At 34.8% G+C, this 288358-nt stretch overlaps 4 protein-coding genes, 1 long non-coding RNA gene and 1 pseudogene across 6 annotated transcripts; 3 read left to right on the forward strand and 3 right to left on the reverse strand.

Annotated features, from left to right (window-relative positions):
- Nucleotides 1-8789: 8789 nt before the first annotated feature.
- On the forward strand, nucleotides 8790-10939 carry LOC128680941 (uncharacterized). The gene is made up of 2 exons (XR_008405913.2): nucleotides 8790-8882; nucleotides 10088-10939. It is a non-coding gene; the product is annotated as an uncharacterized LOC128680941 (long non-coding RNA).
- Nucleotides 10940-16394: 5455 nt separating this feature from the next.
- On the reverse strand, nucleotides 16395-24926 carry LOC128680878 (lysozyme c-1-like). The gene is made up of 5 exons (XM_053764348.1): nucleotides 24761-24926; nucleotides 18704-18792; nucleotides 17529-17589; nucleotides 17085-17217; nucleotides 16395-16656 (listed from the first exon to the last, which is right to left on the reverse strand). The coding sequence occupies exons 1-5, from the start codon at nucleotides 24885-24887 to the stop codon at nucleotides 16524-16526; spliced, it is 543 nt and encodes a 180-aa protein (XP_053620323.1). The 5' UTR covers nucleotides 24888-24926; the 3' UTR covers nucleotides 16395-16523.
- A 20359-nt stretch (nucleotides 24927-45285) lies between these two features.
- LOC128680734 (uncharacterized) lies at nucleotides 45286-163895 on the forward strand. Of its 2 annotated transcripts, none has more exons than XM_053764086.2 (8): nucleotides 45286-45530; nucleotides 85791-86236; nucleotides 149118-149326; nucleotides 152955-153090; nucleotides 159215-159348; nucleotides 160288-160403; nucleotides 161296-161399; nucleotides 162921-163895. In XM_053764086.2, exons 2-8 carry the CDS (start codon nucleotides 86176-86178, stop codon nucleotides 163013-163015), a joined length of 855 nt encoding a protein of 284 aa, XP_053620061.1. In that variant the 5' UTR covers nucleotides 45286-45530; nucleotides 85791-86175; the 3' UTR covers nucleotides 163016-163895. The 2 variants fall into 2 exon arrangements, with proteins under 2 accessions (XP_053620061.1, XP_053620062.1); XM_053764087.2 differs by lacking the exon at nucleotides 45286-45530 and adding an exon at nucleotides 75974-76103.
- On the reverse strand, nucleotides 61757-63672 carry LOC128680732 (uncharacterized). Its single transcript, XM_053764085.2, has 2 exons — nucleotides 62672-63672; nucleotides 61757-62535 (listed from the first exon to the last, which is right to left on the reverse strand). Exons 1-2 carry the CDS (start codon nucleotides 63384-63386, stop codon nucleotides 61844-61846), a joined length of 1407 nt encoding a protein of 468 aa, XP_053620060.1. The 5' UTR covers nucleotides 63387-63672; the 3' UTR covers nucleotides 61757-61843.
- A 33800-nt stretch (nucleotides 163896-197695) lies between the features above and the next one.
- LOC135309967 (uncharacterized) lies at nucleotides 197696-204321 on the forward strand (annotated as a pseudogene).
- A 60978-nt stretch (nucleotides 204322-265299) lies between these two features.
- On the reverse strand, nucleotides 265300-270854 carry LOC128680822 (uncharacterized). Its single transcript, XM_053764257.2, has 3 exons — nucleotides 269884-270854; nucleotides 269167-269292; nucleotides 265300-268528 (listed from the first exon to the last, which is right to left on the reverse strand). The coding sequence occupies exons 1-3, from the start codon at nucleotides 270137-270139 to the stop codon at nucleotides 268512-268514; spliced, it is 399 nt and encodes a 132-aa protein (XP_053620232.1). The 5' UTR covers nucleotides 270140-270854; the 3' UTR covers nucleotides 265300-268511.
- Nucleotides 270855-288358: the final 17504 nt, after the last annotated feature.

Genomic DNA, 288358 nt, shown 5'->3' on the forward strand with positions numbered 1-288358 from the left:
TTGACGTGCCACGGTTGTATTTTTTTATCATTTTCTTACACCAGTCGACACGAGCCTGTTTTTGATCTACGCTCAAGTTGTGCGGAATCCAACGCGAACAAATTTTTTTAACAATTAAATGTTCGTGTAATATCGCGTGTTTACTCGTCATACTAATGCCCAGAGACGCCTCTATCTCGCGGTATGTAACATGACGATCTTGCATTACTAATTGTCGCACAGCATCAATATTTTGTTGTACCACTACCGATTTAGGACGACCCTCCTTAATTTCATCCGTGAGCATAGACCGTCCACGTTGAAATTCCTTAAACCAATAATACACAGTGGTTTTCGATTGTGCTTCATCTCCAAAAGTTAAAATCAGTTGTTCGATGCACTGTTTTTGAGTTAATCCACGCCGAAAATCATAATAAATCATCGCGCGAAAATGTTCACGAGTTAAATCCATGGCAATGAAGACAAGCTATTTTCAAAATTGGCGCCAATTGAAAAAAACAAATGACAGGGACATGAAAAATATTTATTCTCTAGCCGAAGAGTTCTATTTTCAAATGTTGTAATTACTTTTTAAATATTCTAGAATTATTGGCCAGTTCCGGATACATAAATAGCAGCCCTCGTATTATAGCTATTATATCGCTAGCTATGGACAGTTACCACAATCCGGTCTCACAGTTGATAAATTACGGTGACAATGCGTCCGAATGCTTCGAGACAAAAGACTGTAGCCCCGAATGAAGAGAACGGTGTATCTTCGACATTTTGCCTTCAATACGTGTTAAATCTTTCTATCTTTTCAGTCGTTAATTTTCGCTTTTACGCTTCATTAATTTCGGAGTTGTGGACTGTTTGAGCTTTGTTAATACTATAAGTAAATGGTTATTTAATAAAATATTTGGAATTGCCTATAGCAAGACCTCTTTTTAATTGTATAGTTAACTAGCTTTTGTCCACGGCTTCGCCCGCGTGAATTTCCCAAGGAAACAGGTATATCCCTATGTTCTCCATACTTCAATTTACATGTATGCAAAAATACAAGAAGATTGGTTGAGTAGATAAAGCGTGAAGAGGTAACAAACAAACAATTTTACTTTCACATTTAAAATATTAGTAAGGATTACGATGCTATACAAGGTTCTGAAGCGGTGGTGACCAGCCTATGAACCGAAAGGTCCCAGATTCCAATTTACTGCAAACTGTTTATTTTTGGTTGATATTTTGTCATTATTAGATCTACATTTGTTACGTCTTTGGAGAAAAGGTTGCGGTGAAGTTTCTTGCGGCGCTTCTTCACCTGCGCTTTGGATATCGGCAGTACAGACTTAGTTTAAAGTAATTTTACGAAGTTAATAAGTGATGTACGTATATTAAGTTATATTTGTGGAATTACAAGTTTATTTTTATATCTTGAAGCAACTTTTGTTTCAATCCGTGAAAAAAAACGTATGATTTAACTGTTGTTTTTTGATAATCCTATATAATGTGTGTTAATCCAGCAATGAGGGTCGAGAATTACCTCGGCGGACCATTCCACCCTCGAAAATGAGCCGTAACAGCTCATATTTGTGTTTAATATCTATAAAGGAGGTTCCCTCTATTATGGTTGAGCTACGCGATGGCTGACCCATGCGTCAACTCGTGAACGGGTGCTGCCAGAGGGAACTGGTCATCTCGTTTCTTATATATTTTCATGTAAGTTAATTGTGTTTCACATCGATATATATATCGATGTGAAACTCAATATATATATATATTATAATCAGCACTCGGATCACAATCATAACCTGTTTTGATATACCTTTTGATTATGTACATTATGTACTTTTATATATTATTAGAAAAAAATATTGTACGATACAACAATGGTAAGCCGATCTGGCATGATAGGGACCAACACTGTTCAAATGAGTTTCTTTCGGCATTTCTTCTCAGCAGTGGTCGTTCCGAAATGCCAGTAGTTTGTAGCTTGTGAGAAATAACTATAAATATAAAAATTGAAGAGAAAAAGTGCATGTGAAGGTCTAATTTCTGAATAAATGATTTGAATTTGAATTTAACCATAACGACGATGTCGTTTAGACGCAGTGGCGTACTATACGTTATAATTAACGTTGAAGTTGACTGATGCAATCCACATATATTGTACAAATAGTCGAACCGTTACAAAGTTTAAATCATCTGCCATAAAAAAATGTGGCTGTTGGCGAAAATACCGCAACTTTTACGGTTCAAACTTCAACTAAACTATTTTAATAGGGAATGCTCGTGTTGTACTTACCTATCTGTAGAGCTATCTGTCTCTTTCCGTCTCAATGCATTAGAGTAGGATGGGAAAATGAACGGAAATTGAGAAGACCCTTTTCAAGTTAACGCGCTTTTATCAATCTAGATAAGGTTTCAATAGTATAAAATGTTTGGGGTTTTCCCTATATTTATTTTTTAATTCGTTCGTTCTGCACATTTTAGGGTTCCGTAGTATCGAAACTCGAAAAAAAGGAAACCTTACAAAATAATGTGCGTTTGTTTTCCGTCCGACAGATGGTATGGCTGTTTATTGCACGATATATTTTGTGGAATTTATTATTTATTTATTTATTTACTTTTCTAAATAATCCTCATATATAAAAAACAATTTATTTTGGTTTCTTTTCAATCTTTATATCATAAATTTTGTTGGCGTATATTTTACAAGATTTCAGCTCAATTGGTTTAGTAAATTCGAAACTAGTTGTTGGTTGAACAGACAGACAGATGCACCATCAAGAAAAAAAATATATAATGTGGCATATATAATGAAGGTATTGACCCCTCTCTGCGCGATTTGAACTCACACTTGACCGATTTATCTACTTTTTAATTTCCGCTTGGAGAAAATACATCGATTTTGTGAAAAGTACTATTATCATAATGTCTGAAGACCTGGGTCCACCTAAATACATTCGTCTTTAAATTTTCCAGATTCGACTACGATTTTACGACTGGCCGTCTGATATCAACTCTCTGTGGGAATGCTGTGCCTATTAGCTGTCAAGGCATTCTATTCCTTTCCCTTAGTGACTGTGTACGACACCATGTGGTGAGGAGGAGGATGTGGAGTGGTTCTATTTTACGGCGGGAACCACACCGATCTTCTAACGTAACGAGACTAGTGGTGTAGAAATCGATTATACCTAATTCTTCCCCAGACATCACGCAATTGATTGGTGAAAACCGCATGAAAATCCGTGCAAATGTAGTTTTTGGTTTGTCGCGAACAGAACAGACATACAGATAATGCAGGGGATTTTGTTTTATCATAAGTTGTTTGCCACCTTGCGGCATTGTTTCGATTCCATCAATAGCATACACAACGACCTAATCGAAATCAATCAGAGGCCGAATTGCGGCATCTCACTTCGACAGTGAGAAGTGAGAAGAATTGATTCGCAGTGAGACGCAGCGGACCAATCATATTGCGGTGTGGTTGTCGTCGCGTCACAATGGCGCACTGTGATTGGTTATCTGCGTCTCACTGCGAGTCGACTAGATGGTGGTAGTAAATAGCACAGTCTCACTACGCAAACATAATTGTCCACTTAATTATTAACAAATTATCATTCAAAGACTTTATATATGGTTTAAGAGATTTATTTCACATAAAAATAATACAACTCACATTCATATGAGATATATATATTATATTAGGACAAATCGCACAGATTGAGCTAACCCCAAAGGAAGTACGAGACATGTTTTGTGGGATACTAACTCAACGATACTATATTTTATAACAAATACATATATAGATAAACATCTAAGACCCGGGCCAATCAGAAATCATTTTCTGGAAAATGATCATTCATTTTCCATCATGACCTGACCGGGGATCGAAACCGGGACCTCTCGGTTCAGAGGCAAGCACTTTACCACTGCGCCACCGTGGTCGCCAAAGTACAAAGTTCAAATTATGTGTTTATACAAAATATAAAATTTCTTATTCTTACGAGTGAGTTTCGGACATAGGTACATTAAGTTTTCATAGGTAATGGAACAGTTTGACGAGACGGGACAAAATACGTACACCTACTTAACCCTTAAGTGGTGGAATTTAACCCTTAAGTGGTGGAATTAGAAGCGAAATTGCTTTAAAAGTATATGTGTTGACGGTAACTCTTGTGGGTAAGTCTTGTCGGACCCTTTTCGTCTTAAACAATTGTATATCTGCTCCTCTTGTGTCAACATAATAAACCCTAGTTTCAGTTATCCCATGGGGAACGTTTGTTTCCAGTTTATCTAGGGTATTATAAGATTTTGGAATGTAACTTGTCAAGAGTGCTATGTAAATAAAAAACTATAGACGACAATATTGTGGGTTTAGATCCCTTTGCGTTCCCACATCGATAAACTAAACCTAAAAAAAATAAATTCTATGACGGACACACACCTATAACAACACGCTTACCCTTAAACCAACGGGCATTAAAAAACTGCTGACCATGGCATTTCAAAAAAAATATTTTTGACACAAGTGTCATTTAACATTCAACCTACTGTCCAACGCGATACTGTGGTTTTCTCTGAGACTACAATATTAAGATCTTCGAAAAGGACGCGATAATATTAATTCAGGGCCGACAACGCGCTTTCACACCCCGGCCATAATTACTTGCTCAGTAATATAAAAAAAACCCTTATAACTTGTTGTTTGCTACTATGTAATACAACTATGTTATAAAAGGTAAGTATCGTTGAGTTAGATGACCTTCCTCAGGAATCAGTCTATCTATTAGTGAAAACCGCATGAAAATCCGTACAGTAGTTTTTGAGTTTATCGCGAACAGACAGATAGACAGACGCGGTAAAGGACTTTTTTTATAATAATGTAATTGAATTGAATTTTGGGTTAACTCAATCTGTGTAATTTGTCCATATAACTAGCGGCCCGTCACGGCTTAGCTCGGGTAAAATCATAATTTAAAAAGTACTTAGTTATTTCAGAAGGTTTCTCCTATCCCTGTGCCAAATTTCATGAAAATCGGCTTAGTAGTATTTGAGTTTATTCATTACAAACAAAAATACAAATTTTATCTCTTTATAATATTAATAGTTTTATATTGGTATCTATACTATCATTATAGAGAGGTAACGTATAACGTACGTTTGAGTTTGTATATTTGACGCGAGTAATCTCCGAAACTACCGAACCGATATCAAAAATTCTTTCACCATCAGAAAGGTACATTATCCAAGATTGTTATAGGCTATATTTTATCTCAAAATTCCCACGGGAGCGAAGCCCCGGGCAACATCTAGTGGATAATATAGATTTAAAAAAATCTAACATACAATATATTAAAAGGACTTGTTTATTGCCAAATTCTAACCAAAATGGCGAACGAGGCAATGTAGTAAATTGATCGACGAAGGAAAGGGCGATCTCATTGCTCATGCAAATTTGATGAGAGCCTATTTCGAAAACGATTAGTTGCACCTTTTTGACCCTACCATGCAATTGATGGCCGTAGTTAAACAATAAAAGGTGAAAGATTTGTGTGATACATTTTTATGATAGATAGATTTGGGGTGAGCCGTTTTAGGCTGAGTTTAGCTTGTGTTTTACTACCTAGAATCCTGTTCTCCAGCCTCGTGTCCTCCCTTTGATATCATACAAGGCAGCTAAGATATACAAAGTCATAATAGCCGATAGGAAACAACCGCATTTCCGTCTCTGAAGGATTTAATATCACTTAGTTACCTAGTGCTATATCCATGGTAAGATGGAGTTTCTCAATTCTCTTGTAGGGCCTACAAAGAAATCCACAAAGTTTCGCTGTTAACAAAAGCTTTGAATGGTACAGAAATTGTTTTAATGTTTTCCCGTAAGCAAGGCTTTATCCTGGACAAAAGACTCAGCCTCAAATTACCAGACAAAACCGAGACATTCTGGCTGAAACTGGAACGAACCGGTGACATCTGAAATAAACCAGCGGCCGCGTTCGCGCTCGCGTTACGGATCACAAATTGTTTTTGTGCTCTCCTAATTATTTACACTTGATGACGTTTACTGAGATGATATGTTACTGGAAAGGACTGACTTAATTGGCTACTCTCCAACTAGTCAAATCAGATGCCTTTTTCTAATGTCAAAAATAAAGTTTTATATGGAGCTTATATGATATTCATGTATTGTGTTGTGACGTCACGGAATATTGATTTTATCCACAGTTCACAGAATCATTTTCATCGAAAGTACGTTTCGTCGAAAAATTTGTTTCGTTTCTCAAAATCTAGATAATCATGATTTTATATGATATTATATGTTCGGTGAAACGTATATATATATGCTTTCGTGCTTTCGATGAAGAGTGTGTTTCGATGAACTGGGGACACCACCGGATTTTCGGATATATATATATTATATACATCGGCCTCAGTAGATTAGAAATGTTTCTCGACTCTAAAATAGAGATGAGTGGAAAAATTAGAGGGAGGCCTTTGCCCAGCAGTGGGATACAACGCCTACCATGCTAGAGAAAAAAAAATACATGTGACGTCACAATACATCACTGTTATACAAAATTTTTTTTAGAGATTAGAAAAAATATCTAATTTAACTAGTTGGAAAGTAGCCTGTTCAACTATAGGATCCATGTAAATCGATCGTTTGTAGTAGTAGCAGCTAGCTGTATAGTACTAAGTAGTACTAGAAGTACTACTAGTAGTACTAGAAGTACTACTAGCAGTACTTAGTTACTAGATAGATATAAAGAATATGGAACTTGCCAAGAATATGTACTACTACTAAGTGCTACTAGTAGGACTTTTGAGTGCTACTTAGTACTACTAGTATACTAGTAATAGTAATAGTAGTACTAGTAGTACTACTAGTAGTACTACTAGTATATTAGTAATAGTAATGGTAGTACTAGTATACTAGTAGTACTAAGTAGCACTCAAAAGTCCTACTAGTAGCACTTGGCAAGTTCCATATTCTTTATATCCGTGTCGCGCTCTTGCATAGCGTCGACCACATCCGCAACGGGCAATAAAAATGCAAACTCAACATGTATTGTATCATTTTATTTTTTATACATCCCTAATTTATTCCCACGCGTTGTGATTTATTTTAAAATACAGTTTTATTTAAAGTTATTATCATTTAAAATTTATTTATTTATTCATTCGTTCTTCGTTCGTTCGTTCATTTATTCATTTAATTATTTATGTATGACTACCACGGTGGCGCAGTGGTAAAGTGCTTGCGACCGACCGACCGACCGACCGACTGATAGACAACGTACAGCCGAAACTGCTGGGCGGAGGAAGCTGAAATTTGGAATGTGTTATCCCTGGGGAGTGTAGGTGAGCACTAAGAAAGGATTTCCTGAAATTCCCACGGGAAACGGATTTTTACTCACATACGAAGTTGTGGGCAAAAGTTAAGGCACGCTTCAAGTTTATATATAAAATTGTATATTAGATACGTTAAGGTGCAACTCACACCGTTAAATTCGACGTTGATTTTAACCGGCGCGCCGCTGCCTCTGTTGCACTAATTAACACGTTGTTTACAGCAATTCATAAACACCGAAAGGCACTTGTTTTCATAGAAATTAATTATCACCACCAAAAACAATGTTACAGATTAGAATTCATTAATAATATCTGACAAGAGGAGGGAAGGTCATAATGAACAAATATTTAGATTTTTCATTTTAGCTACGATTTAATTTGTTTTGTTGCACAGATATAAGAACTTTATGTAATGTTCTTAATATTATGTATTTGTGTTATCCTTAAATCCTTACATATTAAAACAAACGCGTCTGTCTGTCTGTTTGCGATAAACTCAAAAACTACTGCACGGATTATCATGCGTTTTTCACCTATAAATAGGGTGATTCCAGAGGAAGGTTTTAGGGATGTACTTTATTATGTTTTAAGTCGAGCGAAGCCGGGACGGGCGGCTGGTATCTTATAAATTTGTTTTGTTATTACATGTCGCCTGAACAGGATAGTGCCCGCACGTTGAAGTTCTGTCTATAGGTTTTGACAATGACGTGCGTTGACGTACATATGTCAAAACTTCAAACAATTTCGACATTATTATGATTCGATCGGTTCGATTGTTAAAGTGACGGAGCGCAAAAATGAGTCATGTTTTCTAAATGTCACTGTAATTTTCTGAAGCACCATGTTGACCTTAATAGAAATTAAGCCGGAATTCAACATTTAGACCCGGTCCCGGGTTCGATTCCCGGTCAGATCAGGACGCAAATTATAATACGTGAACATGTTATCCTAACTAATATTATATATGCGAAAGTAAGTTTGTTTGTTACCTCTTTACGCTCTATCTACTCAACCAATCTTCTTGAAATTGAAATTGCATACATGTAGTTTGAAGTATGGAGAAGTACAAAGAGTACCTATCATCCTGAAAAATTAACGTGGGCGAAGCCGCGGGCGTCAGCTAATAACATAATATCGTTGACTTAAGATGACGTGAGTTTTGAAATTTCTTTGGGGTTCTAACTCAACTCTGTATTTTATTTTGTTTGTAATGAAATAAACTTAAAAACTACAGGGCCGATTTTGATGAAATTTTGATGAAAAGGCGAAACCTTCAGAAGTGACATAGGCTAATTTTTATTATAGTTCTAATCCAGCGAAGTCGGGCGAGCGGCTAAATATTTTTATACATTTTTAGAAACTAATATATGTTTTGATAGTGAGCACCTTATCACCGGGTTATCGTTATTAATTAAAATGGTATGAAATTTAATTTATTAGCGGTATTTTTATATGAAATAATTGCATAAATCAGTAGAATTCTTGCATCTAATAATGTTTGACCACTATGTTATAATAACACTGCTAAAAACAAAAATATTTATTAGGTAAGGTAGTTTAAAATCTATTCTTTAATCTAAAGTATTTATATTTGAAACATAACACACTACTAGTTATGTAAATCTTCTTTTCCGGCATAAAAATTTTCGCGCCTCCTTTATATCCCCCTTTTCCGGACCTGTTCCATGGCCAATTCCTTCGCCCTCCAATCTTCACGACTCTGGAATGCTTTGCCCGCTGACATTACCATCTTAATCAGCAGATTTTCTTTCAAGAAAAGAGTTCGTGCTCATCTTTTGGACTCCTTTTCCTCCTGATTTTCTCTTTTCTGTTTAACTCTTATCTGTATTTCTTGGACGTAATTTTTATTATTTTGGTTTGTATGTAATTATATATTTATATATATGTAGTCTTATGTATATATGCTTTGCTAATTATATTTTTATTTTATATATGTAGTTATTATTGTATTTTAGTATGTATATTTGTGTTTAAGATATTTTTTGCGCCGCACAACTTTTCTCTGTTTCTCCTAATGGTTAGCCGGGAGAGAATGCTTATAGCATTAAGTTCGCCATTTGTTTATAAGTATGTTTTTACTTGGAACAATAAAGTTTTATAAATAAATAAATAAATAAAAGTTACTCTATCGTCCTAATTCATACTTCGAATTATATATGCAAAATTTTAAGAAGATTGGTTGATTATACAGGGTTACTGGTATCTAACGCATAACCTTCCAAAGGCGCATTGAAAATAAAGACTAATATATTTTGTTCTTTCGACTTTTGTCTACACGTAATAAATACAAACATTTTTCCTTTTTTAAGTTTTAATGTCGTTTCTATAAAACGTTAACTCTATGTTCGATTCCGCTACATAACGCTACTGTACTGTCTCGTGTTGCTTGGCTATTACATAGAGTTAAGATTTGTTGAATCGCAAAGTATGTTGTATTATTTTATATGAAAAAAAAAATACTACGAATCACGAAGAGTTGTAGAATAAAAGTTGCTTGTTTTAATGTACCCAAGTAGTCTTTGGGAGGATTTGCGTTTGATACCAGTAACCCTTAATAGAACGTGAAGAATAAACAAACTTACTTTCACATTTATAATAATTGTAGGATGTTTGTCTGTGTTTAATAATCTAATTTCCTTTTATTTAACCAATATATTAACTTCAAAATTTTAAATAACTTTAACTTTTCCATTCTCCCACGTTTTTCTAAATAGGAATTTTGTTTTTTCAGCCCGAATCATGTCCTTCCAACGCTTAGCTATCGAAGAAAAAATTCACTTCGTATTCATGCTGGTTCAGTGCCTAGGTTTTATAGTTTTGTTGATGATCTGGTACCTGATTCCAAGATGGCGGACTCTGCAGCACTATATTGCACTATGTCAAATATTTCTTGGAACCGTGCACTCAGCACTAGGCTTTGCTGATTTTTTTGTCGATGTTAAACTTCCTACATATTTTATTGATTACATAATCTTACACGTGTGTTGCTCATTATCATCAGTGGTCATAGCTCATTTGAAACTCGTTTTTGTCAATTTAGGAAGGATTTACTGGGAAAAACTTAAATCGACAGTATTTATAATTGGATTTTATACGTTAATTAAGATCGTACATAACATTTCATTTACGTTCATTAGAAATTATCATGTGTTTCGGTTCACAAAAGAAATTATAAGTGGATTTAACATTGGTATAATGATAGTCCTTAATTTAGTTATGTATGTGAATATATCTATCTCTGTCATGTCGAGTACTATGTCTAAGGTTAGTGCGAGACAGGTAGTATCTTTGATAGGTGTGGCAATCATGTGTGATTTTACCTTAATAATAAATTGGGCTGTGTTCATGTATCAACATTTTTTGTGTTATACCAATGCGTATATGGTAAATGTATCTAAGGCAGACGACGAATGCAACAAAATGTACTCTATTATAGTATACACAAGGTTGAGAATGCTACCGCTGGTCATATTTGTCTTGTTTAAAAAATCAACTAGGGTTGTTGTGAAGGATTATTATAAGAAGAAAATGAATGTTTGGCGAGCGAGACATTCTGATTTAAATTAATTTATATTTATTGTTTTATTTGTATTATTATTTTTCTAACTAAGCAGGGTTTTGTTAGCATTGTAACTATGTTTCTGTTTCAAAGCAGAAAAAAATGCCAGCTTTAACAATTCGGCCAATTTATTAAATGACATCCTAATATTTCGCTGATCATTCCAGCCAGCCCAGCTCCTAGCTGGGCTGATGATCAGCGACTCCGCACGCAGAAAGAGCCCAGACAAGAGGCCTAATTGCGGAAAACAGTCCTCGAAGGGAAACCTAAATTTGCAATCCTAGAGTTAAAAACACTAAATTCGGCACGCGTGTTTCCCGTAGGCATCACCACTTGCCACGATCCTACTACAAATTTCACTCGCTTCCTCTAAACTCCCATGGGAATCAGGCGTGTTAATATTTGTTGTTTGTAATTATTTTATTGCACAAAAATATTTATTTGAATTTACATTTCCTGTTAGCATTATAAATGCGAAAGTTAATGTGAATGAATGTGTATGTTTGTTACTCTTTCACGGACGGATTGTTATGAAATTTATTACACGGGTAGAATATAACCTGGGATAAAACATTAGGTACTTATTATCCCGAAATTCCCACGGGAGCGAAGCCCCGGGGTGCAGCTAGTCATCTAGTAATATCTAATATCTATCTAATTATTAAAAAAATAAACTTATACTAAAAACTTACAAATTAAATATTTTCAAAAATATGTAGGCAAAATTAATATAATAAAGCAAGTACAATGGCGGACTGTATGTATGTATGTATTTATTTCGACACAGTTAAGAATGTTCACCGTGAAACGCTTCCATTTTCGCTAACGAGGCCTCTCCCTTACTCGTCCCAAATTATGTGATAGCCCCGGGACTTGTATGTATAGTTTAAACCTCATAACCCTTAAACTTACCTCTTAGGGGTTGTAACGATGATTCCTGAAATTTACGTCGGCGTTTTGTCATAGTTTGTAACAATTATATACTTAGTTTAATTTTTATTCTGTAATAGATACAGTGACACGTTTTTATACTTTACGGAGTAGACAGTATCAGGGGTTAAAGAACTCGGACGGCCTCAGGTGATACATAACTGCACACTAGCGCCACCATCACCAATTTCTACCAATTTATTTTGTTTTCTAGCTAAAACTAAAAAGTCCTCTTTCCAAATTTCTATAGATAGATAAAGGAACTCATTGCAAAGTATTATAGTCTACTAAACCGAAAACGATTATCACCAAAATCTTCATAGTATAAGCATATAACTTTCCTCTACTTGTCTCAATTGAAAAAACCTAACCTAAAATTTACTAAAAATGCTAACCAAGCATAACTTAAAAACCTAATTCGTTTCAAGATAACTCCTAGATCGATGTACTTAAAACTTTATAAGTACAGAACAAAGAATTGCCGTCCGGTTGTTGTGAAGTTTCCCATTTCATAAAGTTCAGTTAGCATAATGTTTGATATTTCTCCGAGACTGATAGTTTTAGCAACGATTTATACTTTTAAAATGTTCAGAATAAAGAAAATCTTCTTTTCGAGTCGAGTAAATATGACACCGGCATGTGGTCACTATTAATGCTTTGTTAATAAGCCTATAGAAGTATTACACCTAGTAAATAAAAACAGAACTTTATTAAAAGTTATAAAGCTGAGGCGTGGAAAAATGTTTGACCGCCTTGTGCGACATGATAATCTGATTAAAAACCTAATAGAAGGCAAAATTAAGCTGCGAAAAGAGGTAAAGGAAACCCAAGAAAGGCTTAAATGGATCACATAAAGGAGGGAGCAAGATTGATGTCGTATAAGGAGGTCAAAACAATGGCTGAGGATAGAGAGAGATGGAAGAAACTCCAGAGACAAGAACGATGTTCTGAAATGATGAATAGCCTTGTGGAGTTCCTCCGAGAAGTGGGACAGTTAGGACATGACTGTTGTTAAGCCAATGGCTGGAGAACAAAGTTGCACAGATTGTGGTTAGCGAAGCACTACTTCTCCCGGTTTTCCTGACGTCTCCCAACACCAGACCGGAGTCTATTTCTGTCCGTGTCGCCGTGGTGTGCCTGTCTGTCCGAATGGAGCTTCTCAACAGAAGTAGAATCAGGATGAATGTGGAGCCATAGCGCCAGTCTAACGTCTTTTGCGTTCTATGCTTTTACGATGGACTATGTGGAAATATTTAAGCGGTGGTGGTCGTTAAGACGCCCGCATGTGAACCGAAAGGTCACAGGTTTGAATCCTACCACGTGAGTTTGTATACCAATCTGATTCATATATAGTTTCATAGACCACAACTTACTTCCGATGAATGAAAACATCGTGAGGAAACCTGCACTTTAGTCGATCATTTATCATCTAGTGAAAGCAATTCTATTAATATTGCCAAGAAAGTCGTTATTTGCAACCTTCGTAAATATACGAAAATTATGCATGTAAATTAGGATGATTGTTACTAAGATTGTAACCTAAACATGCAATGTTATTACAATGAAATGATTTCTTTGTTCTGTACGACTTAGTAGAGCCTGAAAAAGCACCGTGTAGACAAATTTTATCGCGAAATTAATTGAGAGCTAAATTTTGAGCTAATAAACACTACATTTTGTACGAGGGGGTTTATAAATAAAATAAATCCGAACAAACAGATACACAACTAAATGGAATTACTCAAAGAACTCGTTCCCGACTAGTTCCCAGCGCGGGAGTGGTGTAAACTTTCGATGCGATGGAGTCTTATTATTTATAGATATCTTGAGATTTCTGTTGTGGAGATGTTTCATTTTAAGTATTTTATTGTCAGGGTTCCGTAGGTACTTAAAAAAATAGAGACGAACTTACAGGACATATAGGATAACTACTTTTTCAGGTGTGAAAAAAATAACGCGATTAATTGATATTATGATTGATTCGGCGCAAATGTATTCGTTTTGAAATTTTGATACTTTCTGTTGACCTAGAATAATCATATTGGATAGGTAGGTATATAAAGAAAAAAAATAATAAAAGGTCAATTTATACCTATAAACCTACATCATAGAAAAAAAAAACAATAAATCATCATCAATATCAATCAATCAATAACTAAAGCCTCTTTATTTTCCATAAACATTTACATTGTTCACTGTACATTTTTTTTTCGTAAACCAAGATTTATAGAAACCCCTCTGTAGGGTAAAGACCTCTTCCATATTCTTCCAAACCTTTCTGTCCTCAGCTATAAAGATAGCTGAGGACAGAAAGGTTTGGAAGCGGGAAATAACTGGATAAAGATCCAGTTATTTCCCGCATTTTGTTTATATCATCTTTTTTATTTCAATCAATCAATATCAATACTCAACACATATAATAAAATTAAAGAAAGGTCAAATTTGTACATTGGTTGGAATATACTTAGTTATTGATATAGATGATAACAAAAATATAGTTTTAGAAATTTTTGTCTGTCTGTCTGCCTGAACGTAACGTGCATCGCTAGAAATCTACTGGACCGATTTGCTTGAAATTTGGTACGTCGGTACCTTATATACCGGGCTAACAACTTAGATCCCGGTAAATGGTCCGGTTCCCGTAGGATAATTAAAAAACTAAATTAAAATTGAAGAAGGGCCAAATTTGTAAATTTTTTATAACACAAAAATGTGGCCTGGATTAGAATATAGGCTACTTTGTACTATATTTTATAAGAAATACGTATAGATAAACATCCAAGACCCGGGCCAATCAGAAAAAGATCATTTTCCATCATGACCCGACCGGGGATCGAACCCGGGTCCTCTCGGTTCAGAGGCGAGCACTTTAACTTTACCACTGCGTCACCGAGGTCGTCTGTGTGCATGACATACTCGATCCCTATGACTTAACATTATAGATGTTATTTACAGACACTTGAAGAACTGCCTTGATACTGTGACTAATAGAACAGGTTGGAAACAAAAAGGAGAGGCTTGGCATATATGTAGTTAAAGAAACATAAGCAACTTTTTTTTTTCAAAAATCAACCCCTAATTTCTATAAAGGGGGGAAAGTTTGTATGAAAATTATGTCTGTAAAATTGAAGGCAAAAACAAATAAGATATAAATTAATTACAGTTCGTTTGAGGATACTAAACTATATGAGACTACTTAGGCTTTCACTATTATTAGTGTAGATTATTGAACTAGGAGACATCGCTTTCCGAGAATAGACCCCGGCTATAAAGTAATAGGATTGATAAAACAAAGCTAACCTGCTCAATAAAACTGAGATAAATCTAAACAACTTCCGAGACTACAAAGTTCGAAACGTGCTCTAGGGGAGGAAATAAAAACAGATAAGATCTGTGTCAAACTCTTAACCGTCTATGAATATACCGGACAGATTTTGGAACTTGAAAGAAATAAAACAGATACAGTGTCACATCCTTATCCCTTGCGGGGTGAACAGGGCCAAAAATTGCGAAACTCGCTACTTTTAACTGTATGGTGAGTTGGGTGGAGTTGAGATTAAATAGTGACAGGGTTGCTAGGCCGAAACATCGTTCGGAGCCGTACCTGGGTGCACTATCAGGTCATGGTTATCAAAATAATGCATTGTCATCCAAACTAAATGTTTGTACAATATTTCAGAACTATGTATGCGAACGTATGTGAATAGATGTGAATAAGTTCATGTTAATATCTAATTTCTAAATATATTTGACGTAACCATAACGTAACCGTAAGGTTAAGGTTGGCCGGAAGAAATTGTATTATCGATAAGTCCACCTTTGCACTCATTATGTTTGAATATTTTGTTGTAACTTATAACTCCGTTGTGAATGGCGCAATAAAGTGTTTATCTATCTAACCACTTTTATAACTACCAATTTTTGCCTAAATGAGTTTTTAAATAAATAAAGCAATACACAAGCTGAGACCTGAAAATGTCTATTATCAGACTGACCATTGCCCAAAACTGTATTAGATAAGATTAACGTTACACACACTCTCGACATAACCCTTAGCGCTGTAATATTTCATGCTAATCCCCAAACTTGTTGCCTGACACTCTCACGGTCAAGTTCTAGGTCAATCTAGTTACGGAGATTAAACTAACCCGATTAATATAGTTCTTATTTTTGCAGCTTATGTAAATAAATACAAATTACACGAGTTCATCTAAAAAAAATATATAAAACTCGAGTTATTTATTGTTGGTTAAAGTCGTAACAGCACAGAAAATAAAAGTAAATTGTCGGTGTTTTTGTGAAACCTCCAACATAGTAGTTGAAATTCCGAAATGCTAGTAGTTTGTAGCTTTGGTAAACATCATTTAATTTAGAATATGACGTGAAAAAATGCCTGTGAAGGCCTAGTTTCTGTATAAATGATTTGATTGTGATTTTGAAACAATCAAACAAAGAAATATATTACTCACGACTGCAACTATGTTCGTCGTTATCCTTCATTCATCTCGTTTAAGGATATATGCATTTTAGATGAAATAATTCGAGCCAGTCACATGTCATAGATTTATTATTGAAAATATATATTAGGCATTTTGCGATATTTTAAAATTTGTAACGTGTAACAAATTAATGTTCAAAATCTTATTAAAATTCAACCGTATTCAAACAATTGACATAATCACATTAGATTCCATGGCCCGTAATAATAAGATCGAAAATCGTTGCGATTCGTAAACTTCTGGATCCAATGCGTGTATGTCACTTCTTGGACTCTTTCGGGACTCGATCGGCCTATTTTTAGATCTGGACACCTGAAAAAAGCTATATTTTAGAATCCTTCTTGTATTAATGCCTCACCAAGTCTTTATTAATTTGGATTTAATCAATCGGAGTAATTCAACACTAACTTGATACGAATATTCACTTGTGTTTTTTTTTAACAGAATAACAAACACAGATAACACTATAGGTAGTCGAACTCAAGTTACTCGTATATATTTTATATATTATACACAGGATTGTGTAAAATATGAAAAATTAGATACCTACTAGAATTAATTGTACGACATTAACAAATTACATAGTTAAGTGGTATTACTTTGATTTCAGATAGGCTTTTGATGTACACGTCTTTTTTATTCCCAACTTTTAATTATTTTAATGTATGGCAAAAATATATATTTATTACACAATCGATTTCTCATATTACAAGAAAAAATAAATTATATCAAAATCTTACTTATAAATCTCCTGGGTGATAAAATCATCATTTTTGCATCTGGTGTTCCACTGGGGCCAGTACTTGAACCCCTCTCGTTCAGCGATCAACGAAGCGCATTGGGTGTCGTCTATTATGTCATCATCGAGTAACGCTGGAAGTTTTTTATTACTTGAATTAAATTAAAATTAAAATTTTAATTCATATAATCGTTATTACTTCACTACTGCCTCATTCAGTCCACTGATGGACATAGGCCAACCGCAAAGAAGTTGGTTAGGTTAGGTTAGGTAGATCGTTTTATTAGCTAATTATATCAGCAAATAAAAATCTGACCTTACCAAGACTCATTCACATATTGATACAAATAATGGCATAATTTCAACATGACTGACTAGAAGTGTCTAATTAGACAATCTACTTCGTAGTAATGAAAATAAAGCTTAACGAAATACCTGTACATACATTCGCATGCTACGTTACACTCTCCACCCCGTTTCTTTTCTTTACACCATTTCTGAGGGATCTGAAAAATGACAACTTTATATGTAACTATGTCGAACAATACTATTTTCTCGCAATAAAAAAATACATAAATTACATTAAATTACATAAGTAACAGGCTGTGTTATCAAATTAAGAAAAGGGAAGCATACAAGAGACATTTCTCATTGAAGAATCCTTCTAAATTGTGTATCGTAATGTTTGATTATAATGACTGAGGTGACAAATTTACTGAATTACCTTTACTGTACATTGTAAAAAGCAATAAATGAATTGAATTGAATTATATATGTAACTGAAATATTCTAAAGAATTTCCGAGAATGTTGTTACTTGATAATTTTCCGTGCTTTCTCGAAAATTCCAATACGGCTGGATATGTTAAAAAAATAAAAGTAAAAATCTTCTTTATAGTCGATTTCCTCATGGCTGAGGATCGCGATCGTTACATAGAAAGAAATACACAACGACATTCTTGGCACTATTAATGGAGTGGTTTCCATTGCCTTCTCCGTTTCACACACAAGTTGATGATTATCAACTTGTAGAAACCAGCACTCTAATTGATTAATTAGAGTGCTGGTTTCCTCACTATGTTTTGCTTCACAAGTGATGGACGATAAAACAACTACGCATGAATCAAAATCAAAATCAAATCATTTATTCAGAAATTAGGCCTTGACAGGCACTTTTTCACGTCATATTCTAAATTAAATGATGTTTACCAAAGCTACAAACTACTAGCATTTCGGAACGACCACTGCTGAGAAGAAATGCCGAAAGAAACTCATTCAAACAGTGTTGGTCCCTATTATGCCAGAAGGGCTTACCATTTTTTTAATATAAATTTATGTATTATTTTTTAATCAGTAATATAACAATGTAAGTACACATTAAAGTACATGGTCAAAAGGTATACTGAAACATATTATGATTGTGATCAAGTGCTGATGAAAGGAAAATATATATACCTGTATATATATGTATGCATGAGTCAGACGAAAACTCATGTGGTAAGAGTAGAATAAGAATTTGTGACATTTCGGTTCACAGGCGGGTGTGTTAACCGTTACACCATCACCTGTTCAAGCTTCAAGAGCAATAGTATTGAGTACTAATCATAAAAGAATTATGTACCTGATACAATCCATAAAACTTCCTTTGGCTCGGCGTTTCAATAAACAAGCTTGTGTCCCTTTTACTAACTTTCTCTATCAGGCAGACCCCTAAAATATATTTATCTGTTATGAGACAATAAGGACTTAAAGGTAAAAGTAGTATTTTTAGTAACAAGTATTTTTTCCTAATTTACCGACTTTTATTAATTTTATCGTAATTAATTAATGTTAGTACATTAGGAAAATGAATAAACATTATTTTTTACAACACAATTAATTATTCAACATCCTAATGACAGATATTTTTATTATCTATAATATTATTATAAAGAGATAAGCGTTTGTGAATTTGTATGTTTGAGGTGGGCAATCTCCGAAACTATCCAACCGATTTCAAAAATTATTTCACCATTAGAAAGGTACTTTATCCAAGATTGCTATAGGCTATATGTTATGTCAAAATTCCCACGGGTACGAAGCCCCGGGCAACATCTAGTTACTTATAAAGATTCACTGAAAATCTTTATTTCCTATAGTTTAGCTGAACTGTTATGACTCTTCTTCAGGTGTTCCAGATCTTCGATTTTTATACTTCAACAGGAAATGCTCATCATACTGAACAACTTTTGTTAAGGCGTTATTTCTTTACTTGCCATAGTTTAGTTGGACCATCATGGGTCTGCATCAGGTGTTCTAGATCTTTGATTTTTATACCTCAATAAAACATGCTCAACAGACTGAACAACTTTTATTAGGGTGTCAGTCTATATTTCCTATTGTTTAGCTGCACCACCATGGGTCTCCATTAGGTGTCCAGATCTTTGATTTTTATATCGTAATAAAAAATACTCATCAGGCTGAACAACTTTTGTGAAGGCGTCATTTCCTATAGTTTAGATGTGCCATTAGTGTTCCAGTTTTCAAAATCATTTATACCCTGTATGTTGCCCAGGCTTAATAGCTATAACCAAAAATGTTTCATTCAAAGCCGTCTAGTAGTTCCGAAGATACAAACGGACAAACGGACAAACGGACAAACGGACAAACGGACAAACGGACAAACGGACAAACGGACAAACGGACAAACGGACAAACGGACAAACGGACAAACGGACAAACGGACAAACGGACAAACGGACAAACGGACAAACGGACAAACGGACAAACGGACAAACGGACAAACGGACAAACGGACAAACGGACAAACGGACAAACGGACAAACGGACAAACGGACAAACGGACAAACGGACAAACGGACAAACGGACAAACGGACAAACGGACAAACGGACAAACGGACAAACGGACAAACGGACAAACGGACAAACGGACAAACGGACAAACGGACAAACGGACAAACGGACAAACGGACAAACGGACAAACGGACAAACGGACAAACGGACAAACGGACAAACGGACAAACGGACAAACGGACAAACGGACAAACGGACAAACGGACAAACGGACAAACGGACAAACGGACAAACGGACAAACGGACAAACGGACAAACGGACAAACGGACAAACGGACAAACGGACAAACGGACAAACGGACAAACGGACAAACGGACAAACGGACTTTTCTTAAAATTTTTATTCTACTACTGTTTCTACATCGCCCTAAAGTTTTAGGAAATAATATATTCAATGTACAGACACAACTTTTTTTTACTATTTTATTATATGTATACTACTAGTTGGCATTTGTAAAAATAATCTATTTGTATTCATTTAATTTTTTAAAGATTTTACCTGACCCCAGTGATAAAGAAAGTTCATATATTCCTTGCCCCTTCGGGTTTAAATGATTTAGTAACAAAAATGCAACAAGTTTTAATCATACAATTTCACATTGTCGTGATTATAGCATATTAAAAGTACAAATTTGCATCAAATTACGATATTTCCAAGTTTACAACCACTGATTGTTATCTCAAGGGTTGCAATTTGTTAGAAACTGGTTTTTAATGTCAAGTAATTACTGATTTTAGATAATTTTGAAGTAGTATAATATGCACTTTATTTTAAAAAGAAACATATTTTTTAGTTTATTAGGTGATTTATTTAAATTTATTGTACTAGGTCTTTGTATAACTATAATTCGCTGCTTTAGAACGAAAGTGACTTAATTCAAAATCTCAACTTTTTGGGAAATCGCAAAATAAGATTTCATGTTTATTAATTTTTTCATAAGTAAAAGTATATTTCTGAAACGAAGTATGTTAATTGTCTTTTTATGTTTGACATGGTTTCATTAACTATTAGGCTTGATAATAATTGTCTTTTTTTCAAATTATTTTGATAAATAATATTTTAAAATAACGATTTTCAAAAACTAGTCACTATAAGGTCACCCTTTGACCGAACTTATTCTATAAGAGTTTGACTTAATATGAATTAGGTCAGTTTCATTTTAATAACTTAAAATTTATGTGTGGCATTTTGAGTAATATGTCATTTTTGTATTAAAATAAGATTAAGTTGTTTACTAATAAGTCATTTTGATAAAAACTATTTAATAATAAAACCCAAGTTTGTGTTCAAGTTATTTATTGTATTGAAATAATAACATATTTTATAGTATTGTTCAGAGTTCTGCCTGCCTGCATTTGGCATATACAAGGTATACCACTACCTCCGTCATAGCCGTTAGGTATGCATAGGGTACCCCAATTAAAGTGACTTCAGAATAATCATTTGACAGGGAAAAATAAAAAAAAAACAATATAAAAATAATAATAAATAATCAAAATAAGTGAACATTGCGGCATCGTATCAATCGCTCACGCACGAATCAGCTATGAGCCGTTAGTTTGTGTGTGTGTATCGCTATAGTGAAAGCGCTATGCGGCGATGCGAAGGGCACTGTTCATTGCACGTTTTAAATTTTAGCGTTAGTTTAGATAGGGAATTCTTTAATATTTTTATGAGGTTTCTTTGGATGAAATGACGGTTACATGATAAATTATATAAATTTGCAAAAAAAAAAATCAATCCAACTTCATTATCTCGGAAACTATTGATTCCAGGTATGGATTCTTGGGGGAAAATGTTCATATTAATAGGGAGATGACATGGGTTTCGGCTATATCGAAGGTAATGTTACACCTGTACAGCAGTAACAATTTGTATCAAAATAAACTCATAGTACCTAATATTCCTAAGATTGTGATAATAATATACATAATAATTAGGTATTAATGTTTTTCTTAACTCCATAAGACCTTTTCTTGTATTTTCCGATAACTTCAGTTTTCTCGAAACACTTTCAACACAAGGCATCTTCTTCCTTTTGTTTCTCATGTTGACGCGCTAGTCTTTTGTCTTCAGTATAACTGGTCTTATAATAAAATACAAAAGGTTCATTTTAGACAAACCTTAAAACGCGTATTTTACATCACCCCACAAAATCTGCTCCTTGTCATCATTGTCCTCATTGAAATTGTAGCCCCACTCGTTTTGCAAAGCTTTCAAATCTAACATAGTATCATAGCTCATAGCTAAAGAAAAATGCTGAACCTTGAGAGGTGTCCCAATTTTTAGAGCTCTTAATTAAGCTTATAATATTTATATATCGATAAGGTGGACAAATTGGGCTCGATTTTAAGTTTTTTTTATTTATTTTTCAATGAGGGAGTGAACATTATCGTCCTAATTTTGCGTGTGCCCAGTAATAAGATATTTATTTATTATTGACCCAATGTGAAATTTCGCTATTATATAATGCATAAAATGACGTTATATATTTATTTTTATTCTGTCCTGAGCAGCCGCTGCCTGAGGGTTGTGGTTCTGTATCAGTTGATATTAAAGACTGGGAAATAAAATCACTTCCTGAATTTTTATGTTCTTGTTGATGATTCTGATGAAATGTTCTTGTTGATGATTCTGATCCAAGAACCTAAACATATATACATATGGCTTATATGTATATATGTTTAGGTTCTTGGATAGCTAAGAAGTTAACTGAGGAATGAAGTGGTGGTTCATTTGTAGCTAGAGAATCGATCGAGTTTAAGAAAGAGAAACTTCGAAAAGTGGTACTTTTATTTACCTCACCAGATACCTATCTGGGTCCCTTTTAGGCTCATTGATAAGTGTTACTGCACGATAAGCAGTCACTATTGTCTTTGTCAGTCTATTACAGGGTACTCCTAACTGTTACTTGTGGTACAGATTAATAATTGTATTCAGTCTCAGATAGATTCTTCAGCTAAAATGTTTACAGAGGTGATTAATGATCTTAGATTTTGAAAAAATAGTTTAAATTAGTATTATACATACTTCTAATAATTTCTGGCAACGCATTCTAAAAATAAATACTTAAATAAATAAATAGTTACAGGCTCTATTAGATTCAAACGGTAAGGTTCTTCATGCATGATTTTCAAGAACTGGCGTGTTTTTATCAAACGACGCATTCGGGGAAATGTTTTTTATATTAAATTGTGTTTCCTGAAAAAGCAAAAAATAGAGTGCATGTCATCAAAAGCAGCAAACCAAATCTCAAAAATATGTGTTAATAATAAATTATGTTATGCTCTCAATATTAACCATTCAATTCGTGTTTTTATGCTTACTCTACTTCCAACCTCCACCAACCTTAAACCCGCGCTAACCTTGACAAGTCACATATGAGTAGGTATACCTACTTACCGATGTTTTAATACACCAACATGCTCAATATCAGTAAAAGTGATAGAACACATAAAATACGTTTCACAAAAGACTTTAAGTGAGGAAAAATGACATAATGATAATCTAAACAAAACCGGAACTTAAATATTTTCAGGAAATATAAAACGAAGTATGCTTACCTGCTGCTTTTGTTAATTTACTTCTTCGTCCACATTCTTTCTTTTTCTATCATTTTCCAAAATCATGAGCGTTCTCCGTTTTATCTTTCAGGAATAACAAAAAAAATCTTATGACCTAAAATAAAAAGCTTATGCCACTATTAGTATAAAATCGACTGAAATCCTATAAGGACGGTATTAACAATAGCAGTTTTAATATAAAAGTGATTTAATCCATAATAGGACAAAGAACATTAGAAAAGTTTTGTAGAAAAGTGTCTTATTTATCGTTAAGTCATGACATACAAAACAATTTTAGTAATAAAGTGACGTAAGTGCGAATAAGTCGTATATATTATGACAATATTCGGAAGAATAACGAGTTAAAACCTATTAGGTCAATTTAATTCTTACCCTTTTTTGGAATGAAAATGTCTCAAGCGTCAATCGGTCACTTTATTTGCGTTCGGTCAACGTGTTGCGCTTGCGGTTGCGGAAATATCACCAAAAGGGGCGTTGACGTTCCGACCCTGGAGCCCTCGGCGCTCAGTTAGAAAGCGACCAAAATAGAGCGTTCGTACTCTTCTAACACAGTTGGGGCAGTTTCTGATTCATTATGCGATAGAATACGATGTGTAGAGTCGTTCGATGACCTTAAGTCAATTTAAAGATTTTTTGAGTTAAGTCGGTTTCATTCTAACTAAGCGAATTTTGTGTTATTTCTAATGAAATTGGTCTAATAAATTTTGTTTTCAAGAAATTATTTCTTTTTCAAATGTTTTATTTGCTTTAAATATTATAACAATTTTCGAAATATTACTCGTTTATAGATTAATATCCATATATCTTTATATATGTATAGTATAAAGTATGTTTGATTGTCTATTTTGCACGTCAAAACAGAACTTTGGATCGAGGCTGGAGAGCGACATAATATGTCTGTCTATCTCCATATTATGCTACTGTTTAGATCTATATTTTATTTATTTATATTATAAACTATGTCGATCTGTATACATAGGAAATATTAATGGAAAATAATTTCGGGGCATCTTTATGACTCGAATGGCCAATATTTTTTTTATTATTTCTGTCTGTTGCGTTCACGCAAAATCTACTGGATGAAATTGAATGCGGTTTCCATGTGGATGATCTAACTTAAAATCTGGTATAGGTTACTTCGTGATACGTTGCTTAGAACCCGAGATGTGAACAATAACATGTTATTTACTTCGTGCGTCCGCCAAGCATGCGAAGCAGCGGTATAAATGAAAACTTACAGGTTCCAAGAAAAGTCTTCGAAATTATCTTTGTGTTAATCAACTCCACTGCTAACTTGCACCGTGTAAACACTCTACTTTGACATTGTAAACTCACAAGCAGAACTAACAGCAGACGCAGTTTCATAATGACCTTCACAGTTTAATGATAAACGACGAATGTTATGACTTGATAATAATCTAAGTATAAATATGATAAAGATTATCAAGACATTGGTAGTTGAGTAGTTAAGATATATTCGTGTATATAGGATGTAACGAAATAGGATCCCCTTTTATTAGCATACATTTATTATCCTAATTTAATTTAGCATAACGAATTAGGCATATATTTCTTTGACATAATAATATTTTGACATATTAGTTTTTTGTCATACCTTTTCAGTAAGCATAATTATAGTTTAGGCTAATGTATTTTACCATAATTTTGATTTGCATAAAGCAATAGTGTAGCAGTAGGTAAGGGTGCGGCGGGGCGGCCCTTGGGTCACCCATAAGCCGCCAATATGCCTTAGAATATTATGCTTAAAAATTGTTATGCTCATGGTAGGTATGCGTAAAAAAATTGTGCCTAAAACATTGTGCCAAATTAAATTGCCATATTAAATTATGACATAAAATTGTTTGTATAAAAATAGGGAACCTAATAAAATACCTATAAACTAAGGTAAGACAGGTTCCTTGGATAGATCTCATGAATAGATCCTCTATGCGAAGTTTTAAGTTAATATTAACACTTATATAACGAGCGTTAGGTAGAATGTTTATATTAACTTGACACTTTGATTATAGGAAACTAGATTTTGCTCGCGTCTTCGTCCGCGTGTGTTTTTTGCGAACGAGGAACAGACATGATTTTCATACAAAATTTCAACCCCTATCATAGTCAATTGGGGGTTGATTCTTGAAAAAGTAGCCTTTGATTGACATGCATAGGTACCAAATTTTATCAAAATCAGTCCAACGGTTTAGCCGTGAAAGCGGAACAGACAGATATTCGCATTAATAACATAACCATATTTTATCACTTCGTATATAGGTATTTTATTGCACCCTGTATAACAAAATTCCTATATAAAAACTACTATTATGAGTCATACTGTAAACAAACTCATGTGGCATTCGAACCTGTTAACTTTCGATCTCAAGCTGATGGTCTTCACCCCTGGACCACTATGGCTTCCATTAACCACTGGAGCAAGAGAGTTAGAGAGTGACTTAAGTTACTCTTAGCCGTGAGCAAAGCCCCACTCAACAGCTAGTTTAAAATTAGTATCAACAAATTGGCAATATAGTTTTGTTTATATATGGCAGATAGGATTTATCTATGTTCAAAAGTCACTTAAGATTACAAATCTTTGTGAACGGTATCTGATAATATTATGGCGTTTCAGGCAAATTTAATATATTATTTTTTACAGGATCGGCTCCCAAAGAGGCAGCTCCTCAACTGTTTAAAATAAGATCTACGTGACGACATTAAAACGCTTGTGGCATAAATGAAATTTTTGTACAAAACTTTTTTTACACGACTATCGTGTGTCCATTCTGTCCACCTGCCCATTCCACTGAATCTAAATTGACGACCGTAACATAGCGGTGCTCTCAGTTTAAAACTATTCCGTTCCTATCCTGTCCGTCCACGGTCGCTTCAAATTGACGTCGAGGGAAGAATGTGAAGTTCTGTGTAATAATAAACTTGCATAGGGTTGCCACTATGTAGAAACTAAAAAAAAAAGAACTTTATGAGCAAGACTTGACGTATCGACTCGAAACATGGTAATAATTAGCTTATGCCCGCGGCTTTGCCCGCGTAATTAAACCCTATGTCCTTCCCCATACTTCAAATGCAATGCAAAATATCAAGAAGATTGGTTGAGTAGATAGAACGTGAAGACGTAATAAACAAACTTACTTTCGCATTTACAATATTAGTTGAGTTTAGGATTTATTGCATTCAAGTTTCATTCGTTCATTCAGTGCTAGCTTTACATATCCATCCAGATTGATAAAACAATCTGCAGCTACTAAAAATATTTGTGAGCACTCACTCACACTCAATCCTCCAGCGGATGTCGGACAATTACATGGTTGATACATGTCTTTGGTTATGTACTTTTATATATTATTAGAAAAAAAAACATTATAAGAAACAATAATGGTATGGTCTGGCATCATAGGGACCAACACCGTTCAAATGAGTTTCTTTCGGCATTTCTTCACAACAGTGGTCGTTCCGAAATGCCAGTAGTTTGTAGTTTGTGAGAAATAACTATTTAATATAAAAAATGACGTGAAAAAGTGCCTGTGAAATTCTAATTTCTGAATAAATGATTTGAATTTTGAATTTGAACTTGGCAGGTGATAGGCAACAATACCATTCCCAATGGCGGTTGGTTGGGCAGGTTGTGTTAGTATTTTTTACACGGAGGCTTTTCGCCTCACTGCTCGAATGTAAACGGGAGCACGCGAGAAGGAGAGAGATATTTAACGGTTTTAAATACCGTCTACCTTTATAAAAAACCAACTGGAAGTCCAATGAGGGAATTAATGCTTGTTTTATTTAAAACTAGCTTTTCCCGCGGCTTCGCCCGCGTCAATGTCTCACGGGGACAGTTCAGAGATTCTTGCAATATTTTACGAATGTCACTTTTAACAGTTATCGTAGATATTAAATGAAATCGAAAAAGTGGAATAGGACTGAACAAATCTGATATTTATTTTAGGATTCGGTTGTATAGAATATTGTTTGTTCTCCCAACACTACGGGCCATGGGAAAAGCGTGTCTGTTCCAGATGTACTTCGGCAATCTTCTGTGTTTGTCAGTGGGAATAATTGCAGAGTCATTTATAGTAAATCCCACAGGAATTTAGTACTTTTTGGTTGCCCTTCTTCATACTCCGGCGACTACAGATATGTGAAATTTCAAGAAGATTTGTTCAGTAGATAAAGTGTGAGGTAACAAACTAGCAAACATTTTTCATGTCGGGTTCACAGTCAATAAATCTCAAAAATTAAAAAGGTTTTTTTTTTTCAAAATTCCCACAACAGCAAAAGTGTCGGAGGATAAAACTATTGGGAATATTCTTCTAAAAGTAACCGCAGGCATCGCCTAGTAAATAATAAATGTTTTCGGCGATTGCTTCCAGTATCACGATCATGGATCATTTATGTATGCAATAGACGTTCGAATTTAAATTCTAAGATCGTACATGTGGACAGAAGTTAGGAGTCACTTCCATAGCTGAGTAAAATATTATAACGATGACGAAACGACAGATTTAGCAATATTTTATCTGAAGAAAGAAAATAGAAGAAGAAGATTATACGATGAATAGAAAAAAGGTATTTTTTTTTATAGATCATAACATGTTTATTTCAGTATATAAATGTAAAAATTGTACAGACAATTTTTACATTCTATCTATCTCCTTTCCCACCACTGTTTTCAAATCAATGAATCAACATACCTCTTTTGACTTCAAAGTACAAACAGACGCTCCAAACGACGACATTGTTTTATAATACTATACTTGTATAAACCTTAACGTAATGTTACATGCAAAGTGTGCAACAGAAACAAATTCATTATAGCTCAGCTCGGTGTTGCTGAGACAAAGCTGTGCAACCGCTGATTCTCAGCTGTCACTAAACTAGACACGACAACGCGAACTTTTGTCTGTTGCGCGTGAAGCATACGTTCTATAGCTAAGATAGTTTACGAGTATAGTATATCAATGCATAGTACTGGAAGGAAGACTAAATTTGCTTGATGCACAGCCATGTTTTGACTGTTGGATACGACGCATACGGCTATCATGGACCATCTGGAAGACACATACTCGATACGAAATGGCTATTTTGAGATTTGATGCCATTTTATCAGAATAATAAAGTTATAAACGACCATATTTTTATAGCGACCATATTTTGACGACCTCGATGGTAAAACGTTGCTTGTTCTGAAACGTGAGGTCCCGAGTTCGATTCCCGGCCGGGTCAAGACGGAAACTGATCTTTTTCTGATTGGCCCGGACTTTATAAATGTTATAAAATATAGGATCGTTGAGTCAGTATCCCATAACACAAGTCTAGAACTTACTTTGGGGCTAGCTCGATTTGTGTGATTTGTACTAATATATTTATTTATAGCAGTGAATAGATTAAATCGAGGTCTGAATAAGGTTAAATATCTGAGATATTAGAAACCCTATAATATTTTTGTAAATATAACTTTACTAGCGGGCCGTCCCGGCTTCGCTCGGGTAAAAACGTAATAAATTATACCTCAAAACGTTCCTCAGGAATCACTCTATCTATAGGTGAAAATGCGTACAGTAGTTTTTGTGTTTATCGCGAACAGACAAACGGACGCGGTAGAGAACTTTGTTTTATAATATGTAAGGATACAGATAGAAAGTAAAACAGCCCCCTATTTTATCCTTTACGCCAATATTTCGCTTTGGTAATATTAGTTACAATGATTGATCGAGCGAAACGCGATATCAACACAGACGCCGTGTATGTTTATCGTTCTTCCAATTCTGGCAATAGTTAATGAACGTATAGATTTATAACATCCAGAAGGACTTGTCAAAATTTAGGCGCCATTTTTGAAGAATCTACGTGTATAACATTAAAACTGACATTAGTATATTTAGGCGCCATTTTTTGTAATTTTTCAATTGTCACCTTCAGCATATTGTATTCTTAGGATCTGAATGTGAATGATGAAAAAAGGTTCCAAATGAAAACTATTTAATATTCGTATAGAAATAATTGAAATTACAAACAAATGATTAATTATAATAACAAGTTATCGAGTATATTTGGCGCGAGTCCATTTGGAGCTTCAAATTGTGGGAGTTTCAGGGTAAATTGTCCAGTCTACTTTAACGTTGACCTGCGCGCCGCTGACGTTTAAACAACATGGCGTACTTTGCGTTCTTCTGCACATGTTAAAGTCAACGTTAAAGTTGACTGGTGTGACCCACTCTTAGTGAGTTCTTTCGCTCCACCTTTTTTTTTTTTTATTAGTACAAATCACACAGATTGAGTTAACCACAAAGTAAGATCGAGACTTGTGTTATGGGATACGAACTCAACGATGCTATATTTTATAACAAATACATATATAGATAAACATTCAAGACCCGGGCCAGTCAGAAAAAGATCATTTTCCATCATGACCCGACCGGGGATCGAACCCGGGACCTCTCGGTTCAGAGGCGAGCACTTTACCACTTGTGCCGCCGAGGTAGCCATCCACATTTATAATTACAGGTTACATATCTAAGGAGATAAGCTTGATAATAATTAAGTAACAGTATACGTATAATTGAGAGGGTTGGTTGAGAGAACTCGGCTGGGTTAAGACGTAATGGATAATGCTGACGTAAACACCTTTAAGATCGGTACAGACCTAATGCGATATATATATATATATATATATATATGTATTTTATAATATATAAAATCGGCATTTCCTCTCAGCAGTAAATATTTTCTATTATGTATGTGTTATGTTCTCATAATCACGTTTGTAAACACAATATTAGACAATAATTTTAAACAAATTAAATTTTATTTTTATTGACCAAAGTAATGTTGACAATGTATTCATTGTCAACATTACTTTAGTAGTGGAGGTCACACCGAATTATATAAATACTTTTTTCAAACTTTTTCTATTCCTATGTAAAATAAACGTTTAATATATTTTTTAAAATTCTTAATTTCATAATGTGATAGCCAACTATTCATAGATAAAAAACTTAAATCCCCGTCCTGTCGATGCCAAAACAGAGTTTAACGAGCGATCAACTTTCTCACCAATGGTTTTATTATTTTAAACTGGGGGTACAATATGATCTACAAATTCAAGTTCTTTTTAACCCCCGACGCAAAAAGAGAGGTGTTATAAGTTTAACGTGTCTGTCTGTGTATCTGTCTGTGGCATCGTAGCTTCCAAAACGGATGAACCGAGTTTCGTTTAGTTTATTTTGTGTCATAGATAATTTTATACCGAGTGTTCTCAGACATTGTTTAATGAAAATCGGTTCAGCCGTACAAAAGTTGTAACGAAATGAATATTGAAAGTCGGATTTTTTTTAATTTGTCTGACAAATGAACTTGTTATTTGTAAAGTTATGGGTTAAACCATAAAATAAATTGTACACCTTCCTAAGAAATTACACTACAGAAACCGTACCTAAAAATCCGCCCTGTAATTTGTGAATTAATCGCGTTCATACAGACATACAGACGCAACAGGGGGACTTACTTTTAAAGGATATGATTACCTATCTAATTACTATTAGTATATATTACTATTGATTTACTAGCTTTTTTCCGCGGTTTCTTCCATGTGATTTTTCGTTTTGCGAATGCGGAACAGACAGACTTTCGCATTTATAATTGGTTAGTATTGATATTAATAATCTCAATATATTATATGTGCGTATGTAACGCGATTGAACTCTCGAACCGTTGGTCAGATTTTGATGAAATTTAAGAGGGATGTAGGGATCTGTCAATAGAATTTTTAAGTTCATGTGACATCAAAATCGGTTACAAATATATAAATAAATAAATATAAATATATTAGGACAAATCACACAGATTGAGCTAGCCCCAAAGTAAGTTCGAGACTTGTGTTATGGGATACTAACTCAACGATTCTATATTTTATAACAAATACATATATAGATAAACATCCAAGACCCGGGCCAATCAGAAAAAGATCATTTTCCATCATGACCCGACCGGGGATCGAACCCGGGACCTCTCGGTACAGAGGCAAGCACTTTACCACTGCGCCACCGAGGTCGTCAAAAATATTCGCAATTTTGTTATAAAATATTGTGTTCGCGAGGTTTAAGTTCGCGGTGAACAACTAGTATATACATATAATTAATATATTTATATATAGGTACCATTGCCTACTATTAGTTTCAATTAAAGGATTATTTACTACGGCGTAGCACGTGCGCTACGACGTCGTAGCACTAGTGCTACGAACTTTAGCAAGTTTCTGTATATTGCAAGAAATTATTAGTTCATTACTTAGTTTTTTACGTCGCTCGTAATTAAACTTTATAAAAATGGAAAAAAAATAGCGTTTAGAATAAAATGTATAAATGCATTTACATAATGGAACACGATAATCAAATGTCACTTTAATTGATCAATTTGTAGTAACACTTGCTGTTTACCCGCGGCTTCGTCCGCTTAAATGTCCTCGGGAACAGTATTTTCTTCGTATTAAAATGGGATTAGAGTATTTGAAATAAAATATCCACAGCGCATTTAACACAGCGCCATCTAGTGTATTTATTGCAAAGTTTATTAATCAGTAATAGAATAAGTATTTAAAAAAAAAGTATGTCTGTTTGTTTGCACACGCTAATCTCTGGATCTACTGGACAGATTTGAATGAAACTTTTTTTTGATGTATAGCAGCTATAAAGCCCGGTCAACATATAGGGTATAATTAATTTTGGAAACTGGAACAGCTCTAGCAGAACCTATAAAGACCAGCTAAACTGTAGGAAATATAGAAAAGTCACCTTAACAAAAATTGTTCGCCCTGATGAGCATTTTCTGATGACGCATAAAAATCGAAGATATGGAACATCTGACGATGAACTCAAACAAACCAGCTACACTATAACAGATATGACAAAAGCACCTTAACAAAAGTTGGTCAGCCTGATGAGCATTTTCTGTAGACTTATAAAATTCGATGATATGGAACACCTGTTGATGAACTCCAACAGACCAGCTATACTATAACAGATATGACAAAAGCGCCTTAACAAAAGTTGGTCAGCCTGATGAGCATTTTCTGTAGACTTTTAAAAATCGAATATATGAAATACCTGATGATGAACTCCAACAGACCAGCTATACTATAACAGATATGACAAAAGCACCTTAACAAAAGTTGGTCAGCCTGATGAGCATTTTCTGTAGACTTTTAAAAATCGAATATATGAAATACCTGATGATGAACTCCAACAGACCAGCTATACTATAACAGATATGACAAAAGCACCTTAACAAAAGTTGATCAGCCTAATAAGAATTTTTAATATAGGTATTTATAAAAATACTTATTTGGTTCACGTTTTTAACCATAATTCTCAAAAATCTTTTCACGTTTTCTTTGCCGCGAGCAACAACAGCTATAATATAATATATCAAAATGACGTTTTAGTAAAAGTTAACCAATCTGATAAGCATTTTCTGTTAAGTGAAGTCTTATCAGAAATTGTTCAACCTAATGAGCAGTCACGGTTGGCGTATTAAAATAGAAGATTTCAAACATTTCTGAAACGGAAGTTCTGTAATAAAGTTGATCTTATATTTGCCCTATACTATTATAACATGAGCTGGGAGTACCTCCACGTGGTGAAGGCGGAAACAGTTTGGGCTAAGTTTCGATGACGACGGAAGGTATTCGTTGAAAACTTGCCTGAACTGGCTAAAACTCCCATTTATGTATAGAATATACCTTCGGGCTTATGTTATTTTCTCTCTAATTTTGATTCCTTACCAAAAATGGCTCGGCTACGCGAACGAAGTCGCGGGCATCAGCTGGTATAGAATAAATGTATTGAAACATGTGTTAAATGTATTAAGACAAATCACACAGATTGAGCTAGCCCCAAAGTAAGTTCGAGACTTCTGTTATGGGATACTAAACTCAACGATACTATATTTTATAACATACTTATACATTATAAAAATAAACATCCAAGACCAGGGCCAATCAGAAAAAGATCATTTTCCATCATTACACGACCGGGGATCGAAAACCCGGGACCTGTCGGTTCAGAGGCAAGCACTTTACCCACCGAGGTCGTCAATACAGGTTGGTTTTGGGTAAATACCACGGGAACTATAGTTTTTTCCTGGTTTAAAAAAGATTATTATATATGTGAAGATTTGTTGAGTAGATAACGTGTGAAGAGGTAACAAACAAACAAATTACTTCCGCTTTAATAATATTAGTTGGGTTTTAGTATTTTTTGTTCTCATTAACAAAAGATTAAAACACTGACGGACTGATGCGATATTACGAAATCTCCGTAGGATTTTTCGATGTGTAAGATACTTAATAGCGCTTTATAAAACAGATGGGGCTACTGTTCAAAAAAAGGTAAGTATTCTTTAAATATTTACACGGGCAACACCGCGGGCTGAAAAGATTTTATCAATTATAACTTCTTGTGATTTATTAAATAAAGAAAAAACATTGTAAGAAACAATAATGGTAAGCCGATCTGGCATGATAGGGACCAACACTGTTCAAATGAGTTTCTTTCGGCATTTCTTCTCAGCAGTGGTCGTTCCGAAATGCCAGTAGTTTGTAGCTTGTGAGAAATAACTATTAATATAAAGATTGACGAGAAAAAGTGCCTGTGAAGGTCTAATTTCTGAATAAATGATTTGAATTTTAAAGATTTTATCTATTAAAACCACTTGCTTCCGGTGAAGGTAAACTTCGTGAGGAAACCTGCACACTGGTTGACAGTTTAGTTCACTAGTGTGTATGCGACTACCTGCCACTAGATGGCGGTGAGTAGTCGTATAAGTCATCTCAGATGCCTTTAGGCGACTTGAATAAGATCGGATAATGATCTATTACAATTTCTTATAATACATTTGGAATACGTACGTCTTATAATATATATGATAGTAAATTCTCACAAAGTACGATCTGATTCGCACTACTGAGTCGAGTCGCAGCTGTCGGCTACTCTAACTTCAAAAGACGTTTAAAATAATAGTTTCAAACACTTGGAAATTCAGATTTTTCTACTTAAAGAAGCGACTGCGCGTTTTTGTTGCCATTATTCTTTAGAGATATGGAATAAGTAAGAAAATACATATTTAGCCACCACGAAATGTAACGTGAATTAAGGTGGGTAGTGGAATTGTCTGCGGCTTCGCCCGCGTTAAATCTAAATAATAATACATCAAAATTTTTAATGTTATATAACCAGATATTCGCCGCGAACTTAGATTTTGCGAACACAATAAATTTGTGATGAGAGTTTTTACAAAATTGTGAATATTTTAAAAACGACTTAACCGGTTCTGATGCCCGACGAACTTAAAAATTCTATTGACAAATTCTACATACCTTTAAAATTTCATCAAAATCAAACCAACGGTCCGAAAGTTATCGCGTTACAAACATACATACAAAAAATGTATTTTTACCCCAAGTAGAATTGTAGATTAAGCTCGCTTCGCTCGCTCGGTCAAAAAATTGCCCCCTAGTACCATTTTAGGGTAAATTTATGAGATGAAAACTACAGTATATTATTCCGTAATTTCCTTAGCTAATATGATTTCATTCGTGTGAGTATTAGTAGTAATCCAAGTATTGGCTTGGATAGAGATTATGAATATGTATTGCCATATCCAATTATAATTATAATTTATACTAGTTGAGTTATTCGCCGCAAACTTAGACCTCGAGTACACAATAAATTTTTGGTGAGTTTTTACAAAATTGTGAATATTTCAAAAACGAATGAACCGATTTTGATGCCACATGAACTTAAAAATTATGTTGACAGATCCTACATACCTACCTGTTAAATTTCATCAAAATCGGACCAACACAGTTCGTAAGTTATTGCATTACAAACATACGTATATACAAAAAATGAATTTTTGCCGCAAGTCAATTATAATTTGTTCTGTTCACGAGGTCTAAGTGTGCGGCGAACAACTAGTAGATCTCAAGCGAAGCCGGCGCTGGTCGCTAGTATATGATAAAACAGAAATAGAAAACTGCGTAAACAGTGTGCAGTGAGTGCACTTCACGCTTGCAAACTAAGATATCTCATTTCCGTCTCCCGTCACACCTTATTTGAATACCCCCGACAGAGTTGGGTTTACGCCCAGTTTACGTCTAATGTCTTCCCAAACAGACAGACACGAACTCATCTAATTGTTGGGTATGCGCTCTAAGTGAAGAAAATGGACAAATGTTGGTCGTAAACCAGTCTATACTCCCGTATAATTGCATAAATCTATTTGCTTGTGCAAGTTGCGCTCACGTCACTGCAATGTATGCTCTTGTTTAAGAAGTCAAAATTTAATTTCTCTCATTTTAGCGGGATAACTTTCTCTTTTTCAACCTAGATTTTTTCCGTTTGCTTCCGCTGCCATTGAGCGTCGAAGCCCTCGGTTATCTTTTTTTTCTCCTACACTTTGCACGACATTAGGCATCCTTATGTCATTTGAAACGTATATCATTATAGGGACAAATCACACATAATGAGTTAGCCCCAAGGTAAATTTGAGATTTGTGTTATGGGATGCTAACTCAACCATACTATATTCTATAAAATATACAAATATAGATAGATAAACATCCAAGATCCAGGCCATTCTGAAAAATATCATTTTCCATGTTGAGATGACCGGGGATCGAACCCGGGACCTCCAGTGTTCACGGAGATCGATCTTTTTTTGTCAATAGTTTTGTTGCAGTTAGAGCTGTGTAAAGATAGTGTGACTGATTATAGATTAAGTTTACATTGCTACATCACTAGTTACATGCGTGTTCAAACGTTCACCACCGACTGTCAAAATTCGTGCATCAACATGTCACGCTTTTTCAGTTATATCAGTGCTCTAGTTGTAACAGTTGGATTGTCCAATGGTGCAACTCACCCTAAGTTTCTAAAGATATCTCGTGAAAGAAATCATCGTGTTTGTTAGGTATTTCAATACTAATCACAAGTGACAAAAGCCCATATTGCGTTCGAATTGGACAGTGCACATTATGTCTTATGATAAGTAAGTGTTAACCATGTCGATTCATTGAAAATAGAATGTAATCTCTTCTACACTTTATAATATTAACAGAAAAACAGTGATATTTCTCTAGGAATGTTCACTAACATCTTCCGGGCACATCTGTATCCTTCCGCGCCGCGTGCATCTCCTCTGAATAATTAACACGCAGCTCTGAAATAATGCTTTCAACATATTTTTAACCGACTGCGCGGATACTGTGAATACTTCTACTAGTTCTTGACCGAGCGAGCAAAGCGAGCAATGTCTACAATTCTACTTGGGGCAAAAATGCTTTTTTTGTATGTATGTTTGTAATGCGATAACTTTCGAACCTTTGGTCCGATTTTGATCAAATTTGAAAGGTATGTAGGATCTATTAATATAATTTTTAAGTTCGTATGGCAATAAATTCGGTTAAGCCGCTTTTGAAATATTCACATTTTTGTAAGAATTTCTTGTGTTCACGAGGTCGAAATTCACGGCGAACAGCTAGTTTAAATATTATTTGTTATTTAACATTATTTGATTAAAATTAAAGGAAGAAAAAGACATGTATGTATATACATAAATGAGTCAGACAAACAGATAGTACGAACTCATGGCTAACAAAAACCAAACTCATGCTGAATTGGATTTGTTTCGAACCTGGGACCTTTCGATCACACAACAAGAACTCCACCGCTTAATTTTACTTTATATTTCCCGGCAAAAAGAAAATAAAACACAATTCTTCAAACCAATTCGGCATATTGAGAGCCTCAGGTGTGAATGTGATGATACGCACATCAGACATTATTAAACTAAACACATGTTGTCTATGTAAATTAATTTAGACAAAAATAACACTTTTGATACAAGCTTCTATTGTTGTCAAAGGGTCTTATTACAATGTGTGACAAAAAATTATATCCATGCAATAAAACGTTGAGGAGTTCCCTCGTCTGGAGATGTTCTTGGATGCACTATCAGATCCTCATTTCGCATTTGTGACATTACCAGGATTCAACTTAAAGAAAGAAAGAAAACATTTATTTGCCAAAAACTAGAGTACAAATAGTCAAAATGAATTAGACCTACACGTTTTACCGAATATAGGTATGCAAATATAAATAAATAAAGAGGAGCATGCTATCCACTACAAATTCAAAACAAAAAAAGAATTATAATGTACTTATACTAGCCCTAAATTCTATCCGAGTATAGACTCGAAATTATTATTAAATTATTCATTAAAGAAATCATTTAAAGTATAATAACATTTATCAGTTAATAAAGACTTGAGGTGCTTTTTAAATAGATTTAAATTTAAGCTTTTATGTTGATTTGGAATTTTGTTGTAAATTTTCGGTGCCATACATACTATGCTATTACCGAGTAAAACAGTTTTTGATGGGTGCATGCATAATCGATAGATATCTCGATTATTCCTTATTACAACAAGAAGGAAAATAGGTACAAAATGGCGGACATATCCCAAGGCATAATTGCACAATACTGTGTACTTAATTTCATGTTTTTCATGTAGGTGAAATCCAACTTACAAGATTTGTTTACAGGCAAACATCGGGACAGGTAAAACTAAATAAAATCTTGTAATAAAGACTAAATGATATTTATATATTCATGTTAACGTTCGACACGCGACATAAGGCACAAGACACGAGTAGGTAGCAGGTGTATCTTCGTACTTGGGGGAACAATGAGTCGCAATACAACGTCTTATTGGTATCCTGTTTATTTCTGAAAGAATTGTAAAGTTTTATATAAAAATCGAAGTCATTGCTTCTATTCGGTCTCGGAGCAAAACATGCTCAAACTTCACCGCAGCCTTTTCTCCGAAGACGTGTCAGTCAATTGACAAATACGGGTCTTATAAGTGTACTAAAATGAATTGGACGAATTAAAACCAGATGTTGCCCGGGGCTTCGCTCCCAATCTTGGATAATGTACCTTTCTAATGGTGAAAGAATTTTCGATATCGGGTCGGTAGTTTCGGAGATTACCCGCCTCAAACATAAAAGCTCACAAACGCTTACCTCTTTATAATAATAGTATAAATATCATAAATTTAGTAAAAAAATATTGTCAACTACAGAGTAATTTCAATCTGAAAGTAAATACGGAAATTATTACATCGCAATTAATTTCGTGTAACTAGTTCGTTTGGGGAATTAGGTCAGCTCTATAAAGAAATCTCACCCGATTTGTACGTACCATTTAGATTCGTAACGGCTAGATATCAAAATGTTCAACGGTTTCAAAATGAATAATCTAAATGGCAAAATGTTTAAATGTCTATTTATTTTGTACTATACAAATACAAAAAATGTAGTACACTACATTTTCAGGCCAAGTCCATTTTTAGGCCACATTCTTAGTTTTTATTGTTTTTTTTTTATTGAGATGCCAGCAGCAGGCTGGGTTGAACTTATGACTATACGAACAAAGAACTACAAACAAAGGCAAACAAACAAAGGTCACTTGATGGTAAATCATTGTCCGGGAAGCATTGAACTATCAGGGGCGTAACAGAGGCATTACCATTTTCTACTATTCGTAAACTTGAGTGAAAATCTCGCAATATTAAGAGCGAATCTAGAGAGAAGGCAAAGTTCTGGAAATTGATCATTTTGAAACAGTTGACATTTTGACAATTAGACATTTTGAATCAAATTAGACATTATGAACGCGTTTCACAGCGATCATTAGAGAATTCTCTTTCGCCGCGGTCTGCGAAAATATGAATGGACCTTTTTGGATAACTTAATTAGTGGAGTTTAAAGCGAGTTCGCGACAGTGATGGATAGAGGGCGGTAGTGACACTTTGGAGCGCAGTTCCGCCTTGTTTTATGAATTATGGTTGGTCTATAGACAGCCATGGTAATTTATTGAAATGCCCGCTTTTCTGTTCGATCGATAAGTTGTTTTTATACAATGGTCAAATTTCACAATAAAAAAATATGTGTTAGTAACATTTTTTACCTGCAAACAAATCTCCAAGATAAAAGACAATATCATTATATTATGGACATTTATAAATGTTACAATATTGTAAAAGCACTTTACAAGAGCCAATTACAATCAGTCGATTGCCAAACGTAATCCAACGTTTATTGAGCCCGTAAATCGAGATTACCTTCTGGCTAGAGATGGGCGACTGCGCGGTAAAAATTCAATCCTCGAATATTTACCCAATCATTACCACTTTTTCGCATTAAAATTTCAGGACCATTAATATCTTATAGATACTACATCATCCCACATCGGAAGGACTTTGGTGAGAGACCAGGTTGATGGCCCGTTGTGTTGTATGGTGTGATACATACTGCAACAATCTAATCATGCGATGACCAAGTCGACCTATTTATTTAAAACCTAATAAATTTTTAATATTGATATTATAATAACATACGTAATAACTTAAGACAGAAGGTCCCTTACGTAGGGAGTAAATAAATTTATCGACTTGTTATCGCATGGATCTCACAACTTTTTACGGCAGAAAAACTGAGCTGTGAGACTTGGTTTTTTTTTACGGCATGTTTTTGATAGCATCACTTTTTCGCATTTTTTTATTAATGCCATTCTTGAGTTAATTTCTTTTTTTTTTTTCTCTTTTTCAATAGGTACATTTCATGACATCACCTGCCATACTGCCTTCTCCAATTCACACACTGGCTGATAAAAACTTCGACTATAAGATGTTTTTTTTTTTTTTCGAAGTGTTTATTTTTCAATAGTGATGTTTTCCTTACCTGGAAGCAACCGGCAACGCACATATGACACCCCTGGCGTTGCAGGCGTCTAGGCTACGGTGACCACTTTCCATGAGGGTAAAAAAGAAAATGGAAACACGCGTAGATAGATGTATATGCTGTATATACTTTTTACCGTTTCGTTTTCGGTTTATAACCATCACATCTTTTCATTCCTACACCCGTCCGAAGTCTACGGAAATAAAGCTGCGAATTAATTTGCTGACAGTCTCCACGGCCCTCAGGAGTCGCACCTGTGACTGTACCGTTAGCAGCATCAGTTTTGTAGAAATAAAATTCCTCCCTTGCAGAAGTATGGCTGAGGATTCGAGGTTGTAGTATTAAATGTGACAAGTGTTATGGGATACTGACTCAACGGTACTATATTTTATGATATACTAGTGGTGGGAATTTCGGGATAAAAGTATTCTGTCTGTTATTCCAGGATACATTCTGTGTACCTAATTTAATAATAATCTGTCCAGTAGATTTTACGAGGAAGAGTAACAAACGTACACACACACACATACTCATTATATTATCCTCAAAAACTATCGCATTTATAATATTAGTAGGATGATAGATAATATTAGAGTAGATAGGATAGGACCTGACCGGGAATCAAACGCAGGACCTCCAGTATGGCTATCCGGCACGATGACTAAGCTACAAAGGCCGTCGTTATCTATTATCAGAAGCAAATAATGATCGATGAATGAGTACCACGGGTCGAAAACTATTTAACACAAGTAAAATTGATTTTACAAACTCACGTGGCACAATCCGAGCTCGAACCCGGGACCTTTCGGTTCACAAACGACTTGGAAACCATTTGGCCACCACTGCATCAGAAATGCTATAATGTGTTTCGAAGTAAACGTACAGATTCTAGGAACATCTGCCTAACACCATATGTGCAAGCATATTGTGTTAGGCAGATGTTCCCGAGCGGATTATTTCTGAGCTCATTCTAACACTGCGAAGAAGCACTGGAGTAGATAGCGGAAAATCCTTTCTGTTTTATAGAATACTAGCTTAGGCACGCTGCTTCGCCTGTGTAAATTTTCCACGGTAAATATACTTTTTTCCCGGAATGAATAGTAGCTTATATTCTCCGTTCATGTACAAGTTTAGGTGAGTAGATAAAACGTGAATTATATTCTAATATAAGGACAAATCACACAGATTGAGCTCAAAAGTTCGAGACTTGTGTTATTGGGTATTTATTCAATATTTAGTATATATATAACTCAACGATACTATATTTTATAACAAAAACAAATGTAGATAATATCGAATCTTGGGACTTTACGGTTCAGAGGCCAGCACTTTACAACTGCGCCACAGAGGTTATCGAATATACAATAATTTTAATAAACCATTTAATCTAATGAGGCTACTGAATAAAAGCTGTATATACGATAGCTTTGCGATGATTTTTATGTTCAGACCATTACAACGTCGATTAGGTAGGTTGTAACAGTGAAAACGATTTCATTTTTAAATTTAATTTTTGAGACATTTTCCCTTGTCATAACTTTGTGACGTGTGGTTCCACCCTTGTACCTATAGCACGACTCCATATACTCCCGTGGATGTTGTACGAGGCGATTAAGGAACACATTGTCTAGGCAGCTGTTAGGAAGCAATAGCATTCTCAAGGTACAGGCGTCAGGCAGGCCAGTTGTTAAATCAAAGTCGAATCTTCAAAATTTTAAGGTTAGTTTTTACGCTGACGTCAGGGTTCGCGGCGGCACAGCCCCGAACGCAACCAAGAATATGCGGAGGTGAGAGAGAAAGTGAGTGTTAGTACAATCGATAATAAATTTAACCTCCGTTGTGTAGTACCACGCCTGTTCTTCATCTGATGATACTGGATTTGATTCCCAGCGCGCGCAAGATTTTCAAAGCTTAAATTGACTTTTCATCATCACTACATAGTATAAAATAAAATCGCTGTCTGTCCTTATGTATTTCAATCCAAATAAATAAATATATTAGGACAAATCACACAGATTGAGCTGGCCCCAAAGTAAGTTCGAGACTTGTGTTATGGGATACTGACTCAACGATACTATATTTTATAACAAATACATATATAGATAAACATCCAAGACCCGGGCCAATCAGAAAAAGATCATTTTCCATCATGACCCAACCGGGGATCGAACCCGGGACCTCTCGGTTCAGAGGCAAGCACTTTACCACTGCGCCACCGAGGTCGTCAAATGTTTGTATATATGTTGTATAATGTTAACATGCACAATATTGCACCCGTTCGAAGCCGGGGCGGGTTTACAATATAATATAAATATGAATAATCCGTTATTTAAATTTAATTACGACTTCACACAGTCTATGATATCACCAGTGGTTCTGTTATGGTACTTTATATTTCGTTATGCGATGAGGCGTTCAAAATTATGATGGAATTAACTCAAATTATAACAGTAATCAATAAATAGCTAGGTTTCATTTTATACTCGATGTCTAAGTACCTTGTTTGTAATCCTTCACGACTATTGTCAGTAAGAAAATCATTGTGATTCTCTTTAAAACACTCAATGAATGTATGTCATCTTGTGCTAAAAATATACTCTCATTATATTAGTTTAAATATGTGAATTTCCTGAAATTACTCACATACAAATTTGTGAGCAAAAGCTAGTACAAACATAAACCTTGAAAACGAAACACTCCTTTTTCGGCAGTCGTGTTTAAAAATATGTCTTAGAATGTTCCGAAATGTTTCACAAAAACAAAAGCATAATAAAAGAATTGTTTAATAGACACGCAAAGATGTTCCCGATCTTATTGTCTCACAAACTGAGTTTAACTCAGTTTAACTCAGTTAACACTTGGCAAGCGGCCTTTTGACTGTGGACTAAATAAAAACAACGCCAAGATTGTTCCACTTTTTGCCAGCTACGGTGAAAGAAAGAGGTTATGTTTTTATTATTACTCTATAGCTACATGTTTCTACATACTCATTCATTCATTCTATTCATGCTAATAACTATAATTTTGGTTCCTGGCGTGGGGGACCAACAGTCAACACTGTTTAAATTAGTTTCAGTCGTTCCGAAGTCGCTAGTAGTTTGTAGCTTTGGTAAATATTATTTAATTTTAGAATAAAACGTGAAAACGTGCCATGCTCAGATCTTTAAAACTAGGTACGCAACGGTTTTTGATGGGAGTTTTTTAATGGATAGTGTGATTTATGGTTGATTACAATTGTCGTTTTATAAATAAACACTAAATCCATGATTATTATAAAATTTGGTACACGGGTATAATTTAATACAGAATAAGCGTAGGAAGCGAACCTACGGGGCACAGCTAGTAGTAAAATATATTTGATTAACGTTGTTTGTTGTGCGATTGCTTGAATCCCTACAAGTATTCCCGAAAATAGAAGTTATTTTCTCAAAAAACATACCAACAATATTTCTTGTTTTTAGCTACCCACCGGCTAACACAAAAATGACAGCCTTCATTTTTAAAACATTCTATAAATAAATACGCAAAGGTCAATCTAACACAAAATTCCGGGCCTTACGAATATTAGAGCTAAAAAGAAATTATATTTTCCAATGTCTCTCGCTCATCTCCGCATATTCTCGGCTGCTTTCGGAGCTGTGACTCCGCGAAGAACAGGTTCGGTGTGACCTTAATATTGAAAATTCGCTTTATTTTACAATCGGTTGCCCGCCTGCTGTCAACCACTTCTTTGGGAGGGCTATTGTTGCCTATATCTGCCTTGGCTGTGTGTCTATCATTAGAATAGAACCACTCCTTATACCCCGTGGAAGTGTCGTGCGAAGCGACCAAGACATACGTTTTGACAGCTTATAGGTCAGACAGGCTGGCGTAAAATCGGACAACATTTCAAAGTTTGTTAACTGATCCCCGGGCTTTACGGCGTCACAGCTCCGAACGCCGACATGCAACCACAACGTCAGATCATGGCCTGTTTGACTGCAGTGCTGGTTCGACTGCTATCTCGTCCCAACTGCCCCAGTTTCTAGGACCTAAATAAGGACAACGACGAAGCCATAAGCGTAGCCACACTTGTCAGAAATTGTATCAATAGACTTTTCGTTTTAAGAATAATTACTAATAAACTTAATTAGAACATATTATAAAACAAAATCTGTTCGCGATAAACTCAAAAACTACTGCACGGATTTTCATGCGGTTTCCACTAATAGATAGTGTGATTTCTGAAGAAGGTTTAGGGGTGTAATTTATTGTTTTACTCGAGCGAAGACGGGACGGACGATTTATGAAACACCCGACTCCTATGTTGGTTTGGAAGCTGACGGTTTCTAAACGGATGCACACCCATTTTACAAAACAGTTAACTATCGCTCTTTCAATTAAATTGTCTTAAAAAAAATTAAAATCGATTCAGCTCATCATAATATCGATTCAGCTCATAATATTATTGCTAACACTAGTGTCAGATTTTATTCAAGTCGCCTAAAGGCATCTGACATGACTTTTTTCGACTACTTACCGCCATCTAGTGGCAGGTAGTCGCTTACACACTAGTGATCTAAACTGTCCATCAGTGTGCAGGTTTCCACACGATGTTTCTTTCAACGGAAGCAAGTGATCTATGAAAACTACTATACATGTGTCAGATTGGTATACACAAACTCATATGACACGAGGAGGATAACGAACCTGAGACCTTCCGATTTACAGGCGGGCGTCTTAACCATTACACCACCACCATTCAGCTAATTCGTTTCAGATGATTGGCTGCTATGATGCCACAAAGAAACATACTCCTTCTTTCGTCGGGGGTTAAAAAAACGAAGCCCTGAACGCAATATTATGCAGAGACTGAGTGAATCTGTATAATTACCAATAGGGTAAATGCAGCTGAAATGCACATCAAGACGAGAAACTGCTACCCTTCACGGTTCAAATTCAGTCTGTCGCGATCGCTCGCCGCGAGCGGTCGTCCCGTCGCGTCGTCCGCGAAACCGAATAATTGACATACGTGATTCCCTTATTAATCGTGTTCCCGATACACCAGTGAGACATTTGCATGGTAATCGTTACCAAAGACAATCGAGGATTAAACGTACATCGTAATTCGAAAATGTAATCGATTCGAGTGTTGTGAGTTGAGAATACAATTTTTGTGCGTTACATGTGATTTGTGTGATATTACGAATCGGTAAGTTTGATATTTTTAGGTAAATTTTTTATAGGCCGTGTTTTATTGAAGTAACTTTTTGTTTTTTTTTTATTTCACTGGCTATGTCTGCGACTTCGTTTGCGTGCGGTTCAAAATAAATAACGTATTCTTTTACATTAAATAATGTACTGGTCTGATTATAAATTGGGAAAAGCTATTTTAATTTACAAATTGAAGTTATTACTAACAAACTAAAATATTATCACATTTGTATTTAAGACTTTTTAGAATTTTATATAAAACATTTAACTTATAACATAAGTGACTTATAATTACGATTTTTAATTATTATTGTACAATTTGACGGGAAAAATTGCCTATTAGTGCAGATCTCATTTCTGAATAAATTATTTGAATTTTCGGATTAGATGGACAGATGGACACAGCAAATATAACTTTAAGTATTCTTACGCGCTTATAAATACTACTACTTCAATTAATGTGCTATTTAATCTTGAATTTATTTTAAAAAATATTTAAATATTGATTAAAACTATTATTAGTCCAATTAGTCAAGTCGACACGAAGAATTATGAAATTTGAAGTGAAAAAGAAGTATTTACTATACGAGTATATAGGTAATAAGTAAAATATAATTAATACTTACAAAATATATTTATTATTTGTTAGATATTATTTTTAGTAAAAAAAAATTGTGTAAAAAAATACTATGTTGGTATGTGATATACTATGTTTGTAATAAGTACTATCTTTATACAAATAAGTAAATACAACTTTTAAAAAAAGAACACTCGATCATTATGACCTTTGGCAACAAAAATCTTTTTGAAACTAAAATAAATAGTACTTAAGTATTTAATTGGAATTTCGTGATAAAATAAATCTTTTTATAAATATATTGAAAATTTCTTCATTATATTAATTGCCCACGTACACGACTAAAGTTGCATTTATTAAATTTATAAGAATTTTCGTGGGTCGATAAAAGTCTTTATTGTCGTATTCCCTCAAGGCTGAGGGTCGTGGTCATTAAATACACACTTTTTTTTGGCACTATCATTAATCTATCTCTATTAAAAACCGCACGAAAATCCGTGCAGTCGTTTTTGAATTTGATGATGTGCAAACATATTTTGGTCACATTTTTTGTACACCGGAAAACAGGTATTATCATCATACACTGGGCATATAGAAAGTTCTTAATGACATTGAACGTAATGACTCGCGATGGACCAGCATCGAAGGTTTTATAGGTATTTTATTTCGCTTTAATGGACAATAAAATGTGTTATAATGTATCTTTGAAGGTTTTTTAAGAAAAAAATTAAACTCGTTTGTTGTCCTGTAATCACGAAGACTGATCTTTCATATCAGAATATCCTATTGATATAATATTTTGAAATGTTGATAAAATCAGTACGTTTTTCAAATCAAATCATTCATTCGGAAACCTTCACAGACACTTTACGGTGAAATTTTATATAACTGACTGAATTTTAAAATTACAATTTTTTACAATGTTTTAACGTCTTTGTCAAGTAAAACATTTTGTTTAAAAAAAAAAAACGAACCGTTCTGCAAAGAAAAATTAGTAGAATGATTTGTTTTATATCCTGATTTATTTTAAAAAAAAAGAATGGCATTAATAATAACATTGAAGACTTTCAAAACCGTAGAGTAGTGAATATTGTGCCACGGATTTCTTCAAACAAAAGGCCATAAATCATAATTTTGATTGATCGAAGTAAAGATTTCCATCTTAAGATACTGATGTATTTTTGGAGGGAAAATATGAAGTAGCTAACCGAATGGATTTGTAGTAGATATATATATATATATACATATATACATTATATTATTCCACAGCAATAAACACATACGATATATATATATATATATATATATATATATATATATATATATATATATCGTATGTGTTTATTGCTGTGGATTCACTTAAAGTCACTTGACATGACGTTTACGAATATAGCAATAGGGTTGACAAGGTCAGAGAAATATTAAAAATATGTTTAAGCTAGGTAATCATAGACAATCTTCAATGTTTAATTGTTGATTTTTACCCGAACCCTGGGCTTCGGGAGTGATAACCAAACAAAATATATGTGAATTTGAAACCTGATTTTGGTTAGTTCTATTCAAATTCTGATATCTACCGGATGAGAAGGTATAGTAGCACGATCTAATTGTTCCATTGAGTACACAATAACATCTTCCGTGATCAAATATTTAGCTCGTATAGAATTCGATCTCACACATGGTGGTGTAAGAGCCCTGTGTAAAACAGAGTTGACGCAGAAATAAAGCTCTGTCATTGACGGATAATTTTGTGTTCTGTTCTGTCGTACCATGTTTAGAACGATCTGAGATTTTATCATAGTATAGTTGTACGTAAAACATTATATACATAATTGTATGTGAAAATTAAAAAATGTACGTTATGTATTTGGGCAAAATAATGTGAAACTTAATACCTCTAAGAGGGTAGGTTGCTTGCATGCTCAGTTGTGCATGGATAATGACTTTCAAATATATTTACAGTAATAGAAGAACATTTCTATAATTCAATCATTTTAATAAATAAATAAAATAAATATATTAGGACAAATCACACAGATTGAGCTAGCCCCAAAGTAAGTTCGACACTTGTGTTACGGGATACTAGCAAATTAAAAAAATAAAGCAATTAAAAAATTAACCGTGAAGCATTTTGGGGACAATTTTGAAAATCCGTGGAGCAGAATCGGAATCTAAAATATTATATTTAAAAATAATAATAATTCTGTGGAGTATTTTGGGAAAGAATGTAAGGAATATTAATTTTTTTAGAAACAATAAAATGAAGCACTCTGGGAATAATCCGAACATTGACTTATCCATTAGCCAATTTATATGAGAGAAAAAAGAAAAGTGTAAATCAAAATCAAAATCATAAATTAGGCCATTTATTCATAAATTAGGCCTTCACAGGCACTTTTTTACGTCATAATCTAAATTAAATGATGTTTACCAAAGCTACAAACTACTATTATTTCGGAACGACCACTGCTGAGAAGAAATGCCTAAAGTAACTCATTCAAACAGTGTTGGTCCCTATTATGCCAGAAGGGCTTACCAGTGTAATATTTTTATGTCCTTTTTTTTGGTAACTTAGTTTCATAATCCAAATATGCTTACAATTTTTATATAATTTGTTAAGTATCTCTGGTCGAAGACACAACACCATTATTGTTCAATAAATGCTGCAAACACTTAAAACAGTTTATTTATAAGAACTTATCTTATAGGTAGCTTTATCTTCGATAAGCGATTGCGACTTTCAAATTCAACCTAATCTCAACTGAAATTACCTATTTGATCCTGTATCACTACCGAACTCAACTCTGCAAACTTTGTAGTTCGCTTGTTAATGTCTGTGTTGTACATTGAAGTATGTACAGAAATTAAGATTTACTAATTGTGCCCTGAGGCTTCGCTCCCATGGGAATTTCGGGATCTTCATAGTCCATAGTCGTATTCCTCATGGTCGTGGTCATTACGTGGAATTAAACATACACAACAACTTTCTTGGCATTATTAATGGAGTGGTTTGCCATTGCCTTCTCCATTTCACACACAATTTAATAATAATCAACCAGTGTGCAGGTTTCCTTACGATGGTTTCCTTCACCGGAAGCAAGTGGTAGTCGATGAAAACTACTATATATGAGTCAGATTGGTATACAAACTCATGTGGCACATGGGATTCAAACCTGGGACCTTTCGATCCACAGGCGGGCGCGTCATAACCATTACACCACCACAGCTTCTACATTTTGCGTAACAGAGAATAAACATACACACATACATCCTTACAAACTTGCGCATATATAATAATATTGGTAGGATTGTGGTTTCTGGAACATCATAGTACTTAACGTGTTTATATTTTATAAAATTTTAGTATTATTGAGTAACATACCATAGCACAAATATCGAACTCATACATTTACGTTAATTTTCCGTATATATTAATTTAGTTAACACACTAAACTTATTTTCTAGTGGATTTTCTTCTAATGTCGTCTGTGTAGTGTTAACTCGGCATGTGGTTGATTGGCGATGAATCTTGCAAACCTTTTAAAAAGTTTGCTCACCCCAAAACACTGCGCATTTTTATGAGCTACGTAAATTTATAGCGCCAAAACAAATCCAATCATCATTGTGTCGCATTGGTGCTGGATTGACGGTACTGAATATATTTCTATCTCTTTTTAGCATTATAGTGGTGAATAGAGATAAAACCAGATTATGGCCGACAAAGTGGTTTAAAAGTTAATATGGTGGATTGCTACATCGGATGTCCCGGGTTTAATTCCCGTTGTTTTAACATTTAATTTAATAATATGTTATCGTTGAGTTATTATCTCATAACATAAGCAGCTTCGAACTTACTTTGCGACTAACACAATCTGTCTTATTTATGTTTTTATACTTATATATTTCAAAACAAAAAATTATAGAAAAGGGCTCACTCAGAATCTTTTCGAACGATATATATAATACGGAACTTTACCTCTAGAACCAAATTGTTCTGTGATTATACCTACAAGGGGGATTCTCTAATAAATAAAACGCTTTATACGATAGAATTTCTGCCAGTAAGACTACGTTCTATTTATTTAGGACGTCGTACTGATAGCCCATTTTTGTACGTTAACATTACCTTCACGTCTCAACTAAGTGACGGAACGCTGCACGACGCCATTCAATTTGTTCTCATTTATCTTATCTTCGTGTGTCAGATTTTACACAAGTCGTATTGGGTTTGTTTTTGATATTTCGTTCGCAATCAAATAGAATAAATTAGAATTTTATTTAACTCAAGTACAAACTTATAAAGCGTTATTACCAATAGTATCAAATGTTATTAATATTACCAATATGTATTACGGCGGCAACATAAATACATAATACAATTCTGCCGTCAATAGGATAATTGCAGTAAGAAGGCTCTAGATGATTTCGAGAAAAACGCGGTTAAAGTTTTGGTACGAAAATCTTCAATAACTCCTATGTTTGTTATCACATCATGATGGTTGATACCTTAAATGAAATATAACCTCATCACCTATCTATTATTTATATTGGAAACCAATAGTAGGTAATAAGAAGCAAAAAATACATTAATTTTGTTATACTAAGTATCTCCTAGAATGTCCTTAACAGATGTTAAGGAATATTTAGCATATACACAGGAGGTGGGTTCTTTACAGTATATATGCTAAGTTTCCATACAAGTTTTTGATTATTTAAAGTTTATTTTTTTTTGCTCGGTCCATGCCCAATTTACGTATGTAAATTACTTAACTTAGTAAGTGTTATAGATTATAGTATATAGTGTTATAGATATAGTTGTACTGTACTTATGCCGAGATACTCTGAATAACAACTTTTGCCGTAAGTGTATCCATTGTACTGTTTGTAATGTAAAAAAAATGTTTGACTTACTGCAAAATTTTAATTGTTAACTTTAGATCTAAAATACATATAAACAAATGGGTAAGTTACGAATGTAGATCTCGTTATCGTGATTATGACTATGGCTATATATATAACTCGGTTTTGGCAAAAATCCGACTTACTGTGTGGTATGTTTCCAAGAAGGAAGAGGGTGGAAAAAACATGTGAATATATATATATATATATATATATATATATATATATATATATATATATATATATATATATATATATATATATATATATCATCAATTCACAATATATATATATATATTGTGAATTGATGATATAATTTCTAATAGCCACTTTTTGTTGCTTTTGGACACGTTACTGCGTGTTATTAGGCTGAAGTACATTATATACTTCTATGAATCGCAATGTATATAGATTCACTTTGATTATAAATTTGATCTGGATTACAATTGATTAAAATTCAATACTCACCCATATGAAATAATTAATTTAAGATCGTTGTACTTAACACTTTCTTGACTGGTAGAAAATGTGAATATTTGTATTTTTTTGCAATAACATTTTCAAATATAAATTATAACATTTTAAATTATAAATATTTAAAATTTTAAGTATTTCTGCTATTATCAATATAAATCATACAAAGATATGTAAAAATATATTTGCAATCCTGCGCACGCGCGTTGAAAATCCCATGAAAAGAAGCAAAAAAATAAGACATGATTTTATACCCAAAAAAGTCGCTGACACACGCACCGACAAATGATACTGATATTATGTTAGAAAGGAGGTATTAAATTAAAGGAAAAACTGGGAAAAACTCAATAAATCCCACTGCTATTGTGGCCTGTCTGGACGGAGAATAATACCACCCTACAGGAAAAATGTTCTCTATGAAAAGCATGGAACATAAATTGGTTTCCTTGAGAATTGTTTAATGCTCAGATGTTATTGGGTTAAAAAGGAGTATTTGTTTTTAGGTTTCGTGATTATATGTATGTGTGGTAGTTTCTTTATTCTACTCACTAGCTTTTTCTAGAGACTTCGCCCGCGTTCAATCCGTTTTAGCCTTTTGCGGGAATATATACAGGGTCACTGGTATCTAACGCATAACTTTCCAAAGGCGCTTAAGGTACGCATAGAGACTGACATATTTTGTTCTACGACCTTTGTCTAAACGTAATAAATACAAAAATTTTCCTTTTTTTAGTTTTAATGTCGTTTCTATAAAAATAAATTTACTCTATTAGTTCGTTATCTGTACTGTCTCGTGTTGCTTGGCTATTACATAGAGTTAAGATGTGTAGAATCGCAAATCAGATTGTAATTGATTTTATATGAAAAAAAAAAGCTACTTCACTAATTCATGAAAAGTCGTAGAATAAAAGTTGCTTATTTTGATGTACCCAAGTAGTCTTTAGGAGGTTTTGCGTTTGATACCAGTGACCTTATATACGAGTTTATCCCATTTACAGTTTTACTATAATATATACTCCTTATATGTTTTGACTATTCAATTCAAGTGCGGCCCAATTGGACTGCGATCCTATTTTTATTCAGTTGTCGTTATTATCTCCTGATTCAAAGGGTCTCCTGATGTATGATGAATGATAATACCTATCATTAAACTAAAATGAATTTAATAAACTAAAATAAAATTAATATTCGGCTGTAATTTTACGACCGGTAACCTGACTGACTGCACCTCTCTTAGGAAAGTTTGTCTAGTTCTGAAGGCCTATCACGAAACATACGAACACGTAGATGAGAAGAAGACGTTAGCAACGTGCTACGTGACGTAGTACGTTGTTAACGTCCCTTTTTCTCATATCGTGTACGCATCGTGTAGAAGAGAAAACGTGTGAACACGTAATGAAGCGTTTCTTTTTTATGTTTCATGGTTGCCTCACTGCTCTATCGCCACTACAGACTGCTGTGGCATAAATAATTTATACTAATCTATTTAATATTTTATATTTATTCGGTGGCGCAGTGGTAAAGTTCTTGCCACTGAACCGAGAGGTCCCGGGTTCGATCCCCGGTCGGGTCATGATGGAAAGACGATCTTTTTCTGATTGGCCCGAGTCTTGGATGTTTATCTATATATGTATTTGTTATAAAATATAATATCGTTGAGTTAGTATCCCATAACACAAGTCTCGAACTTACTTTGGGGCTAGCCCAATATGTGTGGTTTGTCCTCATTTATTTATTATTTATTTATTTATTTATTTATTATTATTAGTATTATTATTAGCATATTATTTAATACTCAATTTAACTTATATTTTTAACTCCCGACGCAATAAGAGGTTTTATAAGTTTGACCGCTAAGTGTGTCTGTCTGTGTAGGTATGTGGCTCGGTTCAGCCGTTCAAAAGTTGTAACGAAATAAATATTTAAAGTCGAGGTTTTTTTTCGATTTGTCTAACAAATAAACTTGTTTACTCTATAAATAACATCAAAACACATCAACCACTACATAGTATAAAACAAAGTCGCTTCCCTCTGTCTGTCTCTATGTATGTTTAGATCTTTAAAACTATGCAACGGCTTTTGACGCTGTTTTTTTTCTTCATTTATATAGTTTAATTACAGAATAAGGTTTAGGTAATTATATAATTTATTATGGTCACACCCGAGCGAAGCCGAGACGAGCCGCTAGTTGTGTAATAGAGACAAACAAACACACTTTCCAAAATGAAATAGAAGTATGGATTAGATCCACACTATAGTCCCAATGGAATCGGATCCCTAAAGTTCATGGATCCCTTTCGCAAATACTCAAAGGCAATCAAAACTGAATAACTATGTTTGCGGAAACTTTCCATCGGAAAATATTCAGTAAAATTGTAATCCGTAATGTTCAATCGCATTGTTGTAACAACATTTTAATGAGTTGGAAAATTTTGATATGTTACTGATTGGAATTTTGCGTTTTCATTTACTCTCTCGCTTTTTTCGATTGGTGGTTGGTTTTAGCACTGGTGCCCGATTTTATTAGGATTTTCGAGATAAAATATAGCCTATAGCAATCTTGGATAATGTACCTTTGTAATTATTAATGAATCCTTACCCTGGAATAAAACATACGGTACTTTTTATTCAGAAATTCCCACTTTTTACCCTGGAATAAAACATAGGGTACTTTTTATTCAGTGATCGAAGCCCCAGGGCGCAGGCTGTTGAAGGCATTTAGCATTTACACTCAAATAATATGTACGCCCAATTTATTTACCCACGCGTGATGTTTTCTTTTCAAACTCACAAAAACATCTTTAATATTCAGTATATTACTCAGAGCGGACGCAGCCTTAAAAATAATAATGTATAATTTTTAAACCGCAAGTAATAATTCTGTTCCTCATTCATTTAATAGTCTCCACTGTTAAGGATGTCAGTTTCTGGGTCAACCGTCGAGCTTGAAAAGCCAGTTTTATAAATAAAATTTCTCTACAGTTAGATAAAAAGGCCAAGTGTGTACTGCAACTAGATCGTTAGGGTTCTGTACAAAATTTGGCGAGGAAAAAATATTTATTTAGATTTTTATTTATTTTGAACTTAAAACTGCCACAAACATGTGTTAGGGCTGTCTATTATAGTACTACTTTAAGTACTACATACATACATAAAACAAAGTCTCCCGCCACATCTGTCTGTTAATCTTTATTTTTTTAAGCCACGCATCGGATTATGATGTAGTTTGTCACTTTTGTATAGACAATTTATTAACGAAGTTTTATATAAAAAAAAACCAGTTTATTAGACCGTGCGAAGCCGGCTCGGTTCGCTAATTTAATTAAAATCTAAATAAAATATAAATTATAACTACTAATTTCCTATTTGTACGGGTAACATCAAAATTTTTTTTTATTTTTATTTGAGGAGACCCCACATAAAATTGATCAGGGCCATCATCTCTTAATGTGATTCAATAGAGAACCTAAACTGATCTGATCTGCGTTCCAAATTCGTTCAATCGACTTAATTTTTAGTATTCAAATGCGAGTCATTTTAGGTTCCCAAATTGAACTGAGTTGCATTGGAATCGTTCCGTAAAAGTTGATGGTAGGCCTGCAGGTGTAAAAATTAATAATTTATTTATTTCGCCAGAGTTAGATAATATGTGTATATATAGTGTGGTATAAATATTGCTCTATGCTGCGCCATTTCACATGCAAAAAATTTCAAGTTAACAAAGACAAATAATCGAAATAAAATCACGCAGAATGCCCAAACTTGAACTGAATGTCAAATCATAAAAAAAAGTTGAATTCAATAAAATTTATTCTAAAGACTTCTCGAGAAAACGGTTTCGACAGTTACATAACTAAAGTTCTCATTTTATGGTTTCGCATTTCGACATACGGACCCCTAAAACTGGCTGAGTGGGAGATTTACTCGTCTCCCTGTGGGTTTAGAATATAGCGTCAGAAAAAGTTTTATTAGAACTTACGAAATACATCAATATATAATCGTACAGGAAGATTTCCGAAAATAATTGCTTACTAGCCGCTCGCTCCGGCTTCGCTCGGTTAAAACCATAATAAAAAATACCCTGTGTCACATATTTCGCCTATCTCTGTGCCAAGATTCATCAAAATCGACCCGAAGTAATTTTTGAGTTTATACAATACTAACAAAAATATAAATCTTTTTATAATATTAAGTATGGATTAGGTACATGCATACTTCCATCTTTCTATGAGCGTTTGTCCAGTTGCATCCTCAGCCACAGAGCGCCGAAACTCAGCCCGCTCCCCTACTTTTTTCCTCAATTCACATAGACGTCGGTATTTAGTTGTTAGAATATTGGCACGCATATCTTCCTTGACAATATCAAGCTGGCACTTTTAGGACTTGCTTTTTCTACCTTGCATTTTGCCCGCGGCTTCGTCCACGTGAATTTTCCTTCTACACAAAAAATCAAAGATCTGAGTCGTTTATTTACAAGTTATTGTATTGTATATAACCGCTGTATCGCGACGAAACCTATACCAGATTTTAAGTTAGATCATACTCTACACAAAAGTGTGAAAAATGTATCGAATTCCTTCTAGTAGTTTTTGCGTGACACTCGTACAAACATACGTACGTGTTTTGGCTTCTATTAGCTCCAAAAAGACCTCCATAATTATTTTTCTTTAATATCTCCTATATACAGCCGCCCGCCTACAATTTTATTATATGATATACATAAATACAGATTAGTGTGAAAATGAAAGTATTTCCATACTATTAATATTATAAATAAATAAAATAAATATATTAGGACAAATCACACAGATTGAGCTAGCCCCAAAGCACAGATTAAATAATACCCCAGTACCCAAAGTAAGTTCGAGACTTGTGTTATGGGATACTGACTCGACGATACTATATTTTATAACAAATACATATATAGATAAACATCCATTACCCGGGCCAATCAGGAAATGATCATTTTCCATCATGACCCGACCGGGGTTCGAACCCGGGACCTCTCGGTTCAGTGGCAAGAACCTTACCACTGCGCCACCGAGGTCGTCAAAATATAAATAATTCTATACTTATAATAAAACTGTAACTGGACTATGTCTGTATATAGGAGATATTTACGAAAAATAAGTAGGGTATATTTAGGGTCTAAGTAATAGTAAAGTTTAATGTGGATGTGTTGGTTTTTTGTTCATGTTTCATCAGATTGTGGTAGTTTTTTTTGTGGAGCTAGTTGGGGAATTGTAACTGAACAAGAATAATAATAAAATAACCTTTGACACGTATGGATTCGCGGAAAATAAATTCAAATTCAAATTAAAATCATTTATTCAGAAATTAGACCTTCACAGGCACTTTTTCTCGTAATTTTTTATATTTATAGTTATTACTCAAGCTACAAACTACTGGCATTTCGGAACGACCACTGCTGAGAGGAAATGCCGAAAGACACTCATTTGAACAGTGTTGGTCCCTATCATGCCAGAAGGGCTTACCATTATTGTTTCTTACAATGTTTTTTTTTTCTAATAATATATAAAACTACATAATGTACATAGCCAAAAGGTATATCAAAACAGGTTATGATTGTGATCCGAGTGCTGAGTATAATATATATATATATATATATATATATATATATATATATATATATATATATATATATGTGTGAAACACAATTAACTTACATAAAAATATATGAGAAATGAGAAGACCGGTTCCCTCTGGCAGCACCCGTTCACGAGTTGACGCATGGGTCAGCCATCGCGTAGCTCAACCATAATAGAGGGAACCTCACGACCCGGCCCACGACACCACTACCAGATTGACCATTTGAGTGAGCATGACACACTCGATTCCCATGACTTCATAATTACAAATCTTATTCGTCGAACAGCTTATATATGAAAGGGAAATCAATACGAAATAATTTTAAAGAAAAACACATTGTCGGGAATACGAACAGTCGCGTTTCTCTTTGCTTAAGATTGCATGGTTATAATTGTCTAATTAGACATAAAATGTCGCAGGAATTACTTTAGTCCTATATACATAGAACTATAGCTGCAATATGTAAGGGATAAGGATATACGCATCCGGTATGGGATATACCATTTCTCCCTGCAAATATTTGTCACAATCTGATTTCAATATTGCCTGTAGACGTATTTCACATGAAGCAAACAAAATGAAATTTCACATTCGTGTAGTCAATCCTAGCGGAAGCTATTTCTCAAAGTAAACTACCTTTTGTTTTCTACAAAGTAGCGTAATTTTTCAATTTTGACGTCTAATATTTTTGAGTTTCTTTCGCGTTTATAATAATTAGGAAGTATTAACTATTATAAACGCGAAAGTAAGTTTGTTTGTTAGCTCTTCGCGCACGAAATTTTGTATACTTGTAGTTTGACGTATGTTACTTTTCATCCCGGAAAAATAACTTATCCCGCGGGAAATTTACGTGGGCGAAGCCGCGGGCAAAGGCTAGTTAAAATATTTTTTTTCTTTCTTTAATTTCGAGTTTGTTATTGCTATCAATATTGTCAAGATTTTATTCAAACCACTAGCATTTAACATGACTATAACGATTACCTATAGCAATTTAGTGAGAACTGGTCGTATAAGCGCTAGTAAACTATTTAGTTAGTGCAAGTTTCCTCATTTCCAATGTTTTCTTTCACCGGAAGCAAATGCTAACCTAGTGTAAGATTTTATACAAGTCTAAAGTCTGTGGCAAGCGGTCGCATACAAACTAATGAACTTAAACTGTCAACCAGTGTTCAGGTTTCCTCACGATGTTTTCCTTCACCGAAATCAAGTGGAAGCACGACGGAGACGGAGAGGATGTTCAAATTCAAATTCAAATTCAAATCATTTATTCAGAAATTAGAACTTCACAGGCACTTTTTCTCGTCAATCTTTAAATTTATAGTTATTTCTCACAAGCTAGAAACTACTGGCATTTCGGAACGACCACTGCTGAGAAGAAATGCCGAAAGAAACTCATTTGAACAGTGTTGGTCCCTATCATGCCAGATCGGCTTAGCATTATTGTTTCTTACAATGTTTTTTTTTTTCTTTCTAATAATATATAAAAGTACATAATGTACATAGTCAAAAGGTATATCAAAACAGGTTATGATTGTGATCCGAGTGCTGATTATAATATATATATATATATATATATATATATATATATATATATATATATATATATATATATATATATATATATATATATATATATATATATATATATATATACATCGTATGTTCAAGACATTTAATGTTAGTTTGTCTGCATTTGACGTTCAATTTGACATGCGCAGAAAAACAAACAATCACAACATTAATTATGTAAATCGCAAAAGTACGCCATTTTGTTTAAACGTCAGGTCGGTGCGCATGTTAAAGTCGACGTCAAAGTTGACTGGTACAACACGCTTAAAGCCTGACATAAGTCAAGTTTCTCGCCAATTTTATTCGATATCAGACCATTCGGAGATATCCTTGTCGATTTAACACACCCGAAGAAAAGTTACGTCTTGCATAATAAAAAATGATTTTATTCACAAAAATTAAATTTTGTCGTGCATATTTATGAACTTAGCAAAGAAAACTCTGCGAACTAAAGTGGTGAGACTTTTACGATCGATTTATTCATGCACTAAGGTTTTATTCATAAGTTATTCTTCTGAAATAAGGTATTTTATTAAACTTCGAGTTTAAAACATAGACACAAAATAGAAACTGTAATTTCAGAATTTACTAAGGAAGCGGTGGTGGAAAGTGAATGATCAAAAGGTTCCAAGTTCGAATCCTACGCGTGCCACATAAGTTTGTATACCAATCTGATTAATATACTTATATAATATAAACCAGATTTCTCCTGCGGCTTCGCCCGCGATTAATTTCATCCCCATTTGTCATTCGGGGGGTAATTTTTGAAAAATAAGTAGCCAATGTTTGAACGCGGGTTTTGAACTAAATGAAATAATTATTGAAAGCGTAACAGACAGACTTTCGCATTTATAATATTAGTAAAGATCTACACACTGGTGAACACTGTAATTTCACTAGTGTGTATGCGATTACTTGTCACTAGAAGCGGTAGGTATTCGTAAAAGTTATGTCAGATGCCTTTTGGGAATTTAACTGAGATTTGACACACAAGTGTTAGCAATTAACACACTCGAAAGAACCTAACCTGGAAGTAGGTGTTGCAAATTGTATTTTGCTATAAAGTATTCAAAAACTAAGATTAAATTTACTAAAAATGTAGCAAAATATATTCGAAACCAATCTACTTTTAATATCTAGTAGAAATTTTGCCGTAACACGTTTTAATTTAGAAAAAAATCGCATCTAGATCCTCGATATAACGACGCTTTTGCGCTTCGAGTGTTCTTTTCTTTTCGTGCTTCAATAAAGATAAATTTTAATACTGGTATACTTGTATTAACATATATCGGACAATTTTAGACGGTGTACATTTTATTAAAACTTTTATAAACAAGTTCCAATTAAAACATCTAGTCATAAATATAATTCTCTCTCTCTCTCTCTATTTCGTCTGCCTTCTGTTTTCCTCGGCCATTAAATGTTAAAGCCCAGAGTCCGTTATTCAACTTTTTCGCCTCCAAATCGCCCGGTCGTCGGCATCCGTAGTCGTCAGACCATTGTCACGCGTATCATTCTTGACGATGTTAAAAGCCAGCACTTCTCAGGATTTACTTTTCTGCCAGGGCCAGAGAGCGGCATAGCCAGACATTTGTTCCCTATGTAATTTGCCGGTCTACACAAGACGTGGCCGTACCAGCTTGTCTGCTATGTCATGGATAGACACTAATATTATAAATGCGAAAGTAAGTTTATTTGTTACCTCTTCACGCGTAATCCACTCAACCAATCTTCTTGAAATTTCGCATATATATAAGTATGGAGAAGGATATATGATACCTTTCATAATTACCCGGAAAAATCTATTGTTGCCTTGGGATTTGCGAAAACCCTTTATTCTATTATAGGTGGCGCTAAATGCTAATACAATAAACTTCGCAATAAAAACTAGATGGCGCTGTGTGAATATAAAAGTGCTGGGTGGATATATTTTAACTATCTCAATTCCATTTTAACACGAAGGAAAAACTGTTCCCGAGCGCATTAAAGCGGACGAAGCCGCGCGTAAACAGCTAGTGCAGAATAAAGATAAAGTTCATTAAACTCGGACAATGTAACATAATATTGTGGCTTATTGAACAATTGCAAAATGACAATATTATTTATGCAACGAAGCCATTTAAGCAACGTATATTGCATCATGTGAAAGGATTTTATATTTTTATTTGCATTTTTTAAAATCCTTTGTATTTTATCCTCGTTAGCATATTCTCATTTTAACTCCATATTTGTGATGTACCTATAAAATTTTATTAAACATATTTTTTTAAATATATGCGTGAAATTCATGAAACGAGGGTTCCGAATATGTTTTTTTTATTTATTTACAAATACAGACACAGTATCACGTCTTTATCGCTAACGGCATAGACAGAGCCAAGATTTGCAAAACACAAAGGCCACGTTTCACTGTTCTTTCTTTTCGGGTGTGTTATTGCTTACACTGGTGTCAGATCTGGCTTTCACAAGACTTTTACTTAACGCCATCTAGTAGCTATAGTAGCATACAGACTAGTTTTACCGGACCGATCCGGTTCGATCCGGTTCATTCCAGAATTGGGCGGTATTAGCATAGTGACGAGTACGGTTGGGAATCACATTACGTGTACCTTAATTGTGGCTGGGTAGAACGAAATTTAGTATTTCAAGGTATATTTGTTTCGATAGGTACCTGTTTTTTTTTCCGAATAATTATGTAGCCTAAGCTAGCCTAATCGAACTGCTATACTGGAGGTCCCGGGTTCGATACCCGGCCAGGTCAAAATGGAAAATGATCTTTTTCAGACTGACCTGGTAATTTTTATTTATATGAATGAAATAATATTAATTAATGCCATAAAATATGGCAGTGTTGTTGAGTTATTATCACATAAGAAAAGTCTCGAACTTACTTTGGGGCTAACTCAATCTGTGTAATATATGTCCACATATGTACTACTCCACCAAAACAATTAGGCACATGGCAAACATGGCGTCACTGTAGCTAGGGAGGGGAATATTCGAGACTCGCTGATACCTAGTATGAAACTGGTAAGTAACTATTGTGAATACAACTTAGTATGTGTATATTATAACTATACTTTATTTATTTTGGGAACAGAGAACTGTGTGTGCAAAGGAAATAATAAAACTCCTAATTGATTAAATGTACTTTATTTATTGGAATAATTTGAAAAATTGTTCTAATCAGAATCTAATTCTTCAATCCCTGACATTCTTTCAAAATCTGAATGTGATTCCAAATCACTGTCATCGCTGTCGTCATTTACATTTATGACTAACTCTCTTGCGTCTTCTAAACCTTGCTTTTCCCAGTACGCCTTCCGTAACCGGTCCACGTGATTAATTTCTTTTTTCCAATCGTCTTGCGTTATTGATTGTATGGCTTCCCTGGCTAGTTTTTCGATTTGTCTCTCTGACTGATCGACATTCTTGTCGGCGACTCTTTGTTTGACCAGGTTCCAAATGTACTCAATAGGATTGAGGTCACATTGATATGGTGGAAGTCTGAGGACTTCGTGACCGCTCTCCTCTAAAAGTTTGTCCACTAAATATTCTTTTTCCGGTCGGTTGCGAATTATAATATAATTCAACTCAGCCTTTGTCATTCGCGGGTCAAACGTAATGTTTCTCTCGCTCAGCCAATTCTGCATGTCTTGTTTACGAGCGGCCATAGTAGGAGGCTTATTTAATTGCTTGCTGTGGTAGGGCGCGTTGTCTATGACAACAATACTGTTAGGTGGCAAATTTGGAATTAGTTTTTCGGTTAACCATTTCGTGTAGTTTTCTGTGTCCATTTCGTCGTGGTAATCCCCTTTACTACTTTTACATTTGTATAATAAGTCTGCACCTTCGACGAACCCAGTCTCTCCTCCTGAAATACAAAGATATAAACATTAATAAACAGTGTAGTGACATGAACAATAGTTAAATTATTAAAGTAGAATATCACGTACGTGCAGAAATATTAATTATATGGAACCCTAATAAGACAGCTCATTGGGTATTACCTGCGTGAACGATTATCCAGCGTTGGCCAGCACTATCGTTTTTTCTTATGCCTGGGACCGTTTGACTTTGCCAACACTTGTTGACAGTGTAATGCGAGTGGACCCATGTTTCATCGGTAAAAATAACAGGTTTTTTTTCCGGGCCCAAGTCGTCGTTTTCTTTTAATCTTCTTAAGTAACGTGCACGCCACGCTGCTATTTCAGGTCTTTCTATGAGCACGTCTCGTTTTTTGGAGCACTTTTTGAATTTAAATCCCAAACTTTCTGTTATAATTTTTCGCAGGGTCTCTCTTTGACCAGGAAAGTTAAGATCTCTCTTAACAACGTTTAAAATTTTTTTCAATGTAGGCACTTCTTTGTACACGTCATAAAAGCTTTCAATTTTTGTTTTAATTGCACAAATCATGAAGTCATCAATTTCCAGCTTTTTCTTTTGTTTTCGCTTTTTCCCTGGAGTGGGTAATTTGACTGTCTCTGTTGGGGCTTCGCTTGACGTACCCGGCTGTGGTGAAAGCCTTAGTTTCTCCAAAACTTCTTTTTCCTCGTTTTTTATTCTGGCCAATGTGCGTCGACTAATGCCAGTAGCCGTACACACTCGCTTTTCCACTTGAGATATTGGAATAGCTATTCCATGCAACTTTTCTTCCTCAAAAAAATGTAATACTTTTAATATCATTGTCCTTTCGGACCCACGGATAGTTTTTTTCCTACCCATTATGAGGTTAACAAAAAATATCAACAACAAAAACAACACGGGACTTTTAAACAACACAGAATGAATTAATAACAATTATTTAACAAAAATTAACAACACAAACTCAACAAAAACCCAACTGACAACGAAAATTTTAGGAGGCGCGAAAGCACGTGGTGTAACTGCAGAGCGCGAGTACACGACTGCGCGTCACTAGGGAGAGCGCGGGGAGGTGAGACGAGGTACGGGCGCCGAAACCGCATTCCTGTCATGCGCCTAATTGTTTTGGTGGAGTAGTATAAATATTTATGAATCTCTGACGATCTCGGTGGCGCAGTGGTAAAGTTCTTGCCACTGAACCGAGAGGTCTCGGGTTCGATCCCCGGTCGGGTCATGATGGAAAATGATCTTTTTCTGATTGTCCCGGGTCTTGGATGTTTATCTATAATTATGTATTTATTTGTTATAAAATATAGTATCGTTGAGTTAGTATCCCATAACACAAGTCTCGAACTTACTTTGGGGCTAGCTCAATCTGTGTGATTTGTCCTAATATATTTATTTATTTATTTATATTTATTTATTATCTTGCAATCTGAGGCGATTTTGACAAGTTTTGACAATCGATGGTAATAACATAGGTCTAAAAAGGCTTGACTTCAGACAGGCCGGTTCAAAATCATAGACAAATATTCGGCATTTTCATCTATTTTTATGGAGCATCACAGCCAACAATGAAACTATGAACAAGCAAGTAAGATAGAGAAAGAAGAAAAGTCGGAAATCTAACTGAAGTAAGGTAACAGAGCGTAAAATGCAATCAAGTCACTTTATAACCAAATTATTCAAATCGTATGTTCTCATTTTTCAAATGTGATTCACGTATAAATAACGACAGAGAAAAAAAAAATCCCGCCAAAACATTTTTAAATAACGTTTCCGTACATGCGTGGAATGCTTGTAGACTTCAGATCAACTTCAAATTAAAAAGAAGCGGTGGTGGTGATTCTCAATACAAGACAGTTATAAGATTTTTAGCGGACCCTGGGCTCCGACGCTCAACGGCTGTGGAAAGAACCGGGATTACGCTGAGATAAAAAAGAGAGAGAGGGAGGTTATAAGACTTTTTGACGTCTGAACTCTGAAATCTATTATTGCCCGCGCTGAATAAAATAAAACATAAATATATTCTTATAAAATATCAGATTCATATGTCTAAAAATCTGTGTACATAAAATGACAAAAAATATATATATTTATATTTGAAAAACTATATTCGGTAAAACATGTAGTTTTAATTAATTTTAACATCAATTTTTATGTACTGATGTTTTTTGGCAAATAAAATTTTTCTTTCTATATGTAAACAAATTTTCGCTGCTCCGTTTCGGCAATTTATCGACAATTTGAAAATAGAAAGCACTCCCGTATAGCAATGGATTCGCACCTTTAACTCTCAAAAAATTTGCAGGAAGGATAATATTGCAAATTTACATATAACTCATTTCTGTGTAATTTTTCTTAAACAGATGGCACATTCTCACGAGACGCGTATGAAAATTTAAGTATACAATAAGTTTAAGTACAATAAGCCGGAATAACGCCAATGCTTTATTTTGAAGGAAAATAACAAAAGGTATTTTTGTTTTAGTTGATTATATTATTTTGATACTAGATTAAACATTTTACCAGAGGTAGACTTTGATACAAAGGTCGTCTGCATGGGTACCTCACTCTCATCTATATCTGTCGCCAAACATCAAATAAATAAATATATTAGGACAAATCACACAGATTGAGCTAGCCCAAAGTAAGTTCGAGACTTATCTTATGGGATACTAACTCAACGATACTATATTTTATAACAAATACATATATAGATAAACATCCAAGACCCGGGAAAATCAGGAAAAGATCATTTTCCATCATGACCCGACCGGGGATCGCAACCTGGACCTCTCGGTCCAGTGGCAAGAGACCACTGCGCCACCGAGGTTGTCAAGCAGCGCTTGCACTGTTGTGTTCCGGTGTGAAGGGTGAGACAGGCGATGTGATTACAGGGTTATGTGGCCAAAGATCCTGGGCCACTGAGCAGGCAACACGCGTAACAACTCTGGTGTTGCAGGCGTTGATAGGCTGTGGTAATGTAAATTTTATGAATGACTTAGCTGCGCTCCGGAATTTTGGGATAAAATGTACCCTATATGTTATTATAGGTTATATTCTATCCGTATACCAGATTTCAAAACGGTCGGTCCAGTAGATTTTGCGTGAAAGAGTTACAAACGTACATCCTTACAAACTTTCGTATTTATAATATTAGTAGTGTTATGGTAGGATAGGATTGGGCACTGGCATGATAGGGACTAACACTGTTCAAATGAGTTTCATTCGGCATTTCTTCTCAGCATTGGTCGTTCCGGAATGCCAGTAGTTTGTAGCTTGTGAGAAATAACTATAAATACAAAAATTGACGAGAAAAAGCGCCTGTGAAGTGTCTAATTTTTTAATAAATGATTTGAATTTGAATTGATTTTGGAAATGATTACTCCCTCAAGAAAATTGATGGATTGTAATGGCAGCGCGGCCGCAGCGGTCGAAACGCTCTGATAGCCTACCATACAAAATTTATGTAATGTCACTATAATATCCTATCTGATAATTAACCATTCTGTACATTGTTATTTATCACAAAGTTAAATTAACATTTCTATTCGCATACAAGTTGCTGGTAACAACTTAACTCAGTCGACTGTTATTACTAAGTTAACTTTGATATTAATAGCTCTCTGCTAACTTGTTTCAATAGTATAGCAACATTTACATAACTTAATTAAAACATTTTCGATGGTAATCATTTGAAAATCTCGTGTAGGGTTCATCACGATATATTTATCGCGATAATAAAATTGTAATATATTTTTTAATAAGACTATAATATTTCTTTTTATTAAGCCATAGTTTAGAACTAGATGATGCCCGGTGCTTCGCTCCTGTGGGAATTTTGAGATAAAATATAGCCTATAGGTATCGGTTCGGTAGTTTCGGAGATTATCCGACTCAAACATACTAACTCACAAACGCTTACCTCTTTTTGTGATAATATTGTAGTATTAAATTAACAGTATAATATGTCTATTTTTTTGAAAAGCATTCGATTTTGACCTATTTTAAATAAAAAAAATAACACCGCCATTTTTGTTTTTCTTTCCAAGAAAAGCGGTTCACATACTTCATTTATATTTTTTCCAAAATATGAACAAATATTTGCTACGCCAAATCTAATTCAGTGAGAAGTTGTTTCGAGTAACTGAATTAAGTGAAACCCTTTTCACTCGGCTCGCAAACAGGTTGCCATGGAATCGCTAATTTAGCTGTATTGTAAGAAAAACATCTGTTCAAATAACACGTAAGTACACAAAAAGATATTATGTTCTGGTATAATTCTTTCAATTAGTATTATTATTTATGTACATATGTACATACATTGTCAGTATATTTTTATAAGCTTTTTTAAGGTTCCCTAGATAAATGGCAAAAACAGAACCTTTAGTGTTTCATATCCGTCATTTCCGTCTGTCGGTATGTTACAGTCTTTTTTTTTAGGAGACTATGCATACTTTAATTGTTTGAAATTTGGTAGATTAGATATATATATATATATATATATATATATATATATATATATATATATATATATATATACATAGATTCAATGAACCGCTTGAATTGAATTGTTCAGTGTGATTTTGAACAATAAAATTATTAAGGGCGCCACTCCAAATTGTAACTATGAGATGAAAAAAAAGTGGGTTATCATATAAATAATGTGGAGGTCTCTAAACTTTTTTTTTTATATTATTCTGGCATATATTTGCTTCTAAAGTAGTGAAAGGTCTGCCCCGTGCCCTGTGAAAAAATGTAAAAAAATTGGTAGTTATAAAATATTTAAGAAAAATTTAAAACGAAATTTGGTTTGCAGCTTACTAAAAATGGGATAATTTCAATATTTGCGTATACTATTTAGGAATCTGTACAAAGCTTTTCAAATATCGAATTAAATTTCAACCTTTTACATTAGAGCCTATGGTTATGCCTACCTATAATAAATATTAATAATAAATAATAAATATTAATATACACAAACCTATATGGTTATATTATGCAACAAAACAACAAGCTACGGAACCCTTCATGAGCGAATCCGACTTGCTCTTGGCTCGTGTTTTCAACTTTCAGTGTACCTAAGTATAGGGTAACTATGTTCGGGAATCTTGAAACAAAATTTTGAAGCATTTATCTTCAATCGATTGAGCTGAAATATATACATTTCATTTCGTTTGAATGACAATACTTTAATATTCATACACAAAGACATTCCCAGCTCGTTATTATTTTGAAACGAGGTAATTTTGTCCGTATTTCCCTAAACCGAGTACTTTAATATAAAAAAAATGTATGTAAGAGTGTGTGTAACTCAAAGAAACTCCACAGGGTATTAAAATAATAGGGTAAAAAGTCCCGAGTAAGAAAAAAACGTTTGTAGACGTGTAATGGCGGGTTTTAGCGTACAAATATTTGAACATTTTGAGGCGAAATGACGTGGGTCCACGTGCACAATTTCATTTTGTTGATGCTTACCGTTGAAAAAAAAGAGAAAAAAGAAATGGTTCTATTTAATTCTTTTGTTTTTGGTGATATATAAATAAATACTAAATACATATGGACAAATCACACAGATTGAGCTAGCCCCAGAGTAAGTTCGAGACTTGTGTTATGGGATACTAACTCAACAATACTATATTTTGTAACAAATACTAATATATAGATAAACATCCAAGACCCGGGCCAATCAGAAAAAGATCATTTTCCATCATGACCCGGCCGGGGATCGGAACCCGGGACCTGTCGGTTCAGAGGCGAGCACTTTACCACTGCGCCACCGAGGTCGTCAAACATCACAAACATCTTGGGAAATAAATTATTTTCTCTATCACTACATAGGAAGTCGCTACGCGGTGTAGGTCTGACCCTATGATGCGAGATTTTTTAAACAGATAGTACCTACCTTCCTGGGCAAGATGAATAAATAATTTATTATGGTTTTATTTTGACCGAAGCCGGAGCGAACCGCTAGTAATTAAACATGTGGCGCGATAGAATGGGATACCAAATTGAATGGGGACTCTTTATCCTCTCGTATGTGACGACTAAAGAATAAATTAGGATACAGGAGACTAAATAGCCTTGGTTAACGTCAGACGGTTGTAAAAAACACGGGTAAAATTCAAAACTTCAACAAATTCAAATTCAAATTCAAATCATTTATTCAGAAATTAGACCTTCACAGGCACTTTTTCTCGTCAATCTTTATATTTATTTCTCACAAGCTACAAACTACTGGCATTTCGGAACGACCACTGCTGAGAAGAAATGCCGAAAGAAACTCATTTGAACAGTGTTGGTCCCTATCATGCCAGATCGGCTTACCATTATTGTTTCTTACAATATTTTTTTTTTTCTTTCTAATAATATATAAAAGTACATAATGTACATAGTCAAAAGGTACATCAAAACAGGTTATGATTGTGATCCGAGTGCTGATTATAATATATATATATATCTCGATGTGAAACACAATTAACTTACATGAAAATATATGAGAAACGAGATGACCAGTTCCCTCTGGCAGCACCCGTTCACGAGTTGACGCATGGGACAGCCATCGCGTAGCTCAACCATAACAGAGGGAACCTCACGACCCGGCCCACGACCAACAACAATAATCGTCGTTATTATTATTTAAATTTCGACGAAGAAATGAAGTAACCATAAAAAAACATACTCGTATGTGCTTAACATTATATATACAAGACTCATACTTATACCGATTAATCCGTATAAAACCATCTCGTTCACTCGGAAGACAAAAAAAGTTAATTTCGCCGAACAAAAATCCTTTTGCTTGCGCCCTGTATCAACACACGTTTGTTCCGATTCATTTGATTTTTCCATTAACCACCAGTAAATGAATGCTGGATAGTCCAAGCTGATGTAGGGATTTTCAGATCTCCTTTTCGAGTATGTCAAATGGGAGACAAAATTTGTTTAAGTCGTTTGACATGAATTACGAAACCGTGTAGTGGCGTGTATCGCATACACAGTAGTGAACTTAAACTGCCAACCGGTGTGCAGAATTCCTCACGGAGTTTTCCTTCACTGGAAGCAATTGGTGGTCGATGAAAACCTATGCATGAGCCAGATTCGTATACAAACTCATGTGGAACGACAAGGATCCGTATCTGAAACTTTTCGGTCACAGGCGGGCGGTTTTATCCGCTGAGCCAGCACCCGCTTCCGGATTTTAATTTTTTGTATAAATATTGCATAGGAATTGGTTAATTTTTGCGTCATCATAATCAATGCAAAGTTTGTCTGATAAACCCAGTCATAGATAAAAAAAAAAACATTAAATATTATTTTCGACGTTAACGAATAATTTTGTATTAAAATGACTTTTAAATATTAAGTTGTAACGCCACGCATTATGACCTCTTTAGTCATGTCGCGTGCGCGCTGGCATGATTTTTATTTCTTTCATTCTAAATTCAAAATTTGAAATTATTGTTCCACTTGATATTTTGAAATCACATTTTGACTCATTAATTACCATAACTATATCGGCACGAAAATTGAGCAGATGCGCCTTTTTTTCCTCATTCTAAATATGTATATAATTCAATTTGTTTTTAAATGTTAGTTGTGCCCTTTTTTCGTACGACGACAGAATACCTATAATTTTATATATATTTACTTATTAACAAACTTTTTAATCAAATATAAAATTAATTTATTTCAACGAGAATCCAAATTAATAACCATTCGCTTGGCCTATTGCGATTTATCGTTCAAATTTACCGAGGATCTGATAAATACGCGCCGAGTTTTCGCTGATTGACTGAGTTATATCTAACCGTAGCCGGTTCGGAGCGGTAATAACTGGTTATATCTAGTTCAATATCGAATGAAAATAGTGATCTAAAGGAGAGTTGACTTGCAAAGTAATGACTTTTATTGTTAAATCTAAGTAATGATAAGCAGTTTGGAGCGTTTATTTCTCGTTTTCAATGTCTGATTTGAAAGTGTGGACCCTGGGCTTCGACTTCGAGATAGATTTTTTGAACTACCGAATAGGCATGCGGCCCACCTGATGGTAAGTGGTTACCACAGCTTAACACCAGGTGGTTCATACGCGCATTGCCTATTTATGTCCTAAGATATTTTGCCACAGTATTCACACTCCCTCTCTCACCCTTCAAATCGGAACACAACAATGCAAGCACTGCAGTTATAGATGAGAGTGAGGTAACAATTCATACGATCTTTGTACCAAAATCTACCTCTAGTAATAGATGCTTGACAAGAACCATTGTATAAAATTTTTGACCTACAAGTCAACCCGATAACTTACGAATCGTTGGTCCGATTTTGATGAAATTTAAAAGGTATGTAGGATCTATGAATAGAATTTTTAAGTTCGTGGAGCATCAAAATTACATTTTTGTAAAAACTCACCAAAATTTATTGTGTTCGCGAGCTCTACGTTCGTGGCGAACAACTAATTATTAAAGCGGGAATATAATCAAATTAAAAATATTCGTAGTAAAAGCATTGGAAAAGCGGATACGCCTTCTAAACGAACTCGATCTCCAATATCGATATCGTTGATAAATACTTGTATAATAATAAACCTACATTGACATAAGGGAATAATAAGATTTTCTGTACCTTTTGTTTGCCCATTGTCTAAAATGTTAATGCGGTGACTGCATCCTAGTTTAGTTTAAGTATTGTTAATTCTGTTCTCATGTAAGTGGATTTAATGTAATCTTTTTATGAGAATAAATTCTTTAAACCCAAACACTCCATTAATACCAACACTATTCGCTATTTACCTTAATCAGCAAACACAGATGATAAAACGTCGAAAACCCGAGAGCGAGATAGCGAGATTTAGTACCGCTGACGCAGAAAAGAGATGGCCATTTGTTTTTCGAAAGCTAATCTATCTAGATTGATAGAACATTAGATAGGGTATTTGCACGATCGTAACTTACGGCCTTATTTGGAAAGTATAATTTATTGTCTTCAATTCAATCCGTAGGAAAGGTTAAGCTATAAATTGGGCACAGCTGCGATTCCAACATAAGCTCCGAATTAGGTAACAAAGGGGGGTGATTTGAGAAAATTTCTATGCTATTTGTTACGTGGCGTATCGTGTGCGTTTTTCTCTTTGTTCGTGACTCTGTTGTTCAGGGTTCCGTACCTCAAAAGGCAAAAACGGAACCCTTATAGGATCACTTTGTTGTCCGTCTGTCGAGGCCCTTTTTCTCAGGTATGCGAACACGTCTAAAGTTGAAAATTCACAGGAAATATCCAGGTCAATGGTCTCTTGAAGTTGAGAAAAAAACTAAACTTGATAAAAAAAAATAAATGTTTGTACGGAACCCCCGGTGCGTGAGTCTAACTCGCTCTTGACTGTTTTTTTTTAACTTCAGCTCCATCTTTTCGAGTGTGTTACTAACACTGATGTTGATTTTATTCAAGTGCCATAACTTTTACGACTACCTACCGAGGTAAATGTGGCAAATAGTCGCATAAACACTGGCGAACTTAAACTGTCCACCAGTATGCAGACTTCCTCATAATGTTTTCCTTCACCGGAAGCAAGTGTATTTGGTCTATACACACTCACGAATAGGATTCGAATCTGGGACCTTTCAATCACATGCGTTAAAAATTGCAATAGTCCAGTGGTTAAGGGCGTCCTTAACCACTGCTATTACAATATTTAACTCATTATTTTTTGTTTATTACCAAGCGTTCTACGCTCAGTGTGCTTAAACTTAATTTTTATTTTGTACGTTTTAGAAAATTTGCATTATAATAAGCAATTGATATGTTGCTAATGCCAGCGGTGGTGCCAGCGTTATATTATGGACAATAAATTTAGAAATAACTAAATTTATTTTTTTATTATTTAAATTTTTTTTCAACTTATAACACTAAATTTGTTTGAAATATGATGTAGAATGTATTATGGAATTTTAATGTATTTATTAAATATTTTATGTAATCCCACCGCTGCCACCGCATTACGAAATCAAGTTCAATAAAGACTTATTGTATTTTATATCAAAACATTAATTTCTCAACCGAATATGCTTAAATAACAGTATCGGCTATTGAAATAACTAATAAAAGTAGATGGCGCAGAGTGTATGTAGGTTTTTTACAGTTCCCGTGAAAGTACATTGACGACCTCGGTGGCGCAGTGGTAAGGTTCTAGCCACTGAACCGAGAGGTCCCGGGTTCGATCCCCGGTTGGGTCATGATGGAAAATGATATTTTTCTGATTGGCCCGGGTCTTGGACGTTTATCTATATATGTATTTGTTATAAAATATAGTATCGTTTAGTTAGTATCCCATAACACAAGTCTCGAACTTACTTTGGGGCTAGCTCAATCTGTGTGATTTGTCCTAATATATTTATATATTATTTATTTATTTATGATTTGTTTGTTTGGTAGTTAGTACCTCTACACAGTAACTAATAAAACTAGTAACTAATAACTAATAAAATTAATACTACTAGTACTGTTATAATATTTTTTTTACATTAACTTTTATTATCGACATTTGTTGCATATAACGCCTGAGAAAAATATAATTTAAATAATTTATTCAGAAATTAGACCTTCACAGGCACTTTTTCACGACAATTTTTATATTAAATAGTTATTTCTCACAAGCTACAAACTACTGGCTGTATAATAGACAAACGTCGGGATAAGATTAAATAAAAGCTTATGTATGCTTAGATCTTTAAAACTACACAACGGATTTTGATGCGGATTTATTGAGTAGATAGTGTGATTTCTGAGGAAGGTTTACGTATAATTTATATAATTTATAATGGTTTTACTCGAGCGAAGCCGGGACGGGCCGCTAGTGAAAACTAAAAGAAACATAAACTCTATTGGAAAATCGTGCTTCAATATTACGTGAAGTGTTGCGATGGACCGGTGCCAATGCAGTGATAACATTGTGAATCCCGACTTTGTCTGGAGCGGAAAATAATGGCGGCCGAATGGATTGAATTGGAATTTATGGTATATTTTTCGATTGCATCGATACAAAGCTGAGATTTCGCTGTGCAACTTGGCACTGCATGTGTTGGGTTGAAGTTTCGGGTATTATAAATGGTATGTCTCTCATTCAGTGATGAAATTAGAGATATATGATACTTTTATTAGGTCACAATCATTACATGTTTTTTTTTGTAAACGTTTTGACCTTTATTTACTTACTTTGTTATACTATTAGAAAAAATATCTAAGAAACAATAATGACTCAAGTGATGGGAAATACAATAAATAATTATATTGTAATGTTCTTACGGAGAAGCGGTGGTGGTGTAATGGTTAAGACGCCCGGCTGTGAATCGAAAGGTCCTAGGTTCGAATCCTACTCGTGCCACATGAGTTTGTATACCAATCTGACTCATGTATAGTTGTTTTCATCGACCACCACTTGTCGACCACCACTTGCTTCCGGTGAAGGAAAACATCGAGAGGAAACCTGAACACCGGTTGATTATTAACTTGTGTGTGAAATGGAGAAGGCAATGGCAAATCACTCCATTACTACTGCCAAGAAAGTTGTTGTGTGAGTATATAATTCCACGTAATGACCACGACCCTCAGCCGTGAGGAATACGACTATGAAGAATGTTCTTAACGAGTATCTGTAGAAAATACGTTTTAATCATTACCGCTTGCTTCCATCCTTAAAAAGAATTTGGATCCAATACATTACGCTATCAGCCCTTCTGGCGTGCTATATACCAACACTGTTCAAATGAGTTTCTTTCGGCATTTCTTCTCAGCAGTAGTGGTTCAGAAATATCAGTAGTTAGTAGCTTTTTATGAAATTACTGAATTATATAAAATTTGACGTGAATTCTATAAATTGGCGTACTTTGCATCTTTCGGCGCAGGTTTAAAGTTATCGCCAAAGTTGACTGGTGCAACTCACCCTAAATAAAACTTAATCGACCGTTAAGAAATAACTTAAACATCGTATTGTGGTTCTATAATGGAAGCCGAATCCCTCGAATACAAAACAAATATTTATCTCCCGCCATCGGTCTATGAAACGAGAGCAAATACGCGAAGTGCAGTCGAAACTGGGCAAGGTTTGTTTAAAGTTTCAGTTATATAATTAAGTTTTTCGCGGTCTCGGGGCATCGAAGACGAGGAAAACTTTAAAGTTTTTGTTTTAGTTAGTTTCGTGATTTTACAGTCTGGGACTGAACACCTAGGAAATTATGATGTTATCAAATGAAACATGTTATTTGATTAAACACTAATCTGTATATGAGTTATATGAGTGCTAACTACTGGCTCGAATTAATTTACCTAATAATTGCAATAATAAAAATGCTGACATTGCCTTGTACAATCAACAGCATCTCTACCCAAATTCATTGCAAATTCACCGCTATGAGGTTCATGCGGGGTAACTCGATGTGCTGTTGACTGTACGTGCCGTTCCAGCTTCCGGGAAATATGAAAAGTTTTACAAAATGAAGAAGTTAGTATGTGTGAATAAAGGTTTAAAATTTTTTTTATTTATATATAATAGTGATGTAATTGTTATAATAGTGTAATACTAACTGCACCCCGTGGCTTCGCTCCCGTGGGAATTAGATAAAAAGTACCCTATGTGTTAGTCCAGGTTATATTCTACCCGTGTAACAAATTATATAACAATCCATCCAGTAGATTTTGCATGAAAGAGTAACAAACATACACACATACATTCTCACAAACTTTCGTATTTATTAATATTAGCTGCGCCCGGGCTTCCCTCCCGTGAGAATTTCTAGATAAAAAATACCCTATGTGTTATTCCAGATTATATACTATCCGTGTACCAATTTCATAGCAATCAAAAGACGACCTCGGTGGCGCAGTGGTAAAGTTCTTGCCACTGGACCGAGAGGTCCCGGGTTCGATCCCCGATCGGATCATAATGGAAAATGATCTTTTTCTGATTGGTCCGGGTCTTGGATGTTTATCTATATATGTATTTGTTATAAAATATAGTATCGTTGAGTTAGTATCCCATAACACAAGTCTCGAACTTACTTTGGGGCTGGCTCAATCTGTGTGATTTGTCCTAATATATTTTATCTGTCCAGTAGATTTTGCATGAAAGAAAGAGTACACCCTTGCAAACTTCACATTTATATTAGTAGGAAATAGGATAATCTGTGTTGGGGGTAGTGTAAAAATTTATCATTATATGATTTTCAAGATTTTAGGTTTTTATTTAGAATGACGGTAATAACGGCGGTCAAAATACTCGATTCACCATTTTGCAAGGTCGTACTTTCTTCTACACTCTCAGTAATTTGTAGCGATATTGCCTGTGATTTCGTAATGGTGTTGGCGATTTGGACCTATCTATTGTGAAGGTGTTACGCATCATTGTAACATTTTCCTGTTTCCATTGTTACAGCTTGTTGTGTGATAACATAATGGATTGGATCCAAATTCTTTCTAAGGATGGAAGCAACGGGTAGTGATTAATACGTATTTTCTACAGATACTCTTATAAGAACATTCTTCATGGTCGTATTCCCCACGGCTGAGGGACTTGGTCATTACGTGGTAATTATACACATACAACATCTTTTTTGGCATTAGTAATGAAGTGATTTGCCATTGCCTTCTTCATTTCACACACAAGTGAATAATCAACCTGTGTTCAGGTTTCCTCACGATGTTTTCCTTCACCGGAAACAAGTAGTGGTTGATGAAAACAACTATACATGAGTCAGATTGGTATACAAACTCATGTGGCACGAGTAGATTCGAACCTGGAACCTTTCGATCCACAGGCGGGCGTTTTAACCATTACACCACCACCGCTTCTCCGTAAGAACATTACAATGTAATTATTCATTGTATTCTCCATCACTTGAATCTTGGTAATAAACTTAATGCGTGACGAAAAACTGCTGATTGTTTCAAATACTAATCAATCAGAAAAAATGCATAGGGCTCACCCGATGGAAAATTAAAATCAAAATCAAATCAATTTATTCAGAAATTAGGCATTTACAGGCACATTAACACGTCATATTGTAAACTAAAATATATATTTACCAAAGCTACAAACTACTAGAATTTCGGAACGACCACTGCTGAGAAGAAATGCCGAAAGAAACTCATTCAAACAGCAAGTAAGCGGTCACCGCAGCCTATCAACGAGTGAAACACCAGAGTCACACACCACACCACCTCTCTCACCCTTCAGACCAGAACACAATGCAAGCACTTATGTTTGGCGTAAATCTTAATGTTTTATTTTATTTAAATCTCCTTTGCCAACCCTATTAAAATAGGTAACAATATCCGATCCTTAATAAGCTTTACCTCTGTTCCGATTCCATACTCATGTGGTTGTAATTAACTTCTCATTTAATTGCAACATTATGCTCAATCTCCAATCTGAGATGCAGATTTGCGACACAGTGCCTACTCACTTCCACTTGTATAAATTATATCCATAATAATATCATAAATGTGAAAGTCTGTCTGTCTGTTTCGCTTTCACGGCTAAACCGCTAGACCGATTTTTATGAAATTTGATATACATGTAGTTAATGGATCCCATATATCATATGGTAGATTTTTTCCAAAAATCAACCCCCAATGGGGGGTGAAAGTTTGTGTTCCACTTTCGCAGAATAACTACTTATGCGGGTGAAGCCGCGGGAAAAAGCTAGTTCTATATAAAAGGATATTTCAAAACTCATCCTCTAAGGGGGTAAAAAGGGGGTCCAATGTTTGTATGGGGAAACTAGATTGGTTAAAGAGTTTAAATATTTATCTGAAGGGAAAACCACGCGAAGCCTCGAGCAAAAGCGGGCTATATGTTTGTTATTGTTTTGTGTTGTGTTTAACTTTTAGTAATATATGTTAATTCATACAGTTTGGATGTACTAAGTGCATTAAATAATGTCATTTCGTCTTGTATCAATTGCGTCCCGCGTCCCTTTTCGTCCCGTGTCCCATAGCGTCCCGCTTCAAACTGTGACGGGTCCATCATTGTAAGTCTCAGAGTCTATTTGCGAAGGGTCACCCTATAAATCTGAGGGGATCGTTTGGTGTAATTTATAGATGTTATTTCCATAAAGGTATACGATAAGTTTTAAGGTAAATTAATGTTTCCGCGATGGGAAAGAGTCAGCGATTTCCCGTATTTTTTTACAGAGTTATATAACGCGGTCGAGAAAAGTTCGAAGAGGGTGAGTTGCACCAGTCAATTTTGACGTTGACTTTAACTTATGCGCCGTTGACGTTTAGGCAAAATTGCGTACTTTGTGGTGACACCCACTTTCGTATCTTCTTACTAAGAAACCCCAGAAGAAAAGGCCGCGGTGAAATTTGTGGCACCGCTTCTTCTTCACCTGCTTTTAAGTAAAAGCTTAAGTGAAGTGGTCAGGACCCCAAGATAGGTACACAAACTAAACACAATCACCTATTTATATTTATACACGCGAACACAATATTTTTTTTTACAAAATTGTGAATATTTCAAAAACGGCTGAACCGATTTTGATTCCCCACGAACTTAATAATTCCATTGGCAGATCCTACATACCTTTTAAATTTCATCAAAATGAGACCAACGGTTCGAAAGTTATGGCGTTACAAACATACATACAAAAAATATATTTTTGCCCCAAGGAGAATGTAAGACCTGGCTCGCTTCGCTCGGTCAACTAAAAGCTCCTTTTAACAAAACCCAAGCCACGAATTAAGTTCGCACTAAGCCATCCACGAGCTGAACTCGTGGTCTGAGGTATCTCCAGTTAACTTTAATCACTTTATTTAAATTCCAACTGTGTCGCCTACAACCTAGATCCAGATTAGTTAGCTTAATAGTGACCCACTAAGGGCCAGTTTCACCACTTTCTGATAAAATATGTTATTGTAATCTGACAAATTAACTACTAGATAAATCTGCCAGGCGTACTGGCTGAGCTAACTAGGCAAACACATATATTAGTAGTATTTAATACTTTTGAAAATTTCTAATGTTTACAATAAATAGAGAGTGTGTGTATCTTACTGTTCATTTGTGTCGTGGTGCCAAAATTGCACCGATGATTGTATGAGAGTTATTATTACATAATTCGTAGCTGTCAACAAAGTATTTTTAATGTAAAAAATGTATCTATTCTTCGGGATATTCCGTTTAGAGCACCATATTGAATAGCACCGATTCGAATCCCACCGTCATTTCATGGTTCCATTTAGAATAAGTAACTTACGCCTGAGGTCTAACTCAAGAAATACATCCTTATTTGTTTATTTACTATATTTATTTATTACTATAACGTGCTTGCACTGTTGTGTTCCGGTTTGAAGGGTGAGAAAGGCAGTGTAATTACAGGGCACGGTGACAAAAATCTTACTAGTATGATACCTCTGGTGTCGCAGGCGTTGATAGGCTGTGGTGACTATTTACCATTACCTAGGTGATCCGCAAACCTGTTTGCCTAGTTGATATTATAAAAAATACACAGATAGCACCTGAAGAATATTGGCTAGTGCGCTAAACGGAACCATAAAGGATCAATTTCCATCGGTGCGATTCAATATTGTTGTTCTAAATGGAATACCTTGATATTTCACCGTCGTCGCTCGTGTTCGGAATTAAATATCTTCGACTGGGAAAATACATTAATTACATTGGCCGTTGCGCTCCAATTTGTGTTCTCAGAAATCGATGAACGGAATCGAATTCCTCTTCAAAAAGCGCGCAGTAAAAACAAGTAATACTTGGGGTTACGACGGACTACTTAGGAAAATGAAAAATAACCGGGTGTAAACCCATCTATGGGAAATTCTCTTTAACATACGAAAAGATTCCGTAGACAAATATCCTTTACGAATAAAAGTTTGCGGGTTCCACCAGTCAACTTTGACCTTAACTGTAACCTGCGCCGATGAACGTACGCGATTTAAACGTCAGCAGAGCTCTGGGTAAAGTCAACGTCAAAGTTGACTGGTGCAACTAACCCTACGTAGACATTATTATGCTGTCTATCTTATAGTCATTCTTGTGGAATGTAACACACACAAATTCTTAGGGAATATTAATAGAGTAGTTTGTCATTTTCTCAATTTTACACATTAGTTCGTGCAAGTTTCCACACGACGTTTGACAAATTGGTGGTCCATTAAAACTACTACACATGAGTCAGATTGATATGCAATACAAACTCATAAGGCAAGAATATTTCCGAACTTCAGATATTACAACAAACTTGTGTTCGCACTATTTGTTTAGGCCAAATAAATCGTCATTGGGAAACCAAACCAATATATTTACATTGATTTTATTGAGCCAATACTTTCCCACCAAGTGATTTATGCTATTAATTAGAAACAACTGCAGGTAATCTATACTAACGCGAGGAATAGACTTAATATTCAAATTAAAATAATTTATTCAGAAATTAGACTTTCACAGGCACTTTTTCATTAAATTTTAATTGGCATTTAATTTGTCATTTTACTGGCATTTATTCGGAACGACCACTGCTGAGAAGAAATGCCGAAAGAAACTCATTTGAACAGTGTTGGTCCCTATCATGCCAGAAGGGCCTACCATTATTGTGTCTTAAATTTCTTTTATATAAAACTTGTGGACAATTACGAGTATATATCGTACGTATACGTCGCATAATAAATAAATAATAAATAAATATATTAGGACAAATCACACAGATTGAGCTAGCCTCAAAGTAAGTTCGAGACTTGTGTTATGGGATACTACCTAACACAACGATGCTATATTTTATAACAAATACATATACATCCAAGACCCGGGCCAATCAGAAAAAGATCATTTTCCATCATAACCCGATCGGGGTTCGAACCCGGGACCTCTCGGTTCAGAGGCAAGAACTTTATATTTAGAATTATTTTTTAAGCTGATAAATGATAGCATCTGTAATAATATGTCATCCATACTATTATTACAGTTTTATAATATATTTTTATTTTAGATTTTATTTGTAATTACAGTATGTACAGATATTATATACTCATAATCTAACTGAAACTGAAAGGTGTAAAACATGTACCTATGAATAAATGACGAATATAATTGCTTATAATTACAAAGAGAAAAGATTTATGTTTTTTTTTTTTGTTTGTAAAGAATAAAATCAAAAACTACTAGGCCGATTTTGATGAAATTGGGCACCGAGATATGCGAGACCTTCAGGAGTGACAATGTTATGGTTTTACCGGAACAATAAAAATAAAATAAAAACGGGTTGCACTCCCAGGAGTGGCGGCAGAAGTGAAAACTGGAATGTTTTTGATGTCTTACGATTTTCACGTGTCCTAACGCGAGTTTAATATTTTTTACCCATCACAAAAAATACCGAACGCCGCTAAAGAATTTTTCACTACAAAAATACCCAAGTATATGTTCACAAATGCTAGGATAAGATTTTCCTGTACTCCTATTTTAAATTTTGACATGTTGTTATACAGTTTATATCTCCCATCACGCCTTGTCACACAATTTTACACTTCGTCAACCACTTCTCTCTTGTATGATATAATTTATTAGCTTCACCCTTAGAGGTACCATTTTCATAGGTATTTTTAGATTTTATTTCACCGTCCCTATTAGCTATATATCCAATCCATTCTGCTAATATTATAAACGCGAAAGTTTGTGAGTATGTATGGATTTAAGTTTGTTACTCTTTCACGCAAAATTTACTGGATCGATTTTTATGGAATTTGGTACACGGGTAGAATATAACATGGAATAACACATAGGGTACTATTTATCCCGAAATCTCGAAAACTAGTAGGCTAGTTAAGGAGAAATTTGGTAGGAAGATACATTTGTGACCAAACATGTGATATTGGGTTTTTTGGAATCCCATCGCTAAGGGGGTGAAGGCAAACGAAACCGAGGCTAAAATCTAGTAAGGTATTTATATTATTACCTCTAGTTAAACATAATAACTTGAATGTCATCAATATAACTATATTTTCATCAAAGAGCCACTTGAAAATTAACATTCAAGACGTGACTCTGATAAAAATGTCCTTTAGCTTTAATAAAACCTTACATAAACGAGCACAATTTTTCCGCCATTTTGTTGTGGAGTTTTCCATAAATTAAACTTCTTGAGAAATGTATTTCGATTAATTTCTCATATGGCATTCGGATCCAGTTCTCAGAATAATTGCTGATAAATGGAAGTGTTGAATATACACCAGTTCAAGAAAATCCAGATGTAATAATCCAGCCATGCTAGGGAATAATATGAAAATGTTTGCCTCCTTTCACGTCGATTTTTTATGTTTTTTTTTTATACTATCAAACAGACATGTGGCGCATCTGATGGAAAGAATATTATATACATACAAGGTACGCACGAAAAATTATACCCTTCCTTTGCAGTCGGGTATATAAGATATATAACAAAACTATAAAAATAAATCATTTTGCTGGTCAATAGGTTCTAAAATATTTCATTATAAAATCTTGTAAAAATCTTCGTAAAGCTTCCAACTGGGAAATTAATTTGTGAAAATGACATGGTAATTATATTTTTTCAATTCATAATGGCGGAAAAGTAGTTCCCGTTTTATATTTGCGCTTATTTCAATTCAGTTCTTCGAAGTTACAGTTAAAGGAATGAGAAAAATAATTTGTTGAGACGCTTTCTTGGAATAGTGTACTTAGCACCATCCTAGAGCTATGTAATATATAATAAATATATTTAAAGATGGAAGTAAGGGTTCCAGGAATAGAGGAAGACCTAAGAAGAAATGATTAGAGTGTGTCAAGGATAGTATGAACAGGAAAGGAGGATCAATGGATATGGCGAATAACAGAACGAAATGGAAGGAACTTACATACTGTGCCGACCCCACATGAGTGGGATAAGGTCAAGAAGAGGAAGATATATATATATATATATATATAAAATTTCAACGAAATCGTCAGTATTGTTTTCGATAATGCAAGTACAAAAACGAATATAAGTATATCTATCACACACACATCTAATTATATACTTATATATAGTTACGACTAAAAGCCAGAAGTGTGGCTAGATCTACATTTAGCAGTCGTCATCCCAGCTAGTCTCAAATGATTGACGCCTGGAACCTAGGTGTAATCTGAGTTTATGTTCAACTGGACCTAGGTTTGGCTATTATCATCCCAATTAGACTTAAGTCTAGACCAAATTTGGACTAGGTCTCCTTATACTTATAGTAATAAATGTAATTTTAAATTAATAAGTAATAAATGTAATTTTAAATTAATAAGTAATAAATGTAATTTTAAATTAATAAGTAATAAATGTAATTTTAAATTAATAAGTAATAAATGTAATTTTAAATTAATAAGTAATAAATGTAATTTTAAATTAATAAGAAATAAATGTAATTTTAAGTTACATTTATTGTTAAATTATTTTATACGAACATAAAATATGAGCAGTACTAACAATTTATTAGTCTCTGTTACTTAAATTAATTAATTCATTCATTTATTTTACACATTTAAGTCCTAGGTGTGACCAGCATCGACTGCGGCTAATTCCCGAAATGTGGTAGGTTCGGAGTTTAGCCATAACATATACAAATATTTCTCGTTTTTAATAATATAGACTTTGAAATGTGTTATATAGATACATCGATATTTTCCCCACGTTACAATGTAAGAGGCTTTACACTCACGGTGTTAATGGATGAAAATATTAAAAGGACTGTAATTAAATAAGGCTGTTGTATAAAAGGTCCGGAGGTGATGAAAGCGTGTATTCGTCCAGAAAGAGTGGGGGAGAGAGAGCGAGAGAGGGAGAGCACGCGGGAAATATATCCAAAGACAATATATATAGACAATGCTAAAATGTTGCTATTTCCAACACACGGTATACAGCTCGGATGCGGCTGACTCGATATAATCGATTTAAACCATCGGCCCTATCGAAACTCCATCGCATACAATTTACATATTAGCCCAATTCATTGCCATCATTCGACACTCATCACGTTTATCGAGAATTCAATTCGTGTTTTTATGCGTACTTAGTCGTTTGATCATGTGCGTGTGGTCTGAGGGTCCATTTCTTGAAGGTCTATGAAATTATGCTTGGGATTTAGTGAACATTCCAAAAGAATTGTGAAATTTGTAATTAAATAAATATATTAGGACAAATCATACAGATTGAGCTAGCCTCAAAGTAAGTTCTCGACTTCAACGATACCATATTTTATAACATATACATGTATAGATATACATCCAAGACCCGGGCCAATCAGAAAAATATCATTTTCCATCATGACCCGACCGGGGATCGAACCTGGGACCTCTCGGTGCAGAGGAAAGCACTTTACCACTGCGCCACCGAGGTCGTCAAATTAGACTTTGTGAAAGCCAAATAGGCGAGTTACGATGTTTTATGAAAGGCCCTCCAGTCCTCATAGTGTCGTATGAGGGCCCACCTGTATCTCAAAAAATATACACACTAAATCCCAAGCATAATTTAAAAGAATTTCAAGAAGTGGGCCCTCAGACCACACGCACGTGTTTCATCGGCTCGAAATTTATATCGAACCTTTGTTTTTATATTTTATTATGGTCTTATTTGTTTTAAAGTCTGTGTTTAAATACGTTTATTTATTATTAATGTTAAAATATAGTTACTGAATGTATTTTTCGTTTTGTTTAAAAAATGTGTGAAAGAAAACAGTTAAACAGTTGGCGGTAGACAAAAAACAATAAATAATTGGTTTCTTTTTGTAATCTAAAACTAAAAAAAATATTTTAGTTCTTGTCGAATAACAAACTACTTATGACTCGAAAGGAAGAGATGACAAGCGTCATTTAAAAAAAAAGTTTTAGGTAAAACCAATAAGAATGATCTACTCACATAAAGATCTATACAAAACAGCGGCGAATTTTAATAGGTTGATTTACGATGAACTGAAAATTTAAGTACTTCTAAAACTTAGAGGCGACTAAGCTAATCCAGCAAAGTCAATTTGTTACAAAAACTTTTTAACGACTTCTGAAGCTTGGAAGCTACCTCTGTATATATCAAATAAGATTTCGTATCAATATAGTTAACTACAATGTCAATTTTATGTATAATCAAATATCATAATAAACAATATGGTTGATATTTCAAAAAAGTATCCTATGTTTCTAAGTTTTTTAACTAAATGCTTACCAAAATCGATCAACATCGGTCCAGCGGTTTAACTGTGATAGAAGAACAGACAGAAAGACAAACTTACGCATTTATAATTGTAGTATGGCACCGGGCGTCGCGGCGTCACAGCCTCAAATGCCAATAAAACACGCGAAGATGAGAAAGGAAATAAAACGAGCAACACTTTAAGACAGAAAACGTTTTGTTAAATAGGGTTTAAGTTTTTTTTTGATGCGGAGTCCCAAAAATACGTAAGGGATAAACAAGAATTCCTTAAATATTCTTTGTTAGTACTATTTTATCGTGAAAATATGTAACAAGGTTATTGTTATAATAAGGACATAATCCGCACAACCAATCGACTTAATGGAAGCTTAGGATATATTCATTTATTCATTCATGGGATGAATATGTATCGGCTACTATATAATCTCGTAAAATGTGTTAATACGTTTTAGGAATACGAAGATAAATGTGATTTATTTTTTTTTTTAGTTTGTTCAGTCGCTCTCGGAATGGTGAAGGTCAAAAATTTGTTTTTTTTTTTTTTTGCCAAATCCTAATTTACTATTTATATCGGCGATTATATATTCATTGATTTACGATTTATCGAAAATAGAAAATCCAACATATATTCATTGATTAATTGATTTACGATTTATCGTAAGTAGAAAATCAAAAAATGTGATAGAAGAAGGAATTTAATCAATAAGCTTATTTTTTGTATAAAAAATGTTTATTATAAAGAATAAATACAAATAAGACAGTCAAAATGAAATTTGTATTTTATTTTGGTTGAAATATGCGGTAAAAAATAACATTTACACTTGAACTTGATATAAAACAAGGTACCTATATTGTTTCTTTGAGATAATATCTTACATCTAACAGAGAACAAAACACAGCATGTTATAATTATTGTTTTAATAAAATATTCCTGTTCAGCAGCCGTTCTAAAATAACATACCAATATATATTCAGTAATTGTATTTTTTACACACAACAACACAGATTTGGATATAAAACAAAACTGTTATATGCAAACAGAACAAATTGATTAAATCACGATTGTTTGTTCCAGAAAATCAGGCGCAAAACGTCGACCGTTGACCAGATTCGACTGATGCGTACCATTTACATTGATTGAATGAAAATCTACCCAAATTCAGCGAGATATTCCACAAATCTTCAGACGGGAAATGTAAAGAAAAGCAGTTTAAAATAGAGTGTGAAAAAATTGATTTCAAATATGGAATATGCTGATTAAATTTGAAATAAATCTTTTCGAAAATATAACAATGGAATAATTGATTTCAAATATGGAATATAAGTAGAATAATTGCAGTTGATCGTGAAAATATTGATTTCAAATATGGTAAATAGTGACATAAATAAAGATAAAGCAAAGTGTGATTGTGGTGTAAATAATTTGTAGATATGTTGAATATTGTGCATATAAAGAAGAAATGAGGAAAATGACACCGATTGTGAAGAAAATTGTCAGCTGTCTCGCTTTGCTTTTTGTTGGTAAGTACATAACATAGAACTATAGAAAATTTCGCTAATTTCGATGAGTTTATATGTTGTTTTTTTATCATATCCTTATGAATAAAAAAATTAAAAATATTTTATTTACATTCAAGGTAGGCAAGTTAAATCTAGGAGTTTAATGAAATGATTTTGTGGAATTATTTTCTATTAATATTAGAAAAATAACTATATGATAATCGAATGAATTCACATTTGCTAAAAATATCTACGGATTTTATCAATATTCCCGTAGATACAGTCGACCGCGTGATCAACTACCCAACGTATGCCGGGGCTTCTAGGATTGGCTGAATTGCAATAGATCCCTTCTTTTCAATTAATCATGTTTTTTCTAAAATACTTTTAACATAATAATTATTTTCGCAAAACTCTTTTTTGGCATTAATTTTTCTATTTAGTCTCAAGTTTGACTTATAGAATTCCATACTACATACTATTTTTATCTACAGTAATATTGCATATTTTTTTACAAAATCGTGAAGTTAGTCTTGTTGGTTTACTTGTGGCCAACACAAAATCAAGTGAGGGAACGAGCAAGCGCTCCAAATATAAGTATTATACAACAAATGAAAAAAATGTTACGGATGTTATTATTAAAAATATGCCTCAGCAGTTATGCGAAGATATAGTATGCATAAATATCGTTAGGACAAATAAAAGCATATTATGCCTTTAAATTTTGTGCAAATGGTTCGGGTATCGATCGTGGATAGGTTGAAACGCCGTCGACTGTACATCCTTCATTACATTATCCATGTTTCAATAAAAATATCATTATTGAGATTCCTCCAATATTACGCTAAATTCCAATAAAGTCCGTTGCAAGATTAATAATAAAGAGATCTTTAATTACTTTCGGTAACTTTGGAGTTTTTTTTTAAATTTTCTCCCAGAAATATCTTCTTGTTGTTAATTTGTTTGCGAAGGTACAAACTTTACCTATTTTATATTCTTATCTCTCGCAATTAATTTTGTTCACTGCCTTTTGTCTTATAAAGCACTTATTTAGTAATTGAAAAGACTTTGGGAATTACTTTCAACGGCTAAAAAACAGACTTGAATTGAACTATAGAGATATTATTTGAAATTCTATGCCCTTTGTCCAGCAATGGATATATTCCGTCGAAATTATTCTATCAAATTAGTAATGGTATAAGAAGATACTGTTCTTACTTTCTTAATCAAGAAAGCACTGTGTCTGTGTGATTTGTCTATACATCTATACATATTATACTAGCTGCCCGTCCCGGCTTCGCTCGAGTGAACATAATAAATTATACACGTGCAGGAATCACACTATCTATTGGTGAAAAACGCACGAAAATCTGTGATGTAGTGTTTGAGTTTATACCGAACAGACAGATGCGACAGTGGACCATGTTTTATAATACGTAAGGATGTTAAGATCATCTCTTAAATATTTATGTTTAAAATGATTAAAATCTGGATTATACATTTCTAGTTAATAAAAAAGAATGTAAATGGCGACTCAACGTTATAAAAACTCGTAATTTATGCTCCAGATAACAGATAGCTTTAAGATAATAGATGGTTTTAAAATGTAATACCCAATTAGAAGCTTTCGGAGATTTTCACCTCTCCCTTTGAGCGAACCGAATTTCCATTCTCCTTTGAGCGAGAAATTCTAGAGCTTTCCTATTTTTTTGCAATCTTAAATGAATCTAAGATCAAAGTTATTAAATACCTAGATTAACTATTTTATGTTAGTTATATTATACACTACAAGCGGCTTCGCTCGCGTAAAAAAATAGACTAAATCACTGTCCATTTTAAAATAACCTCAATGTGACGCTCCGTGGCAGTGAAAGAACGACAAACAAACACACTTTCGAATTTATAATATTAGTATGGATGTATTAATTTTCTCATGTTGAAGATTTTCATGTTTCTTTATTGACGACCTCGGTAGCACAGTGGTAAAGTCTCCTCTGAACCGAGAGGTCCCGGGTTCGATCCCCGATCGGGTCATGATGGAAAGTGATCTTTTTCTGATTGGCCCGTGTCTTGGATGTTTATCTATATATGTATTTGTTATAAAATATGGTATCGTTGAGTTAGTATCCCATAACACAAGTATAAGACTTACTTTGGGGCTAGCTCAATCTGTGTGATTTGTCCTAATATATTTATTTATGGATTTTTCATGCTATGTATTTATGTAACCACATAGCATATTTTGCAACCGCATAATATATACACTAATATACAATTATATATATTCTACACTATATAGTCATGTAAAATATTACATGAAACTACCTTTATTGTAAGCAGTTCAAAAGTATATTTTACAACAGAATTGAAATTAACCAACTTTTACTACATCGTCAACATAAACGAGTTTATACATAGGCTGCTATTTATGTATCCGGAATAACAAAATTAAACAAACATATATTATTACATATGGTTTTATTGTTTCTCGAAGTATTCTCCGCGATGATCTATGCACTTCTGCATACGATGAAACCAATTTTCAAAGCACTTTTTCCATTCTGATTGAGGTATGTCCAAAACGTGTGTTTTGAACGCATCAACGGCCTCTTCGCGGCTCGAAAAACGTTGACCACGTAATTTATTTTTAATGTTTGGAAATAAATAAAAATCATTGGGTGCCAGGTCGGGGCTGTACGGCGGATGACCCGTCAATTCAATCTTTTGACCCTCCAAAAAATTATTTGTTTCAGCCGACTTGTGGCAGCTAGCATTGTCGTGATGAAGTATGATTCTGCGTTGTGGGTTGTTCTTTCGTATTTTTTCAAAGACTTCTGGCAAACAAATGGTGGTGTACCATTCAGAATTAACCGTCCTATTATTCTCTAGTGGCACTGTAGCTACATGTCCGTTGATACCAAAAAAACAAGCGACCATTTGCTTTAAAGTGCTTCTCGCACGAACAACTTTTGTTGGATTCGGTTCATCTTGAAAGACCCACACCGTTGACTGCTGTTTAGTTTCAGGGTCATAAGCATAGATCCAGGTTTCGTCACCTGTGTAGATATTATAAACAGCTTTTGACGTGCCACGGTTGTATTTTTTTATCATTTTCTTACACCAGTCGACACGAGCCTGTTTTTGATCTACGCTCAAGTTGTGCGGAATCCAACGCGAACAAATTTTTTTAATAATTAAATGTTCGTGTAATATCGCGTGTATACTCGTCATACTAATGCCCAGAGACGCCTCTATCTCGCGGTATGTAATATGACGATCTTGCATTACTAATTGTCGCACAGCATCAATATTTTGTTGTACCACTACCGATTTAGGACGACCCTCCTTAATTTCATCCGTGAGCATAGACCGTCCACGTTGAAATTCCTTAAACCAATAATACACAGTGGTTTTCGATGGTGCTTCATCTCCAAAAGTTAAAATCAGTTGTTCGATGCACTGTTTTTGAGTTAATCCACGCCGAAAATCATAATAAATCATCGCGCGAAAATGTTCACGAGTTAAATCCATGGCAATGAAGACAAGCTATTTTCAAAATTGGCGCCAATTGAAAAAAACAAATGACAGGGACATGAAAAATATTCATTCTCTAGCCGAAGAGTTCTATTTTGTAATTACTTTTTAAATATTCTAGAATTATTGGCCAGTTCCGGATACATAAATAGCAGCCCTCGTATGTTAGACAAATCGAGAAAACCTCCGACTTTCAATATTCATTTCGCTGTAATTTTTTAACGGCTGAACCGATTTTGATCAAACTGAGGATCAACTCATAAAAATTAGCTGTCAAATAAAAACAATCGCATCCAAAGGGATTCATTGGACAGTAAGACAGACACATGTTTACCACATAAAAATTAGCTATCAAATAAAAAAAAAACGGCATCCAAATCGGTTCACCCGTTACACAGACAGATAGACAAACAGACATATACCCCTCTTTTTGCGTCGGCAGATGGATCTAAGTGAGCCCGTCGTTTTTATATTACTTAGGCAATAAAGCTGTTAATCTTGCACAAGGGCTAGTCTACATTGTTTTCGCAATAAATACCAAACGCGGTTTTTTGGTATAGACTAAGAGCCAACTTGAAAAGTTGGTGTTAAATAAACCACAGTCCATAATATGAAGTCTGTCTGTCTATCTGTCTGTTTCGCTTTCACGGCTAAACCGATACATCAATTTTGATGAAATTTAGCTAGCATTTAGTTAAAGACCACCGTTCAAACATAGGATAATTTTTATTTTCGAAAATCAACCCCAATATGACTATAATGGATGATGAAAGATTGTATGAAAATCTTGTCTATTCCGTTTTCGGGGAGAAATTCACGCGGGCGAAGCGGCGAGCAGAAGTTAGAGAACGATAAAATTGAAGAAAAAAATCATACCGTTTGTAAAACTTTAAATACCAATGACTTGAGTTAAAATAATGGTTTCGTTCAAAGATGAAAAAATAAACAATTCATTTTTAAATTAAACTTTGAACTTTAAATAAACATTACAATATTTATCTTATTATCAATTTAATTAATAATTACATATATTACTTTAGCTTTAGAAGTTTTCATAGAACACAGATAATATAATTTGAAATTACTATAAATGCTTATGCTAAGTATCATTATATACCAAATTCTACACCTGCCTAAAAATAAATAGTCACTAAAAATACACTACCAAAAAACACATACAACTTTTATAAAAGTATTATATTATTAATAACATTCTGAAACTAATTAATTGTAAACTTTCGCGAATCATTATTAATACGGGCTTAATGCGGGTATTAAACACGCACGTACCTTTTTGTTCGTTGTAACACGAATCGTATAAAAAGCACGTGCGCTTTAATACCTGTATTAAGCCAAGCTATTCGGTAACTATATATGTAGACTAGCTATTGCCCGCGGCTTCGCTCGCGTGAATTTCATAGCAAAATCTCAGTAATGTTTTTATCGCGTACTCTGTAGGACTGGTAAACATATATGATTCAAATTCGCATTTTTTCTCATCTTTAGTTCAATTTTCTGTTACCCGCTGCGTGTCTCGGTGTCTCGTCCCACAAACTTGTCCAATCCTGCTTCCTGCTATATAATGTAAAGTGGATATCCCGTACCCTTTCCTACATATTGTGTCATCATGTTTTTTGCAATGTGTCCCGTCCTGTTTCCCACTACGTGTCTCCTTCACATTTCAAGCTCCTACTCCCACTCCCGCTTTCTGCAACGCGTGCCGTCCCATTTTCCATGACGTTTTACGTCCCGGTTTTTTATTAACGCCAAACGTAAATTAAACATTTTTTGTATTTATTTTACTGTTATTTACTACAAAAAGTAAGTGTGCCAATTTTCAGCTTTTTATCTTGAAAATTGTATTAAGTCCCATACAATCTTTCACCCCCCTTTTGAAGGGGTTGTGGGTAAATTTTCAGAAAAACTGAAACTGTAAACAACCAAAATCCAAATTTTCAAGTAACTAACTTCAATGGTGTAGAACTTTACCCCTTTCACACCCTTCGGAGTAGAATTTCCAAAAATCTTCTCTTAGTGCTCACCCACATGCCAAATTTCAGCTTCCCGCCCAGCAGTTTCGGGTGTATGTTGTCTGTCAGTCAGTCAGTCACTCAGTAACGGAAGAGTTTTATACTGATATATTGATACAAACTGCGCCCATTATATCTATATCAGACTTTAATCGATAAAAACATTTTTTTTATTTTCTTTATTTACACCTTTCCACAAAATTTTAAAGTAAATCGGCTCCGTGGATTGTTATTTTAACTTTCCTACAGGACCCTCTTCATTTTCCGGGATGAAATGTCTATAAGATGTTAACCCGGGATTCTGAGGCATTTTTGATTCTTCAATTATCCTATGGGAACATGACCATTTACCGGGATGAAATGTATCTAAGATGTTAACCCGGTATATAAGGTATCTACATACCAAATTTCAAGCAAATCGGTCCAGTACATTTCGAGTGATGCGCGTTCAGACAGATAGACAGACAAACAAAAATTTCCAAAACTATATTTTCTTCATCTACATCAGTAACTAAGTATATTCCATGAAGAATTAAAAAAAATATATCCAATGTACAAATTTGGCCTTTCTTCAATTTTATTATAATATGTATTGATTATTCTAAAAGAATATATATTTCACAAATTATTAAGGAAAAATATATATTTGGCTCTCTGTCTAGTCAGTATTGTCTTAATCTATATAAGTACCTGCTTATTGTGATTACGTGTTCGCACTGGGTTTTATAGGACTGTTTTTTAAGACGGAATGAACATAAATACTTAATTTGATTAATATTTGGGAATAACGTAATTTTCTCCATTAACTTCGGCGAAACGGGGTTATGAGAAAACATTGTCGGTAGGTAATTAAATTTTGGATTTGAGAGCTGTGCATTGTTTCTTTTATTGTATTAGATCTTTGTATTGAAATATAACTTGTTATATTGCTGGGATAAAATAATGTATTTAATCTAGATGACCTCGGTGGCGCAGTGGTAAAGTGCTTGCCTCTGAACCGTGAGGTTCCGGGTTCGATCCCCGGTCGGGACATAATGGAAAATGATATTTTTCTGATTGGCCCGAGTCTTGGATGTTTATCTATATATGTGTTTGTTATAAAATAGTATCGTTGAGTTAGGTAGTATCCCATAACACAAATCTCGAACTTACTTTGGGGTTAGCTCAATCTGTGTGATTTGTCCTATAATATAGTGTCCTAATATATTTATTATTTAAAACGGTAAGCCCTTCTGGAATGATAGGGACCAACACCGTTTAAATGAGTGTCTTTCGATGTTTCTTATCAACAGTGAGCGTTTCGTTACTAGATGTTTTTCGTAAATAAGTGTTAATTAATTTACAATATGACGTGAAAACGTGTCTGTGTAGGGTAATCTCAGAATGAATGCTGTGGCATTGAATTAAAATAATATTCAGTTTTATATACAGGATTACTGGTATCTAACGCATAATCTTCCAAAGGCGTATAAGGTACATTGAGACTATAACATCTTTTGTTCTACGACTTTTGTCTAAACGTAATAAATAAAAATAAAAATCTTTTTTTTAGTTTTTATGTCGGTTTTATAAAATATTAACCCTACGTTTGATTCCGCTACATAACGCTACTGTACTGTCTCGTGTTGCTTGGCGTTTGATTACTCACAAATTAGATTGCATTATATATATATATATATATATATATATATATATATATATATATCTAATTACATTTTATATATAAACCGTTTTATATATAATTCGTTGTTTATATATATATATATATATATATATATATATATATATATATATATATATATATATATATATATATATATATATATATATATATACGTTGTTTATATATATATATATATATATATATATATAAACAACGAATTACGAAAAGTTGTAGAATAAAAGTTGCTTGTTTCGATGTACCCAAGTAGTCTTTAGGAGGTTTTGCGTTTGATACCAGTGACCCTGTATAGTTTCAGCACAGAAGTAGGGATTCGGAACAGAGGCTAAGCTTCACACAATTGCATTTTTGTAGGTGTGCAACGCATGTGTGTGTATCTACTAGCCGCTTGTCGTTTACGCGCCGCGACTGGATAAAATCGGTTTGCGCGCGCTCGGCTAGAAGACAAGCCGAGGGCCGCAGTCATAATGATTCACCTTCCTGCTCAGTAACAATTGAAAAATTTAAAATTTATTTTTCATTGAATACAGTGTAACTGGACAGTCAAAACAAAAATGTAAATAGATTCGGAGATGTATATAAACAAGTTTATTTGTTAGACAATTTAAAAATTCACGACTTTCAATATTAATTTCGCTACAACTTTTGATCAGCTGAATCGATTTTCATGAAACATGGCTAAGGACACGCCATGTCGGGATAAAATTATCTATGACACAAAAAAAAAACTAAACGAAAATCGTTTAATCCGTTTGGGATGACATATACACAGACAGACACGTTAAAGTAATAACACCCCTCTTTTTGCGTCTTGGTTTAAAAAAATATTTTATTTATTTTATTTAAATCTCCTTTGCCAACCCTATTAAAATAGGTAACAATTTTGGATGCTCCATAGAAAAGTTAGCCTCTGTTATTGTACTTTATTCCTCTGGTTTCAGACCGCACATTTTAAATGCAAGTATTTCAGCCGACAGCCTTTAAGGCGGACATAATCTGATTACCAGACCATTATGAGTCCATTAGTGAAAGCACATCTTGAAAACGCCAGAACGAAGTTTTAGGGATTCGTATTTAAAATACCTATTTTTCTTTTTTTTAATGCTGTAATCTTTATTTCATACATCATAATCCAAATATCAAAAGCCAAAGTTAGTTTGTTACCTCTTCACGTTCTATCTACATAAACAATCTTTTTGAAAATTTGCAAACATAAACAAATTACGGAGAAGGACAAGGTGTGCAATTCATTTCCACTAATACTCGTAAACTTATAAAGCTATAGGTATGATAGATGTCCTTCAAATATAGGTTTCTTTGGTGAGACATAATTGATTCTAACGAAATTGTCACTTTAAAAAGCACCTCAAGTCTTTAATGTCTTCCACAAATATTTTCTTCCTTCCTTCCTTCCTTCCTTCCTTCTTCCTTCTTCCTTTCTTTTTTCTTTCTTTCTAAGCTTAATATTTTACGATTGGTTTACCAAATCCAAAAATGGTCTTCCCACAACTTTTATATTTTTAAAAGATCTATCCAATAACACACCTACAGAAAAGATCAAATTCTCACTTCTCATGTTGAGGGGAGGTTCCCTAAAATTCCGAGTTTTTCAAGATTTTATTTAACCACTTTGGCGGCGTGATTATGTGTGTACCGATAGCAAATAACATCATTATAGTACTAATAGTTTTCGAGCTAGACCGTGCACGGACGAACGGATAGACGGACATGGGGAAACTGTAAGGGTTCTTTGTATGTAGAACTATGGAACCCTAAAGACTTTGTCCTCTCTAATAATAATTGATCTAATATACTTGAATACTTCATACAAAACATTGAAACATAATAATTATTTTCGCAGAAAAAATTGGTTTGTTATTTTTTCACCTGAATTATTTGACGTAAAATTCTCTCTATTGCCTTACTTTCCCCTATAAATTTTCCCCTAGCTCATGTAATTTGTCAATCTTTATTTGGAAGCTTTCAGAGTCTCTCGATGGAGTGAGTAAGTGGAAAAATAAATTCCTTATTTATTGGCAAAATGGGTTTCCATAGAAAGGAAATATATTTTATTAGTTTTAAATAAAACTATAAAAATTAGACAAGTATATAATATTTGACGATCTCCGTGGCCTAGTTAGTGGTCATCATGCCCGACTGGAGGTCCAGGGTTCGAATCCCGGTCAGGTCAAGATGGAAAATGATCTTTTTCAGATGTATATGTTATAGAATATAGTATCGTTGAGTTAGTATGCCATAACACAAGTTTCGAACTTACTTTGTGGCTAGCTCAATCTGTGTGATTTGTTCGTATATAACAAATTAATTAAATATACGTAATTACTAATTAGCGCGGGCAACTCGCTTGATGGATCGCTAAATTAAAATAATTTATCCCCTTTTATATTCCCCTTTTATATAGTATTCCAACTCAAGTTTCTATCAAAATATGTATTATTAAATTAAATTCATAAATATGTATTAAATTTCATAAAAATTCATTCAACGATTTATCATTGAAAGCATGACATGCGAAAGGTTTGACTGGATTTTTACTGAATTTTTGTTTGTGTGAAATACATAATTTTGTAAGAAAACTTACACTATTTATACCTAAAAAAATAAATATAATATTAATACTAAATTCCTTAGTAACAACTAGTAAAATAAATATGGCAAATAGAGAAAAAAACGAGGTATTTTATCAAAGTAACCGAGCCAGCCAGAAAAAGAAGACCCGAATTAGCATATTGCCACGGCAAAAAAGAAAAAAAAATGAAAAACCCATGTTTATTTTTGCGCCATCTGTACTCTGTTTTCGTTAAAATGTTGCCATATTTTATTTCCTTGTACATTACCAGGGGAAAAATATATAAATACGTAGGTACTTTACGTATACAAGTTTTCAGCAAGCAGCGATTTTGTAGGATCAAAACTGAAAATACACTCGTGTCACATTTATTCTACGAGTTTTGATGAGGGTTTTGATCTTTTAACTAATAGCATTATTTTAAAGATATATTACGGATACTAGCGTTTCCCGCGGCTTCGCCCGCGTTAACTTTCCGCGATGAAAGGTATCCTATGTCCCTGACCACGCGTCTTGTCTGGTCTTGTTTGGAATCGAGTCGTGCTAATAGCAAAGAAAGTCTAACAAAATCCACACCCAAAATATATCACTTTTTCTATTACCAACTTTTTATCGCCGTGGATATTCGATACGACACGGAGCGACTCTCAATCCAATAACAATAAAAAGTGTAATAAAACCTTTATTATTTATTGCCTCGCCCAGTCGCCACATCCTGGCAATTCTAGTGGTTCATACAGTTGTAACTTCCAATGATTTATACACAGATTGCTGCTTGGAGAGTGACTAAGGGGAATGGATATTTGTCTATCGAAATTCGCGTCGGTTTTTCCTTTTAAAACAAGAATTGTGTAAAAACTAAAACACTAGGCGGCACGTCCCAAACGTGATAAATTCAAGGAATCACTTACCTATCGGTGATTTTATTAGGGTTCCGTTTTTTCGGAACCCTAAGAAAAGCAAACAGGTATATTCAGGTGGATAATGTAGTTGAGGACCTCGGTGGCGCAGTGGTAAAGTGCTCGCCTCTGAACCGAGAGGTCCCAGGTTCGATCCCCGGTCGGGTCATGATGGAAAATGATATTTATCTAATTGGCACGGGTATTGGATATTTATCTATATATGTATTTGTTATAAAATATTGTATCGTTGAGTTAGTATCCCATAAGACAAGTCTCGAACTTACTTTGGGGCTAGCTCAATCTGTGTGAATTGTCCTAATATATTTATTCGGTTTCGATTTATTTTCCAGTGTTGTATTAATAAAATAAATAGGATTTATTTTATTAATACAACGTACAGAGATAAGTGACATAAGTGACTTTATACGTATTTTACGAGTGGGATATATATCACTCCACTTGACACGTTATTCGAGGCAGTGTAAACGGGATACAGGAAACTAAGCTGTGGACATTACTTGTGCTTCAAGAAAATTTGCTTTTCTTTTAAAGTTAAAAAATGTTAAATGCAAAGTTTGAAATTAAAACACGACATTAGAATTAAATCACACAAATAACAAAGCCTTCCCGCTGTCTGTCTGTTGTTTTTTAAATAGATAGTTCTAATCCTGAGGAAAGCTTATGTGTACAATTAATTTAATTGAGGACCTCGGTGGCGCAGTGGTAAAGTTCTCGCCACTGAACAGAGATGTCCCGGGTTCGATCCCCGGTCGGGTCATGATGGAAAATGATATTTTTCTTATTGGACCGGATCTTGGATATTTATCTATATATGTATTTGTTATAAAATATAGTATCGTTGAGTTAGTATCCCATAACACAAGTGTCGAACTTACTTTGGGGCTAGCTCAATCTGTGTGATTTGTCCTAATATATATATATTTATTTATGGTTTTTGTTTGGAGCCGCTTCTTGGGAATAAAATGAGATAAAAATAACTAGTTGTTCGCCACGAACTTGAACCTCGCGAACACAATATATTTTTTTATAAAATTGTGAATATTTCAAAAACGACTTAACCTATTTTGATGCCCGTCGAACGACGACGAACTTGAAAATTCCATTGACAGATCCTACATACATTTTAAATTTCATCAAAATCAGATCAACGGTTCGCTAAAGTTAAGCTAAAGTTATCGCGTTACAAACATACATACATACGTACATACATACAAAAAATGTATTTTTGCCTCAAATAGATAACTTATTATTTTCGAAAAAAAATAAATATTTCATAATAAACCAACTAGCAACCCGTCCCGGCTTCACTCGGGTAAAAACATAATACATTTAACACGTAAAACCTTCTTCAGGAACCACATTAACTTTTGTTGAAATCTGCATGTTTTTGAGTTTATCGCGAACAGACAGACAGATGCAGCAGAGGACTTAGTTTTATTATATGTAAGGATATAACTTAAATGAAGTACTACTTCTATAAAACAAAACAGCACGCAACACTTCACCAAAACCTAATTCATTGCTGGCGTGCGCCAATGAAACTATATCCTCTGAAACTCAACAATACTTTCCGCTCAGCCGTTTACCAAATAGAATTGGCTGGTTATAACCCATATACGGTTTACGATTTGTATCGTAACCGTAAATTAGAAGTTGGTATTAATAATAGGCACTCTGTGACCGCTGACGCATGTGTAAATATAGGTACAGAATACAAAAATATTGGTTAACATTTCGACAGTTAACTTGGACAATATTTAGAAAGATTTAACGGTGTTTATTTTGTTGTCTTTCCTTTTTAACTTTACATAAAATAGGATATCATAAACCAGATATGATTAGGTTTGTATACTTAGTATGATTTACACTTAATGTTGTGCACGTAAACAAATAATAAATATATTAGGACAAATCACACAGATTGAGCTAGCCCCAAAGTAAGTTCGAGACTTGTGTTATGGGATACTGACTCAACGATACAATATTTTATAACAAATACATATATAGATAAACATCCAAGACCCGTATCAATCAGAAAAAGATCATTTTCCATCATGACCCGACCGGGGATCGAACCAAGGACCTCTCGGTTCAGTGGCAAGAACTTAACCACTGCGCCACCGAGGTCGTCAAAGTAAACATATTTAATAAGCCTAAATGTAATAACTAAGATTTGATCTAGTTTTCCTTAAATATTTTCGTTTATATTTCCGTAAATTTTTCCATTATAATTTTTATATACTACAAAATAAAGCAATAAAACAATATAATAAATATATAAAAGTGTCGTCAAGTTGCATTTTGACAAACAAACATGGTGAAGAAGAAGAAGTGAATACCCTTTCTACAAGGCTCGACGGTTCTGACCATGTGGAAAAGGATTTTCATCGTAAAAATAAATCGTAACAAGACGTAGAATTTTGGTCACTATATGAGTCTTTTAATGAACTTATGTGTATACACCAGTTTCACATTTTTAAAACGTTTTCAGTTTCCTTGCGAATTGAAGAATATCGGTATAATATGTAGTGCTTATCTGTATAGTAACGCTTCAAAGCGGTGGTGGTGTAACGGTTAAGACTTCCGTCTGTGAACCGAAAGTTTGCAGGTTCGAATCCCATTCGTGCCACATAATATTTAATACCAATAAGACTGATGTACATATAAAGTAGTTTTCATCGTCCACAACTTGCTTCCGGTGAAGGAAAACATGGTGAGGAAACCTGCACTCTGGTTGATTATCAACTTGCGTGTGAAACAGAGAAGGCAATGGCAAACCACTCCATTAATAATGCCAAGAAATTCGTTGTGTGTGTTTCACAATCCACGTAACGATCACGAACCTCAGCCATGAGGAATACGACTATGAACACAGATCTTTACAAGTACTTAACGTACAGTACATAACGCGTCAAAAATCTCACTTGATGAACGCCTATCGTAGCGTAGTTGTTGTGGTCGTTTGAAGCTTAGCCTCTTTCCATTATTTACTCATGCGCCGTTGCTCTCGGCATTTTATACCTACATTACCTTAATGTGTAGGCCGTTAGGCTTTTTATTGCTTTTAATATAAATTAGAGGTTTGTGCCTCTAGTGTTGTTGAGTATTTTTATGGTAACACGTGATATAAAATTCTGAATTATGTGTCCATTTCAATAGGCGAGCTATTGAGGATAAAAATGTATATTTTTAACCCCCGACGCAAAAAGAGGGGTGTTATAAGTTTGACCGTTAAGCGTGTCTGTCTGTCTGTCTGTCTGTCTGTCTGTGTAGCTCATCAACGGGTGAACAGATTTGGATGCGGTTGTTTTTATTTGATAGCTGATTTTTATGCAGTGGTTCTTAGATATGTTTGATCAAAATCGGTTCAGCCGTTCAAAAGTTATAGCGAAAGTATAGTGTAAGTGTATTGAAAGTCGGGGTTTTTTTAATTTGTCTCACAAATAAACTTGTTAATAATATACGAGTAGTGTAAACATAACACAGTATATGTAAAAAAAATGCAAATTACTGAAGGTCTAGTGGTTACGACCGTCCGCCTGTGATCGAATGGTCCCGAGTTCGAATCGTACTCTGTCCCGACATTTGCTTGTCTGTCTGTAATCAAATCTTGCAAGATATAGTTTCTACGTTGTCCTATAGAGTCCAAATTTCGCACGTCACTTCAGTTTACATGACAATGCATTATTATGATAAGCATGACCTAATGGTGCACTCAGGATCGGCTCCCAAAGAGAGAACTCCTCAACGGTTTATAGCACGGAGATGGGTTTTTTGTCAGGCGTTAAATGCCACAAGATCTCTCTGACGACAATAAAAGCTTGTGTCAAAAATTTATTTATTTTTTTTAATTTATTTTATTTTTAAAACTTGTTTAATTAATATACCTATGTCCTGTATAATTTTGACAAAAAATAAATAAGTTACAAGTGCTTGACGACCTCGGTGGCGCAATGGTAAAGTGCTTGCCTCTGAACCGAGAGGGAGGTCCCGGGTTCGATCCCCGGTCGGGTCAAGATGGAAAATGTTCTTCTTTTTCTGATATAGAAGTTGTTATGGAATATAGTATCGTTGAGTTAGTATCCCATAACACAAGTGTCGAACTTACTTTGGGGCTAGCTCAATCTGCGTATGATTTGTCTTAATATTTATTTATCAATTTATGTACACAAAAAACTTAAAACATAAATTACATTATAGAAATTAGTACAAGGGTACTACTTATTTCAGATGAAATCTCTTCCAGTAGACCCGTGAGAGGAGATGTGGTACATATTTTTTGCAATGCAATATACTTATTTATTATTTATTATATTCATTTATAATATTATATTTTTGTGTTATTGACCCAATAAAAGTTGATGAATCGGTTACCAACAAACTTTCAGAGCAATGGATATACGAAGGAAAAGTTTTGTAGGCGGGAATTGAGATATTCATCTCATATTATGTATGATACTAAAAGGTATTACCTACCTATACCAGTTGTTCGCCGCGAACTGGCACCTCGCGAACACAATTTTTTTTTTACAAAAATTGTAAATGTTTAACAATAAAAGACTTAACCAATTTTGTTGCCAGATTGTCGTTGACAGATTCTGCATACCTTTTAAATTACATCAAAATCATACCAACGGTTCGATAGTTATCGCGTTACAGACATACACACATACATTGATACATACATACAAAAAAAAAATTTTGCCCCAAGTTGATTTGTACAACTACTGTGGTGCGCCCTGAGATAATGGCGGTTAAGCGACTTTCGAAATCGTCACTCGCGGGATGGGTAAACATAAATTTAACATTTCAAGCGTCACTTAACCATTTAACCTTAGGAATTTAGGTCACAAACTCATAACAAAGGTAAACATAATTATCGCAAGTCCCAAAAAAGTTGATATCCTTTCAATTCAGCCTATGACTCCTTGCCGTAGACAAATTACCACATTAATTCTGGAACACGAAGAAAATGCGTTTGTCCTTGCTCTTCCTAAAAAATGAAGGGGCCAAAAGGGACGCTTCCCAATGCCTTTGCAGGTTTGCGCCTCTAATATCTGTTTATTTGAGAAACGAGCAAAAATTTTGAGTCTGCGAATGCGAATGTATGTTTGTTACCTCTTCACGCTTTATCTCCTCAACCAATTTTATTGAAATTTTGCATACATGTAGTTTGAAGCTTGTTAAAGGATATAGGGTACCTTTCATCCCGAAAAAATACTGTTTAATTAATTTTAATTATTTAGCCGCGGGCAAAAGCTTGTAAGTAAATAATTTAAAAAATTAAAAGTTTATTTTGTTTATTGTTTTTGTTTTTTTTTAATACAGAGGTCTATTTATCAGAATTGTTCTAATAAATAGACAATTTCAAAGCCAAAGCAAAAAATATATAAAATAATATTAAGGTGACGGTTGAAGGGTTTAAGATAAAAAGCACTTATGGAATAAACCACCTCCGACCGCCATTTTATAACAGAAATTGTTTTTCGTGATTACATTTCAAGGTGAGTCTTCGCGGTATTAAAATATTGAGTTTGTTTTGCAAAAAAATCATTTATTTTGTTTACCTTCCCTTATTGTTTGATAACGTTTCCCTTGGAGTCACAAAATATATTTTGAGAATGCCTAACCGCAATTTTTTTTTTAATTTGGAAGGCGAAAAATGTCGATATTTTTGTATAAACGTTTGAAATATAAAATGAAATTATTATATTAGGTCACATGACACAACAAGTAATTTTGTCCTCAAAAATAATTATTAATAGAAAAATATGTAAAATATAACCTAACCTAATTAAAAAATGGTTGCCTGTAAAGTCGGTTTTACGGGCGAAGATTTTACGTGACAACGTCTTTTTACGCGCGCGGCAGACCGATCATAGTTGAGTGGGAGAGAGACGCAAGGCATTCGGCGGGCCTCTCTCTCGTTCGGTGACTCATCGTAATGTTACCGGGCGTTACACTTTTTCATAAGTGACTCCCAGCCGCAACCTAATTTAAGACGTTGTCACGTCAAAAAAGTATTTGTAATAGTAGATTAGTAGCCAATGGCTGTAAGACATCAATTGCATCCCGAGACTCGTGCGCCGCCAAAGGTTCGATAGTTCCAGGGTGCAATTGATGCTTACACCCGAGCTAACTCCTCTGCTTTACGTCTCGATTGTGAGGTAAGTACAAAAAATGCGGCATTACAAGAATTAAACATTTTATTACCTAGTTAAAATGTGTAAGTTTTCAATTCCCGCCATTTTTCATTAAAAAGTACCAAGTAAAAACTTTTTAATTTTTTTTTTCAAGAACGAAATTGTGCTTCGCCTTTCGATACCTATTTAAAATTGATGACTATTGGAATACGAAGACAAGACTGAATAGCGAAGCGACCTCTTTGCTCATTGGGCTGAATGCATGATGTCTATTGCCAGTATGATGTGAAGTGTTATTTTTTTTTTTTTAATTACTTAGCACCCTAGGACTTTTCTAGCTCCATCATCACTCCAGAACGCTTATTGATCACCTACAAGTCCCATTTGGGGGTAATAAGGACCTACTTACCGTATATGAGAGGTGTAAAAAAAAAATTAATACCTCTGACAATACATGGACAATACCAAGACCATGCGAAAACACACAATGGATATCTTTCGTCTTTCTAAATTTAATATTTAAAAACGAAGCAGAGAAAACCATGAAAAAGGTTTTGTAGTAAAAAAAAAAATATTTAATTTTAATTATTAACTATATTTAAATAATTCTGGCCATCCGGTCATCGTGTCGTCGAGGATCCAGCCCCAAAAAAAAAACCGAACGAAACAACTTAAAAAAAAAAATATTTTCGATTCGAATCCAATCTCCAAAAGTTCGTCCGTCCAATCACGGCGGCTTTTATTTCATACTCGTACAACCCACTTGAATACAAATGAGTTAAAATATTTATCGGTTTATTGAGATCGAGAAGCCGTAAAAAAAAATAAAAATGTATTTGATCCTGCCCAATAATGTAGCTAAATAACGTAAACAAAAAATTAAACCTTAAAAAATAACACTTTTTTTTTTGTGGATATAATTAACACATAGTATATAAAACGAAGTCGCTTCCCGCTGTCTATCTGTCCCTATGTATGTTTAGATCTTTAAAACTGCGCAACGGATTTTGATGTGGGGTTTAGTAATAGATAGTGTAATTCCCAAGGAAGGTGTAGGAGTATAATTTACTATGGTTTTACACGAACGAAGGCGGGACGCTACCGCTAGTTCAATATAATTCAGGTTTCACACGGTTCAAACTAGAATAATCTAGAAAAATCTAGACTCGGTCCCCAAGGCTCATTGTAATAAAATACTGCAATTTTCTTAGCAGACAATTTTTTCTCGTAACAATGACCAAAGCCTCTGTCCTGAACGAAATTCTAAACTTCAGTTCTTTGCCGATTCACGACTTGAGGATAACCATTTTAAAACCGAAGGTAAAAAGAGAGGTGATATACATTAAAAACTTTGTTACACAAATGATATGGAGTACTATGTTAGGAAATTACTTCTTTATAATTAAATCAAATATAGTATTACTCTTTAACATAAATATAAATGTAATATATCATACAGATAGTGTTAAAATTGTGTTTCACAAGTCTTCATGGGACTAATAGAAGTCAAAACGATTTATTTTAGTATTTTTACCTAATAACATCTGTATGTTTGTTCGCGCATCACGCATAAACTACTTGATAGAATTTGATGCGGGTTTCACAATTCTATAGCAGAGTGTCTAATTTAAAATCTGGTATAGGTTACATCGCGATACGTTGCTTAGAACCCGCGATATCGACAATAATAAGATATGACGCGGACGTGGGAAATATAAACGCGGACGAAGCCGCGGTCAAAAGCTAAAATAACCAAGCACTATAAAATAATAAATGTGACGACCCCATCGCCCGCTGGATTTCCAATGCAATCAGTCACCGCAGGGCAGCTTGTGGCGAGCTGTTGGTGAGCGGCGTCACCACGGACCCGATCTCCAGGGGACCACACACACATGCACCTACACACACATACACACAGTAACACGTCCCTGCCTCTGTCTTGCCTTAGCCGGCCGGTCAGAGTGGAGTAGCAAGAGCAGAACATTCGCTCCAGGGTGGAAGTGTATTGCACGTAATGGCGTAATAACGGGGAAACCCGCTCTCGGGCAGCCCCGTGATGGTGAAACCGGAGCCGCACCTCTCGACACCCTCAGCCGCTCTACTAGTGTTAATAAAAATAAATAAAATAAATATATTGGGACAAATCACACAGATTGAGCTAGTCCCAAAGTAAGTTCGAGACTTGTGTTATGGGATACTAACTCAACGATACTATATTTTATAATAAATACATATATAAATCAACATCCAAGACCCGGGCCAATCAGAAAAAGACCATTTTCCATCATGACCCGACCGGGGATCGAACCCGGGACCTCTCGGTTCAGTGGCAAGAACCTTACCACTGCGCCACCGAGGTTATCAAAAAAGTGTTGCCCTCTTTGCTGCAATTTTGCATCGTGCAGCTTTTTTCGGGGGCCCATTGACAGAGCTGGCGAGTCACCGCCTGCCTATTTTATCCGTGTTTATACATTGGTCAGGCAGGCGACATAGTTTTGTCTCATAGACCTGAATACACATACTCAAGCCTATTCAACCCAATAGCCCTATACGTTGTAGTATACATTATATTCCAATAGTCCTGCACTTTCTAAAAATTGTTCGCAAGTACATCTCCGTGGCGTGCTTGCGAGCATGCTTTGGATCGTGCCCCACACCATTTTAGATCAAACATCTCACAAGGCCTCTACATGTTGGACCCATGTCCCCATGCAAGCCTCAAAGGACCGGGCTACGGCCCGTGAAACTTTTGAGAGATACAAATAATAATAATAATAATAGGAAAAGATAAAAATATTTATTTTTACTGCAATACATCCACACTTAGAAAATTGCATACATGGAAATTTTAAGCATTAGTATTACAGAGCTTCGAAAAAACAATATTTAACATCTACCTATGACTTCCTCACTAGGCGAGCCTGTGTCGAGGAAATCAAAATTAACAATAATAAAGGAGAAAAACAGCAAAGTTTATCAAGCCAGATACATTAATGATTCATGATAAAATAATATAAAAGTTTTGCACAGAAACAGTTTAGCGATTTTACAATTTAGGAATTTCTTAATTTTCTAGGTATAAAATATATCATGTAATGATAATAATATATAATGGAATAATCTACTGATAAATATATTTGTTTTACAACCAGTCCATCCATCATTATACAACTTTGACGTTAACTTTAACAATCTTGGAGTGAGTTGCACCGGTCAACTCTATCTTTGGTTTTGACCTCCGCACCGCCTGCCGCAGTTGACGGTTAGAAGTAATTGGCGTAATTTTCTTTTACGCAGGTTAAAGTTAACTTCAATGTTAACTAGTGCAACCCATTCATGGTAATTTCTTTTGGACAAAAGCTAAAAAAAATATCTGATGAAGTATCCTTGTAAAAGGAAATTTAATTAAAGTTGTTAACGATGTTACGGAGACGACTCTCATTTCTAAACAATAAAAAAAAGTATTTAAAGGTCGGTATCCACAGTTAAATACATGAAATATTAATAAGAGATTAAATCAATCGTTATATAACTTAAAATAATTCCAATCTTTAACTACTATAGTCAGATTGATATACAAACTCATGTGGCACGAGCAGGATTCGAACTTGAGACCTTTTGATTCACAGGCGTCTTAACTAATTACACCACCACCGCTTCGACATCAAACATGTTAACCTACTAATATTATAAAATGCGAAAGGAAGTCTGTTTGTTTGTTACCTCTTCACGCTCTATCTATATAACCAATCTTTTAGAAATTTTGCATACATATAGTTTTATACATTAGAGAAGGATATAGGATACCTTTCATCCCGGAAATTTAACGCGGGCGAAGCCGCGGCCAAATGCTAGTCATCAACATCGGGATCTTCATAGTCGTATTACACATGGCTGAGGGTCGTGGTCATTACGTGGAATGAAACACACACACAACAACTTTCTTGGCATTATTAATGGAGTGGTTTGCCATTGCCTTCACCATTTCACACACAAGTTAAATAATCAACCAGTGTGCAGGTTTCCTCACAATGTTTTCCTTCACTGGAAGCAAGTGGTGGTCGATGAAAATCAATACATGAGTCAAATTGGTAAACTAATGTGGCACGAGTAGGATACGAACCTGGGACCTTTCGATCCAAAGTCGGGCGTCTTAACCATTACACCACCACCGCCTCTCTTCAATATCGAGTTAGGTGGGACTATATAAAGGTTCCAACAAAAATATTGTGAAAACAATACAGTCTAGTGGGCTGGCGCCTTAAATATTAGCATATTTTTTATCTCAGGTAATCTTACTCGAGGGCGTTTTAAGTAATGCAAAGTCTTCACTTATTCAGATGACTGACTTAGAGCCACGCTTTTGTTTCATTGTAATTTATTTTTGTGGCCGTATTTTTGTGTGGCTATTACAGTTTTTTGCAGGAAGCTTTGGTGGTGTAGTGGTTACAACGCCCGCCTGTGGATCTAAAGGTTACAGGTTCGAATCCTACTCGTGCCACATGAGTTTGATACTAATTTGACTTATTTATTACTATCATCGACCACCGCCTGCTTCCGGTGAAGGAAAACATCGTGAGGAAACCTGCTCACTGGTTGATTATTATTAACTTGCGTGTGTGAAATGGAGAAAGCAATGGCTAACCACTCCATTAATAGTGCCAAGAGAGTTGTTGTGTGTGTTTCATACCACGTAATGACCACGAGCCTCAGCCATGAGGAAATACGACTATACAAGATTACAGTTTCGTTTTTACCGAATTTAAAATAGGTATTTGTGAGTCACGTTCTGTTGTTTTGTAAAACTACCCGCCCTGGCCAAGATTACAGTTTCGTTTTTACCGAATTTAAAATAGGTATTTGTGAGTCACGTTCTGTTGTTTTGTAAAACTACCCGCCCTGGCTTTGCGCGAGTGTAACATATTATGTACAAATAAACCTTCCATCAATTATATTAAAAATTATCATCTACCCTTTTCACTTATTGTATGTCAATAGGGTAAATTGAAAAAAATTTATTTGTCTGACCTTAGCAGTCATCCACCCTACTGAAAATTAATTTTGGATTAAAGTGAACAACAGAATTGAAGAAGTTTGTTGCGCCGCTTCTTCTTCACTTGCCGCTTCTTCTTCACTTGCTCTTTGGAAGTCGTCAGTAAGTAATTTTTTGACATCAATATGTCATGTATAACATCCTATATCGAATAAAGAATTTTGAATTTGAATTTTGAGAATAAACACGAAAACACCTCAATATAAAACTGAATTTTGACGTAATTATGACGTAATTAGTTACTTCTCACTTCGAGTCGACTCTATGCTGTGATGTACATAACAAAGTCGCACTACGCACACAGAATTATTCCATAAACCATCTTTATTAATATTATAAAGAGCGTTTTTGAGTTTGTGTGTTTGAGGCGGGTAATCTCCGAAACTATCCTACCGATTTGAAAAATTCTTTCACCATTAGAAAGATACATTAGCCAAAATTGCTACAGACTATATTTTTCCCCAAAATTCCTACGTAGGCGAAGCCCCGGGCAACATCTAGTATCTCACATGCTGATTTAAATTGAATTCAAGTAGGTAGCAATTTTATTGATACAAAAGTAATTTCAATCTTTTTATTAATTCGAGTGACGAATTACGAAACATTTCAAAAACTCCAGAAAAACGTAATTCAAATTCACATACACTTTAATTGTTCTTAAAAGTAATTTTGCGAATTCAAAACGGTCCTCAAAGGGCCTGACCCCAATTGAAAATGAGGAGCCTTTTGAAAAGGTCCACTTGCAAACAATCGAATCGTGGCCTGGTGAATGTTCTTCGAAATATAGGGGTTTCGGACTTCCCTCTCTTGAAGCGAGGATATTATTACAGAGGGGATTTTTGCAGAGACTACGTAACAAAGCTTGGGGACGCTGTAAAAATTTTGTTTTTCCGTAATATATTATGAATTCTACACATATAACATGAATGGATGATTCTCAGAGCGTTTCGACCGCTGCGGCCGCGCTGTCATTACTATCCCTCAATTTTCTCGACGAAGGAACCATTTACAAAATCAATCACTCATAAAATTTACATTTACCACAGTCCAGATTAATTATTTAAAAGTTTATTTTAGTAAAACTGATTCTAGTCTTTCGAAACGCTCTTAGAAACACCCGAATAATGATTGTTCTCTCTTGGTGTATCTACTCTGCAATGTTATTACACGGGTAAATGATTGTGTGTCCGTATGTCCGAGACGGTAGACTTTCAATGACTCATTGTGATGTCGAGTTTTCAATTGAACCAGCTTGATCTTAAGGGCCAACCCCATTGTTCCGTAATCCCCCGTTGTTTGACGTCCGTCGACGGATCAGTATAGATTTGTATGTAGTTTCGCACGTATTGATGTGCGAAATTTATGTAAAAAAAACGGAACGACAGGGGAAAATAAATTCATTAATTTTTAAATTCATTCATTCCCAGAACACGGCAAAGGGTTTTATTGTTACATTTAAAAATTCCATTAAAATAAATAAATAACAATAATAATAAATATATTAGGACAAATCACACAGATTGAGCTAGCCCCAAAGTAAGTTCGAGACTTGTTTTATGGGATACTAGCTCAACGATACTATATTGTATAACAAATACATATTATATAGATAAATATCCAAGATCCGGTCCAATAAGAAAAATATCATTTTCCATCATGACCCGACCGGGGATCGAACCCGGGACCTCTCGGTTCAGTGGCGAGAACTTTACCACTGCGCCACCGAGGTTTTTTAATGGCCCTTAATCCGTCATATACTCGTATCATATTACACCAATTTGACCCTCATTAGAATTACTGTAACACTCAATTATTCCGTAAACAAGACCCGCCATAAACTAAAACAGCATTAAAATAATCCTTGAATATATTACAATATGAATGCTGAATGAAATACAAAATTTAATTTTGACTTTGTAATAGTTTATCTATCGAATACTAAAGCTTCATCCTTTTGGGCTTATTAAGTTTGTCATATACTGTACGTTCATGCACTGTCTTGAAGCATTTTCAATTAAACGAGCTGTACTTTTATATTACAACTAAATGTTGCCCGTGGCTTCGCTCCCGTAGAAATTTCGAGATAGAATATAGCTTATAGCAATCTTGAATTATGTACCTTTCTAATGGTGAAAGAATTTTTGAAATCGGCTCGATAGTTTCGGAGATTAGCCACCTCAAACTTACAAACTCACATAGGCTTACCTCCTTCATAATAATAGTGTAGATATACGTTAACCCTCCTTAGAAATGCCATTGTCGCCTAAGTGTGTTTTAGTCGCCTTGTCGATATCAAATAACAGATATCTAGTAGTCATGTTCTAGGGCGGAACCACACGCCAAGAATAAGTAAAGATTAAGTTAGTAACCTAAAAACAAACGGTTCTCAAACTTTTTAGTAGAAAAAACTAGCAAGCTCTGTCAATCAATCTTTCCGAAATGGTTCCTCCATTTGGAAATCTAAATTGACAGAGCCCATTTTAAGGGTGAGTTACACAGTCAAATTTGACGTTGAAATTAACCGGCCGGCGCGCCGCTGACATTTAAACAAGTGGCGTACTTTGCGTTTTTCTGCGCGGGTTAAAGTTTACGTCAAAGATGACAGTGCAGCCCACCCTAAGGTAACTGACGTGACGGCTGACATTGTTATTAGGACTTTCATATTTTTGTAGTTTTAAACGAAACATATTGAAAATTTTTTACCCGACTAATTTTTTCTTGTTCAGTCTTTATTTTCCACCGTTAATTATGAGGGCCCCACTCCCGAGGGCTTTTTTCTGAGCACACTTTGAGAACCGCTGTGCTAGAAAATGTTACCATCCACGGTATACAATTATATACTGTTTATAATCAAGTACACGGCTGCGAGAGCCGTTGTTTGTTCCCGTCGACTGAGGATGTCTAAATATGCTATTTCACTTATATTACATGAAAACATTGACGAGACAGAAGTAATTTTCCATAGACTATATATTTATTTATATTTATCTATGATATATCATCAGCATTTAATTTTTCGTGGGCCGGGTCGTGAGGTTCCCTCTATTATGGTTGAGGTACGCGATGTCAACTCGTGAATGGGTGCTGCCAGAGGGAACTGGTCATCTCGTTTCTCATATATTTTTATGTAAGTTAATTGTTTCACATCGATATATATATATATATATATATATATTATCTACATTGTGTACTTTTATATATTATTAGAAAAAAAAACATTGTAAGAAACAATAATGGTAAGCCCTTCTGGCATGATAGGGACCAACACTGTTCAAATGAGTTTCTTTCGGCATTTCTTCTCAGCAGTGGTCGTTCCGAAATGCCAGTAGTTTGTACCTTGTGATAAATAACTATAAATATAAAAATTGACGAGAAAAAGTGCCTGTGAAAGTATAATTTCTGAATAAATGATTTGACTATGAATTTGAATTCCAATGCTGGTCAGGTCAACATGGAAAAATGATCTTTTTCAAATTGATCAGGGTCTTGGATGTTTATCTATATATGTTATAGAATATAGCATCGTTGAGTTATACCCCATAACACAAGTTTCGAACTTACTTTGGGGCAAGGTGAAAACGGCGCAGCCAGACATATTCCTGACGTAATTTCTCTGTTGCCTGATTTTTTATACTGCTAAGGAAATAGTGTAACAAGGTTATTGAAACTAGTGATACTTGTAGTAAAATGTTATTAAATGCTTGTTGACGATTAGGATATGATAAAATGCCTTTTCTCTATACCCTAAGTATTCTACAGCGTGCCAGCTCACATCTATTACGTAACACATCACAAACTAATGGGAGCGATTTGCATTTTAACACAAAACCGGCCATAAATTATTAATGTCTAGTGTAAACTGACTATTAATGATCGGATTGTCATTAATTATTTATTTAGGCTTGAGGATTTGGGTGAAATAAGGTTGAGAGGAAAATAGATTGGTGTTGGGTCCATTTTGTATGTTACAAACGATAATAAGTCAAATAAAAATGATAGTTTAGCATATTTTACAAAAATAAACACACGACAATTAATTTTCATAAATTGCCAGTTACAAAATCACAACCAAATAACATAAAATTTAAATATTTATAATATTTAAAGTCACACTTTATAAAAAAATTAAATATAAAAGAAGCATATAATGACAATGCAGATCAAGAATGGAATGTCATAGGCAAAAATGAATTCGAGAATTCGAGAGAGAGAGAGAGAGAGAGAGAGACTACGAATAAAGAATAAATAAATTTGAATTTGAACGTTGACTCTTCAATGGTGCATGCATGCATGAAGAGCAGGCATAAAGATAATCAATATATTATAAGCGAATGAGATTTGTCACGATCGTCGCAAGTGGAAATCCCTAGGCTCTATCTATCCCCATGAAAAATAGGCGTTATAATAAACATGTATCACAACAAGCGACACCGCCTTGCATCAGCTGCTTGTAGGACATCCACACGAGGATACGGAGTGGTCCTATTCTAGGGCGGAACCACACGCCAAACAGAATCACCAGGGTCCTGATATTCTAGTACGTTTAAAGAATTATGCATGATGACAATATTCCTTGTCTGATCCTCTATTATAAGGTGGGTTTTCCTGTAAAATATACGAAAATCGCCAATTAGACCGATAAATACGGTACCAAGAATCCGGTCATAATCCAAGCGTATTAAACAAAAATGTAATTTGAGAATCATCCGGCCCGCCATATTTCCTGCATATAAATGAAGTCATAACTCACGTAGGAAATAGGTCAAGAGATGCTAAATCATTTGTTATGAGGGCTCTGTCCACAACGTTTCACATGGTATAACGCTTGGGCTCCACAGTGCAGAGTAGAGGAGATTATTTGAAGTGACCAATAGAATATTTTTTGATAGTTGAATCTATTCTTGCTCCATACCAAATCCCATTTTAAATGAGGTCGACACATAATCTATTTTCCTTCTGCAACTGTCTGTTTCCTGTCATACCTTCGTTCACTTTTAAGATGTTCATATCATTCCTAACACACTGCTTCCATCGTTTCTTCTTCCTCTAAATAAATATTTAGGGACAAATCACACAGATTCTGTTAGCCCCAAACTAAGTTCGAAACTTGTGTTATATGGGATATTAAATCAACGATACTATATTCTATAACATATACATAATATAGAATAACATCCAAGATTCAGATCATTCTGAAAAAGATCATTTTCCATCTTGACCTGACCGGGGATCGAACCCGGAACCTCCAGTGTGGCAGTCCGGCATAAATAATAAAATAAATAAATAAATATATTAGGACAAATCACACAGATTGAGCTAGCCCCAAAGTAAGTTCGAGACTTGTGTTATGGGATACTAACTCAACGATACTATATTTTATAATAAATACATATATAGATAAACATCCAATCAGAAAAAGATCATTTTCCATCATGACCCGAACGGGGATCGAACCTGGGACCTCTCGGTTCAGTGGCAAGAATCTTACCACTGCGCCACCGAGGTCGGCATGGTGACCATTAGGCCACGGAGATTCTCTGAGTCCATCCACATGCATATTCATGATTGTTTTGTCACATGTATATCGTTCTCCTTTTTCACTTCACTTCACTTCTTAATTTTATGGCTCCATCGTTTGGCCAAACGATGATTGTTCTCCTTTTTATTGTATGCCCAAAATCTGATAGCCTCCTGTTACTCCTGTTACTCTGAGCATTTAGAGCTTTTAGAGCATGTTTCAATTAATTTTTAACTTTTTATTAATTGAATATTATTAAAAAATATATTTTTAAATTCATTCTAAGTTGTGACGTCCCAAAACTAATAGGTTAGCTTAAAAAATAGCCATTAAATTTGGAAGATTTGAATTTACAACCGGGGTCAACTTTTTTTTCTGTTAAGGCTTTATGTCCCTTAGTCGCCTCGTACAATATCCACGGGAGGATGTGGAGTGGTCCTATTCTAGAAGATAAGTTTGATTAAAGCCATTCGTAGCTACGAAACGTCTCCTCTCAGCTTTACAATACACGTTGTATAGCCAGAAATACTTGTTATGAGACAAACAGAAATACTTATTACAAGAACAATTTCTAGGGTTGACATTTGCATTTTGAGCAAGCCGTCCGGAGATAGGCGAAATTAATTTGTCAGGATATGAACTGTCACCCAGTTTCGGGGCTTTGGCTCTGTAATTTAATATATCTTGGCTATTTCAAGCTGTGAAAATTATGGATATCATTCTTATCTCTCCTTTATACAATAACATAGGAAGGAAGGAGCGGAGTCTCCTGGCACAAGCATATTTTTGCTTAAAAGGAGGCTCCAGCAACATGCACAACCATTGTAATTCATAGATACCCAATAAATATATTTTATTTTTTTTATGTATACATACACAGCGACCCGTCCCGTTTATATATGTTCGTCCGTTTGTCCCGTTTTCACGGCTTAATCGCTGGACCAATTTTGATGAAATACGCAATAATGAATAATAATATGCAATAAAAAAATGATACGCATACAGTTAAAGACTGCTGTTCAAACATAGGCAATTTTTTTTTTCAAAAATTAAACACTCAATCTTCTATATTGGGGAGTGAAAGCGTATGAAAATTATGTCCTTCGCAGATAAATTAAGCCTCGAACATAAGCTAATTTTGTATAATGTAATGCTATAATACTATGCATATACAACAACAATAACAACTTAAACTAGATTATTACCGTAAATATATTTTTTTAGTTTTAGCAATCAAAATAAATTTATGGAAATGTAATAACGGTGGCGCCTGTGATCAAATAACAACTGCGGAAAAGCAATTTATTAATATCATTTTTACTTTAACGTTTCTATAAAAGTTAGTTACCGTCACTTTTGACACTTCAACAAACTCGGAACCGTAGCGTTTCGGCCTTAACAAGTCAAAAAATTATCAGAATACAATATAATAGCTGAACCGATAACGGAAAAGGTTACGTGGCATTTCAGAATACGATAACCTATACGTTCCGGCTGCGTTACGGCTTCAGTCTGACAAATAGCAGAATGCGTTGTCACCAATGCGTTTCAGATCTGTATCGGCTTGAAATAAATATATAGAATAAGTTTGATTAAAGCCTTAAGATTATTAATTAAAGATTAAATATATATAGTATTTTATCCATAAGTATATTTTATTTTATTTCCTAGACCTTCATTAGTACTTTTTCATTTCAAGTTCAAGTTCAAATTCAAAATTATTTATTCAATTTGAAATAATATATATAGATCACTTATTGACGTCAAAATTACATAAACTATGTCTACTGCCGACTTCCAAAGCGCATGTGAAGAAGAAGCGGCGCAACAAATTTCACCGCGACCTTTTCTCCATAGGCGTTAATTTCAAGTCAAAATTAATTTGAAAAATTATTCTTAATAATCTCCAGGTTCAAAAGTGAACAAACCAATCCTATTAATGCACTACTACGGTGATAATTAAAAATCGCAAAAGAGGCTTCTCATTTTTCATTAGCTAATGTCTTCATAGAGATATGTATTTTATTGGTTTTTACAAACGAAACGCGGTTGCCCCTTTCACGTGGTATCTAGACTGACGAGTATCATTAATTTGAAATATGGATTTGAAATGTTTCCTTTTTAGTTCCAATCTAGTTGATATCGATTGTGGTATGAAATAAAATTTTACCTTAGTTTGTTCTGCATGTATTTATATAGGAAAACACGACAGATAATTGTCAATAATATCTACTTTCTCTCTCTCTCTCTCTTCCTCATCAGAGCGTAATCCCGGTTCCTTCCACAGCCATTAAGCATCGGAGCTCAGGGTTCGCTTTCCTACTTTTTCATCAGAACAAAGAAGATTATCAGTTGTTATAACATTTTTAACGAATTTACGATCCGAAGCGTGTTTACACAAAATGTTATACCAACTAATATTAGAAATACGTATGTTTGTGAGGATGTATGTATGTTTGTTACTCTTTCGCGCAAAATCTACTGGACGTATTATTATGGAATTTAGTACACGGCTAGTACATAATCTGGAATAACACATAGGGTACTTTTCAACCCGAAATTCCAACAGGAGCGAAGTCCCGGTTCGCAGCTGGTATTAGAAACGAGAAAGTCTGTCTATCTGTTCCGCTTTCACGGCCATACATCTAGACCGAATTTGATGAAATTTGGTATGCATGTAGTGAAAGACCGCCGTGCAAACATAGGCTAATTGTTTTTATAAAATTAACCCCAAATTACTATAATGAGGGGTGAAAATAGAATTACTACATTTAAACAGCTGTAAAAATAAGTTATAAAGCAGAGCTCAATGGAGTAATACAGTTTTCTATCGATATTTTCACAAGAGACTTCCAAAATATTGTTATCGAAATTAAACTTGTCAAAACCGGCTTAACTACAAGATTTATTGAACGGGACCTTACTTAATGTCACTCTGCTGTTTATCCTTTAACAAAACGTAAAAAAGTGTAATTAGGTACAAACTTCCTGGAAATTGTCAACTTGATTAATCACCTTTTAGTAGAAGCACGGAGACGTTGTATTGAAATTTTGGTGCTATAACCGAAAAGCCCCACGAGGGGAATATTTTGTTTCTCATTTTTCCACCAAGTATTGTAAGGTAATGGTGAGTTTTTCGGCGATAATTCCAACAAATTATTTTTTTTTTTTAATGTTTTTTTTTTCGATCGATACTAGGTATTGTTTTTTTCTTAAACTATTACAAAACATCGATAATATTTATAATGAATAGATATTACTTTACTATACTGAAAATTGAATTGAAAACTTTGAATTGAAAATTTAATTCATATTAATGTCTCAAAAACTCTTAGTGTATAATATAAATGACACAAAATTTTGAATCTTTCCTAGCTGCATACCGGGGCTTCGCTTCCGTGGGAAATTTGGGATAAAAACTACCCTATGTGTTATTACAGGTTATATTCTACCCGTGTACCAAATTTGTAACAATCGGTCCAGGTTGAAAAAGTGAAAGAGTAAAAAGCATACATACATACACACATCCTCACAAACTTTCGCATTTGTAATATTAGTATAGTAGGATGTTATTGTTAATTACTGATGTCAGTTTTTTATTCAAGTAACCACCTGAATCTGATATTAAACCTGAAGGTTGGCAAGCTGGACGATACTTAACCTTACACAATAAAAGAAGTCACCCTTTCGCGTCTGTCTTTACGCGATAATCTCAAAAACTACTGAACAAATATTTGTACGGTTTTCACTAAGATTTAGTGTGGTTCCTGAGAAAGGTTTAGAATAATTTATATTTATATTACTCGATTGAAGTCGGATAGGGTCGCTAGTATACTAATAACACGACAAGGATTCGTTTTCTGCCTTTGATTCCTCTGTAAATATATGGTCTTATTTAATCTTTGGCAAAAGTTGCTTGTGGTAATTACCCTCTGCGTTGAGGCTATTATGACGGAATTGAGAAAAAACTCGTGAAAATTTAACTTTACCTATATGATTTTTCAGACTTATTAGGGTGTTGTTTCTTCTGTGCATTTGAAAAACTTTTTCCTTCTCTTGGGGGCTTGGGTATGGCCCACGCAATAATACTTAATTAATTTTATAAAAATACTTAATCAATTTTTCAATTCATTAAGTATACAAATACATAATTAATTTTTCAAATAATTAAGTATCAAAATACTTAATTAATTTATTACTTAATTACTTAATTGGTGGTTTTCAGAGCGTTTCGTCAGCTGCGGCGCTGTCATTACGATCCGTCAATTAAATATATATATATATATATATATATCACACAGATTGAGCTAGCCCCAAAGTAAGTTAGATACTTGTGTTATGATACTAACTCAACGATACTATATTTTATAACAAATACATAAATAAACATCTAAGAATCAAAAAAAGATCATTTTCCATCATGACCCGACCGGGGATCGAACCCGGGACTTTACCACTGCGTTACCGAGGTCGTCAAATTCAAAGAAGTCATCAATTTTCAAAATCAACATCGTCAACAGTCATTCATAAAATTGAAATTACCACAGTACATGTTAATTATTTTAAAGACAGATTGAAAAACATTCACAAAATTCTTAACTATGTTGAAATTTTCAAAAGAAATACGCTTAATACTGATCATGTTAAATTTGAATACAATGTTATTGATTTGTATTTACAGTCTTTCTTGCGGCCGACTGCGACTTCGTCTGTGTTATTTCACAATATAAATCTGTTCATCTCGAGCTTCTGCTCTATCTCTATATCTAATTATATCAAAATCGGTTATGTAGTTTTTGGTGTTAAATCGGTACAAAGAATACAAATCATTATTCATATCATATTACTAAAAATAGTATAGATTTATTGTTATCTATATATATATATATAAACAATACTGATATTATAGGAGTTAATTTGTGTGATTGTCCTTCTTTCACGACATGAAATTAATATTGTTTTGTGAGTGTTTGTGGTGCCACACTTGCTTCAAATGGAGAAAAGCACCGTGAAGAAATCTGCACATTCTTGGACAGTTTATCTCACTAGTGTGTGAAGACGACTTGCCATTGAGTAGCGGTAGTAATAAAAATCATGACTTTGCAAATTTAAATTAAAATCAAATCATTCAGAAATTAGGTCTTCGCAGGCACTTTTTCACGTCATATTCTTAATTCAGTAATATTAACCAAAGCTATCTCAGTAGTGGCTGTCACCATTTGAATAAAATCTCTCGTAAGTATTAGCAATAGCACATTCCACAATGAAAAACGATTGTGTAGACAGAGTTGGAAGGATGGAAATTGACGTAGGTTTGATAGTGGAGGAATATGGGAGGAAAGTGGGAGGAAAGTGGGAGGAAAGTGGGAGGAAAGTGGGAGGAAAGTGGGAGGAAAGTGGGAGGAAAGTGGGAGGAAAGTGGGAGGAAAGTGGGAAGAAATTGGGAGGAAAGTGGGAGGAAAGTGGGAGGAAATTGGGAGGAAATTGGGAGGAAAGTGGGAGGAAAGTGGGAGGAAAGTGGGGGAAAGTGGGAGGAAAGTGGGAGGAAAGTGGGAGGAAAGTGGGAGGAAAGTGGGAGGAAAGTGGGAGGAAAGTGGGAGGAAAGTGGGAGGAAAGTGGGAGGAAAGTGGGAGGAAAGTGGGAGGAAAGTGGGAGGAAAGTGAGAGGAAAATGGGAGGGAAAAGGGAGGAAATTGGGAGGAAAGTGAGAGGAAAATGGGAGGAAAGTATATAGATATGATATTGGGGGAAAGTGGAAAGAAAGTACGTATAAATTTGATGGAAAGTGACATACTTAGTGACTTTTTGCCACGGACAAAGCCGCAGCAACGACTACTTATCATATTACGCTATCTCGATACTAAAACAAAATTGCGTAGCACTTTAGTCTAAGAGCTTGGTGCAGATATGTTTCATATGCATTAGCAGTGTTGAATTTAAACATGTAATATCAGATATTGCATACTGCAGAGTGGATTGAAGTCTGGGATCTAGTGGATATCCACAGTTTTTGAAACTATGTGCGCTTATGGATTCGATGCATCGTATTTGTATGAAAGAGTCTGAAACGCTTGTCTGTCTAGAATGTCTCCTCTATTCTGTCGGCGAATCGTTAGTAGATGAAGGGTTCTGTCGTTCAAACGCCCGATGTCGAAACATTCTGTCGACGAAACGTTCGTAGACGAAGCAATTGTCGGAGCAGCGACACAGCACACCTAAGCAGTGTGCGTAGGTAGTGCAACTTTGCTAGTAACATCTCACTATCTGGTCGTTTCGCAGTGAGACTCGGCTAACTAATCACAGTGCGCCATTGTGACGCGACGACAACCACACCGCAATGTGATTGGTTCGCCGCGTCTCACTTCGAATCGATTCGATAGTGAGAAGTGAATTGGTAACCCGTCATGTATGCTAACATGTTAGTCAAAATTCTGTGAAATTTTTGATTATTTTCTATTTGGTCCAAAAGTTCGACTTATAGAAAATGCCTTTTGAGCTCCACACTGTCGTCGAACACAGACATACAGACGCGAATGCACGAACGTTGTGTAGTTTGTATGTATGCTTTTATTTACCGCAATGAAAAACCAGCAATGTATACCGAATCCGTTCCGCAACTGTTCCGCAATAGCGTGCAACCGGCATTATAGACATACATCCATAGAAACACTAAAGAATATCATTACATTTGCCACAGGTTGTAATTATATGAATAAACTTTATATAATACTTAATTACTTTCATTCGTGCAATAAAACTAAAACAAATATAATGCGCGCAAAGTTTACGTGCGCGCCGATGACATTTAGACAAAATAGCGTACTCTGCGTTTTTCTGCGCACGTTAAAGTTAACGTTGCAACAAACTTGACGGTGCAACTCACCCTTAGATTAAATTTATTTATTTATTTTATTCTATATATATAATATAGAGTAAATATATATATAGAGTAAACTTACATATGTTTCAATATATATTATAATATTTGTTAATTGACGTCCTTGGAGAAAAGGCTGCGGTGAAGTTTGTTGCGCCGCTTCTTCTTCACCTGCGCTTTGGAAGCCGGCAGTAGACTTAGCTTAAGTAATTTTTTCGACGTCAATAAGTGATGTATATCATCCTAAATTGAATAAAGAATTTTGAATTTGAATTTGAATTTGGATATAAAAACTATGCTAATTACAAGATTATAATATAATTACATAATTATAATATATAGTTATAAATTATAATATTTAAAAACTTATTGCACAAAATTACAAAAAGTATTTCTATGTATATAGTTATTAACTATGTGGTTTTGAATTGTAACATATATTTTTTTGGAATTGCCAAAACAAAATGAAGCATATAATTTGTACATGCAGTATAAACTCCGTAGCGTGTCTTATTTATTACATATGCTATGTTCAAAGTTGCATAGTTACAGCAATTTTGTAATCCACGATCATTTTGAGTTTAACTGTTTGAGTGGGTCGTTTCGACATAGTTTTGATATACGAGGTTAGTTTTGGGCCTTACTACAATAGTTTTGTACAGTATAGAACAGATTTTGGCTCAAACGCTCTGTTCTAAATCATGTCAACATCTGAAACAATCAATATACTAGAATGAAAGTAACGAATACTGTACTAAATTGTATTCTCTCATACTCGCGTATTCCCGGGTATAGTCGGAGCTGTGACACTCGGATTCCCGTAACAATTAACCAATAAAATTGTATTGTAAAACCATAGTTAAAACTTAAAAAAAAATGTTTCTTTTTGACGAGAATTCTGGGCTTTGAGGTGTCATAGCTGACAATGAAACCGACAACACACGAGAATAAAAGAGAAAGTACTTATTTTTACTCGAAAAATAAAAAACGTACCCGTGACTAGAATGGGAGACAAATAAAATGAGTCTTAATAACAATGGCCTTAAATAGCCGCAAAACTTGAAAGATCCGGAGATAACTGGCACGAACCAGTTCAGACCGGCCAAACTTCCAAAGTGGAAGATTGGAAGATAGTTGAATTAATTTTCTGATAACTTTCTAAGTGGTTTTGTTAGTAAGTTTTCACACCTGCCCCTAGATTAGTATAATACTAAACGTATTACAATAATGGGAAGTGATTTCGTGTCCCTAATTTCCAAAACGGTTAGAATTAGTTGACTTTATATTTCTTAGAGTAGAGCGCGCGCAAGTATTTGACCTTGACCAGTAATGGACTTATTTTTATGATTTTTCATTTAACTCAAAAAATAATGATTTTTTTTTATTACTCATTATGTGAAAAACTTACAAAATAAAAATCGGTGAAAAATATTTTAAGCAGTTGAGTATGAAGTCGTTACTGATGAAAAATGTAACGAAAACAAAAATGAACCTAATTGCATTCTAAATATTGTGTGTCTTATTTGATTACTTTAACGTTACGCTACATACAAAAAAAATGTCAACAAGTAACGCAGGTTCCCCGTGGAACGGTCACGGACGCACTGGGGGCGGCGGCCGCAGGCACAGAGATTTATTGATATCCCGGGTCGGAGCCTATTATATATTATTTAAAATGTAAACCGCAACAAATTATGCTACCTTATGTAAATGATTTTATTAGAAAGTACTAGGTATTTGTTTTCTTTACTAATTGTTGTATGTAATTGTTTTATAATTTACTAAACCGAAACTATGGCTACCAAAATCCGTGTAGTAATTTACTGTCACTTTCTAATAAATAGTTTTACCTATTGTATCTTACATTAGACATTTTATACTTAGTCATTATTTGTTTAAGACATTTTAGTCGCCTCACTATATATTTTTAGATAAATGTATTTTTTTGTTTTTAACTAACTAATAAATAACATTGTTAAAGTGTGATGGTAGCGCTAATAATGTGGGTATCCAATGCGGCTGTATACAGGAGACGATTCCACTAAAAGGCTATTTGCGATTCCCCTACGATAGAATGAGACATTAGCGCGCTCTATTCCCGAAAGCTACTCTAACAAAAGGGATGATTGGGTCGGGATCCTGTGGTTTAATGCTTGTTACACGAAGGAAATAATTTCAGAGTAATTCCGCAGATTTATTTCGGGAAGTCACCTACGCGTGTACAAATGTATGTGTTATAAACTTCTAAAAATCAATACATTAATTTGTAAATTCTAAAATTTGAGTTGTTCAAATCATTCATTCATTCATACATTCATTGTAAATCTTTCTTGTGTTCAATGTTTAGTGGAATTCTTTCCATCTCTTTTTATCTTCTGCCATCGCTTTGACCTCCCAATCTTGCTTTCTCTTTTATGTGGTTCATATAATACATTAATTACTTTCTTTTTCTTTTCACAGGAAGCTTTTATTCAAATACAAATTCTATATTCAACTTAGAACTATTCAACAGTTATTGACGTCAAAATTTGCTTAAAACGAAGTAAGCTACATCTAGGCGATTGACGACCTCGGTGGCGCAGTGGTAAAGTGCTTGCCTCTGAACCGAGAGGTCCCGGGTTCGATCCCCGGTCGGGTCATGATGGAAAATGATCTTTTTCTGATTGGTCCGGGTCTTGGATGTTTATCTATATATGTATTTGTTATAAAATATAGTATCGTTGAGTTAGTATCCCATAACACAAGTCTCGAACTTACTTTGGGGCTAGCTCAATATGTGTGGTTTGTCCTAATACATTTATTATTTATTTATTTATTTATTTATTTAGGCCGAAATTGGTTCAAACCAGAAAAGTCCGGTTTCAGCCGGACCATTAGCCAAATCTGGATAAGCGTCACATCCAACTAGCAAACACTCGAATAACAATAATTATGTATTCCGGCAGCCTCCCAACTAGTGGGGTAAATTGGCAGAGTTGCGGAGTCACCCTATTCCGACCGCTACCACCGAACTTAGCTCATATTTAATTTGGCACCGTTCTCTTCTGGGACTGTATAGATTAACGTTTTACAGTAACAACGCTGTGAATGAAAAAGCGTAAAGAGCATATTCGTTTTTAGTGTTTCGTTCCTAAAAGGGAAATCCATTTTGAGTTTGAATTGAGTTGCACCAGTCAATTTTGACATTGACTTTAACCAGTTCGCCGCCAGATGTTTAGACAAAATGGCGGACTATCAAAATTGACTGTTAGATCACTACAGTTGTTCTGTCAAGGCCCTTTTTCTCAGGAATTTTTCGTGATATCAGGTTGAAATTTATACCAAACTAGTTGTTGTACGCAACTCCGCTCGCGTTAGACTACCTATATGTGTACCTACACCGAGTCATTAACTATCATCATCAGCCATTTAAACGTCCCCACTGCTGGGGTACTGGCCTTCCTTATGGATGGATAAGGAGTTTGCCATCACCTACCACACAGACTCATTGCGAATTTGAAGATTTTGTAGACTATAATAATAATAATAAATAAATAAATAGGGACAAATGACTCAGATTGAGTTAGCCCCAAAGTAAGTTCGAAACTTGTGTTATGGGATACTAACTCAACGATACTATATTCTATAATATATACATATATAGATAAACATCCAAGACCCAGGTCAATCTGAAAAAGATCATTTTTCATGTTGACCTGACCGGGATTCGAACCCGGGACCTCCCGGCCGGCATGATGACCATTAAGCCACGGAGGTCGTCATTTTGGTAATCCCATCTAGTATTATAAATGCGAGAGTAAGTTTGCTTGTTTGTCGCCTCTTCACGCTCTATCTACTCAACCAATCTTCTTGAAATTTTACATACATGTATTTTGAAGTATGGAGAAGGATATAGGGTACCTTTCATCCCGGAAAAACACATGTTTCCGTGGTAAATTCACGCGGGCGAAGCCCCGGGCATAGTATAGATAATTATAATCTTATCCAAATTTAATCGAAACCGGTTTGGCTGTGAAATAGATGAATTCGTAAAAGTCTTGTCTTGTAATAAATCAATTTTAAGTGTAAAACTTATGTAATGTGCGCTAAGTGTTGTGAGCGCTGCTATCAGAGTACGTTCTGATGAATACTTGACACTTTAAACCCGGCTTGAACTTTAGATTGTTTGAATTTTCCCCCCATATAGGTGATTAAAATTTGTTACGATGTTACGTTTATTTATATTAGTTTATGTATTGAACGTGATTATATATATATGTCTATGTATGATATAGTGTACTTAGCTTTTGCACGCGGCTTCGCTCGCGTCCATTTCTCACGGGGACAGTTCAGAGATCTATAATTTCACAAATGTTGATTGAATAGACGCTTGGAGAGGAATATACGAACTCACTTTAACATCTAACAGATATGAAATCAAATAGACGAAGTGGAATAGAATTGAAGAATTTTCGACCGCTGCCGCCGCGCTGTCATTGCGATCCGTCAATTTTCCAAAGTCATTTAATATTATAAATGCGAAAGTTTGTGAGGATGTATGTGTGTATGTATATTTGTTACTCTTTCACGCAAAATCTACTGATTGTTATGAAATTTGGTTGAGTGTGACCTGATATAATACATAGCATAACACAGAGCGAAGCCCCAGGGCGCAGCCAGTACATCATAATTTCCGTACATACTTCAATGTAGGTTCAAATGTCCTTTAACAAGCGTACTACAAAGTTTACAGAGTTAGCTCGGTAGTGATACAGGATCAAATACTTTCAGTTGAGATTACGTTGAATTTTTAACACTAAACCTTTTGTTTTTTTTTTTTTTGTTTTCATGATTTAACTTTTAGTTTGTACTTTGATATTCGCGGAAGACCAGCGTCCCGGTTTACGCCATCCATTTTGGTGCAACCTGTATTTATTTTTTTATTTTTTATTTATATGCATAGTGCATGCCATATTCTGAATGTGACAAAACGACAGTCGCTTTTAGAAGACTAAGGTATAAGATTTGTATAGTTTATATAGAGATCTCTAATATATTAGGACAAATCACACAGATTGAGCTAGCCCCAAAGTAAGTTCGAGACTTGTGTTATGGGATACTGACTCAACGATACTATATTTTATAACAAATACATATATAGATAAACATCCAAGACTCGAGCTAATTAGAAAAAGATCATTTTCCATCATGACCCGACCGGGGATCGAACCCGGGACCTCTCGGTTCAGAGGCAAGCACTTTACTGCGCCACCGAGGTCGTCAAATCTCTGTACTGAAGCGGTGGTGGTCCAGGTGGTTAAGACTGTCTGCCTATGACCGATAGGTCCCAGGTACGAATTCTACTCTTACAACATCAGTTGATATTGCTTCCGGTGAAGGCAAATATCGTGAGGTAACCTGCATGAAATGGAGAAGGCAAACATTAATATTGCCAAGAAAGTTGTTATGTGTGTTTCATTCCACTTAATGAGCACGACCCTCAGCCATAAAGAAATACAACTATGAAAAGAGATAGACTAAGAGATGCTAAAGCATTTTTTTTTTGTCTGTATGTTTATTCGCGCATCACGCAAAAACTACTAGATGGAATTTGATGCGGTTTTCATAGTTAAATAGCGGATGGTCTGGTATAGGTTTCATCGCGATACGTAACTTAGAACCGGAGATATTGACAATAATATCTCATGAAGCCACAAATTTACGTGGGCGAAGCCGCTGGTAAATGCTAGTTACTGAATAAATTCTTGGGAAAGGGGAGATTCTTTCCCCTAAATCTTGTTCACGGGATTTTTTTAAACAACCCAAAATATGTTGGCAAGATAAGCCTTATTCTATACAACACAATCACTTCTCTAGCAACGAGAAACCTTTTAAAAGATAATCAAAATATATTCACTGGGAATGTTATGGCAGAGACTTACTGCCTATTTTTATTCTGAGCACTTGTAATCCGGGATTAGTGACGGAATTTCGGGATTTTCTTTAACATTGTGGTTTTATATATTTTTTTTAAAGTTGGAACCCGTATTTGTATGTGAGAAATTTAATATAGAAAGTAGAAGTAGGTGTTGTTCTGTACGTTCATATAGGAATAATAAAATTAGCTTTCTGTCTGTGTTTTCGCGGAAAATAAAATATAGCCTCTGAAGATCAACTTTAATCTCTGTGTCAAATTTGTATAATGAACATATTTTATGTTTACTAATCAATAAATTAAATTATTAATCTGTGTATTTTGTCCCAATATATTTATATTTATATACTAATAAATCAATAAATATTAATATGATCGTATGAATGAATTTTATACTAATGTTTTAAACATTCTTATTACATTATATGTATATATTTTTGGTCTGAAAATAAATGATCATAATTAGTCATTAAAATCAAGTATTTGAGTTTATTAGTCGAAAAAAAAAACAAAATTACGAAGTCCATACATACATTTATTTATAACAATTAAATTAAACAAGCAAGCGCAACGATGCACTATCAAAATGTCAAAAACCACTTCGTATGGCAATAGCACATCAAGGTACCCTGCATGAACTTCTATGGCGCGGTAATAGCGACGAGTTTGCAATGAATTTGGGTAGGTTGATGTGCTGTTGACTGTACAACCCTTTATTTTACCGCTTTTTCTTTTAAAACTACGTAATAAAATCCGCTCGAGCCATAAATCATGAATCTTGGGGTAAGTCGCGACAATATTCCGGGACACGGCTCCCGCGGGGCCACCCTACTGCTCACGTAGCGACACTTATTTCATGCGTTCCCGGAGATCACGAAAATGTGGACCCTCTAGTGTACAATTCGTACACAAATTGTGACGTGAATTGAGGTGTTTGGTGTAACGCTGTGCCGCTTCTTCTCCATATGATAATTCAAGATAATGAATAGAATCAACAATAATACACACAAAACTATATTTATTTAGACTAAAAAACTATCGATCTTAATTCAAGATTGGTTTGTGGAATCGGATTAAAAAAAAAATCTTTATATTTAGGTAAATATAGGCTTCTTCTTCACTTGCGCTTTGAAAGTTTATCATGGAGATAAACTTAAGCGCATGTGAAGAAGAAGCGGCGCAATAAACTTCACCTCGCCCTTTACTTCAAAGACATCAATTAACAAATGTGATTCTTATGAGTGTCTTTAATTGTTTGAAATAACTTTATTGTATTTAAAACACTAAGACACAGAAACGGAAAAGCACTAGCAACGGGCTTTTATTATTATTTTTTTTTTCTTTTCATCAGCACTTGATCACAATCATAATATGTTTCAGTATACCTTTTGACCATGTACTTTATTGTGTACTTACATTGTTATATTACTGATACAAAATTATATATAAATTTATATTTTAAAAATGGTAAGCCCTTCTGGCATAATAGGGACCAACACTGAATGAGTTTCTTTCGGCATTTCTTCTCAGCAGTGGTCGTTCCGAAATGCTAGTAGTTTGTATCATTTAATTTAGAACATGACGTGAAAAAGTGCATGTGAAGGCCTAATTTCTGAATAAATGATTTGATTTTGATTTCAAAGAGACTTGCTGAATATATATTTACATAATAAACAAACACTGAACAAACGAAAGATAATTGAAAACTTCCACCAGCTCGTAACAAAACAGAGTGCAAAATGAAGTAATACAGAACACCTCGCCGCCGACTCGCGTTCTAAAACTTTACACCTCCTTGGAAATGGGACGGCTTATTAACTATGAAAATTAATTGTAACAACAACACGGCATGTTTTGTTGAGTGAGTAGATTCATTTTGAGATGTGAAAGTCTGTTTTCATTAAGTAGTTTGTAACAGGGGTGTATTTTTCAAAATTATTCAAGTTGCATTTCACACTTATCTAGCAGATCCCCGTTACTCATTGCCATCAGATCAGTAGACTGGCACTAGTCATATTGAGTGCATAATGCGACACTTACGTACTTCTCATTTTATGTCGAACTAGATGTTGCCCGGGGCTTCGCTCCCGCGGGAATTTTGAGATGAAGTATAACCTATAGCAATCTTGGATAATGTATCTTTCTAATGATGAAAGAATTTTTAAAATCGGTTCCATAGTTTCGGAGATTACCCACCTCAAACATACAAACTCACAAACGCTTACCTCTTTATAATAATAGTATAGATACGATTATACAAAAACTAGAGGTAGAATTTTGTACTAAGGTATAGTCAACAGCACATCGAGTTACCCTGCAAGGACCTCTATGGCGTGATAATAGCGGCTAGTTTGGAATAAATTTGGGTAGGTTGATGTGCTTTTGACTGTACATTGTGATCTATTTTAGCCGCCATACAGCAGTGCTTGCATTGTGTTCCATTGTGTGATAACAGGGTGCTGTGGGAAACGGTCCTAGACCACACATTTACCATCGATATGCAAAGAAGAAATACTAAATTATTTTTGTTTAATCATATTAATTTCGGAAAACCACGTTTTTAATTCAAAGGACAATTAATAAATTGTACAAAAGCAAGTTTCGACGATACAAAATGCGAAGCGTACGTGTATTTGCAGCATATGTAATATAACACGAGGCGTATCGTGCCGAGTTAATGCATTCGGCTTTTAACCCACTTCGCTGAAAGCTGGTTATACTGTGTAGAGTCTGCGCTGTGTTTACACCGATATGTAACGAAATCGTACCTACATCGAAGCTTAAATAGATATAAGATAATATATTTGTTTCATTTTGAATGTGTTATACAAATACATAGTCGGGTTAGCATACACAAGTAAGATATCAGATTATCAGATATACATACATATTTCCGGGCCATCTCATACTAAGCTGTAGGTTGAGCCTTGACAAAACTGGCCACACGGTGAGGCACAGACCATCCATACTATATTAGAGCAGTATGTCCCGTTTCTTGTCGCGTATTTCAAATACGCATTTCTCTTTCTAGTATCAGTAAAACGATAAAATAACAACATAATTTATGTAAATATTTTATTATATAAAGCGCTGCTTGTATTTGCAATACCTGTTGGAGGTAACTAAAGTACCCATGTAATAGTTTTATAATAATAATAATAAGCCCGCAGGGCAGCTTGTGGCGAGCTGTTGGGGAGTAGCGACCCCACGGACCTGAGTGCTCCCAGGGGAGGCCCCTGTTCCTCACCTCCGCCTTCCTTCCCCAAGGTCGGAGTGGAAACCGAGAGGTAACAGGATCCCTACCTCTGGCTTGCCTTCATCGGCCGGCCAGAGTAGAGTCGCGAGAGCTATGTGCTCGAAGGGTGGAAGTGTAAAATGTCATAACTCACCTCTCTACACCCTTAGCCGCCCACGCCAATGTTGCCCCTTTGTCGCCAATTACGGCGACTGATTTGAGGGGCCCATCCAATGAGCGGCGAGTCCTGTCGCTTAATAATCGTTAAGCATAATAATGCTTATGGCAGGTGTCCGAACCTTTTACAATAGCCCTTCTTCAGTCCATCCAAATTTCATTCTATAGACCAATACTTCTATTCATAATTCTGCAATAGTTCACACTCCCGCCGAGACCTGCTCATGGGCATATCATTTCATTGGTATATCCGGGAGCGGGTCTTGGCGGGAGATCTACTTACACAACATCAAAATTCTCCAAAGAGCCTCTACGTATTGGATCCATATCCCCACGCAAGCCTCTCAAAGGACCGGACTATGTGCCGTGAATCCCAAAAGGAGATACAAATAATAATAATATTTTATTCGACCAACTAGGATCATGGATGGGTACAAAATCCTTAAAAACTATTGTTAGTATAAACACAGAGAGACATACATAAAGATAGACACAACACTGATTACATTTGTCTGTTCCTCAGTATGTGAACCATTGCGCAATGGTTCACATACTGAAGGTCAAACCTATTCTCCAACACACTAAGGATGCCGTCGGTGCTGGCACGTATCCTTCACGTACGTACGCATCAGGGATGTGCAACGCTAACGCATCGTTGTATAAAAGCAATCGACGCGTGCATCGGCGAACATCCCCGACGCACTTATTTATTTATTTATTTAAACACATTTATACACATAACAAATTGTAGTAAAACTATACATAGTAGTAAAATTATAAGGTTACTATCTACACTACAATTCAAAAACAGTGTTCATACAAAGACCATATAAGAATAATGCAAACAATTAGGAAATATGTGATAATGATATATAGATAAATATTAACTAAGAAATTTTGGTTTACAAAATCATAGACAAGATAAACATTGTATTACATTATAGTTAAGTCCTATAGATACAAATAAAACTATTAAATGCATCGATCATCTAAATTTGTATTAATATTTGTTAAATCTTATACTCGTTTATTCCGACGCCTTTGTGATCTTTACACCCTTATAAAACGACGTTACTCAGTTAAAGTATTGTATATATATGGCACCTAAAATTTATAACAAAATTCCACAACAATTTAAATTTATTTTAAAAGCATGTCATGTCCTTGCTGATTGATAAATGTTATTATAATTTGAACGATTTTTATAATGATAGACTCAGATAAAGATTTAGTTACTTTTATTTGTTCGATTTTGTTTTGTGGGATGATAGCTTGCTCTCCGTTTAAATTTGCATACCCGTGGATGGTGAAACATGTAGGATTAAGTTTTTCTTTTAACACCACATTGTAAAAAAAATGTAAACTCATGTTTTTGCAAATAAATAATCTTTGTCTTTGTCTTTGAATATCGAGTAAAATACCTACACTTCCAAAACTGCTCGTCTCAATCCCTGGTTTATCCAGCTTTAGTGATATCCCTTCAATATCTTCAGCGGCTGCTTAATTCTTCTTGTTATTAAATATCTTTACAAAAACAGGTACTGTGTTATGTTAGTTTTATTTTTATACTAGTTTATGCCCGTGACTCGTGAAACAGTACGTCTTTTCTAGCTTTCTTCCTTTCCATACTGCTTTACTGAATATTGCGTAGTTTGTATGATCGCTTTTATTTAACGCATTGAAAAATCAGCAATGTATACCGAATACGGTGAAGTTTGGCGCTGACGCCTCTACGCGATCTTGAAGAGAAATATTGACAGTAATCAAATGAAGTGAATTCTATGTTTATCTATGAGGTACAACATAACACTAAAAATTAACAGTCTAAGGGTGAGTTGCACCAGTCAAGTTTGACATTAACTTTGACCGAGGCCATAGTTTAGACAAAATGACATATTTTGCGACTTTTTTTTTCACTAACGCCAAAGTTGACTTGTACAACTTACTCTAAGGGTAGGCTTGACGTAAACTTTGACGTAAACTTTGACGTTTACTTTAACGTACACATAAAAACGCAACCTACGCCGTTTTGTCTAAACGTCAACGGCGCAGCGGTTAATATTAACGTAAAATTTTATGGCGCAACTCATCCTTATTGCAATGTGTAATAGAATTCAGAGATCCACGCGGAAACTGCCAATTAATTAGCAAAAACCAATTAATACACATTGGTATAACAACAAAGACAACAGTCGAATCACAACATAACTACGGCAAAATCCCCACTAATTAAAAGTAATTGGAAAACTGCCTCTATTACTTCGATATAAGGTCTATACATATTAACGTAACATGTAGTTGGCTGCACGTATAAAATTGTTAATGTGTCCAAACTGTCCAAGTGTAATAATGACCAAGTATTAGCCTGAAAATGGGCGTTTTAAGTTTTAATCTAGTTTTAGCCTAGGCGTTTTCACATGTATGGTCTACAGTCCAAACTTGCTTCCTGGATGCACAATTGTTAGCTAAACCGTAATACTAGGGATGGGACGCGTAAAGTAAAATAAATATTGTATCGATAGTTACGATATTATCGACTATTAGTCATAATTTTTGCCCATGCATCTATTGCCGACTTTTGGGTACTGGGACTCGATAGATAGTAGATTACGTTTAGACAAGCTTCGAGAGAAATCAATTCTTTTACGAGGTAACTGAGCTTATTTCTGGGGTTGAGGTTTCTTCGTATTATATTTCGAATTCAAACGAGAATCATTTAAACTTGAAAATTTCAATTTTATTGTTAAAATTGATATTTTCAATTTCATGAATAACGCTTCATCATATCAAAAGACCTATAATAATGATAATATTATTAATACCTGTGTGAAAATTATCGACGGATATATCTACCATAGTTTTGAACTTATTAAAAATGCGCAATCGCATATAATTGGTATAAAAAAAAGACAGTTCGAGTAAATTTATATATTTTTATGATGAATTACTGAATTGTTGTCATTTAACTTGCAATGTATGTCGCTGTGTCCCTGTCTCGTGTGCAATCCTTCATCTCAATTTTGAAGCAGATATCTTCAACCGATTTAGCTGAAATTTAGTACACACGTTCAGTTTGAGTGACAATGCATTCAAATTCAAAATTATTCATTCAATTTAGGATGATATACATCACTTATTGACGTCAAAAAAATACTTAAACTAAGTCTACTGCCGGCTTCCAAAGCGCAGGTGGAGAAGATACGCATTATTATGATACGCACGACCTGATGGTGCACCCAGGGACGGCTCCAGACAAAAACTCAACGGTTTACTGCACGGACGTTATTTTGTTGTGACACATTGAATATAAAGATATCTCTGACAGTAATAAAAGCTTGTGTCGACAATGTTTTTTTTTTTTTTTGGAAAAAACTTATAAATCTCAATCGACATGTCTCCATCCCTAGCGGAGATAAGTCCGATAATTGCCAGCATATTCAGAACAAGCCGTTGTGTAGACGTTGTCAGCAATTCCCAGCTTATTCACCCTCTTTTCAGCCTAGAGAATGAACAAAAGAAGTCGAATTTTTTGCAAAGTCCCCTGCAATTTCTGTTATTAAGCTATGGTTTGAAAGTTTGTGTCTTTTATTGGGATTAAGTTGAGTAATTGATCGATTTTTCGGTAGAGAATGTTATAGTGGAGTAACATTTTAGAGTACCATAAAAACTTTTTTAGTTTTTGTTTCGAATGTTTTTTTTTATAATACTATTAAATCCATAGCACAGATATAAGAACGATTATTATATCTGTGATCTATCGTCATTTTTAATGATTTTTTTTACAAAGTAAAAACATGGTTAGCTTTGTTAGTTTACTAGTGACCAATACAAAAGCGAAAGAGCAAACGTGAGCGTTTCAAATATTTTACAGTGAAGTTTTTCGATATTTATGCTTTTAAAATATGCGTAACCTGTTATGGGAAATTTAATTAAGACAAACAAAAGTACACTATATTATATTATGTTTTAAAATTGTATACAAATGAAAAACTGATAATATAATCTTATTCGAAGCGAATCGATGTCAGTGGAGGTTGCAACCATCAAAACATTGTAAGAAACAATAATGGTAAGCCGATCTGGCATGATAGGGACCAACACTGTTCAAATGAGTTTCTTTCGGCATTTCTTCTCAGCAGCAGTGGTCGTTGCGAAATGCCAGTAGTTTGTAATTTGTGAGAAATAACTGTAAATATAAAAATTGACGAGAAAAAGTACATTGTGAAGGTCTAATTTCTGAATAAATGATTTGAATTTTGAATTTTGAATTTCAAAATATTTTTCTTGGTTTTTGATGAGAAGATTGACGGTTTCCATTTTAAAAAGAAGTGGCTTTTATAAATAATTATTCGGAAAGTTACAACATTATAACTTAAGATTCCAACAACTATGCAGGACTGCATCTTATTTAGCACTTTTAAAACTCTTTTTCTCACAACATTTTCATTATTCATAACCACGGAAGTTTCAATAATAAAGCAAATAGAAGTGGCAGCCGCCGTCTTTATATGAAAACTAGCTTTTCTTCGGAGCCGTTTCTATTTCTCACGAAAACAGGTTTTTTTTTATCAATCCTATGATTTTCACTATATTCTTTTTTGGAATTAATTATTGTTTTTAACCATTTTCTTCTGTACAGTCTGCCACAGAGAAATCTGACCCCCTGCGATTTGAATCTCTTAGGGGGTCAGATTTCTTTGTGGCAGACTGTACATGTAATCAAAATTTTAACAAGATTTCTAGAATAAATAAACAGGTAACAAACAAACAAAGGGAATGGGATAACTGGGATATCTTTTATAATAAAATCATTAAAAATTTACATCTCATTTTTTTAGCATTCATAAAAGATGCAAATTGCGGACACTTCTAGTATATTTTTTATTGCTAACTCTGTGGTCTAGAGAAACTGTGACGGTGTGATTAATGTTTCAAACAAAGTGGGTTTTTATTCCCTTTTTAAAGATTTAAATAATGAATTTCTCATTTAAGAGAGTTATTTCTTTTAACTGCTAATTAAATCGTTTGCACACGAAACTTCTTTATTCCTTACGAGGTGGACAGAGTTAAGTGCTGAGAGTCTCGATGACCATTTAGCTGCCTAGCCTATGAAAAAACCTTCAAAGCCCGTTCCCGTGATCGACTTTTACAATATGTGTGCGATGAGAGTGTCAGTTTGTTTTTCTTTTGAAATAAAAGTAAGCCTATTTCCTCAAAATCAATTTAGCGGTTTATCTGTCAAAGCAAAACAGACAGACAGATAGACAGACAGACTTATAATGTATGGATAGGCCACATCTGCAAGTTATATCCAAGATAAGAACCAAAAAATGTGAGGCTTGTCATAACAGACCTCCGTTTTAAGCAAGGTTTTATGTGGCCCTCGCTTGAGAAGCAAAAAATTATGGCTGATACAGAGACACATACAATTTGGCCCAACATATGTGTTACTGTAATTTTTAATAAAATATGAGCAAGCCTTATAATCCTAATCCTAACGAATATAATATTATAAATGCGAAAGTAAGTATGTTTCTTTGTTTGTTTGTTATCTCTTCACGCTCTATCTACTCAATCAATATTGTTGAAATTTTGCATACATGTAGTTTCAAGTATGGAGAAGGACATATACCTTTCATCCCGGAAAAGTTACTAGTAATTACATAAATTATGTGTTATGTTTGTATGGATACAATTTTTTTGTCGAAAATGAAATGTCCTTTGGCAAAATCAATGAATGAGCGCTGTGAAAATAGAAAATAGAATTATAAAATACTAGTTTTTGTCCGCGACTTCGACTACGTAAATTTTACATAAGAATATTTATTTTTCCACTATAAATAATACTTTATGTCTTACATTCCATGCTTCAGATTACATGCTAAATTGCGAGAAGATTTATATTATGAAGATAAAACGTGAAGTGGTAACAAATAGGCAAACTTACTTTCGCATTTAATATATTAGAATAATTTGAAATTTACGAGGCATATGTACATATAAGTTGGATAATACATAGTGTAATGTGTTTTAAATACGACAAAAGACAAATATAACACTTTTTATTTTGTTCAAAATTGTTATATTTACTTAGTCCCTAAAATAATGAAAAGGAAGGAAATATATGTTACTGTAAAAGCACGAACTACGGTAAATCCTATGATATTCCAGTAAAACCTAAGATTTACCAACTCTTAATGGTAAAATTCCGAACAATTTTGCGATTCGAACTTTTACCACCCATCACTTGGTAAATCTTACGATTTACATGAAAGGTATGGTAAATGTTGAAAAAAATATGTTATATCATGTTCGGCGCATTGTCTCGTATTAAAATATACCTTTAAAAGTTAAAAACATTTATAAATAAAAATACCTACTTACCACATTAAAATAATTTAAAATAGGTAAAGATTTGACTAATTACTTAGTTAAGTAATTACTCTCATAATTATGATACACCTACATAAAAATATGTAAGGTTTTAACTGAATAATATTAGAATAAATGATTAAAAAGAATTACTTATTGTTTCATTCCCACAACCAACATTTACCAGCCGTCAGTGGCTAAATCTAGCATGAACTAAATTCTAATGGCAAAAGCCCGAAAAAAATCGCAATTTTTTTGTAATACCTTACATTTACCAACCCGTGTCGGTAAATCCTAAGATTTTCTGAAACAACCTAAGATTTACCTGTACACGGGCTTTTACAGTAAAGGCAGCAAAAATACGTTATCATTTTTTTATGGAAAGGTATTTATCATGGGAAGGTCCAACAGGAAGGAGAAAGAGAGGTAAACCAGTGGAGAGATGGCTCCATGATATTATAAAAATAGCAGGAACTGATTGGATGAAAAAAGCTACCGATAGAGAAATATGGAGAAAATTGGAGGAGGCCTTTACTCTTCAGAGAGGTCCTTAAAAATGTATTATTAGTGTTTTTTGTTTGAAGGATAAATAAAGGCTTTTTCATTTTTTATTTTTTTTTTAATATATTTTTTTTAATATACTAAATAACACCATTATTTTTTTACAACGACACCTTTAACTCTTTTCACTTCGTATCTATATTTGTTTGATGAAAAACATCAAACAAATGTACGAATTGAAAAGAGTTATGTATTTTATTTTAAAACCTACAAAAACAAATACAGAATTAGGTAGAGGTAAGCGGCAGATTTACATGGCAACGCGACTTTAAAAGTAAAATTAATTAATTGATTATTCGGCCGTCCTTTTATGATATAGGACTTTTCAAAAATCTGCAGTAGATTTAGGATACAAAGTACTTCATTTTGTCTAATCGATGGCCGCGCAGGTTAAAGTTCAACTCACTTTTAGTGTCTTGGCTTTGGAGTTTTTCTGCGCAGGTTAAAGTTAACGTCAAAATTGCTGGTGCATCGCACACTTTGCTTAAGTAACTTGAGCTTTAGAAGTCAGTTTAGAAGCTGTGAAAGAAGTGAATAATTAGTTTAAATAGTGACGACGTGGCGTAAACATTGAGACACGATGCTACCATGTGAACCCGCCTTTACTTAGAGTCTGAACTTTTTTCAAACTTGGAATTTTCGATGAATAAAACGTTAGTTGGTACATTCATCATGACGTCACGCGCAGCGTTTGAATAATGAATAATAATAAAATTTGAGAATTCGGCCATCTTGCGCCGAAGGTTTTGTAACTTCGTGAGAGACGTGAAGTAATTTTTATATTCATTTATAATTGGATGACATTCAACGGCTCACAATGCTATATGCTTATATCACGGGTCCAATGGACAAGCACAGCAAACGGAGCCAAATGTATGTACAATATTTGCTTGCACTGGGAATCGGATCTACTCGTAGCACGTCCAGATAGAGGACATACTTGTTCTTGCATTTTGCGTCTTGTATGATGACAAATGATGACTTACGTAGCATAGTGCCCGTCCGCTACTGGAGGTATGGGGTTCGATTCCCAACGCGGGGGAATATTTGAACCTGTGATCACAGATGGTTTGTCTGTGGTTCCTCGTGTCATTTTCTATGTTTCTGTCCATCGGACCCACTATACAAGCCTATGATCTTATGACTTTTATCAATTTATGTAATTTTGAGATACGGACCCCTAAAAATTAAAATTAAACGTCATTACCCAGTTGAAGACAAGAATGTTAATACCACGTTTCAGCGAACATATTTCAACGTAAGTTCAAACTTCCTCAGTATGTAGGTTGGAGCTATAGATATATAAATGGCTAGACACTCCACATGCACATATATTTGCAACGCTTGATTGACTGTGGGAAAAAGCTTAACTTTACGATATTTTTGTAATAATGTTAATACTTGTATTTCTCTTATTATTTTGAGTTAGAATTTGACTATATAATGAATCAAACTCGCTACTCTTAAGATTTAAAGTCTAAAAACTAAAAGACAGATTCGTTTTTTATAATTCCTTTTGATTCAGCTTCGATTATACCATCGGCTCTTATTATTTTATCCAGTTTGGTATTGGTTTTCTTGACAGAAAAAGCAGAGTTCTGTTCTAAATTCAGAAGTTCTGTGTTCACAGGCGCCTATTCACGGCACATTTAAAATTATATAAGAATATATCAAAAAGATACAAATAAAGGGCATTTCGCAACGACCACTGAGAAGAAATACCTAAAACATTTATTTTTTAGTAGTTTTTCACATAATGTTTTTTTTTTCTAATAGTTTAATCAAAGTACATAAAGTAATTCCTTGGTCACAACGTATGAAATCCACGGAAGGTTCAGGTGTAGTCTAAGGCGAAAATTACATGGCATTTTGATAGTTTACTATGTTGCTCTGTTTGGCGGATTGACAAGATTGTAATATATTTTTTGGAGCGCGGCATCTATCCCTATATAACTCTGTGGTTAGGGAATCTAAACTTAAGTGATTAACCGTTCGAGTCTCGGTGAAGCACAATGGATCGAAAGTTTCACGATTCGCATATTTTATAACGCTAATGTGATTTTCGGGTAGCCTTCATAACAGGCTATGTTGAAGTTCGGATCGCTTCTTTTCGTATAATTATGTTTTTTCCTAATATACTTTGGCATAACTTTTTTTGACATAACAGTTCTTACGTGTGACGTTTTTAAGCATAATTTTTTTTTTGGTAGTCTGTGCCTGTCAGACTTTTTTTTTAATTTTTTGGATTGATGAAGTATATAACTTAAAATCTGGCTTAGACTTCATCGCTATACGTTGTTTAGGAACTGAGATATTGACAATAATAAGTTTACGAGCAAACGCACGAAATAAACGCGGGCGAAATCGCGGGCAAAAAAACCTAGTGAGAATTAAATTTTTGAATTTATTTCGAAATTTTAAAGACAGAGCAATCTCTACATTATGCCTATCATACATAAATATTCATTCACGGTGGTAGTCAAATGGTTCAAATCCTACTCATGCCTCATACACACACACCTACACGTGTGTGTGTATAACAATCAGACTCATGCCTAGTTTTCATCGACCACAACTTGTTTTCGGTGAAGGAAAACATCGTGAGGAAACCTAATCTTATTCGATAATTTACCAGTCGTTGTGTTTGTATGATCACGACGATCACGGCCCTCAGCCATGAGGAATACTACTTCAAGAGAAAATGTTCCTAAAACCCAATCGAAAGATCTCGAAAGTGTATTAAATAAAACAATCCTTGCTCGCTTGCGATTTGGTTAATCGAGTGTATCATTCCCACCCGTTTGCTCGCCCAGTTGGAAACTGATACAGACAATTTAGTGGTCTGCAGATCGTAGATTAAATGGGAGTTCTCGCTCTCATCTTCGCGTGTTCCCAGCATTCGGGACTGCGACGCCCGAAGCCAGGGCGATAAATTAGGGGTTTTTATATTAATAGCCTATTATTGATTGATTGGTTGAAAAATTTTGTTATTAAGATTTTAAAGTAATTAATATATTTCTTAGTACTTAATGCATCTTGTGATTTTGTGTTCTTAGTGTAAACGTTTTATATTTACAGTCTTATGGTGTGTACATAAATTAGTAAATTTGACAAAAAAAACAGTATTTTTTTTGCATGAAAATTTGTTTTAAAGTTTACACGATGTTAGTTTAGTTACACGACGAAATGTTTACACGTAACAAACAAAAAATACAAATTTAGTATGCGGGTTTAAGTAATAACATGGAATTAGTAGGCACGTTGTTCGTAGTTACCTACTAATTCCATGAGTAATAATAAAACTCATAGTATTTTTTTATCTCCTCTCTAAATTTACAAAACCCCAATATTTTCTCTTTGGATTTTTTTTCTTCCCTTTGTCATGTTTTTCGCTTCTAACGTGGTTAAATGTGTAAAACAATATATATAAAAGTTTTAACAAACATTGGTTTGAATGAGAGTATAGTTCTATATTGTTCAGAAACAAGTGAATATGAGACAAATGGTTCTAAAATCGTCAACTTTTCCAAAAGTTGGCAATTGACAAGTTATGAGAAACTTTGAATACTATTTAGTAATATGCTAAATTTTGACGAACTCGGTGGCGCAGTGGTAAGGCTCTTGCCACTGAACCGAGAGGTCCCGGGTTCGATCCCCGGTCGGGTCATGATGGAAAATGATCTTTTACTGATTGGCCCGGGTCTTGGATGTTTATCTATATATGTATTTGTTATAAAATATAGTATCGTTGAGTTAGTATCCCATAACACAAGTCTCGAACTTACTTTGGGGCTAGCTCAATCTGTGTGATTCGTTGTTATATATTATCATATAATATATTAATTATCATGTTTAATTCATGGAGCATTAAACAGCGCGGTATTATCTGACCTAGATTTTTCTACGTATACCAGACAATATGAATAAGTGTATTTTTGGTTATAAGAAAGGTATATGCGCCTAAATCTTCTGGGGATGAAATAAGATCCATTTTATACTCTTTATAAGCACAGGTGGGTTTTATAGCGTCTCTGTAAGGCGTGGATTTTAGGAGAATATAACAATGGCATTCTGTAGGCATACGTTCAGCCAGTATTTTATATTTGGAGTGAATTGACGAACTATTTTTACTAGCTTTTACTTTAAAACGATTTGTATTCATACTAAGAATTAACTCGATGCTACGAATTTGCGATTCAGATCAGTTTAGGTCTTAAAGTGGATCGCGCTAAGAAATGATGGTAAGCACTCAGTTATTATATGTTGTTTGTACCAACTTCCGAGTTTATGTTGAGCTGAAAATTGGAATATAACATTTGCTGTGGTGATTTGTATTGCAGGTTTCTTTTAAACCTATCTCCGATACAATTTCAAAATATTATTTACTTGAACCTTTTACCAAGAGTTAGTCGTAGTCGTTTATATTATTTTTTCTTTAGTATGCATGGGAGCTCCAACAGCATTCTCAAATTCGTTGCTGATAAGCCGGACTGTCGGATCCAGTGGCACTGGTCTCGTGTGCACTGCGATGTGTTTGGTGTTGCTGGTGGGGTACAAAATTTCTATATTAATTAATTTGTATTTTATTATAATAACTTTTGAATTCATTTTAATTGAATTTACATACTGTATCATTCCATTTGACTATAAATAGCGTCTAAGACTTTTTACTAACATAATAATGGTTTTTCTTTCGACCGACATAAATGATTATTATTTGTATCTCCTTTTGGGATTCACGGCACTAAGTCCGGTCCTTTGAGAGGCTTGCGTGGGTATATGGATCCAACACGTAGAGGCCCTTTGGAGAATTTTGATGTTGTGTAGGTCTCCCGCCAAGACCCGCTCCCGGATATACCAATGAAATGATATGACCATGAGCAGGTCTGGAGTGTGAACTATTGCAGAATAATGGATAGAAGTACTGGTCTATAGAATGAAATTTGGATGGACTGAAGAAGGGCTATTGTAAAAGGTTCGGACACCTGCCATAAGCATTATTATGCTTAACGATTATTAAGCGACAGGACTCGCCGCTCATTGGATGGGCCCCTCAAATCAGTCGCCGTAATTGGCGACAAAGGGGCAACATTGGCGTGGGCGGCTAAGGGTGTAGAGAGGTGAGTCTGCGGGGCGCGAAATCGTGGTGATCCAGTCAGACGCCCCCGGCGTTATGACATTTTACACTTCCACCCTTCGAGCATATAGCTCTCGCGACTCCACTCTGGCCGGCCGATGAAGGCAAGCCAGAGGTAGGGATCCTGTTACCTCTCGGTTTCCACTCCGACCTTGGGGAAGGAAGGCGGAGGTGAGGAACAGGGGCCTCCCCTGGGAGCACTCAGGTCCGTGGGGTTGCTACTCCCCAACAGCTCACCACAAGCTGCCCTGCGGGCTTATTATTATTATTATTATTTATTCGGTTAACGATTTTTCTTCTCTTTTGAGGCCAAGCATGTAAGGGAGATTATTGAATACAAATAGTGGAAGATGGTCTAGACGAACTTAAGAATTTTCGAGTAATACGGCAGGTGTTGAGAATGACGGCCTTTTGTAACAAGGTGAGTATATTTGATGGCATTGCAAGTGTAGCAAGGCTGTGTTTTGAAGATAATGGTATAATTCCGGTAGACGATAATACTATTGGGATAATATGGACAATTTGAACCTTCCATTGGGTTTTAATTTCGATGGCTAGATCCTGGTATTTGCTTAGTTTGTCGGATATAGTGTTTTGTAAGTTATGGGTATTCGGAATGGCGATGTTTATTTGGTATACTACTTTATTATTATTATTAGTTGTTCTGACAATCAAAATTGTCTGCCTTGACATCAAGCCAAGCACTTCCTTGGTTTGCCTCAGCCTGGTACAAATAACGAAATATAAGATTTATTTAACAAAAGCGTGTAAAACATTCTTGGCTTTTTTATAAGGTATAATAAATATAACTGAGCGGACATTTGTAATTAGTTATATTTTGACTACATCACTGCGCGGTCGTTTACAAAAAACATGCTCCCTTGTCAACATAATTAACGTGACACGAAAATATTGCCGCAAGTTGCAAGAAAAGGTACAGTAATAGGTCACAGTTAGTAATGCGAGTGTTTTTTGTCACATTCTCTATTATATTATTAAGAAAAAGTCTTGGAAGACCAGTGTTAAGGTGGGCGTCTTTGATCGAAAGGTCCCAGGTTCGGTACTACGGCCATACGAGTTTTAATACCAGCCTGAGTCATGAATAGTATAATTAGACTTTTTTTTACAGATATGTCACTTTTGCCACAAGCTTTTGTTGTCGTCAGAGAGATCTTATGGCATTTAACGCCTGACAAAAAACCCATGTCCGTGCTGTAAACGGTTGAGGAGTTCCCTCATTTGGAGCCGTCCGAGCTGCACCATCAGGTCATACTTATCATAATAATGCATTGTCATTGAAACTGAAGCGACGTGGGAAATTTCAACTCTGCAGGTCAACTGGAAGTAGGAGAAAATCTGACTTGCAAGATTTGATTACAGACAGACAACGGGACAGGTAAAACTAAATAAAAGCTTGTATAATACTAGAATACAGGTAAATAATCAACATACCCAGGTAACAGGAATGAAATATACACCTAAAACTAAAACACCAGGGTTATCACACGCGCCTTGCCTACTTTGTGGCCTAAGATCTTTTGTTGTGTTAAATCCCTGTAATCACACCGCCCCTCTCACCCTACAAACCGGAACACAACAATGGCATCAGGAATAGACGAGAGTGAGGTACCTTGATGAGGCCTTAGTCCAAAGTCAATCAGTCCTCTGGTAAAAGTTTAACTCGCGTATGGATTTTTGACTGAGATTTCAGCGCGTCTCCGTGAGGTAACGGGCGATCCAAGGTCGGGCAGTTACTGTGGACAGAGGTTTGCCATAGCGTTTCAGAGGGGTAATGCGGCCAGTCTTCTTGGAACCCTTCCAAGCGGCGACGAGCTGGAATCTCTTTATTATGATTATAAATTTTGTAAAAAAAAATATGTAATTTTTGAAAGTTTTATAAATATAAAAGAATAATGACCTATATCTGAAATACGTGATTATTAATATTGCTAAGGCTTTAAATTCTTAGTCGCCTCGTACGACGTGGGTATTAACAGTAATTATGCCGAAATGCTCTATTTAACAGTAGTTATGCCGAAACCACCAACAAAATTTCGATCCGTCAAATATTTCAAGTTGTGAACCACTTCATTAAAACTCGTCACACGACTGTCACAGTGACGAGGTGACACATAGACACGATACCAACATTTTACGTCGACACAAGAGGAAAAGCAATCTGGCTCGGCGAAACGCGATGTGACGAATTTTCAAAATAAATAAAACCGGCCAAGTGCGAGTCGGACTCGCGCATCCAGAGTTCCGTATCATTATCTATGAAAAAGGAAAAAAATAATGTTATATTGAATTAGCACCTTTACCTATATTATAATTTAATATTAGTTGTTCAAGCAGCGACAGAAACACATCATCTGTGAAATTAGACCGTCACACCGATTTTTTGGGGTCCCTATTGTTAAATTAAAATTCAAATCAAATCATTTATTCGGAACATAGACCTTCACAGGCACTTTTTCACGTCAATTTTTATATTAAATAGTTATTTCTCACAAGCTACAAACAACTGGCATTGTTCTTTAGCGTGCCGTTTTGACACAAAATATTTTGGTATAATAGATTTTTAGAATACGGGTAAATGGGGCATAATTAACTTTTAGGATAGGTTAGTTTGTGTAAGAATGTTGTGCTTAATAAAAAACTACTATTAAAACAATATCCCAACAATAACATATAGTATGCTTTACGTTACGGCTAAAATTGTTAGGCTTATAGATAGATACTATTTTTATGATAGACCCCAATTATTCATAATCTAAATATTCTATTCGTCATATTCTAAATTAAATATTTGCCAAAGATACAAACTACTGGCATTTTGGAACGAGTGCTGATGAAATAATTTCATGTGATAAAGTCTGGTGACAGACGCACAGCGGAGTCTTCAAATCGAGTCCCGTTTAGCCCTTTGACTACGGAACCCTAAAAAGTAACTATGTTTGAATACGTTTTCAATCAACGGCCGAGTGTGCAATGGTAGTTAGATGTTTTTTTTTTTTTTGAAAAATCTGTTTTGGAGTATTTTAATCGATGGATCGGTTGGTCGAGTGTTTTTTGCAGATTCACCCTTTTTTCAACGTTTATTTTGAAAGAATGTTTTTGACACTGCGATCGGCAATGAAAATTTTCAAATTATATTAAAGCGGTGGTGGTCTATTTGTTAATACACACGTGATCGATATGTTTGATCATGTTACAATATTGTATATGTTACGGCCAAACCCCGAAGTACAGCTAGATCTAGATTTACCCGGCCTCATTTAGTTACATCTAGGTATTGCTTCGGCTGTATGGTCGGTTAAACTAGGTCTCTTTCCGTTTTTCTGCACACGTTAAAGTGAACGTTAAAATTAACGGTGCAACCCACCCTTATTGACTTTTACAAAAATATGTTTAAATAAAACAACATATTTCTTCAGTTAGTGAAAATCAGGCTCTTCTCGTAAGTCATTCCATGAAATGGATTCATGATCGAAAATTAAACTAATAAATAAATATAAATAAATATATTAGGACAAATCACACAGATTGAGCTAGCCCCAAAGTAAGTTCGAGACTTGTGTTATGGGATACTAACTCAACGATACTATATTTTGTAACAAATACATATATAGATAAACATCCAAGACCCGGGCCAATCAGAAAAAGATCATTTTCCATCATGACCCGACCGGGGATCGAACCCGGGACCACTCGGTTCAATGGCAAGAACCTTACCACTGCGCCACCGAGGTCGTCGTAATAAAACAACTTTAGTCTTTTTAGATTTAATTTATTATAGTAAAATTGTTTACTTTCCGTGGTACAATCAAATGTGCAAATACGAAACCAATCTTGCGTGTGCGCGCATGAAATTCGCCGCATCCATTTTGCATTAAAATAATATTGGCCCAGGGTTGAAGGCCCGAATAGTATCCGTTTTGCGCAAACAAACCATAAATTTGGAGATTTAAAAGCTTTTATCTCTGTTTGCATTCAAAATATCCCGGCGAATATAAAATTCGGTCTCAAAGTTCTGTTTTCGATGTGATTTTTACTGGTAAATTTGAGATTTGCACTCTCCGTGTGAAAAAACTCGATTTTTTTTTCTAACATATAACACAAATGTATTTAAAACAAAGTCTCCTGCCGCATGTCTGTTTCACGGTATTAACCAATAAATAGTGTGCTTCCTGAGGAAGGTGGTGGTGAGGTAGGTGTATAACTTTGTGTTTTTACCCAAACACAGCCGGGACGGGCCGCTAGTTATTGAAAAAAATATTCATTATATCTATCATATATCATACGAAAAGGCATTCATTCTTACATTCATTCATTCTTACCTTGGAGCCCAAAATATTGCGTTTCATACATTTCAAGAGGATCGCTTCCACTTACTATGAGCTTGTGTGATGAGAATCTCTGCCATGGTTTTCTCCAGAGACGGAGTTCTTCGAAAAGGGCGAAAGAAGAATCAAAAAAGGGCCGGCAACACACATGTTAGAACCCAGATTTGGAGCCCATAAGCTGCGGTGACCACTTCCCATCGTTTGGCCAGAATGCCTGTTTGCCTCCTTTATAAAAAAAATACGATTATGTAATACGATTTGTAATAAATACAGCCATAAAAACAACCCCAGACGTCTAAAAATACAGTTACCAAATGTAATTCACCGATATCACACGTACCAGGCAATCATAAGTTCCGAGGAGTGTTAAGTGTCAGATTTGAAGACCAAAAAGCAACGATAACACCGACGTCGTTTAACATTATGAGCCAACTTCTAACGAGCTGCCGTAAACTGGATAGAACTGGATATTTACTCTCACCTCGGCGTCGCAGGTAAAAATGTACTGTACGGGGCTAACCGTAAAATCTTATGATGGAACTCCTTTGATGTGATGCTCGCCTGGTACTTGTGAAGATCGTCGATTGTTCTCCTTCAAATCTAAGTGGGATATTGGGGTTCCGTACTAAAAGTATGTGAGTAATTTAATCGTGAGAGAGAGAGCGTTTATACTAGAGCTTGAAAAACATACCGCAACCACATTGCGGATCGCCATTGCAAGGGAGATATTAGGAGCACGGATGGAGAGAATCATCATTATATCGAGTATATTATCGCTAACACTGGTGTCAGATTTTATTCAAGCCGCCTAAAGACATCTGACATGACTTTTACGACCACTTACCGCCATCTAGTGGCAGGTAGTCGCATGCACACTAGAGAACTATACAAACTCATATGGCACGAGTAGGATACGAATTTGATCGATGTTTCCAAAGAAGATGTCTTCATTCGAAACCCGTTTCCAAAAGAAAATTATGTATTTTTATTGGAAACCCGGTTACTAAAAAAGGAAAATATATCTGGTTACGAAACCAGTTTCCAAACAATAGTTTCCAATGTGTCCGGAGAGAACCTGTGACCTTTTGATCATGGAGAGAATTATGAGTGTTGAGGAAACGAGTGAGATTTGCAAGGATCGTGGCAAGTGGCAAGTTCTGCCTACCTCGATGGGATCTGAAGGCGTGATAATTATGTATATATAAAATAGAGCGTTTGTAGACTTGCCATCAACACGCTATGCAGAATATTATTTGAATATAATTATCTTATTTTATTATAGAAACAAAAAAAATATATAAAAGCAATAAAATGTATCCTATATATTGCAAAACCTAATCAAGTTTCCCTCAATTATCTTAACAAGCAGCATTCTGTATACAGAACCTTTTTGCGAAACGAGTTCGCTCTTGGCAAGTTCTTATTTTACCCGTGACAGAGGTCAAAACGTCCTAACCTAAACTTTTACAGGGTGTCTTAGATGACGGAAATAAATTGGCCATTACACAAGACTCTTTGCAGCCTCTAGAAAGGGTTCGGAAAAGTTTTATTTTCAAACGTTGCCATAAAGAGCTTATTTTTTAACTTTATATTCTTTGCACTTAACTTTGAGTGGCAGTTTCATTGTTTCTATGTAAATTGTTAAAGGGGACAGTTAGAAATGAGGACGTTGGAGAAATCGAAATTAAAATTACTTTTAAACCTATTTTATTTTAATTTTAGCGGCTGTATTGTTATGAAACTAATAAAATAATTATCTTCATGTTTAGTAGTTTTCACAGCCGAATCGGTGACGGTCTATGAAAATTACTAAACCGCTTGCTTACGATGAAATTATATTTGATGCATCAAAGTTCTGTGTTCAGTAAAATAGGACACAATGAAGTTTTGAGTTATCCAGTTTAAAGTACGTATCAAATTCCAACTCATTTTATTATTATTTGAAAAATGTAAATTTTTTTGTTTGTAATATTGATAGATCTCTTTTTCATCTGAGCATTTTCCCTATTCCTTCCGCGACTGTTGAGCGTCGGAGCCCAGTGTCCGCTTTCCTAAAATTTTATCCCCGCTTCGCACGGTCGTCGGCAACCCTAGTCATCAGACCATTGGTATTGATATATTTAACCATTTTAACAAATTTTTGGAAACGTATCATTTTGTCACTGTTTAGATAAAAAAAATATTGAGTTTATTCCCATAGAGAGACAGAAACTGTGAAAAGTTCCCAGACATGAAAGAGCGAAGTGACTGACCGTTTTAGTACAAAACATCAAAGAGATTGGCAGATCCCGCTGTCGGTACATTACAGACGAGACAAATTGACTATTTGTTTTGTGTTTCAACATGTGTTTACAAATACGAATGCTCACGAAAATGTAACGTTATTCATCTATATTCAAATATTATAATTAAAACTGGAAGTTGGTGTGTTCACGCAAAACATAAAAACTTGTTACTGGTTGGAATTTGATGTGGTTTTCATAGTTGTATAGCGGATGGTCTAATTTAAAATTTGGTATAGGTTTAATCGCGTTACATTGCTCAGAATCCTATATATTGACAATAATAATTTATGAGCGGAGCACGAAGTAAACGTCGGCGAATGTGTAAGGATGGGTTGCACCGTTAAGTTTGACGTTAACTTTAACCTGCGCAGAAAAATGCAAATAACGCCATTTTGTCTAAACGTCAGCAGCGCCGGTAAAAATCAATGTCAAATTTGACGGTACAACTCAAAATAAGCCGCGTAATGTTCTTTGTTTTGTTAAGTGCTTCATAATAACATGCTAAAATATTAATATATTGTCCACAGGTACAGCAAACACCCTACGATCCGTCCAAATCCACGTACCGAAGGCGGTATTAACCGGCCAAGATGCGGAGCTTACGTGCACGTACGAGCTGGAAGGCGCACAGTTATACTCAATTCGGTGGTATAAGAACATGGTGGAGTTCTACAGATTCGTCCCTAAAGAATCGCCGGCGACAAAAGTCTTTCCTGTGGCTGAGATTAAAGTCGATGTGAGTATTTAAATTGTTAGTAATTTGAATTAATGCTTAGCTATCATATATATATATATATTATAATCAGCACTCGGATCACAATCTTATGATTGAATCTTATTGATATGAATCTTATGATCTGTTTTGATATACCTTTTGACTATGTACATTATGTACTTTTATATATTATTAGAAAGAAAAAAAAAAACATTGTAAGAAACAATAATGGTAAGCCGATCTGGCATGATAGGGACCAACACTGTTCAAATGAGTTTATTTCGGCATTTCTTCTCAGCAGTGGTCGTTCTGAAATGCCAGTAGTTTGTAGCTTGTGAGAAACAACTATAAATATAAAGATTGACGAGAAAAAGGTCTAATTTCTGAATAAATTATTTGAATTTAGGTGTTTCTCAGAGCGTTTCGAACGCTGCGGCCACGCTGTCATTACGATCTGTCATTTTTATTGAGGAATGAACATGGAATTATTTGGTACTCCGTACAACATTAACTACTAATTCCATGGGAAGGAATCATTTCCCAAAATCATTCATAAAATTGACATTACCATTAGTACAGATAAAAAATTTTAACGTCAGATAATATAAATTAATTCTTGTCTTTGTTAAAATTCGAACCCTTTTGATACGACCCCCGTCTAATTTGAATTTAAGTTTATTTGAGCCGACGCGCCGTTTACGTTTAGACAAAATGGTGACTTTGCGTTTTTCTGCGCACACGTTAATGTTAACGTCAAAGTTGACTGTGCAACCCAGCCTAACAGTTAATTCGTTCCTTAACCAAACTATTTATAATATAGTAACGACCTACTAAACGTTCACCTTGACTAGAAGCCGTGAAAGTTAACAAGTTAACACGAAACTACATAAATACAGCAAGTCTGATTCGCCGCACCTCTGCTAATGCCTTCGCCCATTAGTGTTCTATATTTACACGTTATGACAGGAGTGGAAATATGGTATTTTTGTTAAATCTATGTTAAGTTTAGCCTTACCATTGTTGACTTGTTACTGTGGACGGCCATCAACATTTTCTTAAACTATAATATAATGGTTGGAATATCATTCGAGGTATGTTTCGGATGGCATCGTCCTTGCCGTTTTGACACATTACAGACGGTATTAGGTCGCAGGGACCTAAGTATTAACCAGTGTCCTAGGTGAACGATAAATGTGGCAACATCGTAGCTCTAAGCGGCGCAATGCGTCAATCCAATCATCCTTATCCTCGCGTTTTCCAAGTGCCATTCGCGGTTTACGTTTTGATGCCTGGAGTTTGGGTCAAAATAATTGGATAATAATTAAGGTTTGAGTATTCGGTTATGATTTTACGACTGGCTCTACTATTTAGGAATGCTGCTGTTTCTTATCATAATTATATTTTCATGGTATCTTACATACATGCCTAAAGCCAGCAATGATCTTATTAGCAGAAATCATAATCCACATGCATCGATATCAAATATATGTATTTATTTCTCTCTATTATCTCTGCATCTTTCCGGTTGCGTTCGATGCTGTGACGCCCTGAGATCAGTGTAAAAAAATATCATTAAAATTTTGAAAATTCGGCTGAGTTTTTACATCCTTCCACCGGCCTGACGTCAACCGTCCTTGAGAAAGGTATTGTTGAATATGCCTAGGCTATGCGCCCCTTCACAAGAGGATCCATATACTAGTAGATCTTATACTGTGACAAAACCTAAGAAAGTATATTTAATTAATCATCTCATTTATGTTTGAGTGCCTTGTTGTAACTTGTGACTCCTTTGTAAATGGTGCAATAAAGAGTTCATCTATCTATATTATCTATCTTAATCACACATATCATTATGTCGCAACGCGTCGTGCAGCATTCCGTTGCAGACTTAGGACATCGGGTTACGTATTCTAATATATTCAACCATTAGACGATATTGGACGTACCGAAGATCAGTCGGGATTTTCAACTGATAGAATTTTATAATAAGTTCTTATAAAATTTCAATACGGATCGAGCTAGATTGAAAGAAGACTGTAAAAGTAATTCCTCCGTCCAGGTATATTCATTCTTATTTTATCATGGAGACAGATTTTCTTTCTGAGATACCTAGTAAAAGGATTTTTGCTAATACATTTCTTTCATTTATTCAGATTAACGACATCGGTGTTGTAGATTAATTAATTGTATAGTATTTGCCTGTTAAATTCCTGAATCCACGTGAAATTTACAAAATATTCATTAAGATTATGATATTTAAATTACGTTTTGAACATTTTCAGCTTGATGTTAATCCTAATTTATCTTCTACATACTTTCCTAATTCATCCAAATTTAACTGGACTATTATAACAATGTAATATTTCTATTTATTATTCAGAACACGAATATTCTATCATGTTAAGCCTAAAATCACATCGCTTGAGTTATAAAATATGGAGTCCATTTGAATACATTTGATGCCTGTTATATAAAGAATCCGCGATAAAAATTTTATAGCGGTACTCCATAGCCTTTTATATGAGGGTTGACAACTTTGAGTACAGTCTACTGCTTGTAAATACAATCCTTCATGGACCTTTAGAAGGAAGGAAGGAAGGAAGGAAGGAAGGAAGGAAGGAAGGAAGGAAGGAAGGAAGGAAGGAAGGAAGGAAGGAAGGAAGGAAGGAAGGAAGGAAGGAAGGAAGGAAGGAAGGAAGGAAAGATATTTTATTTGATATCACTTTTCATTGTATTTATATACAGGATTTTACAATTTGGGCGTATTTGTGTATACCAAAAAGGCTTCCTCTCAGCATAATGTTGCGGTGATCACCACAACGCTGCTCTTCCGAGGACACCTTTACAAAATCAAAATTATATAACTACTTAAAAGTTTAAAACAAAAGTATAAAACAAGCACACTAGGGAGGCGCTACACTGTGTCTAAGTGCTTAATGCAATAACATTTACAAGGTATAAATAATTAAACAAATATATATATATATATATATATATATCGTGTGTTACCTGTTGTGCTCTCAACTTCTTTTCAGTCTACACGAGGATATGGAGTGGTCCTGCAATAGGACGTAACCACACGCCACAGTGTTTCAAAATATAAATTTATGATTCTCTAATGAAGTTGTAAGATATGGCACTAACTTCGTATCAGAAGGATTAATTCCCATGCTATTAGTGTAATATAAACTTTCGCGCTTTGAACACATTACTGCACAAATTGTATTAATTAGCACGAATCTTTTTTTATTTGTCGCTGACGTTTTAACGACCTTGTAGTCGCCGTGGTCGCAGCCAAAAAAAGATTTGTCATTTGCCAAGTAAAGTCTCGTTAATATAATTTATGCAGTTATGTGTTCAAGAGCGAGCATGGGAATTGATCCATCTGATATGACGTCTATTCGACATTTGTCACCATGCCGGCCTACACTGGGCTTCAATCCCCGGTCAGGTCAACATGTAAAATGATCTTTTTCAGATTGACCTGGGTCTTGAATGTTTATAATAGCTATTTATATGTTATAAAACATATTATCGTTGATTTAGTATCCCGTAACACAAGTCTCGAACTTACTTTGGGGCTAACTCGATCTGTGTGATTTGTCCTTAATATATGTTATATAAATGTAATTCCCATGCTGATCTCCAGGTGGCAGCATCGGACCAGAATCGCGTGGTGCTCCAAGAAGTGGACAGGACCCTGACTGGGGAGTACCAATGTGAGGTGTCAGCTGACGCGCCTCTGTTTCACACGGAGATCAAGTCTTCTGAAATGGTTGTTGTGGGTAAGTGGATACATTTCTCTCCCTCTCTCATCAGAGATTCATCATCATCATGGGGTGCCATCTTCGAATTGAAGTTTGGAAGTCAGCATACGGAGACCCTCGCGGCTTTGGGTCACTATTTTCAGTTCAATTGTATCTAAGTCCGGTCCAATCCTATATGTCATCAAACCACTTTCGTCGAGGGCGGCCAGGAGGTCTTTTGCCAGGGATTTTGCCTTCAAGAATCAGTCTTAGATATTCAAACTATTATTCAATTCATCTGAAATTATTCTTTATTAACTAGCGACCTGGCCCGGCTTTACACGAGGTCTATAAACATTTGGGAATAAATTGTGTATAAACAGTGAAAACTGAATAAAAATCCGTTGCGTTTAAAAGAAGAAGAAACCAACTTTGTTAAACTATCTTATGGTTGCGTTTAAAAGGAAGGTTAGACAAACGCAAAGAACGTCTTTGTTTTAAACTATGTAGCGAATTTTCTTCTCAAATTGTTATTTTACACTAACTGGATGCTGGATGTGATCCACCTGATGGAAAGTGGTCACCGCAGCCTATGGACACCAGCAACACCAGTAATTAAAAGGACGTTGTCGTTTCCTGAACGAATCTATTGTTGAAGTGCTTTAATTATAGCTTTCACGATTTGCCATCTTAATAAAAAAAATTACCATATCAACTCACTATAACAGCGTCGTTTTGTTGCTGAAAGCTGAAATTATAGTGTAATATTGAAATCCTTTATTGCATTGAACAGGATACAATACTTAATGTCTAAATTAACATTATTGTATTAACAAATTATTGTAATAACATTATACTGAAAAATGGTAAGCCCTTCTGGCATAATAGGGACCAACACTGTTTGAATGAGTTTCTTTCGGCATTTCTTCTCAGCAGTGGTCGTTCCGAAATGCTAGTAGTTTGTAGCTTTGGTAAACATCATTTAATTTAGAATATGACGTGAAAAAGTGCCTGTGAAGGCCTAATTTCTGAATAAATGATTTGATTTTGATTTTAACACATAAATAATTGCAATGTCAATCAAAAATGCCACCCCGAATTGTACCCGGTTCAAAAGTACCCATAACGCTAGCTGCGTTTCCTCGTTGGATAGCAATTGATAGCCTTTGAACCAGGCACCATCCGGAGCGGTAGTCATATCCACGACACCTTAAACGCCGTCCTATAATCACTCATCAACAAAGCGCTTCGTCTTCGAACACCATGGGCCAGCCGTTTCTACAGCAACTGGAACAAACTCGTACTGATTGGATAGAACAGAATACTTGGCCATTTGAAGTACAGCTGCCACCCTTGCAGCCGCCCTAGGAGAACGCTTACTATTAGTGAGGTAGGACGCCGCACATGTTGCGTCCCATAAAAGGCAGCGCCTCGGTATTAAAGTGATGAATATTGTAATTCTAATAGGAAAAATTTATAGTCCCGATATTCCCCATAACCTTTCATTATATATTTCTAGATCTGGTAGTCGACTCGGTAATCGCATGAGTTCTCGTTCGGTTCCTTGTCGTACAAATTATATAATACTAGATTTTGCCCGAGGCCTCGCCCGCGTGATTGTCCATTGGAAGCAGTTATTTTTCCGGGATGTAAAGTACACTGTGTCCTTCCCCGTACTTCATACTATATGGATGCAAAATTTCAAGAAGATTGGTTGAGTAGATAGAGCGTGAGGAGGTAACATACTTACTTTTGAATTTATAATATCAGTAAGGATGTGGTCATTGCAACAAAATCAAATCATTTATTCAGAAATTAGGCCTTCACGTCATATTCTAAATTAAATGATATTTACCAAAGCTACAAACTACTAGCATTTCGATACGACTCACTTGTTGCTGTATGTATGTACTTTAAATTTTGAATCCATCTGTGTTTTTACAAGCGACCCCCTACCATCTAGTGAAGCAGTTGGTACTGTCAACAACACATCAAGTTACCATGCATAAGCCTCTATGGCACAGTAATAACGGCGAATTTGCAATGTATTTAGATATGTTGATGTGCTGTTGACAGTACGTACAATGATATGTTGTGCTTTGCGGTATGTTTTATTCTAGTCCAAATTAGCTTCTCCTCACAAGTAAATTATATGGTTTAATAAATTAAAAACAAAAGAATAATATGGACTCAGCAACAAATTTCCTAAAAGTATTAAACGTCCGCAACACATTTTTTCGGTCAAGAACGCATAAATTTGTCTTCCGCCAAGAGTTTTTAAAAACAAAATAAGAAACAAACCTAATTTAGGGTAATACATTTACTTTGCACAACTCATTAAACCCACATCTTTTGGAGTACAGTAATTATTTACGCGTGGGAAATGTTCAAACCGTCCGACCGGACTGTAACATTCAATATTCTTTATCCAATTTTGGATGATATACATCACTTATTGACGTAAAAAATATACTTAAACTAAGTCTAACTGCTGACATCCAAAGCGCAGGTGAAGAAGAAGCGGCGCAACAAACTTCACCGCAGTCTTTTTTTTTTTCTAAAACCTACATATTTCGACGGTACGGTACGTTTCGACGATATTTGAAATGTATTTAGCTAATAGAACCACCAGATTTACATGAGGTAGTACAATGGTTGTCTGCATACCATTCTCTCATTCTATTTCTGCAGCATTGTGTTCCGGTTTGAACGGTGAGAGGGCCAGTGTTATAAGGTAGATGACTAATTTTCATTTTGGTAACTTTTCGAAGGCCCTTATATATAATTAGAAACACAAGTGAAAAAAATACGGTGATTTTGTGTCATATCTTTGAAAGCAATGTCATTGCTTTCAAAGATATGACAAAAATAAAATCACACATTTTAGTACTCGTCCAAATGCTCCGTATTAAATGATAACTCTAATGTGACGTCACGATAGAGTAATATCTTAGCGAAAAAAGCTATTTTTGTTCGACAGCTACCTTAATTATCGTGTTTATGGTGATGACTTCTTAATAAAAGTTTTTATTTTTTTTTAATGAACAATTTTCCAATCAATTTGTGGTTAAACAATCCGGGTCTCTTTGAAATTATTCACTTCTTTCGTAGACTATTTGCCCGTCTCTGCTTGGAGGCAGCCGACATGGGCTTTAACATATTTCACAGTAAAACAGATTAAAATCAAGTTTTATGGCCAAAGTGGAAAATAGTTTAGGAATCTCAGCATTTTCGCCACATTAAATATTAATTGACCGAGCGAGCGAAGCGTGCGAGGTCTAACATTCTACTTGGGACAAAAATACATTTTTTGTATGTATGTTTGTAACGCGATAACTTTCGAACCGTTGGTCTGATTTTGATGAAATTTAAAAGGTATGTAGGATCTGTCATTACAATTTTTAAGTTCGTGGGGCATCAAAATCGGTTAAGTAGTTTTTGAAATATTCACAATTTTGTAAAAGAAATATTATGTTCACGAGGTCTAAGCTCGCGGCGAAAAATTAGTTGTTTTTTTATCATTGTTGTGGTTTAACTTCTCTTAAAATGGTCTGAAGTCCAAGAAACCTAAAACAAACTCGGAATATTCAAGTGAAATGCAAATTAAATTTCATTACTGACTAATCCAGTCTAATATTGTAAATGTGAACTTTGTTTATTTGTGACCTCTTCAAGCTCTATCTACTAAACCAATCTTAAAAAATATTTTAAATATGGAAAAAAACATACACTACCTTTCATTCCGGGAAAATGTACTGTTCCGGTGGAAAATTGACGCGGGTTAAGTCGCGGGTAAAAGAAAAATTCGGGTAATTATCAAGGTTAATAGTAAGATTAAATAATAAAATTCTTTCTTTTCGAGTGTGTTTTTGCTAACACTGGTTTTAGATTATATTTTTTAAGTCGATGCATAAAGGCATTTGAAATTACTTTTTACGGCTACCTGCCGTCTTCTACGGGCGGTAGTCGCATACTCACTAGTGTGCTAATAAGTTAAGTAAGTTATATAAAATATAATAAAAACGTAAGTACTAATGTTAGAAGCTGAAACTACTCCACAATGAAAATTTAGTCATGAAATACATCATACGAATTACACCCGTTTTACTAGTGTCAATTTTACCACAATTTGTCACCCACTTCCCGGCCATAAATTGAAAATCCGCGCAAACAATATTTCATCCAATTTACCCGAGAAACCCGCAAAAAGTTGAACCTGTACGAGGCACGCCATCTGCCCACTTTTCAATATTTTCCCCGATTTTCGGGACTCTTTCTAGGGTTACCAGTAGTTAAACTATCGATAGTGACACGCGCACTTTAAATCGATATCGATATTATATATTTTATACATAACGTCGGTAACTGCTAATATGATAGCTCTAAACTTAAGTTATTTGTAACTAGCGATCTGGCGCGACTTTGCACGAAACAAACGTGAAAATCGAAACAAAATCCGTTGTGTAATTTAAAAAAAGAAAGCTTAGAAACAGACAGACGCGGGGGTGAATTTGTGTTAGTGATTAGGTACATCTTATTTAAAGGAAATATTTACTTTATTAAATTTATGTAATAATTTCATTTATTTACACCGACTACAAAGTATAATAATAAAAACGTGTTTCATAACAAACCAAATCAATTCGAAACTCTTGAACTCAACTTAATATTATACACATTGTTGATCGATTATATATTATATTGACGTCAAAAATTTCCTATAAAGGTATCGACTTTCAAAGAAGTGGTGCAACAAACTTCAACGCAGCATTTTTTTTTCAAATACCTAAATTAGCAAAGGTGGTTCTTTATAGAATAAATCTTCGTCTTTTTAGCGTCTCGAATAATTTAACAAATGTACTATTAAGTAATTGCGCGAGCAGTAGCTGGCGACGTTGCGAAACTAGCACCACCATGGCAGCTATGAAAAACGGGAACAAATGCGCGCCATTATACGTCAAGAAGACAGGTGTCACTGAAGGGAAATTAAAAGTAATAAAAAATATAAAGCATTTATTGGCAGTTTCTTGGCACAATATAAACAAAAAAAACATAAAACAAAAGTGCACCGCGTTGGGCGGGCCATCCATCAGCTAACTCACCATCGAACTAGGTGACGTGAGCTTGTATCTCGAATGGTAAATAGCATCATGAATGCCCCTGCAGTGCAAAGTTGAAACAAAAACAAAAACTTAAAATAAGACATTTGAAAAGGGTACAATAGTTCCCAAGCTAGATTAATCTGTGCTTTGGGAAACCGTGCAATAGCATTAAACAATATTAAAATGAGAAACATACTATTATTTTCTATACCTATGTATATAATAAAAAAGTAGGGCTATTGCTAAAAAATGTTTTCAGCCGCCAATCGAAATCAAGCAAAATACCTAATGGTTTTGTTGCGTGATTAAAAGTGCATTTATTAATTGCGTATGCGCACTGTTTATTGAATGGATTGCAATTTAATTATGTTCTGGCATTTCTATGACAATTATAACGGTACAATACTAAATTTCATATCAATCCGTCCAGTAAATCTTTTTTTTTTTTTTTGTATTTACATATTATCTATAAAACTAATAAATTAAACTTACACATACTAAAAACTTACAAATCAAATGTTTACAAAATTGGCAGTCCCTTTAAAACGTCTAGAACATTGTTAATTTATTGATTTCATGCGTTTGTCAAGAATAAAATTAAACTATCGATAATTTTTACGTCTGTAACAATAGCCAACACTATCATTTTTATTAGAGAACCGTCTATATATTCGGTACGCATCTGGCAATATGTTGAATGTGTTTGATAAAGAATATATGTAGGCTTTGTTTTCTGCACGTTTGTGCCTCGTTTTTGTCAAAACGATGAAAACAGTTTTCGGTTATATGTGTCAAAAACGTAGTTTTCGGACAAATATTTTTATTGGAAACACAGGCATTTTCAATTCCGTGTCTCGCTTTTTTTATTAGCGGAGTATTTGAATATAGTATTTGATATTAAACTGTTCACGAAACTGACATTGATTTATGTTTCAAATAGGTGCGCCCTGGGCCTAGAGAGAGAGAGAGAGAGAGAGAAAAAGAGAGAGTAGTTGGATGTATTTACATAATTTCTACCAATTTCCACCACAGCCTCTGATCATTTGTAATATCTCCCACAGAACCACCTCTAATCAGCCCCAACGTGACATCGGACAAGATGACGTACTCTGGAGGTGACCACATTCACGTCAACTGCTCGTCTCCGCCGTCGCTGCCTGCTGCTAACATCACGTGGTTCGTCAATGAACAGATGGTCAGTATCATATAAAATACATAATAAAAAGTCACAGCATTTAATCAGAAATTAGACATTCACAGCAACTTTTACATGACAAATTTTATATTATACTCGTATAGCAAAATTTCTCAAAAAACAGCTGGCATTTCAGAACGACCATTGCTGAGGAGTAATGTTGAAAGTAACTCATTATTGTTCCAATGGATCATGCCAGTAGGGCTTGCAAAAGGGCAAACAATATACTATTCTAAAATGAAATACTTAACCTTCTTGTGCGTGTTAAAAAATTCTAATTGTATCACAATACTGGCCACTTATAAAAAAAAAAGAATAAGAAAATAGACTTAAATTTTTGACTTTGATTACTTGATTGATTACCCTTGGCGCGATCATTATTTCAAGTTCGTCGTGCAACGCACCCTGCACGACGGTGCAAACGTCAGCGGCGCGCCGGTTAAAATCAACGTCAAAAGGCAAATTTCGTCAAATTTGACGTTGATTTTAACCGGCGCGCCGCTGACGTTTAGACAAAATGGCGTAATTTGCGTCTTTCTGCGTTAAGTTATCGTCAAAGTTGACGGTGTAACCCAGCGTTATTCTTTATCTATTTTGTTAAGTTAGAACATGTGAATATGAACATTTTGATAAATCATCGTGCGTTTTACTCTATTTTTAAAAAAAAGTACGTTTTACATTACAATAATGCACAACTGCGTAATGAGTTACAATGCGATATTGAAATCGGTGAAATAAGTGAACTGAATTGGTGAAATATTAGGTATAAAATATTTATTTTTTACAGAACTGGTATATTAGGTTTGTTAGTTAACTCGTAATCAACATACTCTTTCTTTCATATATATATATATATATATATATATATATATATATATATATATATATATATATATATATATATATATATATATATATATATATATTTCTATCATCCAGGTACCAGGTTTCACGGCGAGTCATACGCTCAACTTTAGTAATGGCTACGCGTCAAGTCTTGCCACATTGGAGTTAGAAGCAGCGGTCATGTCGCCGGTGCCTTCTCTCATGATACGGTGAGTGTCTGACGCTGTTGTCTTTCAGGGTTGAGCTCGTGTCGTAGGTGTGCAGAATGTCAAGTTTAGTTTTTGTTTTGTCTTCATAACTTTATTTATTGTCAGTTTTATTACCAAAAAAAAAAAGAAAAATATTAATAAATCAAAAGAAACTGATATTTAAAACAAAAAAAAAATCTTGCAAAGCATCGTGCCAAGGACGCTAGATTCCGTGTTAGATAGCGACGCCAATCCTTATAGTTTTCACTATATCACGTCGGTTCTTTTTTGACCTATGAGTGATACCTGCAAATAATTGATTAAATGTCTTTTACTCAACCACATGTGTTCCTTTTTCCTCCTGTGACGCCCAAAGCCCTGTATAAATGTAAAAAATAACCCCGATGTAACTGAAGATCTGACTATGATTTTGCTAGATTCCTGCTTAACTAAAACCCTCTCTGTGAATGCTACTGCTGCATATCAGCTGTCAAGGCTTTACTTTCATCTTTTAGTCGCCAAAATCAATATCAAATCATTTATTACAGAAATTAGGTTTTCACAGGCACTTTTTCCCGTCATATTCTAAATTAAATGATATTTACCAAAGCTACAAAATACTAGCATTTCGGAACGACCACTGCTGAAAAGAAATGCCGAAAGAAACTCATTCAAACAGTGTTGGTCCCTATTATGCCAGAAGGGCTTACCATTTAAATATAAATGTATGTATAATTTTTTATCACTAATATAATAATGTAAGTACACAATAAAGTACATGGTCAAAAGGTATACTGAAACATATTATGATTGTGATCAAGTGCTGATGAAAGGAAATAAATCATGATATCCATGATAGGATGTGTAGTTGTCCTAACTTTCTATTGTTATTCATGTGTAATCTTTATCACAGATGTGAGGCAGCAATATTCGATGTGTGGAAATCGACCAGTCACACCCTGGTGTTGCGCGAGCGCAGCGCCAACCCAGCCTCGGCTTTAGGTAGAAGTTTTACAGGTATATCACATTTATTTTAATATTTATAGTTAAGTGCACTTATATTCCTGTTTTGTCATAGTGGTACGATAGTGGCAGTTAAGCAACTTTCGCAATAATCCCTCATTAGATGGGTGACCCAAAAATATATATTATTGAGCTCCTACGTGTTTCGGAAAGCACGTTTAGCCGTTGGTCTCAGCTGTGTTTATATTGGTCCCATAAGTCTATAGTCTGGTTCTATATTTATTCTTTAATCCTAATTAATATTATAAATGCGATAAAAGTTTGTTTGTTATCTCTGTACGCTCTGTTTACACAACAAATCTTCTTGAAATTTTGCATACATGTAGATTGAAGTATGGCAAAGAACATAGGCTACCTTTCATTCGGGAAAAATGAAGGGAATTCACGCGGGCGAAGCCGCGGGCAAAAGGCAGTAAGTAATACGTAAAGAAAACCGGTGCGTCTGAAACATTAAAATGTCAGCCATTTTAATGTTTTCACGATAACATGTCATTTCGTCATCACTAAACTCGATAAATAAAATATATGGAAAAATTAAGCATATAAAATCTTATTCTTCATAGTCGTATTCCTCATGGCTGAGGGTCGTGGTTGTTACGTGGAATGACAACTTTCTTTGGCATTATTATTAATGGAGTGGTTTGCCATTGCCTTCTCCATTTCACATACAAGTTAATAAGAATCAACCAGTGTGCAGGTTTCCTCACGATGTTTTCCTTCACCAATGAGCAAGTGGTGGACGATGAAAACTACTATACATGAGTCAGACTGGTATACAAACTCATGTGGCACGAGTAGGATTCGAACCTGGGACCTTTCCATCCACAGGCGGGCGTCTTAACCATTACACCACCACCGCTTCAAAAGCTACAACAAAATCTTAGAAGAACGTTATTTTGTAAGTAGCTCCACAGATGAGTTTGCAGTGTAAGTGGTTCTATTGTTGGTTCTCGGCCAACTTGTGCATTGGCAAAGTTGAACATTGTACTGATTAATTTATCTGATATTTTCAACTTTTAGAACAAAAACATATTGTCGTTGGTAATATACTCTGGCCGCGTTCTGATTGAGACAAAATGGCGCGATGCGGTGCGACATCAAAACAAGAATTTACAAAAAATATAATTTTTGCCACAAGTTTTTTATTGTTCAAATGAGTTTCTTTCGGCATTTCTTCTCAGCAGTGGTCGTTCCGAAATGCCAGTAGTTTGTAGCTTGCGAGAAATAACTATTTAATATAAAAATTGACGTGAAAAAGTGCCTGTGAAGATCTAATTTCTGAATAAATGATTTTAATTTTGAATTTGAATTTGTCGTCAGAGGTATCACGTTGCATTTCACTGGCAAAAAAAATCAATTGTCGATTCCTGTAAAGTCGCTCTAATAATCTATAACGCGACGATTGTCTTATCGCGTCGTATCGCATCGCGTTGATATTTAACTCAATGGCGACGCAGAGTATTGTTGAATGATATAAAAATGTTTGATAATTAAGATTATTATTTTTCTTCGCAGGATCATCAGCTGAGACATGTTTGCCAACAATCATAGTCGTTCTTCTCCATATATTCTTACAGATTATACTAACTTATACAGAAACTTTAAGATAGCTGATATAGTCGTATAATTATATTGTAAGTAGTTTGTTCTCAGGGTTTAAAGCAATTTCATTGGTTAATGTAAGCAATTAAGCGAGTGAATTACCTAATGTATATTTTTCTTTGATAATGCTTAATAGAAATGATTTGATATTATAGTACACCGGACAAGCTACGACAAATTGTTAAAATATATAATGCTAGATGTTGCCCGGGGCTTCGCTCCCGTGGGAATTTTGAGATAAAATATAGCCTATAGCAATCTTGGATAATGAACCTTTCTAATGGTGAAAGAACTTTTGAAATCGGTTCGGTAGTTTCGGATATTACCCTCCTCAAACATACGAACTCACAAATGCTTTCCTCTATGATTATACCCGAAATATTTATTAATCATCGACATTTCCAAAATCGAGAAGAGTGAATAGGCAATAATTATATTTTGAGCTTGCGTGTAACATCTCATATTTGCTTCCCATCTGACTAGATAGGTCAAACGCTGAGTGCGTTTCAGATATAGAAAAATATAGGAACTCATCTTGTGACTTTCCATTGTGAATATATTATTGAGTTGGTTTATTCGTGATCAATCTATATGGGAAAGTTCATTTTCTGCCGATATCTTTTCTTTTTCGTGTGTTTGCTAAAACTGGTGCCAGATTTTATTCAAGTCGCCTAATCACCACCTACATCTAATGGTAAATATTCGCTTAACTGTCAACCAGTGCGCAGGTTTTCTCACGATGTTTTCCTTCACCGGAAAGCAAGTGGTGGTCGATGAAAACTATTGTACATGAGTCGGATTGGTATACAAACTCATGTGGCACGAGTAGAATCCGAATCTGGGACCTTACGATCACAGGCGGACGGTCTTGACCACTGGACCATCATCGCTAATCACCGCACGGATAACACTGTAAATTCTTACATATTCATGTACGTATATTAGTGAGGGGCGGCAATTCTATAAATATCGCTCAAAAAATGAGATTTTATCTTCTGAGAAATACCTTTATTATATGATTTTCTAGGATTGTGAGATACTTAATAGGGCTGTCATATTAAATTCTTATACGATTTTCTATCATATGTAAATTAAAGTAAAAATTAATAATTTTTTTTCAAAGTATGAACGATATTGTTTTCGTAAATAATTTTTATTACAATTTTTTTCTAATGTTATAATTAATGTTGAATATATTGAATAGTTATTTATATAAATTTATGCATAATAAATAATGTGCAAAACACATTGAAAATAATGTTTGTAAAATCGTATTGTATTTGTTATTATTAAAATTCTTGTTATTCTCACCTCTAAATCGTGAACACTTTTGTTTTATTAATTTTTCAAAATAAATTTAGTAAAAAATGCTGAAATTTATATGTATACTCGTATTGTAAAAGTGCATTCTTTGACATTATATAAATACATATTTCACCAATATTATATACTACTTATGTGTTATGATATTAATTAATTACAACTTTAGATAACATATTGTTAAAATAGACTGATTATATTGGATGGTAAGTTATTGTATATAGTATATATTAGTGTTGGTTTGTGCATATAATATGCAAATGGTCATTATTGATAACATTATGAATATTAAGTTTATTAGATCAGTAATATATTAAATTGAATATCATTTTGTTTCAAACCAAGGAGCTAATTTTATGTATATTATTACAAGTAAACAATTTTATTTATGTATAATTGCGGAACGCATTCTATTATCTACGGGATTTTTAATCTAAAAAATTTTCGGTTAGCACGGGAACTATAACTTTTCCGGTGTGACAGGTATTGGAGTCCCTAAAACGGGTGCGTTAAAATCAAAATAACTTATGCAAGTATCCTATTTATAAATAAGTAATTAACATTTATGTTGACATAATGTATATAAATACTAGCTTTTGCCCGCGGATTCGCCCGCGTTAATTTTCCGGTATGAAAGTTACCCTATGTCCCTCTCCGTACTTCAAATTATATGTATGTGAAATTTCAAGAAGATTGGTTAAGTATATAATGCGTGAAGAGGTAACAAACTTATTTTGATAATTTATAACGTCGATCGAACAAACAATACAGATCTTTCTTTACCTTTTTTGTTGTTTAAATCTAAGAAATGTATAAAAGTATTTATACTTCGAAAATTTTGTCTCTTTATTAATTTCAGTTTAGTAATTTAGTAGGTACTCCTTAACTCGACGTTACCCATAATAGCTTATGCCCACGGGCGCGAAACGCGGGTCACAGCTAGTCAAATTGTTCCATTTCTTAATAAGAATAACGGCTGTGTTTATAGTTAAACAATTTTTATTAATTGTATATTTTACGTATATATATATATATAATTATATTAATATGTATTTGTAATTATAATTATAATCATTAAATAATGTGATGGTGCATATAATTATAAATAAATTGTAATCGAAATAATTATTGATGTTGAATAGACGAATTGTACATAAAGTAGTGACACGAGTCGTGGATATAAAACTTTTTTGTAATAAAATTTCATTGGAAACTGATAATGTGTATTTATTTAAATACAATATTTTTGTACGCGATATTATTCGGCCCCCATTTTAGTTTTCAACCGAATTCTAATGTCAGAATGAATCATTTCTAGGACTTCGTTGTCCTCTAAAAATATTTATTAATAAAAAACCATTGGTAAACAAATATGCTGTTCAGCGAAATAATTCGAATGGCGTCGATGTGAATCACACGTAGTGTTCCGTTCAGAGTAATTACAACTAGTACATAGAAGTTTAGGGATACAAATCTATAGAATTATTAATAATTTAACGCAATGTTAAAAAAAAAAGTTTAAATTTTAGGTCCTTACATATTAAATTGGCGTTTGGTATAGGAGGAACAAAAAGTCGAATATTTTTTAATATAATATATTTATTTAATCAAAGTAAGAAGCATTATTGTGCTTTTGCCATCTCATAGGTAGTTCATTGATCCCTTTACAAAAAAAAAACTATTCGGACAGGAATCAATAAAATCAAACAGAAAAATCAGAAGAAAAAAAAAAAACGAATGACGGTTAACGAAACACAGATACATGTGTAAATAGCTGTATAAATTTGAATTTGGAATTCCCAACCAAAGAGGAGAAAGTGATCAAAGTGGCCAGTACAACCAAACGCCAATTTCATATGTAAGGACCTAAAATTTAAACTTTTCAAAACCTATAGCTATCACTAGAAGACAACTAGAGCTAATACGATTAAATAATTTTCTTGAACAAACCCTGTTATGAGAGGTAGTCAATATTTTTCATTGACTAACACTAAACCGAAACATCGGGTGCTATTCATATTGGTGCGCTAAACGACATACCTCGGAACGAGAACAATGGAAAATACTAACGAAAACTAATGAAAAATTCTTTATTCAAGTTGAATGAAAAATCGACGAGCGTTCTATGAAAAGTCATTTAATAAATCAAGCTTACCCGTCCTAGTTGAACGATATAATAATTAGTAGCAGCAACACGACGCGCGATGCCATGTTGTGGTGTATAAAGATGTAAATTTTAACAGAGAAGACATTAGGCGTAAGCCTAATATTTTTTCCTAATATTTTAAGATAAGTACCAGAGAAAATATTAGGCGTAAATATTTTCTCTGGTACTTAGTTAAGTTTACTGCCGAGTCTCAAAGATGTAACCTATTTTTTGAAGTGAAAACTTCTTTCGTGTTTTTTGTGCACTTTTTGTGATGGGTGTCCGTGTCCTGACGCGAGTTTAACATTTTTAATGTTAAACTCGCGTCAGGACACGTAACCTGATCGAAAATTCGTAAGTCGTTAAAAATTTATTCAAGTTCTCACTTCTGCCGGCTCTCCCGGAGAGCAGCACCGTTTCTTTTTTAACATCAAATACATTTGCATAGTGTCGTGGTTGCGGCGCGTAACGCTGCCTTGCCGCATTCGATGTTCATCTAGGACGTAGGGTAACCCGGCTCAAAGACATTGTACTTTTTTATGAATCTTTAATCATATTTTACGACCTTATCAAGGAATCTTTTGAGAACCTCGAATGATGGAACGAACAGGGTTCTTCTGTATAAGTCGACTTCATTTGTAAAGGTATCATGTATTATCGCGGACAGAGTTTCAATACAAATATAACTCTCTCATCTGTCGTCATCACTAGTTGCTGAACCATACAAATATAAATAAATAAATAATAAATAAATATATTGGGACAAATCACACAGATTGAGCTAGTCCCAAAGTAAGTTCGAGACTTGTGTTATGGGATACTAACTCAACGATACTATATTTTATAACAAATACATATATAAATAAACATCCAAGACCCGGGCCAATCAGAAAAAGATCGTTTTCCATCATGACCCGACCGGGGATCGAACCCGGGACCTCTCGGTTCAGTGGAAAGAACCTTACCACTGCGCCACCGAGGTTGTCAAATATAATTATAATATATATATAGTTTCAATATAATTATAACCTTTGTATTGTAATGGTCATATTAACCGATGCGGTCGTGTAGTTAAAGCGTGATTGAGTTTGTACTGTTTCTATTTAACTTTGGGGTGAACTAGTTCAAGCTTTACTTTATATCCATTACTAGCTGTTCCCTGCAGTTTGCCTTCTCTATTAACAATATTTGATGTACTAAAATGAAGTCGCTTCTTGCTGTCTGTCTGTCTTGTATGCAAAGATCTTAAAAACTACACAACGGATATTGATAATAAATTTTACACATAAATCTTCCTCAGGAACCACACTATACGTTGGTGAAAACCGCGTGAAAATCCGTGCAGTAGTTTTTGAGTTTATCGCGAACAGACAGACGCGGGCAGAGGACTTTTATAATGATAATAATTTATTTACCAACATAACATTAGTTTTACAGATATACATTTAAGTAGTATTTAAAATTTGCAATTTTAATTTCGGTTTGTCTTTGGACTCGGTGGGCGAAGCGCGAGTTTGCATTTCCTTTCACACTGCAATGTTCACAGCGTCTCACTTCGAATCGAATAAGGTCGTAAAATATGATTAAAGATTCATAAAAAAGTGCAATGTCTTTGATCCGGGTTACCCTACGTCCTAGGTGAACATCGAATGCGGCAAGGCAGCGTTACGCGCCGCAACCACGATACTATGCAAATATATTTGATGTTAAAAAAGAAACGGTGCTGCTCTCCGGGAGAGCCGGCAGAAGTGAGAAGTGAGAATGCAAACCCGCACTAAGCCCTTACTAAGAGAGGCTTGTATCACAACCTCTAAAGGAAAAAGTCTGTTTATCAAGCCGCTCATCAGTTCCCGATCCGATAATTATCTCCATGAGACATGCCTTCGATATAAATGAAGACGAAGCGAGCGGCAACTTTAATTCGATAAGGCAAAGTTCAGCTGTGACGTGGACTTGTACACATTAGTACTGGATTGGATTCCTTTAGATAGATAGAAATTTTTATTTACTGTTACACAAAACTTAACAATATATTAAACTAGTTGTTCGCTAACGGACTTAGACCTCGTGAACACAATAAATTTTGGTGAGTTTTTACCAAAAATGTGAATATTTCAAAAACGACTTAATCGATTTTGATGTTAAAACCAACTGCGAACTTAAAAATTCTATTGACAGAACCTACATGCCTTTTAAATTTCATTAAAAGTTATCTCGTTACAAACATACATCCATACAAAAATGTATTTTTGTCCCAAATAGAATTGCAGACATCGCTCGCTTCGCTCTCTCGGTCATCCAACTTCACTTCACATGCAATGTGTGTCACAGAAACAAACAGGTTGCAGCTCAGCTCGATGTTGCTCAGAAAAACTGCGCAACCGCTGATTTTCAGGTGACCATGAGATTTGTGATGACGCAAACGACCGCAACTTAACAAACCACCCATTACAAGAATAATATTGGATTGATGACGTTAAAAAAATTCCGTAAATCTCATTTTACATCATATCTAACCTGGAGCGATACTATGGAGACTGATCTGTTTGTATTGCGAGCTGTCTGCTGGCGAAACATAGTGCAGAGAAAAAAAACTATAGCGCTCTGGTTTCGAAGGTCAAGATTCACTTTCGCATCGCTAAGCCACAGGAATATTACATCTAGCACCATTTAAGATATAAAAGTCGTTGTTATCAAATAATGCGGCATCGGTTGCATGCATAGTAGGGATCAACCAGTTTGTATTAGATTAACATTCACAACTGCTATGTTAGGAATCGTCCTTCAATATTCTAATATACAAGGTTATTGGTATATCTAACGCATAACCTTCCAAAGGCGCATAAGTTACATAGAGACTAACATCTTTTGTTCCACGACTTTTGTCTCAACGTAATGAATATAAAAAAATATATTTTTTTAGTAAACATTTTTTTAATGGCGTTTCTATCATAAGTTACCTCGATGTTCGATTCCGCTACATAACGCTACTGTACTGTCTCGTGTTGCTTGAGTTAAGATGTGTAGAATCGCAAATCAGATTGTATTTTTTTATATGAAAAAAATACGAATCACGAAAAGACGTACATATATTAAAAGTTGCTTGTTTTGATGTACCCAAGTAGTCTTTAGGAGGTTATGCGTTTGATATCTGTAACTCTGTATACGTGCGACTTCGTCAGCGTAGAATAGCGTAGAATACTTCTGACAGCATAATTCTATTTTTTGCGATAGATCCTAATATTATGAATGCGAAAGTTTGTGATGAGGTAGGATGTGTCTATGTTTGTTACCCTTTCATGCGAAATCTACTAGAAGGATTGTTATGAAATATGGTACACGAGTAGAATATAACCTAGAATAGGGTATTTGGTCGGTTTCTCAATATGATTACACAAAAATATTGTGTTACACACGAATCGACCATCTTCGGGAAGTTGGTTGATTCGTGTGTTCGAACGGAACAAAGAAGCATTCCTTGGCCATCTATGCTATAAAAAAATATTTGATTTGTTTCAAATATAGCCCTGATGAACCAAAAACCTTACTTTTTGCCCTATATAATTCTTTTTGCACACAAAAACACGCCGACTTGAATTTAATTAGCACGAATTGTTCCCTAAAGAGTACTTAAATTTAAATCTTGTTGAAACAACAACGTTTATTTAGGTCTGAGACTTGTGTATTTAATTTAAATGGACGTATTTGAGAATGTCCTAAGTAATAATGTAGGTAACATAGGTATTTTATTAAAATGAACGTCCGGCCACACGGTCAAACAAAAAGAAATATCATTCTTCTATTATTAGCTTGCTTGCTACTGTTTAAATCAACACTCATCACTTATGTAATTAATGTTTCAAATTCTTGGCCTTGCTTTTTTATACTTGCCCTTTTTTTATATTAAAGAAAGAAAGAAAAGAAAGAAAAACATTTATTTGCCAAAAACATGAGTACAAATAGTCATAATGAATTAGACCTACACGTTTTACCGAATATAGGTATGCAAATATAAATAAATAAAGAGGAGCATGCTATCCGCTACAAATTCAAAACAAAAAAAGAATTATAATGTACTTATACTAGCCCTAAATTCTATCCGAGTCTATTATTATGTTTATAAACATAGGACACTCTCTCATGACAATATTATCTGTGGATATTTGCTTGTCGACACTAAAGTAAGTCATGCTGTGTGCTCTTGTTAGTGGTTTTGTAACTGGCCATGAATTTATTATTTTTTATTTGAAATTTAACTTTTTGTTGTAAAACTGTTTTGTGTGCCAAATAAATATTACCAAATATTATCCAATCTTAATAATTTTTAGTATGTTGCTATTGACACTATATAAAGGCTTTCGTTTTTTTTTTTTCAAAAATACAATAGATTAAAATTTATTGCCAACTAAAAATCGTTATATGCCAAAACGATTGACAGTACAATCAATTCACAAACAAACACATTGTAAAATATATTTATCTATAAAAGTATGGATATGGAATTTGCAATAAAATCAATCAGGTCACATAGAAACATGCAGTCAAATTGTGAGAGAGAAATACAGTTCTTTGTTGAATGTAAAATATATTTCATAAATAGGGTTGGCACGCGACAAAAAAAGTTATCCTTTGCTCTCAAAAGAACGAAAGCCTTTATTATGATAAATCTCGTAATTGTAGAATTTTAAATTACTTCTGAAAAAGCGTCTGATACTGGTTATAAAATAATTTTTATAATATATAATTGTTATAAAGTTATTTTTGACAGTTTTAAATTTTACACTGTGCATATAAAGTTGCGCTGAATCGGTTTTAATGCCGCTCTTTATAATATTAGTATGAAGTATCAATTTAAGCACCAGAGAGCATAATATCATCCTTACAAAACACTTGGAACACGAATCGTAAACGTCAAATAAATCCGGGATATTTAAACACGTTATCTCGATCTTTCATTCGACTCCAAGTATTATTACCTAATTCTACGCCTGAAAGGACACGATAATGACCAAACTGACCTTTTGCGAAATGAATTCAGTACAGCATATACAGTTGGCTGACTTTTATAACGTACTAGCTTTAGCCCGCGAATTCGCGTGAATTTTCCACGGGACCAGTGACTTTTCCGAATGTACCCTGTTCTTCACCGTCCTTCTAAATCATACATATAAGGTTTAGCAGATAAAGCTTGAAGAGGTAACAAAAAAAAGCAAACCTACTTTCACGTTTTTAATATTAGGATAGTTAGGATTTTTTCATGACAGTAAAAATATAGACGTATTCATTCCGAAAGATGGCATGTATTTGCAGTAGGTGCGGAGAATTTCTATGTATGTACCCATATATAGAAATTCTTAAGTGATTTAAATACCCACTGATACAGGTACAGAAAACTAAATGTGGCGTGTGATTCCGCTTCAGAACAGTCGATTACTTTACGTGGCTGACAGGCAACAATACCATTCCCAAGGACAACCTGACGTCAAGCCGGTAAAATCACAGAGCCGAATAATTAAAATTTTTACAAAATACAAATTATTCTAATAAAATACAAATCCAAAACCAAGTCGTTCGAAAAATAAAAAATAAACAAAGCGAAACAGTCCCGTTGATTTGGCAAACAAAAATTTGAATTTGGAACGCTCGACTGAATATTCAGCTCAGTTGGGCAAACATGAGTGTTGCCCACGGAATTTAGAATTGTCTATACACATAGAATAGTCATATGTAGACTTTAAAATAAAAATAAAAATTTCGTTAAAAATTTCCCAGAAACAATTAAAACACGAATTTGAAAGAAAATTATATTCGATCGAGTGTGCATTTCATTTGTCACTATCGAATCGATTCGATGTAAGACGCAGGGAACCAATCACATTGCGGTGTGACTATCGTTGCGTCACATTGGCGCAATGTGATTGTTTTACTGCGTCTCACTGCGAATCGACTCGATGGTGAGTCAGAAATGAGTGTTTCTCGCAGCGTTACGAGCATTTTTCAAATTTTTACAAAGACAAAAATTTGTCTTACTATCTGACTCTAATATAATCAATCTGCACTGTGGTAATGTAAATTTTATGAACTGATGGATTCTGTAAATAGTTTTTACGTCGAGGAAATTGACGGATCCTAATGATTGAATCAGCGCAGCCGCAGCGATCGAACCGCTCTGCGATTCACTCAAATAGCAAAGTTGCGTTACGCAAACGGAAAATTTCAGCGTTCATGTGGCTTATTTCAATTGGCACCACTTCTATTGTATTTTTATTCCAAATTGTGGGCAAACATGAGTGTTACCGCATTCACATCACGTTTCACCCCGGTTCAAAAGTCACCATTGATTTTTGTTGTATTTGATTTAGGAATATGTGGAACAGATGAAAATGTATTTGATTCAAGTGGATTATTCCCATGACTTATATTATGATAACATTTTAATACATGGTGAAAAAAAGTACTGTTTATATTTGCATTCCACTCGTTGTTGGATCCGATCTGTGTTGCACTATCAGGCCATGCTTATCATAATAATGCATTGTCATGGAAACTGAAGCGACGTGGGAAATTTCAACTCTGCAGGTCAACTGGAAGTAGGAGAAATCTGACGAAATAAACAAAATGTATTTATTTTTATTCCGGTTAATAATATCGTTATCAATACATATAATAAAATTGAAGAAAGGCCAAATTTGTACATTGGATATTTTTTTAAATTCTTCATGGAATATACTTAGTTACTGATATAGATGACGAAAATATAGTTTTGGAAGTTTTTGTCTATCTGTCTGTCTGAACGCGCATCACTCGAAATCTACTGGACCGATTTGCTTGAAATTTGGTATGTAGGTACCTTATATATCGGGCTAACATCTTAGATACATTTCATCCCGGTAAATGGTCAGGTTCCCGAAGGCTAATTGAAAAACTAATTATGAATAAAAAGCTAGTAGTTAATAATAATTAGATATAAAAGTAACATATATATAAAATAAGTAAAATACATACGTATATATATGATCCATATGGCATAATAACACTAAACTGACAATTTTGACCAAAAAAACAGACTGTCTAAAGATTTTGTTAGACAGTCGAAAATATAGCAACTTCTTCTATTTTTATTTTAAACTGTACACAACACGAGCATTACTCGAGTAAAACATAAAATGGCGCACACCACTCCAGCCAGTCGGTTGCCGACCGCAGCGCCCATTAGTCCCTAAAATGGGTGCGCTAAAAACGAAATACCTTATGGAAGTTATCCTACTTATAAATAAGTAATTAACTTGTATGTTGACTGAATTTATATAAGTACTAGCCTTTGCCCGCGGCTTCGCCCGCGTTAATTTTCCGGGATGAAAGGTACCCTATGTCCGTCTCGATACTTCAAACTATATGTATGTAAAATTTCAAGAAGATTAATTTGGTAGATAGAGCGGGAAGAGTAAAGAGGTAACAAACAAACTTACTTTCGCATTTATAATATTAGTTAGGAAGTTAGGATTATTTTTTTTTTTTAGGACAAATCACACAGATTGAGCTAGCCCCAAAGTAAGTTCGAGACTTGTGTTATGGGATACTAACTCAACGATACTATATTTTATAACAAATACATATATAGATAAACATCCAAGACCCGGGCCAATCAGAAAAAGATAATTTTCCATCATGACCCGACCGGGGATCGAACCCGGGACCTCTCGGTTCAGTCGCTAGAACCTTACCACTGCGCCACCGAGGTCGTCAAATGTATGTATCAAATGTATGTCGTATGGTTTTGTCAAGTGATATGGTTTTGTTAAGTGATATGGTTTTGTTAAGTGATATGGTTTTGTCAAGTGATATGGTTTTGTTAAGTGATATGGTTTTGTTAAGTGATATGGTTTTGTTAAGTGATATGGTTTTGTTAAGTGATATGGTTTTGTCAAGTGATATGGTTTTGTTAAGTGATATGGTTTTGTAAAGTGATATGGTTTTGTTAAGTGATATGGTTTTGTCAAGTGATATGGTTTTGTCAAGTGATATGGTTTTGTTAAGTGATATGGTTTTGTTAAGTGATATGGTTTTGTTAAGTGATATGGTTTTGTCAAGTGATATGGTTTTGTCAAGTGATATGGTTTTGTTAAGTGATATGGTTTTGTTAAGTGATATGGTTTTGTCAAGTGATATGGTTTTGTCAAGTGATATGGTTTTGTTAAGTGATATGGTTTTGTTAAGTGATATGGTTTTGTTAAGTGATATGGTTTTGTTAAGTGATATGGTTTTGTCAAGTGATATGGTTTTGTCAAGTGATATGGTTTTGTTGACATAATACTTAAGCGACTGACGTGCAGACTGCAGATACACAACCGGATTATTTAAACAAAGAAAATGTTTAAATTTCTTTTAATAAGACTCTTTAATTGCTATAATTACTGTTTCATACTCTAATTTCTGTTTTTTTTTTCATATACCACGATTTGCTTCTGGTGAAGGAAAACGTCGAGAGGAAACCTGCACACTGGCGGACAGTTTATGTTCACTAACGTGTGTGTGCCTGTAACTAGATGTTGGCAGAGGTAGTCGTATTAAGTCATGTCAGATGCCTTAAGGCGACTTGAATAAAATCTCACGCCATTGAGACAAAACACACTCGATAAGAAAGAATTAGCCGCAATTGATAAATAAACATAGACTAGTATTTTTTGTACAAAACAATTTATTATTTGTGTGTTTTGTGATATTTTAATTAGTATACGTCTAAATCTCAAGGTTAATTAAACACTATAGGTTCCGAAATAATTTTATTTATGCATAAATTAATATTACCTAGTTTCTAATAAATGTTAGTAAACAAAAAAAAATCCTAACCTAAATATAACAAGAAACAGCCCCGATTGGAACTGAAGCCACAAGATAAAGTTGTTTCAATCGGAAACCAGACGGGATGTTTTTATTCCTTATTTTTCCGGAAGCTTATTTACCGAGGTTTTAATTCCGTATTTTTCCGGAAGCTTATTCACCTTGTAACTAGTTTCAACGAGTTGTTTTCTGTTTTTAACTTTCTGTAAAGGCACAATAAAAGAGTAGGTTTCCCCATATAAGGCATTGAAACTCTCACTATCAGTCATCTGTGCGTTTTTCATGGAAAACGGCAAAACATGTTAACTGTCAATTAAATTTATTTAATATTCATTCAAAATAAATCTATTCCGTACGACATTTTTTTTTAATTATTTCGCTATATATTTCGTGGAGATATCGAATTCATCTTCTTCAGTTTCCGATTAGGTTGGGTCATAAAACTGCATTTCTTTTATTATTATTACTGAGTAGACTAATAATAATTGTAGATAGCTGTGAAAATTACCGTCTTTTCTTTCGAGGTTCCGCAGGAGGAGCGTGAACAATTGAGTAAGCTCTTCAGATTGGTCCCTATGTTCGATTCGGCATTGTCTGTTACTTTTCTGAAAATAAAATAAAATTCCCTAATGATATATTACTTTTACTAAGTAAATGCTTACTCAGGAAAAGCTAAAATGTTGAACAAATTCAGTCACATCTAATCTAGCATCGGCAAACCTCTTTCGACATGAGGCTTAATATACCAGCGCGATTCCAAATCGACTCAGTGGCGCGATTCTTGTGACTTATCGATGATTTTAAGGCGAAAACTCGTGTGCGAAATTTGCTAAGTTAAAATTTTATTAATATATAGATAAATCATTGATATATGGAGAGGTACATGCTTAGTAAAACTGCAAGATAGGTTCTAGACGTGGCGTTATGAAGGCAAACGACAGTTCAGGACATCGGAAAACTTGCTAAGGAATTCAAATGATAGGTGGAGTAGCGTGCTATAATGTACAGATGACAAGCAAAGCGTTGGACATCCGAGGGTAAGATGGGTAAGTTGAGAACGTGGTCGAAAGTGGTTGACCTATATCCAGCAGTGGGCTGCCGATGATGATAATAACGTAATTGAAGAATGTAATGAGCAATTTAATAAATTGGTTTAAAGTCCACTCTCACTTAATTACTTTTCTTAGCATAATGTCTTAGCATAATTAATTACAGCACAAAACTATTTGGATTTAAATAATATCTTTTCAGAAAAGAAATATGGAGCCATTCCACAGGTGGTTCGGTTCCACTGCTGGGCAAAGCAAATTATTATAAAATAAGTAATCGAAAGTGCTCTCGTGATATTTTCACATCTCCGAAACTCCAGAATCGAACCCCAGAACTCTTTCACTCCGGCAAATTGAAAACGTAAGGAGAATCGACGCTTTCCCGCCGTTTCGGAGATTGGCGCACACAGACGCACTCTGTTGATTGCGTGAGAGGTGTTTGTTTCAGGATAAAGAGCTTTTATTGACCGATTTTCAAGTTTCGACGGCTCTGTTTTTGTTGATCGACTTCTGGATAGAGTCTATTTGTAAATGGCTTGATTTATTTTAGCCAACTGCTCCAAAACAAGTTAAGTTAGGTCATACAAGTATTTAAAAGTCGCTGTCTCATCTGGGCTGTTTAGTGGTTGCTACCGCCGTCATTAAGCGTCGGCGCCCTGATTCCGCTTTCAATTAGCGAGGTCCTCGGCGTCTGTACTTGTCAGAACATTGTTATTAAAAAGTGTCTAGTACCTATCTATAGTATCAAGTATACTCATAGTATACTCATAGTATACTCATCGAGTATCTACTGTCATACTACTGTTGGAAATAGCAACAATTTAGCATTGTCTATGACCTTTGTCTTTGGATATATTTCCCGCGTGCTCTCCCTCTCTCGCTCTCTCTCTCCCCCTCTCATTCTGGTAATCGAGTCAATCTTTTAATTGCTAAGGACTGCGGGCAAAATGTACTCAGTAGCAGGGCCGACTACATGTACTGGAGCTGCGCCAACACCATAAACTGTTATTTGGCGGGACGTGGACATAGAACACGTGGTGATTTATCATCATGGAAAACAGAAGCCCATTCCATGTTAGCCTAGAAGCTAAAGAAATCCATATAAAGTGCCAGCTGCTTCTCTTCCCGCGCAGATTGTAAAATTCAATTAGGGGAAAGGGTACAAGATTTTTCATATAGGAGATAGGTTAGCAATCTGTCAATATATAATGACTCTTTTGCACTAGTTGACTATAATTAGCATTACTATATTGTGTCACTAGATGGCGGCAGGTAATCGTAAGTCAGGTCAGATTCCTTAAATCAAAATCAAAATCAAATAATTTATTCAGAAGGAATTTATTAGGCCTTCACAGGCACTTTTTCACGTCATATTCTAAATTAAATGATGTTTACCAAAGCTACAAACTACTAGCATTTAGGAACGATCACTGCTGAGAAGAAATATCGAAAGAAACTCATTCAAACAGTGTTGGTCCCTATTATGCCAGTAGGGCTTATCATTTTTTAAATATAAATTTATGTATATTTTTTTATTAGTAATATAGCAATGTAAGTACACAATAAAGTACATGGTCAAAAGGTATACTGAAACATATTATGATTGTGATCAAGTGCTGATGAAAGGAAAATATATATACCTATATATTTTCTAATACTGGTCTCAGATTATATTCAAGTCGCTTAAGTGTGGATCGGGTCGGGAGGTTCCCTCTATTGTGGTTGAGCTTCGCGATGGCTGACTCACGCGTCAACTCGTGAACGGGTGCTGCCGGGGGAACTGGTCATCATATATATATCCACAATGATCCACACTTAAGCGACTTAAATAACTTAACTTCGCGGCGTCACAGCCCTGAAAGCAATCGACAATCAATCAAGAGAGAAAATGAAAGGAGCCGCGTGTTAAACTATGTTCACTAGCAGTGGTGAAGCCTCCTTAGAACACGATTCCTACCGGCTTCCTTGGCATATTCTAAACCCCGCGGATTTTATTTTATTTATTGTGTTAAGTGATTCGCTTGATTGTGATAACTACTTAAATAGTTTTAAAGAATCAAAAGTAAGGTAGGTATGTAATTGATTGCACGTTTTTTTTACAAATTAAGTAATATAGGTATGACGTTTTGTTTATACGCGCATTAATCCTTTCCTTTTTTTCACCCCACGCCACTGGTAACTGGGGTAATATTAACATAAATAGACAACACAATGCAGACAACGTAATTGGATATCTACATTGTTTTGCACTTTATTAACAACAGTACGGCCATTAAACTAGAATTGGGATCATAAAGTCTACACAATCCTACAGCGATTGTTTATCGTGATGGCAATGCAATTGCATTACGTTGTGATGTGTTTCAGTCGTATTGTCTTTAAGTTTTGTCGTTCGGAATTGCTAGTAGCTTGTGGCTTCGGTGAATATTATTTAATCTAGAATATATGACGTGAAAAAGTGCCTGTGTTGGTAAATTCTTGAATGAATTTTTTGATTTAGATTTTTTAAATTTAACGCAACCCACAACAGGCAACTGTGAATTATTAACATTACATAGTATATAAAACAAAATCGCTTCTCGCTGTCTTGTCTGTCTCTATGTAGCTTCGATATTTAAAACTAGGCAACGGATTTTGATGAGGGTTTTATTAACACATATAGTGATTCAAGAGGATCGCTTATGTAATATAACATGCATATGTCACTCGTGCGAAGCCGGGTAGACAGCTAGTTCATTATGAAATATTAAATCAGTGCTGTAATTCCATAGATTGAGCCCTACATACAAACTCACAAAATTACAAAAACTTTCTCTTAAAATTAGTATGGATTACTGAAATATAATAGTGTTATGCTCTTGGCAATTAAAACGTGATTTTGTAGGAACGTTATTGACTGAGTTGTTAAAGCGTTAACAAGTTTAGTTGTTAGACAAATTAAAAAAAACACCGACTTTCAATATTCATTTCCCTACAACTTTTGAACGGCTGAACCGATTTTCCTGAAACATGACTCGGAACACTGGGTATAAAATTATCTATGACACAAAAAAAAAAACTAAACGAAAATCGGTTCATCCGTTTGCGAGCTACGATGCCACAGATAGATACACAGACAAACACGGCTTATAACACGCCTCTTTTTGCGTCGGGGGTTAAAAACACAAATACATAAATAATTATATTTTCTCTCTTATTTTCCCATCACTAAATCTAATTAATGTGAAACCAGCGACCTCTAACGGACTATCATGGTCAAGTTTTCATCGCGATAGCTAATTAATTTCATAGGATTTTAATGCACATAATCGCAAATTGGTTCGTTCAATTTAGTTGTACATTCAACCACATATCAAGTTGACCTATAAGGAACTCTATAACGGCCGCAATACGGGTGAATTTGCAATGACATTATTTTTGCATGACTTCAGTTTTAGAAGGACGTTTGGGTGTTTTTGTTATGGATGTTTTCATTATACAAAATTATTAATAAAATAGTTGTACTTCGACTATACTTTTCCCGTGGCGTGTGGTTCCGCCCTAGAATAGGACCACTAATATATCCTAAAAATGAATTTGTATATTAAAAAAAAACGAATACGAACTAAAAAAGGGATAAAAATTCAAACGTGATAATATAACATGACTGTTACGACAAACAGTCTCAGAATTCTGAAGTTCAAACGTTTCACTTTAAAACCACATGAGTAGGGAATCGGAACAGAGACAAAGCGTACTATGGAGGCGTTCGAAATTGTTACCTATTTTAGTGGCAAAGGAGATTGATATAAGATAAACAAAACACATATTAGATTTACACCTCCGAATCTGGCTGTTTACACTTTTTTTATTCAAATTCAATTCTTTATTCAATTTAGGATGATATACATCACTTATTGACGTCAAAAAAATTACTTAAAGTCTACTGCCGACTTCCAAAGCGCAGGTGAAGAAGCGGCGCAACAAACTTCACCGCAGCCTTTTCTCCAAGGACGTCAATTAACAAATATAGGTCTTATACATATATTAAAAATTAGGAGGACGAATTTACATCATTATTAAAAATGTCAAAATTTGAATAAATAAATAAAACAAAAGTTGTATTTCCAATAAATTTATTGAAAATTGTCACACATAATATATATATAAATAAAAAGCTAAATGTACAAAACGTACGTAATAATGTCATAAATCAACTACATATGTTATGAGGATACTGCACCACGCTTGGGCCAGACATTATTGTCGTTCACATAAACATCAGACTTGTAATATGCCTTTTTACAAAGTACTTCTTTTATATAATTTCTAAATTTTTTGTCCGGCAAATTTATTACCCTATTCAAAACTTAATTTCAGTAAAAACAATTTAAAATTATCAATTTTTACTGAGCAGCGAATCATTGTGACAGTGATTGCGTGGCCGTCAGCTTGTCTACTGGCCGAATGCGCGTAAACCGGTTTTATCTGGTTTTATCCGGTTTTATCCAGTTTTATCCGAGCGCTGTACCCTTATAGTAGTGTACCTACGAAAACGTAGTTGTATGAATCCTTAGCCTCTGTTCCTATTCTCTGCTCCTGTGTTAAAACTTTCCTACATTCGACATACAAACTAAATTTCTTATGACACCCGAACCTTTTCGTTTGATTAAATTTGTAACTGGCAGTTGTAAAATGTTACATTTTTCTGAAATGTGTTTTGAGTCTCTGCTCCATACATTCATTATATGCAGTATCGCGTGGGTTGATATCGTGAAGGATGATACGCGTGCCAATATTTTGCTACTATGGAGCTGCGGACCCTGGCTGAGGAAGAAACTGGGAATACGATCAGATAGTCTTCTTCTATCTTTTCTTTTGTGTTAATTGCTAATACTGGTGTCATACTAGTGAAATGCTTATTTACATTTCACATCTCACTATCGAATCGATTCGCAGTGAAACGCAGCGAACCAATCACATTGCGATGTGGTTGTCGTTGCGTCACAATGCCACACTGTGATTGGTTAGCGGGTGAGTTTACACAGATTTTCTAAACCACTATAGTCAGATTGGTAAATAAACTAATGTAATTTCTTCTAGACAAGTATGGCAATAAATCTCTGCTGTAGACTTAAAAATGACAATGTTATATTAATGATCGCCTAGCTCTGAAGCTTGATGGTCCAATAGTTAAGACTCAGGCAGTCTTAATATTTTAATAAACCGAATATTCCTAGTTTCGAATCTTACTTGTGCCACGTGAATTTTGTTAATGAAGCCGATTCCTGTATTTCTGTTTTCATCGACCACCACCTGCGTCCAGTAAAGGTAATATCGCGAGGAAACTTGCACACTGGTTGTTAATTTATCGTCTAGTTATTAACTGGGTGAATTTTCGCATTACCCTTATACAAATTTCAACAAAGACAAGAATATTTTTACTACTCTAATTTATAAATAATTTGATTTATAAGATTTTAGAATGGTTCTTTATTTTGAAGGAGGATAATGACGGAGTTGAAAACGCTCGAAAATTCATCCACTATTCAATGTTATGTTTAATATTTACCCTAAACTCTATACATAGATAATGTGCAATATTTAGTGGAATAAATCTAATCTAATCTTCTACTTTATTTACTAGCTTTAGCTCGCGGCTTCGCCCGCGTGAATTTCTATGAGAAAGCGGAACAATAATGAGTTTCATACAAACTTTCACCCCCCTATTTTGAGGATTAATTAGAAAAAAGTAGCCTATGTTTGGAAGGGGATTTTTAACTACATGTTACAACAAATTACATCAAAAGCTGTTTCGCCGTGAAAGCAGAACAGACAGATAGACTTTCTCATTTATAATTATTAGTATTATTAGTATAGATTAAATATAATTACCTTATTAGATTTCATGCATACATAATTTTGCAAGAACTACAATATATATCTATGCTAAATAAATAAAAGTTTCATAGTAAGTTATAACGTTTAACCAAATCTAAAGACATACCAAGAATATTATCATCCCCAGGGTATATCATATATTCACTAAAGCCCATCAAAAGCCAATAACTAAATCGGACAACGGATCAAACAAGAAATGATCATAAAAATTGTACAAAAGATTTTACAACTTGTACAAAACATACAGAAAACTTTCTTAACTTACTGATCGGGTCATAAAGTATCACATAGATATTATATCTCGGGTTGATTTCTTCCTCATTAGCCTACACAGATTCGACCCGAAACGGAAATTCTCGAATTGTTGCAAACAATGTCCAAACTTCGGTATAAACTATGATTTTAATTATTGTATTCTCTCGCTGTCCTATTTCTGAGATTAATAAATCGTTGGTCGACTCTCTCTCTCCCAGCTAAGCATTTTCGCAGTTGCTGTCTTAGCTGTTGAGCATAACAGCCTTTCCTACTATTTCGTCTCCACTTCGCACAGTCGTCGGCCCGTCCCTAGTCGTCAGATCATTGGCAGGCATATCATCTTTGACGATATCAAGCCAGCATTTGTCAGTTCCTATTGTTTGTTCGACTATTACAAACGGAAAAACCCAAGATCCTTAATATTAAAATGCAGTACGAAACATTGAGCAAATAAACGTTCTCTCTCTCTCTCTCTCTTTCTTTCCTTAGTGTAGCAGCGAAATGTTCAAAACTCAATGCTTTTTATATTTATTACAGTAAATGTATTTTTTGTATGTATTTTTTGTTTATGCTAAACTTACTATTTTATTTTCATGTTGTAATTTGAGACAGTTTGTTTCAGTAGTAATTTGAGACAAGCATGATTTCAATAGTGATTTTAAAAATCTGCGGATGCGATACCGACGATTTTTCTCATCGGATAATTTTAGGATCGTTGTCCCCTAATGAGGGACATGAGGTACAACTGGTAGGGCACAAAGAGAATAAACTCATGTTATTATCTTTTCAAAATATGGATTGGATATGTACTCGTAAAAGAGACGGGAGTTTAACGACTTCTACGCTTCGAATATCGAATAAAGGTCTTCAATATGTACTAGAATTATGCCTTTATGTCTTGTATGAAATGCAAGCGTTTGCTTAAACTGGGCGAGTTTATTGGAAGTCTTTCTTTTGTCATGACGAGTGTGTTATTGCTAATGACGATGTCAGAGTTTATTCAAGTCGCTCAATCGGCATCTGACATGACATTTACGGACTATCTAGTAACATTCAGTAGTCGCATAAACTAGTGAGATAAATTGTCAACCAGTGTACTTCATTAGTTTACTTGTATGTATTGATGCGACTAGATGGCATGTAGGTACCAATAGAAAAAAGTCACGTGAGGTATCTTTAGGCGTTTTGGCGTTGGCACCGTGTGGTTTTGAGTCCCACATACTTCCTGTGGCTGGACGAACGAGACGACGTCTTTGGACACTATAAAAAATGTACCTTCTTAACCGTCTATGTCGGGATCGCGGGACATGTGCGCGTGCGCATTGTTTTATAATCATACCTTATATCATTTCATAACAGGGTATGCCTACATATTAGCAAAAAAGTTTTTAAAACAGCTGCAGTGCCTCTACACGCCCACTGTGCATTTTCCCATGCAAAATACAAGCGATTACCAATTTTATCGTATTAGCTTAAGGTATATTTTGGATTGTTACGTAATCTAGTACGATTACAATATTGATATTACAATTTATGATGTATTTGATGGCTATTGTCTAAATAATATGGATGTCTAGAAGTGATATAAAATACTTTAAAGAAGATATATTACAAATTTTACATTATATTTGCCTTTAAGTTTTGTCTGTTATAATTTGTGACTATGTCTCCCTCTCTCTCTAATCTGAGCGTTTTCTTGTTTACTTTCGCAGCCCTTGAACGTTGGAGCCCAGGGTACACTTAATAGGTTTACATTTTGGAAAGTGATTATTTTGCGCCGTGCACATTTAACGAAGTTTATACACAAAGTATACATTTTACGGAATGAACATTTTGCCAACGTTTGCAACGCCAACGGCCGCACTGGCAGCATTATTAGCTAAGCTAGGACCGGGTTAGAAGCGGTGATACATCAAAGGATCTCAGGTTTCGTTTTAACAATATCCTTGGCTTGGATTGTTTCCGTATTATGTTTCAACTTGCTGAGGAATCTGTGTAATATTCAGCTTTTCTTGCTCGATTTTTATGAGGTATTTTTATGATACCATACCCATAGGGTTAAACGGGACTCTATTGCTGAGACTCTGCTGTCTATCTATCTGTCTGTCATCAGGCTGTATTTCATAAATCTTGATATTTTGATGCCGCTAAAACAACTGGCTCCTATTTGATAAAAATGTTCTGGTATCAACTGAAAACCAGCGTCATAGCAGACCTTGCTACAAAGGTCTGCTTATCCTCATCTATATTTGTCGCCAAACAGGCAGCGCTTGCATTGGTGTGAAGGGTGAGAGAGGCGGTGTGATTACAGGGTTCTGTGGCAAAAGATCCTAGGCCACAAATTAACCCTGGTGTTGTAATCGTTGATAGGCTGCGGTAACCACTCATTATCAGTGGACCGTATGCCCATTTGCCTGCATATATAAAAACAATTTTGTACCTAATAATAATAAAAACTTGATATTTGTCATATAGATATTCGAAGTCATTCGCTCAGTAACGAACTGTTTCGTACACAAATTAATAACTTTTAACACACGGCATAATTAATAATGGTTAGGACGAGAAGTCACCTAGTTCAAACGGAACTGTTAAAAAATTCTGTTTGCACTAGGGTTAGAGATTACTTTCTGACGTGGCTATGTAGTTAATGAACCCGGAAAGGTCATCTGGGGCGCCAAGACGAGCCAACCGAAGCGCAAGGGCACTACCCACTAAGGTCACTACGTTTTGCTACCGGCGTCACGTAGATTTCATAGGCATTCGTTATTTTATTTCTAGAGTAAAGAAACAGCTAAGCTACACGTTTTAACTAGAATATAGAGTATGTGAAGTTAGGTCTGGCAAAGTTAAGGCGCATATATCAAGAATCTTGGCTTCACATGAGATCTGACCACTTTTTCATACATTTTGAGACTAAAGTGTAGAGTTTGTGAAGCAATCTAGACTCGTCTTGGCAACATTTTTACATGCATATTCAAATTCAAATCATTTATTCAGAAATTAGACCTTCACAGGCACTTTTTCTCGTCAATCTTTATATTTATAGTTATTTGATTTAAGTACACTTGTATGTAGAATCTACAATATTTCGCTCATAAAATCGACAAAAAGTTTTCACGTCTTCTCTCCAAAAAACAATATCATTTAATAATGAAACAAACAGAAAGCAAAATGGATTAAACAAAACCAAACGAGAATACCGCAATATTGTATTGAGATCGCGTAATTGGAGTGGACAAGACGAATTAAGTCAACAGCCAAACAGTTTCTACGGACGCAGATCACAGATTTGAGGAGGTTTGGGCTGCAAACTAATCCTTACATATTATACTAGCGGCGCGTTCCGGCTTCGCTCGGGTAAAAAGATAAAAAATTAAACACTTAAACCTTTATTAGGTCAATCACTCTATCTATTGGTGAAAAACACATGAAAATCTGGGCAGTATGTTAAGAGTTTATCGCGAACAGACAGATAGACGTGGCAAAGCACTTTGTTTTATAATATGTATGGAAAATGATGAGAGTGTGATCTGGGGTCGCACTTCTTGAAATTCTATAAACATATAATGAAGTCCCTCTGTCGCATCCCTTCCGAGTGGTTGTGATCTTTTCTGATGTTGTCTATGATTCGGAACTTAAGTTGTGCCAAACTTTCCGCATTCCAAAGCATTATACGGCCGCATTACGTATCGATTTTGTTATTGATAGGCACAATTATTATTATTATTACACTCATCCCAATTAAAGTTAAAGTAAATGTATTAAAAATAGGTAGAAACCAAAGAATAAATTGATCACTATTTATTTATATGAAACAAACTATAAACACAATTTACTTTAAATTAAGGTTTTGTCAACCTCGGTGGCGCAGTGGTAAAGTTCTTGCCACTGAACCGAGAGGTCCCGGGTTCGATCCCCGATCGGGTCATGATGGAAAATGATCTTTTTCTGATTGGCCCGGCTCTTGGATGTTTATCTATATATGTATTTATTATAAAAAATAGTATCGTTGAGTTAGTATCCCATAACACAAGTCTCGAACTTACTTTGGGGCTAGCTCAATCTGTGTGATTTGTCCTAACATACAAAAAAAAATCTATCAAAATGTCATTGAACAGAATACATTTATAATCAATTTATTTCTTTTTATGACAAAGGTGTCACGTATTTGTATTTACTTCTTCCTGAAAGTTTTAACCTTACATATTTACAATCTTTATATTTTGTACATTTTAAAATATAGCCTATAATGCTTCATCTTCCTATTTCTTTCATCTGATGTTTGAGCGCTTTGCCAAGTAATAGGTTTCAATAAAAACTTCTCATATAAAAGCTTTTATTATTGTACCAAATGGTTTTGTTTAGCATTATGTTTGCGATTCATAATATAAGAATCTGTTCATGTAATTGTGTGGTTGGACATTGAATGGATAATTGTGAAAGAGATGTGTTGTTTAATATAGCAGCCGTCTAAATAGCGCCTTTAACATCATCTGTTTCGAATGGAGTCACCGGGTAGGGAGTAGAATCACTGGTCTTATAAGAGCCACGTCTCATTATTATACGTAGGGACCAACACTGTTCAAATGAGTTTCTTTCGGCATTTCTTCTCAGCAGTGGTCGTTCCGAAATGCAAGTAGTTTGTAGCTCATGAGAGATAACTATTTAATATAAAAATTGACGTGAAAAAGCGCCTGTGAAGGTCTTATTTCTGAATAAATGATTTGAATTTGAATTACTCAGCTGCGCTCCGACATATTTGACGGCCGTCGAACGACAGAAATTGTATGAAGTTTCAACGTACATCAACGCACGTCAATGTCAAAACATATAGAAAACGGAGCTACAACGTCGCAGCACGTCGTCGCAACGGAGCGCGGCTTAGCAATGGGTCGTGGCCCTAATACAGCCATTATGGAACAAGTTTATTTGTAAGACAAATTAAAAAACGCCCGACTTTCAATATTCATTTCGCTACAACTATTGAATGGCTGAACCGATTTTCATGAAACATGGCTAAGCACACTCGAGTTAAAATTATCTATGCCACAAAAAGACAACTAAACGAAAATCGGTTCATCCGTTTGGGAGCTAAGAAGCCACAGGCAGATACATCATCTGATCACAGACAAACACGTGAAACTTATAACACCCTTCTTATTGCGTCAGGGATTAAAAAGAACGCACGTGACATTTTTTTCGTAATAGATGCGTCTTTGTTACATATGATGGCAGAATATAAATATACATATAAGTTAAATTTGACACATATTTTTTTTATATTGTAACTCTTATATACAGGGTTACAGGTATCTAACGCATAGCCTTCCAAAGGCGCATAAGGTACATAGAGACTAACATCTTTTGTTCTACAAGTTTTGTCTAAACGTAATAAATACAAAAAAAAATATTTTTTTTAGTTTTAATGTACTTTCTATAAAAGGTTAACTCTATGTTAGATTGCGCTACATATAACGCTAACTGTATTACATAGAGTTAATAAGTATAGAATTGCAAATTAGATTGTATTTTTTATATGAAAAAAAAAAACTACGAAAAGTTGCTTGTTTTGATGTACTCAAGTAGTCTTTTATCACAGTATATAAGTATATAATAACAAAATAAAGCAATGTTCGTGCATTCGCGTCGTCACGTGTCTGAGTTCGGCGATTTTATAGAAATGGTAATAGGGTATTTCTCCTCTATATTTACGTCATGGGTGCACAAATGTATGGCATATAGACACGAGCGATAATTTCATCAGAGTGAAACGGTTGCGCTTCAATTTGTTTCATATTAGATTTTTATTTCCATTGGAATATTTTTATGTTATTTATGAATAGAATATGTATAGGATAGTTATATAATTATCTGTGTCAGCTTTTGTGTGTGGTGTCATTTACGAATGTGATGCCCTATGCTGAAAATTCTAACTTCCTAAAATCCTATTAATATTATACATGCGCAAGTTTGTGAGGATGTATGTGTATGAAAATCTACTGGACCAATTGTTGTTACTTTTTCACGCAAAATCTACTGGACCAATTGTTATTTATCACGGGTGGAATAAAACATAGGCTACTTTTTATCCCGAAAATCCCACGGGAGCGAAGGCCCGGAGCTCAAGTAGTTACATATAAATGCAAAAGTAACTTGCGGGTTGTTACCTCTTCACGCTCTATCTACTCAATCAATCTTCTTGAAATTTTGCATATACGTAGTTTGAATTATGGAGAAGGACATAGGGTACTTTTACTCTAAAATTTACGCGGGCGAAGCAGCGGACAAATGCTTAGTATAAAATAAAGTTGACTCAATCGAAAATGGTGTTCACTCCTTTTATTCTACTATGACCATATTGTATTATAGAAAACTGTAATACTTTCTGCTAAAATTCTTTATCTACTGTGGCATAATGTTTTAAAATGTTTTTTTTTAATTTTCGCCAAGAAATAAAAGAAATTAATACATATGTTAGGTCGCGCTAGTGTGCTGGAAGTGATCTCCTTAAAGGGAAAAATAAATTTTCCCACTGGAAATTTACACTGGCGAAGCCGCAAATAAAGGCTATCATACGATAATGTTTATTTTTAATAATTACAATTAAGGGATTCCTCCACACTTTAACAGTATTGTTCTATTGAAAGTAATAATGTGACAGTGAATTTAAATTGTGCAAACTTTGAAATACATCTAAAATTCACCTTTCCTTATTAAGTAGTTTCCTACCTTCAAAACTGAACTTGCACGGCTCAACTGTTATTAATTAGTTATCAATTCAAATCGAAACTATTCAGAACTTTGGATATAATTGGAAATCACTTTATCTCGCTTTTAGGTACTGTACACATTCATCTAAATTATTATCATTATTGGCAATAAAACTGAAGTTACAAATTTAAAAGCTGACCAATTATCAAAAGTCGTAAAATCGTTGCTGTTTATACTACTTAATTATAATAATGTTTTTTACCTATTGAAATTTGATATATAATTGTTGTCATTTTTTTTAATTTAAATTTAATGCATGATTATACTTTGATAAAGACAAATCCAAATCAAATATAATATGTCCTATACTAACAGAACTAGAAACTATAAATATCAGCATACATCTATGTTATTATTTCGTTGTCACTTAAAAATGCAATAAAATACTGTGTATTTATATTATAATAATAACGCGTCTCTCACACAGATAATTTAGATTTTATTTCGAATAAGTTACACTCAATATAATGGATATGTTATGGCTATATGGGTGCGAAGTAATTTGAACGACAAAGTTTAATGTTTTGTTTCAAACAACTAGTTGAATGTTATTGATTTATTGACGAGACAACACAACAAACAGACTCCTATTAATATTATAAATGCGAAAGTTTGTGAGGATGTATTATGTGATGTACCTACCTATATGTCATAAGTACATAGTTTATAGTTTTGTATACGATTTGGACATGGATCAGAAGCGCAGGGCGTTGTCTATCAGATGTAATATGTTGGCCCGTAGGTTTGTTAAATGTACTCAAAGTGTTAACATTGTATAAGGCATACTGCCAGGTGTTTTACACTCGCGGTCTACAGATACACAAAAGGCAAACAGGGCCTTGCGTGTTCAATATGATAACGGGCTGAGGGCGCTGTTGGGGTTACCGAGACACTGTTACGCATCGGGAATGTTTGCAGAGGAACGGGTGGATACCTTCCAAGCCATAGTTCGGAAGAGGGTGCCGTCTCGAATGCGGAGAGTGGATACTAGCCCCAGCAGCCTCTCTATGTTATTGCTGGCAGAGTGGACGGGCCCATACTCAAACACTGGACCCAGATTCATTTAAATAAGCTAACATTAACTATGGATTATGTCCGAAATAAAGAAATTATTATTATTAACTTGTGTGTTCGTGATAACTTGCCACCGGATGTCGTAAAAAACATGTCAGATGCCTTTAAGCGACTTGATTAACATCTAATATAGCAATAAACACACTCATGCCATGAATTCAACCGAAGTCCCAAGTTCCAAGTTCTGGGGTACTCAAAAATCCTATCACATATTCTGTGGCATTGCATAGCTCAGCAACTTTGCCTTGTTAGCAACAAAGGCGTACCCATAACATTCCTTTGTTTCAATGTTTTATATCTTTCATGGCGATATCCATACTCTGACTGATTGATTTGTCTTAACATTGTATGTTATCAATATTTACAACTCAGAAATACTTTACTGAGACACTCGAATAAAATACTTACATAGTTCCATGTTATCTAAGATTTTTAAGATACAATGTTGATGCTGTGCTTGTAGTTATGAAAAATCGTATTATTTTCAATTTGTGTAATGTCGCTGATGACGCCACAGCCACGTATGCAACCGGGAAACACGTACACGATACAAAACAATGATTTTCTCCCAAAATTTTCTCCACAACAATACAGGTTTGTAGACTACAATATAACTAAAACATTGCTGTGGAGAACTGGTGCCTGAACTGGGTATCCAATGGAACCTGTCATACAGGACACCAGGACTCCCCTCAGAAAGAATACAAAAAGTGACAGATGTAGACTTGACCTGCCTTAGGTTGTTGAGGGAATTTATACAAAAATAGTGCTTAAATCTAAATTCTTAATTATTAAAGTGATTCTATAGGAGTTCAATGAAGTGATTCAATAAGTTATCAATTATTTCAAAAATACTATCCAATAGTTTGCTTACAAATTATATTATATTATTATTTACTAGTTATCTTCATAGATATAAATAGTATTTTTGTGATGAAACTCATTGTTTTGTCTCGCTCTCATACTTATGTGTCCCCTTTCTGACGACATGAGAAGCTTTAGTCAAAAATTACATTTTTGTATCAAAACACAATCAATTTCTTTTCGATGTTTTGTTAACAAGATCTGCGTTTGTCTTCTTCTTCTGTTCAATTAATTTTCTCCACTCGTCTCCATTTTGAAAGCCATAATCATAATGTACATTGAAAGTTAAATAAAAACGTGTAAAGTACAAATATTACTTCATAATTCATATTGGAAATTCCACATTTCTTTTTGCGTTCGGCCACAACTGAATAGGCGAGTGGTCCGGAGAGATTATAACTCAACGATTGTTTACTAGTATACGTGGGGAAGACCTTTTCACACTTCACGGTTTTTCATATTACTGGACGAACAGGCATTCGGCCCATCTTATTGGAAGTGGTGCCTAACAACACACGCTCGTTGCCTACTTTGTGTCCTAGGATCTTTAATTGCTAGAACTGACAGCAGACAAGCATACACATGCAGTTTATTTCAGTTTCCTTCTTGTGATGTTTACAATACAATATATTTGCAATAATTATAATTAAAAATGGTTAGAAAACTTAAGTTTTATGAGCAGAAACTTCTCAAGAAAGTAGATTTTATATCATGGAAAGTCGACAACAATTTACATGAGGTAAAAGTTATGAAAAGGTATTATATTCAAAAACGCGAGGATTACACGAAGTGAGATTGCTAACAACGATATTTTATTCATCACACACGTGGACTAAACGTTGTGCCAGCTCCTCAAATGCTTTTTGATGTATTTTTGTTTATATTGCAGATATAATAAACTGTCCAGAGAGGTAAGAGAGTTGGCAAACAAAATTAAAGATCTTGACGCCAACAATGAGTTTAGGACCGAATCTAATGCCGGAACACAACAATGCAAGCGCTGCTGTTTGTGGGCTGGAATAGATGAAGTGAAAACAGAAGACGATCGCTTTCCCCAACAAAAAATCTCTTTTTCTCAAAGTATATGTGGCCAGCCATTGACGACCTCGGTGGTGCAGTGGTTTACCACTGCACCACCGAGTTCTTGCCACTGAACCGAGAGGTTCCGGGTTCGATCCCCGGTCGGGTCATGATGGAAAATGATCTTTTTCTAATTGGCCCGGGTCTTGGATGTTTATCTATATATGTATATGTTATAAAAATATAGTATCGTTGAGTTAGTATCCCATAACACAAGTCTCGAACTTACTTTGGGGCTAGCTCAATCTGTGTGATTTGTTCTAATATATTTATATTTATACAAATCAAAAGAGGCCTTATGGCGGCCGGCATTTCGGTCTATATTGCCTTTGTTCGAATACAAAACAACGGCAATAATGGCGTAAGTGCCGCCATAAGCCCTCTTTTGATTTGGATGGCCACATATAAATCCGTCTGCCGTGTAGTGTGAATAGGCTCTGTGTATTACCTGTTTCATTCCGTATTTTTCATTTCATTGATTAATTGGATGTGTGCGAGATTCTGGAATGAATATTCAGGAGTTTTTCATTTGGTAATTGAAAGCGTTTATTTGTATCGTCTGAGGCAGAAGTATTTTTTTATTCGGCAGCGGTTAGAAGAATAATAATAATCATAAATATTATAATAAATATTTATTAGGACAAATCACACAGATTGAGCTAGCCCCAAAGTAAGTTCGAGACTTGTGTTATGGGATACTAACTCAACGATACTATATTTTATAACAAATACATATATAGATAAACATCCAAGACCCAGGCCAATCAGAAAAAGATCATTTTCCATCATGACCCGACCGGGGATCGAACCCGGGACCTCTCGGTTCAGTGGCAAGAACCTTACCACTGCGCCACCGAGGTCGTCAATCGAGAATGTTGTTAAAAACATAGATGTCTGAAATTGTTAGATATTAGATGAGTAGAAATATTTTATTTCAGACTAGGGTGAGTTGCACCAGTCAATTTTGACGTTTACTTTAACCTGCGCCTCTGACGTTTAAACAAAATGGCTGCTACAATGGGATATTTGACTATAATGAAACTATCGATAAAACTGTTTTCGGTTTATAATAAGAAACTACTTTTGAAGAATATTTTTCTGTTAAATTATGTAATTTTCGATGTTTGATCACGTGATCGAAAGCTCACGGGATTGGATGAACAGAAATGATGTCACACGCTAATGTCAGTCAGTCGATGTGTTTATGTTTATATTTTATGTTATATAAAAATTTTTGCTTATGTTTGAAATGTAGTTTAGAGTAATTATATCGAAATGTCTGTCACATGGAAGTAAATTTTAGAGAAAAAATAAAGTTAATAGAATAAAAATACAAACATGTTCATATTAAGTTATTTATCTCAACCTAATTCACCACCAAATGTGAAAATTGCATGACTGAACTGAAATGTACCGAGACAAACACAGACAACCGCGGGCAGATCCGCGGGCAATAGCTAGGTAGTAAAGTAAATTGACGGCCTCGGTAGCGCAGTGGTAAAGTGCCTGCCTCTGAACCGAGAGGTCCCGGGTTCGATCCCCGGTCGGGTCATGATGGAAAATGACCTTTTTCTGATTGGCTCGGGTCTTGGATGTGTATCTATATATGTATATGTTATAAAATATAGTATCGTTAAGTTAGTATCCCATAACACAACTCTAGAACTTACTTTGAGGCTAGCTCAATCTGTGTAATTTGTCCTAATATATTTATTTATTTATTACCGTATCTCCACATTCCCAGACGTGAGCGATAAGGTACCATCTAAAATATGTGGTAAAGATAGCTCACAGATTTATAGATTTATAAAACATAATACATTTTACACCTAAACCTTCCTCAGGAACCACAATGTGGTGAAAACGACATGAAAATCCGTGCAATAGTTTCTGAGTTCATCGCGAACAGACAGACATACGGATGTGGCAGAGTACTTTGTTTTATACCTAATATGTAAGGAAGAAATAAGATTTAGTATATAACAACCCCACTACCTACGAAATGAACAAAAAAATAAAATATTTTTAACGAAATTGAAACTTTTCTTCACGGAGAAATGCTATTATTCTTTGGACGACTTTTAATTTTGACATTTATTATATCGATTGGACATTCACAATATTAATATTTTTATTACTAAATCAAAATCAAAATCAAAATCAAATCATTTATTCAGAAATTAGGCCTTCACAGGCACTTTTTCACGTCATAATCTAAATTAAATGATGTTTACCAAAGCTACAAACTACTAGCATTTCGGAACGACCACTGCTGAGAAGAAATGCCGAAAGAAACTCATTCAAACAGTGTTGGTCCCTATTATGCCAGAAGGGCTTACCATTTTTTATATATAAATTTATGTATAATTTTTTATCAGTAATATAACATTAAGTACATAATAAAGTACATGGTCAAAAGGTATACTGAAACATATTATGATTGTGATCAAGTGCTGATGAAAGGAAAATATATATATACTTATATATATATGTATAATTAACCAAACAAAAAAAAAAACTTTTAATAAAAGATCGAGCTGACCAGTTCCCCCGGCAGCACCCGTTCACGAGTTGACGCGTGAGTCAGCCATCGCGAAGCTCAACCACAATAGAGGGAACCTCCCGACCCGATCCACGATGCCGCTACCGGTTTGACCATTTGAATGTGCATGACATACTCGATCTCCATAATCTAACATAATAGATACCTATGTTACTTTTAGACACTTGGAGATCACAAATCACGTATATGTTTTACAATAAATGTCAAAATATATGTAATAAACATGTCAAGAAAATATATAAATAATAATAAAAAAAAAAAAATTAAAATCAAGTGTGAGAGGTGGAAGTTTTAGGAAGGGTCCAAGGTTTTTTATCATTTAAATAGTCGCTAATCGTGTAATAAGCATTAGCCATTAAAGCATTTTTAATATATGATTTAAATTTTGGCATTGGCAAGTTAATAGCCTCTACAGGGAGTTTATTGAACAATTTAACACTTTGACCCACGAAAGACCGCCTAACCTTTTTAAGTCGGAATCTGTTCATACAAAGTTTATGCCTATTACGAGTGACTACACTGTTAACATCGCTCAATGTTTTATACAGGTGTAAGTTAGATTTAACAAAAATAAGTACGTCGAAGATGTACTGAGATGCAACAGTCATAATATTTATCGATTTGAATAATTCTCGCAAGGAATCCCGTGGCGTGGAATTGCTCGTTTCTGTAAAACAAAAATTTTTCCTATGTCAGCTGCATTACCCCATAACAATAATCGGTAGGACATTATGCTATGAAAGTAGCTGTAATACACGAGCCTAGCTGTTTCGATGTTTGTACACTGTCTAATCCTTCTCACTGCAAAAGCTGCCGAACTAAGTTTTTTGGCCGTGATTTCAATATGTTTATCCCACTTAAACTTACTATCCACAGTAATGCCCAAGAACTTGGCACTGTGTACCCATTCTAATACTTTACCATTAACTACTAAAGGAATATCAAGTTGGGGTGCGTTTGAAAGAGAGAACTTAATACACTTGGTCTTGTCTGTGTTTAAAGCCAGGTTATTAGTTGTAAACCATTCAAGCACAAGTGACATAATGTTGCTTACATTGTTATAATTTCTACTTTTTCTATCAACTTTAAACAGTAGTGACGTGTCGTCAGCAAATAAAATTACATCACACAATTGTTGGGCAAGACAAGGAAGATCATTTATATAAACTAGAAATAGAAAAGGACCAATAATGGAGCCTTGAGGCACGCCCATGTGCACAGGAGCGCTGTTAGAGGCTGCTCTATTAATTTCTACTTTCTGAGTTCTATTGTCTAAGTAAGAAGATAGTACATCAAGGGCCGCTCCAGTGACACCATAGAATTTAAGCTTATTTTTCAGTATGTTGTGGTCGACACAGTCAAAAGCTTTTGAAAGGTCACAAAATACACCTATAACATCCTGTCCGGCTTCCCAAGCATCATTGATAATTCCAACTAGAGTGGCTGCTGCATCAGTAGTGGAACGACCTTTAGTGAAACCGAATTGACTATTGTGTAATATTTTGTTTATGTTAAAATAAGAAACTAATTGAGTTAAAATTAGCTTTTCAAAAATTTTACTTAATGCAGGTAGAATAGAAATGGGTCTGTAATTAGTGGGATCGTTTTTAGCGCCCTGTTTGAAAAGAGGTATAATTTTGCTGATTTTCATGAGGTCAGGGAAAACTCCATCTGAGATGCAATTATTGAATATAATAGTTAAGTGGGGAGCAATCAGATCAATAATAGTGCTAAGCACTGAGACAGATATACCCCACAGATCCTCTGTATTTTTCATGTTGAGTGCTTTGTAAGCAGATAATAATTCTTCAGGAGAAATATGTCTAAATCGGAAGGTAGATTTAGGATCTGAGGCATTTCTTTTTAATAAATCATCTGCAGCACTGGGACAAGACGAAAGGGAGCCTGTAATATTTTTAGAAATATTGGCAAAGAAGTTATTGAATTCGTTGGCCACTTCGTCATTTGAATTAATGGTTTTATCACCAATTTTTAAAGAAATATTGTTGTCGCGTGGGTTAAACTTGCCGGTTTCTTTATTAATGATTGACCAAGCTGTTTTGATTTTGTCATTAGAATTTTTTATTTTATAAGTTAAATATAAAGATTTTGCTGTTGAACATACCTTTTTAAAAGTTTTAGAGTAACGTTTAACATATGATATAAATTCCGCATTAAAATTATACTGTTTTTGACCATAAAGTTCATACAACTTGTTTCTGCTAATATAAATACCATTTGTAGCCCAATCGCAAAATTTAAGTTTCACTTTATTATTAAAGGTCTTAAGAGGGAAAGTTTTTTTGAATTCTGTTTCCACTGTATTAAAAATCTTATTATAATGTTCATTAGGATTTTTAGTTAAATCTAATTCAGGCAATTTCTTATTTATGGTTTCGCGAAAACGCATTTTGCGGTACTTAGTTAACGGCCTACGAATTACAGGAGCGGAGATAAGGTTAGACTCTTCGTTACGAATAAGTGACACTTGTTGGCCCAGGTGGTCAGACCCCAGACAGGCGAACAGCTTTCCTTCAGAAACAGTACAATCACAGAAAATATTATCTATACTATATAATTATCATTAGACTTATTATTTAGATGTTCATTAACTATGTAATTTAATTAACTTATTATGACGTATTTTTTATCTTTTTATTATAATATTATTATGACATGACATGAATTATTAATAATAGAAATTGCATCCATTTATGTAACTATCGAAATTTAAATTTTATAATAAATCCGGCTGCCGTGCCATATTGTTGTTAGCAAATACCCGACAGGGTTCGTATTGTGCCTATTATGTGTTAGGTAGCTAAGAGAACTGATGTACAACATGAATGGCAATAAACGATTTGAATTAAATCGAATCGAATAGAATCGAATAGAATCGAATAGAATCGAATAGAATCGAATAGAATCGAATAGAATCGAATAGAATCGAATAGAATCGAATAGAATCGAATAGAATCGAATAGAATCGAATAGAATCGAATAGAATCGAATAGAATCGAATAGAATCGAATAGAATCGAATAGAATCGAATAGAATCGAATAGAATCGAATAGAATCGAATAGAATCGAATAGAATCGAATAGAATCGAATAGAATCGAATAGAATCGAATAGAATCGAATAGAATCGAATAGAATCGAATAGAATCGAATAGAATCGAATAGAATCGAATAGAATCGAATAGAATCGAACAGAATCGAATAGAATTGAATTTAACAAAGTTGCTAGATGTCTAACTTTAAGACATCTACCAACTGTGTGTCTCATTGCATGTCCCGCAATAAATTAAAATAATTTCATTTTAAAAACGTAGCGACAAAATCTAATAGCAAAACAATTCCAACAGCCATATCTCAACATCATCTTGGCAAGACCGTGATAGCATATGACAAGGGACATGCACAGAACTAGGAATTACGTAAAACTATGCATTAGTAGACGCTATGTACCAGATAGCAGAAGTATCGATACTTTAGGTATCGATATAATATATTTCTCATTCGTTTTCTCGGTTGCATTCAGCACTGGATCCGTTTTGCCACCTTTTCGTCTCGATATTAGAATAACGCGTTGGGTGTTTTATCAGCTCCGCCACCATTTTGTCTAAACGTCGTCGGCGGCGCGCAGATTAAAGTCAAAGTTGATTGGTGCAACTCGCCCTTAGAGAGTCACACAGCTGTTTTCATGTAAATGAGAGCAGATAGCACTTCTCTTAGCTTTGTTACTTGGATTTTCATGTTTACCAGAATTTTTGCCAAAACAGGACAGACGACATAAATATTCTCACGTCGCGTTAAACTTTGTACTTTCAGTTCGAGTATAAATCACTCTAGAAAAACACAGAATGGCGAAGTACAGAAATAAGGCTGTACGAAGTTGGCTTTAGAAAGTTTTCCTTGGAATCCATTTTATGCCATTTTTTTTAATTCATAAATTTGATCACTTTATTGTCATGTCGATATTATTTCAAATATCTTTTAACTAAAAATTAAAACGCGGAAAATATATTTTTTTACGGTATATTAACGATAAAATTTATATCAATATATTTTTTATATCAATGAAATTGTTATATAAAATACTCAAACATTTAAGCTAACGGCGGCTTGAATAGAGCCACTCAATACACCAGTGGATGTCGTACAGGGCAACCAAGGGATAAAAACTATATATTACAGCTGAAAGACAAACATTCTAAACATGTTTAACATCTGGAGGCGGACGTTTGTAAAAAACTAACTAAAAAAAAAAATGATTTATTATTGAAGTCGACTAGCCAAGATTTCTAGGCTTCATAGCCTAAACGTCATAGCCAACCAGGAACAAGCTCAGATGTGATAGAGGCAGAATTGAAAAAAGTTTAACACAAACTTAACTTTTGTATTCTAAACATTCTGTAATCGAGGTGAGACGGACGCGGGTGGAACTGGAAAACATTACATTGAAATTTCATTAGAAACCACATTTTGAACAAAATATTTTGACAAAAAAATCATAATTTAACTTTAGTTATATATTTTTGTTGATAAAATGTTTAATTTTATTCAGATTCAAATTTTGGGTGGGTTTCGGAGCGTTATCACGAGTTAAATGCAATGTGATCTCCCTAACGTTAACAAAGACTTGTATCTAAATACCCTATTGCCAAATATGTTAAAAATCTATTTAAAACTAAGTCTACCGCCGACTTCCAAAGCGCAGATGAAGATGTGCTTCAATTCAAAGTAATATCTTTATTTTTTTTATAAATAAATAAATAACAAATATAACTAGGACAAATCACACAAATTGAGCTAGCTCCAAAGTAAGTTCGAGACTTGTGTTTTGTGAGATACTAACTCAACGATGCTATATTTTATAACAAATTCATCTATAGATAAACATCCAATACACGGGCCAATCAGAAAAAGATCATTTTCCATCATGACCCGACCGGGGATCGAACCCTGGACCTCTCGGTTCAGAGGCAAGCACTTTACCACTTCGCCATCGAGATTGTCCAGCCTGTTTGTCCCACTACTGGGCAAACGCCTCCCCTTTCTGCTTCCATATGTTACAATACCATTTATTTCTTTAAGCATTTACCGTCGCTGTTTAATTCTCAAAACAAGAAAACATCAAAAAGGCTTGCTCTCTGCATTAAAATTTCAAGGTTACGCGACCTCGATACGACAAGCTTAAAATAAAACTACTCGCATATAAAGTTTTGTGAGCTTCCACAAGATTAAATAAGGCCAAATTGCGGCCATCGGCGTGATTTCGCGTTGGGGAAACAAAAATTTTATATCTAGACTATACTTTCTCTTATTACTCTACATATACCTAAATATAAACTTCCTAGAGATTATTCGTCAATGGACAACTTGTCACTATTTCAGTTCAGCATCTAAATTACACCGATAAGCACGTTATACGGGTCTTTCGGGAATGAATGAATGAACGAATGAATACACGAAACGAACGAATGAATGAATGAAAGAATTAATTAATGAAACATAGTACAAATAAATATCAGGTATAAATACGTGTCCGCCAGGAGTATGGCATGTGCTTATAATACATACTTACTACGTACTTATAACACGATTGAATTGAATCATAATTATTCTATGCCACAGTTTGCCAAATAGACTTGTTCTACCAGTCCTTTGAACCCTGAATTAACTTCTTAAAATACCCGAGGGAACTGTTTATGTCCTGGCATATTAATCCCCCTGCAGAATTTATTAGGCAAAGTTGCGAGGGCTATTACAAATTTACCGCCAAAACACACTACTAACTCGCGATACAAATTCGCTTGCATAACTAACTTATGCTCGTGGGGATTGCGCACTTGTCGAAATACAAGGGTACATATAAGTTCTTGTACAAAAATGTCATTTTTGACACAAGCTTTTATTGTTGTCAGAGTGATCTTATTGCATTTTAATGTGTGACAAAAATATAATGTGCGTATCCGTCCGTCTGGAGCCGTTTCTGGGTGTACCGTTAGGTCTAGCTTATCATAATAATGCATTGTCATCCAAACTAAACGTGTGTACAAAATTTCAGCTCAATCACACACATGCCGTGTGGTCTGAGGGCCCACTTCTTGAAATTCTATGACATTGTGCTTGGGATTTAGTGAACATCCCAAAAAAATTGTGAAAGTTGGAATATCTGCTTCAAAATTGAGATGCAAAATTCTACCCGAGACATAGTGACATAACGACACACATTGCCAGTTAAATCAAGTTTGTAAAAAGTGTACCTATTTAATATAATATCTGTTCAAAATTGAGATGCAAAATTCTACCCGAGACATAGTGACATAACGACACACATTGCCAGTTAAATAAAGTTTGTAAAAAGTGTACCTATTTAACGCCACGTATACACGAAGTGAAGGGAAGATGAGGTTAATTAGACATATAAAGAATTAAACAAGCCACAGTTGGCTTGTTTGGAATGAATGAAAAGGCTAGAAGAGAGAGAGAGACAGAATTCAAACTCGTATTGGATGAGACATACAGAAAAAGCAAAGAGTAGGTACTTTTTTGTTTATAAATCTATATTAAAAGATTTATATACCTATGTATAGGGTTATATATATATAGAAATTACAAAATAAAATTTATCAGTCGAAAATTATACAAGAGTACTAATTAATATGAATTTTTTTTGTCGCTTCCGCTTCACGCGGACGAATCCTTGGCCAAAAGCAAGTCTCTCAATGAAATTATAGTGCTAATGACAGAGCGATAAATTACAAACTTATCAAACAATCTCTTATAAACTTTATTTCTTTACAAAATTAAAGGAAATCCATGAAACAAAACTCATTATTAAACCATCAAACGCAATCAAGTGTGAATTCACCCTAACACTGAAGGCAATGTGTCTAAAAGTTTTTCAATAAGAACCGGCCAAAAGGTAAATAGGTAGAAGGTACAAGTTTCACCCCGGGGGTGGAAGGGGGTAATTATTTCAATAAATGTGAAAACTTGGGGCAGTAGGGCGTCACTCTGAAGTTTAGGTACGTTAGCCAATAGAACCCACGAGGGTATTTTCTATTTCTTTCATCATCTCCTAGTATCATTATCGGCTGTGACGCCTTGCAGCCTGGACAGGAACACGTATATAATTTATATTTTTTTAATTCAGCTGCGTTTTTACGATCGGCCTAATGTAAAATGTCTTTGGAAATACTGTTAATGCTTCAGCGTCTAACAAGATTTCGATTTGCTTCAGGTACCTATAGTGTTAATATAAGGGGAAAAGAGGTCAATTGACCTTGCACACACTTGGTTAAGGAATTTGGTATATTACGACAAAAGCATGTTTTCCGGAGATATTTTTCTTGAAAAGCGTTGAAAAAAATTGAAAGAAAGTCCGACAGGATTTTTGGTTTGATAAGTTTTTTCTGTGCTAGTGCCGCGGGTTAAATATCAATTTCGTGAATATTGAACCTTCTATACTTAAGAATTCAGTTACTCTACTTTAACTGAGGAGTTAACCCTTAACGATTAGCAGCGCAGCCAAATTCAGGAGATAATTGCCAATCCTTATCCTAAATTTTATTATTTCCACTGTTATTTAGATGTTTTATCTCGAAATTTTCGCCTATATTGTTGGGGTACATTTTTGTGTGAACTGTGTATCGTAGTGAAATGTTTAAGGCGCTTGCCTGTGAATCAAAAGGTGCCAGGTTCGAATACTATTTACCACATGAGTTTATAACTTTATAGCAATCTGACTCATGTATATTGATGGACCAGCACTTGCTTCCGGTGAAGGAAAACATCGTGCACCTTTGGTTAATTATCAATTTGTGTGTGAAACGGAGAAGGCAATGGCAAACCAATTCGTTAATAGTGCTAAGAAAGTTGTTTTGTGTTTCAATCCATGTAATGACCACGATCATCCTCCATAGAGAACGTGAAATTTTGTGAAAAATTCATTTTTGACATTATTTATTTATTGGAATTATAAGCTTCGTGTATAATTATGTGAAAATTAATGAAAATGAGAGAACACTTTTACAACTCGTAATACATAAGAAGAAAATATTAATAAGTAAGTATCTTACTTTTATTGTACACTAAAACGGGTTTTCATACACAAACTGGTTTTCGTTATTCCGTTAAAAAAATGTCATTTGAATCCTAAAAGTAAATAAAGTTTAAAAAAGTGGAAAGTCTCTATATTAATTTGGATTACTCAGAAAATCCTTGCTAAGCTAAGCTTTTAAATTAATTTCATTCTAATTTATAGCGGGATTCCCAGATATTCACATTTCATACTCAACTTTAGTGGCAACAAATATTATTCTCAAGCATTCATTTAATTTGAATCCTCCATTTTTACACTTTTGAATTTGTTTCGTACATGTGTTTTTTGGTTTATTGTTTTGTATATATATATATATATATATATATATATATATATATATATATATATATATATATTTGTATCTCCTTTTGGGATTCACGGCACTAAGTCCGGTCCTTTGAGAGGCTTGCGTGGGGATATGGATCCAACACGTAGAGGCCCTTTGGAGAATTTTGATATATTATTATTATTATTTTCGGAGCATAAAAAAGCCAACAAAAATTATGTAAAAAATCCAATGCAGTTATCTGTATGTGTACTATAGATAAAGGAAAAATTAATAAAGCTTTAAATAAGCTATATCTGCGTGGTGGTGATATTAATGAAAAACATTTTTTTTTTCGGTCTGTCCGCCTGTATGTTTGTTCGCACATCACGCAAAAACTGTTGAATGTAATTCGATGCGATTTCACAGTTGTATAGCGAACGGTCTAACTTAAAATCTTGTATAGGTTACATCGCGATACGTTGCTTAGAACCCGAGATATTGACAATAATAAAGCAAAAGCAAAGTAATATATAATTAAATAAATATTAGGTTCTTACGTATGAAATTGGCGTATGGTATAGGAGGAATAAAAAGTCGAATATTTTTTAATATAATATATTTATTTAATCAAAGTAAGAAACATTATTATCTATGCACTTTTGCTTATTTACTTACTAAAAAAAACCATTCGGACGGGATAAAATCAAACAGAAAAATCAGAAGAAGAAAAAAATGAATGACGGTTAACGAAACACAGATACATGTGTAAATTAGCTGTATAAATTTGAATTTGGAATTCCCAACCAAAGAGGAGAAATTTGTGATTAAAGTGGCCAGTACAACAAAACGCCAATTTCATATGTAAAGACTTAATATAATAGTATAATTAAGCAAAGCAATTTATATATATTTAAGTAATATATAATTATACCAAAGTCACCGTCAAGGCTATAGAATTAACATCACACAATACTGCTTTGTTCTCAGTGGCAGAATTTTCCAAAATGACTCAACTTTTACTCCAACTTTTTTCCCTTTAGTACCTCCTTGTCTCCCCTCTCTTATCAGAGTTTATCAGATTCCCTCTGATTCAGCTGCAAAATGTCGAAGCGGTCATAAAATGTTGACTTAATTATACCTACTTCCCACTTCGCTGCCGTGGGAATTTCGATAAAAATACTTCGAAATAAAAAGTAACTTATGTGTTATTCCATGTTATTATAATTCTACCCGTGTAGCAAATTTCATAACAATCAGTCCAGTATGTTTCGCATTAAAGTTTTTTTTACAAATAAATGTTTTATCTATCAAGTTTATCAAACATACATAGGTACACACATACATTCTCACAAACTTCCGCATTTATAATATCAGTAGAATGCGAAAGTTTTTGAGGATGTGCGTGTATGTAATATATGTTTGTGTAGCTGCAGCCCGGCGTTTCGCTCCCGTGAAAAAGTACCCTATATGAATACATATAGGGTAGTTTTTGTAATAATTACCTATAATTAATAATTTTGTAATCTTCTCGAATAATTTCCAGGTTAATTTCTACCTGTGTAACAAATTTCACAATAATCCGTCCAGTACATTTTACGTGAAAGTGTAACAAACATACACACACATACATTCTCACAAACTTTCGCATTTAACAATAGTATTAGGATTATTAGGACTTGTTAGTATTGTTCCCAATAAAGACACAAAGGGAACAGTTCAGTTCAGAAGGAAGTCCTTTTGGTTAAAACTCAGTGTTATTTTAACACAAAACCGAGTAGTTATTCCTATGGCGGAGTGTAGTTTTTATTTACATCTCTTGAAAACTACAGTCAAAGAATAGTAAATAGTTAATTTCATTGCAGACACTCCAGTATGAAACGTAAATTAAATACAAACAAATAGACAACAGAAAAATATTCACGTGAAAAGTGTTAAAGTCAAAAAATCAAATTATTGATCAGTTTAAATTATTATTTGTGCTGTAAAATCTTCCTAAAATAATAATATAGATAAATTAGTGTGATATAGATATAAAAGTAAATTAAAAATACTCAACGGCCCGCACTAAGCTTGTAACGTGAGTCCGATGGCCTGACACACACAAAGACTGACACAACACCGTAGACAAATTTTTGTAATGGCAGAAACAAATATTTTCCGCGGCCGACGTGCCCGTGTATATGTGGTAAAATCGGAGAGCACAATCCTACATTTTTTTTTATATATAGGGACAAATGACACAGATTGAATTAGCCCCAAAGTATGTTCGAAACTTGTGTTATGGGAACTCAACGATACGATATTCTGTAACATATACATATATAGATAAACATCCAAGACTGAAGTCAATCTGAAAAAGATCATTTTCCATGTTGACCTGACCGGTATTCGAACCCGGGACCTCTCGGTTGAGAGGCAAGCACTTTACCACTTCGCCACCGAGGTTGTCTAGCCTGTTTGTCCCACTGCTGGGCAAAGGCCTCCCCTTTCTGCTTCCATATGTTACAATACCATTTATTCCTAACGGCATGTTAACCGTTAAGCCACGGAGGTCGTCAAACATATATATTACTAACTATTCCCCCCTGGTGGGTTTGGCAGGCGTTCATACCTTACGCTGAAGTGCTAAAGGTACCAGTTCAAAATACTGCTTGCAAAATTTTCTTTATGTGTCTCGCACGGAGTACCGTCGAAATAAAGTTTGTTCGTGTAACCTAGAATATTTAGATGTTTTTCTCCTCTCCTTGTCCATAAATTATATTATTTACTAGCTGTTTCCCGTAGCTTCGCTCGTGGCAAAATGCATTGGGTTTGTCGTACAAACTTTCATCCATATTTATTGTCGATGGTAGATAGATAGATAGATAAAACATTTATTTGTAAAACAACAACACAATACACAACCAGACTAAAAACACAAAATAAAACACAGTATTCACAAAGCACAATTGAAAAGCAAGTGCTCTGTGTTGCAGCAATACAAAAAGGCCCATCTCAGTACACATATCACCCAGAGGGGCGATTTTCAGATTTTCAGATAAAAAAAAAAAATAATAATAATAATAGTCTTTTTTTGGCCTGGGGACTTAGTGTATACATAATAAAATTCATCGAAATCGGTTCAGCGGCTTGGCTGTGAATAATACCGACTTTGGCATTTATAATAAGTATGGAAGTATGGATGAGAAGGTGTGATATTTTTGTATGTTTTTCTTTAACGTAAAAACGGATTTACAATAATATTTATTCACAAATTACAGTTCAAAAAATCTTAAAAACATAGTAAATGTTAAACAAAGCAAACAATAGCTAAGCACAGTAATTTTATTCATTTCATAACAATTAAGATCGTATCGTAATCGCGGCCACTATTGAAAAATATTTGTGACGTGTAACGGAAAACCAATGATTAACTGGATCGAATGAGCGATGGGGGAATAAATTATTTCGTGTTATTTTTCTTTCACCAAGAAAGTAAAATGGCTTTTTTTATAACCTATATATACATTCATATATATATTATATACATTCAAGGTTGAAATTGCTCCGTTGTCCTCCGTTGCGAGGACGCACGCGTTGTTCTACATAGGTTTTGACATTGCCGTGCGTCTACGTACTTCGAAACGGGGTGTCCACAGTTTACAGAATCAATCGTCATCGAAAGCACGTTTCGCCGAAAAATATATTATAAAATAAAAATATATTATATATCTAAAGTTAGTTATTAAGAACATCATAATAAAGTTTTACTTAAACTTTATTGTCATGTTCTTACCTTTTTTTTTTTGTTTACCCAGGGGAATGCTTGTTACGCACTGAGTGTGAGACTCCTGGGCCGCTAGTCGGCCCAGCCTACCCACTAAACCCCTGGGGCGTTTCCACGCTGCCGTTATGGGGGACGTCACGGGGTCGCTAGGCATTTCACCGCGACGCCCCCCTGGCCGGCCTTTCGGCCCCGACCTGGGCGAGCAGCAAGCACAAGTGCTAACTACCCGCCCCTTACGCCACGCGAGCGTGGCGCGGACCATTAAGCCCGCTCCGCGCACCAGTCAGGAAGCTGACGGGGAGAGCAGGCATCACCGACCACACAGTTAGTTAGTTACAACACACACAGGATACACACAAAATCTTGGGTGCCACAGGGCACCCAAGTCTGCCCCTGTACGGGCGCAAGAGGTGATAGGCAGGTGACACTCACACATTGTACCCGATACAGAGGCAGCCACCCTTCGGCCGCCGAGGACAGGGATCGTCGAGAGACATACCGACGCTCCCCTTCCCCTGCGGCCCCACCGCACCGTGTTCAGCGCCACGGCCGCGCTGTGGTCGCGGAGGACAAACCCCCGCGACCCTGGTCCCCTCTAGTTTCCACATCTAAAGGCTGGTGGCGGGTCACCAGCCAATGGCAGTACTACCTAGGGGACAGTCCACCAGGCCCAGAGCACCCACCAAAGTCTCTGGGCCTTGGCCTTGGCCTTAAACTTTGTATGAACAGATTCCGACTTAAAAAGGTTAGGCGGTCTTTCGTGGGTCAAAGTGTAAAATTGTTCAATAAACTCCCTGTAGAGGCTATTAACTTGCCAATGCCAAAATTTAAATCATATATTAAAAATGCTTTAATGGCTAATGCTTATTACACGATTAGCGACTATTTAAATGATAAAAAACCTTGGACCCTTCCTAAAACTTCCACCTCTCACACTTGATTTTAATTTTTTTATTATTATTTATATATTTTCTTGACATGTTTATTACATATATTTTGACATTTACTTGTAAAACATATACGTGATTTGTGATCTTCAAGTGTCTGAAAGTAACATAGAGAGATTATGGAGATCGAGCATGTCTTGCACATTCAAATGGTCAAACCGGTAGCGGCGTCGTGGATCGGGTCGGGAGGTTCCCTCTATTGTGGTCGAGCTTCGCGATGGCTGATTCACGCGTCTACTCGTGAACGGGTGCTGCCGGGGGAACTGGTCAGCTCGATCTTTTATTAAAAGTTTTTTTGTATATATATATATATATATATATATATATATATATATATATATATATATTTCCTTTCATTAGCACTTGATCACAATCACAATATGTTTCAGTATACCTTTTGACCATGTACTTTATTGTGTACTTACATGTTATATTACTGATAAAAATTATACATAAATTTATATTTAAAAATGGTAAGCCCTTCTGGCATAATAGGGACCAACACTGTTTGAATGAGTTTCTTTCGGCATTTCTTCTCAGCAGTGGTCGTTCCGAAATGCTAGTAGTTTGTAGCTTTGGTAAACATCATTTAATTTAGAATATGACGTGAAAAAGTGCCTGTGAAGGCCTAATTTCTGAATAAATTATTTGGTTTTGATTTTGATTTTGGGTTCCTCTTGGTTCACCGGGGTGGCTGGTTGTGTCAGACCAGCCCCCCCCGGTTACTAAGCCCCACCATGTTCTTACCTAACCTAACCTAATTATGTCAAGCAGAACCGAATTTACCGATTGTTTTAATTCAAGCTTATCTAGATTTTGAGAAACCAAAAAATTTTTTCGACTAAACGTGCTTTCGGTGTTGATTCTGTGAACTGTGGATATCCCCTTCGAAACAATTTCCGCATTAATGTGACGGAGGACGATGGAGTAATGGCGTCTAACGATTACAAAAACTGTACGAAAAGTAAGAGAGAGAAAAGTGTGGGAGAAAAAGTAGGAAACTTCAGAAGTAGGAAACCAGATAGTCCAGAGAGATATCAATTACTACGCACTGAATTATACATTATATTACAATTGAAGGCACACATTTAAAATTTCCATAATCTCCTCTCGTCATCCTAACATTAGCATAAATATACGCCACAGCATTTTATTTCGTCCAATCGCATTGTTAAAATTCAACTCGTGTTCCCCCAATGAAATTGCGCACTTAATGGTCCAAAAATTTAAACGACCGCTGAAATCTTCGAGTCAATTTATTTCGTATATCTCTAAGTTTAGCCATGAAGTAGATTCTTTTGCAAATTGTACTCCATTACTGGACATATGAGATTGTGAAGAAATTAATGATGCGTATTTTTTAATATTATAACAGATGTTAGCCAAAAAGGCGCCCAGGTTTGCGACCGACTATTTGGTATTCAACTTTTGTTCATATACATATAGCAACAATCTGGAAAACTTTATCATTCTTGGCTTAGTAGATTTCGTGATGAGTAAGCGAGTTCCGCAGCATAGAAATAATAGTTGTACTTGGATATGACCACAAATCACTCCATTTGAGCAATAGGTTTGCGGGCCATAATTTAGATGCCACAATATCTATAGAACTCTGATGACTTGGCACCTGCCTATACATCACGCAGTTGGAAACGGACGGGAGATTAAAACATCCTAATTACTACAAAAAATTGTACTATTAAACAGAGTCGCCTGCCGCTGTCTGTCCTTATGTATGCTTAGATTTTAAAATGTATGACGACAACGATTTTGAGTCCGGTTTTTTTTTAATGGATAGCGTAATTCAAGAGGAAGGTTTAGCTGAATAACTTATTATGGTTATGTCCGAGCGATGCCGGGACGGGCCGCTAGTCAAACAGATTTATGAAAACAGACAAATTTAGAGGAACTAATAACCGCCTCAGTAGACGTGTTCTCGAGTGGAGACCACGCCTGGGACATCAACTGGATAAATGTCGACGAGATGTCCTGCGTAAGATTGCAAGGTATGACTATGGCCATGTAATGTCACATTTGTTACGAATCTGTGAGACGTCAAAAAACGCTCGAGCGTTCTGAATACGTAGCACGTTTCTAACATCCACAATTCTGTCTTTTTCATACATAGATATCGTGTGAAAGCAGTGACGTACTACGTGTTTTATATTTCATATCTGCCCTGAATCTGACTTAAAACGGCGCTCGAGCGTTTTGAGTAGACTCACATTGATGACACACACGAGTGCTCTATGCCTGACTCGAGTCAGCGCTCTGTTGCTGCCAACTTCAAGTATTTACAAACTGCTCAAGCGTCGACTGGGAGCAGTTCACAATACTACTTGTACATCACATCATATCACATCGCAAGTAACTGACAGAATGAAAAATAAAGGTCAAGGCCAGGAGAAGTGCAAATTATTTGACAAGTATTTGACAAGATGTGATGTGATGTGACTTTCGAGTTTTACGGAATAATGATTATTAATGCTACAAACTAGCATTATTCTTTTTTAAGTATAAAAAACATGTCGTATCACGTATCAAGGATAGCTTAGGAGAAATAATGGCTTAAGATAAAAATAAATATATTAGGACAAATCACACAGATTGAGCTTGCCCCAAAGTAAGTTCGAGACTTGTGTTATGGGATACTAACTCAACGACACTATATTTTATAACAAATACTCAATTAGAAAAAGATCATTTTCTATCATGACCCGACCGGGGATCGAACCCGGAACGTCTCGGTTCAGTGGCAAGAACTTTACCACTGCGCCACCGAGGTCGTCAAGGATATCTAGACAAATCACACATATCGAAATATCCGCCATATCAGTTAAGTCACATGCCTTTAGGCGACTTGAATAAGATCTGACACCAGTGATTTTGTAATCACACACTCGAAAATAATATAATAAGAAGCCGAAAAGTACGAGCAAACATCCAAAGCCCAACTGAAAAGATCATTTTGACCTGACCGGGAATCGAACCCGGGACTTCCAGTATAGCAGTCTCACAAGTGACTTCACCACGAATATCCACCCGTGTGTAACAATGTCGAAACGTCTCAGATCGCCACGCAGACATCAATGTAACTAATTGGCCATATAATTTATGCATAGGCCTTACAGACTAATGACGCCACTACGCCTGTCCCTAGCGGCCACTTGCTGAGATGGCGGTTCTAAGAATATATAGCATGATTTGCACAAACAATCTGTTTCTTCTTCGTGCTACATATTCTTGGCTCTGACGCCGCAAAGCCAAGCGTCGGTTAATATTTGACATGATAGCTAACACTGTTGAAATGAATTTCTTTCGGTATTTATTCCCAGCAATGGTCGTTTCAATTTACTTTATAATTACTATTCTTCATAGTCATATTCCTCATGGCTGAGGGGTCGTGGTCATTAAGTGGAATTAAACACACACAACAACTTTCTTGGCATTAGTAATGGAGTGGTTTGCCATTGCCTTCTCCATTTCACACACAAGTTAATAATCAACCAGTGTGCAGGTTTCCTCACGTTGTTTTCCTTCACCGGAAGCATGTAGTGGTCGATGAAAATTACTATACATAAATACTATATAGTAATATAACAGTTGGTATACAAACTCATGTGCCACGAGTAGGATTCGAGCCTGCGACCTTTCGATCCACAGGAAGGCGTTTTAACCATTACACCACCACCGCTTCTTTTTTATATTATAATTAAAATACTATATAAAATACTATATACTTTAAAATTTGATATGAAAAATTGCCTGCGAATGTCTATTTTTTTTAATAATTGCTTTGAATTCGACAGAGAGAGAGTAGAGGACTGTATTTTAATAGATAGGTTCTTCAAATAAAACCACTATTTAGAAGAAATAAAATAAATATTGAGACAATAGTACATAGCTCAAGGATACGAAGCTCCCAGCGCGGCGGTGCGATCCGATCGCCACCAATCAACGTATAGATGCATATATATGCTTCTACAGAGAATATGAGAAAATACATTAGAATCGACCTAACCAGTTCCCCCTGGCAGCGCCCGTTCACGAGTTAGCGATTAGGACAGCTATCGTCAAGCTCAACTATAAATTATAGAGAACCTCACGAACCTGCCTAAGGGCCCAACTCGACTGGTGCTCTGTTACGCTTTGCTAACTGAAGCTAAGTTTCAAACACCCAGTAGAATATTGTTTGTCAAAAATTAAGTAATTCCATTGCCTTTCATCACCCCACGTGAGCTAGGTACTGCACGACCTATACCAATAGAAATAATTGGTCGAAATTTAGCTTCAGTTAGCACAGCTCCTATTGAGTGGCCTTAAAAGAAAATGGAGGGTGGTAAAAAAGACAAAAGAGCGGTTCGTAGATACGGAACGTGATACAAGCAACCGCTAAGCTACCGTCAAACTTTGCCCGTGGTTTGCCCGATAACTCAATAACCAACCAGTGGAGCTGAAAAAGTTTAAACTCTGTCTTCGTCCAAGGAAAAATGTTAAGACGGAGTGGAACATACTAGGTCCTGTTTCGGGCTGATAATACATCATGTAACACATCGAACAGATAGCGTTAAATATTATGTTTCACAAGTGTTGGATACAGCTGGCCAATCACATCAGATTTATATAGCAGGTTACTACGAGTATATCTGTCAAATTGAAATGTGATATTTTATCAGTGGGTGAAAACTTTAAATAATTAATTAATGGAAAATATTTTGATTCCAATGAAATAATTAATATATAAATATGGACAAATCAAGCAAATTGAGTTAGCCCCAAAATAAGTTGGAAACTTGTGACAAATGATGTTGATACCTATTTTAATCATCTTATAATTTACTGGCTTTTGCCCACAAATTCGTATGTAAGTAAAAATCCGTTTCTCATAGGAATTTCAGGAAATGCCTTTTTAGTGCGTCCCCTACACTGCTCTAGGAATCTACACACCAAATTTCAGCCTTCTATGCCCAGTCATTTCGGCGGTGCGTTGTCTATCAGTCTGTCAGTCAGTAATGTAAGAGTTTTTTTATATATATAGATTATATTATCATCATGCAATTAAGATCATAATTTTTCATTCATATATCTTATTCCTAGGGTCAAGCGACCAGGTTTTATTAGTGGCTTGAGGATTGTGCTTTTCAATCTTCCATTCCAGACAAAATGTGGATTTAAATATAATCGTTTTACAATCTTCTCCACTGCACTATTAAATAGGCAAGGCGTACGGCTCACATGATGGAAAATAGTGACCATAGTCTGCGCATACGCACATTATCAAAGTTAGTTGAATCTGTTGAATTTGATAAAGCTTTTCGCGGCCTTTTTGAAGTAGTCCATTTTGCCTCGAGGGAAAATAATGGCGTCTTAACTTTTTCCGTCAAAAACTCTGTAAACAAGACGCATCGCAGTTGGAAAGTATCGAGGTTCGCTGCGGACCGAATTCTACGTACTTTGTCTCCTTTAAGAATACATGTAACGTTATTGTTTCGTCTTCTTTTTGAGAAAAAACTACATATTATACACGCGAAAGTTTGTGAGGATGTGTGTGTATTACATGCAGGTTAGTCTTTCACGCAAAATAGGACGGTATGTTATGAAATTTAAGACACGGGCAGAATATAATCTGAAATAACACATAGGGTACTTTTTATTCCGAAATTCCAAAGTGAGCGAAGCCCCGGGGCGCAGCTTGTTGTATATAAACCGTATAACAAAAATAGTAGAATCTACGATTGATAATAACAATTTGAAAAGTGAAATATGAGAATTCTTTCAGTCTTGGAGCAAAAGAAAAACTTAACTAACTTATTCTATTTAGAATAAGTTAGTTAAGTTAGTTGAATCAACCAACTAACTTATTCTATTTAGAATAAGTTAGCTGTTTCTCTCTCCATGCAGATGTAAATCATGGGAAAAGGCTATACACTAGTTATTCTTCCCAAAGGCGATGGGCTAATAACCTGTCACTCTCTAACAACCTCTCTCTCCCATCGGAGCGTTTCCCGGTTGCTTCATCAGCCAATGAACACACCAACCTGTCACTATTTAATCACAATTCTAAAAATAAGTTGCACCAGTCAACTCTCGCGTTAACATTAACAGTACGCCATTTTGTCTATACATCAGCGTCGCCCATACGTAAACTCAGTGTCAAAATTGACGGTGCAACTCATCCTAAATAATTTTTTGTTGCTAAACTAAATCCGAACCGCTGAATTTGTAAACGACATTTTACAAAGCGTCGCTGCACAATAGCAAAATGTGTCGCCACTCTCGACTAAATGCAACAATATCTGCATTTAAGTGTTATTTAATGCAGCACATTCTTATCTTAATGGCTTCATATAAATTAAGTCATAATTTATGCGTCTTGGGTCTAGCAATGAGTTCATTATGGAATCAAAAGTGGCTTAATGAACAAAGGCGTAATGTGGTTTCGGTTCTCAAATTGATAATTTTTTGGGCCGAATTCGCAGACTTTTAATTGGCTCCCTGTTCCATACTGTATTTTTTATATGAACCAACAGAGAAATATTCATGTGGCGGACCACATCGGATCGGTCGGACAAAGGAGGTCGGACGACGTGGTTAGAGCGTATATAATTGTTACTTAATAAACTGTTGTTGTTGTTGTGTGTTGTTACTTTTCTAAATAGTAATAAATCCTAACTATCCTATCGATATTAAAAGCGAAATTAAGTATGTTTGTTTGTTACCTCCACACGCTTTAACTGCTTTGACAATCTTGAAATTTTTCGTCCATAATGCATGTCGGAAAAAATAATGTGACGCGAATGTTAATAACAAAGCTAGTAAATTTACTAGCTTTGCTATAATAATTATAGGATCATTCCTATCCTTACGTAGATATCGTACGAGGTGACTACGGGACACATAGCCCTGTCAACTGTTTACTGTTATAGTCAGCTAACAATTACTTATTCAGTCGAGAAATATTTGAATGTGACGATAGCATAAAATGATTTTCATCTCATTATTTCTAACATTAAATACGAGTATTTTTACTTGAATAACATATGGAAAAATGTAATATTATGTTTCTCTAAAATATTCTCTTTGTAATGTTTACACGCAACGGCATAATATGTCTGGATGATTGCTTCTATTTTTATTTTACCACCATAACCTGTGCACATATTCATGTAATAAAATATCATTTTATTTCAACTCAAGGAGAGATGAAATCAGGCAGGCATTTGGTTGTAAGATCACACTATATTTGAAATGTTTAGAGTCTTTTTTCGAGGGGTGTTATAAGTTTAACCGCTAAGTTTGTCTGTTTGTCTGTAAGTGGCACCGTAGCTCATGAACCGATTTGGATGTGTTTCTTTGTCAGTCTGGGATAGAGAATATTATAATACATAGTAGATATGTAATTATGGATATATATTTTTTTATGCAAAATATTCAATGATTCACTACACACGCTAAACATTGAGCCTAACAACACAAACATAGTAAATGACACATTATAGGTAGGTAACCATAAACGCAGATTTTTTTTTGTGATCACAATTATAAATGTTTACCGCCGTGAATAAAAAATTATACACAAATTTATATTTAAAAAATGGTAAGCCCTTCTGGCATATTAGGGACCAACACTGAATGAGTTTCTTTCGGCATTTCTTCTCAGCAGTGGTCGTTCCGAAATGCTAGTAGTTTATAGCTTTGGTAAACATCATTTAATTTAGAATATGACGTGAAAAAGTGCCTGTGAAGACCTAATTTCTGAATAAATTATTTTGTTGGAAGAATATAAACAACGTCTAAGCATTTAAAAAAAAAATCTATAATTTATGGCCCGCTCGTGGAACTTTTTGTCTATTGCGCGCAAATGTCACTTTCTGTACTTACGTTACACTAATAAATTGTTTTAACGAATATTCTCTTTAAATCGTATATTCCCTACATATTTGATTTTGATTTTTGATTTTGAATCGAAGCCACTACCAGCAGAGAGCGTAGCACGGTGATCACTACGCCACGGAGGTCGTAAAATAGATTTATAGTAATAGTAGAAAAGTATAATTAGTAGGATCGATATCAGGCACCGATGAGATGGGACTAGCATAATGCATAATGCTCTCTGCATGTCATCCACGTAGCCAAGTCTCCGAAACTTATGATCATATTGGTCGAGTCGATTCGTGTAGTTCTTTCTCTCTTATCTCCTGGTTGCACTCACGGCTGTAGCGCTTGTAGCAGGGCCATCTTAAAAAATAAACCTTTAAATTTTGAAGATTTCGCAGGGGGTCGTGTATCGGAAATTCCGACTACAGCAATTTGTAGCTTTGGTAAATATTGTATAATTTAGAATATGACGTGAAAAAGTGCCTGCGTGAAGGCCTAATTTCTGAATAAACGATTTGATTTTGATTCCGAGGACAGTTGCTTTTAGTAAGTTATGTATATTTTATTATATGTGTGTATGTTAGTCTGCAAGATATAAGTATATTATACGATCCTATGTTATTGTAATGTACCTAATAATTTTTAAATAAATAAATAATTTAAAAATTTGAAGACTAAATAGACAATTATTGCTTTCTAAACCATCATTTAAACCTATTTATTGTGAATAAATAAATTCAAAAGAATTTCTTATTTTGTGACCGTACGACCGCCTAACGGTCAACCTTCTTTGGAAATACGATTGTTGCCTATTTACTGCCAAGGCTGTGTCCTGTAGTCACCTCGTACGACATCCACGTAAAGTTTAGAGTAAGAAAAGAATTAAATAGGTTGAGCTAGCATCAATCAAGTAAAATGGATAATTTAATTTTAGGCTGTGATTTTACGACCGACCGCCTGCCACACGTCGAGCCTCCTTGGAAATTCTATGAAATTCTATTGTTATCTATCCGCTGCCGAAGACTATCCGATAGCCGCCTAGTACGGCACCAACGAATAATTTATGAATTTTAGTATATTTTAGGGCGGGGGCACACGCCACTGCTCTCGCCCAGTGTGGATGTCGGTTAAAACTTTGAATTTACCGCAACGCATCTAACCTTGCAACTTAACTGACAGAATGGGACGTGACTAGATTGTTATCACTGCATTTGTAGTTAGTGAGTCGTTAACTTTGACTGGCTCTGTGTTGGAAAGTAGAAGATTTCAATAGAATAAGTAATGAATAAGAAATCTTTATAAAATTTTTGATGTTTTTAGACGTCAAAAATTTACATTTACATAAAAGTCCACAGCAAACTTCCGAAGCAAAAAAAAATCGTAATTCTTTGTGAAACTTAGCATGATAAACATCATTTATTGTAAAAAAAAAAATACTAAAACTAAGTCTTCAGACTTCCAGAGCAAAAAGAATCTTACAATGGTATATATATACAAGTTATATTGACCTCAAAAATTTAGTTAAAACTTAACTTCACTAAATAAATAAATAAATAAATAAATCTATTAGGACAAATCACACCGATTGAGCTAGCCCCAAAGTAAGTTCGAGACTTGTGTTACGGGATACTAACTCAACGATACTATATTTTATAACAAATACATATATAGATAAACATCCAAGACCCGGGCCAATCAGAAAAAGATCATTTTCCATCATGACCCGACCGGGGATCGAACCCGGGACCTCTCGGTTCAGAGGCAAGCACTTTACCACTTCGCCACCGAGGTCGTCAGACTTCACTGCCGACTTCCAAAGCGCAAATAAAAAAATTATTAATGATACAGATTTAACATCATGTTTACGCTAATTTGGTTTTATGAATGAATGAATGAATGAAAATATTTATTTCAGACTGTTCGCGACGGCCACGTTGACTTAAAACCTCAATAGGTTTTGACGTTTTCTTAAAGAAAAAACTGTATTGACTGTGTAATTCAAAATAAACTATTGGAAGAATAAAGGCTGCCAAATCTGCTGCATCGTTTAACTCACACAGTTATAATATTAATTTGAACCAGCTTTGGTTTTAAGTATTTATTTCTCAAATAGAATATACAATATTCACTTACTGAGAAACTATGTCTAAATATACATGTTAATCGACGAGCATAACAATTAATATTCACTTATAACTAACATGCAAAGCAATACTTACAAATATTATATTGGGCGTATCGTACTTACAAATATAATATAGTATGAAACTGCGGGTATGCCGAACAAACAAAACCAAAGAAAACTTTAGAGAGACCAGAAGAACAACCTGTGGTTTCTTAATGGTTGGATAATCGCATTATATCTACGGCAGGGTAAACACAGAGCTATGAAGGTTGTTGTCCTGTATTAGACCCAGCTGATGCTGTTGTCTACACAGGCTATACACAATATACAGTACAAATCCATATTATATTAGGAAGAAACATGTGAAAAAACAAAATTATGTGAACTATGTTCTATGGTTAACGTTTAAAAATTGCCGCCCTTTATTCATAGGTAATTTTTTGTTTGTAATTTTGAGCAATACTATGTTTATAAGTAGTTAAATATGTTAGAATGTAATATGACAGTGGTGATAACAAATAATCAATATAACATTATTGCAAATAAATATTTCATTAATAAAAAAATTTCATTAATAGAAGTATGAAAAACTAAATTTTCACATGAAGATATCGGTGGCGCAGTGGTAAAGTTCTTGCCACTGAACCGAGAGGTCGCGTCATCATGGAAAATGATCTTTTTCTGATTGGCCCGGGTCTTGGATGTTTATCTATATATGTATTTGTTATAAAATATTATTACTTCATTAAACTTAAACTTAACACAAATAGGGTATAGTACCGTTGAGTCAGTATCCCATAACACAAGTCTCGAACTTACTTTGGGGCTATCTCAATCTGTGTGATTTGTCCCAATATATTTATTTATTCACAAACATAAAGCAACGATTTGCTATAATATTTCATCTGGAGTGCTAACAGATTGTGCCATAACCCATGCATTATGTTAGGGGCACACCATTAACATAAACGGCCCATATTTGCACAGCGTGAATAGTATGAATCATTATTGAATATGTTTAAAGTTATATGCGCAGTTATTTTATTTATCGGTTCTACAGTCAACCTAAGACATTTTTTTTATGGAACATTCGTAAATTTAATGCATGTTATGGAAAATTAATAAATAAATTTTGATCGCGTCTCGTCATGAAAAAGTAAACTGTAACATTTATCCTCAATCTATAATTGCTCCATGAGAGCCCGCTTTTGGACATTGTATCCCTCTTCTATGAATTTTAATTTCCTTATTTTTCATACAATAAGTTATAATAATATATAATATAAATACCTACACACAGTAACACGTACCCCGCCTCTGTCTTGCCTTAGCCGGCCGGTCAGAGTGCTGTAGCAAGACCAGAAAATTCGCTAGAGAGTGGAAATGTATTGCAAAAAATGCGTACCAACATAAAATATAATAATAATAATTTCTTTATTTCCGACATAATCCATATTAAATGTTAGTAACAATGTTCTTAAGACTATGTTAGTAACTTACTTGAAATGAATCTGAGTTCTGTGTAAGTACATTATGTACATTATGTACTTTTATATATTATTAAAAAGAAAAAAAAACATTGTAAGAAACAATAATGGTAAGCCGATCTGGCATGATAGGGAACAACACTGTTCAAATGAGTTTCTTTCGGCATTTCTTCTCAGCAGTGGTCGTTCCGAAATGCCAGTAGTTTGTAGCTTGTAAGAAATAACTATAAATATAAAGATTGACGAGAAAAAGTGCCTGTGAAGGTCTAATTTCTGAATAAATGATTTGAATTTGAATTTTGAATTTGTCTGTTGTTACATCAAAGACTTAATCTTTTAAATCAATTTTCGTGGACAAATGCATCAATATTACGCGGTATTGTATTATGGTACGCGATGTCAACTCGTGAATGGGTGCTGCCAGAGGGAACTGGTCATCTCGTTTCTCATATATTTTTATGTAAGTTAATTGTTTCACATCGATATATATATATATATATATATATATATATATATATATATATATATCTACATTGTGTACTTTTATATATTATTAGAAAAAAAAACATTGTAAGAAACAATAATGGTAAGCCGATCTGGCATGATAGGGACCAACACTGTTCAAATGAGTTTCTTTCGGCATTTCTTCTCAGCAGTGGTCGTTCCGAAATGCCAGTAATTTGTAGCTTGTGAGAAATAACTATAAATATAAAGATTGACGAGAAAAAGTGCCTGTGAAGGTCTAATTTCTGAATAAATGATTTGAATTTGAATTTGTATGGGCCGGTCCACCCTGCCAGCAATAACAGTGAGAAAGCTACTATACAAACAAATAAAAATATTTTGAAACAAATAAATATATTTAAACTAGTACCTAAATTATAAACATACGAAGAAAATGTATAAAGAAGTAAAGAGCCGAGTTGCACCAACGGAACATCGTGTCACATTTCAACATTAAAATTGTTGCTTTCCCAAAGTCCTATTAAATGTACAAACTAAATTATTCTAAGACGAGTTATCACATAAGGATGTTGCTGGCAATATGCAAAATATATGGCGCACACTAAATCAGTTTTTCCGACAAAAAATAGTTGCATAATATCCCGAAATGAAGTTTCGCGGCAAGTGAGGGATTTTGCACGAGTTTTTGTAGCGTCAACCAAAAAATTGCCTCAAAACAAAACCTTTATTCTTACATATTATGAAAAAGTCCTCTGTCGCATTATCTGTCTTTTCACGATAAACTCAAAAACGACTGCATAGGTTTTCATGTGGTTTTCAACAATATATAGTGTGATTTCTAAGGAATGTTTAGGTGTACAATTTGTTACGTTTTTACCCGAGCGAAACCGGGATAAGCTGATAGTTACAGATATTCAGTTGTGGAAGTTCTATTAACGCTTGTGATTGAGTGATTTTTACCAGCTTTTCAGGAGACACAGGCTATCGATTGATATATAAATACTAAATAGCACCAATATGACAAAACCGCGAAAAATGAACGTTAACGACGATTTTTTGTTTGGTAATATTATTTTATACCAAAATCACGAATTGTAATTGTTAGGATCTTACTTTGTACTCTTACTGTTTAATAACTCCAAACACGATTGCTGAATAAATGTGTTTTATTTTTATATTATTTAGGATACACACGACAGACTTCGTAGCCGAAAAATTCAGAGAGACAACCTTATAAAAACAAAAAATAAATCTATTTTGTCTAAACCGTGTATATAATAAAGCTTATATTTTAAGTATGTACTCGTTTTGTTTTAATGTTTGATTTTTTATGTATATATTGTGTATATACAACATACACTTAAAAATCAAACATTTATTCAAAATTATCCAAAATTGATTAAATAAAAACATTGTATTATTCTACAACTATTATAAATGCGAAAGTTTGTGAGGATGTATGTGTGTGTTTGTTTCTCTTGCACGCAATATCTACTGAACGGATTGTTATGAAATTTTGTACACGCGTGGTGTAAATCCTGGAATAACACATAGGGTACTTTTTATCCCGAAATTCGCAAGGGAGGAGTGATATTATATTTTTAGTCGTACATAAAATTAAAAATAAGATACATTTTATTTGCTGACGTTACATCCAAGTTAACTTGGAGTATCACTTCCGTACGTAACATTTAAACTAGACGAATTTATTTATGAAAATATGCAAAAGTTATTTTGAACTCCAGTTATAAAATTAGCGGTAAGTATCAAAAAGTTTAAGCTTTGGCCTAGTGGTTGTTGCGCCCGCCTGTAATCGATAGGTCCCAAGTTGGAATCCTATTCGTGTCCCATGAATTTGTATACCAATCTGACTCAGTTTTCATAGTGACTTGCTTTCGAGGAAAACGTTGCCGTGAAGAAACCTGCATATACCAGTTGATTGAGTTCACTAATCTGTAAGTGACTTGCTAATAGATTACGATCATAGGCATAAAAATTCATGAATTGACGAAATCACGAATTAAAAAATGTGATTACCGTATTAGTGATTACTTATTTTTTCTCTTGATATGTTAAATAATATAATTTTTTGCGTCATCATATCATCACTATGTAATCTGTAACATCTTATATCACTTACATTTATATATATAAATATTTTGATTTTGAATTTGAAAGTTTGACGGCTATAGACTCACATCCAATATCTGCATATTTTTTTAAGTTCTTTTTATGATATCCCTGCGGCTTCGCGGTGTCGCAACCCCGAACGCAACGAGGCACGTGCAATACAGAGAGTGCAGTCAGGAATCAGTTTGTTTACAAACAAAATGTGTCAATTCTTGAAATTGAATCAAAAATCTCCCATTGGATGCTTAGACACCATAATTAAGTTGAACGCTTGTATTCAGATTCAAATCGCGCTTTTGTTGGAGACAAACTAAGGTGCTTGACTTAGTAATGAAGACGTATTTCATTCAGGGCGCCAGGGACGGAGTCAGAATGTCAGGGCCCGTCGCGGCTCAACGGGCCCTTTCCTATGCCGGCTTCACATGGCCGGCAAACAGTTCGCCAAATTTTGCAGTAGCGGTAAATAATAGCTCTCATACAAACTATCCAATGTTCATACCTTCGCGTCGGCATCTGTCTGAGTTCGGTTATAGTGTGTAGCGGGCATTATCATCATCGTCATCATATCGAGTGTGTTATGCTAACACTGGTGTCAGAGTTTATTCAAGACTTTTACTACCTATCCCCGCCATCTAGTGACAGGTAAAATTCAAAATTATTTATTCAATTTGGATGATATACATCATTTATTTTTGTTATAATAATTCATATATTGTGACATTTAAATTTTATTTGTCATAACCTGTTTTGATATACCTTTTGACTATGTACATTATGTACTTTTATATATTATTAGAAAGAAAAAAAAAACATCGTAAGAAACAATAATGGTAAGCCGATCTGGCATGATAGGGACCAACACTGTTCAAATGAGTTTCTTTCGGCATTTCTTCTCAGCAGTGGTCGTTCCGAAATGCCAGTAGTTTGTAGCTTGTGAGAAATAACTATAAATACTGACGAGAAATAGTGCCTGTGAAGGTCTAATTTCTGAATAAATGATTTGAATTTGAATTTGAATTTGACGTCAAAAAAATTACTTGAACTAAGTAATCGGATACACTAGTGAACCAATGTGCAGGTTTCCTCACGATGTTTTCCTTCGTTGGAAGCAAGTTTCTTATAGTATATTAAAACTGTCTGTACCTAGTCAAACTATAGTCCAAATTGCATGTATATGCTTTTGCCAATCTAGTATTGGTTTCATCGCGATACGTTGCTTAGAACCCGAGATATTGCTAATAATAAGTTGTGAGCGAACGCACGAAATAAACGCGGGCGTAGCCCTGGGCAAAAGCTAGTTTCAAATAATATTTTCAGCTTTATAGCTAACGACCAGGGCCCCTTTACCGAACCTTGTACGTAATCCGGCTCTGAGTGCTTCCCTCGGAATTTAATTCTCGTGTTTATTATTTTATTAAAGGTCTGGAGAAGATATTAGTGACAGAGATCTGGTTATCTTTTATGCTAAACATTTTCGCACAATAGGTTTCGACTGTTCCACAATTCCGGAGATTTTCGGGGAAAACGCGAAACATTATTTATTGTACTACCGCACGGAATATGAGTGCTTCATGTTTCATAAAATATTTATACCTTCAGATTTCATTTAAACACCACTTGATCGAGTCTCACTCTCTTATAGCGTGTGCATTCGGGGCTGTGATGCCGCAAAGCCCGTGTCATCCGAGAATCAAAATTTTCAAAGATTATAGTGATTTCACTACTGGTGCCTGAAATCTACCACTTTGTCACCAGTCACTTTGACGTTAACTTTAACCTGTGCACCGCCGTCGTTTAGATTAAACGGCGTACTTTGCGTTTTTTTATGCAGGTTATTGTTAAAGTCAAAGTTGACTTGGTGCATGCCATCTTACGAATCAATAAATAAAATTTTAAATCAATAAATAAAATAATAATTTTTAAAAATAAAATTTATCACGTTTATTTTATCACGTTTTATGTCAAAAACATGGACTTTTTATTAAATTAAATGTTAGTTTTGTTGTCAATCGTTAGTAAAATCGATTCATAATCTTTAAGACTCAAGTAATAATCAAAATAAATTATAAGATACTAGTGGCCCGTCCCGGCTTCGCTCGGGTAAAAACATAATAAATTATACCGGGTATATAATTACATCGGGTAAAAACATAATAATTATTTGTTAATTGACGTCCTTGGAGAAAAGGCTGCGGTGAAGTTTGTTGCGCCGATTCTTCTTCACCTGCGCTTTGAAAGCCGGCAGTAGACTTAATTTAAGTAATTTTTTGACGTCAATAAGTGATGTATATCATCCTATATTGAATTAAGAATTTTGAATTTGAATTTGAATACAAGTTCTTCTTTAGGAACCTCACTATATGCAGTGACTTTGTTTTAGCTTGCAGCGGACTTTGTTATATAATATGTAAGGATATAAAGACAACAACATCGATAGTAAATTAGAAAAGTTTTAGAGTGGGTGGTACCAGTCAATTGGAGTAGTCGTATGCTAGGACTGCTAGGACGGGAACCACAAAGCGCTCACCCGCGCAAGACACATCAGAATAAATATCCTACAATATTGCTAAAAATACATATAAATCCTTACATATTATAAAACAAAGTTCTCTATTGCGTCTGTCTGTGTGTCTGTCCGTCTGTTCGCAATAAACACAAAAACTACTGCACGGATTTTCACACGGTTATCACTAATAGATATATTCCTTAGGAAGGTTTTGGTGTATAATTAATTGAGCTATTAATCGAACGAAGCCGGGGCTAGTCACTAGTCGATTTATATTTTTCACCGAATTTATTTTACGGTGAAACCGTGCATTGTGTCCATTGACGCTTTCAACATTGACGGATTGGCTTTAAAAATGGCTTAAAACATCCTTTTTGTCCACCACAAAAGCATTTTTGGATGATTTTCACGGCGATTGACATGCATACCTGTATTTTTTTTTATGCATATTTTTTCAGCGCTGAAAGGGGGTAGTGACGGATGGTTCGAGGGTGAATAAGGGCATTCTATTGTGTTGCTGGCGGCCCCTAATAAATAGGCCTTTGTAAATAAAGTCATATTATTTTCATTGAAGTTTTGTGGTTGCTCGGAGAAAGTACGAATCATTGCAATAAATAATGTCTATTCGAGGTGCTTCGGAAAGCTATTTTCGTGGCGAATTGATGTAGGTAAATGATGGAATGGGCGTCGCAGCCCCGAATGACACCGGAATAAATAAACATAAATTAAATATATTGGACAAATCACACATATTAAGTTAGGTATCCACAAAGTAGTTTTAATGAGTTTCTTTCCTTATTTCTTGTCATCGGTGGTCGTTCCGAAATGTTAGTAGCTTTGGTAAATATCATTTAATCAGAAATATGACGTGAAAAGGTGCCTGTGATGGCCTAATTTCTGAATAAATGATTTGATTTTGACTTTGTAAGCTCGAGAACAGTCTCAATATATTCTTATAGAAGTTTCTTCCACTAGACCCACGAAAGCAAGATGAAATGCAATGGCAAAGCCTTTTTTTATGTTTTGTGTGCGTGTACAGTCAACAGAACATCAAGTTACCCTGCATGAACTTCTATTGCGCGGCAATAGCGGCGAGTTTGCAGGTAGATATGCTGTTGACTGTACAAGAAAAACAGATATAAACGGTGCTATGAATCAACATCTCCAAAGTTATCCATTTAAATGTGTTACATACTTAAGAGATGAATAGTGAATAAAAATATTATTTCCGTGAATAAATCAACTTTTTTTTCGCAATAAAAATGCAGCGTGATGCAGAATCCCGCACACTGCATTCGGTATGTAAATTTTATTACTTTAAATGAAAATTTATTTGGCACCCGCTGAATTTAATACGTTTGTGAGTAAATTTAATTTTCTATGGGAATCTTCGACTGAAAAGAATGACATTTCGATTACGGTGAATTCTAGGGATTTTTTTTTTGTATACCTATTTAATTATATAACACTCTCTCATATCAGAGTTTATGGACTAGATTATAATAATTGTTATATTATAGTATAACCAAAATTGTTATATTATAGTATAAAAAACTAATACTCGTAACCGTTTTCCAATTTTCTTCCTTAACCATAAACCGAGCCCAAATTCCGCTTTCCTGCTTAATTTTTATCATACAAACCTTACGTTTTTATGATCCGTCTGTAATTTTCGTTCAGGTCGGCATGGGAATGCTAGTTCCCTTAGTCGCCTCGTACTACGTCCACATGGAGGATATTAGAGTTATCCTATTAAAGAGCTATACACAAAAATAATCGAGACTTCAAAAGCAAAGCCGAGGACAGAGAGGTGTGGCGTATACTCCACCGACAAGAGCGTAGCTCTTCAATAAGAAGAAGAAGAAAAACAATTGAAATACTTTGAACGTTAGACCTCTCCATATTCAAATTCAAATTCAAATCATTTATTCAGAAATTAGACCTTCACAGGCACTTTTTCTCGTCAATCTTTAAATTTATAGTTATTTCTCACAAGCTACAAACTACTGGCATTTCGGAACGACCACTGCTGAGAAGAAATGCCGAAAGAAACTCATTTGAACAGTGTTGGTCCCTATCATGCCAGATCGGCTTACCATTATTGTTTCTTACAATGTTTTTTTTTTTCTTTCTAATAATATATAAAAGTACATAATGTACATAGTCAAAAGGTATATCAAAACAGGTTATGATTGTGATCCGAGTGCTGATTATAATATATATATATATATATATATATATATATATATATATATATATATATATATATATATATATATATATATATATATATATATATATATATATTCGATCATATTTTCTTGCTCCTAAAAACTATTCGAAAAATCTTTAAGGCGTGTTCATATCAACAAAAAGTCGATAAGGCAAGAGTTATAGGTCCTCTATGTACTGGTAGATTGTTTTACCCTCCCTTTGATATATACCCTTTTATATTGGGACGCGATATTCTTTGATTTATTACGGCGTCCTACGGAATCATTTTGAAGAATGATATACTAATATATGTCGCGGGTTATGCTTGTGTTTGATGGAGAAGACTCTTGTCTCTTTCCAGGTAAATTTTAGTAAAAAGTGTTATAGCACAATAATAAAGATTAATGTAAATTAAATTAAAAATACTGACCGATTCCTGAGCTGGCTTCTCAACTGCTATAAAAGATCAGTGCAAAGCTGTGCGACTTTACTTACTTTTTTCAACAAATTTGATAAGTAAAACGTTAAATTTCAGCTAATATCTAACTAATATTGTTGGGTATTTATTCATATACGGTATTTGTAAACTTTGATGTCTATATTTTATTTGTAATAGTGCCACAAAAACTTGAAAAAAGAGTCTAGCCATATCCCACTTTATGTGGGGTCGATACAGCCTGTCGGTCGCCTATACTTTTCCCTGTCTGATGTTAACCGATCTGTTACTTCCTTTTTAGCCATATCCTGCCTAACGTACTCCAACCCTTCTTCGGCCTTCCCCCACTTCTTTTCCCACTCACTTTATTCAAAAAGAAGTCAACACTCATAACATATGACATTACAATTTCTATAATATTTCCAAACTGAAATTTCACACACGTAAGACAAATTTCAGATTGCATCTTCCAAGTTACATGATTTATGAACTTTCGAATATACAAAAGTGTACTTTATTTTGTGCTACGTAAGGTAGTAATTTCAGTAGCCCTTCGGGCAGTAAATTGAAAATATCAAAAGCACATTTGTCCCACAATGAGAGCTGTGAAGAATGACGTGCTGTCTCTATAGTATAAGAGCTCAAAGCCTCTTACTGTTGTGTCATCTTACTAGTAGTATAAATGCGAAAATTCGTGAGGATGTTTCTGTGTATGTCTGTTACTCTTTCACGCAAAATCTACTGGACGGATTGTTATGATATTTGGTATGGTTAAAATGATAACAACGAAACGTTTAACATTCGTACAGTATGATCTTATACTAGAACTCTATATTGTAATTTTAAATTGCCAAGGTGCTACAAATATTTTAAATAATTGCGTTCCGAGAAATACCGTTCTTTTCATCCATACAATCAATTTAATCCTGTATGGCAGACTGTTTTGTAACATTCAATCCATAATATTTTTTTAGTGATGCAAGAAAGTTTAAATAATAAAATACTCATTAATATACTCTATCTATTACGCTTTCAAGCTAAACCGATAGACCGATTTCTATGAAATTTGACAACGATAAATAGACAGCTAAATATGATACCTCGAATTTACATACCTACTTGAAATAGGTATAGTATTAGCCACTTGTTATACATAAAATAACAATACTATACTTCTTCTTCATAGTGATATTCCTCATGGCTGAGGGTCGTGGTCATTACGTAGAATGAAACACGCACAACAACTTTCTTGGCATTATTAATGGAGTGGTTTGCCATTGCCTTCTCCATTTCACACACAAGTTAATAATAATCGACCAGTGTGCAGGTTTCCTCACGATGTTTTCCTTCACCGGAAGCTAGTGGTGGTCGATGAAAACTACTATATATGAGTCAGATTTGTGTACAAATTCATGTGGTACGAGTAGAATTCGAACCTGGGACCTTTCGAGCCACAGGCGGGCGTCTTAACCATTACACCACCACCGCTTCAATACTAAACTGATGGATACTAAAGTGACCGTGTTAATTTGAGAAAAATCTGTAGGGGCTCCGACGTTAAATGGCAGATAATAACTTATATTGTAACGCCACGCATTATGACCTCTTTAGTCATGTCACGTGCGCGCCGGCATGATTTTTATTTCTTTCATTCTAAATTCAAAATTTGAAATTATTGTTCCACTTGATATTTTGAAATCACATTTTGACTCATTCATTACCACAACGATATCGGCACGTACCACACGTACGCTGTAATAATAATATATATATATATATAATAAAATATCTTAAATTATTTATAGACCCTTGAAGGGTAAGTGTTTTAATATGTTTCGGAAAAGTGTTACAGTGATTTAGTGCTATAGTTTATATTTTTTTTTATTGTTCACAGATCTGTATTTTACTTATTAATTATATTATTATACAACTGTCTGCCTTTGCCTATCAACCCTACCTGAGATTACCCTACCACCTAACAATATTAGAGGGTTATTATATATAATAATGTTAATATTTCAAAAATATGCCCAAATTATCAAAAAATATAAAACATAACAAATGCATGAACGGTATTTTTTCATCACAATTTGTTTCTATTTTGTTACTACATCCCAGAAAATGTTACCACGACCACCGTACAGTCAACAATCATTTCTATTTTCACGACATCAAAGTTTAAAATAGTTTGTGAAGAAAAAGGTTGGTAGAAGAAAATTTACTTATTCTAAGCGTCTCAACACTGCGAATGGGCTCTAAAATCAGTCAGGGTTTTATAAACACACCCTTACTTGTTTTGTAAGGATAAAGTTCACAATATAATTTGTTACACGAAGATATGTGACATAATAGTACAGAACGAGCTAATACGAACTAGTATGAACGAATTGATTGACCATTTATCCATCACCATATGAATAATTAATTACGTACTAGCAACGCCCGGGGGCTTCGCTCCATGGATACCAATGGATATTTTATTTTGGAAATAAATGAAATGCGACAAACAAATAATATTATCGTAATAAATAAAAAGTATTCTCCCCAATACAGTTATAGGTGAACACCCTCTCTCTAATCTCAGGCAATCCTCGCAGATTGATGCCACATAATCTCAACATTGACTACAAGCCATTTGTTATAATTCTACAAGATACAGGATGAAGCATATTAAAACTTTTGTAAAATATGATTTAAGTCCTATGACAGATGTCAAATAGTATGAACATAATACATCTGTCTCTGTCGCTATCATTTCATCCTGCTCTAATATAACTCGAGTTATATTCAGTTACAGTTTAAGTGTGCGGCTTGCACTATCAAATCTCTTAAACGCAGCCATCCAATCAGAGTATAGCATTAACCATGCCTTAATGTGATTGGCTGCGTGTCAAGGCGAAAAGATTAAATAGTGAAAAGCAAGATAAAGGAAATTAAACACATCGAGAAGCAAATGTTAAAGGGGACACACGAATGATAAAAGATCTAGAGTTTAATAGGCAGTCAGACAGCCTAGCCTAAAGGGTAATGCATTGACAATCAAATTAGAATCTATACAAGCCTTTGTTAATAAATTGTCTAAACAACACTGAAAACTGAATTAAAATCCATTGAGCTTAGAAACAGAGGGACGCAGCGAACAACTTTGTTTTATACTATATATTGATGAGTCTCCAAGGAATCAAAACAGAACAACATGTATATATTGTAATACAGTGAGTAAAGGCAGCCAAATCGGTGTGATACGTCATCGAGACAAACAAACGCACACATCAATAACTAAAATAAATATATTTTTGCTTTTTTCGTAATTCTGCACATATTTTATAGTGAACATCGCGTTATAGGATTTTATTGAGTTTACGAATGTTTTTCCTGAAAATAGAATTGCTTTTTCATCGTATGTAATTTTAAGAGCTAATAATATACTTTTGTCTGTGGAGTCAGTACAAGGAGTTTAGTACTCATGTTCATTCGGGGCTGTAACGCCATTAAGTCAAAGTCGACTTCAGCCAAAAAGAGGAACGGGTCCCGAAATAAAATCTCTTTAGGAATCGTATTGTTGTCCAGTGAAATATTTCATTATTTCCGAATAAAGGATTGGAAGTTGAAGCAATCAAATTAAATCATATCTACATTGTATGTTATCGTTGTCTGGAAGATATATCGCTTCGCTCTTAGCGATAAGGCCGCTAATTTTACATAGTTTTATATTTTCTTTTAACCACCGACGCAAGAGCAGATGTGTTAGAAAAGTTTGACCGCTTAAGTATGTCTGTCTGTGTACGTGTCTCTCTCATCATCGGGTGAACCAATTTGGATGCGGTTTCTTTTATTTGATAGCTAATTTTTATGCGCTAGTTCTTAAATATGTTTGTATCAAAATCGGTTTAGCCGTTTACAGATTGTAGCGAAATGAATATTGAAAGTCGTGTTTTTTCTTTTAATTTGTGTAACAAATTAACTTTCTTCATAATTATTATGTTGAACTGTAAATTAAAGACTTCATTCATTTTCAATCCTATTTCCCAAAATGTATTATTTTAATAAAATTTACCATAAAACTTTAGGTAAGTTTTACTAGTAAGGCTAAATAACTTTCACCGCAACCCAAGGTACAGTAACACGTCTGCGAAGTTCTCTTTCAGGATTTAATGCTGAATAAATTCCCTTTAACATGCAAATTAGGGTTTTAATAACGATCGACGATAGACTCGCCAAGTACGGTATTGACACAGAAAATGTAATATTAAGTACATTAGAAGTGCCAAAGAGAAGTGAAGTCGTGTGTTTAACGTGATAGATTAGTTCAACTCTGTATTCTTTAATTTTAATACGTCTACCACTTTACATTTGGGATAATGGCCCCAAATTGAAGCAGTGGTGGTTTAATGGTTAAGACGCCCGCCTGTGGAACGAAAGGTCCCAGGTTCGAATCCTACTCGTGCCTAATGAGTTTGTGTACCAATCTGACTCATGTATAGTAGTTTTTATCGACTACCACTTGCTTCCGATGAATGAAAACATCGTGAGGAATCCCGCGCACTGGTGGACAATTTAGTTCACTAGTGTGTATGCGACTGCCTGCCACTAGATGGAGGTAAGTAGTCGTAAAAGTCACGTCAGATGCCTTCTTTGTAACAAAATCACAGTTGAAGAATCTTCAAAATTTTGCAGTTTTTTTTTTTGCGTCGAAACTTCAAATAGTCATAATATTTTTGCGGCTTTCGAGCTCCAGTTTCAAGAATGTTATATTTAATGACTTCGGGTTTCTGGGCATCACAGCCAAGTATACGATAATGGGAATATATTCCGTTGGAATAGAGAGCTACAGATATTTTCTTATAATAAAACAGTAGACACTTCTATTGGCTTTTTTAATTCCAAATTCAGCGGTTATTTGAGTTATCGCCAAAGTTTATGTTACCAGATGCTTATTTTTTTTATTATTAAATACTTCAATAGGAAATGGTTTCGGTTCGAATAATTACATAACGGGATTTAACACGAATCTTTAATGAATATAGCTGTTATGTTAAACGTTATTACGTTTCAACGACCTTGCTGTCGACGACCCAGTACGTTAAGTACAGCTGAAATCCTACTTAATATTATAAACGCGAAAGCTATAAGGATGTTTGTTAGTCTTTCACGCAAAATCTACTAGACGAATCGTTATGACATTTGGTACACGGGTAGAATATAACCTGGAATAACACATACGGTACTTTTATCGCAAAATTCTTACGGAAGCGAAGCCCCGGGGCGCAGCTAGTATCATAAACCTATATACGTTTATAGTATATATGTTTTCCTTCACCAGAAACGGTGGTATATAACTACAATACATAAGTCAGATTGGTTTACAAACACATGTGGCACGAGTAGGATTCGAAGCTGAGACCTTTCGAACACAAGCGGTCTCAACCATTTTAACTAAGTCGTTTTATGTTTCGAAAATTTAAATTTCGTCAATCTAAAACAGGAATTATATTATCAACTTAGCTTCAAAGCTTTTACGCAAGTTTGTTATCTTTAAGTTGACTCTACTTGACAACCCTTGGAAATCTCGAAGCTCATCAGAAGGTTACTTTAAGTGACTCCTTAAATAACTTCTTGATTTGTGTCGAAAATAATTTGTACTCATTTTGAATAGTTCCGTAGTTATTGGGAACTAGATTTGGCCCGCGGCTTCGCGCTAATTTTCCGGGATGAGAGGTACCCTATGTCTTTCTTCATATTTCAAACTACATGTATGCAAAATTTCAAGAAGATTGGTTGAGTAGATAGAGCGTGAAGAGCTAGCAAACAAACACACAAACTCACTTTCGCATTTTCAATATTAGTTTAGAATTAATTTTATTTATAGTAATGTGTATAAAGGAAAATAAATATATAAAGGTGTATATTTATAAACATCAAAGTTATTATAACTTTATGAAACATTATGAGGCACAATTATCATACTTAAATCAATCAAAAATATTTTGTGCTTGTGTTATTTGTCTGGGGTTATGGGTCTGATGCGTCCGTTTTTGTTTATTGGAATAAAAAAATTCTAAACTCAATCAAACATTGTCGCAAATATAATATTTATATTATATAGTAATTAGTGGAAGAAATGGAGGAGGCTTTAGCCCAGCAGTGGGACTAAACAGCTAGAAAACATTAAAATATTGAAAACAATAATGAGGTGAAAAAGATCTGGAATCGAGCGGGAATCGAACCCGCGCCCCTGGCTTTCCTGATACATTTCATCTCATTATTTTTTTTCTTAATTTAGTTAAAAGCATGGATGACATGTACAGCAAAATCTATTTAAACATTATATTATTTGTTGGAGTCAAGATGTCTATCAGAAAAAACTGAAAGTTGTTTTAGAAAAAACTATAATATATGAAAAAATTTGCAAAACGCTTCGTGAATAAAAGACCGGAAAATATCCGTCACTTACTTCGACATTATTGAATATTTGAAATATCTGCAACAAGCTTCGTCAAAAATAGCCCAATATCCTGCACAAAAGTGCCCATAATGCTAGCAGTATTTCCACGCTATAATTAATTGAAATGTTTAGGCACGTACTTTACCTAGTTTTTTTAAATTATTTTCATTATTATCGTTTGCTAAGAACACAAAAACTTCTAAAACAAAAAGCAAAAATGATCCAAAGCAGTTTGTAAACTGCCCCTGTAATTACCAGTCGAACAAAAACCGGATTTTACTGGATTTCGCCGGATAAACTGGTTAAATCCAACTTGTACAAAACACCGCCTCAATTAGGTGTAGTGTGGTTTTACCGTTTCTCGGTTCGATAAAGTTCGCCTTTTGTTTTTAAACACGAGTCGGCCATTTTGTTTCTCATTGGAAAATGGTTTAATTTTATTTCTTATAACTTCTATATTGTTATTGATTGATAATTACGCTTTTGTACTCATTTATGTTGGAGTACATTAGTTATAACTTATAATTATTCTGTGAATGGTACAATAAAGGCTTCATGCAATACGGTAGAAGTTCGGCGAGGTCTTTCATTGGCCACATATTTATTTAAAATAATAAGGACACTGCAGCAGTGTGGTGTTACAATGGATGGCGTTTTGCGTACCGAGCCGTTACGTATGGCACCTCTGTTCGCAATACCACAAGAGCGAACGAATATGCTCAAACATGCACCTCTGATTAGAGCGCTGAGGGTTCTAAATGAAGTTGCAATTCAAATCGACATATTTGGTTGTCCTTTGACAGAGTTCACAAGAGCTACATTCTATGTATTGTGCTATGGTAGAATACATGTGCAATTTTAGATCTTAACTATTGAGTTGGGAGCACCTGTAATGAGAGTGTAAGAAATAATGTATGAATAATAGTTAATAATAAATAAATAAATAAACCTAATATCTACCCACCAGTCCCACTCCCACTGCTGGGCTGAATGAAACATTCTTTTGTTAAGTCTACATTACTTATTTTAATGTTATTATTTCATAGGTAACTTTTTTTTAAATTAAGGTGAATGCGAAGAGCGAATGTTCTCTGAACAAATCCCGTTAGATGGCGTTGTTAACAACATTTTTAGTTATTAATTTATTTCTTGCAAATTGTAGTACTGATAGGCAAACTTTTTGGGGCTGCGAGCGGCAAACATACTCTTTTATTTATTTTATGTCCTATTATTATAATTTAGTCAACATAATTCAATTATGTCTCTCGGAAATATTCTGTCATTTTATTTCGTGTCTGTACACGCACTCACACTAGGACAAGATTTAAAATCGGCATCGGACATTTCAAATCGGCATAATAGATGGCGCTAACCTCTGTTGTAAATTAACTCCAAAAGATGGCGCTAATCTGTTATCAACTAACACCCGAAGACTGTTTGCCAAACTTTAGTGTACATTGCTGGTTTTTCATTGCAGTAAATAAAAAGCTCTCATACAAATTACGCAATGTTCACGCATTCAAATACCACCGACGAACTGTTCGGTAGTGCATGCCATTTGTAGCCAACTGCATGTGATAGGCCTAAAAATAAAACAAAACAGTTTTCACAATGCACACAAAATGAAATATACGTAGGTACATTGTAAATCTGTTTAGTAATACAATATTACCTGCCACATGCACTCGTCTTTGGTAAGAACCACCTTTTCCAAGACTAATTCTTTTCCCACAGTTATATTTGAAAATATTCTGCTACATTTGTCGTCTAATTCAATGCAATATTTTCATTAGCCGCATAAATCCATCGGTTTCTTCTTCAATTCATTTTGTTTCCTCTCTAGTCTCAGACATAGATTTTTGAAATTGCATAAATAATTCTTGCAATTTCCATGATCGCCAAAAACATGCCTATTATTATTACAATGTATTATAATTTTCCGTGCCACAAGAACTTTGCTTTCAAAATATTTCGCCCATGAAGAGGTAGCTTGGTGTTAGCTAAAATCTAACAGAAACAGGTTTTGTGAAAAACAACACACTATATGTAAAATGGCCAAGTAAATACATCAATTCGAAATACACTCACTCACAATACACACACTCTTCGAAATACACTCACTCTTATATATGTTCCGTCTTCATTTATTGTAAACGGAAAACCTTTACAAAAATAACTTAACATGGCCGAAGATAAATCAAAGTTATGTTCATATGATTTTTTCAACCATCCTCCATCGACATAGACAGAAATGGAACATGTTGAGGCCATTGATTACATTAAAATTTATTATATACAACTTTCGAAGTACTTTCTGTAGAGGCTCGTGTATATTCGCTTCAATACTTATTGGTTTTGCACGGCTACATGTTTGTTTGTTTATTCCTGTAAATAAATGACAACTTTTATTTTACAATTAGCTTAGTTGTCCGGGGTTTCGCTCTCGCGGGAATTTTGAAATAAAATTATAACCTTGTCACTCAGGGATAATTTAGCTTTCTAATGACGAAACAATTTCCGGGAATTGGTACGGTAGTTTCGGAAAGTACCTATCTCAAACATAAAAACTCACAAAACCTCAAACAATACAATTTCATCCATACTAATTACAATATTAGTATTGTGTGTATTGCGATGTTTTGTCAAACATTTACCTACATGTTTACTAATATTATAATTAGAAATTTACATAGTAACCTAGACTGCAAAACAGTACCTAGGTACTTATGGATTTGGATCGTTTTATATACTATACTTATTATCATAAACGATATTTTGTTTTTCTTGTCCACGCCAGAAAGCTCTACGGGAGCTGTACCTAATGCAATAAAAAAATTATGTACCTAGGTAATTTTTGTGATAATAAATAATTTTATAAGTAGGTTTCAAACATGGCGGCAAGTTGCATCTTTCGTTTAGGAAAACATTTTGAAACAGATACGGGATAAGAATGTGTAGACATAGTAACATACAAAACATACAAAACATACCGCTAGTGCCAGACATTCAAACTACATGTAACTAGCATTAAAACGTATCATTTCATTCAACAACAGTATTTTAAATTACGTCGAATCGGGGTATCGTTTCAAACATCCAAGCACTCCTTTCCTCGATTGTGGCTTGCCCGAATATAGATGTCGCTGATATCTCTTCTTATCCGTACTGTTAGCCATTATTCTCTGACTGAAATAATAATAAATATTGCCAATCAGAAAAATATCATTTTCCATCATGACCCGACCGGGGTTCGAACCCGGGACCTCTCGGTTCAGAGGCAAGCACCTTACCACTGAGCCGCCGAGGTCGTCAAAATAAATAATATTTAGCAAAGCTACAAACTACTAGTATTTCGGAACGGCCACTGCCGTGAAGAAATGCCGATGGAAACTCATCTAAATAAAATGAAATAATATTAATTCATCATACAATCATCATGATATTCAAAAGTTCAAAATGTACTTTCCGGTCCTAACAAGCAACAAATTACAAACACAAATTTTCATTCATTCGGTGTGCCCGAGCATGATTCTCAATGCTCATGAGTTTTGATGTAACCCTGCTATGTCAAACTTTACCATTTCATCGTTTCTTAGAGAAATGTACGTATGTCACAAAACATTAGCACAACTTGGTGTAAAGTGATAAAGGTAGAGAGATTAAGCTTCGTTGATTTCAAAAAAAAACTGAAACGAAGAACTTTAGGTTATATTTCACTTCACTCGATGCGATAAACAGGACAGGAAAGACAGAACAGGAAATATATTTCAAAATATGTCTAACTATATAATAACTAACTATATAATATAATATAACTATTAGGGCTATACCGCCCGTAAAGTACGGAAAAATACGGGATAAAAAAATATTCTTATTCCGGATTTCCTAGCGGAAGCAGTCTTCGAAAGTGACGGTATCATCATCGTAAATCGTCAATAAATAAATTAACCACACTCAACGGCCCACACTAAGTAGTAAGCTTGTATCGCGAGTCCGAAAGACACACAGTAACGGGCACAACACACCAGTAACCGCAAACAAATTTGTGATTACAAGTTGCAAATATTGGCCCGCGCTGAGAATCGAACTTAAGACCTGCAGATATCAACTGTGCTACTAAGCCACCGAAAACCATTCTTCCATCTAAATTTCCAAGTTAAATATAAATATATAAATAAATATATTAGGACAAATCACACAGATTGAGCTAGCCCCAAAGTAAGTTCGAGACCTGTGTTATGGGATACTAACTCAACGATACTATATTTTATAAATAGATACATATATAAATAAACATCCAAGACCCAGGCCAATCAGAAAAAGATCATTTTCCATCATGAGCCGACCGGGGATCGAACCCGGGACCTCTCGGTTCAGTGGCAAGAACTTTACCACTGCGCTACCGAGGTCGTCAAGTTATAAACTCAGGAGTCGTTCGGGATATTTAATAGTTTCAATTTTTAAAATTGTGTTAGCTTAATCTGTATACAAAATATGTTTTGTACCACGGGGTTGCGAACTCAAAACAAAGTCTCCCCGCCTGCAGGTAAAATTAATATTATGTTTTAACTTCTTTGATACACGTTAAAATATACATATATATGTCAAAGCATATACTTTCGAGAGTGGAGTGTATTTGTGCGAACTTTTCCGGAGTATAATTATTACGTGTAGATGAGAATGTGTCTTTAAATTATGCAGGCACTTTTGTTGTTTTCGCTGGACTTCCACATAATTATCTCCCTCTCATCTCCGCATGTTTTCTGATGCAATCGGGCCTATGACACTGCGAGACCAGGTTTATTTAACTAGTTGTTCGCTGCAAACACCTAGGACCTCGCGAACACAATATTTTTTTTTTACAAAATTGAAAAATTTTGAAAAACAATGAACCGATTCTGATGCCCCACGAACTTATCTATACAGATCCTATATACCTTTTAAATTTCATCGAAATCAGACCAACCCTTCGAAAGTTATCGCGTTGCAAACATACATACAAAAAATGTATTTTTGCCCCAAGTTAATAAATGAATAAATTAGGACAAATCACACAGATTGAGCTAGCCCCAAAGTAAGTTCGAGACTTGTGTCTATGGGATACTAACTCAACGATACTATATTTTATAACAAATACATGTATAGATAAACATCCAAGACCCGGGCCAATCAGAAAAAGATCATTTTCCATAGTGACCCGACCGGGGATCGAACCCGGGACCTCTCGGTTCAGAGGCAAGGACCACTGCGCCACCGAGGTCGTCAAAAGTTGACTTTGTAGACCTCGCCCGCTTCGTTCTCTCGGTCAATTATTTGTTATTAATTTATTTAATTTTTGTGGATTTTGATTTAGACTTTGACGAAGCTAGTGGTACTTGAACTATTTAAAAAAAATATCTAGATTTATACCAATAATTAGTATTGTATCTTACCTCACTGTCAACGTCGACAAATTAACTAAACTGTACGACAAATTAACTAAACTGGTACACTTTTTGACAATTATTTCTGCGCAATACCGTTTCAATTTTCGCATTTCTACAGTGAAAAGAAAATAGCATTATCTCCAAGCACAATAGTGATCGATTGAACGGTGATTCACATCGACATACTAACACTAGACACGGCACTACATAAACATGTTTATTTGTTAGATAAATTAAAAAAACCCCGACTTTCAATATTCATTTCGATACAACTTTTTAACGGCTAAACAGATTTTCATGAAACATGGCTAATAACACTCGGGGTAAGATTGTCTATGACACAATAAAAAAAACTAAAATAAAATCGGTTCATCCGTTTGGGAGCTACGATGCCACAGATAGATACACAGATACACATCGCACCTTTAATAAAAAAAAGAAATAACTCAAAATTCACAAATTTTGACTTTTTATCAAAAAACGGAATAACTTGGTGAGGACAATACGTTCACCCCAACAGCCGTTGTAATATTCCAAAATTGAATGAAATAGATGAACTGTCGTCTCTTTCTTACAAAACCGCGCGATCATGTTGATTCCGGTAAAGCGCTAGAATCAGTCATGCGCTGGCTTTGTCGAAGGCTGGACTGTTTTTTTTTTTTTTAAAGTGACACAAAGCTAAATAAGCCGGTGTATTACATACAGGTTAGTAATCTTTTAACTTATAAATATTTTAAAAATGCTTCTTCTCAGAGTTATTCCACTATATTAGCAAATTTCTGGTGATTTGTTTTGTAATATTTAAGACTTGATTCAGTTTTATGGAAATTATTAATATGTTTTATTGAACATCATTCCGAGATAATGCTGTTTTGTTTTTAAATTTACTTCGAGGTACAGAGCTGAAATAAGTATTGTATCGCTATTGTACTACATTTCAACTTAAAAAATATAGCATTTAAGTTTAAAACTTTTTAATACAAAATGAATTGCGTATGATTTGTATTTATTTGAGTTAAATCATTATTCAATGAAATATTATAGTACAATGATGAAATATTATAGTAGGTTACAGTGCATACGATTAGGTACCTAACCTAAATCGTATGCACTCTAAGTACTGTATTGTACTTGGACAAATTTATTGTACTGATTGTTTTTTTTTTATCTATTTAGCATGGCGTCTTCTTCTAGGGCACGTAAAATATTAGGCTTAGTCGAAAATAATTTATCATCCGATGACAACAATAAAGTAGCTGTCAATTAAGTAAGTTTTCCACAGCTATTAGAGTAGCCATTATCATTTCTGCAATACATTTAATATTAACTCCGCTTTTTAAATATTTATATATTAACAAATTCATAACTATAGTTAATTAATCCTGGTAAACATGAACTTCTTTTTAATGTTAGTACTTGGATTCAATTAATGATTTTAATTATTTTTTAGAAACCCCAATACATCAATAACCAAAGTTTTAATAGTCTGGTGCCCTGTTATGATAGTGATATGACTATGAGCGATAACGAAAATACGACACGTGATATGAACTCTCCTAGTAAAATAGTGGCCACAAACATTTACAGGAGTTACTTTGCCTTCATCTTCATCCAGCTCCAGCAGCTCATCATCTGACTCGTCTTCGTCCAGTTCTGGTTCGAATTCAGAGACCAAAAGCTTGCATGAAACAAACCCCTTGCCTCATGTTTCATGTACAGATGAAGAAAATGACGTTATCGAAAATACTCCCCCAGAGCAACTGAACAAGAGTAGGCAGGCAAGTCATACATTTAATTTCAGCGATTTGAGCGTGAAGAGGTAACAAAGAAATAAATAAACAAACTTACCTTCACATTTATAATATTAGTAAGGATTCTATTATTTACTAGCTATTGCAAATGGCTTTGCCCGCATGAAAATCCGCTCAGCAGTTTTTGAGCTTGTCGCACAGACAAAAATAATCTATTATCTCCAATGTGTTAGCATAACCTAGTTACATTTTTACTAAATTATGTATAGATTATTATTTAATTCCATGAATAATTTCATTAGTTTTTTATTTCATATTACAGAAGAAAAGCAATCTAAGAAGACAAGAGACACGAAATTATCAGATATCTCCTTTGCATGCCGATGAAAGTGACGTTGATCTGAGTGATACAGATCCAACTTTCATAAACACTGGGCCCGAACGAAGGAAAAACTACTTATTTATTGGATCAAGCTCTTCCAGTTCATCAATGTCCGAAATGGCTGTAACTTCTCCTCGAAAAAGGGGGCGCAAACGTACAAAAAATCCCTCGAAATGGAAGCAGAACCAAATTAAATGCATGCGCAATATGGGAAAATCTTATGTTTCCTCGTCAAAGTCGAAGAAACAGATTCCAGCCCGAAGTCTCAAAGAACCTTGCACAGAAAAATGCAGGCTAAAATGTACTGAAAAAATCAGCATAGACAGTAGGTATAACATATTTCGAAATTTCTGGGATTTAGGAGACTTGTTGAGGCAAAGGGCTTACATTCGTTCATGTATGAAAGAAATTGAGCCTAAATACAAATATTCAAACGCTGCGCAGCCTAGGCGCAACAACAAAAGTTTTTATTTTATCGTTGACAATATTAACATTAGAGTATGTAAAACCTTTTTCAAGTCAACTTTGGATATCAGATCGTATGATATTTACCGTACAGACTAAAGTCAACGATCATGGTTTTGAACTAGAAGATCTAAGAGGAAAACATAATAATCATAGAAAAATAGATCCCCAAATTAGAATTGACATAAAAAAATACATTAATTCTATTCCTAAGATAGAATCGCATTATTTAAGGTCTAACACCACAAGAGAATACATAGAGAGCAGTAAAACTATTAAAGATTTGTATAATGATTTTAAATTACAACAAGAAGAGATAAATAAAGAAGCCGGAACATACATAACATATTATAAAATCTTTACCACAGAATTTAATCTCGGATTTTTTCAACCAAAAAAGGACCAATGTGATCTATGTACCTCTTACCACAATTCAAATGCTGATCAGAAAATCCCCCTAGAAAAAGACTATATGACACATTTAGAAGAAAAGAATATTAGTAGGATTGAAAAGCTTAACGATCGAAAAAAAGTAAATGATAATTTTAAAGTAGTTGTCTATGATTTAGAAGCTGTTCTGCAGTGTCCGAGGGGTGATAGTTCAGCATTCTATTATAAGTCAAAGTTAAATTGCTATAATCTTACTGTAACAGAATTGACAAATAAGGATTCTAAAGTAGCTTATGAAAATGTACATTGTTATTTTTGGACAGAGTGTGATGCAAAACGTGGCGCTGTAGAAATTGGCACATGTATTTGGAATTACTTAAAAGCTATAAGTGACCAAGATGAGAACGAAAAGGAAATTGTATTCTACTCCGACAACACGTTTAGCCAAAATAAGAATAAATACATAACTTCCCTGTATCTATTTGCTGTTCACACATTGAAGATTAAAAGTATTACACATAAGTTTTTGATTAGGGGACACACGCAAAATGAAGCCGATAGTGTACACAGTCTGATTGAAAAGGAAGTAAAAAGAAACTTAAAGTCGGGCCCAATATACACGCCCGATCAATATATAGCTTTAATAAAGAATGCCAAAAAGAGTAAACAGGCTTTAAATGTACACGAATTAAATTTTAAAGAATTTTATGATTTAAAAGCGTTACAAGAAGATTGGGGTTATAATTTTACTACAAATACAGATGGGCAAACAGTTAATTGGAATGAGATAAAAGTTTTAAGTATGACCAAAGAGAACCCTACTATTATTTTTTATAAAACATCATACAAAGAAGATTGTTACAAAGAAGTAGATGTAAGAAATAAAAGAAAGAAAATGATACCTACAACAGAAGTGACACTTAAATCAGCCTATACAGCTAAACAAGAATTGAGTGTAAACAAGAAGAAAGATTTGAAAGAGCTTGTTTCGAAAACCTTGATTCCCTCGTATTATGCTGATTTTTATAACTCTATAATTTAAATTGTGCATTTTTAGTCCTTTTATTAAATTGTGTGCCGAATATGAGCCAAATTGTGAATTATGTAACTTTATGTATCGCATTGTGATGTTATAAGTTGTTTTTTATTTTTATACACTACTTTAAGAAGTCAATACTTTTTGTTATGAGTATACAGTTATGTTGATTTTATTTTTTTATATTTTATACCTAATTCTATAATTCGAATTGTGCCATTTTCTAGTTTTTTCAGAGTATTGTGCCGAATATGAGCAAGACAGTGGATTATAAAACAGAATGTTGATGTTATTGAAGTTGATTTTATTGGTATATACAATACTTTAAATACTTTTTGTAAAGAGTATGTAAACATTAAGTTTATCGATTTGTTGATTTCTTTTTTAAATATTATGTACCTAACCTACCTACTTTGTTAATTAAGAAGTCGTATGCTGATCTCACCATTACTTTTGAGACTGATAATAAAGATAAATATTAAAATTGTATTAATTATTATTTCCAACATTTAAGTAATTTCTTTAGAATTTTACTACTAAATTGAAATATTTTAAAATAGTTTGGTTGAATATATTTAACTGTAATAAAAAAACAGTCTAAAAATGAAAGGTTAACTATATATATCAATTATTTGAAAATAAAACCGTATCATGTTGAGTTACACCACTTCATCCGAATACATAATTTATCATAAAGCGAAATAAGTTCGAACTATTTACAAAATAATATAAAACAATATTTTCCTTTATTAACTAATGATTATTTACACAATAATTTATTAAGTTTATAGTGGTAGTATCCATTCCTATTTTTGAAATCAAATTATCTCATTTAGTTTTTTTTAAATTGAATTTTGAAGTCAGTTCGTCAAATGTGTTCAACTTTGAACGTATTTTCCCACAAAAGTGAAATTTTGAGTTATTTCTTTTTTTTATTAAAGGTGCGACATGTACACTTAAGACACGAATGATGCGGCGAAGCCTGTAAAAAAAATTGATAATAGGGCTCTTAATTTTGCACCAGCCGAATGAAGTCAGTACTTCAAGCCTTGGGAATACTATTGTAGCCTACGAACTGAAAAGGCTATGTGTTCTTTGATCGCCTCGTACGGCATCTATCGGAGAATATGGAATTATCCTATTTTAAAGCGACATTCGACGATCCTATTTTAACTGATCACAAATATTACAAAAAGTAGGTACATCAATTTTCCACACATTTAACCTTTATGGCGCGGTAATAATGGCGACTTTGCAATAAATTTGGTTAGATTGATGTGCTTTTAACTATACTATCAAACTATTCTATGAATATTATCAAGGAAGACTTCGTGTGTGACAAGTACATTAACGTACACATAACGTAACGTATATCGACGACCTCGGTGGCGCAGTTGTAAAGTGCTTGCCTGTGAACCGAGAGGTCCCGGGTTCGATCCCCGGTCGGGTCATGATGGAAAATGATCGTTTTCTGATTGGCCCGGGTCTTGGATGTTTATCTATATATGTATATGTTATAAAATATAGTATCGTTGAGTTAGTATCCCATAACACAAGTCACGAACTTACCTTGAGGCTGGCTCAATCTGTGTGATGTGTCATAATATATCCTCAGCCATGTGGTATTCCTCAAACGACTATATGAACATAATATTAATTTCATTAATTCAGATTCCAAAGTTATTTATAGTAAGTGCCATCTTCATAGTCGTATTCCTCATGGCTGAGGGTCGTGGTCATTACATGGAATGAAACACACGTAACAACTTTCTTGGCATTATTAATGGAGTGGTTTGCCATTGCCTTCTCCATTTTACACACAAGTTAATAATCAACAAGTGTGCAGGTTTCCTCACGATGTTTTTCCTTCACCGGAAGCTAGTGGTGGTCGATGAAAACTACTATACATGAGTATACAAACTCAAGTGGCACGAATAGGATTCGAACCTGGGACCTTTCGATCCACAGGCGGGGATCTTAACCATTACACCACTACCGCTTCAAAACATAAACGTAATAGTAAACTTGTTCCGTAGTAGGTACTACGGAATAAGTTTTTAACAAAAATAGTATTTTGCCACAAGTTTCTAGTGCGTTGGAGAGATCATATGGAATTCAACGCTTGACAGAGAACCCATGTCGGTGTTGTAAATGTTATTCCCTCGTTTGGAGCCGATTCGGGGTGCACCATCAGGTCATGCTTATCATAATAATGCATTGTCGTGGAAACTGAAGCGACGTGGGAAATTTCAAATCTGTAGGTCAACTGGAAGTAGGAGAAATCTAACTTGCAAGATTGGGTTACAGAAAACGGGGCAGATGAAACGAAATAAAACCTTGTAAAAATACTTTTCTCGATTTAGTATCTCACTGCACCATTTTTCAGCGTTCGTGGCGCATCTAGGATTTTATTAAATCCATGGCGTTCCTCAGTAAGTTCTGTATTGAAGTATTTTCCTAGCGACCGTGTTTTTTCGTCTCTGTTGAAATCTGTCAAGTTCTTTTGTTTTGGCGACGGTAAATGATCCTTTTTGAAACACTGGTTTCGCAACTGTTTCGTGCCATGGAAAACGAAATGAAAAACTAAAAACAGTACAAAGTAACTAGCTTTTGACCGCGGCTTCGCCCGCGTTAATTTTCCGGGATGAAAGGTATCCCATGTCCTTCTCTATATTTCAAACTACGTTGTATGTAACAATTCAAGAAGTTCGGTTGAGCACTTTTTAGCCCGAAATTCCCACCGTAGCGAAGCCCGGGAACGCAGCTAGTTGTCTACATAACGTTCTTTATATCCAAACCAATTAATTCTAATATTATAATACGATAATTGTACCGTGAAATTCCTTTATCCAGGATCTCTTCAATCACCCGACGATTATTCAAAATTATTCAAACCAATCGTTACTTCATCCGCTCCCTAATAAACCTCAATCATTTAGATTACAAAAGTGAAAATGCTTAGTCATAAAGAATTACTACACTTCAAGAAAGCTATGTTTTGCTATACAGTAGTAAAATATAGCTCTCTGCAGGTTCTCGGTTGTGTTTGCTGTTGTGAAGCCGCGCTTCAAAAGACCTTAAAAATAAACCGGCCTGCCTGACGTTAACCCTCCTTGAGAATTTTAAATTTAAAATATTAATTTTGTATAGTATGTGAAATGAAATCCAATAGTTTCCGTTAGGATAAATTACCTTTGTACTACAATATACTTTAATATGATACACATTTTCGATTGAGTATCATATGAAATTATATTATAGTATAGCTTCTACATTGCATGCCGGCTTTGATTGGGCCACATTAAGAGGGTTCAAAGCAGTTATGAACAAGATTTAAATATTTTAATGTTGTGAATTTATCTTGCTTTAAATTTAATTCTCAGAGATTCGACTAAGCTCGGCGCTTAGGAACACACTCGGCTTAATATTTCTTGTCTCCGTTTATTATCTTACACTGTAGAAGGTCTGTATAAGATGTAATTATTCCTATAATGGACCTCATAAGCTGTGGTTCGTCGCTATTATGTGGAATACCCTTCAGTTTTAAATTCTCGATAATATATATTTTAGATAAATAAATATATTAGGACAAGTCACACAGATTGAGCTAGCCCCAAAGCAAGTTCGAGACTTGTGTTATGGGATACTAACGATACTATATTTTATAACAAATACATATATAGATAAACATCCAAGACCCGGGCCAATCAGAAAAAGATCATTGAAACTGGTGGGTGAAACTGATGGGTGAAACGGGTGGGTGAAACTGGTGGATGAAACGGGTGGGTGAAACTGGTGGGTGGACTGGTCCAGCTCATACACTGCCAGTTACATACACATTCTTGGAAGTCATTGTGTAAAATTAAATGTAACACACACCAAGGCAATATAAACAGCAAACGGTGGCCACCAAAATCTTTAATAACTGTAAATTAATAGTAGACTGTGACTACATTGTGTAATATAAAACTATAATACTTTACAATAAATTACAATATATTTTTAATTTTTAATTTTAATTACAATATATATTTACAATAAAATAAATTCATTTATTAATATACACATATTTAATATTGAAATCTTTCTTCAATATAAAGCTTGTGACCGCTATGGGCGTCACGGACATTGATGATAAGATAATAAAAAAGGGTAACGACACGAATACAGACTTTAGAGTGATAGCAAAACAATATGAGCACGAATTTTGGGAAGATATGACAAGTTTAAATGTGGAAAAACCTATGATAATCACCAGGATATCAGAACATATGACATGTATAGAACATTTTGTGCAGAAAATCTTCTTCTACATTGTCGTATTCCTCATGGCTGAGGGTCGTCGTTGTACGGTACGTGGAATGAAACACACACAACAACATTCTTGGCGTTATTAATAGAGTGGTATTCCATTGCCTTCTCTATTTCACACACAAGTTAATAAGAATTAACCTGTGTGCAGGTTTCCTCACGATGTTTTCCTTCACCAGAAGCAAGTGATGGTCGATGAAAACTACTACTACTACATACATGAGTCAGATTTGTATACAAAGTCATGTGGCACGAGTAGGATTCGAACCTGGGACCTTATTCGATCCACAGGCGGGCGTCTTAACCATTACACCACCACCGCTACCTTTATCTAGTGTAGAATAATTTGGAAAAGGGACTTTTTTAGTTTACGCTTAAAAATTAAAGAAATTGTTACCTTAATTGTATTTGAACCTTTCTACAATCAGTTGGACTCAGCGTATATCTTACAATGCGACTCACTGCAGCGTAATGGACAAGTTGCTCGTAAAGCGACGGTCGCTACAAAGCGGCGCAACTCGCCGTCGTATAAAATCAATGGAACTAACTTGGCAATATTTCCTTCTGCAAGTTATTATTTTTGTTTGGTTTTGATTGAGTTTCCTTATAAATTAAGGGCCAGGCTTCGCAATGCTCCATTACGTCGACGAAGCGTGTTACCACTCTATATATATTCTCCATAGCTTTTGACATTGACGTGTTCGGCATACGTCAATGTCAATATTTCAAAACCTATACGATAAATGATAGATTTAGAAGGGCCCTGCGCACTGCGACAAATCTCCATACAATTTTTCAGTCGCGCACCTTCATTTTGACGTCCATCGATAGACAAGGACATCGCGGCAATTGTGTAAAGTTCAGATATATATCAACGCATGTCAGTGTCTCAAAATTTTTAGAAAACAACGCAGCTATAAAGTGCTGCGTCGTCGCAACAATGGGGCATAGCTCTTTCTATATTATGACAATTCAAAGTAGACAATCGATAGAAACATATTTTGACAAAGTATATGTGGATTGTATACTACTTTTAATGACGAATCATGTTACGAATTAAAATTTGTTGTATGTAAATTATCACATTTAAATACAAATGTTACAAAACTGTTTGTATAATAATTACAAATATCATAATTATAATTATAAATAATAAAGAGAATCCTGCACGTCGCCGCTTGAAGGGTTCCAAGAAGGCTGACAGCATTATCCCTTTATTATAAAATGTTTGTTAGTTTATAAATAAATATTTTTAAAAAATTTATTATCGATGTATTGAAACTTGTTGTGAGATGAGAACAAACAGACACAAATTAATATTTAACAGTTCCGTTTTTAGACATTTCGCTATGGAACCTTAAAAGGAAATAAACTTGTATGTCTTTGGACTAAAATACAATACTTGACCTGCATTGAGGGCACTAAACTACAAGTTTGAACATAAATCGTAGTCCGAGACTGAAACAATCCTATCGACTATCGACTGTAATACAGTCGGGAATACTTTCAGAGCCAAGAATAGAATTTAATCTAGTACATTGCGACTGTATCAATTATTGGGATTTATCGCGGTTCTGATTTTGGGCCAATCACTATTTGACCACACATGGTGGTCAACACGCTCTCACGTGAGTGTAGTCAAAAGATTACGCTAAAAATATATGAGTTGCAGCATCTTTATTGGTATTACATATGTGTTAATGCGAGTTTTCTAATGGTTAAAAATTATGAGTTATCGCGATATCATTGGTGTATATTATAAACTATTCACAATTTGACCATACATGGAAATAAATAAATAAAAAATAAATATATTAGGACGAAACACATAGATTGAGCTAGCCCCAAATTAAGTTCGAGACTTGTGTTACGGGATACTAACTCTAATAACAAATACATATATATAGATAAACATCCAAGACCCGGGCCAATTAGAAAAAGATCATTTTCCATCATGACCCGACCGGGGATCGAACCCGGGACCTCTCGGTTCAGTGGCAAGAACTACACCACTGCGCCACCGAGGTCGTCAAATATGTGTGGTCAAATTATGGGTTATTTTTTGTTATTCTTTTTTTTTCCAATAAAAACATACATTATTATACTTAAGGCCAATTTTTTCTTAGCGAAAAATAAAATCTATAGTACAATTATTATAAAGAGGTATGAGTTTGTGAGTGTTTGTATGTTGAGGCGGGTAATCTCCGAAGCTACCGAACCGAATTCAAACATTTTTTCACCATTACAGAAAGGTACATTATCCAAGATTGTAATCCCCTCTATATATGCGAAAGTAAGTTTGTTTGTTACCTATTCACGCTCTATCTACTCAACCAATATTCTTGAAATGTTGCAAACATGTAGTTTGAAGTATGGAGAAGGATATGGGGTACCTTTCATCTCGGAAAATAACTGTTCCCGTAGAAACGGCGAAGCCGTGGGCATCAACTAGTAGGGCTATATTTTAGCAAAGCCCCGAGCAACGTTTTGTACTTAATATTTTCAACAGAATAATCTGTTAAAATATTATATATAATATTTTAACAGATTATACAAATACAAATGTTTGAGTCGGGTAATCGTCGAAACTACTGAGCCTATTTCAAAAAATTCAAGGTAGGTATATTATCCATCTAGTAAACAATAATACTTTAGCATGAACATGTTCTATTAATTCATATTAAACAGTAATTAGTTGTTAAGTTAATTCAACAGAGATAATAAAATAAAACATTTGCCACGGACAAAACAGCTAAATCATGGCAAAATTACTCAAAATGAAGTGCATCGCGCCAAAACCACTTGGCAACACCATGAGCGTAGATCAGAGAAATAGGGAGATATGATTGAGAAAGTCAGTGTAATTACAGGGTTCAGTGGCAGAAATCTTAAGCCACCAAGTCGGAAACTCGCGTGTGATACTCCTGGTATTGCAGCGACGCTGCTTGTTTGCCTGTTTGCAAGTTTGTATCTATCTATATGTTTTTACAAAAATGTGGCGACATCTATCACACCACATACACAACGCTGCTGACACAAAAAGTCGACTAGGAAGACGTGCAGTTCCCCAGACACAACACCTAGCCTGACGTGAAGGTCGAGTATAATCATCTTGCTTCTGCTACAAAAATATCATTTTTGACAAACGTTTGTATTGTTTTAGGAGATATCTTGTTTCATTTGTTGATTGGGAGTTGATCCTGTGTGCACCAACTGGTCATGGATATCATAATAATGCAAAATCATCCAAACTAAATATGTATACCAAATTTCAGCGTAAAAGGTTGAAGATTCTTCAAAAAGAAGATGCTTCAAAATTAAGCTAAACGATTTCTTCCGAACTAACATAGCTATCCTTAAATTTATGTTACGGCCGAACCCCGAAACTAAAATTAAACTGCTATTACCACTTCGGGGTTTATATTGCCGAAGTAGACGGCATCATAAAAACATACATTATTTTTAACTTAATTTATTTTCTTGTATTGCTTCTTGCCGGTTGACTGGAAGAGATCCCTCTGTGGGATAAGAATCAAAAGTCGTAATCAAATCATTTATTCAGAAATTAGGCCTTCACAGGCATATTTTCACGTCTTATTCTAAATTAAATGATGTTTACCAAAGCTACAAAGTACTAGCATTTCGGAACGACCACTGCTGAGAAGAAATGCCAAAAGAAACTCATTCAAACAGTGTTGGTCCCTATTATGCCAGAAGGGCTTACCATTTTTTAAATATAAATTTATGTATTATTTTTTATACGTATAAAAAATTATAGTATATTTATATACATATATATAAGTCCACCACTTTTGTGCTTTTCCTGCGTCGTGTGTCTTTGTTTCTTCACATGCAATAATGTTATTTCAAAAAAATGTTACCTTTTGAAAATATCACATACACCTAGTTTCTTTGATTTCGGTCTGTAACGAAACAAAAGTTACGAGCGAATGCAAATATTATTGCAAGAGAAGCTTCGCAGCGAGCTTTTAATGAAATAAATAACAACGTAAAGCTGACTTGTTCATTTGTTACCCGACTGCCAACAGGGGTTATGTTTTTCACTTGTATCTAGAGCCGTATTATAAATTATATTTTTATGATACACTAGTAAATAATCAACTTATGCAACTGAGTTAACAAGATTTACCACAAGATGTTCAGGGAGATCTTATTGCATACAACGAGCTCGGTGGCGCAGTGGTAAAGTGCTTGCCTCTGAACCGAGAGGTTCCGGGTTCGATCCCCAGTCGGGTCATGATGGAAAATGATATTTTTCTGATTGGCCCGGGTCTTGGATTTTTATCTATATATGTATTTGTTATACAATATAATATCGTTGAGTTAGTATCCCATAACACAAGTCTCGAACTTACTTTGGGGCTAGCTCAATCTGTGTGATTTATCCTAATTTATTTATTTATTTTTTTTTTATTATTCAACTTGTGGTAAAAAGTAACCTAAATCACTCTCCAACTATCAGAGTCCTGCAAAAACCACCAAAATCCCACGCTCCAGATGGAGAAATAAAAAGTTTATCTGTTAGACAAATTAAAGCCCCGACTTTCAATACTCATTACGCTACAACTTTTGAACGGCTGAACCGATTTTGATCAAACATATCTAAGAACCATAAATGTAAATTGATATTTATATTTACATTAGTGTCATCCGGTGATGAGCTACGCCACGTATACAAACAGACAGCGGTCACACTTATAACATCCCTCTTTTTGCGTCGGGCGTTAGTACGCATATAATAGTATGGATTTCTCACATTAAATTTATATAACCTTGTCACGTAAAACGTCTTTTATATAATTTGACGACCTGTCGCCAGCAGCTGTCAGTCATTTTGTTTTGTCTAACGATTCATAATAAACAGAATTCCTCATCGATACAATATTATAAAACAAAGTCCTCCGACGTGTCTGTCTGTCTCTTCGCGATTAACTCCAAAACTACTGCACGGATTTTAATATATGGTTTTACCAATAGATAGTGTAATTTCCGAGGAAGGTTAAGGTGCATAATTTATTATATTTCTATCCGTGTGAAGCCGGAACGGGTCGCTAGTGTAACATAAACACAAAAGGAAATACTTCTAGAAATCCAGGGCGAAGACATGAACCGAAAAACCTTAATAAATTGGAACCATAGATTTATAATAACTAGAAATGCTCGATATTAAAATTAGGGTTTTTCTAAAAGTGGGTTGCATCTGTCATTTGATGTTTAACGTGCGCAAAACCACGCAAGGTACGCCATTTTGTATAAACGACGCCGGCGCACGTTAAAGTTAACGGTGCAACCCACCCTAAATCTAGTCTAGTCTATAGAAACAGTTATTGTAAATTACAGAGATAAAACGTAGAAGTAATCATTATCAATACTTGTGTCTCTTTCCATCCAAAAGTTGGCCGGAAAAAATTGCATTAGCGATAAGTCCGCCTTTGCATTCATTATGTTTGAATATCTTGTTGTAACTTATAACTCCGTTGTGAATGGTGCAATAAAGAGTTTATCTATCTATCAATACAAACAAATATAAGTATATACCTAAATATTACAAATACAAACATAAAAATCACTAATAAGAGAATAAATAACCAGTAGTTTGTAGCTTGTGAGAAATAACTATAAATATAAAAATTGACGAGAAAAAGTGCCTGTGAAGGTCTAATTTCTCAATAAATGATTTGATTTTGAATTTGAATATTGCTGCTCTATCTTGTCTATGACATTACGAGACTGTACAATGAATGAAGGAAGGTACGACAGGAAATATGCAATTGTGGAAAATATATTAGGCGCCAACCTTGCCTAAAATGGGATTTGGTATGGGATAAGAAGAAGAGACCTATGACCTATATAGAATCTAGTCTTTTCATAAATGAAATGCGGTTTGTATTTGTGGGTGTGGGGTATTTTTTACGGAAAATGTAATAAAATAAAACTTTTTTTTTTCTTAAATTCAACAAACAACATAATTTATTTTAAATATTTTTTTATAATACGTACCCGTCTTTTACAATTTTTCACCACCGACGCAAAATGTGGGGTGTTATAAGTTTGACTGCTGTGTGTCTGTCTGTGTACGTGGCACCGTAGCTCATCAACGGGTGAACCGATTTGGATGCGGTAATTTTCATTTGATAGTTAATTTTTATACGGTGGTTCTTAGATATGCTTGATAAAAATCGGTTGAGCCGTTCAAAAGTTGTAGCGAATTGAAAGTCGTCGTTTTTTTAGTCTAACAGATAAACTTGTTTTACGTGTAACACATATTTAAAGGTTTGTCGTATTTGGTGTTAGGTCGTGTGCACTATCTAGCTAAACACCAATCTATGATTGGACTGGATTACGTTTCGATTCACAAAACTTTCAGTATTTTCCGAGTGAAATGGTTTAGATTTTAAAGGTGAAATTTTCTCTATGAAAGTAACGTCGCAAACCTGAGTTGATGGCGGAAGTTACAGACGGATATACTCTTCTGATCTATTATATAATATAGTATATAGTTAGAAAGTTTATTAGGAAAGAAATCCTTGCAGCGCCAAGAACATAAATAATTTGTTTAAAAACCATAAGTTAAACCTTTTGTTTCCTACGTCTATGCTCAGGGCGACCAACACGATTATTTCCGATAGGACTTCATACTCGTATGCCCATTAGTGTTATAATTTTAGTGGTCCTAAAATTATTATTTCATTTCCCTATTATTTATACAAAAGATAAAGCATACTTTAAGCTAAAGTGTGTTTTGTCAAATTTGTTAAATGCGACAGTGAACATGTAGAAAAGATTATCTTTTTAGGGTTAGAAATCTGAAAAAAATTGAACTTTTATAGGATCACTACAAAACATTGCTGTAGATTCGATAATCTACAGCAATGATATACCTATAATAATACCTATAATAATTTTATAAAATATATAAAATAATCCTCACGTAACCATCTTCACGGGAGTTCACTCGCACTTGATCAGTTTTTTATGAACAAAATGGGAAATAAATTAAAATTAACAATAATTTATGAAGCAATGTACGAATATCAGAATAGAAAGGTTATTTGGGGCTAACTCAATCTGCGGTGGTGGTGTAATGGTTAAGAGCCTGTAGATCGAAAGGTCCCAGGTTCGAATCCTACTGCCACATGAGTTTTTATACAAATCTGACTCATATATATTAGTTTTCATCGACCACCACTTGCTTCCGGTGAAGGAAAACATCGCGAGGAAACCTGCACACTGGTTGATTATTATTAACTTGTGTGTGAAATGGAGAAGGCAATGGCAGACCACTACATTAAAATGCCAAGAAGGTTGTTGTGTGTGTTTCATTCCACGTAATGACCACGACCCTCAGCCATGAGGAATACGACTAGTCGTCACGTGACGTCATGATCTAGTTGTGATATTTAAATTTAAAAAAATAGTAAAAAGTTTTCAACAGTTTATTTTTTATTTATGTGTGGAGGGGTTACGTCACTATTGATAAGGACAAGTGTTATCTACAGTGAATTTGTGACAGTTTTAGAGTAATCACAAGATAAGTGCCAATACTAATAACTCTGTGAGTTAAAGTCTAGTTTTACTAGAAAAAGTGTGGCCCAAAACATACGCTAACAAAATAAGAACTATTTTGTATCAAAGTCCAAACAACATGGAAATCAAAATTATTTCTGTTCTAAATCTATGAGATATTAACTCAACGATACTATATTTTATAACATATACATATTTTGATAAACATCCAAGACCCGGGCCAATCAGATACATATCATTTTCCATCATGACCCGACCGGGGATCGAACCTTTGACCTCTCGGTTCAGAGGCCAGCACTTTACCACCGCGCCACCGAGGTCGCCAAATATTATAACACTATAAGTAGGCTATATTTGTACATGAGCGATATTAGAGAAAAATGACACATTTTCATCACATACACCACATAATTTTTGTCCTGTCTTTCTGTATGTTTGTTCCAACAAACACGCATAATGTACTGATTGTAATTGGTTTTGGTTTTCACAGTTATATAGCGGTTTGTCTAATTTAAAATCTGGTAAAGGTTACTTCGCGATACGTTGCTTAGAACCCTATATATTGACAATAATAAGATATGGACGGACGCATGAAGTAAACGTGGACGAAGCCGCGAGCAAAAGCTAATTTGAAATAAATAGTAACTTAACTAATCAACGTTAGCTAATTAATGTCGTTACGAAATTAACTGTTTGTAGTCGGTAATTATATCAAATTCATTGCCAAATACATAAATTTGGTTTCTGATTGACTTTAATTTCTCAATATAATTATGATTTGGTGTAATTTAGTTTTCGTGCAAACAAATTTCTCTAAAGCTAATCATTTGCACACACTCTGTCTGCTAATTTGTATGCCAATTGTATGTAAAAACACATTAATGGTAAGCCCTTCTGGCACGATAGGGACCAACACTGTTTACATGAGTTTCTCTCGGCATTTCTTCTCAGCAGTGATCGTTCCGAAATGATAATAGTATGTAGATTTTTGGAGAAATAGTATATGATTTAAAATCCTCCCGTGGGAATTTCGAGACAAAAAGTACCCAAGTATTATTCCAAGTTTATTATACCCAAGTACCAAATTTCGTTACAATCTGTCCAGTAAATTTTACGTGAAAGAGTAACAAACATACACACAAATCCTCACAAACTTTCGCATTATATTAATAGGATTAGTATACTTATATAATAGCAGCTTCCAATTATAATGTTCTAGTCATGAAACCAATATTAAAAGCTGCACACAACCTCATAATGTAATGAGCTTTGAGCTTTTATCGTTATTTCCCCAGCGGCAAAGCTGTGTACTCACAACTGTTTGTTATGTACTTTTTAAATATGTATTTTGCTCTACTAGATATCATTCAGTAGTGAACATTTTTTCCCTTGAATGTTGCCAAGAAAGTCGCTGTGTGTTCTTATTAATTCATATCGAGTGTGTTATTGCTAAAACTGGTGTCAGATCTTATTCAAGTCGCCTAAAGGCATCTGACGTGGGTTTTGCGACTACCTACCGCCAACTTGTGGTAAGTAGTCACATAGACACTAGTGACACTGTCCACACGTGTGCAGGTTTCCTCACGATGTTTTCCTTCACCGGGAGCAAGTGGTGGTCATTAAAAACTAATATACAAGAGACAGATTGGTATACAAACTCATGTAGTACTTGTAGGATTCGAACCTGGGGCCCTTCGATCACACGCGGACGGGATTAATCACTAGGCCACCGCTTCTACATAACGACCACAAGCCTCAGCCATGAGGAATATGAATATAGGAAGGAAGAAAACTGCGACCTCTTTGCCTAAGTCATCCAGATTACTTTCTTACTATTCGAGTGTGTTAATTGATGTCAGATGTAATGCAAGTCGCCTAAAGGCATCTGACATGACTCTTACGGCTACCTACCCCGTCTAATGGCTAGTAATCGCATACACACTCAGGTAAATAAAATGAATTAAATGTAGTCCCGATTTCAACCAACTAATTGGTTGTCGCAGGAATTAATCGGCACTCCTTGTTGTGGTCCCCGACACGAAACTAGGGTTGCCAAAAACTGAGATATTTTTTAAATTGAAAAAAAATCTATTTATTTTTTTAAAAGGCGTTTACCACCATCACATTTTTAACAATATCTATTATATATTAGTGAAAACAACTGGATAAGGATGGCCCAGGACAGATATGGTTGGCGTAGACGGAAGGAGTTCTATACCCAGCAGTGGGTCACTGAGGGCTCACCAGATAATTATGATGATTAGTGAAAACTAAAAATAATCTACCTATACAAATTTGCTCTGCTTCTTAGTCGTATTTCCTCATGGCTGAGGGTAATGGTTGACACAAGAAATTTCTTGGGACTAATAATGGTGTGATATATTGTCTTCACATTGTCTTCACAACAACACACAAGTTAATAATCAAGCAGTATGCTAGTTTGCTTATGATGTTTTCCTTAGGCGGAAGCAGGTGGTAGACGAATTATCGTCTTATAAATGAGAATGTTTTCAATTCGCCGCAATATTACATCAAGCTTATATTAAAGATTACAGGATAAAAATCAGTAAAATCCGTGCGAAAACAGGTGGTACTTAGAGGAAAATTGGCGTTTTCATAAAATAATATTCTTTGTTAGCCTCTCCGACTAACGAATAGTTTGTGATCGCCCATGTAAGTTTTGGGCTCAGTTGGAAACTCCATTTTAAGCTTCACTGGCTCCCAGCTGCAGACCACGCGCTGGACCGGAAAAACAAAGACAATTAATTTATCTTGTGACGTTTGAATTTGATATAACTTTTTCAGTTGAGATAAAAGACATGTTTGTTTTGGAATTGACCAAATGTGAATTGTTTGTATTAGCAATAAAACGAGTGTTTATACAATTATATCCTTCTGTTGTCACAGATATTTGTGATATTGGAATATAACAATATCAATTACGAATTTTATTAAATTTTAATAGATATTGACAACCCTATTCGTTGTCAGTACATGCATATTGAGCATTGCAGTCTTTCATCAATTAACTTGAAGTAAACTGCATTTTCAGCGTCCATACAAATTGCTGATTTCTTTTCAATGTTCATTAAAGTAACATAAATTTGAAAACGTTGCGTGATTCATTTCACATACTACCTTTTGCTATAGTACAGAAAGTTGAAATTTTCCATTCTCGATGAAAACTTTACCGTCTCTTTTCGCAGTCGGTCAATAACACCCTATCATGTAGACAGTCGTCTATTATACCATACAAAGAGAATTCCTAGCAATAATTTAGAGAGTAACGTACCTCGGAAATAGAATACTTGAGTGGGCACCTCATAAATATCTTAGATCTGATGCCCTCTCGTTCTAGTACTTACTCAGGATATATTATTATTATGTTCACACATGTAGTCTGAATTGTGTTCGAACTTTCATTTGCAGCTCGTTACAAGTAAATTAAAAAACCGGCCAAGTGTGAGTCGGTCTCGCAAATGAACAATTCCGTACCATTTACAAAAAATCTTGGGAGTTTATTTTTTGTTTTTTGACAGCAATACACAATCTGTGGAATCTCAAACGTCTAAATACCAAGGTTCAACGGTTAACTTCCAAAAACTAAATTAATATAAAATATATAAGCACTAGCTGCGTCCCGAGGCTTCACTCCTGTGGGAGTTTCAGGTTAAAAAGTACCCTTTATGGTATATTTTATCCGTGAACCGAATTTCGATTATGCATGAAATAATAACAAACATAGAAACACATATACCTGAGGATGTCCTCACAAACTTTCGCATTTACTATATTAGTAGGAAGACTTGCTTAATATTGCACCCGTGCAAAGCCGGCCCGCCGCTAGTGCCAAAAAAATAAACATACGATTTTGCCTCAATTGTGTATTTAAAAATTCAGGAACAAATCAAAGAGAATGGTAACACATACATAAATAAATACATTCAATCTGACCTCACATCAAACGGGAATTAAGTATGCACGGCCTTTGATACCTATGGCGACATATTGTGACCCTATTTGGAGAGATTGTCTTACATTTTGTGAGTCTGTAACGGTTCTCCGACAAATGCTTCGTCTACGAACGATTCGCCGACAGAATAGAGGAGACATTCAGAATGTCTTCTCTATTCTATTTCTCTATTCTCTATTCTATATATATATATGTATAATTATTAAAATTAACCAAACAAAAAAAAAACTTTTAATAAAAGATAGAGCTGACCAGTTCCCCCGGCAGCACCCGTTCACGAGTTGACGCGTGAGTCATCCATCGCGAAGCTCAACCACAATAGAGGGAACCTCCCGACCCGATCCACGACGCCGCTACCGGTTTGACCATTTGAATGTGCAAGACATACTCGATCTCCATAATCTAACATAATAGATACCTATGTTACTTTCAGACACTTGAAGATCACAAATCACGTATATGTTTTACAAGTAAATGTCAAAATATATGTAATAAACATGTCAAGAAAATATATAAATAATAATAAAAAAGTAAGATCAAGTGTGAGAGGTGGAAGTTTTAGGAAGGGTCCAAGGTTTTTTATCATCGCCGACGCGAATGCGTGAACATTGCGTAATTTGTATGAGAGAAACCTGTTATTTATTGCAATGAAAAACCAGCAATGTATAACGAATCGAACTGTTCAACTAAAGTGTGGAGACGACATAAGATGGTGGCATGTGAACCAAAAGGTCCCAGGTTCGAAACCTACTCGTGCCGAATACCAATGTGACTCATGATATATTATAGATTATAATCATCATGCAACATCCAGGAGAGGATATAGAATGCCAAACTACTTTATTATTAGCAAACCGTACCGGCTTCGCTCGTGTAAAACCATAATAAAAAGCAGCCTATGTTATTCGTAAGGTTTCGTCTCTCTCTCTACTTACCAAATTTCATCAAAATCGGTAATATAGTTTTTGAGTTTATTCATTACGAACGAAAAATTGTTATAATAATATTACTAGCTGTTGCCCGCGACTCCACCTGCGGCAAAAAGCACCCATGAGACTCTCCAGATCTCCAACTATCTGAACACCAAAAATCACCTCAACTCGTTACTCCGTTTTGACGTGAAATAAATAAATAAATATATTAGGACAAATCACACAGATTGAGCTAGCCCCAAAGTAAGTTCGAGACTTGTGTTATGGGATACTGACTCGACGATACTATATTTTATAACAAATACATTTATAGATAAACATCCAAGACCCGGGCCAATCAGGAAAAGATCATTTTCCATCATGACCCGACCGGGGATCGAGCCCGGGACCTCTCGGTTCAGTGGCTAGAACCTTACCACTGCGCCACCGAGGTCGTCAATACGGACAAACAAACGCACTTTAACATTTATAATGTTAGTATGGAAAGTACGAGTATACAATTGTGTATGTCTGGCATGATAATATGGCATTAACACACTCAAATTTCGAAGAGCATGACACAAATATCTGTCCGATGCAGTGTCGGACATAATGACCTCGCACTCGGACAAATGTCCCAGAAATCGATTCCAGCAATTTGATATTCACACCGCGGCACACAGAAAATGCCGCTGATTCCTTGTTCCGTGCACAATGGCATCGGCTCTATCTATCTATATATATCTCGCGTGCATTCGGAGTTGTGACGCTGAGAAGCCCGGATACGCGCACAAAAAAAAAACCACTTAAAATTGTGAAAATTTAATTGTGACGTCTGACGTCAACGTACGTCAGGAAATATATTGTTGCTTATCAGTTGTAAAGGGTGTATCCAAGGAAGGTACAGAGTGGCCCTGTTTAAAGGCGTAAGTATAGAGTTAGGAGCGTAATTAAATTCATTAACTATAATGTCATATTATTTTGGTCTAAGTGACAACGTGGCGCTACTGTTGCTGCAAATAAAAATGTGGCCTATCTGTTATTGATAATCCCTCATATTGTCACGGGCCTAATTGAACAAATTAATAAATTAATGTCATGTAAAATGTTTAAGTTTAATAAACAAATAAATAACAAATATAATTGTGATGTAAACTTACAAGCAAGTCAGTAGCTCTTAATTAATATCATTAAATTAAATTAAATCAAATCAAATCGAATCGAATCGAATCGAATCGAATCGAATCGAATCGAATCGAATCGAATCGAATCGAATCGAATCGTATCGAATCGAATCGAATCGAATCGAATCGAATCGAATCGAATCAAATCAAATTAAATTAAATTAAGATTAATTACAAATGCAATCGAACCTCGACGTCCTAGCATTTTTAACGTCTCGGTTACACGATATTAGTTTTACACGAAGCTTGTTGACAACGGCAACAGTTTTCGTGCAAGAATATGTCAAACTATTTTCTCAACGATAGAGATTCGACTGCGATCCTGCTGAAGTTATTGCTGCTTTAAACTGAACATCGGGAAGGAATTACCTGGGCGCAGATAGAAAAAATAATTGTTTTTATTAATCGCTGCGCTTATATTCTTGCACCAACCTCAAAATAACGCGCCGTAATGTCATTATTGTGTTATACGCCTTAAATATTCAATTCCTGATATAAATTGATATGCTTTGGGTACAAATAATTATATGATATTAATTAACATTGTTTGTCAATCTTATTTATAAGTCATATTCGTTGGTTAACTATTTTAAATTTCTCGTCTGAGTATTTTCTCGGTTTCTTCCTCAGCCGACAAGCATCGGAGACAAACGTCCATAATGTTCCTACTTCACTATGAACTATCAAAGTTTTTGAACTTGTTCATTTGACATAAAACTTGAATAGGTAACAATTATGTAAAAAACCCTGACTCCGAAGTCGCTGGCATCCTCTCATCAGCTAGAAAAAAGCTGACGGTTTCCAAACGGCTGTACACACATTTTCCAAACATAGCTAAGAACACTCTCGATTGAATTCTCTTTCAAATAAAAAAAACTACATCAAAATTGGTTCATTCGTTTGGCTGCTACGATGTCACGGACAGACAGGCAAATACACAATAACTTCTGTCGCCGGGAGTTTAAAAATGACAATATCAAATTTTCCACAAAAACAAATATGCCAAAAAAAAAGCTGATAGTAATTATAATAAAAATAAAAAAATATACTAGGACAAATCACACAGATTGAGCTAGCCCCAAAGTAAGTTCTAGGCTTGTGTTATGGGATACTAACTCAACGATACTATATTTTATAACAAATACAATAGATAAACATTCAAGCCCCGGGCCAATCAGAAAAATATCATTTTCCATCATGACCCGACCGGGGATCGAACCCGGAACCTCTCGGTCCAGTGGCAAGAACTTTACCACTGCTCCACCGAGGTCGTCAAGTAAATGTATAATTAACACTTCTATTTGATATTATTAACCTCAAATCTGTACTTGATGCTATCCCGTCGTGAGTACAAGTCATTAACCATTACACAAAGCATTGCAAACAACTAGACACGGCACGGGACGAAAACATTCTAATTTGTACAATTGTGGCCACGAAATAAGCAATTCTAGAAAAAAATCTGGATCAGAAAATAATCTTTAAAAAACAAAAATAAATAAAATGCGTTTATTTCAGGCATAGCCCATTGTGTTAGTAATGCAAAAACTTAAATTCTATGTTAGTAATAAACACGATAATTAATATTTATATCTTTATTTACTATTACAGGTTATATTCTAAATGTGCGTAATCTGTTCATTAAAATTTGCTTCATTTAACAACACACATCTAAATTATCACATCTATAAATTAGTAGAATTAGGGGCATCCTGGATATGTTGTGAAGCCACTAAACCTTGGGTAAGTGTAAAAAATTAACCTTATAATTTTATAGATTCTGATGTGAGTTTACGACCGGCCTGCCGGTGTCAACGCTCTTTGGGAATGCCATAGTTGCCTATCAGCTATGAGTAATACTTATAAAAGAAATGAATCTTCAAATTTGTAAAGTTTTTTTTTACACACTTACCTGACTGACCGGCTTCACGGCATCACAGCCCTGCATTCAATTGAAGAAGATGAGAGAGTGAATGTTACAAACAGGAAGATAAGAAAAAGTATATGACAGCTCTGCTTATTTTACGTGAATATTTCCTATTTATAACACAATTTTGTTTTGCTCTATCTGTCTTCTATTTTTTGTACCGTGGTGTTTTAATATTGGCAATAAATTCTTATATATATTCTGTACATAATTATTAAAACTGAAAGTGGGCTATGTTTAAAGTAAAAAATATTTAATTCTCCACAAAATATACACACAAGTAACATAAAAAAACATAACTTTAATATTTTGTGAAGAAATAAATAATTTTTACTTTTTACTTTATGTTTGGTCGCGCAAGACGTTAAATCTACTGTATGGAATTGATGATGTGATTCTCAACTGTATAGCGGATGGTCTAACTTAAAATCTTGTATAGATTTCCTCGCGATACGTTGGTTAGAACCCGATTGAAAGTAATAAGTTATAAGCAACGCAATCAAACGCGAGCGAGGCCGCGGGCAAAGGCTAGTTCTATAAATAAAGCAGGGAGTTCTGAGTGAATTATTAATTTGGCTGGAAACAGCGGTATATTATGTATTTGATGGCCCCAACCTGGCAATGTACGAGTACACGAGCCGCGCTCGCGGCTGTCATAACTTGATACAAGACTTTCTGCACTGACTTCCGAACTCGTCTCTTGTTAATTATATCCCCGGATCCTTTGTGGTTTCACTCAATACGAGTTTCCATTATAATTATTATATTTTCGCTCACACGTCCCGATAATTGGGATGAGTCAATTAAATTTTATCATGTTTAAACTTGTGTTGTTATCTCTCTCATCTGAGATGGTACAATCGTTGTCACTTAGTGTGTAATGTAGTAACACAAGTCTTGTGTTCTATGTAAAATAAAAGAATTTTGAAATGACAATAAATTTAATTCGCTTATTAATTAATAACATTGTAATTTTAATTTCATTAATTTAATTTAATGTACTTTTTGACTTGTATTTTATATGTGCAAACAACTGTTCTTTCTTTTCTATAGTGAACATCTGCCTGTACCCTGTTTTTGTGCAAATAAATTATTGTGAATTTTGAATTTAAAATGGGTATATAAAAAATAAATATTTGATTCTTTCTTTCTTTCTTTCTTTCTTTCTTTCTTTCTTTCTTTCTTTCTTTCTTTCTTGTAACTATGTCTAAAGATCAATGTAAGGAAGTATAGACCCACACAGAAAATATTAATATCGTATTAAATTGATACATTTCGAAATAGAATATTTCTTTCGCAAACTCTTATTTGATATTTTTTTTACGAAATAGCAACTATTTTGTTCAGACAACAAACAAGTTAGGAAATAGTTTAACCCTCCAATTATGTTCGTAACTATTGAATAAAAATGTAAACTGTGAATTATAGCGGACTGTAGATTTAGGCTGGTAAAAATAAAAATCCAGGAGCTACGGAGAAACGTGACCATTTATTGGAGGGAGAACGAACAAGAGAGAAAAAATTCGATACAATGTTGCCGTAATCAAAAAATTAAATATAAAAAACAAACTTTTTAATGTTGGTGTTCCAACATATTGCCGGGGCAAACAAAAGATACAATGAGAATATTTTCAAACTATAAATATTACACTTTATAGAATGACATTAAACCTTAGTACATAGAATAAAATTTAACTTTCTGTAAGTAGTATGTACGCATACACTATGAATTGTAAATTTAACCAAATTATTGAGTACAGGTTTTAATCAGACTCTTAACTGATATCTAAATAAATAGGAACGGTATTGACATAACATATTGAAAACATTAAATGTCTTAAAAACTATGCAAACATTTTTTTGTTGAGAAACTTACATTGTTATGTTTGCTATATAAAACACTATTACCTGTAGCTTATTCTACTAAAATAAGAAAAGAGTTATTTACTTATACAAAATTGTACATAAAGGCTGGTGCTGTGCCTAGCCCTACGATAGTAAACACATATCTTGGGATTGGTAAGGAACACCTCTAGGCACAGCTGCTGCCATCATCACTATCAAGCGGTAGTACACATATTTTCACTACAGCTCTTCTATGTATGTGGCCGTTTGAAGTTTTTACTTCAACCACACGAACCCTACCATCATCACCAGGATAGGTATTAATTACTCTGGCTAAGGGCCAGTACATTGGTGATAAATTATCATCCTTAAGTATTACAAGCGAACCTATTTTTACATTTGGTTGAGAGGTCAGCCACTTTGGACGACATTGTAAAAAATTCAAATAATGCTTACTCCATCTTTTCCAGAATTCTAATTTCATCTCATTACATATTTTCCAAAATTGAGATCTAGTAATCATAGTAACATTTGAATCTGGGTATGTATTTAAAGCTGTACCTATCAAAAAATGCCCTGGAGTAATGCAGGAAAAGTCAGTTACATCATTAGATAGTGGCATTAGAGACCTACTATTTAAGATAGCCTCAATTTGGCATAAAACTGTATACAATTCTTCATAGGTTAAAATTGACTTTAATAACACTCTTTTTAACAAATTCTTACAACTATTCACACCGCTTTCGGCTAAACCGGCAAACGTTGGGGAATAACAAGGTAAGTAATGAAATTCAATTCTCTTTTGAGCTGCAAATTGAGAAACTAATCTTTGATGTTCTGTAGAATTATGTAATTTGTACATATCCTCTAACTGCTTCCCTGCACACCTGAAGGTTGAAGCATTGTCGCTGTATATGGCAGTAGGCAGCCCTCTTCTGGCAATAAACCTGTTTAAACATGCAATGAAAGTCTCTGTTTTTAAGTCTGAAGCAAGCTCTAAGTGCATTGCTTTGGTTACAAAGCATACAAACACGCAAACATAACCCTTTGTGATTATTGGCTTTCTTACTCTAGCAATTTTCAATGATATTGCACCAGTATAATCTAAACCGACTTTTTGAAAGGCGCGACATGCTTTCACCCTATCAGGCGGCAAAGAGCCCATTAATTGCTTAGAAGCTTCTGCTTTTAATCTAAAACAAATGGTACACCTGTACAAAACTTTCTTAACTTCTCTAAGACCATGTATTATCCAGAATCTTTGCCTTAGTGATGACAGAGTCAACTTAGGGCCTGCATGGAGGTTCCTCAAGTGCTCGCTATGAATTATTAGATTAGTGACGCGCGAATCTCGCGGCAAAATAATTGGATGCTTCTGCGAATATGGTATATCAGCATTATGCAAGCGCCCTCCAACCCGCAGCAAACCACTGTCATCAATAAAAGGACAAAGAGATTTTAAATTGCCTTTAACAATGGCCTTACCACACCTTAAAGCATGGATATCATCCTTCAGAAACTTTTGTTGTTCATACATTAAAATAATTAACAAAGAATTATTAAGTTCCTGACTGGTTACATAATTAAGCTTATTTTTAATACCTTTGGACCTTGCATTTTGACAGAAGCGTAGGACATAAGCTATCACTCTTTGCATCTTATTAATATCCGAAAATTTATCTAGAAAATCCAGACATAATGTTTTAGAAACAATAGAAGTAGAAACACAAACCATAGCGCTCAAGCATGCGGAAGAGTCCTTGACCTCAGGTAATTCTTGTGGTATTGAAAAATTAAAATTTGGTTTATACTCACTTGAATGTAAAAATTTTGGTCCCCTCCACCAGAGGGGATGATCAGCTAACTCGTGAGGTGTCACACCTCTGCTAAGACAATCAGCTGGATTCTCCTGCGAGCTAACATATGACCAAGTGTGTGTTTGTGTAAGTTGCATAATAGCTTTAACACGATTTGCTACATACGCTTTTAATGTATTTATGTTAGTTTTAAGCCAAGCTAAAACAATTTGTGAATCTGAATAAAGGAACACATTTTGTATTTTTATTTTTACTGATATTGTTTCATGGATTCTGCTCACTAACTTAGCTAGCAGCAAGGCAGCGTTAAGCTCCAGTCTTGGTACAGATAAACTTTGTGAAGTAGGATTTATACGAGATTTCGAGCATAACAAGGAAATCTTAACATTAGCTGCCTCATCAACACATCTTAAATATACACAACAGCCATAAGCAGTGGTGCTGGAAGCATCGGCAAACCCAATAATTTCGGCAAAGCTAATATTATGCAAACTTATGTAACGCTCTATGATTAATGGTTTCATAGAAATTAAGCTAGTGTAAAACTCATGCCATGCTTGTAGCAACTCCTTATCAGGTAACGAATCCCAGTCTAATTTAGCCTTCCACAGACGTTGCATAATCACTTTAGCACCTACCACAATGGGCCCAGCAAGGCCTAAGGGATCAAAAAACTGGCTAATAAAACTAAGAATCTCACGTTTAGACTGGGGCATATTACCTGTAGCTTTAGGACTTGACACTATAAAAGAATCTGACTGAGTATTGTAACACATGCCTAAAGTCTTTAATGAATGGTTGTTTGCTTGTAAATCTATCTCATCAAAATGTTGTCTATCTTGTGGGATGTCCTGTAATAATTCTTTTGAGTTAGACACCCACTTATGTAACTGAAAACTACCTAGACTCAACAATTTACATAGTTGCTCTCGGGCCTCTATCAAGTTATCCGAGGAACAATTAGAAAATAGAATGTCATCGACATATGTGCAATTATTAATTATGAATGCAGCCAATGGGAAGTCATCCCTGTATAGCTCAGCTAACCATTTTAAACACCTAGTTGCTAAGTAAGATGAACTTTTCAACCCATATGTGACAGTGTTTAGTTGAATGCATTGAACACTATCATTGGGATTATCTCTCCATAGAATATTTTGCAAAGACCTGTATTTTGGATGTAACAATATGTTGCGAAACATGTTCTTTATGTCTGTTATGAAGAAATAAAAATCTATTCTGAATAGTAACAAAACATCAACAAGTTCCTTTTGTACTACAGGTCCATTAAGCAATAAATTGTTTAAAGAAGTCTTATTACTGGTTTTCATAGAACCATCCATAACAACTCGACATTTTGTCGTTTTCTTTTGTAAATTAATAACAGGATGGTGCGGTAAGAAGTACACTGGATCAGTTGTTAAATTGTATTGACTGATATCAATGACCGTACCATGACCTTGTTTTAAATATTCATTAATAAAATCTGAATATAGTTTATAAAGACTAGGGTCTTTACCAAGTCTAACTTCTAAATTATAAAATCTTTTCAAAGCCAAATGTAATGAATCTCCTAAAGATTGATTAATAGAATCTAAAGGCTGTTTTAAAGGCAAAACAACTTGCAATTTTTTGTTTTGTCTGTCAAGCTGAATATTTTCTAAAAATATTTTTTCACACAATTCATGTTCAGAATGTGTTTCTGTAAATGTTTCAGGAACCTTTTCACATTGCCAAAATTCCGATAGTGTTTGATTTAAACTAGAAGTACATGCTTTACAAAATAAGGAATTAACCGCTTGTGTGTGTCTTAAATTAATATTGTCTAAGTGTATGCTACCTGCAACTACATGACCAAATTTTGTATTAAGTAATGGAGATGAAGCCGCATGCCCTGCATGGTTGTATTGTGACTCAGGCGGCAGCAACACCTGAAACACAATGTCAGCACCCAATAAAATATGTATATTGCTTGACTGATTAAAAGTCTTGTCGGCCAATACTATATTGGGAGGCAATACTAATTTATTAATATTGAAACTTTTCTGAGGCAATTTTGAAGTAATTTTGTCAAGCAAGTAACAAGGAACAAAAATCTTAAAATCCTGTGTCAGTGAGTGCAATTCCAAATTCACCCTTTGCTTTAATTCATTAAAAGTTTGACCTATACCAGTCATAGGAGTACTTGTAGTCTGAATCTGTAATTTTAATAAATCTGCTAGCTCTTTGGTCACAAAGGATACCTGTGAACCAGTATCGAGGAGAGCCTTGGCATAAACTTCAGTTCCGTTGCTCGCTAAAAGTTTTACCTGTGCTGTAGGCAACAGAATTTGTTTTGTAGCAGATCCAGCCACCAATGTGACTGGTGATGGTGATGGAGCCTCTTCCTTATGGAGAAGAGAGTTATGATCCTTCTTACAGACCTGACATTTAAACTTATATCTGCATGGCTTATTATGATTATTTAAACATATTTGGCATATATTATTAGCTGTAACAAACTTTATTCGCTCACTTATTGACATTAATTGAAATTGGGAACAAGAAAAGAGTTTGTGTTCAGACTTACAAAGTAAACAGCTCTTCTTTTCAGTGCTGGCAGGCTGTAACTTCTTCACAGTAGCTATGTGGACAGCTTTTGGAGCCGATGACACTTTATCTCGTTCCACATTTTCAAGCGCTAAAGCTCGCTTCTCTAGAAATTCAATGATACTTGTTACACTAGGTTGTTGTTGTCTACCAAGTTCAAATTCCCTATTGCAAATCATATCCAATTTTCTAGTCAAAATGCAAAGAATGATAGCATCCCACTGATCAACAGAGTGGCCTAAATTCTTTAAAGCAGCTAACTGTTGCTTAACAATTGACAAAAAACTTCTAATATTAGATGCTGTAGACTTAGTCATAGGGGTTATATCCAACAATATATTTATATGGTCATTTGTGATTTTATACTTATTATCGTACCTTTCTTTTAATATTTTACGAGCCTCATCATAGCTTTCAGAACATAAAGGAAGATTTTTAATAATCTCATGAGGTTCGTCCTTTAAATAACTTTGTAAATAAAATAACTTTTCGATGCTCTCTAAATTATTATTTTTATGAATTAATGCATCGAAAAGCCCAATGAAGGCTTGGTACTCCCTGTATTTACCTGTGAAGGTCGGGATTACCACGTTTGGCAACTTAATTTTATTTAGTTTTGGAGTTTGACACATTACTGGCTCCTTAACATGTTTTGTAGAAAGTCTTCCAATTTTAGTAAGTGCTTCTAAATACGTACTTTCAACTTCATCCTCAGGGTCATCGGGGTCCCTCGCAATAATCTCAAGGCATAAATCCTCCCACTTAGAAAATGAAGCTCGCAGGCGTTCCTCCCTGACGCGCAAGGCATGTTCATCCAATAATTCAGAAGTACTTGGATCAGTTAGGGCGTTATGCATTTTAGTGATCACACCCTTAACAGCCGCGCGTTTACGTCGAAGAGTAGCCAAGTCATAGGTCTCGGCAACCGCGGGCTCGAAGTTATCTTTTGGCATGGTTGTTTTTTAGTTGAGACGAGGTTGAGACGGTGAAAACACTTTTTTGCACGTAAGTAGTAAATTTGCACTGATCTAAATCACAAAAGCGGAACTAATTTTATTTATTTTCGAAATGTAAACACAATATCAAAGCTTTGACTTGCTTGATGACACAAAATGGCGGGCGTTGTTCACTGTTGTCGTAGACTCGTCGTGTTTGGCACGGCGCATCGGACCAATGACACGCGTGCACGCCGGTACAACAGCGCCAATTGCTTGTCGTGTCGAAAGTTGGCAACTTGATCGCACCAATCAATGAGGCGAACGTGTCGTCGCACAGGATATGAATTGAACGTGGAATTGCCGCCAAATAAAATTGTGGCAAATACAAAGTAAAATTTGCAATGTAGGTATGGAAAAAACTTCCTGCTTGCCTGTTGTATGGCAACAAGCTTGCCTGTAAGCTGCCCTTGCTCGCTCCTTCCGCAAATTGATCAACAATATTGATTGTTGAACACTGCCGTCACTCCGGTGGCTGTGATGGCGTCTTCCCGCGCCGTCGTTCATAGGCACGCGACGTGGATTTGAATTTGTATACTGCACACCACTCCTACAATTAACTCGCGGATATTTACTGATCGAGAAAGGACCATGAATAAAAATGTAAACTGTGAATTATAGCGGACTGTAGATTTAGGCTGGTAAAAATAAAAATCCAGGAGCTACGGAGAAACGTGACCATTTATTGGAGGGAGAACGAACAAGAGAGAAAAAATTCGATACAATGTTGCCGTAATCAAAAAATTAAATATAAAAAACAAACTTTTTAATGTTGGTGTTCCAACAACTATAAGAAATAGATCCACGGACGAACTCTTTCTTTTTCTCATATAATGTCACCATATTTGTTTCTTAGATGTTTGAACACAGTGTAAAAACTTTGAATGAATGAACTTAAGTTAATTGTGTTTCACATATATATATATATATATATATATATATATATATATATATATATTATAATCAGCAGTCGGATCACAATCATAACCTGTTTTGATATACCTTTCGACTTGATATAACATTGTAAGAAACAATAATGGTAAGCCGATCTGGCATAATAGGGACCAACACTGTTCAAATGAGTTTCTTTCGGCATTTCTTCTCAGCAGTGGTCGTTCCGATATGCCAGTAGTTTGTAGCTTGTGAGAAATAACTATAAATATAAAGATTGACGAGAAAAAGTGCCTGTGAAGGTCTAATTTCTGAATAAATGATTTGAATTTTGAATTCGAACAAACGAACGAATGAACGAATGAAGGAATGACTGAACTCTATATTGTGCAGTACACCATAATAACAAAGAAACAGAGAAATACAACTACCTAAGTACAATTGGCGGTCTTATCGCTAAGAGCGATTTGTTCCCTGATTTCTATTTTGAGCTGCCAAGTAAGAGGTGACTCTTACTCGCATCGTACGACACGTCTGAAGAAGACTATGTTAGATAAATCTCATATATTAATAACCGAAACACGTCATTAGGGTTCTGATTAACCACACTCCCCCCACATCTTATGAGGAATAATGAGTTTACGTAATGCTGTTGTCTCTATGGATGAGACATGGCAATTCAGGATAGAACTTTAAAAAAGCGTTTTTTTAAAATACATTAATTACTAAATGTTACCCGCTTCATCAATTTTGGATAATGTACCTTTCTAATGATGAATGAATTTTTGAAATCGGTTCTGTAGTTTCAGAGATTTCACCCGCTTCAAACATATTAACTCACAAACCTCTTTATAATATAGTATAGTTTACAGCAGTGCATAGTATAAAAAAGCCCTCTACCGGTCTGTCTATCTGTCTGTCAACCTGTCTGTCTACCTGTCTGTCTACCTGTCTGTCTACCTGTCTGTCTACCTGTCTGTCTACCTGTCTGTCTACCTGTCTATGCTTAGATATTGAAAACTACGGATTTTAATGCGAGTTTTTAAAGGATAGAGTGATTAAAAAAAGGTTTAGGTATATCTATAATTATAATGATTTTATCCGAGCGAAGCCGGGACGGGCCTCCAGTTATACATAAAAAAGATAAAGCATCCTTTGGGCTAAAGAATTTTTATCACTATCTCACTGTATAATATTTGACATAGACAGAACGAGACAAAAACTTTTATTATTGTATCAAAGAAAACATTTTTTTTTGTTTTCTCCCTATATATAAGATGTTAAAAATGTCTGTCACGTTTTCAAGGCTAAACCACAGGGCCGATTTTCATGAAATTTTAAATAGATATAATCAATGATCCGAGGTCAAACATGAGCTACGGCGGGAAATTGCTAGTTGAAAACATTCATAGTTGTAGTAAGAAAACAAATGTACAAAGACCAAGAAAACTATGACAGACAAAAGGGATCAGTGAGTGGGCCACAAAAACAAAAACTATATATAAAAAAAGTTTAAGTGATTGCTTCCATAAAAATGTTAACACACAAGTTATGTAAATAAAATACAAATAACTTGCCAGTAACTTTAAAATGATAAACAGACACTGTTAAAAACAATTTTTCCTTCCGTATTCCATAACAAATTATACAGAGCCGACGACGGCTGTGGCTACATTTCAATAATATGTAAATTGACCAACATGGAAAGGCAAACAGAACGCGGGAATTATTTATTGTTCTTCTCCATTAATCTGAGTATCAAATGAAAATAGGAATCGAGTCGATCGAGTAATGTTTTGCAATATCGATTCGAACGTATCGGCGACGTTCTTTTTGTTTGGTTACTCTTTAGATTTAAAATGTTTTTATAATGTCAGCTGAATGGTCCCCACCCTTCAGCTGACTTAGAATAATAGGTTTAAATCATCTACGTACACGTAGATCGTAATTAATAATCACAGTTTTTATACCAATCTATATAGATTCTTTCTTAGAAATGTTTTTTATTTTATTTTAAGACGGCTTTCATGAAATCATAAACATGAAATTTTACCAGCGTGACAACTGAAGGAAAAAATTCTTGATAGGCCGAATTTGCAGGTTCCTAATCCAATTGACTCCCTCAGCCGAAGCGTCGAAGTCTAGGCTAAAATTATCATGATTAGCCTGGAAAAACGTCACGATACGATGCCAAGATATAACATTTTTTGCAAAGCTCTTGAATTGATTGTTCTCAATTGCAGCAATTGCTGTAAAAAATAAAGAAAAATAACGCTTTTTCCATCTTTTCTATCAACATTTCGTCTTTAAATTTGTCGCTTGTACACATCTAATTCCATGTCTCATAGGGCGCATCGCACACATACCACGTCTCATCTTCATCTCATATGAGAATATTAAGCGGCGTCGGGTTATTTACAAGGAAATAAAAATATCTCCCGCCATTTTTATGTCCGCTTCATGCGGTGTGAATGTTAAAAGTGGCTTAGATTGACGTTCCCATTGTCGCGGTTCAATTTGTATGTTTTTGTATGATCACATTGTGGCGTAATGTTTTTGTTGTTCGTGTTTTTGTATGCTTTATATATCAGTAACCCTTTCTTTTCCACATAATAAACACTTGTAAGGATGTGTAATATAATCATCATTGGCAAACGGCAAAAAACATGATTATTGTTTTTTGTTATTTTCCAACCTCAATTGTTTGGGATACGACAAACTCTGCTGTTTGACGTCTGAAATGTATGAGAGTGAGGAATCCAGGCAGATTATTTTGTATAAATATACCTCAAATGTTATACCTTGTTATGTAGTAAAAATGTTATGTAGTAAAAAAATAACAGATTTTAATTAATATTAAAAAAATATTCAAAGAAAACACTAAATAAATTCGTCCTCCTAATTTTTAATATATGTATAAGACCTATATTTGTTAATTGACGTCCTTGGAGAAAAGGCTGCGGTGAAGTTTGTTGCGCCGTTTCTTCTTCACCTGCGCTTTGGAAGCCGGCAGTTGACTTAGTTTAAGTAATTTTTGACGTCAATAAGTGATGTATATCATCCTAAATTGAATAAAGAATTTTGAATTTGAATTAGGTTTTGTCACTAACTTATCTCACTAGTCCTACCTAAAACCATGCTAAAACCTACCTTTTTTGTTACAACATGACAACCTATCAATTCCGGCCCGATCTAACGAAATCCTATGTTCAATTGTTCTTATTATCTCCAGGATCCAAGGGTTATAATGGTACTTTATGATATAAGCGCGGTGAAGTTTGTTGCGCCGTTTCTTCTTCACCTGCGCTTTGGAAGTCGGCAGTAGACTTAGTTTAAGTAATTTTTTGACGTCAATAAGTGATGCATATCATCCTATATTGAATAAAGAATTTTCTATTTGAATAAGCGTGAAAGCGTGTGTACCTACGTCTGTCTAGCCTGCTACTGTATAAATGTACTCTCAACACATTGCCCGTTGACTGTAAGATACATGTGATAAGTTCGTCATTGTAGATGTACCTTTCTTGTAATATTTCAAATTTATGAATTTATCTCTATTGACGATCGGCGTGGCCATCACGCCGGACTGCTACACTGGTGGTCCCGGGTTCGAATCCCGGTCAGGTCAACATGAAAAATTATATTTTTCAGATTGACGTGAGTCCTGGATGTTTATCTATATTTGCAATGTATATGTTAAAGAATATAGTATCGTTGAGTTAGGATCCCATAACACAAGTCTCGAACTTAGTTTGGGGCTAACTCAATCTGTGTCATTTGTCCCTATATATTTATTTATGTTTCTCATACAGCAAAGTTAGAACAAACAATTTCCATTAAGAAGCTACCTTCTTTAGATACCTACGGTACCTTTTATCCCATTTATCCGATGAGAACCAATCCCTTGGACGCAACCAACTAAAATGTAACACTTATATCTGAATGCAATACACACACGAGTGAAAAGTGAATTTCTAATTAACTATTAGATATTTGATTGTAATGTTTGTGTTTCACGTTTGACTTTACGGCTTCTAACATAGTTTGAGTTAAAGACAAACTGTACTAAGTTGCTATCAGCAAACTTACTCAAAGTTACTTGCGTCAATAAGTCGTAAGAGTAATGGGATAAACAGATATATGTATAAATACCTATTGGATTTGACGTTGTGGTGCGATTTGTGGTTTCTCCCTGCAATCGATAGCTCGTCTCCTCGTCGGTCCCGAGTGCCCAAACACGTGTACTTGTTGACTTGATGGCAGCTTCCGATGAAGCCATCGAAGTGGCTCGGTTCTGGCAAGAATATTATATTTAGTATACAACAGAGCGTTTGTAGATTTGCTATCGACACACGAAACAGAAGAATATCTATCACACTCTAATGTATTTGGAACTTCACATGCACTTTTCACATCAAAATTTTAAATATAGTAGGTATTTAATAAAAAAGGTACAATCTGGTAGCCCTACACACTATCAAAATCTCATCAAGTGTAGTTTAATAATATAATTTGGTATATTGGTCTGTTGTAAACTTTTCACTTTTTTGAATACTCGATTAAAATCCTTTTATCATTTAGTGTTCATGAAAGAAAGCAAATTTGAAATTGGACAAATCTTATCACTCTTCATTGTTCCAAAATTTAGTCAGGAATTCTTCAAGTGAATCGATACTTTGGAGTTTGCTCTAAAAATAAGTTTTCACAGACTTATAGTCATCAATTACACTTTTGAAAGAACAAAATTCATCGGTCTAGCATCCCTGTTATTAAAACATTTCAAGAAACTCCCGATAGAGGGCGCCTTTGACTTTGAATACAAAATGGCGGACGCAAAAATGGCGATCCTTGCAATTATTCATGTAAATGTGAAAACTTTGCGACAAATTCGAAAAGACCGGGTATAATACGACCGGCGGGTCGCGACTTCTGCCTTTTTAAATTATCCGTGTTCTGCAAAGCCACTTTTCGGGAATTCTTAAGTTTATTAAAGGGGAATCTTTGCCATTGCTTGTAATGTAAATATATTGGTGTAATAATTACACTTATTTAAACAAATGTGGTTTGTTTACTCTCTCTCTCAACTTTGCTAGTATTCAGTTGAATTCGGGGCTGCGAAGCCACCAGTCCAGATTCAGGGCCATAAACTATAAAATTTTAAATTTATGTGTTCCTTAGCACCTCAGGTACATAAACATTTATATTCAAAAATTGGTAAGCCCTTCTGGCATTATAGTGGCCAACACTGATTAAATGAAGTTATTTCAATTAAATGAAATGTTAATGAAATGCTAATAGTTTATTGCTTTGGTAAATATTATAATATTTACCAAAGCAACAAACTATAAATATAGATGTTGTCGCCCTCAATAACGTCAACATTTGAAACGAGTGGAAGGGGAACAAAATATAAAAGTGGCGGCATCGAGACTGGGGGCATTCTCACTTGAGCAGTCGGACGGAACGGTCGAATAAGAAAAATATTGGTATCTATGAATAATAATAATAACTTTGAAGTTTGATTTATTGTAAAATATTATTTAATTTAGTGCCTGTGTTTAGTGTAATTTAGTGAAGGTCCAATACCTGAATATACACAGTTTATAGTAGTAAAATGATGGTTTTGATGTATTCCCAATTATGAATTTCTCAACCTAATCTAATTAACTCAAAGCCGATTGAAGCCGCGACTGAGCGCGTCAAAATTGAAAGTAAATTATAATAATTAATGAGTTTGTTCCTGATAGGGCGTCAATAGGTAGGATTAAGGAGATAAATTACAATTCCTATTTATGAATTTATGGTGTTTCTCTCTCTTATGTCTTGGTTGTTTTCTGCCATTGAGCGTCGGAGCCGGGGTCATTAATTTAAAAAGTTCACGTTAATATATTATATTATATATTTTTATAAACCCGCATCAAAATTCATTGCGTAGTTTTATAGATCGAGGCATACATAGGGACAGCCAGCGGAAAGCCTTATGTCTGTTGTATGTACCTAATAGAAGCCTTTTACAATGCAATTGTCAACCACGAAAACTGTTCGCAACACCTCATACACGTACTATATCCCATGCACAGTCTCCGCTGTATCGCATGCTAGCGGATCTCAACGCATTCCTGAACCAGGAACCTAAGTGTGATGTGTGGATGGATGGAAGACGCTTGTCAGGTGACATTGACGAATGTGAGTCAACGTGTTTAGGGTGATAATATTGTGTTTCTCTAAGAAATTTTTGTAAGTGCCTATTTTTTCTTACTAAATACTTTAAAAGGATACATATTGTGTACCGTTGTATTTAGCTAAATAAAGAATGCTTGAAAAACTGTAATAACTTACATCAAGCTTGCGAAATAAATTGTAAGGATTTTAATAAAATGTTATATACGAACACATCTATCCTTAATTCCCTTTAGAGACTCTGGGATCCACCAGTATAACAGTATGAAAATCCATATAAAGCTGTAGTATAATTCATTAGATCATAAACCTCTCACCACGACACTAAACGATCGTAACTCACGGAGGAGATTACAGAAATTGATCGTCGCGTGGTAGCGGGCACGGAAGCGGTTGTGGTGTAATGGTTAAGACGCCCGCCTGTGGATCGTAAGGTCTCAGGTTCGTATCCTACTAGTGCCACATGGGTTTGTATACCAATCTGACTCATGTATAGTCTAAGAAGGAAGTAACAGAACTGATGATGATAAACAAGAACAGATCCTATACAAAACCGCCACACTCGAAATTTCCCCAAAAAACATCCTGTATCAAGCACCTTCCCTGACTTAATGAAGTACTTAATCGGGTAAAAAGTACAAGACATAAAAACTTGCGAACTTTATAATAAGCTAGACAAAGAGGATTACATTTCTTAAGATAAGGCGGACTTATCTACAAATTGTGAATTTGGCAAGTGTTTCATTTAAAAGGTCTCTATTTTTATTAAACCTTTCCCTTTTACAAGAAAAGACCACCTACTTATTAAGACGTAAATTTGTGCCGAATTTACAATATGAAAAGCATGCAAGCTTGAAAAAGAAAGCTTGTCTGTTCTAGTAATAGCTTAACAATCATATAATTCACTAGCCTACTACTAAAAATCCGTTTCCCGTGGGAATTCCAGGAAATCCCTTCTTAGTGCTCCCCTACACTGTCCTAGGAACCTACACATCGAATTTCAACTTTCTACGCCCAGTCGTTTCGTCTGTCGCTCAGTAACGGAAGAGTTTAATATATATTGATAATAATAGATACAATTTATGTAAATAAACGATGTAATCCCAAAATTTTATAAATTCATCCCAAACTCAAATGAACACATCTTTAGATATCACACCCGCTCAATACATCAGAACCTCACACATATTTATTTTGAATCACACAAAATTTATTCACGTTTTCCTTTCACGTGCTACGTGATTCAATAAGACCGAACGACAAATATAAAGGATGTCTTTTTAACCCAATACTGAACCCTAAAAGGTCTCTTTACCTTATAAAAATCGTTGTCAAAACATCCGCAAAATAAACAGAGGAAAATAAAAATAAAGAGTGTGACAGCTAGCGACATGATTGCCCGAGCAACGAAAGCAGTCGAGATGTATCCGGATAAAACTGGATTATGGCGGTATTTTCTGGATTATTGTAGATAGAATGGGTGAATGTAATAAATAGAAATCGAATCGCTTGTATTGCATAGGTTTTTATTGTTACGTACACGAGAAAGTGAGGAAACCTTTTTATTAGTGTTGCTACAGCAAATTGGCAAATGCAATGTTTGGCTCACATTGCTGAATAAGCGACAGGTAGTGGCCCACTGGTTAAAGACTGCGACCCGAAAGGTCCCAGTTTCGAATTCTACTTATATCACGTGAGTTTTAAACCAATCTGTGTTATGTGTAAAGTAATTTGCCAGGTAAGTCGCTGCGAGTTTTACATGGCGTGTGGTTCCGCCCTGGAATAAGATCAATCCATATCCTCAATTGGATGTCGGAAAAGGCGACTAAGGGACACACAGCCTAGGCAGCTGATAGGCAACAATAGCATTCCCAAGAAGGGTTGACGTCAGTCAAAATCACAGCCGAATTTTCCAAATTTTAAGGTTTTTTACGCTGACCCGCTTTGCAGTTTCATAACTCCAAATGCAGAAGAAACGCAAAAGAATATATAAATATATTAGGACAAATCACACAGATTGAGCTAGAGGATACTAACTCAACGATACTATATTTTATAACAAATACATATACAGATAAATATCCAAGACCCGGGCCAATCAGAAAAAGATCATTTTCCATCATGACCCGGCCGGTGATCGAACCCGGGACCTCTCGGTTCAGAGGCAAGTACTTTACCACTGCGCCACTGAGGTCGTCGATTTGTAGATTTTAGTTGACTCCATACCGTTATCAGCTCCGTAATCTAGACTGAGCGTCTCTGAATATATTCCTCGGAAATATTGGAAATGTTTGCCTCACGGGCCGACTGATTTGATTTGCGCACGTCTGCCGCTTCCATCCTACATCCTACCTTAGTTATCTGAATCAACACCGCGGCGAAGATACCTGGTTTTACTGTTCAACTTTCAATAGGAAGTTGGATAGACTAGTTAGTTTCTAAGGAAATTTGTCCTCATTGGTATACTATCTTTTAGCATCGAGTGTACTCGATTGCAAGTGGCTATGATGTGGCGCCATCACCCAAGAGTCAGCGGGAAAATTTAACGAATTTTAAAGACTCGTCGGTGTTTTTACCGCCTGTCTCCCTCTTTGGGAATGTTATTGTGTACCTATTTCTGCTGCCAAGGGTATGTGTTCCATAATTGCCTAATGTTATACCCTCGGCAGGTTCAATTCAAGGCCGGAACCACACGCTTAAAAAGAAAAAATTGAAAGTACATTTGGTAATTCATAAAAATGTGATATTATAAATAAATGTTTATCGTGATGTTCTTAGAGCGTGTTCCCATTGTTCAGTCGTGCTCCGTTGCGACGATGCACCGCGCTGTAGCTCCGTCGAGTTCCGTTGTTTTCTATAATGTTCGACAGTGACATGCGTTGCCGTACATCAAAACTTCATGCAACTTCTACGTTCTTCTGCGGGAATACGTCGCAGCGTAACTGAGCAATGGAAACATTGCTCGTCTCATAAGACATCCTTCTGGAATAATAAATGCCATCAAAAACATGCTGTAAAAAAAAAACAAGTCAACCAAGCTTAGTTTTTCTACCGTATAAAGTTGTGATATCGGAAGTAGGTTAATTTATTTAGTCCGCGATAAATACTTAAGGGACCTTTTGTCTTAAGTTATTACGTAGGCTAGCAATATTAAAAATCTTTTACGTTTTAAATATATAGATCGAACTTAACAATATCCACATTATTTACAAGCTTTTATATACTTCAATTTGTCCTGCTATATCTCTGTATGTGCCTATATATATATAACTTGCGCGAACCCTGGGCTTCGGAGCATCACAGCTCCGAATGTAATCTATACAAAATTTAAACTCATAATGGCTCATACAATAAGCATACTTTTCACCCCAATCCCGATTCGGACCCTCGATCAATCGAGTGCAAACATTCCTTTAACAATTACGGGCATACGTGATTGAGCATGAATTGAATGGAAAGATACCCTTTTGAGCTCATGGGGGAAAAGTGGTGAGCATTATCGATGTTTTTTTTTTTTTTGCGAAAATGTGTTTGTTATTCTTTCACGACAAATCTGAAATCGCGTGGGATAAATGAACTGCAGACCGACCATCAACTTTTACAGAATGATTCCAATAATGCAACTCCGTTCAATTTAGGCACCTAAAATGAATCGCATTCATACTAAAAATTAAGTCGATGGTACGAATTTGCGATGCAGTTCAGTTTAGGTCGTAAAGTGGATCGCGTTAAGAGATGATAGAAAGTAGATACTTACGTAAGTTACGTAGCACTTTATTATGGACTATTAAATTTTGCCGGACAGTGCCACGGGCAAACGCTTGTTCAAAATATTTTAATGGTTAAAACTCTTTAACACCGATAACATCACAAGTTCGTTCGTATATTCAAAATACTTTAAATAAAATAGAAAACACTCAACGGCACACACTAAGCACAAGATTATATCATGGGAACCGCAGACAAATATCTGTGATCACAAGTAGATTTAAACGCGCTGGGAATTGAACGAATCACCTCCAGATATCGGACATAGTGACTACTACGCCAGCTTCCATTTCTTGAATCGTAACTCAACAATATTAACTGGTGCTCTAAACGATGGGAATGGGTGCCATTCAAATTGGTGCACAAAACTGCAAACTCCCAAAACAACAATATCGCTAAGGCTCATTCGATTCGTGTCCAATAAACCAATTCAGACACTTACCAAATAAAGCGGACGTGAGCATTCACAGGAAGGTCCCTCTACCCATGGGCCCTTCAATAGACGCAAATAATCAGCCCACATTTACCAAGTGCGGAAAAAAAGGTCATTTTCTATAAGTAATATCTCTGTTTAGTAAAATATAATGTCACACATTTAAACTAGATTGTAGCGTATGTGAAGTTAAGTCTGGTAATGTTAGGGCGCATGTATCAAGAATTTTGGCTCTGAATGAGATCTGACATTTTCATACATTTTGACTAAAGTGTAGAGTTTGTGAAGTTAGGGCCTGTAAGTTTAAAGCGTTTAGTCTTTGGAGCTTGGTTTTATATGATATCTGATAACTTTTTCACAGTATAAGCGAACTAGACTCGTCTCGGCAACATTTTTACATGAAAATGTTTTGGTGGTATGCTTGTTACTCTTACACGCATAATCTACTGGACCGATTGCTATGAAATTTGGTACACGGATTATATCCTGGAATAATACATAGGGTAGTTTTAATTCAGAAATTCCCGCGGGAGCGAAGCCCCGGAGCGCAACTAGTACAGCAAAATAATTGTAGAGTATTTTTGTAAGAGATTCAACTAAGTATTTAAATCGTCAAAAGTTTTTCAATTCCACATCTTTTTGAAAAGCGTCGAAGTTTTTTCTAAAAGGAAACATCTTTATGGAAGACGAGGAGCTAAAATTGAAGAATTTTAGGGTCCCGTATTTCAAACGAGAAACTAAATTACGTCTAATTTTTAAAGCATTGTGGGTATACGAGCATGCGAGTTGCCTGATGGTAAGCAAACACCCCAGCCCAACAGGACAACTTGCAACCCGATACGGGTTACGCACCAGCGGTGGCGACTTTTTGAGAAAGTGATAGACTCTATTCTTGAAATACCCAATGTCGAAACTATTAGGGAACACCGATGAGGGAAGTTTATTACAGCGCAGAACGTAAAGAAGTCGTAACGTTCAGTGAGGCTAACACAAATATTTCTTTTGACAACGTCTAATTTTATATTGCAAAACACTATTTCCTTTATGTAATAAAAAGGAGCTCAAGTTCATTTTCAAAAGACTTCCGAAAAATTAGGAAATTATATGTTCGAGTGTTTCATATTCATTTATTTTAACATATTAGTGTCGATATCTCGGGATCTAGGCAACGTGTCGCAATGAAACCTATACCAGATTTTAGGCTAGCCCTTGCGCTATACAATTGTAAAAACTGCATCAAATTCTATTGAGTAGTTTTTGTGTGATGCGCAAAAAACATACAGAGGAAAATTCTTAAATGAATTGTTTTGGCTTCTATTACTCTAGTTCCATAAAGACCCTCAATAAATATTTTTCTTTGATATCTCCTATATATGTACAAAAAAAGCCCACTTACAGTTTTATTATATGTAATTTTGACGTCAATAAGTGATGTATATCATCCATGTATATAATTGAATAAAGAATTTTGAATTTGAATTTAATGTATATTTGTATGTTCAACGATTTTCCCGTCAATTGTGGAACAATTGTAATTTTTTTTTTATTTTTCCATATACATCTCGATCGCGATACGATTACGTACTAACAAAAACTCATGGTCGTGTGAAATCCTTGTCGATACCCCAAAAACATTATAAACAAAATATGGCGTCGCGCATGCATCATCGGTTAAAACCGCAACCACCACTTTAGACGTTTCAATTCGTGTAGCGATACTTTAACAATTATACAGAAGAATAACTTATAGTTAAAGGGATCATGAAGAGCACTCAAACTATGAATGAAATTAAATATGACCCGTTTTAGCGATGCGGTATCTTTTTGTTATATTATTCAAATAAAAAAGAGACAATCAGATAACTGGCTGCAATAATATTTCACATTTTACCTTGATTTTACTGTCTCAATTTGAAGTTAAGTTCAGTTTCTGAGAAAATACAAAATAGTTTTATTACAATTTTATAGTATTTTAGACGTATACAATTTATGATTTATAAAGAACAAATTATAAATAAATAAATATATTAGGACAAATCACACAGATTGAGCTAGCCCCAAAGTAAGTTCGAAACTTGTGTTATGGGATACTAACTCAACGATACTATATTTTATAACAAATACATATATAGATAAACATCCAAGACCCGGGCCAATCAGAAAAAGATCATTTTCCATCATGACCCGACCGGGGATCGAACCCGGGACCTCTCGGTTCAGAGGCAAACTTTTTTACCACTGCTCCACCGAGGTCGTCAAAAAATATATCATTATACATTATCACGTTTATTATAGTTTACTTTTAGTTTTAGCGTTTGTTTGTCGTTCTTTCACTTCAAACCGGAGTATTGGTTTGAGATTATTTTTGGTGTGGAGATACCTAGAGAGCTGGTGTAACAATGGCAATGTTTGTATGTACCTGTGTGAAAGTGGAATCTTGGCTCCGACGTTGAACTGCTGTTGAAGCAACCGGGAAACATTCAGATGAGAGAGAAATATATAATAAGTATATATTTCAAAAAAACAAAAAAACATCGATTGACATAGAACCTATTCTCAAGTGATAATTCTGTACAATCCATATTCCACATTGGAGGTGGGCTATTTTTCACAACTTCCAATTCGTTCGCGAAGTCGAATATATTACAACACGTGAAATAATTTCGATGCCAATGCGAATACTAAATGGAGCACTTTGTAGTGGATTCCCAGTGGAATTGGAAACGGTTTTTCTTATCGCCGAGGGAATGATTTGGCATTCGAATAGGTAGTGCTTTTTGGAATATATTATCTATCTCTATTTTTATAAGACTTACTTTTACGGTAAAATTTATCTTCCACAGAAAAGAACTTGAGCTCCTCCGTGCATCGGAAGGCACAAACCTTTGGTCCCAGTTGTACTTGCAGTCGTTATATCCCGCCGATCCGCAATGAGGACGCGTGAACTTATGCATCCATACGGAAGGCATGTGCTCCATGCAGCGAAAAGAAGAAGAAGAAAATGAAACAAACATAAATATCATCTATACCAACTCAATTAGCCAAGCTCATAAAGAAGCCAATACCGATAAATTGACTCTCCAATAAAAATACTAACCCTTGGGATACACAGGATATTGGCGCCTAAACTGCCGAATAATCCCGTTGGGAAAAAATCGCCGATTCATGAAGACTAATGATTTTATCCGATGGCTTTCTTCACCTTCTTCATTGATTTAATGTATATCTAGATATGACATGGCATAGAGTTTCGAAAAAATCAAACGTAAAAAAGTCCAATTTAAACATATGCTATGTCGAAAGCCAAACAAAGTTTATATCTTTTACTATCATTTGAGCGTTTTCTTATTCAACCATAGAGTGTCGGAGCCCAGAGTCCGTTTCCCACTTTTCTCTTTCACTTCGCACGGTTTATGACATCCATTAGTAGTCAGACCGTTGGCACGCATATCGTCCATGAAGACATCAAGTCAGCACTTGTTGAGTTTGCCCCTTCTGCCAGAGCCAGGCGGGAGATGCATCAAATCATAGTCAAATTTTCGTTCCTTTTTCCTACATAACATTTGTTTGCTACGTCATTACTCGGTAGATCTAATATCAAGCTACAATCCACCAATCAATGATTCCACCGAATGGACACACGCTTCACATGTCCAATCTGTGATCAAATATAGCAAGTTATTTTTTACTTAAGTTGGCCAAACAGAGTACAAAACCACGTCGCTTCAGCTTCCCTTTCAAAATTCAAATTCAAATTCAAATTCAAATCATTTATTCAGAAATTAGACCTTCACAGGCACTTTTTCTCGTCAATCTTTAAATTTATAGTTATTTCTCACAAGCTAGAAACTACTGGCATTTCGGAACGACCACTGCTGAGAAGAAATGCCGAAAGAAACTCATTTGAACAGTGTTGGTCCCTATCATGCCAGATCGGCTTACCATTATTGTTTCTTACAAAAAAATTTTTTTTTCTTTCTTTTCTTTCTAATAATATATAAAAGTACATAATGTACATAGTCAAAAGGTATATCAAAACAGGTTATGATTGTGATCCGAGTGCTGATTATAATATATATATATATATATATATATATATATATATATATATATATCGATGTGAAACACAATTAACTTACATGAAAATATATGAGAAACGAGATGACCAGTTCCCTCTGGCAGCACCCGTTCACGAGTTGACGCATGGGACAGCCATCGCGTAGCTCAACCATAATAGAGGGAACCTCACGACCCGGCCCACAATGGTGTTCTCTTGGAGGAGTTCTCTTGGTGCAGTGTCAGGTCATGCTTATTGACATGGCCTGACAGTGCACCAAGAGAACTCCTCAACGGGTTACTGAACGAACATGAGTTTTTTGTCACACGTTGAATGCCACAAGATCTCTCGTTACGATGACGACCTCGGTGGCGCTGTGGTAAAAAGCTTGCCTCTGAACCGAGAGGTCTTGGGTTCGATCCCCGGTCGGGTCATGATGGAAAATGATCTTTTTCTGATTGGCCCGGGTCTTGGATGTTTATCTATATATATGTATTTGTTATAAAATATAGTATCGTTGAGTTAGTATCCCATAACACAAGTCTCGAACTTACTTTGGGGCTAGCTCAATCTGTATGATTTGTCCTAATATATTTATTTATTTATATATTTTATATATTTATTTCTAATATATTTATATATATAATAAAAAGCTTGTGGCAAATGTAATTTTTTGTTTTTTGTTTTAATTTCCCGAAAAATTTTGTAAAATTGTTTTATATTGTGATGTTGTATCTAGTGTTCGTGTATCTGTGGTGCAATGTCGAAATGAGTTTGCAAGTGGCTCACTTTACAAAGAATTTCGAAGACGGTGATATTTTAATAAATTGTTGTGGTGATGATCGTTAGGAAGAGGTACAGAATGAAATGACGTCACTTAGGGTGGTAATATAAAAAAAGCGATCGAATACCAGAGAAAAATGTTTTTGAGTAATTTTTTTATAATGCTCACCAAGTCGAAGACTATATTAAATATATTGAAACTAGCTTTCGCCAGGGACTCCGCCCGCGTTTAATTCCCACGGAAGCATTTATTTTTCAGGGATAAAAGGTACCCTATATTAAGATATAGGACGTACGGTGTAAGCTCCGTACTTCATACTACATGTGTGTACAAAATTTCAAGAAGATTGGTTGAGTAGATAGAGCGTGAAAAAACAAACAAATGTTCGAATTTATCATTCATTTGGCTGGGATTGGGATACACTATACAACATCACGTAACATCATCATGTAATACTGGCTGACTTTTTATACATTGGTAATATTTTGTCTACATGCTCAGTTCATGATTCTAAACAACTTTTAGTGTGGGAGTAACTCCGAAATCGCGAAAAACAATCAGCTGTTCTATTACAAAATTGTGGAAAATATATGGATCAGCAGATTTGTTTTTCGCGATTTCAAGGTTGCTTCCATGCGTAAAGTTGTTCAGTACCATCGACTGGAAAAGGGACCTTGTGGCGCCCGGCACTTTTTATATTCGAACAACGGCAAAAAAGACCTAAGTGCCAGTCGCCATAAGGTCCCTTTTGATTTGGACGGCCACAAATAATGCCAATGTATAAGAAATCACCCTGTATAAGAGCGGTAGTGAGTCGTGTAAACCCAATATGTCTCGATATGAAAAACTGTCATGTGGCCCGCCCGCCTCAACACCCAATCAGAAACTCATCGTGACCAAATACCAAGACTCCGAAACTAATATTATTCGTCCAATTAGGATGTCAGACATTGGTCAGTCGAGAATTGGGGCCGAATATATCTCGGGGCTCGATTTGTATGGATCTGACTTATCCTACTAATATTATTAGTATAAACGCGAAAATCTTTGAGAAAGTAGGCATGTGTTTGTTACTCTTTCACGCAAAATCTACTGGACGGATTGTTATATATATATTTGTTAATTGCGTCCTTGGAGAAAAGGCTGCGGTGAAGTTTGTTGCGCCGCTTCTTCTTCACCTGCGCTTTGGAAGCCGGCAGTAGACTTAGTTGAAGTAATTTTCTGACGTCAATAAGTGATGTATATCATCCTTAATTGAATAAAGAATTTTGAATTTGAATTGAATTTGAATTTGAATTTATGAAATTTGGTACACGGATAGAAATTATAAATGCAAAAATCTGTGAGGATGTGTTTGTTACTCTTTCACGCAAAATCTACTGGACGGATATGAAATTTGGTACACGGATAGTATATAATCTGGAATAACACATTTTATCCCGAAATTCCCCTGGGAGCGAATCCCCGGGGTGCAGCTAGTGTCTAATTAATTACATTAATTACTAAGCCAATCCTAAACCATCCTCAGCAATCACTATTGGTGAAAACCGCATGAAAATCCGTGCATTAGTTATTGAATTTATCGCAAACGAAACAGACAGACAGACAGACACGGCAGAGATCTATGTTTTATAACATGTAAAGGATAAAGTAATATTTATTTTCTTGATTAAGGCCATGTCCACACTAACCCGCACAATCTTCGTCCCATTACACACATTGGCTAATGTGGTGACAGGCTATGCATTGTAATGTCGCATTACCCGGCTCAGCAGTTTTATGCGTCCAGCGTGGCGTAGCTGACCCATGCGTCAACTCGTGAACGGGTACTGATATCAACTCTCATATAATAGTTTATTATATTTCAAAGCATGCTATATGTCTACCAGTTGCTGACTTATGCGTCAACTCGTGAACGGATGCTGTGATAATACTGCTATCATGCTCATAATAATAACTTTAGGGTCAAATTGAGAATAAACTGTTAAATGAGAATTAATATCAGTACTATCACAGCACCCGTTCACGAGTTGACGCACGGGTCAGCCATCGCGAAGCTCAACC

Source organism: Plodia interpunctella, chromosome 25 (genome assembly GCF_027563975.2).
Source record: "Plodia interpunctella isolate USDA-ARS_2022_Savannah chromosome 25, ilPloInte3.2, whole genome shotgun sequence".
In the NCBI taxonomy this organism is placed as follows: domain Eukaryota; kingdom Metazoa; phylum Arthropoda; class Insecta; order Lepidoptera; family Pyralidae; genus Plodia; species Plodia interpunctella.

Coding starts and splice junctions, on each gene's coding strand:
- LOC128680878 (XM_053764348.1), bottom strand. CDS start 24,887: ATGAAACTGCGTCTGCTGTTAGTTCTGCTTGTGAGTTTACAATGTCAA. Junction 18,793..24,760: donor GAAGACTTTTCTTGGAACCT/GTAAGTTTTCAT, acceptor AATATATTTTAG/GGGTCTGCCTGATAGAGAAA. Junction 16,657..17,084: donor ATCACCCAGGAGATTTATAA/GTAAGATTTTGA, acceptor AGCTTTTTTCAG/GTGTCCAGATCTAAAAATAG.
- LOC128680732 (XM_053764085.2), bottom strand. CDS start 63,386: ATGGGTAGGAAAAAAACTATCCGTGGGTCCGAAAGGACAATGATATTA. Junction 62,536..62,671: donor CTGGATAATCGTTCACGCAG/GTAATACCCAAT, acceptor TTTGTATTTCAG/GAGGAGAGACTGGGTTCGTC.
- LOC128680734 (XM_053764086.2), top strand. CDS start 86,176: ATGAGGAAAATGACACCGATTGTGAAGAAAATTGTCAGCTGTCTCGCT. Junction 149,327..152,954: donor TGGCTGAGATTAAAGTCGAT/GTGAGTATTTAA, acceptor GCTGATCTCCAG/GTGGCAGCATCGGACCAGAA. Junction 161,400..162,920: donor TTTAGGTAGAAGTTTTACAG/GTATATCACATT, acceptor TTTTCTTCGCAG/GATCATCAGCTGAGACATGT.
- LOC128680822 (XM_053764257.2), bottom strand. CDS start 270,139: ATGCCAAAAGATAACTTCGAGCCCGCGGTTGCCGAGACCTATGACTTG. Junction 269,293..269,883: donor CCCTGAGGATGAAGTTGAAA/GTACGTATTTAG, acceptor TTGAATTTCTAG/AGAAGCGAGCTTTAGCGCTT.